This window comes from Trachurus trachurus (genome assembly GCF_905171665.1).
Source record: "Trachurus trachurus genome assembly, chromosome: 15".
Classification (NCBI taxonomy): Eukaryota; Metazoa; Chordata; class Actinopteri; order Carangiformes; family Carangidae; genus Trachurus; species Trachurus trachurus.
The window spans coordinates 17042299-17330165 of NC_139906.1; the positions used below are offsets into that span (position 1 = coordinate 17042299).

General features: G+C 42.7%; 7 protein-coding genes across 13 annotated transcripts; 1 reads left to right on the top strand and 6 right to left on the bottom strand.

The window, feature by feature from the left end:
- Nucleotides 1–4350: 4350 nt before the first annotated feature.
- Nucleotides 4351–90665, bottom strand: slit1a (slit homolog 1a). The gene is made up of 37 exons (XM_083988090.1): nucleotides 90450–90665; nucleotides 78793–78864; nucleotides 76395–76466; nucleotides 74822–74893; nucleotides 40293–40364; nucleotides 39354–39425; nucleotides 38088–38159; nucleotides 37187–37350; nucleotides 32688–32835; nucleotides 28326–28397; nucleotides 25496–25567; nucleotides 25329–25400; nucleotides 24949–25092; nucleotides 23500–23663; nucleotides 22429–22452; nucleotides 19416–19560; nucleotides 19168–19242; nucleotides 18905–19048; nucleotides 18668–18811; nucleotides 18415–18581; nucleotides 17500–17632; nucleotides 15494–15562; nucleotides 15326–15397; nucleotides 15127–15198; nucleotides 11225–11296; nucleotides 9957–10120; nucleotides 9743–9867; nucleotides 9540–9637; nucleotides 9312–9451; nucleotides 9002–9095; nucleotides 8719–8856; nucleotides 8396–8624; nucleotides 8172–8302; nucleotides 7933–8087; nucleotides 6684–6972; nucleotides 5776–5987; nucleotides 4351–5677 (listed from the first exon to the last, which is right to left on the bottom strand). The coding sequence occupies exons 1-37, from the start codon at nucleotides 90656–90658 to the stop codon at nucleotides 5439–5441; spliced, it is 4608 nt and encodes a 1535-aa protein (XP_083844216.1). The 5' UTR covers nucleotides 90659–90665; the 3' UTR covers nucleotides 4351–5438.
- A 5638-nt stretch (nucleotides 90666–96303) lies between these two features.
- On the bottom strand, nucleotides 96304–100726 carry LOC310997761 (rho GTPase-activating protein 19-like; the record flags this gene model as incomplete). The annotated part of the gene is made up of 11 exons (XM_083987553.1): nucleotides 100674–100726; nucleotides 100172–100425; nucleotides 99815–99895; nucleotides 99064–99273; nucleotides 98691–98917; nucleotides 98494–98580; nucleotides 97848–97913; nucleotides 97271–97492; nucleotides 97083–97178; nucleotides 96734–96847; nucleotides 96304–96309 (listed from the first exon to the last, which is right to left on the bottom strand). The coding sequence occupies exons 1-11, from the start codon at nucleotides 100718–100720 to the stop codon at nucleotides 96304–96306; spliced, it is 1410 nt and encodes a 469-aa protein (XP_083843679.1). The 5' UTR covers nucleotides 100721–100726.
- Nucleotides 100727–101856: 1130 nt separating this feature from the next.
- LOC310997762 (pyrokinin-1 receptor-like) lies at nucleotides 101857–104757 on the bottom strand (the record flags this gene model as incomplete). The annotated part of the gene is made up of 7 exons (XM_083987554.1): nucleotides 101857–101861; nucleotides 101949–102329; nucleotides 102485–102662; nucleotides 102745–102966; nucleotides 103549–103754; nucleotides 104368–104464; nucleotides 104608–104757. 7 exons carry the CDS (start codon nucleotides 104755–104757, stop codon nucleotides 101857–101859), a joined length of 1239 nt encoding a protein of 412 aa, XP_083843680.1.
- A 2372-nt stretch (nucleotides 104758–107129) lies between these two features.
- Nucleotides 107130–133387, bottom strand: abcc2 (ATP binding cassette subfamily C member 2). The gene is made up of 32 exons (XM_083987833.1): nucleotides 132736–133387; nucleotides 131268–131444; nucleotides 130677–130823; nucleotides 130443–130583; nucleotides 130151–130273; nucleotides 129977–130032; nucleotides 129643–129898; nucleotides 129372–129562; nucleotides 128019–128196; nucleotides 126400–126654; nucleotides 125530–125595; nucleotides 125065–125202; nucleotides 124811–124957; nucleotides 124630–124714; nucleotides 124453–124519; nucleotides 124227–124353; nucleotides 123180–123356; nucleotides 115304–115471; nucleotides 114910–115093; nucleotides 114606–114741; nucleotides 114310–114412; nucleotides 114003–114222; nucleotides 112229–112383; nucleotides 111520–111675; nucleotides 111166–111365; nucleotides 110924–111050; nucleotides 110665–110766; nucleotides 110186–110329; nucleotides 109204–109362; nucleotides 108949–109115; nucleotides 108052–108246; nucleotides 107130–107451 (listed from the first exon to the last, which is right to left on the bottom strand). The coding sequence occupies exons 1-32, from the start codon at nucleotides 132778–132780 to the stop codon at nucleotides 107322–107324; spliced, it is 4722 nt and encodes a 1573-aa protein (XP_083843959.1). The 5' UTR covers nucleotides 132781–133387; the 3' UTR covers nucleotides 107130–107321.
- Nucleotides 133388–135993: 2606 nt separating this feature from the next.
- Nucleotides 135994–141159, bottom strand: cutc (cutC copper transporter homolog (E. coli)). Of its 2 annotated transcripts, XM_083988284.1 has the most exons (9): nucleotides 141074–141159; nucleotides 140241–140326; nucleotides 140016–140075; nucleotides 139685–139894; nucleotides 138353–138388; nucleotides 137288–137421; nucleotides 136931–136958; nucleotides 136736–136841; nucleotides 135994–136650 (listed from the first exon to the last, which is right to left on the bottom strand). In XM_083988284.1, the coding sequence occupies exons 2-9, from the start codon at nucleotides 140308–140310 to the stop codon at nucleotides 136539–136541; spliced, it is 756 nt and encodes a 251-aa protein (XP_083844410.1). In that variant the 5' UTR covers nucleotides 140311–140326; nucleotides 141074–141159; the 3' UTR covers nucleotides 135994–136538. The 2 variants fall into 2 exon arrangements, with proteins under 2 accessions (XP_083844410.1, XP_083844409.1); XM_083988283.1 differs by lacking the exon at nucleotides 141074–141159 and having other exon boundaries at nucleotides 140241–140554.
- Nucleotides 140802–144806, top strand: cox15 (cytochrome c oxidase assembly homolog 15 (yeast)). The gene is made up of 9 exons (XM_083988282.1): nucleotides 140802–140990; nucleotides 141824–142017; nucleotides 142115–142237; nucleotides 142462–142648; nucleotides 142833–143000; nucleotides 143112–143193; nucleotides 143446–143600; nucleotides 143732–143845; nucleotides 143937–144806. Exons 1-9 carry the CDS (start codon nucleotides 140916–140918, stop codon nucleotides 144066–144068), a joined length of 1230 nt encoding a protein of 409 aa, XP_083844408.1. The 5' UTR covers nucleotides 140802–140915; the 3' UTR covers nucleotides 144069–144806.
- A 2115-nt stretch (nucleotides 144807–146921) lies between these two features.
- LOC310998476 (A-type potassium channel modulatory protein KCNIP2) lies at nucleotides 146922–230280 on the bottom strand (the record flags this gene model as incomplete). 6 transcript variants are annotated; one of them, XM_083988543.1, is made up of 9 exons in its annotated part: nucleotides 146922–146969; nucleotides 147074–147136; nucleotides 147310–147414; nucleotides 147810–147917; nucleotides 148107–148177; nucleotides 148603–148672; nucleotides 148851–148971; nucleotides 149732–149831; nucleotides 230208–230280. In XM_083988543.1, 9 exons carry the CDS (start codon nucleotides 230278–230280, stop codon nucleotides 146922–146924), a joined length of 759 nt encoding a protein of 252 aa, XP_083844669.1. The 6 variants fall into 6 exon arrangements, with proteins under 6 accessions (XP_083844669.1, XP_083844668.1, XP_083844667.1 ...); XM_083988542.1 differs by lacking the exon at nucleotides 230208–230280 and adding an exon at nucleotides 165722–165827; XM_083988541.1 differs by lacking the exon at nucleotides 230208–230280 and adding an exon at nucleotides 152950–153073.
- Between the last annotated feature and the right edge of the window lie 57587 nt (nucleotides 230281–287867).

Genomic DNA, 287867 nt, shown 5'->3' on the forward strand with positions numbered 1-287867 from the left:
TGACATGGGAAAATTGGTGATTCAAATGTTGTCTGCCCAACTGAAACTCAAAATATGACCAAAATAAATAAACAATATCTTCAGTGAGGATGTTTAGATTCACAGACATCACCGGTGTCAACGGTTGTATCATCATCATAGCATCAGACTCCAGCTGAGACATACACATTTGTTACAGTATTTGTAGCTCCTGAGCTGTTGGAGTAGAAATGAAATACAACTGAGGTATTTTCCACTTGGAGCACTGACTCTTTGCTGACCTTTTGTGGCTCCCGGTCTTCATCCAAGGAAAGTGACACTCTACATGTGGTGAGTACATGTATTTCACTCAGCTTATATTTTACGAGGCTCCCCTGTTGCCCAACCCTCCAAGTTTCCATTCAGTTAACAGAGGGGGATGTGAATAGGAAGTATTGTGTTTCCACAGTTGTTAGTTGTGGCTACAAACTGTGCCAAGTTGTTTCAGCTTGTTTTGTTAGCATTTTGCCAAATTGGCACCATTCAATCTACACTGATTTAGCCAGAAGGAATTCTTGTCCAGTGTATTAATGGATGTAAGGTTAAATGTGGCTGCTGAAGGAAAGTTAAAAACACAGTGGTTTTAAATTAAGTTGAAAGGAGTTTGGTTTGCTCAGATTTGTGTATGAACATCTCTCATAATTATGGGTTCAGATTGGACCGGGTTGACTGTCTTCTACACAGTTCCCTGTTTTTTCTTTTCTTCTTCACATGCTGATAGCTGAGAATATTACTGTCAGATAGTGCACCCACTATTAAACATGAAAGGAGGCTCCCACATGCTTGAGCTTTACACTGCTGATTGGTATTATCAGAACAGACATGTCCTGTGATTTTCAGTCTCCTTCTGCACCGAATGCCCACCGCAATGGCGTCGCTTTGGTTTGTGAGCACACATGTCCGTCTACATAAAAAGTAATCATTTTGTGTGTGGAAAAGATGCTACATCTGAGCCCCCACCATGCATGCATACATGCTTCAACCAAGGCGGCGGCCAAAATCACCCAGGCTGCCTACCGTTGCCTTATATAGGCAGAGAAAATCATGAAATATTCTGAGCTAGAGTGAGCTGCAGATACTGTATTATACTAATCCGTGGGTCACGCATATCAGTGAACCGAAAATCGCTCTCCTCAGTTCTATAGGACATTTAAAGGACTTTTAACTCATTGTTTTGTTTTTAATAGCCACACTTCAGTGCCTCTTTTGCCATTTTTATCCCCAAAAGAGATCTGAAAAGGATGTATCTGCAGCAGTGGTGGGCAAAGTCCATGTTTACCTGGTGAACATAATAGACCATTCAGATATCTCTCAAAGACTAAATTAGAGGGAGGAAACTTGCTTTCAATTATGCATTTTTTTTCTCTGTGTCTAAAGGCTGTGGAAATAAGCAACTATTTAACAAGATAAGTGAAATCTATTAGGAAATAATTTGTCAACACTGAGTTTCCAGTTTGTTCTGCTGGCGCCAAGTGGCTAAAATAATGAACACTGACTAGTGAATTACCAGCTGGCTCAGTCAAACCTCAGTCTTTCTTGGGCAATGTGCTGCAGTTCTCATCAATGATGATCTCTAAGGGGTTGTGACTAACAACCCCTTCCTGGCATTAAAATGCAGACTAATTTGTCTGCATTTTCATGCCAGCACTGAGGCCAAATCTAATAAGTTATTTTCTGCTTATACCTATCTGTCTTGAACCACTGAAGGACCATCATTCCCTTCACTCTTGTGTGGGAATGGGTAATTACATAGGTAGGCAGGTGAGTGGTCTGTTCTGCTGTAGCAGATTATGAGAAAACTCACAGTGAATGTATTTCTTCCTCTAAATATACCTACAGGTGTCACCACTCACACCCAGATAGTGTCCAGGTCTGTGCTCTGTCAGCTGGGTGAAGTGCAGCTTCTTGGCTTGTTGCAGAGTAGCTGTGATTCTCCCCAGAAATCCACTTCCAAAGAAAACGGCTTTATTCCCATCCACTCCTGCTCAGCATTCTCACTCTCTTGATAAATACCAGTCAGCACTCAGGAGTGTTAAGTAGTTAATCCCCAGTTGTTCATTTTTGGCAGAGAGCTTGTCTCTGAAAAAACAAACAAACAAAACCCCCCCCCAAAAAACAAGGTTCATTTAGCAGCTTCCAGTGATATGAAATTGTTTAATTTCAAAGTTTTGGGCTTTTATGTCAAAAAGAAAAAACAAACAGACAACACATTCTTTAAAAGCACACACATTTAAGTTTAATTAATGAAAAGAGTGGAGGTTTGGTAAACATTTTGTCGGTGGCACTACATACATTCAGCATTATTTGGGAGTTTTTCAGTTCAATCCCACCATCAATCCTGTAACAAAAAAGCAAACAGACAGAACCCAACCAGGGATATTTCTTAAGTTTTTGCACCAGTTCAATACAACAGAGACATTGTGTCGTTTACAATAACATATTTATGTATACAGTTCATATGATGGAAAAATCTGTGTTTCTGGTCACGTGACCAGATAACTGAATTACATCTCAATATAGCACAAGCACCACTAAGATGTCTACCAGGAAGTTGAATGCACCAGTCTAGTACAGATCAGTGCAGAGGAAGGAAAGGAGACATGAAAAGAGAGCCACATTCGACTAAATATGCACCTTTATGAGGCACAAAGCCTAAGAATTACAGTGACTGTTCATCAGTATCCTTTATGAGATCTTCTTTTAATGTTATTGTACACCACTGGGATCACATCAACAGCATGTAAAACAAAGTTAACATGGGTAGCAATATGAATAGGAGCTCTGTGACGTGGCATTGTACCGAGCTGAGACCCGAGTCTGCAGCCTTTCACACTATAAAGAGACTTTGAACATTTAGATCAGCAAAATGGATAAACACAATCCCAATCTGCAGGGAGAACAATGCCTTAAGCCATCCTGATGGACTGTCGCTTATTCAACAGTATGTGATTTCTATTATCTTACATTGGAAACTAAATAACAGCTAAAAGTTACCACTTCATGAGTAAGCATAGGTCATATTTATCTATACACATTTATACATTCAGGTATGACTGTTGTGTTGTGTCACTGTAATTGGCACCATTTCTTCTTTTTTTGTGTGTGGAAAGCCAGTCAGAACTGACAGACATCGAAATGTCCAGACCTTTCTCATTTATCATCTGTCAGTAGTAGGCATGTTATGCTTCACACGGTCGCCTATCCCAACAGATTTAGGATGATACACCTTTAACATGTTCATTGTCCACAGAGGCAACTTCATCCTATTTCTTCTGGCTTGACAGCAGCTTATGATCAGTTGAGCTTGACTACTTTTAACTCTGTTGAACTAAAGACGCCTTCTTTCTATGGCAAACAACTCTCAAAAATAAACTGATAGAAATACAACCCAGCACATCAACAAAAAGAACATGAAAACAATCAGAAGCCTTTTACATGTGGTATGGTAATTACAAGGTAAATTTGAAGGGGGACGTCTTGTAATCCCAACTCCTGCAGCAAATGAGGAATGTCTGAGCCAGAGAGAAGAAAAACACTGTCGTAACTCGCCATTAAGTGATGTTACAAATACCTTACAGATTTTTATGCTATTTTTTATTCATTATTTTACCTTTTTTCATCTTTTTGCAATTTTTGAAAATATTTGAAAGTCAACATTTATGCCTTTCACTTTCTACAGGAAAATGCCTTTAGATAAAATAAATAAAAACAAGCACAGACTCTCATGAATTAGATGTAATATTCACATGGAAGACAACATATACAATATTAAACATATTTCTAGACCAATACTGCCTCCTATACAACAAGGCCAACCTGCTGCTGTATTCTTGGCCAATTAACGTAATTAATTACCTTGTTGGAGCAAGTGAGATCAACAAATAAAAACACCTAAGGAACCAACTGAATGCCTTTCCACCGGTCCCAAAGCTTCCAGAAACAGACTTACTCTTTAACATAGAAAAATACTATACCAAAAATGAAATACAAATATATATATATTAGAATCTGTTAGGCATTTCTATATAAAGGGTTGTTGGGGAGGGATGGGGGCAGCTAAAGGAGTTAGGTTGCATCATGAGAAAAAATATAACAAAATGTAACAAAAATAAAAACAATATCAATCAAAATCAATATGAGAAATTAGACATAACAACAACAAAAAAAAAATCAGAAGATGATTCTGCAACCTTTTGTTTTGTAATAACATTTATAATGATATTAAGAAGCTCTACATATTTGTTGGCAAACTCTTCTCCACACATGCAACAGTTTGCACAAGTTTAATACTGCAAGCATCAAGAGGGGCCGGGCTAAATGGCCTCCTGCTCAAAAAGGGGTGGGATTATGCTGATCATCCTAACCCTGAGGCAATGCATGCTGGGTTAGTACCACTGGGCACTGCCAGCACCAGATTTGTTTTCTTGTACGAACAGAACAGACAGTTGCACCACACGAAGCCCTCTCACTTTTACAAGTGGTAAGACTGTGTGTTAATGTATGTATGCCATGCATGTGTGATCATATACTTCACAGAGGTGAATGACTGTTGTTTTCAGTGCTGCTAGTCAGTGCAGTCTCTATTTGTATGGAGTTTCTATGTTACGGTACCTCACAGCACAACCACTGTGACACCAGACCACCTGGCCTCGAAGCCACGACATCCACACTGGATTATGTGCCGCTCTAACTCTACCATTTCTTTGTTCGCTTGTACATGTGCATGTGTGGATGGATGGACCGTATCCTGGCAGAGAAATTGCTACACCGAACCAACTACAAACTTTTAACTGAACCCAAACCACACCCAGCCCCGTCCAGGTAACCCAGCCAAGCTCAACTCAAGATAGCTTTGCCAAGTCAAACGGTCCAGCTCTCTTTGTCTCCCTCTGTTTCTCTGACTTTTCGTTCGTTCTCTGCCTCTCCTCTTCCACTCTTAGCCAGGCCGGACCCCCAACTGTCCTCACTGCCTCCACGAAGTAAAGATTGTAGATGGTGGCTAGGCTGTCAGAGGCCTCACAGATGGATGGGGAATTCACACTGGGTAAATTGGGTTGGAGGGATGCCTCACTCTGAATGCAACACCTTTGAAATCTCTGGACCCCTTTGGAACAATGTTGCAGATACAATGGTTGTTGTTGCCGTTGTTGTCACTTCTACATTGTTGCACATGATGTTGGTTTCTCTGTGTTACTGTAGGTCACACACCCTTGGAAGGGGAGGAAATGTCCTATTTTACAAACATTGTTGTCCATAATATATAGATAGAGGTTTTATATATATTCTTTATAATCTCTCTTTCTTTCTTTCCCTCCCTCGCTTTCCTCCAGTCCTCTCTCTTCCTCACTTCCGTCCTTCCTTGCTTCCTTCCTTTCTATCTTCTGCTCTGCGGCAGCGGCGGGAAACGTGAGTGAATGGTGCTACATGCAGCCCACACAGCCACACTTGATGGTCTTTTCCACCTCCTCGCTGAAGGAGGTCCCATCGCTGCACTCAAAGGTGTATTTCCGGCGCTTCATCCGCTGGCTGGCGCAGCAGGCCCCCGTGTCGCAAGCTCCGGTACACTCCACCCAAGAGACCACGCGTGTTGTCTGGCAGATGGCGTAGCCTCGCTGTACCTGGTAGAAGTCTCGCACGGGCTCCCCTCGACACTCAGACTCTGGAAACAACCGCAGACATGAGTTGTTACTTTATATCACAATTAAAAAATATAGTTATACATAAGTATAAAATTGTGGTGTAGACTAGCAAACCAACCTGCGTCACAAAGTTCCCCGGTGTAGCCACTTTCACAGTGACAGTAGGCATCTCCTGTGTCTGAGATCTGGCAGCGACCATGTTTGCAGGACAGGCGGCGGCAGGGGTTGAAGAGCTCCCCCTGCTGGTTACACAGGGCGCCGCGGTAACCCTCCACACACTCGCAGCGGTAAGACTGAGCGTCCAGTGGGATGCACTTGCCATGGACGCACCTGGTTAGAGGTGAAAAAAACCTTCAAATTTCCTGCCCAAAAGTATTTAAGGAGCATTTACAAAGACTGGACGATTAACTAAACAGATCTTAAAACATTACATGATTTAGATCTTCATGACTTTGTCATATGAATTTCATTTTATGATATTTTGCTCAAAGCGTGTATACATGAACTGTCACATGCTTCTGTGCAACTAATGTTGGCCTGCCTCCACCCAGAGCAAAGCTAGCACCATTGATGAGATGAGCACAAACACTTTGGTTTTAAAATGCATTTCTACGTTTCCACCTGGCATTCACTTTATTGTTTATTTTTGAACTCTTAAAATAGAGACCTGAGGAAATGCCGCTGGCCCTGCTATAGTTTTAAAACAGGTTGTACTCTGGACATGAAAAAACTGAGACCTTTGGAAAGGATGACACAGACACCTGCCTCAACTATCACCACGGCTGCATACACATTGTTGCATCAATATCAGTAGTATCAAATATTGTGAATACTTAGACCACTATGTTTGTTTGGTAGCATTTTGACGGCAGAACTTGTCACAGGACAGGACGTTTAAACATAACATTGTGTTGATGCTTTTGTTTTAGAACAAGATATGGGTTCTTCCTCTATTGTATGGAAAGACAACAGGCACAACAAAATCATTGCTATGCATTAAAAATTAAATCCCATTTGCGAACATACTTGCTGCCCTGGCAGGGGTTGCTAGCAGGCTGGTCACAGTGCGGCCCACTCCAGCCTGGCTGGCAGTGGCACACTGGTCCCTGGATCCCATCAGGCTGACAGATGCCATGTACGCAGTAGATCTTCTTGCAGGGCTCGCAGCCCGGTACCACGCCAGGCTTCATCTGGGTCTTGGTGAAGTCCTGGAGTTCGTTGTTGATGTACAGGTTCTGGATACAGCCATGGAAACTTGAGCCGTTCTGTAGCTGCCAGAGACGGAAAGCACCTGAGTGTATATCCACTGGCATGCCTGGAGGAAGAGAGAGAAAACAGATGATGTTTATATGTGTGAGGACACTGATGCTGGACCACAAACAGACAGCTAACGAAGGGCTGGTATGAGTGTAATGGAGGAGGGAATTTTCAAACACATGTGTCCAAACAGTGCATATACAGTTTGTCAAATTAATATAAGCAACTCTTTTTCATGTTGACATTGATATTTTGCATTTGCACCACAAGACACATCATCCTTGAAAGAGGACAGCAAAAGGCAAAGAGGTATGGGGGGATGTCTCCTGCAGTGTTGTACAACTGAGAAACAGCACAACACAGCACAACACAGCACTGACACAAACTGTAGAGACTTTGAGCCACTCCTGAGCAAAACTGTTATACTGTATCAGCCCTGAAACGAGCTGCATCATAACATGAACCAGCAAACTTTTTTTTTTTTTTTTTAATTTTGTCAAGAGTGGCTAAATCTCAAATTACATGTAAGTACAGTTGCATTTTGTCCAAGCAAAGTCCATGCAAATACAAAACAAATCTGAAGACTGTGTCTGGTAGTTCTTCTGATCATCACTAGAGGGCGTGCTCTGCACACTGTAAAAATGTGCTCTGACAAAAAAGGTCTATTGAATGCTAAAGTAGTGTAAAGTATTTTGATAATCTGTCATTTCTGAGAGTTATGTGTTATTATCTGATGAGGTGATTAGGTAATTTAATCACTTCAAATCGAGTCTGTGCATAATGTATTGGGACGTTTGAGGTTATTTTTGTATTGTTTCAGTGAGTGGGCCCCTAGCAAACACAGTCATGACTAAAGGTGAGTATGGTGTGGGTGGAGGTAGGACGGGGGTTGCATGGTTAAGGGGAGGGGTTGGTTGCGGTGGTGACAAAGCGAGGGGGGAGGGGTGGTGATTGACAGTAGTGTAGTAGATAAGAGTGCCTGCAGAGGAGGGAGGTGTGTTCTGGAGAGGGCCCCTACCCCCCACGTATAGCGGAGCCTCCCCGTTGAGGGGCCGCACCGCCCCAAAGCTATCCATTGTGGTAGGGAGACCTCCATCAATGGACAGGTTCACCATCTGATCGAAGGTCACCAGCTCCACTGTGTGGAACTGACCATCGTTGATGGTCTCAGTACTGGAAGAAGGAAATAGAGATACGACATAAGATAGAGCTCATGTGCTGTGACAATAAAGTTGAGCTGTTTGAAAGACACCTTACCTGTAGATGGCGTGGCCTGGCTGGCTGCCGGGGTCGTAGCTGACCTTGACATGACCTTGATAGAGTTCCACTGCAATATGATCATTGTCTCCATTGTACAGCAGAATGCCGTTATCCTCAGCTGTTGACACCTGCAGAGAGAAAATGTTTGTATTGTGAGTTTGAATTATTCAGGTGTTAGAAAGTCAGAGAAATCATTGTTTACATGTTAACTGTGGGATTACCTGCAGGGTGATGTTAGCCTGAGGCCAGTTCTTGAGGTCAGAGAGCAGTAGGTAGGAGTCTCTGTCGATGAAGTTGACACTGACCAGCTTCTCGCATCGTGGCCCCCCAAACTCTGGAGGACACTGACAGAGGGCTCGTCCTCCGTGCTCCACACATGGGGCGTTGTTCTGGCAGTCAGCTAGCTCACACAGGGAAAGTGGAGATGGAGGAACCTCACACAGTTGACCACTGTAACAGGAGACAGGGCGCGGGGTTATTTTGATGAAGATGATGTAGTAAAGCAGAGCAGACGAAGTGAAGACAACGTAAAGCTTCTTCTCACCTGTATCCTTCAGGACAGACGCAGGAGTATCCGTTAAGCTCGTCCACACAGTGAGCTCCGTTCTGACAGCGATGCTCCTCACAGTCATTATAGTCTACGCTACAGTCATCACCGACATAACCAGGAGAACACACACACCTGCAATACACAGACACAACGCAGGAATGAAGCTGAGCTCAGACAACGCTGCAGCACATCCACATCTGTGCAGAACATCTGTTTCTCAACATATAGCTTTGTCATTTGTCACTAACTGTCTGATGCAAAGACAGCAAAGTCTTACTTGGGTCCAGTGGAGGTGATGAGGCAGGTAGACTGATGTTGGCAGGGGCTACGTCCTGGGGCACACACATCCTCCATTTCTTCACACATGTCCCCTACACAGGAGAATAAAAAAAAAAGTTACACAACACAGAGCAAGAACCATCCTGCAAAAACATCAAAACAATTATTCTAAAACAAAATAAGCATATTTCATTTTTCATTTTTCATTTTTCAAAGGGAAAAAAAACCCCTCTAAAAATACTTTCACATGTAAAGAAGCTGAATAATCTTTGTCTTTTCTATTCTTAGTTGTGTTGAGAAGTGCAAACCTGTGTAGTAGGGGGGACAAAAACAAGTGTAGTTGTTGACTCCATCAATGCAGGTTGCTCCGTTTTCACAGTCGTTGTCTTCGCAGTCGTCAATGTTGTTTTGGCAAGTGGGGCCCTCAAAGCCCAGTGGACAGGTGCAACTGTAAAAACATACACAAATATAACCTCAGAATAACAAACAAGATGTAATTCATTAGTCACACTCATTTCAGAGCTTGTCTTCCTTACGTGTATATTCCCTCCAAATCCTCATTCACTTGGCAGGTTCCTCCGTTGGCACATGGATTTCTCACACAGGCGTTCATAGCCGTCTCACAGTTCTTGCCCTGAGGCAGAGAAGAGTGTTAATGTTTATGTTTTGCTATAAATAATGCATGCAGAACCTGAATTAGGTTCATTTAAGTGGATATTCACAGAGGTGGAGCTCTTACCTTGAATCCTGGAGGACAGCTGCACCTGTAGATCTCCACCAGGTCGCTGTGACAGATGCCTTGGTTCAGACAGGGACTGGACAGACAGGGGTTACACTTGGCCAGCACTGAAGTGTCCACATCTCCTGAAGCAATGTAAAAACAGGTAAGAATCAATTGCATCTGGATACTAGTGTTACTGGGGACAGGTTTCCGTGCCAACAAGATAACTCACCTGTGCATTCAAACTTCTTTGCAGGTGTGGTGAGCAGCAGTTTTCCCTCCATGCCATGCGGGCCAGCACAGCGTGCGATGCCAGGCTCTTTGTAGCCCGTCTTCACCCAGTCAGATAACCAACGCAGGCGGCAGTCACAGTACAATGGATTGGCACCAATTGCCCTGATAAAACAAAGATAATATATTTATTAATTATACTTTTCTACCTCATATATAGTAGAAGATTAATTCTGGTCGTGCCTATGCAGTACCGCCCTTTCACCAGCAGGTGTCTCTATACACAAACAAACCAAAGCAAACTCAACTTGGCCAACTATACAACTAAAACACAGCGTCTCTGAGAATATAATGGATTTAAAGTTTAATGCTCAATGCCACTTTGTGCCGTTTATCATCTGGAGGAGGGCCTATCAATTATAAGCAAAGGTGTGAACAGAGGGCACTCTTAACCTCTTCTGTCATGGTGGTCGTGAATCAATGGCGCTCTGTCCCCCTCCTGGATGCACAAACACTCTTGAATCGATGCCGTTCCATTACGGTGGAGCACAGGCTCATCTTTCAGGCCGGTCCAATAGCTGACACCTGACATCTGCTAACATGAAAGCCACTTGACTGTGACTGTGGATCAATGGCTCCCCCCTCACCCTGTTTTCATGCAGCCTTGACTCCTGTCCTTCTCTACATAAAATGTCTTTGTTTAGTCCTTCTTATCCTCCCCTGCTTCCTCTCTGACTCTGACACTGATAGGTCTATTGATCAGTGACTGTCATGGGATGATGTGAGCATCCAGGCTGGGTGGCAGCGAAAGATACCTCTGTGTAGTTTTACACACGACTGCAAGTTCATGCGTAACGGCTGCACACACCACACACCCGACGGACACACACAAAATTACAGACATAAATAAACAAACCAAAACAAATACTGGAATCCACAGACCGTGGAGAATGCGTGTGTGTTGGTGAACGTGCATGCGTGTCTCAGAGATGTCACAGGGAGATGAGACAGTAGAGGGGTCTGTGTGTTGCTTTAACCACAGGACTGCGGCTGATTGAGGGAGGGCTCGGCTCATGTGGAGCCCACCAAAGAGGACTACAGACAGGCCACTGTGAACCACACTCTCTGCCTGTCTGACCAGACCCCCTCCGTGTGCCTGAAAGTGTGTGTGTGTGTGTCTGGACTTCGCAAAAATCAGTGCAGACAGTATCACATTGGCTGCCATTTGGACATACAGTTGTGTATGCGCGTGCGGGGGTCTCTACTTACAAGTGGGAGAGAGAGGTCACGTCGCTGAAGATGCCATCAGGAAGCTCGGAGACTTCGTTGCCATGAAGAGACCTTAGGAGTGATGGAGAAAGGAAACGACAGAAAAGAAAGAAATTAGCACCCACACACATATTTCATTGTGAGAGAAGAGAAAACTTTATTGGTTAGTTGCCTGACAGAAAATGAAATTGCAACTATTTTCATAGCCAATAAATCAAGTGAGTCACATTCAAAGCAAAAAAAGGCAAAACATTTGCTCATTCCAACTCGAGTGTGAGGATTTTCTCTTTTCTCCTGACACACTATTGAATATCTTTGGGTTTTGAATCAAAATGAGCAATTTGGACATGTTACTTTGGGAAACAGATCAGCATTCTTCCAACATTATACAACCTAAACGTTGAATCGAATAACTGGCCCATCTATCTACCATGAAAAAAATAAATCCTAGCTGCCTGCAGCTCAAGACGCTACACTTTGTTTTTCGGACAACTAAAACCAGGGATAACAGGGAAACTGCAGAGGAGTATTTCAGTGTTGTGTTGGCATTCTAAATGAGTGGTAGGTGGTTTGTATTTCTGGTCGAGCCTTGTGCAGCTGGCAAAGATGTGAGGCTCTGTAAGTCTGGAAAAGACTGGTGTCAAGTTTCTATGTGTGTCTGGCTGGCAGGGCCAACAAGGATACAGAGGGAGGGGTGGGGTGGGGTGGGGTGGAGGACGGGGGGTGCGGGGGGGTAAAAGAGTTGCACCACATGCAGGACAGAGAAAAATATTTGTGTAACGCGTGTGTGCAGATGCACAGGTATATTTACGTGCTTACATATGCACATAGGCATGTTTCTAATGTTTGTGTGCGTATATAGTTTACTGCTGTTTCCCCCTGTTGTTCTCTGCCTACTGTCTAGGGTGACAAGCCAACACGGCTTAATGACTTGATGACTGATGGCTGCTGTAATCCACCAGGTCATTACCACCTCCAACCCTCAGCTGACCACATGCTAATGTTACCGCAGCTCAGGCCACAGTGCCGGTACATGACATCTGCTCTTTATGCCTGGATGAAGAGAACCGATGTGTAAACAGACTTTGAAACCCCGACTTCCTTCGCTGTTTGATCTGTGGATTCCCCACCAAGCTGTCGAAGGGTCAGGGTTTTGAAAAGACACAAAGCATGAAGCCCAGGCAGTGTTGATGATGCAGAGCCGTTTCCCCTAGTGCTAAAGGGAAAAAATATACTATGTAACCATGTGAGACAACAAAGTTAATTGGTCTGTGTACAGGGGACAATGCTTATTAGTGTAGAGTGAGTAGCTCGGTGGTAGTGGGAGAACAGTTAGGAGACGGAGGGCATGGAGCCAGCAGCAGTGTGCCAGCCAGGCAGAAATCTCATGGGAGAAAGGAGCCGGGGAGTCTCCAGGAAGAAACCTGATCCACTCTCCCGCTAACCTTCTCCCTGTCCGTCTCTCAGTGACTTTTTTTTTTTTTTTTTACTTTTCTTTGCTACAGCTGTAAATCGTTACATCACTCCATCTTTCTTATGTCAACTTATCTTTGGCTTGGCCACGATTCTCAGAGTGGAATTGCATTTGATGTTTCAAGACAGGCAAAAACGATGCTTTAGAACTTATAACTACATGTAAAGTGAGCACAGGCACCGTCCAAGCGAACTAGTACGCAGCGTCTACGCCGACCTGTTCACCTGCGGCTGCCTAATAACACTCTGCGTTTCTTCGAGCGCTCTGAAGTGCATGTTTTTTTCTTCGGCTCTTGTGTTGAGGATCATGTGATTTGGCACTTTCCCACAGCACCGACGTCTCTTTCGATTTTCTAAGTCGCAGGCTTTGCTTTCTGTCTTTATCGCACTCTTTCATATCACTTTCTCTCTCTCTCTCTCTCCCTCAGCCTCCCACCCAAACCCTGGCGGACCACGCCCCAGCGCTGTCTCAGCTCACTTACCTCACACCTAATACCCAGCAGGCCAATTAGCAGCTTATTAATCTACAGCTCAAACCACAACCATCACACACTCTTACACCAAACCACACCACATCCATGCCAGGCTCAGACCACTGGCCTGTTTGAAGCCCTGAGCGTTAATGATTCTTCTCCTCTTTACTGCTCTGTAAAGCCGAAGGTGCAGCTTTATGAAGGCTTTGGCACCTCAGTGTGTGTGAGTGTGTATGAGAGTTCCCGGCTTTGGCATCTCGCTGCGGTTTCTATGAAGCTTCCAACTTTGAACTTTGAACCCAGTGTGGAGTCTTAAAGTTGAAACTGTTAAAAGGAGCTCATTGTCGCTTCAGTTTTTGTTGCGCCCCCACAGCCTTAAAAAGAAAAAAAGCCATGGCACCAATTGACATTTAATGGGAGACGTATGATTGATCACACCAGCAGTAAAGACATCAAAGTTTTCTGCTTCATTTGGACTCCTGTCTGATTGAGACAATAAGGTAGTCCAGTGTGTGTGTGTGTGTGTCTGAGCCTGTAGTTTGCAGTCTGTTTGGTGTGTGTGTGTGTGTGTGTGTGTGGTGTCGGGGAAGGGCCTCACATGGCGTCTAACACACCCGCACAGGGAATATTTTAGAAGTAAAAGGTGGCGTGAGTGAGTAAGAGCAGAAATAACGGACGCAGCTTCATTAGAGATCAAAGCAACGCGCCCGGGCTAGCGAGGCGGCATCAACTAATGATGGCCGAGCTTCACTCTCATTCCACGCTAAAAGGGCCCTTACGCTTTGTGTCTCGTAATGATCGGGGCGCTTTAGTCGAATCCCGCTGTAAAAGGAGGCTTTGTTGAAGCTTTGTTGTCAGTAGTAAAAAGTGTGCCTGCTATGAGCACACATGGAAGGCCGATAAGTCTGCTCCCACACACATACTAACCGGCACCAAGCCAGTAAATGACAAACATGTAGGCTATGAATACAGGCACCAGCACACACACACACACACAGATGCATACATAATCTCATAAGGACTCTGCTGGACCTGGTCTCTGTTTCTCCCTGGCAGAACTAAAGTGTACGTTTGAGTTAAAGTGTGAGGCATCCAGCTGCTGTATCTTTGGATGCAGGTCCAAAGACTGGTTTTGGTTTCGTCATTTATCTGTCAAGCGCATTTACATTCTACATCTCAGTTATTTAGCAGACCAATTCATCCACGAGGAGCCCATGGTCACTGAGAGTGCACAATCAAAGACTTCATAACTTCATAAAAACCCGGAGGCAGAGTCAAAACCATTATGGTTAGCAGGGGCAAACTTTCTCCGGTAATCAGTGTCAGAGTGATTTTGTACAGTGGGTTGTGGGGGCGCATGTTTTGGCCCCGGTGGCGAGGGCGGTGATGAGCCCGGGGTGTTTAGAGGTGAACAGACTTGTGTGTGCAGATGTCTAAAGACAAGGTGTGGGCAGGAGTACAGTAGGAGCTGGAACAACGCTGCTGCTGCCCCCCTGCCTGCCATTTATACAGAGAAAATAGGTCGGAGGTTGTGTCTGTCTGTGTGTGTGTTTGAGAGAGAGAGAGAATGAATTCATAAGCTGTCATAACTGTTTAGACTGGGTTTCAATCCTCTGGAGTCAATCAAAGATTCTAAGCATCTGCTCTCCTGTCTCTGTAGTCAGTGTGAGCTGCAAAAATATCCTCCTTAATAACTCATTTAGTCTCAAAGTGAGTCCTCTCTCGTTTTAGACCTGTTCTTTTAAAATAACTTCAATTGTTCCCAATGAGTTGCTGTTTTGAGCGTTCTTTGATTTGCAGGAGAAAAAAAAAAAAGAGAAACTCTCTCATACCACTGGAAAGATACATTATGTGTTAAAAATAGGATTTTAGTACTTAACCCTCGATTTGACACATTAAAATGAACACACACTTGCACATGAAGATGCTTGCATTTCAAATATGAAATAAACTCACAGCAGTCGGAGAGAGTGCAGTCCGCTGAAGGCCATTTTGGGGATGCAACGTAGGGAGTTGTAGCTCAGGATTCTGCAATGCAAAAATAATTACACACATGTATGTGTTATGTAAATTCAGCTGTTTCCATCCCACTGTCAGCACAAGGAAGAAATACTAGGTCTTTGGTCTGAGGTGGCCGAATCTGGTCAGGACTTACAAAGTGGTGAGCTGGCTCATGTTAGCGAAGGATGAGTTGGTCAGAGAGTTGATCTTGTTGTTGCTCAGGTCTCTGAGTGGAAAATTGAAATAATAATAAAAAAAGGGCAAAGGTTAATTCTACTGCTCTGCTCGGTAAGACAGAGAAAGAAGACAGATGAAAACTTACACCAGCTGCAGGTATTTGAAGGCTGACAGTTCTTTCGGCACAACGCTGAACTGGTTTCCATCCAGATACCTGAACAAAGAGACACAAACAGTTCAGCAATGAGTCAGCAGGCATGAAATGATCCATTCAGACTGGAGTAGATTATTATTGGACTCTCTGTATTTACCATCTACTATGAATTCCAACCTCTGTGATGTGTGTATACATTCAAGAACATAACGTTTTGCTCCAGCACTGTTTATTTTCAAACTCACTGTCATCATCACACATCGTAATGCTTTAATACATTTTCAATATGATGAATATGTTGGAATATAATACCAATATGTTGCAACTACAGTTGCCAGAAAGCAGGTGCATGTGTGAGAATGTTCCAAACTGCAGCTGCTTCCCAATAAGAGTCCTATCGTGACGTCTGGTTTTTACTGTGAAGGTGCTGCAGGATGTGTCAAATTATTTGACCAGACTTACTTTTATTGAGCGCTTTCTATATTGAACTAAATTAACTCTACAGTGTATCCTCACATTATGTCTCATTTGCATTTAATGTGTAAAATATACATCGTCTTCTAATTTGAAGCTGTAAAGTACTGTTTTATTCTGCTCTTTGTCAGCAGATTAGTTTTACTCAGTGAACTGGTTAGGTGAAGACCTGGAGGCGGTTATTTCAGGATGTCACACTTTTCAGACAGAACACTTTTCCCCATGCGGTTGTAGCCAATTTAATCTCATGTTACATTAAACAGTCAAATGTTTTGTCCTTCAATTCCTTTTTTTTTTTTTTCCATTTTCCTGACACAACATTGTGTCTCCAGCCTTGAAGCAGAAGTTAGTATAAACATGTTCTATTTGAACTCATTACATTCAGTGACATTTTTGTTTATTTCCTGCAGCAAATATGTGACCGAGCAGCCCAACTTTTAAAGTGACTGAGACATAAACACTCGTGGGTGCATTCATGCATGTGTGTGTTAACACACTGATGTGTGTGTAACATCATGCCTGCAGGGCTGCAACCACCGTGCTGACTGCCAACACAAAGTGCTACCAGAGGGCCGTCACCTTGATAAATGACCGATTTAGGGCCTGCTCCCCCTGAGCAGAGCTACAGGGGCTTTCTCCCACTATTGTTGTTGACTGCACTGAGGGCGGGAAGGGCAGGGGGGGTGTCTGGTAATCTGGGAAAGGGGGGGGGGGGGCTTTGGGTTCAGAGGTAATGATAGGTAATGACGGTGTAGAGGACACTTTGGATAATAATGGAGTAGCAAACTCCCCAGATGACTAGATGAAAGCCCAAAACAGAGGGGCACACCTGGTCACACCTGCTGGGACAATGACAGGCCTTAAGGCTCGCACAGCGTGTGTGTGCATTTGTGTGTGTGTGTATGTGCATCTGTATGTGTGTATATGTGTTAGTCTGAGCCACTTGAAGCAGTATTGGAAAGTTCCAGACCTATTCCATTCCCTCCCCTTTCCATTGAAAACTGCTCATTAAAATGTCCTCTTGCTCCCCTATACTCCTGTGGACAGGCTTTTGGCCCTCACACAAATATGCACGCGCACGCACACACACACACACACACACACACACACACACACACACACACACACACACACACACACACACACACACACACACACACACACACACACACACACATACAGATCCTTGGCTCTGAATGTGAGAGTGACATCAGTGTGCTAGCCCTGAAGGCTGCAGGGAACACAGGAGAAGAATGTCTGAGAGAATAACTGCAGGGTTTATTGACTCCTTTCCTCTTCTCCAAATGATGAAATCTGTCTTTTTGTCTCCCCTGTTTTCACTAACTCTTATCTCCTTTATACCTCCTAAGCACCTCTCTACCTTTCCATTGTCTGCTTTGGTTTCCTGGTTTTCCTTCCAGACCTGCCTCCATCAAAGCCAGACAGATGAACAGTAATAATACTGGGACCTCGAACTGATAAGATATCAATGCAATTAGCATAATTAATGCCGAGGAACTCACAGTTCAGTCACGTTCCTGGGGATGCCTTTGGGCAGTGTGTGGAGGTGCTTGTTACTGCAGCGCACCACAGTCTCCAGGCATGTACATTCACTGGGACACTGGGGTCTGGGCACACAGCTTGACTCCTCTTGGCCTGGGAAAAAAAGGAGGAGAAAGAGGGGAGTCAGACACCAGAGGGGAGGAGAACTGAGGAATAACCAGGAGGGTAGGGAAGTGCTGGAGGACAACCAAAAGAAGAGTTCTTGTCCCTGGAAAAGAAATAAAAAAATATAGAAAGATAGAAAGACAGAACAAACCTAAAGGCGAGACAGTGAACAAACAGCACAACCGTTCAAGCTGATGGTGAGACACTGAGACAATGAAAAAAGAGGAAGTGAAAAATGTGAAAAGTAAAATAGGACAGAGAGAGAGAGAGCAGCTTCACTAATGTAATATCGACCAGTAGGAGCAAAGAATGGATGCTGCCCGAGGCCTGAAGACAAGTCTAACATTCATTCAGGTGCAAATAGGCTGACTGGTCAATAAGGCAAACAGCTCAATAGCTCCACTCAGCCCAGCATCGACCAGAAGCTCAGGAACTGCTGAGCAGCAATCTATTCAGTACACAAAAGAGTCGCACAATAGCAGTCATTATTTAAGATCATCTCAGACACTTTAAGCAGCTCTTGTTCACAACGTATCGTGGAGCAGGGTGAAGTGCGAAAATCCTCATCAGTCAGACCCTGACAGTTTAGTTTCACACATAGTGGAGGTCATCTACTAGAATGAAGATGTTTATCTCCTTTCAAAGAGACAGATTACTTCATTTAAAGTGGAGAGGCTGCAACAAAACTTCAAACAGACTAAATAAGGACATACAGAAAGAAAAGTGGACTCAAATCACGATGGGTGGTTGTGTGGCTTGGTAACACCTACCGTCCTCGCAGCGGAAGTCAGGCAGAGCCACATCCTGGAGAGGGATCTCCTTGAGGAAGGCGGGACGCTGGCAGCGAGGGTTGCCTGTCACAATCTTCCTGCTCCTCAGCCATTCACCGAGCCACGCCAGCCGACAGTCGCAGTTGAAGGCGTTGGCCAAGAGGTTACTGGGAGAAAGTGACAGATCAATGAAATTTGTAATGCACAATTAAAAGGTGAGCAAATGTTGTGTGTGTTTGTGTAGGGGTCTCACAGAGTGGAGAGGGTCTGCAGGGTGTCGAAGGCTCCGGGAGTGATGGTGGTCAGCTGGTTGTCGTACAGGGAGAGCAGACGGACGTTGTGCAGCCCCGTGAAACTGTCGTTGTGGACGCAGCTGATCTTGTTGTTCCTCAGCATCCTGGAGAGGAAACACATGAACCACATCAGATTAAAACCATCTCTGAATGTGACACCGAGCGTGTGATTGTGATGCGTTTGCGTATCAACTCACAACATCCGCAGTCCCTCAAGGCCACGGAACATCCCGCTCCGTACCGAGTCGATCTGATTGGCCGTGAGGTGAAGTTCATTGACAGATGATGCGCCCTCGAACGCCCCATCCTCAATCTCCGTGAGCTTATTGTTGCTGAGGTTACTGCAGGAAATAACAGCATGTCAGAGGATTGAATGTAAACTATATAGATAATGACTTGTTAAAAAGTGACATGACATGAAATATTAAACAAAATTAAGCAATAAATAAGTTTTATTTACATTTTCTTCAGCTGGGAAAGGTTCTTAAAAACTCCAGTTGCCTCCAGAGTTGTGAGATCATTGTTGTTAAGGCGGCTAGACAGAAAAGTCAAGAAGGTTTAGCCATTCACATGAACAAGTTAATTCAGATTTATAGTTCTCTTTATAGTTCCAAAATATTTTTGAATTCTCTTGATTCAGAGTTTATGATTCTCTTCACATGGCCTCTGCCCATTTGGTGTAAAATATACTTTTTCTTGGTTGCTTACAGCTCAGTGGTGGATGAAGGGATGTGCTCGGGGACCTTGGTGAGCTTCAGGTTGGAGCAGTCCACTACGTTTGACTCGCAGCGGCACTTGGGAGGACACACTGGGTCACTGTTACAGGCGTTATTCAGACGAGTGTCCTCTGTACCTGAGCAGGAGGAAATGCCAACACGTATATTCTTATAACACGCAATGAAATCATCCATGTCGCTTACAAAGACAGACACGCCACTTTCCCATGATGCTCTCAGTCACGCATCTGCTCCCACCAGCAGCTGTATGTCAGCTCCTTGTCCTGTTGCGACCCCGAGAAGCAGCTTCCCCATAACTAATCTTGGCCCTAAAGATCATCCTGCAGCTTTCTACCATTCATCGCAAGAGAGATAGATGGGTGAGGGCCAGGGGACGGAGGGATGGGCGGGTGTGTTATTTTAGAGAGGTGACAGAGTGGCGAGCAGTGGGGTGAAAAGAACGGTGTCGGGGGAGATTGAGATAGGGATGCCAAAGAGGATTTGGATGGGCAGCTTCAGCGCAGCAGAGCTCTGGAGAGAACGAGAGATAGAGGGAGAGAGAGGATGGGGAAGGAAAAGTGGTTGAAATGATGTACAGGAAGAGTGTGTAGACAGGTGGAGTGAAAAGGGAGCAGAGGGAGGAAAAGGAAGGGAGGAAAAGGAGGCCAAGTCGGACGTAAATGCATGCAGGAATGAAGAAGGGAGAAAGGAGGTAAAGTGGACCGATGAAAGAGAAATGGAGGGTGGGTGGTGGAGGTGCAGGGGAGACGCCTGTCCTGACGGAGGAAGAGCAAGAATGAGGCAGCAAGGGGGAGTGTGGGACGTTTTCCTGCACCTCCTCTGTCTATGAATAGACGTTACGTGCCAAAAAGCGTGCTGCCAGTTACATCATGGCTGCTCAATAATGGAACAGCACTGGGATCCACTTAGAACATGTGTGTGTGTCTGCGAGTGTGTGCATTGTGTCTCAATGTTTGTGCATACACGGCTTATGTGTGTGTGTGTCGTGTGTGTGCATATGTCCCATTTAGAGGGAACAGTTCTGTATTTTCTGTTAGGATATCATTTTATGTCCTTTTTTTTTTTTTTTGCTCGCTCACATGGGTGCACCTCTCTGCCTGTCTGAGGTTTGCAGATGACGTCAGTGGGACACTGTGGGGCACCCAGACCACAATCATGAGCAGGAAAACCTCAAACAACCAAGACAAAATCCTAAGGCTGAGTATCAAAAATCTGTCCAAATAAATAGAACGGCATGTGAAACCATAACCTAACCCCAAACCCTCATCGCTGACTTTATTAGAATACGGTTCGACAGTGAAGGAGTGAATTTACAGAAAAGGCTTCCTCTGGCTGCCTGCGTGAAAACTTTTGTCTGAAAGTGTGCCACCTCTCAGAGTGGCTCAGTGAAGCACGCTGAAAGAACCAGTAATGCAGTTCATTAAGGAGTTGTCCTTCCCTGTGCCAGACAACAGGACAAGGCATTTCCTGCACCAGAGGAAGCAATGAAAGTACAGCGCAGAACTTTGATCTGGAGGATGTAGAGGAGCCGGGGGGGGTGGGGGGGGAGAGATTCGTGAGCCTGAGTCATCATCGTCGTCACAAATGCGTGGTGGCGACACTTTTACTGTCAGCGGATTTAAACGAAAGTGGAGAAAACGCAGAGGAGAGGGATGAGGTTTTTCCCTCTCTGAGGCGCAAAATGACTCATCGCTGGAGTTGTAGAAGTTCTCATAATTCCCCGCAGCTTGGTTCCTCATTATCAGTGTATTATGGAATTCCCGTGCCGTCAGTGATTGTGCGCGTTCGGTGCGTGTATGTGTGTATTGTGGAGGCTTTTATTGTTATCATTCGGGGAGGGTGAAATTCTCATTAATCACATTTGGCTTTGATCTTTCCTCTGCTTACATAGTACTCCCATTTGTTCTCTAAGCCAGTGCAGGGCTTTATCTCAGCTTAGCACACAAAGACACATTAATTCACACACACACACGCACGTACGCAGACACTCAGACATAGACATGAATCAGACAAACGTCTCCGCCACAAACACACACACGCGCGCGCACACACAGACAGAGTTCGACACACATCACTGCTCCTCCTTGTTATTTTCTTGGAAGTGCTCTTGTTAAGAGGTCCGGAAACGTCCGCTGATAGGAATCTGGGTCCTCTGGTGGGCTTTATTTTCTTTAGCTTTTACTGATAGAAAGGACACACTTTCCTTCCCCTCTGTCCTTCCCTCCCCCCTCCCTCCCTTTCTGCCCCTCTTGGTGAGTGACTGTCTGTGCTCATGCCAAAGCAAAGAGCCATGTCCTTTTGACTTTATTTGCTGAGACTGTAAGGAAAACAGAGCTGAGGAGAAACAGAAGCTCTCACACGTATATCACATTAAAATGCACACATAGGCTCAGTCACTCGTGGGCACAATTAGCATAAATACCAACTAACTCATTTTACCCTGTAAAATGTCTAATGCGTTTTGTCTGTGCAGACCATTTCCTCTGAAGTTCATCCCAACATCATCCACATTAAAAGATGGTTCCAGTTTATTACTGCTCGGGTTTTAAGTCCCACATTGTGCAGAAAGACTTTGCACAAAGTTTTGTGGGTTAAAACTGAACTAAGATGTCAGTTCGTAACATGTGGTAAATGTAAACGAGAAGCAGTTTAGACAAAAACTTGGCCATTTTCTTTATTTGCTTTCATGTTACTTTAATGAATCTGTGGGTTTGTTGAAAACCTGTACGCGTGTCTGTTCTTCAAGCTCTCATCAATTAACTAGACATTATAAAACATTATTGATACCAAAAGGAACGATCGCAAAACTACAAAAAATATCACCCAAGTTGTAATAAACTGAAATTATCCTTTAACCTGTGGGGGAGATGTATTTAAATGAAGAATAAGGTAATGGAAAACATGATGCCTCTACATGGCTGCGGGTGGATAATTAAAGAAAAGAGGAAGGCAATGATAGGTGTGAACGTTTACAAGCCACTCACCTGGGATGAAGTACTGCTCTTTGGCTGTGATGAAGAAAAGAAAGAGGGACGGATGTCAGTGAGACCAGCACGGTCTACATAGCTGTGGTGTCGCTATGCATCAAAACAGTCATATATAGAGAGCTTATATATATATAGAGCTTATATATGACGACACGTGACTCAACATACATGACAGTTAACCAGAGAAGCATAGGGCTATCTCTGTGTATGGCAATGTGGAGAAAATAGTAAGGATGTTAAAACATGGTAAATATTTGGCTGTTGCTAAGGAAGAGTGACATGAGGAAAAAGAGGGGAGACAGTGAGAAAGAAAACAAGAAAGAAGAAAAGAGGCAAAAAAAGAGGGAAAAAAGAGAAAAAACACATGGACTGCCTTCTTCACCAGGTCGAGCCAAACAAATGAGGCTGTAAAGAAGTGTGAAACCTCAGCAGTGCAGAGTGCCAGAGAGTGTAGCACAGTGCGTAAACACTGCAGTTGGTAAGGAGTGGAGGGGTGCGGATGGTGAGGCCTGGCTGGGCAGGGCAGGGAGGGGAGGGGTGAAGGGATGAGGGGTCATGAGGGAAACCGGAGCCTGGCAAACAGAAAGCTGGAAGGATGGAGGCTGTGACGGACAGGAGCCTGAGATTGGCAGAGGGCAGAGGAATGGTGGGCACGTACAGAAACTCTAGCCCTTACACCAGCCTTGACTGGTGATCTCAGCTCAGTGTGGTTTGAATGTGAAACCAGATTCACGATGTGGTAAGACAGGAAAGAAATGGAGAAATAGCTAACGATCCCTCCCTACTTGGCCCCAAGTTTGTCTGGGGAGATATTGACCGAGGAGCACCGGAACAACAAATGATGGGCTGAATAAAACCTTTTGCCAGGAATGATCACTCATTAAATGTGGTATGAGGTAGAGGGAACGATAAAAGCCACTCCCAGCGGAGAGAAAGAGAGAAGGTAAGAGAAGAGCAGCGAGAGACAAGTGGAATAAGAACAACACAGCCTGTCTGAGAGGTAGGGAGGCCGGGAGAGAGGTGAGAAGGAGACATTTGGAGACGGCGCGGGCTGGGCCAGCGGCCTACCAGAGCAGCGGAATTTCTTGCTCTTGATCTGTCCGATACGTTTGTTTGCGAGTCTGCGAGGGCTGGCACAGCGGGCGCCGCTGGTCTCGATGGGGTTGGAGCGCAGGTAATCTGCCAGCCACTTCAGATTACAGTCACAAATAAATGGGTTCTGGGCCAGGTGACTGCAGAGGAGAGAGAGGGGGGAGGATTGGGAAACGGGGGAAAAGGTACAGGAGGTGGAGAGAGGAAGAAAGGGAAGGAAGGATGGGAGAGGGAAAAGGAACACACATGAAAACTGATGGGATAAAGGTCAAGAAGGGAAATTACAAGTGGTATGTTTCTATTCAATGTAATTTAATCAATGTAACAAACTCCCACCTGGAGCAATAGGAACATATGAAAAGGTATGTTTTGGTGGGCATGAGATTGATTGATTTTGAAGTTCCACCATACCATTATGTAAATCTGACACTACTACTTACACATTATGTAAGTCAAACACATCCATCTCTTGATCATTACATGTGTGATTCTGCACTCATCACCCAGTGAGTCTTCATCTTAGAGGCTGTAGTTGTCATGCTGGTAAGTTATTTTGTGTAATTAGATTAGATTAGAAGTCAAATATTTGATCTGGAAATCGGGTTGATAAAATATTGGACCGCTCTCAGTATAATGCAACAAAGTTAAACACAATACGGCATCCAGATCAGTCAGAGAAATAAAAAACAATATAAACACAACCAAATACAACAAATATTGCAAAACATTCTCATTTATATTCTGAATTTGACATGAATTAGACTGTATCCTTGAACGCTGCTTCAGTGGAAAGAGTGTGTGCTGCCTTCCAAAATGACGTAGTCAGTTTGGATGACCCGAGGCTGTGGGAAGGCTCAGCATGTATTTTTACCCCGTCTTTACAATGCAGGCAAAACAAGAAGGCCTCTTTTAGACTGAGACCCTTAAACCCAGTGCCCTCTATATGTGAGTGCATGTGTGGTGCGAGCCAAGGGGCAGCACTATCCATCATCTTCAACAGGTGTCCTGTATATCTTGTGTTGGCATATATAGACAGCAATGTTGAAAACTTTCAGTGTGTTGGAGGCCACAGTGTGAGGTCTGTATTGATAACAGCATGTGGTTTGCTTTGTTTCTTGGACGAAAAAAAAAGGAGGCATTCATTTAGATGGAATGGCTGCTGTCTGAGTAACAGTGGTGGAAAGAGTGGGTGCTGTTTTTGATCTTGATCCGGCCGCAGAAGCTGTGTGTGTGTGTCTGCGTGTTTGTGAAGATGATAGATTTACTCCCCTCTCTACCTCATGATTCCATTCCTGTGTTATTACACAGACCTGTGAGTAAACAACTCCCGTGTTGGCTCGTGTTTTATGGTGACGGCTCACGATGTCTTGGTGTGCGACAGCATGATTGCGTGCATATGTGTGGGTCTGTGTGTGTTTGACTCACAGGGTCTGTATGGCTCGTAGTGAAGTGAAGGTGCCCTTGGCGAGGGTTTGGATCTTGTTGTCGTAGAGCGACAGCAGCGAGAGATTCTGCAGGTCCTGGAAGGCATTGGCACGAACGCAGTGAATCTTATTGGCATTCAGCAACCTGAGAGACGGGGAGAGAGAGAGGGGTATGGGAGGTGGAGGGGTGGAGGGGTGGGGAGGGAGGGGCAGCTTGTCAGAGTTTCTTCATGCATTCATTCATTATGCATTCCATCTAGAAAACTATGCACTGGTACAAAGTTTATTTGAAGGTTATGACTCTTTTACTGAGTGGGAGTAAAGGGTGCCTGGTATGTATGTTTGCACTGGATCAGCAGAGTGCGTGTGTGTTCCTCTTACAGCAGTTGCAGAGCGTAGAGGCCGTCAAACACCCCCTTGGGCAGGTCGGTGATCTTATTTCCATACAGGACGCTGGGAAATCACAACAAAGACTTGCTTTACACACACACGGGAAATGACAACCGAGCAGATATTTTATGCACAAACTTGGCCCGGGGGCAACTTACAGGGAGTTGAGGGAGCGCAGACCCTGGAAGGCATCGGGAGCTATCTCGGAGATCTGGTTGTTGCTCAGGTCTCTGTGTTGGAGAAGGTCAGAGGATGAGTTAAGGAAATGGAGATTTTGGGAAAGAGTCAAAGCCTTTTTCCCTGTGGGAGGTCTGATCCCGCTGTCAGCTGGGTGTCACCCTCATAGGAAGGTGGGTGGATGTGAGGCCCACGCTTGTCACTGGAGTGTGAGGGAGGGGGGTAGGGGGGGGGGAGCAAATGTAGCCTGAGCTGGAAGAAGATGAGTTCCAGCTCTCTCCCATATCTAATGGTGCGTCCCTTCAAGGGATTTGATGAAATGGAGCGGGCTAGAGTCTCGCAGCCAATCAAAACATTTACTTGTATTATTTGTGGCCTATCAACCAGCTCTGTGTTTTATCATGGCGCGCGTGTGTGTGTGTGTGTGTGTGTGTGTGAGTGAAAATGGGGTGTAGGGCTGAAATCCAAAGCAAAATACAGTAGACTGCCTCTGAACATAGCCGTTGTTAATAGGATCCACAGGCCTCTACCCACAGGATAACCACTAAGCCTATGTGTCTATGTGTTTATGTGTGTGTGAGTGTGTGTGTGTGTGTGTGAGTAAATGCAACAGTAAATGAGGAACAGTGGGACAGAAAAGAGAGAAAGACAGATGGAGAGAGAGAGTTAATGGAGTATGTGGACTGAACTCCAATCGACTGGATACCTTTGAAGGAAAATCATCATGTGGTGAAGAAGAGGGATATTTTCTCATTTGGGGGTAACAGTTAAATAAGTGCCCATTTGTCTTCTTGCAAAGGATTGAGGTTTCTTGGAAACAAAAACCTGGCGAAGGAGCCAACATCTGCGCTGGTGTGTGTCTGTAAACTCAGACACTGCGCGTGTGTGTTGTTTGTGTATGCGTCGGTGTGCGAGGGCTGCTATACTCCATCCCTGTCTTAAGGAGCGGTTCATGTGTAGGTCATTCAAACCAGGACAAGGTGAAAGAGAATGTGTGTGGTTGGCATTTAGTTGGAGAAGAGGACACAAAGGGTCAGCAGAGGCATTACACACATGCCTGAGCATGCTACAAATAAAATAAACAAAAAATAAAACACACACACACACACACACACACACAAAAACCTATAAATAACCTTTTCTTACGTAATGTTGCCTTATAATCAAATACGGAGCTATTATCCATATCCAATATGCCAGAAATCTTCTACAAACACACATAGGAACATCTGAAGAGCCAGGAGAGTGAGCATATTTGTCATGATGTCTCGATGCTGTCTACACACAATGTGCATGCAGGGTGTTGGACATATAGGCCAGGTCAGTGAGGGCACACGGCCAGCTGAATCAACAGAGGCACCGAGGGTCAGCAAAGTCACGCAGTCATGCACTGTTGTTGCTAAATGCAGGATGAACAGCAGCAACAGTAGCAGGTCACGTCTGTTTGGACGAGTAGATGGGAGAGAGGGTAACACGTTCTCACTGCCATTTATTTTGGTTTGTTTATGTTTTATGAAAAGTACAAATTCCGTGTCAAAATTAATGAATACGGATAGCTTTTAGGAAAAAAGATTTCAGGCTGTGTTTATAGTTCTACATTTTTGGATGAAAAGATTATTAAGAATTTCCCTTGAGATTAGAGTCAGGACCAAATACAGTAACACAGCAGTCTGTTAGTGCAGATTCTGTTAATGTTCGTGTTTGTTGAATTTTTCAAGCTGCTATCAAATCTGGTGTGTAACCATTATGTATGAAAAGATGAATTTGTTTGATTATATCATGTTCCATAATAAGTGGCGACCCTGTTTTTGTAACTGTAAGAGTCACAGATACGAAAACCAGTCTGTGATTTTTATTCTCACATATGGTGATCTAAAACATTTTGGCATTTATATTTGTAAGAATAAATGAGTTTTCTTGTCCAGAGTTACAAGACAGTAGCTGCTCCACTCCTGTTGACTTGAGACTTATATTACAATGTATATTTATTTAAGGGTTGTCTTTATTCTAACACAGAAATCTGACCTATTTGAGTTGAGATGGTTTACAGTATTCTTCAACATGTAGTAATAAAAAAAAAAGTTGTGTTCAATTTTGTGAGTATAAATATTAATTTCCCTTGAGATTTCACCGGAACAACAACGAGATAGCAGCTGCTTCAGTCTGTGGACTGTGTTCACCTCATCTGAACCTCAGACTTGTCCCCGGAGTTGGATGATAGAACGGCGAGGAATCCTTTAAGAAGGGCAGAGAAACTCCCTGACCTTCCGTTTCCTCCGTCTCTTTTGCTGCTATGTCGGTCAGGCTTGGTGGTGTTGGAGTTATGGGTTTGGCCGACTGGTGTGCTCTGGCTGGGTGACCAGACAGCTGCCTGAACAGGCGAAAAACCACTCCGTCTGGACTACCAGCCCATCGCTGTTCGCTCCCAGAGAGTTCGAGGCCTCGGCCGTCATTCCGGCTCACTCTCCGTCCCCTCATCATCATCCCAGCCGCAGTTTTACAATTTGCCAATGCAGGCACAACACACACATATGCGCAAAGTGGACACAACACTAGCCAGGGGAATACCAGCGTGCGGCAATGAAAGATGAGAGCTGTTATTATGCTCATGTAGCATCTGAGTGCTTGCTTTCCATGCCACCCCAAGTCTGAGAACAAGAATATGTTCTTTAGGCACAGACAAAATAAATACTTCATGGTCCTCAAGATGGGAATGAGAAGACTGCCAATTGTCCCTTCTTTTTCCAGCCCTAAACTTCTTGTTCTCATCTGTATTATTTAGCCCTGAGGTGAGTGTACTGCTGTACTTACATCCTACGCAGTTTCTTGTAGGGAGAGAAGGCTCCGGGAGGAACAGACTTAATCCCATTCTGCTCCAGACGTCTAGAGAAAGAGGAAAGGAGAGGAGAGGAGAAAGGAAGAGAGGAGAGGAGAGGAGAGGAGAAAGAAGGAGAGGAGATACCATCAGTTAACCAAACAATAGACTTCTCCATGGCAACAGAGCTGAGTAATCCCCTCATCACCTCTGACCCTTAGTGATTGGCCTGATTATATTAGCGGAGATCTATTCCCCAGCTGTAATAGGTCCAGGCATGTTGGAGTCATAACATCCTCAGAACCAATAAACAATCTGAATACTAAAGTGCTGTGGAAAAAGACTGGAGGGGGAAAGGCTCTGTCTCGGTTTGGAGAAGGGCGTTAAAGGCCTTCAACTCAAAGTCATATTTCTTCTTGGTATAACATTTACAGTTTCCAGCACTTACATTCTCATATGAGACCCTGAAATCAATAATGATCTCACTTGTTTGTTCTCACTTGTGAAATTTGTCTTTATCCTCTGGGTGTCTGCAAAGTGTCCACTGAAACCTTTGCGGCACGGTGAAATATTACTGCTTTTAGTTTACTTTTTCCTGTGAGCCCAAGAGCTGCTGGCGCAAAGTTAACCATAAAAAGGGTCTGACAAAATCTCGCCATAAAAAACTGTCAAAGAACAAAATGAATATACAGACAAACATGCGCTCGGTCATTTAATACAGAACAGTCACAAAGTCTAATCAGTCTCAGATGGTCCCCGGGAAACAGACATCACCGAACCCCATTAGTGTGGGCATGCATGTCTGTGTGTTTCAGGCCGGCTGCTACTTAGGACCCGGCTCAGTCCCAGAACAATTCCCTGGTGTAGCTGACAGAGGGCTGTTTATCTGCAGGTCAGTTCACAGCTTTTAAAACTGTCCTTAACAAGGCTTAGCAGGGCCCGGCAGCCAGCTGTGGGCCTGTCTGCTTGTCCTACCATGTTGCCTCCCAGCAGAGGAACTGGCTGCAGAACAGGCGGCACGGTCCTGTAAGAGGAGGTGGGCCGGCGGCTTCGACGGAATCTAAAGATCATTAAAAACGCTTTTTGGCCCCCCCCCGAGAAAATGTGAAATATTCGAAAATCTTCAAAACTCCTAAACAAATCAAATGCTGTTGAAAGATTTAACTATCACACTCTTCAATGTGTGATTCCTTGGCACGGGACCATCTTCACAAGATTTAATTATTCTCCTCGAGACACTTCAGATTTACTACAAGCCTCTGAGGGCTATGTTTATGTGTATTCATGGGGGGTAAATGTTTTGTTAGACATCAGCCACAGCCACTCAAGAGTTTCGAGTTCCAAATTTTTCAATCAACAATCTTTTCCCTTCAAAGGAGTGGCTTACATTTATGGAGGATATAGGAGTGCAATTGACATTCTTAGGATAGCAGTGATTCCAGACCACAGATTCCTGCGGTGGACGTGCTCTCTCTGTCTGTTTTTGTCTCCCTGTCGCCGTGTGTCCCTGGATTTACAGCAGAGTGACAGCGCTGTGGGTTCCTCTGCCCTCACCATGCGGCAGAGTGTTAGGGCCAAGTGGCTTTAGCGCCTTCTCTCATCAGCCAGTCTGTCTGGCTGGTCCAAACCAGTCTGGCACTCTGCTGCATGCTGCTTGCATGTGTGTGTCAGTGTCAGTGTACGTGCTGTGGTGCTCCGGTGTGTGTCAGCATATAACAAAACCCTCTGAGTCAGACGAGGGCACACTCTCACACGCACAGTCACACACACCATGCCGTCTGACAACTTTTTATCTCTCGCATTGTCGCTTCTTCTCACAGATCGATACGTGCGAGCGACTTAATCCTTCCAATCAACAAAGGAGCTTCTGTGTCCCGTTGGCAGAGAAAAAAAGAAACAATCTTTTAGAGTTGCCTTCAGACGGACAATCAATGGTTCCCATCCAATTTATCAGACTGAACATTTGTGTCCATGTGTGTGTGTGTGTGTGTCTGTGAACTGGTGTTTGTGTTGGCCCAATCAATGCTCTTCATCCTTTTCATTAGGGTCTAAGCAGGGTTTTCATTCAGGGGAAACACATTATGCCTTTGGGTGCGTGTGTCAGAAATGGATGGCAGGACTGCAGCAGCGGATGAAAGGGGTGTGTGGGGTGTGTGTATGTTTTGGAGGGGGGGTCGGGGATTTTATGGCAGAGTTCAGTAACTGCAGACAGAGACTATGGTGCATAATAATCTGTTGTGGTGGTGGTGTTTAGGCGAACTGGGCCTGGTCTCACAAGAGAGGAGTACAGAAACCAGCTCACATCCTCGCAGCCATAAACACCACACTGGCACTCATTAGAAGAGAGCAGGGCAGGGACGTTGCAATTCTCCGATTTGTACATAATGAGAGCAGCATGTGTGTGTTTGTGTGTGTATGCGAGTTTCCGAGTGCCTCATTAACAAGGCATTAGGCTGGCCTTGATACCCAGCAGCCCGCCTTGCTGTAATTGAAACTGATTTTATAATGAACTTCAAGCACAGATCAAACCTGCTGCACCAAATTACTGAGTGAATCCCCCCCTCCTCCACCTCCCTTCTCTATTTATTCCTTTGCCGTTGATCTGCCTCCTCAAACCCGCCTGTGGTGATCTGGCAAGCCAGGACGGAGAGAGAGAGTGAAGGAAAGAGCCTTGTGGGAATATAACCTGCAAGCTGAAGCTCCGATGGGCAGGACAGGAGGAATGTGCATGATATAAGCTGGCGTTTCACCCTGGTCTTGTAAAAGATGAATCAGAACATAGTAGAGTTTATTAGCAGGACACGGTTAAGCACCAATTAGATGTAAAGGGCAGGGAGGCTTTTAAAATGTCTTTACTCATCTGCTGTGCGGAGGGAATCTACTGTCTATAAAACCGAACCATGGTGGAGCTATCTTTCTGCCGTCTCCCTGTTCCCCCCATCTGCGCTGCTGGCCGGTTATTGGGCTCATAGATCACACCAGACTCTACGAGGTACTCTACTTGTGGAAAATTACAAGTTGAGGGTACGAAGAGGTCCACAAACCATAAAACATGGCTAAAAATGAGGGTGAGGTTGAATTATTTACATATCAGAAGTCAATACTTCAAGACGTGTGAGGGCTGATTTTAAAATATCTCAATATTTCATGGGTGGTCATTCAATCAATCAGATAAGAACACACAGAAGTGTGAACCACATGTCCAAATTAGGAAATTGAGCACACCACTGCACTAGAAATGGGTCAGGGTTGTTGGGGAACATGGGATCTGTGACTTCCATGCTAGCTGGGTATTTATAAACAGACCCCATGGGGAGGAGGAGACCTAGAAACTTGCTGTGTCCTCCTAACTACACACATGCTCCTTGGAAGAACATGCAATGCGACCGCTGGCTTTCTCCATTCATCCTCCCCTTTTTTTTCTCATTGTGCATAAATCATGGTGTTACTGTACCATTTCATGCAGACTTCTGCCTCAGGCTTTAAACCTGTGATAAAGAGTGTAAAAGCACTACCTTGAAAAGTCTAGCCGGCCCGCGCAGGCTGATGGCATGTGGGCTGGAAACGGTTAATGCCCAGACAGATGTAACAGGACTGATAAACTAAGGGAGGGATGTTAGCAAAGCGCTCGCATGCGGTACACAGCACATCTGAGCTGACATGAGCATGCAGTCTCACTTTAAAGTCTAGCACCGGGTCTGCATGTGTCCCTCTCAGTGTAAGGCAAATGGATGTCTCCCTGCCAGGTGATGCATGGTGAGAAAAGCGAGCTAGAGTGACATACATACATGAAACATGCATGCCTAAATCCTCTCAGCCTTGTTAACCCCCTGCATGAGCACACACAGACAGATTCATATGGAAAACACATACAGGTCTTTAACAAATGCCCTGCAGTGCCAGGCTTCAAAGAACAATGCAGCTGTGGATGTCACTGCATGTCTCTGAAACCCACCTCTTGCCGATCCACGTAGAGATCTATATGATTAATAGCATTAAGTAAAAGTTTATTGGTAAAGAATATTGTGCTACTATATGTTCATCAAAATATATCTGCAAATTTAATCTGACATTATCCTCTAGGGAAATGAAATTAGATGTTTCAGGATGACATTACTTGAAACAACTTGTGGCAGGGTCCAGTTGCTTATGCCAAGTAGTCTGATATCATAATAGAAAAGATACAGAAAACTGATTAAACAATGATCCAGACATAGGGCTAAAATTAGATCTAGTTAGGCTATATTAAGAATGCATTTAGTCTATTTATGATTACGTTGTGTGTGTTCCTGTACAAGGTTACATTGGTCTTGATAACATCTTTCATTGGATTCTTATTAAGCAGGTGCGGTGCTTACATCTCGGCCATGCTGTCAGGCAGGTTGGCTGGGATGGCGGTGAGACCTTTCCCTCTACAGTCCACAATGTTGTTGCTGCAGGTACACATGGCCGGGCAAGAGCCTCCACCTGTGCTGCACGGCTGCAGGTTGGTAGACTCCTGGTGACCTGCAGAGAAAAGTACAAGAAAAGACAAAAACTGCATCAGAGTCAGTGTGAAAGAAAAGAATGTGCAGCTCCTACAGGTGTGTGAACGCAGCTCGGATGCGGTCGGTTTCCCTGAGAGCAGCAGGACTCTGAACAGGATGAAGGGGGAGATTGCTTGCCGAAGGATTTGTTGCTGTGACACAGAGAAGCTCCGGCACTCAATGGAGCTCAAACTCCTCTCCACTGTCATGTCATCGCCCCTTTCTGCTTGATAAAGTGAATCGCAAATGAAGACATTCTCTGAGATGTTCTGACATTGACAAAAAGAAATGAAAAACATCCTTTTCTTGACTTTATTGTAAAGCCGTACATCCTTGAGAATCAATGGGCAAGAAACTAGGTTATCTATTAAAGGAGTGCCACAGTATACAGAGAGGAGAAGAAAGACATGAATAATAGAGCTGGAGCGGGCGATTGAAAGCCTCCCAATAACATCCATTGATCTCTCTGCAAATTTTCCTCCTGAGTCTGCGTTCTCTGTGTGGAATTGATGCCATTCTGCACATTCAGCTTTACAGCCCCCACCTCTTCACTTCCATTTGTTCTAAAACACTTCAACTTTTCAATTTGCATACAGAGCACACAACCCATCACACTGTCTCTAGATACCTGTTCAAATAGCTGGGGCACTGTCAGCGACGTGGTGAAGAGCGGGCGCCTGCGCTGCCAACATGGTGTGTTTGGTGTGTGTGTGTATGTGTGTATGTGTGTGTTCAAGATGTGTGTATGTAAGCCTAACCCAGATAAAATGAATAAAACAGACTTTTAAATGGCCTCATTTACACAGCATTACTAATCCAAGTTTCAAACCATGAATATTTGATTACTTTCCTATCTATCTATCGCTCAGCTTGAGTGGAAAATGCTAGAAAGAGAGAAAGTGTGAGAGGGGGAGTAGAGATTCAGGGAGAGGGAGACAGAGTGAGTGATGGTGAAAGTCAGTGGCAGTGAAAGCGCAGTGCTCGCAACTCCACTCCCTAAAACAGGGAGAAAGATCGCTGCCAAACATTATACTTTACCATGAAATTGTTGGCTTTAGCTGTGGGACTATTGAGCTGAAATCCAGTGTTTAAGGTCAGATTTCATGTACAGTATCTGGCCAATCACAATCAATTGCCTGAAGGGAGGAGATGCTTTGACAGATCTGGGAAACAGGTAAACACAACAAATAGCATCAAGAGTCGTTCAAACTCGCGTGATCTGAGGCCCTGTGATCGAGGATGGCAGAGGTTTGACAGTTCTGGGATCAGGTGTGGGGCAGAGAAGAAGTCCCCTCTGATCTAACATGGCGTATTTGACAGGTCTGGGATCAGGGAGAGTGCAGAGCACAGCTGGAGCGGCCTTAACAATGACAGCTCTCTGACAGGTATACTTGAGGTGAAGCTGTTTGATGTACGCCCGTCCCCTGTTCTTTCTACCGCTGTTTTCCCCATTATCTCCTCCCTGTCCGCCGTCTCTACCACTCTACTCCTGTCACCATTTCCCTCGTTCTGTTTGCTTTCACCTTCCTATCACTCTCCCCTCCCGGAGCTGCGCTCTCTGCTCGCTCTCACTCCTTTTAGCGTCCTCATTTTCAGCCTCTCCACGTCCATAACTCTGCCAATGGCTGCCACTGCAATCCATTACCTCCTGTCCATTTGCTCGCACGTCTTTACATTTAACCTCACTCCACCTCATTTCTCTCATCATTTCAAAAATGTTATCGCTGGCTTCCTCCCATTCCTCTCCTTCCTCAAATTCCCTTTTAGCACCACAGTTGGGTTCGCCCCCTCTCTTCCCTTCCCCTCTTTATTCAGTCATCTCTATCCCTGTTTCCCACTACACAAGTTGTATTTTATTCCACCCCGCAAGCAATTTATTACTTTATTACGCACTCCTCATTTCAAACATAATATTTTCACTTCATTTATTATGCCTCGGGAGCAGTAATTCACTACAACAGTCATTAATTTTCTGTCATGTAACCCTAAATTGGCAGAAGCAGCTTCTAACTTTTAGTTACCTCTGCTGCAAATGATCAGAGAGAGCAAAGGGAGTCTAAATGTTTTGCTCAATAAATCACAGCAGAGGACATTCAGACAAACCAGTCAGTCAAATCCCAACGACAGCCAGAGGATTAAAAATAATTAGGATGAAACTGATAGTGGTTTTTAATTAAGGCTCATCACTTTTTATTGATTTTCACCAAGATTTTAAATCTTGCTTGCGAGGAAAAATGTCTTTGTTTCCTGCTGTTCATAAACAAGATCATTTTCAAAAACTGCGACTGGTCATAGAAAGTGAAGACAAAAATGGAGAGAAACCACAAATGAGCTGCTGGTCACGCACCAGACTCCCGCTAACTAATTTAAAAAAAAAGTAAAAAGTGTTTGCTCTGCAAATGTTATTTTTGAAATCCAATTTTCAACTTGAGTTAAATGTTTTTCGTGTAATCTTCTTTGCCCTGTTTTTCATCATTCAGTAAAAATTCATAGCTTTTTCTTTTTAAACTGATAGTAATAAGCTTTTAATTTAGGTTTTGGGATTTTTAATGTGAATTGTAGTTGATTCATGACAAACGGCTGCCTGGAAAAATGTGATATAATTTGTCAAAGTGAGGCAGTAAATGTGTTACTCTACTCATTACTGACAAACATTTCCAATATCGTGGCGCTTTCCAGTCGAACACTGGGAATGAGAGTCAATGAGTCATGATGCTGCTGAGACTGCTGCAGAATTTCATCAGATTTTGCGGCAGCTAATAACACACTGACTGTACCCCGTTTTCTTTCTCCTGGTTCTCACAACAACAACATGCCTCTCCTCCTCCTCTCCCTCCTCCTCTCCCTCCTCCTCTCCGGCAACACAGCGCCACCCTGCCCCAAATCCCCCGCAGGTGGCCTGGCCTGGTCACAGCACAATCCAAGTACACACGCAAACACACACAGTGTTGAACACTGAAAATACAAAAAAAAAAAAAAGTAAATGTGTACGTGTTAAAAGTGTGTGTGTGTGTGTGTGTGTGTGTGTGTGTGTGTGTGTGTGTGTGTGTGTGTGTGTGTGTGTGTGTGTGTGTGTGTGTGTGTGTGTGTGCGCGTGTGTGCCAGTGAGCCGGTCCCTAATGAGTTCTTCACTGGGAGTTCAACTTCTGGTCACTCATCCACTCCAGAAGAAACCGGGAGCATGTGATTGTGTGTGTGTGCACGTGTTTGCATGGATGCATGGTTGTGTGTTTATACAGAGAGGTAGAAATACACAGTGATAGATAGTAGTGTTCATCCAGCTGTTTGTTCTTGGCCAAAAACTGTCGATGACCAGTCCGTATGAGACCGAATCGACAACTTTCTTGAATGCAAAACTAACTCTTACATGATGGAAGCTAATATCAGCACACTACGCAATCTGCAACCACCCATTACACAAAACCTCAAGTCTCTGTTTCTGTAGACCCCCAGACCCCAAAGTTTCCCCGACACCCTCTGCTCCCCTTCTGTACCATTAGACTCCCACGCTTTGAGTCTCTTTCCCCGGGCAATGAATAGTTAATGATCTGTGCTGTCACGCCGTATGGCTGCATAAAAATCACAACCCATGGAGAGAGGGAGAAAGAAAAGGACACACACCCACAAACACACGCACACATATAGACACAAACACCCGCACAGCTGGTGTTGAGAGTGAGATGGCCTTGTGGGGAGTGGAGGTTCTCATGCTGTTTTTCCATTGTCCTGATATGATAACCCCAATGCACGCCATGCCACGCCCACATGCACATGGTCTCTCCCTCACACACAGCCAAAGACACCAATACTCTGTGTGTGAGGAAGTGAAAGGTGGAAAGGAGGTCATGAAATGTGACAACTGTGGAGATGGGTACCACGACTGCCTTTTGCACCAGCTGTGTGTTATATATATATATATATATATATATATATAAATATGTATATATATATATATACATTTTCCTGGCACCGCTGCCAACTTCAAAAGGCTGGAGACACATGAAAGCGCCGGAGGAAAGACCAGGGGGGTGTGTGTGCGTGTGTGTGTGGGGGGGGGGGGGGGTTGCCCTGTGGCAGAGGAGCTGTCAGGTGGCTGCCAGGTGAGGACACTAGTGGGAGTAGGGAGGAGGACACCCATTAGCAAGGACAGGAAGTGTTTTGCACTGATTTCCCATGTGCAACAATAGGTTTATCATTTCAGCCCTTTTTAACATTCTTTTAAACAAGGTCTTCTCATCTAGTGGACATTTCATAAATAAACAACACATAATATCAAAAGCAATGTTCCTGTGGTGTCGCTCTTCCAAAGTTTGACCTCTGCAAAGTCTTACCTGAGCAGCTGAATTCATGTTTCTGCACCTCTGCCACATTGAGTCCTCTGAGCTCAGGGGGACCCGTACACTGGGTGAATAGACCAATGGTAGGCCTCTGTCTGAGCCACTGGGCCAACCAGGCCAGGTGACAGTCGCAGTTCAGATTGTTGGAGTGCAGGCGGCTGTGAAAAGAGAGAAAACGATTGAAAACATGGATGCATTAAAAGGTCTCTGCAGCCTTCTTTGCAATCTAAAACACCACCTGCTGTAAGTCTGTTCTTTCCTAGAGCTCATTACACCGCGTCCCTGTGGCGAAACACACTAAATAACATGCTACACGAATGATCGTAAATGGCACATTCAAAAAAGGAGAAACACTAAAGAAGACTTTTCAAAACCCAGTACTCCAAACATTCCTGGAATTTTGTGCCGGTCCAGAATAACTCGGTGCTGTGGTGCGGTGGACGTCTGGAGCACGTACGCTGACTTGCAAAACCTATTATGCACAGACATAGGCTATATAGCGTAGCCCCCACTGGGAGTGGGGAAGCCCAAAAGTGACCACAAGAACTGTGGATTCAGCAAGTATAATTGTTTTAATTTACATATGATTTCAGAGTAAGTAATCACATACAATGCACAATACACAAAAGGTCACTGTGGATATTTGAGTCTATCTGAGCCAGTTGCTGTTCTATGTCCTTTAGTTGGATAATGGCCCTTGGCATTGCTACAGACCCCTTCTGTGGTCTTGTTATGGCTTCTTCCCAACAATGATTGGAATGACAGAAACTATCTACTATCACTGACTGCAGCATGTCCTCTGCTGTGTCTGTATGCATAGAGAGTATATAGGTTTATTTTAAAGGAAAACCTCAGGAGGGGCAGAATAGGTTGCGGTGGAATATGTGTGACTTACAAGGTTCGTAGTTTGGGCATGTGGTTGAAGCTGGAGACCGGGATGCTGCTGATGTTGTTGTTGTTCAGCGTTCTGCAACAAAACATTGTTATATTAAGTCGGTTGTCAGCGCAGGGGCAGAAAAGACATTTTTAAATCTGTACTTCAAAAAGAGTTTTGTTGTGCCCTTCCTCTTCCACTACCCCCCGTCTCTTTTCTCTCCATCTCTCTTTGTGGCATCCCACTGGGAATAACACCTCATTCCACACAGATGGGAAGCCCTCGCACCTCCCACGCACACGTACAGTCATGCATGCAAATAGACACACGAGCATGATCACAAGCGTCCCAACTTGTAGTTCACACACACACAAACGCACGCACGCATACACATCCACACACACTTTCATCGAACCCTGGGCATCAGCTGCAGCGAGTGAATCAGGTCATTTCAATTTAGCCCTAATAACCCTTTACCATATTTCAACCTGCTCCCTCTTTTAACACAACCTGTCCTCCTCCCCCATAAAACCTACACACACAGACCCCACCGAAACAACACCCCCATCCCCTCTTACACCATTATGACAACCCTATCACTACATCTGCAATCCATCCATGCCGTGAAAGCCGTCTTTAATGACTTTTTTTTGTCTCCCCACCCCCTAAAAAAACCACCACAAACCCACATGCACGTCGGCAGTCTTTCACCATAAAAATAACAAGGCTGTCAAAGTGCCTTTGTCCCCCGGCCTGCACTGTGTGTCTACATTGTTTCAGGTGGAGCGCTCTCACCGAGGCCTGTGATTATGATTTTTGACAAGGGATGATTAATTGAATGTTTGAAAAGGAAAATGCACAACATGGTCACAAACGTGCTCGGGGAGTGCAATGCTAAACTGAATGGGATTTTCTGATGGAGATGGTTGGAGCTCCCTTGTCAGATGGGCCGCCCAGGGCTGGATGGGGCTGTAGAAGGAGGTGGAGGAGCGGGCGGGTGTGGTGTGGTGTTAATGTGATGGAGGGGAACGCTTCTGTCAACTGTGTGGAACAATGAGTTAATGGAGCTTGGTCTCCATGATGCAGGCCCCCTCATGAGGCCCACTGGGGGTATTTTGGCATAATGACCAAGGCCATACTAACTAATTAAAGGCCTGCGCTATGTGTATATATTAGTTGTGGTTATTAGCAGGGCAAAACAATGTCTTAATTTAACTAAGAGCTTTAATTTAGTGATACCGGGGGAGGGGTGTGGGGTGGATAAATAGCATCACTTCAGATACTTACAGCACTTCCAAGCCTCTGAGAGCTCTGAAGGCTCCGTCCTCGATGCAGCTGATGTGGTTTTTATCCAGCTGACTGTAGAGTACACAAGAGAGAGAGAGAGAGAGAGAGAGAGGCTTTGTTACACAAGACGAATACACTATCTTCCACTCTCCCTGTGGGGCAGTTGTGATCATCGATACTGTAAGTAGTACACTGATGGAATATGGTAAATCGATATCAGGTTTAGCCACCAGAGCCTCATGTACTGTAGCCCCCGAGAGCAGCAAAAAAAAAAGGGGACGCTGCTGATTGTTTATCTGCATGGACTCACCTCATAAATCTGCGTGTCTCTCTATGTGTGAATGCGTGCACTGTATGCTCTGGTGAAGATGTAAATCACAGTTGCTACGAGGCATCTTTGGGGAGAGGTGTGTGTGTGTGTGTGTGTGTGTGTGTGTGTGTGTGTGTGTGTGTGTGTGTGTGTGTGTGTGTGTGTGTGTGTGTGTGTGTGTGTGAGGTGGGTAGTCGACTCAGTCAGGGTGATAAATAATCCACTGAACATGCATACACAAACCTTACAGAGAGCCATTACCTCAGCCAGATAAAGGCAAAAGGTTAACACGCTCGAATTTCTGACAGTAGCTTTCATAGTGATTTGTTTTTCACTGGTTACTGAGTCATTATCACTGATTAATACTTCTACAGCTAGAAAACATGCAGTTTATCAGTTAGTAAGTTACTAATCAGTTAGAAAGTTTCCAGCTTGTTTACTGTGAACATGTTCTGATTTTCTTCAACGTCTAATCTAACCAGATGAAACAATATATTTAAAGACATTATCCTGCTCTCTGGGAATATGAGCTGAGATTCTATTGACCAATCATTGATCACTGGGAAAAAATAACCATGAGGTGCTGAACTTGGTAAACCCATCCCAGCTGAAAAATGAGAGGCACTCACAGGTTTTTAATGTCGGTGGCTCCTCTGAATGCTTTCCTGGGGATGGACTGGATGAAGTTCTCACTCAGATCTCTGTGGAGACAATAAGCAGACATTAGTTACACATCACTTCTCCTTGAAGATGGCTTGACTAAGTTTGTTGGGTTCAGCAGGGTGTGTGTGTGTGTTCCATAAAAACATACAATAAAAGCCTTTTTGGAAGCAGAATAAACACGTTTCAATGTTTGATTCCCACTGTTTAATGCATGCTTTTCAACCAGTAGAATTCACACTCTATTCAGTGTCACTCCCTTTTTTTTCTTCTTTTTTTTTAACCACACTCATCGGTGCAGAACAGAAAGCTAAGGGCAGTGTTTTTCTTTCTCTCCAGTTTGTGCCAAAACCCTGAGGTGTGGTACTGCATGGAGAGCTCTTCTCACAACGGAGTGGTTATTTTATAGTTGCTGTGTTATTCAGTGTTCACTCATGCTATAATTTGTTCTCTGGGCCTGAACCATACTCTGGTGTGAGGTGCCCAGCTCACTGCCTGCACACAGGCTTAACAAACGGGTAGCAGCAGGGCACTGACCAATCGGGGGTCTTCGCTTGGTCCTGTGAGGTGGATTCATTAGGACGCAGTTGCACAAAGAACATTATCTTTTAGAATTAGGCTGTGTGTGTGTGTGTGTGTGTGTGTGTGTGTGTGTGTGTGTGTGTGTGTGTGTGTGTGTGTGTGTGTGTGTGTGTGTGTGTGTGTGTGGCCAGCACTAAACGGTGGGTACAAATTAGGCATTTGAAAAGTGCATGTGTGTGGAAAGCAAGAGAGTGACAGAACAGAGGGGAGGGTCAGAGAGGAGAGGAGGGAAGGAGAATGAGTGAAACACAAGTAGCCATAGTTTTAATTAGCAGAGTCTTTTGTCTGCCGTTTAAATGGTGAGCTAACCTCATTCTGAAAGGCTCTGCCCCTCTACTACAACGCACACACGCACACACAACACACACACAACACAGGGAAATTGTAGGGCGCTGCTGGAGAGGCCCCCGTCTTGAAACAGACACACATGAAGGGCTCCCTCAGCTCGGACAGACATAAACAGAGTACTTATGGTCACCCATAGAGGGGCTGAAGCGCACCACCAGAACCTATAAAACAACACAACTATTTTCATAAGATTTGGATGACTATTACTTATTTAATCATGTACACCGCAGCACGCAATCCCATGATGCACACAACAAGTCTCCACACTTATAAAACCCCATGGGGTCATGCTAATATGACTTCCCAAGACTCCCGCAACACATCAGTCTCACATAGTGTCCCCATTGGGTCGTCCTCTCCAGAACTTCTCTCCTGGAATGAATATTGTACATTGTTTCAGCAGGATACAAAAGAGGGGAGCGAAACATACCACTGTGGTTGTGTTGTGCAATCTATCTAATGAATGGTGTGGTTGTGCCTTTATGGTGCAGTAGAAATTAAAAGCGCTCTGCAGGCCACTGCAAATACACCATAATTAAAATGGAATTTATGTGTTGATTTTTTTTTGTTTTGTTTGACTATTAAACCCAAGGCAACTGTTGAACTTTTACCAAAATAAAATGTTGGATTTTGCTTGTACAAGCACAGTCCAATATCCAATGGATAAATAAATACATGTGCAGCTCAGTGTAACCTGTTAAACATTGCCCCGTCTTTACGCTGACCCCATTAGAGGATGACTGACCATGAGAGTGACCACAGGAAGAAAGTTGTTACACCACAGACAAACTATACAAACAAGTCGTCCAATCACTTGAACCGTGTCACATTCCAGCAGTTAGAGACGCCAGCTTCATCTGGATGTTACTCTCAGCTCACAAAAATGTGTCATACATGTACAGATGTGCGAGCCGAGCGACGACACACGCGCATAGCTGGCTGGCGTTCACAAGAGCACATAAATATTCCATCTGATGGATCGCTCTAATTTTATCATCTGAGGTTTTGGATGGTTTTATTTCCACAGCAGATCTGGGTAACATCTGCTTTCACCGAGATACACGGGCAACACGGTTAGCAGGCAATTTAGGCAATTACACAACAATAATCTGTCTGTTCTGTCAGCCTGCCACAATTCACAGAATCATATCCCAGACATCAAGACATCAAAACCGGCTTCATAACTACCCACAAGCGAGCACAGGAGCGAGAAGTGTTGTGCTCCCTCCAGCTCCTTTGTTGTTCTCTTGGCAAAACTGCCTGAGTGCAGAGTTGAAAGCTGAGTCAGTCTGGCACCCGGGCTATATTGGTGCCTCTTATCAAGGCGGCTGCTCTATGCGAGAGGAATGCTTTTGGTCTACCTGGCCCTGCACTCTACCTGATGACTAATTAATCCTCTCACCTTCCTTGCAACAAGAAACACTAACACACACGGCAATGCCTTATACTGCTATTGCACACACACGTCTCCCCCCGGACATCTGGGAGGAGGAGTGCGGTATGTCTTTCCTGCATGCGTCTGATTGTGTGCGTGTTTGCTCCTGGGTTACAATGAGAAACGATAACAGACTGCTGTGCTAGGACAGCACCGTGTGGAGAGCCAGAGGCAACAGTGGGTGCACGTAGAGGAGGAAAGACAAGAAAGAGACAGAAAGATGGAGACAGGCATGAAAGGCTGGAATGCAAGACGAGGCAAGAATGCTCTGCTCTGACAATATGAATACAATGCTATGTGTGTAAGTAGTAAAATCAAAGCTCAGGGGTGGAATCCTCACACTAAAACCCCCATAATCCTGTTAGCACGCTATAACACGATTGGCTGGAGTGATCTATATGCTCCCACTTATGGTGCTGTTTGATTGGATTAGATGCCGAGGTCGTGGGAGGTCGCTGTATAACTGTAGGTCTGTTCTGGGACAATGCGTGCCCAAAGGAGAAAAAAGCACCACAACAGCCCTAAATGATGCTATCTATCGTGCCAGAAAGTCTGGCTTTCTCTCAGTTACTTCTGTTGCCTTTCTCTCCCTCTGCCTGGTCCTTTCTCTCCTCTGTCACAACTAACAGAATAATCACAGTGGTCTTGGTTTGGAGACTGCTGTCTTCTGCGTCCTTTGAGAATTTATCGACGGGTTCAACTCCTACGGGAGCCAGAGCGATATTAAATTTAGCAACGTTACATTTCTGCATTTACACATTCTCAAAATGGCAAACAGGACATTTCTGTGGGAGACCATGCTGTATTTTACATAGTCTGTGGTTGCCCCTCACTGGTATTTTCTAAGCTCAGCCCCGACTGTGTTGGCTCTGAGATATTTGACATTTCTGATTAGTTTGGAAGCAGATTTTCAGGGAAGCACTGATCCCTTCAAAAACAAGACATGATTATGTGAGAACAGAAACCACAAGGAGGGATATTGGCCACCATGGTCTCCATCACTAAGTAATGACAGTAAATCTAATGTTACAGCCACTCAGCAAATACCACCACGAAGCATCACTTGAGAAGAGGCCCAAACAGAGTTAAAGACAACCAAAGTGGCATGGTGAAAAATTACAGAAAGATTTTTTTCTCCTCCATCAAATCATTCTGTCACTGCACTCCTTCCAAAATGCGAGTCAATTTCCAGCATCAGGCTCATCAGATGGTGAAGTACAGCGGGAGCAGAGAGCAGACAAAGTTAAGTGTGAGGCGCAGGAGCACGGCTTGTAACCCTTTGACTTCACTCCACTTGCACAGATTTGTTCAGGGTAAAAGGATTAATAGAAACTGTCAGAGCCGTGCTGCACTCTCCACTGCCCAGACTCTGTCCATACACTCATTATTACAATACTGTGAGGACTATCCCGAGGCGTGGCTGTGGGCCCCCGGCCCCGGTCCAGGCCCCCAGGCATCTCACAGAAAGCTGTAATGATGTCAGACCTGCAACTTTTTGTTTCCTTATTTCCTGCACACAGCATGCAGCCCACCAGTCTTTTTTCATTACAGGTGTGTGAAGCAACGTCTGAGTGAGCGAGAGTGAGTGCGGTAAAGCTATAGTGTTCAAACAGCCTAGACCTGGTATAGATTTACCTTAATGCACTACATGCCTCCAAGTGGGCAGTTAGTTCATTAATGCAGCCTGGCTCTCTTTAGGTGACGTTGCTCACAGTTCATTCCCATTGTAGCCCTAATGATGAAGTAACACACATGTTTTCAGGTGTGTCCTCACCGTATGAACTACGGCCCCCTAACACTCTGCGGTCAGGATTTTTAAGGTTTCTCTTATAAAAAAAAGACCTCAAACAATGGTATCGTTTAGTCAGTGTAAACTACTCCGACAATAAACTTAGCTACTGATAGGCTTGTTTACAAGAATCCCTGCAGAGGCTATATCTGGAATAATTAGCAATGTTATCAGACATAGCTCAAGGCGCCTGGTCTGGAGATTAGCCGCACACTGAAGGTAATGTCTGGTTCCTGTCTGATTCACATCATTAACCTCTGATCTCTATCTCAGTACGCTGCACTAATACTGTACTACTGACTTCAACTCTCTTCTCTCTTTCTTATGAAACAAATATCCACTTTGGCTGTGTAACCAATGGGATGCTAATTCCACCAATCAAAAAAAGCTGTGTAATTAGCATAGCTTTTTTTATGCCTTTGATAATCACACCTTGAATTCTTTCATCCCAATTTCTGACAGCTGGAGGAGTCTCTTGTAGATGCTGCAAAGGCTCAGCCAGCTCAAACCCTCAGGCTCCACATTGTGGGAGTCTGTGGCTAAGTAATATACAACTTCTAGTGCACAGATGAAAACATTGCACATGAACACATGCACACACATGCCTCCATGCGACTGCAAACAATCACCCTTTTCATATCCTAAAGATTTCAAAACCGCAGCCCTACACACATGGTTGACATGAGTGGTCGACACAGGGGATCTTACTGTAAATCAGGCGGGATGATCTGACGTTCTGATGTCTTGGTTTTAAAGGTTTCACCGAGGGGAAATATACACTGCCGTTTAAGGATTTATGTGACTTCAATGGTCTACTTCACGCATAATGTTCACCTTTACTACTCTGTTTCTCCCTCTCTTCATCTTTAATCTCACTTTTCTGGTAAACTGCTGTTCGTAAAAATTTCAGAGACCTTTTTCCTCAGCGTTTCTGAGCAAAAACTAACTTTTTTTTTCAATGACAACACTGAATGGATAAATGTTGAAACTTTTGCACTGAAGTCTGGACTGGGAGTTTCTCAAAGAATATCTAGATCATTGTGATGTGATCTAGCATGCGACTGCTGGTGAGGGAGATATATAGATGGTTTTACAGCGGTGTTTCATTTTTAGAGGCAAAGAAAATGATCTGAAAGTGCCGGATAAAAATCTTTCAACACGCGAATGACACTTCATCCACAGTGGTGCAGACATGACCTGAGTTTTCCTAATGCTGCTCTCAGATCCTCTCACCCTTATTTCATCGCTCTGTCTGTTCGGTCCATCTCTCATTGCACTGTACTTTCACATATAGCTTAGAATACACTTTACTCCTGTAGACGAAACCAGTACAACTGTGTCCATTTGTAACTCATTAGATTTCAGACTAATAAAAAACTGCTGATTCTGAAAAGAGCTGCCTAATGCATGTGTTTTAGAGTGTGTGTGCATAAAATAGTTTGTGTTTGTGTGTGTGTGTGTGTAAAAGAGTGTTTGTTTTCTTGATTTCTTGACTGGACTGCATGATAAGAAAATGTTTATTCTTGCCAAATGCTCTTAATTTTGTTCGAGCATTTAAAGAGGGAGAAAAAGACAGAGAAAGAGAGAGGGAATGTGTCTGATTACTTACTCATTAAGCGAGTTAATGAGGTGTGTGAGGGCTGTTAAAAGAATGGCAGTGTGCTGCCACTAACTGCTAACTACTTTCTTCCTCCCTGCACGGTAAAAACCCACAAGTGGACACACACACACACACACATAAACAACCACACATACACACAGAAACTGTGGGCCTTCAGTGGCTGAACGTGGAAATGTACCAACAAATGAGTCAGGATACAACTGCAAATAAAGGAGCAATACATTCACATAAACAAACCACACCGAACATGCATGGATTGTTTTTGTCAACGTCAACATGTTGTCGTAATGATTCCTAAACTGTTCATATTAGTGCTCATTCATTGCCTCTTCTGTGCTTTAAAAAGTTAGAGGTTCATTTTTAACATAGATCTGAATTCCGATGCAATTTTCCTATCAACAAATGTGACTTGACAAAAGCACACTGAGGCCTATATGAGCAGAAGGAGGGGAAGTATGGAAGTTAGAGATCGTGACATGAGGCCTTGTGTAAAAATGTTGCCGTTCTTTCCATCACCGGAGAGGCAGACAGTTGATACAATCCCCTGATTAAGACAATTTCTGCAAGTGCATGAAGCCCAGCTTGAAAAGTGGAAAAAAAACCTGACTTTGTTAACATGGTGCATTTATTTGAGGACATGTCTTTGGCTGAGGTGCAGAGAACTAGAGAAGACCAAAAACCCGCAGTGTCAGACGGATGAAAAAAGAGGGAAGGTGTTAAGAGCGGAGGATAACAAAAAGAGGTGAGAAGGAGTATGCATCGAGGCTGCAGGGCCTTTGGGTGCTTGCCAAAACACAGGCATGTATGAGTGTGTGTGTGCGTGTGTGTGTGTGTGTGTGGCCCGGAGAGAGTGGTTGAGTGTTTCTGTGTGCGGTCAAGAGTATCTGCGCCTTCGTTCTCACCCTCATGCCCCCCTTCCCCCCTTTTCCCATTCTTCTCTCTCTGTACACCTTCACATTATGCGTTCATTCTCACTAGAATAAATGATAAACAAGCCTCCGAGCCGTGCCTTCCCTCATTTTCTCCTTCCTTTCTACCCCCGGTGTGTAATACCCCCTCACAGCAGTCAGTGCAATCTGGACAAGAGAGCCAGACACCACCACCACCACCACCACCTCTATCATCATCATCATCATGATTACCATTATCATCTGGAGGTCACAACGCAGTCTTAAAAATAAAATCCTTCATTCATGTTCACGCAAATTATCATGCGCAGACACACGGTAGATGCAAGCACGCATGGTGTGTAAAGGGTTTCTCAAGTCCCTTTGTGGTGGAGATGAGAGGAGGAGGAGAGAGCTGGATGGAGCTCAGTGGGAGGAGGACTTGATAAGTGGGGAAGGAGAAACTGCTGCTTTTATAAAGCGAGAAATAAACAGGCTGCTTTAGGAAAACTCTCACACAAAAACCCAGGAGAGACTCTCGTTCCCTCTATGTCTCGCTTCTGGGGCTAAATATAGACTCTACAAAGAATCCTAATGAAAAACAAACACTGTGTTAATAACAAATGCGGCACAATTCAGTTGCATCTGTTTTCCTTTGTAGATTTTTCTCTTCTTTTGAAAGCTAGTGTCAACAGCGGTCTACCAAAACTAGTACAAACAGGGGGAAAAAATATTTGAGCAGAGCTGCATGTCACATCACTATAGTCTCTCTTTCCTCTGCAGTGTCGCTTTCTCTATTTATTTATATGGACTCCAGGAAATAAGTCATCAAGCAACATTATCTCATTTCCAACACACCCCACAGACGATTATAGCAGAGCACTCATTTATATGTTTAACCCTCAAACGTCTTATGCGTCCATACATGCTGACAGAGGGAAAAGGAGGCCATCTGGAGAGGGTTTGTGATTTATTCTGATGTTGAAAGATACAGCCAGCGTAACACCCTCCGTCTCCCTTGTTCCCTCGCTCTCATAATACACACACATCCACGAACTGTCTCTTTTCGATGGGACCTAAAGGGGATTTCATGGATGGACTCCACTCTAATCATCTACAGCTCACCGACCAATGGGAAACACACAGCGCTCCCAGACTGGAACACTCAACAACCACCAAGAGCAAACACACTGTCAGGGGAACTTATCAAGTCCACATGAGGGCTGACAGACACACACACACACACACACATACACACAAAGAGAATCAAGACAGAGCTAGTTTAACTGCTGCCCACATCTCTTCTTTCACTGTAAATGATTCATGATGTCTGTGTGTATTTGTAGGCTTAAAAATCCCATATGAGCGCATACATTTGGCCGTGTGCTCCGCTGCCACCCGTGAAGTAAATGAAAGAGTTAACATGGCGAAGAAAGAGGGGAGAAAATCTATCTCCTCTCCCCGGCTTCTCGATTCACCCTAATTTCCCCCCTACCATTATGTCTACTTGTGTTTCTGAGTATGTCCAAGCCTTTCATTGGCAGTCAAGCTGAGTGATGGAGCAGCGGCTGAGCGGCATCGATCATGACAAACGCTTACAGGCTCTATCAACTGACGGCGGGGTGTATACGATAGCGCTGCTTTTGCACAGGGACGCAGCCAAGACCCGTATCCATCCATCATGCTGTCTACCTGCTGGACAATAGAAGAAAAGTGTGAGAAGAGCACTGTGAGGGGAAAAGGTGGGAGGGCGAGAGAACACACACCTCTCGACATGTCCATTATCACTGCCATTAGCTATCCCTACATTAGCCAGGGGGCTCACACCAAGCCAGAAATAATGATCTCCATCTCTGAGAATAGCCTGGAAATCATTTTGTAGATTGGACTAATGTCGGCACAGGGGTAAAAAAAGGAAGGAGGCAGCCATTTAGAAAGACAACAAAGCCAAACTGGGTGGCTGCTCTTACTCTCGCGCACACATACACACTGTGTGGTCTCCCTAAACTAGTTATAGATGCCTCTTTGTGAACGACTGGCTACCTAGAAAGTGGAAAACTGATCCCGTAGATCGAATGACAGCTTTTCCTGGAAGGGCTGGTCTGAGGTCAGTGTTATTGAGCCGCTGTGATGACAGATCCACCACACCTAACCACAGGCAGCGGATATCAGATCAGAGGACTGTCACTAAGACACACACAGTCAGGAGCTATTTCAATCAACACATTAACCCGACACACTTCAAGACACTTAATAGACTCGGTGCACTTCGTAGTGGTGCAGAGTTGCATCAAGACGCAGAGTGAGAAGCAGCTCGAGGAAGAAAGAGAGTTGAAAAAACAAAAGAAGGAAAAACATGAAACACATGGAGTGGGAGATTTGATGAATGAACCCCTGCATAGATCATCCTCTGGTTTCCTTTGCCTTCCCCTCTCTGAGGAGTTGGTACACAGGCTTTCTCTAGATTTACTATAATCGTGAGTGAAACCTCCCCGTCATTACTTTAAACTCTCACAGTCGCCGTTACACATGGAAAGTATCAGGGCAGAGGAGAGGAGAGGAGAGGAGAGGAGAGGAGAGGAGAGGAGAGGAGAGGAGAGGAGAGGAGAGGAGAGGAGAGGAGAGGAGAGGAGAGGAGAGGAGAGGACTGAGCCAGAGGGAAGGTGAGCAGAGGAGCTACCTTTATATCATTGCTGCTCTCTGCCCAAATCCCACTGAAAGCTAAACTTAAAAACAGCCCAAAGCTACTTGCCTGAATATACACAGTCAAGGACACCTAGTCCAAACAGAAGACCTCATTAGTGGGAAAACCATATCATTTCCCCTTCAACTCATCTTGTTATTGTTGGATATAATATTTCCTTTCCAAACTCTTAACCAGTTTTTCAGGTTGCAGTGCGTCAGTATTTAATGTGGGTGTGCATTGACTTAAACATCTAGTATTATGTATATGCATCATTTAGCTGTGGGGGAACCAAGGCCACATTGCACTGAGTGGGAGATTTAGATGTCCTATAGCACACATGGAACAACAAAGGCTGCAGGCTCTTTCCTCGGTTACCTATACTGCCTCCTGCTTTCCATGATGTATGAGACAGGTGCATTGTGGGTGACGTCAAGTCAACAGTTTACCCCGAGCATGTATCACCTTATCTTCAACAGGACACGGTCACATGAAAAACAAATGCACCCTCCAAGGCATACATGCACAATATGGTGCTTTCACTCCCACACACACACACACACACACACACACACCTTATCTTAATACAGCAAGGCAGCAATGTAATCAGCAGTAAGTCAGGTCTGTCCTCCCTGTATCTCTGCACTCCATGCTTCACAAAATACACAGTGTAGGTGACTGGTGGTGAGCTGGAGACAAAAGCAGCTGCTGTGCACATCACTTGGTCACAGACAGTGGCATTAGACACAGTGTACAGCAGATTTGCCTGTAGGTTCCCTCCAATATCCACCTGTTGATAGCACCACCACATCCCTACTGCATGTCATATCATGAATGGATTATATTACCTTAAGTGACTTTTCACAATGATTGAGGAACAATAGGAAAGTTTACCCTGAGGCAATGTGAGGCTTGTTTTCATTTTTCATTCACTTCAGTGGCACAATGAACAACTATGGCAATCATTGTGCTGAAGATTTTCTCAATCAACTGATCAATGGTTGGGTCTGCAAAATGTAAAAAAAAAAAAGTGTTTCCTGACATTTCTAAAAAAAAAAAAAAAAAAAACCAAACAGCTAATTTAAATTATTAACTATTCAAATTGCTTGTTTTGTTTGTGCAACAGTGTGAAACCCAAAGATATTCATAAAATCAGCAAAGATTCCTATTAAAAAATCCGAAGCAGTGAACTCTGGCAATGTTTTTGTATAAAAAAATATCAAATTTAATGGACCATCGAACTTGTCACTGATAATTGTTCTGCGATTGATTAATTGTTTCAACTAATTTGTTTTGAGACAGTGAATAAGGCAGGAAAACTGACTTTCCTTTCTTCACAACCAACAGCAGTGTGTAGTTACAGCAGTTACATGTGTAGGTGTCATTGCACTGATTGTCAAGAAAAGCCACTGATGGAAAACACCACGAACGGCCAGAACAGCGGATGCACACAAAACAATAGTTAAAGATTCGCTTTTTTTCTTCATCCTTGTGTGCTCAGGACTATTCAGCAATTTTACATCTCCATCTGCTCTGCCAGACTGCACTGCTCATCCCAGACAGCCTATTACATAAGTAAAGAGGTAAAGGTTACCCACTGGTCAGCTGGCACAGTGTGTGAGTGTGTGTGTATGTGAGTGTGAACGGGTGAAGTGGCAACGTTTCCTTCCTGTGACAGGTGTGTGTACGTGTCAGGGGTCAGTAAAGGCATTCGTGAAGCTATGAATAAATAACTGCAGGGTCTCTGAGACTATGGAAATCTCCCATGAATATTACATGAGGCTGTCAGGAAGGAAAACGACTATGCTCTAACTCTGGGGCCAGTGCTTCCTAAGCAACAAAACACACACACAAACTTTAAAACTATGGCTTTAACTCCTTTGCTTGAATGTGGCCTCCAAGTAATGAGCCCAGAATCAAATAATTGCTCCCTTTTCCTTTGGTCTTTAAAATGTTTTTTTCTTCTACACGCTGTCTTTCTTTTTTAGGATGGCTTTTTATGTTTATCACTTTTAAATGTTTATCTTAAACGCCATCTTTGTGATTAGAATAAATTTGACTGGTTCGTGTTTTTTAGGGGTAATGTTCTTTTATGCTGATTTTGTTGTGGCCTCATACAACTTTGGAAGCTATTATTTCAGAGAGAAAACTGTGACTTTAAAGTAAAAAAAAAAAAGCAATGAAAGTGAATCAAAGCCTCTGGGCTTTCATTTTCTGCCTTTCTTTCTATCAGTGCTCTTCATTATCTTCACTGCGTTAAGGAAGTCATTCCACGAGAGCTAACGGCCCAATACTCTCTAGATTCAATTTCACTCAAGGAGCAAGTCAAAACCAGCCCTAGTTAATGTGTGTGTGTGTGTGTGTGTGTGTGTGTGTGTGTGTGTGTGTGTGTGTGTGTGTGTGTGTGTGTGTGTGTGTGTACAATCCTAATGCTGGGATGGGATCTCAGACCAAAGTAGGGGTACAAGGCCAGAAACTGCAGAGGTGCTGGTTGCTAGGAGACAAAAGGTACTCAGCTGGAATTATGACTAAGCCTTAAGGGTTTTGTGTGTGTGTGTGTTCTGCTTGTTTGCAAGCATGCACATTTTCATGTGTGTGTTCTGTTTGTAAGAGCAAGACTGAGCCTGGCAGAGGAAGGAGAGGACAATGGATTGGGTCCCAGCTGTGCTGCAGTGGGTGGGAGTCATCCTGAGAAAAAGAGCGTAACAATGGACATCAGTGACTGCTCTGGATGTTTACTCTGTCCTCTGCAATGCTCTGGAATACCCTCATCCTCCCACACTGACAGCCCACATACAATATAGGCCTGGGAGTGAGTGAAACAAACCTTACAACTACCACATAATGACAGACAAAGATAACTATTTCAGCTCATGGATATAGACGACGGCCTTTATGACCAACAAGACGTTAACAGTTATTCTTCGTGGTATTATGGCAGACCTCAGTGTGAACAGTTTTCATTGGAACTATTTCTTTGGTAAAACTAGTTCCAATGAAAATTGTTCACAGTGTGGTCTGTGGATTATCAAGCGTATGACACTCTATTTGGAAAGCCACATTGCTCATGTGTAATTTCTCAATGCCTTGCCTTGCACAAATAAAATTCCATGCACCTCTTCTGAATCTGCGTCCCAAGATTAACTCAAGACCATATATATCTAATAAAGTAATAAGCAAGGTTTGATGCCATGATGTGAAACTGAAAATACATTCTGTGGCTTGATGCAAGACAAAAACTTTCACCAGATGCCTGACAGAGTGTCTACCTGCCTGTTTTATTCATTTGGTACATGATGTTACCCACTTGCATTCCTTAAATTTTTCAGAAGTGTCACAAATGGCCTTGAGGTGTATTCGTTAATGAGTGACCAGCCTGGAGCAGCAGATGTGATCTGCAAAGCTCAGGAGGTGAAGATGAGGCCTGCGCAGACTGAGTTCTCAGGGTTAATGAACCCTTACAGAGGTGCAGCCGTAGGCATGGATTATCACTACAAGGGCCAAACACACACGTATAAAAACACACAGACACACGCGCACACACAGATGTGTGCTAAAGCGTCTCTTTGTCTAGCTTCAACTGCACTACAAGTTGAATCAATAAAATATCCAAAGCACTTCAAGGGTGCATTTCAACATTATGATAATAACTCATCTTGACAACAGTGTCTAAAGATAAACATTCCCCTGAATGGAGGAAACATTTTTTCTTTTCCCTTTTCTAACAGATAGAGTCCAACACAATGGAGGCTGAAGCACATCCATCATCATCCACAAGCATTAGCATAAAGACTGATTACTCCCCTGGGCTGCGAACCGTCTGTGTGGAGTAATAAATGCATGCCGGTACAGTTAGCATGCTGTCGCTAGCCAGATGAGGCCAATACCTTCAGATAAATTACTGAAACAATGACAGCTATGAGGGATAAGTGGGAATACAGTGGCTTTTTGTTCCATATGTGTGAACACTGAATCAAGTCCATTTGTTTGAGTTGAACTAACATGCCACTGTGCTTGCCTGTGTAATCACGTCTCTGACAGCATGCGTCTTTGTGTGTTCTCGAGAGCAACTTCTGGATCATTCGATTGCCATAAGTTCTGCATGGATGCCGACGCATAGCCGGGGGCTGAGAGCGTACATGTTCCAGGCTGCGTGCATGTGTGTGTGCATATGTGTGTGTGCGTGTGTCAGAGAGACTGGTAGCCCCAGAGGAAGCTGTGTGTCACAAAGCCAGCCTGGCACTGACTAGAGGAGCAACTGCCAGAGCAGGGGGCATGAAATTAAAACTCACCACCCAGGAAAGAGGGAGAGGAGGGGGAGAAAAAGTCAGAGGGGGGAAGAGGAGGAGAAGGAGGAGGAGGAGGAGAGGGGATGTAGAGGAGAAACAAAGGATAATAAAGATGCAGAGGAGGACAGGACACAATAGCCTTGCAATATAAAATCACCCAAGTCAAATAGGAAACAAAAGAAATTTGCACATTTACACGGCAGAGTGGAAATGTGCTCCGTATTAATGATGCCTGCCGGGATTCTTCTACAGTATACGATATCTGCATCAGGGGAAAAGACAAAAAAAAATCCTGCAACTGTCAAAAAAAGAAGAAAAAAAAAACAGCCCACAAGACCTGTTCAGAGGAAAAGTGCTGCTGACCCTCAGAACTTAGAGCCATATATCATCATATGTGTTGACTTGCCTTGTTGCCAGACATACATTTGGTTTGTGTTTCTTGTGATCGCAATAGATCACCCCTCCAGTCTAGGCCTAATCAACACAGACAGAGACTGTGCACAGATCTTGCACCTACACATGCACACACACACACACACACACACACACACACATACACACACACACACATTCACAGACCACGGTGTATGTCTGTGAAGGCGTCCTCTCTACAATTTTCAACTCTGACCTGCAGAAAGAACAGGAGGCCCCGAGAGGCAATGATGGATATGCCAGACACAAGGAGTGTGTGTTAGTGTGTGTGTGTGTGTGTGTGTGTGTAAGTAGACACTATGCTTACCTGACAATGCTACATCCTGTGGCTGAACTTTTCTATTTATTTTCTTTGGTGTATTTTACAGCTCAGTGCAAATCGTCCCCTCATAGCCTGCCTACCGGGCGGGAGGAGGTGTTTACTGAGAAAATAATACACGCACGCACATGCATACACACTCAACTGCAGACACACACGCGGCTGGGAACAGTCTAGCGGATGTCCTCTCCCTGAGGTTTCTATCTCACCCTAGCCGTGACCTTTCACCCCAGCTCTGTGAGCCAGGCTGGGAGGGCCCAGAGTGTGACCGATCCATTAGACTCCTCTGACAAGGATGAGGATGACATCTGAACCCCCCGAGGCAGGGGAGGGAGGAAGACAACCAGCAGAAGGAGGGCTACTAAAAAAAGTGGGAGTCGGAGCCTTATTCCAAAAGTTAACTTCGTAAATCTTTGAAGCAGTTACTGTTGATCTCTGTCCTTTCCCTCTCTATTTTCTTTAGCTGTCTGTATAAAGTCGCAAGTGATTGTATTTACAAAAGAAGACGAGTAAACACATCTGAGTCAAATAAATAAGCAAAACAAAATCATGGAGATTAGATGTGGAAGTTATTATAGTAAAAAAACAAAACTTTCCATGTTCAGGGTCATTGTTTATTGCTTAAGGAAATAAAATGTCACACTATTTCTCAACTATCATTTGCAACCACTAGAAACTGTGAAGTGAAAGCTGCACAATTTCAACAAAGCTACATAATACACAAATACAGAGATACATTTTCAGCGAGAATTTAGCGACAGGAGAGATGCCTCGCTCCGAGCTGAAAAGAGAGACCTTGGGAGGAAATAAAGGAAGGAACAGGAGTGGCCGTGTGAGAGGAGGAGGTGGGGAGCCGGAGAGATGGAGGGAAGGAGGAGGATGGGACTTTAAGGATGAGCGAGGGAGAGTGACAGCCCTGTCTGGAATGCCTTTGTCTGCGTAGGCTAATATTTGCTCTTGGATTTTGCTTTTTCCCCTTCTCTTATTTGCTGTTGACAGAGAGGAATGAAAAGGCGCATAGCCAGCAGGTTACCTAGTAGCAAGACTCTTGTGCATATGTGTGTGTGTGTATATACGTATGTGTGTGTGTGTGTGTGTGTGTGTGTAGCCAGCAGGTTCCCAAGCAGCAGGTGGTGAGCAGACAGAGAGTATGCGAAGTTTAGGAATCTTGTTTGCTGCTCAAAAGTTGCTGCTACTCTGCAATTAACCCAGCTCAGAACCACAAACACATGCCAAACACGCACCCAGAGACGTGTGTGTGTGTGTGTGTGTGTGTGTGTGTGAGAGAGAGAGAGAGAGGGAGGCAGACAAGACGGGCAGAAAAGGATGGAGACGTACAAACTCATTACGCATGATGCCAAGATTCCCTCCTCCACCTCCATCCCCTCCCCCTCCCCCTCCCCTCCCCTCCTCTCCTCTCTCCTCCTGGGGAGTCAGGGGTTGCGGCGGCCTGCGGTGTCTGCCTGAAGGCCGGTCTCACAGCAGGCCAGTCATAGCGGCGGCACTTTGATGTCTTTGTGGCGAGACTCCGTGCCTCATGTCCACGCTCATTAACTTTGTCAATGACAGATCAATGTGAGCCTGCAGAAGGCTTCGCTGCCTCGAAATTACAGCCTATTTACTGTTCTGGGTCTCAGTCTGGACTGGTCTTGGCATAGCTCCGAACAAATGCACAATACAGCGAGAGACGGGGAGATTGTTCGCCTGTCATAGCACCCTTTTGACAAGAGTAGCCCCCCCCCCCTCTCACGCATGCAAAGAGGATATTGCTTCACTTAACTTTGGGATCCCGGCTTCCTATGGCTTAGTGCTCACAGACACAGCAGTCACGTCTCTTCACATCCTGCAGTTCCCTGTCTAATGACCAGGAGATCACAGCTTCTCCATCTTTTTGCACCTTAACGTCAGTCAGACAAGATGCAGCCAACTCAGGCTCGACTCTCACTCTCACCGCACAACCCGCATTCTCAAGATCCAGCAGCACTTAGCGCCTTTAAATCACCTCTTGAATCTTTGCCTTTCACACTCACTCTGTCTCATTTATTGTTGATTTTTACTGCCTCTCCTTGCTTTTTGATGGCCGGCCAGTTTGAGTCAAGTGGGCTAAAAGAGAATCTCCATTGCAATCTGTCTGGAGATAAGGACGGTGCCGTTAAACGAGGACAAACAGTCCGTCTTATGTCTACTTGTCCCTCACTCTTGATTCCTCTGTCTATCGTTGGGTGCCAACATTTTCTGACAAAGAGAAGCTTCCTCAGCAAATCATTTTGAGTGGCATGAATGTTGTTTATCTTTTTTTATTTATGAAGAAATATGAAGAACTTCAGTGCATCTGTCTTCAAACAGCCTTACAAGAAGTTTTCCATCAGGACAAAATCTCATCAAAGAAACCGAACCAAACAAAGACTAAAACAGAACAAGCTTGAAAGTTTTCTAGACTTGCTAACAACTAAAAAGTTGGTACTTTTCTCAACTTTGAACTAAAATGAAACTGATGTGAAAAATTCCAGACGGTTTCAACACAAAAGCGACGCTGCACTGTTGACAGGAAGTGCTGAGTGTCATAACCTCCTCATATGAGCTGTGGCGCCCACATGGAAATCTACAGGTTCATCTCATGCCAAACACATGTGATGCCCCCCCCACACACACAGAGCCACATAAACACAGCCTCGCAGTAACTCACGGGACTGCATACACACAATGTACGCACACACAAACAAGTTCTCGCATGGCAGTGCACATACACGGGGTGCAGTGCACACGCACACATGAGCACACACACACACACACCCGGAGAGATCATCTGTACTCTAAATATTTAAAAAGACTATTCCTCTGTCTGTAATTAAAACCACTGCAGCATTCCAGGCCTGTATCCCCTACCATCAACACATTTCTCCCTCTGCCTCCATCTCTCTCCAGTCTGTTGTTCTCCTCTTCCTTCCTCCATTTTGACCTTTGCTTCAGTTGCCTAGAAATGGGATGTTTGAAAATCTTCCAAAAACAATGAAACTGTGGGAATCCTCTGTGCAACAACTGCCCTCTCCTTGACACCCATGAATCCTTCTCTTTCTCTTTTTTCTCTCGCTCATGAGCACCCCATCACCGCCCACCACCACCACCACCACCACCCCTCATTTTCACTCACAGCTCATCTAGAATGGCATGGGTTTGTTTTACTGTTGGGAGAAAGTAAAAGGTCAGGTTTTGTCTGGAAGGTAGGAAGCGGTCCCTCCTGGGAAAGAGGTTGTCTTTCCTGAGAGAAGTAATGATATGTTAGGACAGCCTGCAGAGCAAATACAGGAACTGTGAGTCAGCGCCACACACTGTTTGGTTACAAAAAAATCAGGGCACCTATCATGCCCGGGCCTGCGGGGGATATCGGGGGGTAAATCCTCTCCCTGCCCCACCACTTCCTCCTCCACCAATCAGCCCAAATCCTGCCTTTATCACCGTGTTTGCTCTGCTGAGCTCGCTAATGCTCCGCAGCCTCTCTCACAAGGTAGGTGTTTATATGCATGTGTGTGTGTTTGCTTTGGCCCGCACAGTAATGCTTCCCATCCCTTCACCATCAACATGAATGGAATGCAGAGTGTAATGCGACAAAGGCCTGGGAGCATGGGGAACACACACTTGGAAGGGGGCTCGCAGGACAGACAGACATGTTCCTGGAAAGGAGAGCAACAGTATATTCGTCAGCTCCTGGTAGCCATAGATGTAGAGAGTGCGCGTGAGAGTGCGAATATGTGTGTGCCGAGTTGTAAACAAGCACTTCTCATGAAGTGGAGATGGTCTACGGAGAGCTGCTCTCATTTCAAACATCATTTATTTATTAGCCCCCTGTGTGGGACACACACACACACACACACACACACACACACACACACACACACACAGTCACACAGAGTGACAGAAATTCTGCAGTTTATTCCATCACGCACCAGCGATCAACCTCATTCCCTCACCCCTCTCTTTCCGCCCCCTTCCTCAGTCCCCTCCCTCCTTCCTTCCTTGAAATCGATGGAGTGTTTTGTCACCCAATGCTGCGTTTCGTGCAATATTCATCTGAAGAAAAAAGCCCATCTCACACTCAATGAATTTTCATAAACTCCGTTCGGCGCTGATTGGTAAATGAAGGGGCTACAGGCTTGACACACATGCGCGTTTTTCGAACACACACACACACACACCAACAACCCCATTATCCAAGCGTCAGGCGAGGGCTTTGTTTTGTACTATTGGAATCTGACAGTGATTTATGGAGAAGGGGAGTCACACTACACCCTGATACACACAGCAACACAAAGCAAGGTTACTGGCCCAAACGTGGGCACAAAGAAAGGTTACCGCTTCACCAACAAAGCCACACTGACAGCAGTGCACGCTGTGGTCCGGGGTCAACACCATATCAATGCAGCGCAATGGACGGATTCAGCCGACCCACTAAATGAATGCATTGGCCGCTTTCAATAACTTGTTTTGATGAATTCCATGAATATGAATCTCTCTGCTTCCTCACTCAATGATTCCTTAATGACTCTTCCGGAAACTGCGTGAGGCACTAAAAGGCAAAGCCTCTCCCCTCCCGATGTCATACTGAGCCCAAGTTTGCATGCCAGTTTTCTGGAGTCGTTTTCTGCCGCATTACCACTGCGGTTTTGTCAGAACCATGAACCCTGACAGGCCAGACACGCCCTTCCTCCCAGCGCAGGTATGTCCCTCTCAGTGCCAGGCTTTCTTCTTTTCCCCTCTGTGTGGGCATGTCAGTTCCACTTCACATGTGCTATCAGTAACAGCTCAGGTGAGGACGCCGCATTCCTCCGGATTCATAATGAGCATCAAGAACACAAGGCAGTGATTTAACTGGTAATCTGCAACAATTTTAGCTACGCGCTCGGTTTTGGAAGCCACACATGCAGACGCTGCAGGAGGAAAACTGATTCCCGAGGGAATTATTTTTCTACACAGCAACCACACAGCTTTTCTGCAGAGCATTGCAAAATCCATTCTGGGTACTAGTTTGTTGCTACTCACATTGTTGCTGGGATAAAACGTTCAGCCGTGATGATAACACTGTCTTGTAATGTTGGCAGGCCCAGACAAAAAAAAACAGAAGGAAGATAAGGGGAGCGGGATGCATGGCTGAGAGGCAGAAGAAAGAGGAAAAGTTGGCCTGTCTTGTGTTTAGAAGTTGTACAAAGGAAAACAAAACACACACTGACTCATAGACACATAACAGTGACAGTGAGTCATCCTTAATGAAGCTTAATTTGGGGGTAAAACACTCGTTACTGGTATTGCTCTAAGGGCTCAGGGATGCATGTCAGAGCCTAATGATATCAGAGAACAGGCCTCGGAGTCATACAGACCATATAGACCATAATACTGCAGCGGCACAGAAAAAGAGAGAGAAACAGGGAGGGGGAGAGAGACAGGAAAAGAGGAGAGAGTAGACCTCATTTGAATAAGAGTTCATTTTCTAAAAATGTTCCTCTCCGTTTTGCTCATTTCACTACTCGTACTCACTCTCTTGATAAGTGCTTCAGCTTTGGCAACAATAGTTTACGTTTGTGTGTGTGTGTGTGTGTGTTTGGTGGAGGTTTATGAAAGCCACTCCAGGGCCCTCCAAGGCCGGCCAGCCACGGCCAGCTTGACGATTGAGGATAGGAATTCAGGAGGGCGGTTGACAAAGAGGCTCTCCCCTGGTGTGTGTTTTACAGAATGAGAGAAACACACAGTGCGGACGGAAAGAAAGAACGACAGAGCGGGCGAGGGAGCGAGGGTGAGGGAGAGGGAGAGAGGGTGAGAGATGAAAGCCAGAGCAGGTGTGAGTGGCTGAACCAGTATTGACAACTCAAAGACAGTGGTCTATTCAGCGCTGTGTAATTGCTGTTACAGTGGCCGCTTGTTTCTTTAATTTCCTCTTTAGAGCTATATGGCAGCTCTTGTGTTACACATTAATTATGTTTTCTGGGATCCCCTCCCCTCCCCGCCCCGCCACGCCCCGCCCCCCTCCCCCCTCCCCCCTGTTGACTGACAGCTCAGCTGCCTCCTGGCCCAGCCTGGCTCGGAGCAGGGGAGTGGGTGACTGAATAGGCTAATAAATGGTGAAGGAGGGGTTGGTCACACCCCACCCTATTGTACCGGTGCTGTCACGCCTGACCCTTAACCAAACACACATACACGCATGCACATACACACACGCACCCCCCCAAAATCACACACACACACACACACACTAACTTTGATGGCTAACAATGCATGCACACAACCTTGTACGTAGTGACACATACACACACACACACACCTTCACATCACCTCTGTCAGCCCTGACCCCATACCAAATACCCAGGCTCCCCCCTGTATCCAAGGTGACCAAATGAGGCCCCAGCTATCGCCTAGCAACCGGGGGAACAATGAGCTCCAAGGAGACGGAATGGCTTGAGCAAAGGGCAGGCTATTCTCTGGAGATGAAGGGAGGGATGGAGGGATGGGAGCCGCGGTGGGGAGAGGAGGGGACGAGGGTGATGAGAATGGTGTTAGGACACATCTTTAACCGCGTCACAAAGAGGGTGCCTGCCTGGGAAACAAGGCTGTGCTTCTCTAACCCCGCTGGACGTCTCTGTTCAACTCCGCTCCGCTCAGCTCACTCTCACAACTTAAAAAAAAAAGAAAAACAATCTGACACCTACCTTTTTTTTCTATACCCCAACCTCCTCTATGAGGGGACGACACGGGCAAAGCCCGGGAAAGGGGAAAAATAAAAAAATTACGTAATCAGCTGCTCCGTAGAGACATCTGTCAAACACTTAAAATATCTTTGTTATGCTACGCAGACGAAGTCAGGACTGACAGCTGCTATGACAACTTCTACATTTCCTACAATCACCCCAGGAAACTTTTAACACATGTGACTGCTAACACCGACATCCCAAAAAGCTTTGACTTTGCTCATGCATGTGTAAGAAGCGTATCAACTGTTCTCCGTGTCTCTGCCCTTGGAGGAGCGAGAGTGTTAACACAGATGCATCACCATCTTTCAGCTTCTATATCCAGAAACACAGGTAGGAAGGTGAATGAGGGTGAGATTGCCGAGGGGCCAAACGCAGCATAACAACACGCTGCCAATTCAGTCTCCATAGAAACTATTAGGAGCTATACTATAAAAAGACAAAGACAAACCCGCCCAGATAACTGCCTCATGCTGTAATGATTTCACAGAAGTATTTATCACATCTTTGATTAGGCCTATGTCATTATCTCCTGCAGGAGGTCTCTTCAGTTAGTGAGACAGTCTCCAGCGCACTCAGCCAACTCAAAAACAAGATATTTTACCAATTAACTTACGAGAAAGAGTTGAGCAAGTGTAAGGAGAGGGAATTAAATGAGTGAAACGAGTGTTGAGGAAGTGTGCAGGCTTGTCAGCCACTAGCCCGTTAGCTTGTTCATGTGAAAAGTCTTTGTTAGCCATGAATTGCCTCCTCTCTTTTACAACTGCTTTATGAAGTGGAACCTGTGCATAACCCCTCCACTTCCAGTGTACCCCCCCCCCCCCAACACACACACACACACACACACACACACACACACACACACACACACACACACACACACACACACACACACACACACACACACACACACACACACACACACACACACAGACAATAATATAATGTCACAGTTGGCTACTTTGAATTGAATTTGTGTTTGAAAGCATTTCTCACTACTTTCCAACACATAACAGACTAAATACTACATCAATTTATAATAAAGAATAATCACCAGCTACAACCTTAACACGCATAAACATCCCAGCTGTACTATGATGTGGGCAGGAAAGTGGCCTAATCCACACGTCAGGAATAATCCCCGTCTGTGGGCCTAATGAAGGTGTCAGGGGGAGGAGGCAATAATGGTGTGTGGCTAGGCATTACGGATTAATGGACACACACACACACAGGCATAGATTGGGTATGGAAGATTTAAAAGGGGTGGGCGAGGAGGATTTAAGGAGTGGCGATGCTGCTTCTGAGCGAAGTCAAATCAAAGAGCATCAGACTTTGCTCAAACACCCCTCTGTTGCCTTTTCTTTGTCCCTGGACTTATCCAGATGTCAAATTTATGAAGTGTTGACACACTCAGAGAGGAAGCGGAGAGTAGTGATATAAGAATGTTATATGTGTCTGCCATTGATTTCTGGCCTATAGTGTTGTCCTGCTTAAAGTATCTGACCTTCTGCGGCCTGTAAATATCAGTAAAGGTCTCTGGGATAATGTATTGGACAGAGGAATGCTATAACTTACACGGACTATAATGATTTCTTTGACAGTATTGTGTGTCTGTGTCTGGCTGCCACACTCTTTGACTTCATGGGAACTGTCTGCAAATGTAGGTCTGGGATGGAGTTGACCTACTACTCTTCTTCTATCCAACAAGCCACAATCCAATGTTGGTTAATATCCACTCCACTAACACCAGCACCAACAACACCCCCTCCAGCCATCGGCTTGATCTCCACATGAAAGGGCCTGCAAGCTCATTACCACAGCCTGGGGCTCATCAGGGCTTCCAGTCCCGGGGCCTTTTATAAGCCTGAGAGGATGGAGAAATTCAGCCAAGAGGAAAGAGGAGTAGAAAGAGATCTCATATAGGGCTTGCCATCCAGGCAGCCAGGTGCTAAAGATACAGATAAGACGCAGGGAGGAAGTAATGCAGGGGGGAAGTCAGGGAAGCGATAAGGAAGGTAGGACAAGGTAGATGACAGAGAGGAAGTGAGGTACAGCAAAAGGAGCAGGGGGGATGATAGAGGGAAAACGGGGAGAGCTGACAGCGGGAGGAGTCTTTCTACTCCTATCTCAGTGCGATGTTTCATCCTCCATAGGGCCCCAGTGTCACACAGGCCTCCTCCAGCAGAGTCCAGCTTTGAAGTGATAATGGGGCTTTTGGCTAATGCTCCACTGCAGGTGCCCCTGGCTCCCTCTCCCTCTCTGTCTCCCAGCACAGCCACATAGATGAGAAGAGATGAGAATCCTTTCAAAGTCTACAGATGAGGCCAATCTTTCTTCTCTCTGCCTCTTTTTCTTTCCTTTGCTTTATCTGCCAAACCCACTTACTCTATCCCCACACTATTTATTGCTTCCCAGGCACTGTCTGTCACTTTTAGGTCCTTCTATTGCCCTCTAACTCATTTTACTCTCTTTCTACTCCTCTCATTCTCCATCTGTTTGCTTGATTGAATTGCAGCACTACACTGGATTTAGGGGAAAAAAAGGATTTTACACTACTGGAAAAAACAATTTAAAGTTCATGTGGTAGGAAAAATCTACTCTCTGGGATGTGTAAATAATACATTAAATGTAAAATATGTTATATATGAGATGAAATGATGACAAAATGTTTTATATTCCTCTCCTGCCTCACCTTATTTTCCCTTTTCCTGCTCTCCCCTTTCATCCTGTCTGCTTTCCAGCTGTGCCTTCTATCTCCCTGCAACTCCTTCCTTCACAATCAATACTCAATGCCTCTCTCCACCTCTTCACTCCATCCAAGGTGTCAGATTGGTGTGACTGCAGGCCCTGCTCAATTTGCAACGCACAACAGGTAAACACACACACACACACACACACACAGGATCTGGCCAGGTCTCAGATGTAACACTCATTTCTGGAAGCTTTGTTTTGGGGTGAGGCAACTGTCTTTGTCTGTGTAGCTTCACTCCTGGTCAAAACAGCGGGGAAGGGGAATCGATTCCATCCTCCAGCGATTTCCTGTTATACTGTATACAATGTTAAGAAGGGAAGAAACCCCCTGCACAGAACAACATACTGTTTCTCACCAAAAAATATCTCCACAGTAGGCATACACATACACTCTGGGGCTAATGAGATTACTGCTTCATGCTGTGATACCAGCAGGAGAGTATTGTGAAAGGGAGCCAATATTGGAAACAGATAGGCATTTGTACTGGAATTCAGTCTTTCCTCTTTGCTATGCTCACCGGCCCTGCATGGCTCAATATGTCTTTTTACTGGAATGTGGGCAGTCCACGTGGGAAAGCAGACAAGTGTCTTTTGTTTACTGAGACGGTAGGATGGCCGAGGAGAGAGAGAGAGCAGAGGCAGACGATAGGAGGCTCTGGCAACATTCAACATTTAAAACACTTGTAATAGATGAGTGTTTAAACTTTATTTTCCAGGTGCTGCGCCTGTTTGTTTTTCCCCACTTGTCACGCTGACTGTGTTTACATGCACCCATAGCTCATTACTGCAAATGACCAGAAATGGTTAAACAGGTTGATTCAAGTGTTTACACGAGGCAGACGTTACATTGACTTTCAAATACACAGCTGTTAGTCAGACTGGGGACCTGGTGGTCGATAGAAAAGTGCCAGAGAGCCAAAATAGGGAAGACAGAGAGATTGTTATTGCTGTTAGATTTATTCTACTTTTAATCTGAGGCACTGTGAGCCTTTTTTTGTGTGCATATATCTTATATCAGTAGCAGTGAATTAGGTACAAAAACCTGACACATTGTTTGATTTGACTTTTAGCAGACCGGTGCTCAGACATTGCTTTGGAAATAATAGATATGACACTTAGAGAACTATTATGAGATATTAAAGGAGGAAAGAAAACGCTCTTAATGTATTTGAAGCAGAACATTTCCTTTCTGCAAGTGGCCCATTTAGAAAAAAACAGACTCATTAAAGCTTTGAAGAGACCTGGTAAGAAACATATTCTGAAGCACCGGCTCTTCTAATAAGGCTGGAGCTGCCACTGTGACACCTATTAAAATACAAAACCTCTAAACTGATGAGGTGGGGAGATTTTAGCTACCGTATATAGACTTTTGGATCACTTGATGTAGTTTTATAAATGTTCTACTTGTAGTCTCGGTTGTAACATTCAACCTCCTCCTCTTTCAAAATGCAGATTTTTTTTCCAACGTTCAGTACTTTGCATTCAATAAAATGCCAAACACATTCAGCGTGATCTGTTTCGAATGTCAAGTTTAATTTGTAATCAAGGTTTATTGGAAATGCCAATTCAATCAGATCTTTAATGGTAGAAGGAATCGGATCAATGTTTTTACATGACAGGTGTGCACACGAGTGCTGTCTTAATTTCGTCGTAAACACTATGAATATAAATGCAACCAGTGATATACGATAAGTGGAAGCATCTAAGCACAACCACAGTTGACAGCTACTAATTAGCAGCTCGGTTGAGGCTGGAGGAAGAAGGCAAGTGTGCATCTCAGCAGCAGCTGCAGAAAGAGAAAAGTTGTTTCTTTCTTTAATTCAAGGAAGATTTTCTCAGCGAGTCTGTCGTCAGGAGTTTGCATGCACCATCTTAACCTCACAAACAACAAGGTAGACAAGGTGTCGTCCACTCTCTACACAGGGAAAACAATCAGTCACTGAGTTTTCAAGTTCAGCTGCAACGTGTCAGGAACAAAAGGCCTGGAGGTGGGCTAAGTATAAAGTCCTAGGAATGGACCTGCTCACCACAGACAAAGAGGAGACAGAGCCCAGAGTTCTCACACACATACAGTACACACATGCACACAAACACACAGAAATATGGCCACGGGGCAAGAGGAAAGAGTTCAACCAAAGACTCTCCTTCCAGAGGATAAAGGGATGCATCCAAAGCCTATAATTACATATACACACACAACTAAAAATCCAAAAATCTCTTTCCGTCCATTACGCCACACTTTTCCCAAGCAAATGGATCAAATCTCGTTCAGAAAATATGAGGCTCACTTTAAAAAAAAACTAAAAAACATTTCACCTCCCAACTTCCTTTCACTGTGTGTCTTCCGCTCACTCAGAAAAGGTAAACAGCCGGAGTCCGAGCCCCACAGAGCATTGGTTGCTACAGCAGCAAGTCAGCAGGAGGTGGGTAAAGTATGTGTGCAGTGGCATTTGTGTGATTGCATGAGTGAGTGTGTGTGTGTGTGTGTGTGTGTGTGTGTGTGTGTGTGTGTGTGTGTGTGTGTGTGTGTGTGTGTGTGTGTGTGTGTGTGTGTGTGTGTGTGTGTGTGTGTGTGTGTGTGTGTGTAAAGGCATAATTTGCCCTGCAGTTTGTTTGTTTGTTCTTTTTAAATCTCTGAATCAGAGACAGCACCCGAGGCCACAGGATAGGGCTGGTACAATCATTTACTGTACGCGTGTGGGTTTGCTGGGCATGTGTGCCGGGGCGGCCACATGCGCATGTGTGGGACGTTTTCCTGCTTCCTCCTGCTCGGGAGGATGTTGGGAAGGGTTTTCTATCCCCCCCATCTCTCTCTCCTGCCTCACCCTTGGGATGAGAGGTTGTGTACGGGTCTGCTTGGGCTACGTCCAGCACTGAGCCCCAGAGTCTCAAGTCCAGACCCTAACAGCTCATAACTAGAGATTACACACAGATACTGCAGTCATCTCGCTAAGCTCCTCGCGCACGACACTTCCACATGACGATGATGCTGAGCAGATAGCGCTGATCGAAACCACAGATCTCGAACCCAAGAGTAACGAGACGGACAGATGTGCTGAGTGAGGGAAACACCTATCGCGGGGTGATTGCACTCTATTACGGCCATGACGAACGAGCTGGGTTTCTCATCGTGATGGCTGCGTTCATGCTCCATGCTGCTTGGCTGTACAGAGCCATTATACACACACACACACATGTCTTATAACCCGGTGTTTATACACACTCAAGCATGACAACCCAACCACCACTGTAGATGGGTTATTACTGGCTGGGACTGCAGCATTCCTCAAGCCCCTGCTTTGAGATTCCAAGGGGGTAAGTAGTGTGGGTATGTGTGTTTGCCCGTGCATGTGTGGGTGGGGACATGAGGGCAGCTTTTTCTCCTGTGTGTGTCAGGTCCAATCTGGACCAGGCGAGGCCAGCCGTCACAAACTGTCGGCAGCGGAGGATCAGAGAGGAGGAGGAGGAGGAGGAGGAGGAGGAGGAGGAGGAGGCCTCCTTCTTCGGCAGCTCAGCGAGTGAAATCCCTGTGTGTGTATACTCATGACGGATCTAGACCACACTGTGATGTCTTATTCATGCCGTATCAATTCATAATGACCAGGCCAGTCCCCAATGTGAAGACGTACGTGCACACACATGCACACAAACACACACACACAAGAATGTGCACATGTGTATGATCAGGATGGTCATCGCAGAGGAACTTGTGTGAATGTGTGTGCATGTTTTCTTGTGCGATTATTTAGAGCATCAGAGCTGGTATATGCGGGTATGTGGAGCAGTGTGTACCAGACACCGGACGCACACGCTCACACAGACACACACACGCACACACACACACACACAAAACAGCACTGATGTCCCAGCGCTTTAGTGTGAATATTTAACAACCCTCAATCCATCTGTTCAATTATTCATGAGGAAGGACACAGAATCGTTAGTAAATATAAACACTGCTGTTTCTCTCCTGCTTTCGCTGCATCTTTGCTCCTCTCTTTGGCACCTCTGACCGTCACACTCTCTCTCCTTTCACTTTCCTCCTCTTCATTCCGTCTTCTTTTTTGTCCTCTCTCTCTCTCTCACTCCCTCGCTCCCATTGTGCTGCGGTTGTGAATATTTCAGATGGCGGAGTGGTTTTTAAATTACCCCCTTTTGGCTTCCGCTCTCCTCACATGGTTTGGTCTGCATTTCTATCTCACACACAGTCCGACTCGTAAAGAAAACAGCGACAAGCCATAAAAGCCACTTTTACCAGCTGACAAGGACAGGGGCAGGAAGAGGGGCAGGGGCAAGAAGTTAAGGCCTGCCTGGTATTTTTCAGTTGGCAGTCGGGTCAGGTATTTCATACTCCTGCACAAACCTAAACTGCAGCCCTGCATCGAGAAAGTTTGACTTAAAGAGTTGCTGAGATTAGTTTTTTAAAAACTCACTTATTTCTAATGGTATCCAGCCACGCGGACAGTTTTGGTTCCATTTTCCGAGTTTTGATTTATCTTTTCTGACAGCAGTATGATGGAAGAGAATTAAGTCTTGTTTGTGGTGCACAGCTTTTAAAAATAACATTTTAGAAATTCAGCAGCCGTATCCCTTTACAGAAGCACTCCCCCTATTACTCTAGATAATCCACAGATATCACTGGGAACAGCTTTCAGAGCTCCCAAAGAAAATAGTCCCTCTAAAAACTGTTGACAGTTTTGCATGAGTGTTCAGTGGATTGTAAAGAGATTCAACTGTTAAATTTTTTTGTGTGAGCGTCCCGAATCTCAAAGACATGTATCTCTAAATCTGGGTAAAATAAACTGTAACTATCTGGAAGGGTAGATCCCACTTGTGTTGAGTGAAGCAGCCAGTTTCTCTGATGCATGCAGGTATTATGCGCTCACTGCGCCTAAAGTTGACTTTCCTCACTGGACTCTTTGCTGTCAGTATTTACTTAGTGTCAGACAAACCACAGTCAAGAAATCAGGATGTCTGCCATCGATGGCACAGAAACCTCCTGATGAAGACAGGGTTGCCATGGGGACTGCTGCCAAGCGGCGGGGGCCCAAACGGTCCTCTGAGAGAGGGAGAAAGACCTAGCACGTCAGGCAGGTCATTCATCAGCAGAGACAAAGCGAAAGGAAACGACAAGACCAGCTTAGACCATTAACAGCCTGCCAGACACACATGCATGCACAGGCGTGCGCACAAACACACACACACGGTATTATACAAACACTCAAAAACACTCACAAGGAGGAAAAAAAGACATCAGTCTTTCGTGCCGTCATAAACAAGAAGTCAAAAGTTGAAAGAGTTAATTCTCTTGCTTTGTGGCACAAAAAGTTTGGGAACAACAAATTGAGTTTGCAGTCCGCTCGATCTGCAGCAAATGAGAAGGAGAAAATACTGTATATAGTGAGTGGTAACAAGGTCCAAAACAAGTGGGAAGACTGTCACAGAGAGATGATTTATAGGTTTAATGATAGTGCACATTATTTATTCTGGATTTCCTTCCCCCGAACAACTCGGGGTTTTTTTTTCTTTCTTTTTTTTCTCACACTCAGCTACCGTTCCCTCAGCATCAAGTCATCAACAAACAGAAAGCAGCATCTTTCCAACACAAACACAGAACAGGCAGCTCGGCATCAACACATAGCTGAAGCTGCTCTTTTATCTACAGTCAAAGCCATATAAAGAACGTAATCCCTCGTGTATGCCTGCCATCCACACATTAGCACACAGAGATGTAATTATAGTGTTATTCTGTGTGTGTTTGTGTCTAATTGGTGTTATTTACATTTTCCCTCCCGTTTTCTTCTCCCTTCCGTGGGCGTGTGCGCATGTGCGTGCGTGTCACCCAGCCTGCATTTCAGCGTTTGTGTTGAAGGTTTGTGTACATCAGGATGCCCATCGTCAAGCATTAACACGAAAATGAAAGATTGGAAAAAAGGGATCTTAAGGAAGGACGAGGCACACCCCCCTCTCCAATCCTTTGCCAGGGTTTCCTCAGCTCCCCTGTAGTGCAGGTACTACCACGCCCTTCCCCTCCTCCCTCCCCATCCTCCATACCTCCCGGGGTGATATGTACCAGGGAGAGCCTCTGCTAACCGTCCCCTCACCCCACCACGTAATACTGCACATTAGCCGTTAATGAAAGCAACACCCCTTCAAACAAGCCTGTGTTGTTGCCGGCGTTTGTTTGTGGCAGCAACAAGCAACACGATAATCAAAAACCGCAAAATACCCCTTCACCTCCTCTGCCCCCACCCCTCCCCATCATCCTGGGCCCAAACCAGATGCTATTCCCCGGGGCCAGTTATCAGACTCTGCACTCCTCCGACTCCGCTCACCTATCCTCTCTTTTTTTTCCACCACCCTGCCATCCTTCCTTCCTCCTGCTCTCCCACTGTGAAAAGACACTAATTACAGACATGGATGAGTAGATTACAGATCTGAAGTGCAGTGGAAGTGGGATGAGGAAAAGTCAGGGGTGGTGGGCTGATGGTGGTGGTGGGGGGGCAACAGGTCGTTAACAGTGATGAATGCAACTCTCTTTTCACTGTTATTGTTCACTGATGTTCTGCGCTGCACCTCTCACCTCTGCGCCGCTGTTCCCATACCTTCTCGTCGGTGCCATCCATCACAGGCAGCTTTAACTAACTCTAACTATCTCTAATCATCTCTAATCAATTCCAATTATCTCTCCTCTGCCCCTCATGCATCAGTGTCTCTGGTATCTCTCGGGCACGGGAGAGACAGAGGAGCCGGTGTGTAGATAAAGAGGTAGGCTCTCGTAAGAGAAAGCAGTAAAATATACTTGCCTCAGTTCTCTGTGTTGCACATGAAAGAAAGTGTGCTGTACATTTTCAACCAAGCAAAAACAAATTATTTCTAGATTTAAATTTGGTTGTGGTTAGTTAGTAGAGTCTGTGCCATTATTATTAAGTCTGCATCTTAGTAAAACACTTAATTCTCCATCTTCCCTTTGTAGTGAAAACTCATTACCCCATTAGTTTAATGACTGCATGGGAGTCAAGTGTTTGAAAACTCCCCACAAAACAACAGTCCATTGCTCATTTAACCGACAGGCTTTTTATTAACCCAGCTAACTTTTCCTCTAAAGTTTAATGAGAGCAACGATCTCATCTGCCATCCCTCCCTCCTCCATCCCCTACGTCCTTCTTTCTGTTTGTCCTCTCAGCAGGGTGTCTAAGACAAATAGCCACTTTGTTATACAAGCTTTTCCTTGAGCCCTCACTTCAGAATGAGCAAGAGGTGAAAGAGCGTAAGGAATGGTGTAAAAAAGTACAAGAAAAAGAGAGACGGGAGACAATTAATCCTGCATCCATGAGAAGAGAAACCATCTGGGTTAGTGCTCCACCTGAGGGCAGCGGGCTTTCACATTAACCTCTCTTGTTAGGATCATAAAGGCAGCCCCTAACAAGCCCTGGTGAGAACTTTGAGCAAGTGCAAAGAAACACACACAATATGCAACCGTGGACTCTCTCTCTCTCTCTCTCTCTCTCTCTCTCTCTCTGTCATCCTCAGACACACACACACAAATGCACAAATGAAATAGCGGCGAAAGTCTTCCTCTGGGAGCTGAGAACCTTTTAAGTCCATTAAAAGCTGCTGGCGGGAGCGAGACAAGGCTGTAACCTAACCGCATCAGACTGGAACCAGAACTTACGGTGTGGCCCAGACACAGTGCTCAGGAGTTAAGAAACACATTAGGAAAAAACCATTGTCTTCTACTGCTGGTCCTGATCCCACGCTACTAGACCCCCTTTTTTTTTTTTTTTTTACAAGCACTAGAAGTCTTTCATAAAGTAGTAAGTATCAGTGGGACAAAGGCCCCATAAAGATGGCGTTATTTTTGATTCCATGACCCTGGATTGTAGATTTGTTTTAACTGTTAAAGAATGTGCGGCACTTCCACACCTGAAACACTTCAAGATCCATTACAGCTCTCTTTCATCCAGCCAAGGATAAAGACCAAATGAGTGTATACACAGACACATAGCGAATCGATTAAGCAATGTTAAACCAGGGGTCGCGTTAACCGGATATTTTCCGTCATTGACCGTTTTTTTAAAACGGTGACGGAAAGATTTTGAGGCCATCCGTCATTTTGACAGATTGCAATTCACAGCCATGGCTGTCTGGCCATGCGCATTTGTTTACAATGAAGCCGGCGGATAATCAATACATGGAGCGGTGGATAACGATATAAAACATATACAATGTCACAAAGTCACTACGGTGAGAATTAGATTAAAAAAAAATAAAAACCTCACAGCTGGCTGGTGCGCTCAGTAGAAAACGCTGTAGTACCTCCTCTAGGCCTGTGTGGAGCGTGTGTGGCTGTAGCGCTGCCACACAGAAACACTAGCAACAGAGAAGAAGACAGAAAGCTTCCCCGCAGTATTCAAACTCCTTCAAGTGGATTAAATGTTGACTGGGAGTCGTGTCAGTGCAAATATGACGGTCGATAATGATTTAACGGGCGAGATTCAGCTGCAGTGTCCGAGGGACCGACAGTAGTCAGCTGTTAAGTTACGTAGCTGTAGCTACACAGCGGTGTGTCTCGGTAGCCTACAGGTAGAGCGGTGGGGGTAGGACATCACCGTTTCACACACTCGCCGCGCACAACTCTTCTAAAGGTAACGTTAAGCCTTCTTTTAATATTTTGCCCGCCGTGGCATTGTTTATAACACTTAAAGCTGAGTGGGTTTGGTCCTGTCTGAATTTGTGCTGCATCTGGCTGTGTGGTCTATAGCTTCAGTTGTTTCAGTGATGCGCAATGGCTGCGTGCGTAAAAGAGAGATGAGAGGCACAGAGAGAGAGAGAGAGAGAGAGAGAGAGAGAGAGAGAGAGAGAGAGAGAGCTAACGCCAGCGCACTATGCGGTACCTATGTGAAAACGTGCTCCTTTGGATGTTTTGGTATAACACATGGGTTAGCATGTTGATTGTTGACAGAAAATGATGTCATCTAACGTCCTATTTAGATGTTGAGTGGCAGAAAGTGACCCCCGCATTCACTGACTGACCCACGGTTAGATGTGCTCTGACGCCGGATCTGCTCCGGAGCATTCTCTGTTCAATTTGTTTGGACTTGATATGAATTAAAATTGAATGCTATTGAATATGGCATTATTATCATTTAAAAAAAATTAAAGTGACCGGTAAAAATAGATTATGACGGAATTTTTATGACCCCGTCAGTCAAAATGACCGGCGACGAAAAAGTCTAGCGCAACCTCTGTGTTAAACAAAGTCTCATTCTCCAGAACATGGCAGAAAAGCCAGCGCTAGGTTTAGAATAATGAGCGTGAAGTTAGATTGGATGAAACAGGGGAGCTGTGCTAGCACAATCCTCTGGCTGTTGGCAGAGCCCGCTGCTCCAGATGGACTAATCACGCTTGTTCAAGGCCATCCACTGGTCTGGAAGGCCTCGGTCTGCTCTGCGTCTGTTCCAGCTAGACAGACAACTCAGTGCTGCTCAGTGTTAGCAAGCCACAAGCGGGGCCAGCCTTGCCCCCCAAAAAAAGGATGAGGCTTTGCCCTTAAGCCCCCACAGGTTGGTTTTGGCATAATGATAGGTGACGTGGGGAGATAGTTGCGAGGAAGTGACAGATAGATTCAAGATGGTGTTAAAACATCAAACGCTAGATAAACAGATGGAGGGCTGAGGCCGGGATCATGGGTTAGTAGCACCACTATGTGGATAGAAGGGAGGGAAATGATTTTTCCATGTCCCACTGTTTCATTATTCCCAGATGCTTCAGGTAATCTGAACTGAAATAATGGGAGCTGGAATGATCAGCCACCAAGAGGGACACTGATTATCCTAAAGCAAAAGGGGGAAAAAAAAAACATGGAGCCTTGTTGCAGATGGGAATAAAAGTTTAGCGTTACTGTGGGATTGTCTCACTGTATGGGATGCATGAGTGTGAGGATATGTGGGTGTGTGATCATGGGATAGGTCTTCATAAGTGGAAACCAAATCAAGACAGTGATGACATATTTGATTCATAGGATGAAGGCATTTGAGCCCATTGGCAGAGTGAGCTTTGGGGACTTCTCCAGTGGCATAAAACGACCTCATTAAGTAACACAGACATCCTTTCACCTGGAATAGAGTTCAAAGTCTAATGTGTCCCCTTAGTTCAAGTCCTAATGTCACACCAGCTCCCTGTCACCAGTGGCTTCTCTTGCAGACAGTCGAGCACAGAGAAACTGCAGATGACCTGGCATGAGGGCCCAACAATGTGCAAAGAAGTCAAGATTTCCACTCATCCAGTTCATTTTGTCATACAGTACAGACAGGCAGCACATTGGAAATCACAGCGTATCGTTCGCACACCACCTAATAAGTAGAATGTTAATGAGACTTGAGGAGCTTCCAGCAAGACGCAATTGAAGCCTAATTGTTCTTTAATTATGTTTAAACCGAACCAAAGCCAAACATTCATCAGACTTCTTGAAACCATGCCGTGCAGCATATAGCTGCATGACATCAGATCTCTCAGCAACTTTGGTGGTTTGCATAATAAGAGGAAGACAAAGAGAGATGGTGTGTAGACAGCAAAGAAAAAGTGAGCGTGCAGTCAACTTAAAAATAAAAAAAAAGTGAACTTACAGTCGAGACAGGGCAGGGTTCTTCTGAAACAGCAACTCAGGAAGCTGCTGCAGTTGATTACGGTTCAGTCGCCTGCGGCAGGGAAAACATATGATCAACCAGTGAGTTTGTGTGTGTCTATGTATGTGTGCCCTTGAGTGTGTAGGCTGTGAATAATTTCTGCTAGCTGCCGTAGAATCGGCTTAGCCACAGGCTATTGTGTTTCAGTGCGCTCTGAATGTCACATAAATATCCAAGCGAAAGTTCAGGGGAATTAAACTGCTAGTGAGAGACAGCGCCGTAAATTATCTCCACACAGTTAAATTACAATGCTGCGCTTACAAAAAATGCAGTGCTCTCCTGACTTTCCCTGAGAAACGGAATTGCAAAATTCTCATTTAAACAAGTGAATTACATCCACCAGTTATCTGAACAGGAACCGATTTTATCAGGGGAAAACTATCAAAACAAGATGTTTCTAAATAAAATCAAGAGAAATGGATGAGCCTATTCAAGCCCAAGGAAGCACTGACAGGAATGGTGGTTGGCAATAGACTCCATGTCGAACAACTAACGTCCAAGACTGGCAGGCTTTATTCAAATACAACAATTAAGTCAATGAGGAACAGACTGTTGCTAATCTGTTGGAAACCACAACTCTCTTCCCTCTGAATGGCCCATTGGAGGCACATGGGAGTGAATGCAGCGGCTGTGGCACAGAGAGGCTACAAATCTGTAAAGCAGGCCGCTGCCATGCCTTCAGACACATTCAGACAGATGTTGGGACCTGTGCCACTCACTGTATACACTAAGAAGAGAGCTTGGCCAGCCGAGGTGGAGATTTAGTGCGTAATGGGCATTAATGGTCTGCTGCTGCTCCGTTCACACTGAACTGTACCTGCTGGTGGGTAAGTGGCTTTTAAACATTAGAGAAACGAGCCGCTTAATTTCCACATTGGTCTGGCACATGGATATGTCTACCCAATGTTTGGGATCAGTTGAATACGAAGGAAGGAGGGAAGGCGAGTTGTTACACGGCCTCCAGTATGGTAATGTAAATTGTTAATGTGGGTTTCAGATCGGGGGAAAGTTAACCACTATGTGTGCATGACGGCATGTGTCCATAAAATCATCTGCTGTGCAGGTTTCCATGCGGGTAGCACTATTGATTTGCTAATGAGCTGGTTGAGGTGTGGTTGACTGTGTTTGTCTGTGTGTTTTCCCAGCCGGTTTACAAGCTGCCGAGGAGTCCTGGTGCTGTCCAGATGAGCCAGGGTCTGCGGTGTGTGTGTGTGTGTGGGGGGGGGGGAGGCCTCTTAAGCCCACACATCCCACTGAGGGCATTCCTGTCAGGCAAAGCTAATAAAAAAATACTCCCAGCCCACGCTGTACCCTCTCAGCACCATCCGACCACAATGAAATGACAGGGAAGTGCCTCGCACTTGATACACCATTTACAGTCACTTCCTCCTGTTAGGCTCATTACACTTCAGCTAATACAGGACCTGAACAGACATCAGTACAATCTGAAGTTCAAGTTTAACATAGGAATAAAAACGTGTTATTGCTGCTGGTCACCCTCGGTGGTACTCACAGTCTCTCCAGCTCCTTCATGTCATCGAAAGCTCCACGCTCTATCACGGTAATCTGATTCTCCATCAGCTGCCTGCAGAGAGAGAACAGACAGAGAGCCTTAGAAACTACATGATACAGTGTGGCTTTGACTTTTTTTTTTTTTTTTTTTTTACCAGTCTGCAGACGGTCACTCAGGTTTTAACAAAGTATAGGGGGCTTTGGGGTTTGGGTGGCGAGACTTCTTGCAGTATGTATATTCAAGCTGCGTGCAGTATATTCAACACCTCTCTCTCTCATACACACACACACACACACAAAGATGCACACACACACACACAGAGGGGGCAGTGGTGTGTGGACTGAGGGCACAGTGTGGAATCTTGGCAAAAGACGCAGGGATAGCAGCCAGGAAAGTTTCCAAGGTGGCTCAGAAAGTGTGGGTCCGGGCTCTGGTGTGGTCCGCTGGGTGTAGCGGCTGGGCGGAGACGAGACGAAAGGTAGGCAGGGGGTCAGAAAGTGTTAGAGAGGAAACTAATGTGGGCTCCAAGGTTTTTCACAATTGGCATAATCAAAGGAAAGTAAGCCATGTGTGTGTGTATATACCTGTTGGATAACACAGTTGGACAGTATCAGGGCTGCAGGCACTACATCAAGGCTATTAGTTGAACATAAACAAACATGGATGCACACAAGCATACAGTACACACATACACACACACACACACACACACACACACACACACAAGCAAGCAGGAACGCTTCCTTTCCCCCCACCTACACTGCCAAAGCTAACGCACAAAAAAGAGGCTTGGATGGTTTTGGAAGTGTTACAATAACACAAGGTCAGGAAGGAGAGAAAAGTGTCCAGCAGCTTTAGAAGCAACAAGAGCTTTCCTTCATTACGTATACAACTGTTCTGTGTTGAAGGCAACCTCTCATGTCTCCTGTGAGGCCGCGCCGCGCTGCAACTCAGCAGTCTGCACCTCCTCCCCATCGAATATAAATGCTAATCACTGTTCGCACTCCATAAACATAGAGAGAAAAGTGCAATTCACCTCCGATCTCTTTCTCATGAATTTAGATGGAGTTGAAAAAAAAAATGCGATGAGTACTTTTGAATTGAGAAAAAGTTTTTTTTTTTTTTTTTGCAGACAGTCTGAGGGCATGTAGCCTTCGTTTTCTGTGATCTTTTATTCCCCAGATTGTTCCTCTGCATTTCCACACACACACAAATGCAGACACTGTTGATCTAGACCAGCCAGAGCCAGAAGAATGATGGTAAATCAGCTGTGTTGATTTTAGACTGACAGGATGGATGGCAGCTGACTGTAAAGATAACCCTCTGTTCCTGTTTGGCTCCTTCTGAGGGTTGCCCAGGGGTCAGCAGGATCAGAGGTCAACATGTTGTTAGTCTTGTGGCTGCTGCCTCAGAAAGATCACACCCAATACACAGAAACAAAGCTTTGTGCACACACACAGACATGCCACGCACCCACACCATTCTAATCATGCATCATGTATATGGTTGGCTGACGCTGCAGAAAGAGTGTGTGTTACATGTCGCGCTGCGGTGGCGGTGTGAAGGAATCAGGCTTTTACAGCAAAGGAAGTTCTGTTTTTAGTGCCCCTGCGAGGAGTTGTTTCCCTCTTACTTGCTAGTGACAAGCTGGCGACATGACGGCATTTAACCTCCACACGGGGGTTGGAAGATGGTGCAGAAAAGCAGGCATGTATGGGAAGACGAGAGGGGACAAGGAGCGGTGGGAGCAAGGGAGACAGGGGGATGGGCGAGTAACGATGGGGTTCGAAAATAGTCGAGCTTTGCTGGGTTGTAGGAATTATGTGCAGCTCGTGTTACATTTAAAACGTGTTCGGGTCTACACTGCTTCCCCTTTGGCAGCAGTTTTATCACCTATGGTACTACACACAAGTGTGCACATACACATGCACACATATAGACACTTGTGCAACTACTTTAAGTCACAAGTGCTTTTTTTATTTCAACATGGAGGGAGTCAATGACTTCACCTGAATGTGTTAACTGTGTTGAGAGCCTATTTGGGAATAGTGCTTGTGTACACATTACATGTTGATGTGTAGGGACAGAGGGCAAGTGAGCGTATGTGTGTCTAAGGGACAATAAGTGCCACTACAACAGACAGAATACAGTGAGAGAGAAGTCCATTACATCACTAGTAGCAGTCACTCAGCAGCTTAATGTACTCCTGAGTAGGACTCTCCACAGAAGCATCTGCGCTTCGCTGGGTTTATGCTAATTTGAGCTGCGAGTCTGTACAACTTGTGAACTGCAAGCTCCGGTACGCACGAATAGATGAACTCTGACACGGACATGCACCGCAGCAGACACATGTACAAACATCTCATCACCACACATCAACAGGAAGACAAGTACTTACAGAACTCGGAGGTACTTGAGTCCAGCGAAGTCACTCTTCGTGATCCGCGTCAGGTTATTCCCATTCAGCTCCCTGCGAAGAGACACACGGCAAAATTTGTGTGAATAATTCATCTTTACTCTCCCTGCGGACCTGTTCAGCCTGATGACTACAGGAGCAGACAGTGGCGTGGAGGCATCTTTGTCTACGGAGTCAAATTCTTCAATATGCAGCGCACACACACACACACACACACACACACACACACACACACACACACACACACACACACACACACACACACACACACACACACACACACACACACACACAGTATACACACACACTGCCCCAAGCTGTTTGTTTAAGCATAGTGCTGCTGTAATATATGCCGAGAATGTCTGTAATGTAATTGCTGTTGCTCATATGAAATGCAAATTGCTTTTAAATGTGATGTCAAATGTAACATACATCGTCGGGCAGAAACAGAATCAGGTTGTGTTAAGGGAAGTTCACAGTTAGTTCCAATACCACTGGGAGATATTAAAAAGTCCTATTAAAATGGAAGCCACATTTGAGCTGCCTGTTTGTCTTTCTATTCCAGCCCTCTCCCCCCCGACCCCCCCTCACTCTGTCTGCCATGTCCTTCTACTATTGGTGGGGATTAGCAGGAGCCAGCGGAGGGGATTTGGGTAGGGCCACAAGGCCAGAAAGCTAAGTGCTGTGGATATAATGGGAGCAGCCTCCCTGCTGAGAGCTGGCCATCACTGCAAAGGAAGGGAGAGACAAAACAGCTGAAAAAGAGAGGTTTTGAATTCACTTTTGGATTCTTACAAGTTATCCATCATCTATTAGCTGACTATAAATATTCCCTATAAAGTCTAGTGCTTTCGATAACTCCAGTGGCAGCAGGCTGAACTTGACAGTGTCACCCCGCAGCGGCTGGGTGGATTCAGTTACCTCTGCTGATATAAGAGCGTCTTGTATTATTTCTTTGCAGAATACTGTGGAAGATTCATATTTAACCTCAGTAGCCGACTGTATTCTCATGACAGTGGAAAACTAAAGCAGGCAAAGCACGCCAACCGTACGAGCCACCCGGGTGGCGAGCAAAATCAAAATATGCAGAGTTTCTCCGTGCTACTGCATTTTCTAAGCATTATGGGTCCACCCTACCCTGACCTCCCCAGCCCCCCACCCCAAAGCACAACCAAAAAACTGGTTCCAAATCTACGCCCAAAGCGCTGGTCTCTCTCCCTCAGTCACTCTCTCCTTCTTTCGTCTAATGACCACTCCAGGGACTGTAGCGCTATGCAGTACGAAAGAGAACGGTCATTATAGACAGATGGTGTGTGTGTGTATGTGTGCGCGTGTGTACACAGGTGCATCGACAGGCCAAGCGACAGGGCCACGGGAAATAAATAATGGACTGGGCTTCATTAGCCTGGGCTTCGATGCACACACATGTGGTGCTCATTACAGGTGCTTACGCAGATAGGCACACACATACACCCACACACACACGCTTCTGGATTTCCAGTGTCTTATCTTCAGGGTGGTCACTCCTGATGACACCCGGAGGACATAAAAGAAGGAGGAAGATAGAAGGGGAGAAAGAGATGGTTAAAGTGAGGGGTGGCAGGGAAAATGTGTGGTAAAAATGACTCACTAGTAAACAAGTGAAACCACACTTTTCTCCTGCAGCAATGGAGTCTTGCTTTATCCTGTAAAAAGAGACATGCCACAGCTTCAACGCGTACTCCAGAGCTAAGTAATCAAAGCTGTTCTGCAACAACATCTCAAAGTATTTTGTTAGGCAAGATCTTGTAACCGAACTCATTTAGCTGTTCCTGGAAACCCCCTGAGAGGATGCTGCAGTCGTCCATTTTAAAAAACCACATCGGCACCTGTTCAGCAGCGCTGTGACATTTAGGAAGTGCTCAAATGCCACCACCATCCTATGAAGTTTAAACTAGTCAGGATCCGCACTGTTTATGACATACTCTGACCTTTTCCTCTGGCATTTTGCTATAGAAACCGTGCAACGTTTTCAACTCCTTGAAATTGCCCAGGTGATAATCAGGTCCCTGAAAATTTCTCAGGTAATAACGTTCCTGCCGTAGCTCGTGTGCTTCAAGGACTGTTGACTTATGTATGTTGACATGACCTTTTGTATTTGACTGCTATGCCGAACTGTAAAAAGCACTTCTATGAAATTCACTGTCCCAGGCATGCATTTGACATTAGAAGGGGACTCTTCCTAAAGTGGACACTTTCAGCTTTATGATAAGAGCACATGGTATACATTGCTACGGCCTCTGGTGTTTGACAGATCTGACGATGTCTGCTGACTGGAGAGTATTCTGTCTCTGTGGAAGCTCCTCCAAGCTACCCCCTTGTCTTTGAGGATGCTCCGTTGCTCTGGTTGATGGAAAGTAGCTGGGATTCACATCAGCTTTAGCAGAAGTAACTTTTGCATGTGCATGAACACGTACAAAGAATAGTGGTATGCAAATGACATGGTCAGTGAACACTGCTGCTCAGTTCTGCACGGACGAAGAAAACTAGGTGAACCCACAACTTAAATACCGAAAGCTAAGGGAGTATGGACTCTAGACATGTGTGCAGTCTGGAGTTCAGAGGTGCTCATCTCTGTGTTGATTTCACATCAAGTCAGGACACAGTAATATATTGTGTCATTAGCTCAAAGGAAAATCTGCTGTTTATTAGCTACAATATCAGTCACTGCCATTTTCTTTGTTTTACAATCAAAGGGAGCTAAGAAATGGCTCTTGGCACAAGAATCAAAGGCACGCTCACTGCCTTCATATACACATGTTTTGTAGTACTAACTCTGTGCAGGTTTTCACATTACAGTCCTTCGGTATTACTTTGGAAGCTGAAAATTATTAGGTATCATTCCTCCTTCCTACAGCGAAGGATTTCCACCTCCAACTGCTTCAGTCAAATCCGTTCCATCCTCTGGAAACTCTGTAAGGATCCCCAGTGCTGACACACTTCCTGGAGAGCGAGTGGATTTATGACATCACTATCTAATCCTTTTTCATCCTCCGTCCCGAGCTGATTGATGCCTGAGAGTACTTCCTGGTGCACCTTCCCCTGGGTGGACACGCGGCAGCTACGCTCCACCGCTCTACATCTCTATAATTTAAAGGGGCTCAGAGCGCTGCTACAATGCTGAAAAACTCATTATGTTTATTTCTGCCAGCTGCTGGGGTCCCACGGCTGAGGGGGACCTGGTTCGAATTGAGCAACATTACATAAAATGAAACCCGGAGACTGGAGGGAGGGAAAGCAAACACACTGGCTCGCTGTTAGCCTGCGCACGGACACACTCACGCAGATAGAAATATCCACATGCACTCCGTTTCTTACACATATACACAAAGACCGTAAAAATACACTGTATCATCGAATGCACACACAAGCCCACCTACTGGGATGTACACAAACAGCCCCCCAGGGAGAGGCAATTGTGCTCTGTCGGGAGCAAAAGAACATAATGGCTACGGGGGAAACTACTGCCGGCTGTACAGCTTTTTTCATCAACACTATCGATTTAAGCAGAGACACTGCAGCACCACAGATGCAGTGGGACGGCGACGGCCCGCAGACAAGACAGAATGATGAGTCAGTCACTTACATAACACAGTACGGAAGGTCATTTAATATAAAGTTCTCATATCTCAAGAGTTTTGTGAGAGAGGTCCCTGTTTTTAATTGACCTGCTGCACTGCTGCCAGACCTTGGACTGGGGTTGGATGTGACTACAATGTGACTTCAATTACTCCTGCAGCCATAAAACAACTGGCACTGCAAAACTTACTTAAAGCAGAAGTAAGCGATATTTTTGTGTTAATATAAGTCTTAAATAGTTACATCTTCCGACAGCAATCACTTACATAGAGTGTTTGGACCGAAACACGGGTCTCTCAGTCACTCTGCTCTGCTCTGAGCCGAGGAGAAAACTTTTCTTGTATCCTACAATTTTTATCCAATGAGGAGAGAGAACGGCATGAAGGGCTGTGTGTGCAGCCAAGGGATGCCCGTGAATGTGGTGACATAGGGACGAGGACCAATAGATCCATGACGAGGGCGGGGGCTGCTAACTCCATCGGCTGACAAGACGTTATGGTGCATTCAGGGCAGCCCGTAATTCGTGTTTTTCTGACCTGTGAAGTCGTACCAGTTCGATCTGGTGCGAGTTCACGGGTCGGAAGTTACGAGTGGCCGTTATAGTGCACTTTCACAGGTAAAACAGGTCGGAGAAACGCGAGTTGCGGGTTGCCTGGAACGCTACAAAGTCGTAAGTTGTGACTTGAAGCTGTAATTTACGGTTTCAAAAGCCTGCCCGGAACGCAGCATTAGCCAAAACGACCGGATCGCTTACTTCTGCTTTAAAGGCAAAACAAGAAACTCTAAATTTTCCTCACCCTGTATTCCTATCATAGCACACATCATAACACACTGCTGCTTATTTTTTTTTCAGTATGCAGTCAAGCAAGGACAATGCGAAATGGCAACATTATTATTCTTTATCTAGAGGTCAAACTGTACATTGGTGAGTGCTGCCAAACTGCAGGTCAAAGTTTCATTCAAATTTGACTCTAAATGAGGCCTAAAAAGCAAAGATTTTAACTGGATATAAATGCATCTTGCATCAAATTAGATTTAAATAACTTATCATGGTTCTTATTTTCTATGCAGTGCAGCCATTCTGTATTATTGCTGTCAGCACCACAGGACCATTTGTCCTGAACAGCTTTAGCCTGGCAGGGAAGACAGAAGCCAGCTGATTGAGGACCGGTGGCCCAGCGCTACCCAAACTCCTCACTGAGGAAACAATCTGATGACCAGAAGCCCGCGGTCCCATACAACCCAAGCATGGATACTCATTAACCACAATCACACACTGATAATGCTATTTGACCAAATCAGCACGCGTTCTCCCTAATGAATGGACTGAGCAGGTTGAGGAGCTGCCAAAGAGCGAAGCATTCCTCCTCCTCCAGACTCTACAACATATGGACGTGACAGCCGCGAAACACACGGGAGGAGAGAAACAGGAGGGGGGGAAAAAAACCTGATAGAGTCACTGAGACACAGAAAAAGACAGCGCTTGTTGTTAGCTGCCTAAAAGTGACGGAGTGGAGAAGTGTGGTGGAGTGTTGCGAGTAGCCGGGGAGCTGTGAAGAGCTGACAAGCCGTCTGGGAAACGTCAGTGAAGACATGAGGCCTCGGCGGCTGGTAGAGCAGAAGGAGAAAGTGACCTACATTCTAGCTGGTCCAACATCAGGCTACGGGATCAGGCAGTACCATCCAGGCTCAGAGAGAGAAAGAGAGAAAAAGAGAAAAAGAAAGAAGAGAGAGAGAGAGAGAGAGAGAGAGAGAGAGAGAGAGAGAGAGAGAGAGAGAGCAGACCACCATGACCAAAACAACACACTCTTAAACCCAACTGGAACGCTTCTATCCACACCAAGAGGTCAGATTTCTGCTCAGCTTGAACAAAACATTCCCTCTCCACTGAAATGTGGCTTTCAGACGTGCAGTTAAGGCCCTCAACTGTACATTTTTAGTACGTGAGTGTGTGTGTCTGTGCCAACGAGCGTCTGTGCGTGTGTGTTTTCTGTGTGTCAAGACTATGTCTCAGAGTGTTTTCCCAGCTCATGGGCTCCTCAAGGGCTATTTACAGTTTTGATTCTGCTCAGTCAGGCCTCAGGAGCAAGATTACTGATAGGAAAGGTAAACATCAAGCTGATCCCACACATGTACTGCACACACACACACACAATCCTTGTTTAAACCTTGACCTTGCATCTTGCGGAGCCGCTCTGACATATAAACATGCTACAGGTAAAAGTCAGGGACCCCCCAAACCCAAGCATCTGTCTCTTGCTGTTTTTACCTGGCCTTCACACTACAACAACCTTGACAAGGGGGAATAGTGTCTTTTTTTCCCCCAGTAGCAGATGCTGCTGTAAGCAAAAACAGGACAGATAGCAAGAACCACTGGGAGATGGGAGGAATGAGCCGGGGAAAAGACAAGGGAGGAAAGTAGCACCCAGACACTTTCGGACCAAACATAGATAAGTTATGACACTCTCTCAGGCCGAAGTGAATCAATTAAACATCTGTTCTGCTGTGTGTTACCACCACAGGCCTGAGAGAGAACACACACAAGACTGTAGTAGAAGCAGAGACTTAGAGGTCTTTCATGGTTTGTACAGTATCTGTAGTTTGTTCAGTGGCAACGCTGAGGTTCTGTTGTGGCTTTGAGCCCCGTGTGAAGGCACTGAGGCTGGATGAATGTGTACTTTGACTGTAACATGTATGACGTGGACAAAACATCTGCTCTGCCACATCTATTATGTTTCAGTTATTCCACACAGAACAGTGAGACGACGTTTGCCTGACAGATGTGCGCGGATGTCTGGTAATTTCATGGATGCTGCATGTGCGCCTGAATCTGTCTGTTGATCCCGAAGAATAAAGAGTCATTCTCTGTGCGTTTGTGTCTCCCACTGAGCGCACTGATGTTTACACCCATCTATTTCTTGAACATGATCGGCTCATGTGCTAGTAGAAAAATTCCACTGCAAAAAATAAGTCAATTTAAAGCTGAAACCAGTCTGATTGCCACAGATTATGTGTTAATACAGGAAAAGCATCAGCTACTGTTTCAATTCAGAGAAAATTACGAAATGCATTAAAAGACAAACTTAGAAAATAATTGAAATATGAACCAATTTCGGAAATAATTTGAATTTGCATGCCAAAGTAATTTCTTTTCATGTTGAAACTTGAATTATTATTTTTATTTAACAGTATGGAATAATTCTGCCGTGGGATAAGAAGGTTTTTACTTTATTTCAGATTCATATTAATCTGTTTCAATCGTTTTTTTTGAAGATTGAAAATGACTAAAATCATCATGCATTACAATGTTGCAATGAACACAGCACTAACATGATACACCCCTCCATCTGGAAACCTGTCCATAATTTCCTCTCAAACTTGTATCACATCAAAAGCATCTTGACTAGCGTGAAATGTGGGTTATGAAGGATCAGTGTCAGGAGAGTGTTCATCGATTTAACACACACACACACACACACACACACACACACATACACACACAAACCACCCTCTTCAATCTCTCATTGCCAGCTTCTTACTGGTTAGCCAGGGGGTTAAAAGCAAAGATGAACTTCCGAGAGATGAAAGGTGATCTAGGTAGGTTCTCTAAATTCGATTTTCATGGTCTGCTGAGATACAGCCACTCTTAGACAGGCATGCAAAGCAATCATGCATGTACACTCACATGTGCACACACACATACACACATCATCATCATCATATATAAGCGTGACAGATATGCACAAGAAGAAAAAGTGCAGGCTCTGGTGTTGGGTTAGGGTTAGCGTTTTTTTTTTGACACACGAACATGCACGCACTCACACAAGCCACTGCTGGGGTCATTTCTTAGCTCTCATGAGTGCAATCAAACACTTCCATAAAGTAGCTGTGCTCATCAGGAGAGCGGGCCAGTAGGTCTGAGGTGTGTTTAGACACACAGCAGCTGGCTTTGATGCTTTGCAGCCTGTCATCGCTTTGCTTGGATAAGCAACGCTGGCTCTACATGTATGTATAACGTAAAAAGTAACGCATGATGCGATAGATTAACTATTATCTCATCTGCTGACTAGTTTCTTGATCAATGTATTATTTGTTTGGTCTCTGAAACATCAAAAAACAGTGCAAACTGTACTTATCCTAGACCTCAAGTATTATAGTAATGTCATCAGATGTTTTGTCTTGTCAGGCAAATACATAAAAACTCAAAACTATTCAATTTACTTCCATGTAGGTGAGTTATCACATAATGAGAAAATACAGTACCCACAGTCTATTTCCTGGAACTGTGTTGGGCAGCAGACTAACAAAACAAATACTAAAACTGAAAACACAGCCAGAGAGAGAAAGATGAAGTCCACATCAGTCTTCAGTGCAAGAGGAAAGACCACAGCTGTGTTGCACAGGCTGTAAATTGAACTTACTGAGTCCCAGGCCTGTAATTTCACAATCCTACACTGAGCATAAACATTCTCTGAATGATCTTCATTCCAGGCATTATCACTCCTCATGGGACCACTGGCTACGAGGATGGATATATTAAGAGTGTAAAAAAGGACCTGAATGAAATTCATTCTGCCTCAGGGTTAGACCTATTTAGCCCTTTATAATAAAAAAACATAATCTCGTTTATTCATTCATTAGCTTTGTGGTCGAGTTACAAGACTCTTCGCTCCTCTGCGCAGTAATCCCTTCATTAGTGATTACCACCTCAGTTACTGTGCCAGCCTCGCCTTGAAGGATCTTCTCATCCTGCTCTCAAACCCCCCAGCTCCACCCCTCACCCCACTTCTTTGTCTAGTCACATAGCCAGAGTTGGCAGGTAGTGGGCAGGCTGTGTTCAGTCTTGTCAGGGTAAATTATGGATCAGGTGGCCGGTGAGCTGTCAGTTGTACCAGCTATGTGCCGGTGCCAAAAACACCACAGGCATTTCCCTGGCACATGCACACTCACACACGCACACACACCTCCCACCTACAACCACCCCCCAATACATATACATGGTTATCGAAGCGAGGGAGCCCCTCGTCTTCAAACACCACCAACCCTCATGTGTTTTCATCTAGCATTACTTATTCACTGCACGCATGTACAAACACATATGGAGGCACATGGAGGCGCAAGTTTATGAACAAACACAAGTTAATGTCAGATTTATACAGGCACACACACACACACACACACACATATGGTGTGCAGCCTCCACCTCCTCTATTCTGGAAGAGCTCCAACATACCCCCAAATCTCAGTACAGGGTATTTTCTGGCACAGAAAACCCATCATCAATACACTGGCTTTTTGCAATTAGGCACACATACACAGACACACACGCTCTCTCTCACACACACACACACACACACACACACAGCATTTGCAAATCAACTCATTCAAAGATGAGACACACACTTAATCTGAGCAGCAGCAGGGCTGTTAGGGAGATAAAGCAGTGAGAGAAAAGCTTCAGGTCTGGTCAATACCTGTCTACCTAAAAGCTTAACTAACACCTTTTACTGTCGGTGTAAAGCCACTTTAATCAGCCTTACAGATGCTGATGTTCTCTCAGTGCAGTCTGATATCAGTGTGATTACCATGTTAATGTGATATTTTGCCACAGGAGATGAATAGAGAATTGGCCTGGAGACAAGGGAGAAGAGAGGCAGGGATGGAGCCGGAGAGAGAGAGGATGGATGCAGAGAGGGAGCAGAGAGGGAGCAGAGAGGGAGCAGAGAGGGAGCAGAGGGGGAGGGAGCGGCCGGTGGCCCGTACCAGGCAGCCAGGGTGTGATTTTAACACGTGGAGCTCGCAGTCTCATTACAGGCTTCAGTCTGAGCAGCGCAGGGGTCAGACCTGATCCAAACCCAAACTGACAAGTGCAAATGGGATTCTGCTGTCTGTCTCAACACCCTCCGTACACACACCCCACCCCACAAACACACACACATTCTCCAAAAACCAACCCCCTCCTTTAACACTATTTATCCCCAAAAAAACCATCACCTCTGCATACAAGAGCACAAACACACATATGCATTCACACTGATATCCATAAACATGAAAAACCAGCCTATCAAAGTGAACCGTTTCTACTTTTTTTTTTTTTTTTTTTTTAGCTTCCTCTTAACAACATCTGCAAACTATCTCCTCCTTTTATAACAGTCAGTTGAGAACATTTTTGCAACATTACACACTTCAAATCTTTGTAATTTAAACAAATAAAAAACTTGTGAAAACAAGGACCACCAACTTCTGAGCCTATTCTATAAGAACTTGACTTGACTTACTCATTATTCATTTCTGACCTCGGTGGTCGTTGCACAATTTCATTCACATGACCACATATTTTTCAAACACATACACATAAATCTAGCCATGCACATGGGACCACCGTGTGGGGGCACGGTGGGCTGCGTTGACTTGCACAACCACCTTGATGAATCACCCTATATAATGGTCTGCAAAAGAGGAGAGCCTCTATTGTTGCATAGTACCACTCTGTGGAGACTGACTATCTTCTATGTGACCTACACACACAGTTAATACATGCACCACCACAGCCACACCAAAAAAAAGACAAGGGGGCAGTGACCCGGGAATAAATTGCCCATGACCTTTATACACATCATGTTTAATGTGCAGCTCCCTGAGTGTGCTTGACGTGCTTGAGATGTTACGGCGATAAAATCCTCTGCTGTACATGACCGATGAATGCACAAACAACTTTCAACACAAAAATGCTCTTGAGTGAAGGGGCAGAGTATATTTCCAGTGTGAATGGCCATTCATGTAAAAGGAAACCACAAAATGACCATGTTTCCTTTCTGCTTCAGTGTTGAACCAGCATGTGCACATATGCAACCCGGAAACATGCAGACCGGCAGGCAAAAAAAAAAAAAGGTGTTCTTAGAAATTAAATATGAAAAGCATAAAATATGCAGCCAGCTCCCACTATGCCAACGCTGCCTCTGACACAGGCTTTCTCTTCTCTGTTCCCACCGCATGTTTTATTCAGACCTGATATTCTAAAAGCTGAAATAGAACAATCTATTTCCCCTTGCACTCCTCACTTCTGATTTACTGATGAATATTTCAGAGGAATGTCAGAAAAGACAGAGAAACTCCAATCCGCAACTCGGCTTCTGCCTCACCTCTCCCTCTTGCTTCCCGCCCCCTCCCGCTCCCCCTCACTTTACAAGACAGCTACGTGATCCTCGTGCAAGACTCACTTAAGTAGCAGATTTGCTTAATTTTCTACATGATTTAACAATTTGTGGAGTGAGTGTTTAGGGGGACTGAGAAGGGGAGAGAGGGGAGTCCTCGGCCCAGGAGTGGAAGAAAGTGAAAAGGGGTGGGGAGAGGGGAAGAAAAGAGATAAAGAGAGGCACAGTGCTCAGGACAGGACTCCTGATATGAGTGGAGGAAACATATTAACAAACATAACAGAGTCTAAAATAAACCCAGACCAGGCAGTAAATCTGGTTCTGTCTCACAATAATTTAAGATTTAAACTTTAAGTCAAACTTTACTTTTAAAACTCTGAAATTTAGATCACATTTTAAAAAGTGGGGCAAACATTTGACTTTATATTATTTGAAATGTATCTTATATCAGGAATTTGCTAATATTATAAAATACATGTAGAAAGCATAAACAAGCAGGTAAGTAAATTGTGGACATATGTGAAAGGCAAACATCTGCTCCTGCTCTTTCCAGTCCCTCATGCCTATTTATACCTGACTGGAATGCCAGTGAGTGAGTGACTGACACATACGCACATATAGACACACACACACACATGCACACACAGCTTTACAGGCAGAGCTATTGTTCTCCTTCAGTCTAAGCAAAGTCATGTGCACTTCTACAAGATAGCAAGGAACCAGAAAAGAAACATTGAGAAAAGCAGACAGAGGGGACACACAGTCAGGGAGTTTCTCTGTCTCTCTCACTCTCACTGTCTCACACACACATGCGCACATACACACACACATGCACACACAAGGAGGTAGAGTACAGATGGTACTCACAGTCTTTCAGTGTTGCGGGGGATACTCCTTGGCATGGTTTTGAGAGCCAGTCCATGGCAGTCTACTGTGGTGCCGCTGCAGGCACACAGGGCTGGGCAGGCACTGGCGTTGCCCATGAGCAGGGCAGAGAGCATCACCACCCACATCCAGAGTGGCTGCCTGGCCAACCTGCCCATGCCTGCCCCAAAACAGCTCTCTCTAACGGGCATGTTCACCACCCTAAGCAGCCTGCTGCTCTTCTCTTCTTCAACAATCCCCTACTTCTCTCTATCCACCTTTCTCTCTCTCTCTCTCTGCTTCTTTGCAAGAAAAAAAACACAAAACAAACCCAAGAGTCCTGCTACACCTCACGAGTCCTCTGAAATAATTTGATATGTGTGGTGAATATAAATAGAAGAAAAAAAACTGTAACAAATGCTAATATTTTCCTCTCAGCTGTGAAGCAAAGAACAAATCCTTTTTGATTTCTTTTGATGTAGGTTTGATATCCACCACAGTTTGCTGATGTTAAAAAAAAACAGCTGCCTTCGTTCTCTTAATTTTCTCCTTGCAAACTCTTCTCTCTTGTCTTTGTGGAGTTGCAGTGCTCTGGTCTGCACACGTCTGCGCCTCTGTCCTCCTCTCACTCAGTCCCGCTCCGCTCTGCTTGCCTGAAGAGAGAGGGAATAAGGAAAGAGCAGAAAGAAAAAAAAGCCAGTCTCTTTCTCTCTCTCTCTCTCTCTCTCTTACATACACACACACACACACCAGTCATCCATCACAAGGATCTACAAATAGCAGAGCCCCCGACTCCACCCCTACCCCCCCCCCCCCCCCACACACACACACTCCTCCCCCCTCCTCACACCCCAACCCACCCCACCCCCCCCACCAGAACCCTGCCTGAACTCACTCTCATTCTCGAGATCCTTCTTTCATTCCCTTGATTCTATTCACAACACAAATCTACACCGACCTATCTCTCTGTCTTTTTCTGTTTTTATTTCACTCACTCCACACCCTCTTTTCTTTTTCTCTCTCTCTCTCTCCGGTTTTGCCTCCAGACAAACCCCCTGGAGAGAGACCTAACCTGCATGACACTGCATAACCCCTGCCCCGGAGGGATGAAGCTGTGGGGAGACCGGGCTGTGTGAGTGTGAGCGGTGTCTGCGCGTGAATGTGAACATGTAACGAAGGAGAATCCACTGGGAGAGAGAGGAATCAACACCTCAGTCCTTGGAGGCAAAAAGTCGGAATAAATAATCCGTAAGTGTGGGTCTTAACATGTAGATCAAGTGTGGCCACACACACACAGAAGCCGCACCAGGGAACTGGGGTGAAAACACACACACACACGCAAATATTCATGATCTGTTGGGAAGGCAAACCACAGCCATAAAAAGTAAGTCAACACTATATTTTAAGCACAGCATGGGCACAGGAGCAGAGATTATATCCTAATATATACAAATGAAAAGACAAACAGCTACACTCATAGCCATGCCTGCTCTGTTATTTAGATTTATAGGACACAGATCTTGTCTTAATGCCAGGACCATGCATTCCCTGAAGTGGATTCAAAGTGTACGGACATAAACTGGACTGTGTTGAGAAGGGAAAATTTAATGATAAGCAGCATCTGCGGCCCATTATTTACTTTAAGAGGAATTCATAATAAATATTATTTTGCAGTGGCTGACATTTAGTTGAAACAGTGGTTGTATATTACAGTCCAGCCATTGTCGACAGTGTAATTGTAGATCTCACGAAACTTTTCTTAATTCGCTTTGATTTGCAGTTTGTGGGACTAGAACATCAGTGCTCTGGACGCGGGTAGGAAACGGAACCTCTCATATTTATGTGTAAAGTCCAAAGTTCATTGTTGACAGTTTTCCACACGATTAAACAAGTGACAGTTGAAAATAAAGTACAGAAAACTTTGAGAAGTTACCAAGGAAGAAAGAGGAACAACAGGCACTTTTTAACTTCTGTCCCTGGAGCACTTTTTTTTTTTAATGTGTAATGATTAGATCCTGGGTATTTGTGAGTCTGCATGCTGATCGCCTTCTTAATGAGGCACTCTTGATTAACACTGAATCAGCTGATAAAAGGCACAAAACCTATAACTGAGACTTTGGTTTCTTTCCTATACATACTAGTTTCACATCTCCTCATGTGAGGTGAGTCGAAAATCATTAGTAAGGTCATGGTAATGTTTCACGGCAACCAAGGAGGTAAGGATACATTAGTGGTTTAGTGCCATTTAGCAGCTGACTATGAATCATGAATGATTCATAGATGCTTACAGAGATATTCACAGATACTTGGATTGAACGGAAAAAACAACTAGACTGATTTTCATAGCATCTGTTCTGTTTTTCTACAACTTCATAAATGATTCTGATTCAGTGTCAATCTGAAACTTGTTCACTTCCTATATAAGTAATAGTAAAGTGTCACCAAAAAACAGCTCAGCTTTACTTGGCTATGTCTCAGTTAAAGCCACTTGTGAGCACACTCACATAGACCTAAGAACCCCATTCACTTTAACTGACAAAGGCACAGAGAGATCGAAAAGAAAAACAGGGAGGGAAGATGCAAGCAGAAACATTTGACTCTGTGTGCATCTGCTTTGCTGACTGACCAACTCACACAAACATGTGCACATGGCTGTTTGCGCTCATGCAGGTGTACACACAAAAATACACGCCTCGGAGAGAAAAAAAGCTCCATCTGTGCCAGTAAAAGTGTCAGTGCAGTGTAGATCTTTCCTCTATGAATGGCTAATTAAAGAGGAGACAGTGGTGTTTAGCAGTAATGGGGGGTGGGGGTAACGTCCCTCCTCTCTCTCTCTCACAGAGCCGTGATAGGAATGCGCACAAATAGACAACAGGAATTATTCTGCTGCTCTCAAAGCCGTGGGAGGACATGGCAGCAATTTACAATTAGTCTGGGAGAGGAGGGTTTGCAAGACATAAGACCGACACCAACAACTGACTGAAAGTGAGGAACGAACAGCAATTAATGAGGAATAACACCCAGTTTTTGAATTCAAAGTGCTGCCGAACACTGCGGGGCAAAAACAAATATCTTCCCACAGCCTAAAGTTAGAAATAAAGTTCATCAGGACCGCACTGGCAGCTGCTCGAGGCTGAATAGGGGAATGAATCGGTTAACGTCTGAATGCTTGCCGCAACAAAAACTGAAATGTTTTTGATAGCGAGAGAGGAAGAAAACAGACACAAGCCAGATCTGGCATCCAGAAAATTCCACAGAAGGTTATTTGTATTTCACTCTCAGAAGAGCTGTGCAAAATCCTCCACTGTCCAAGGAGTGTTGAAAAAAAGATGCAAAAGGATTTTAACTTTAAAATGAAGTGCTTTTATCTTTTATCAAAAACGGACTGTTTCTAGTATTTCACAACAGTTCTTGACAGAATTAGCTGCCTCTGAAAGGAATTTTAGTGCATACACTTAAAGCAAAATCAGATCCACTCATCATATATGCTTGTGGGTTTGTGTGCACACCAGTTAATGTAAAGTTGATTACAGTATGTCTGACTCATGTTACAGTCATCATGCTCATTCCATAGCAGGAATGCTAAATAAAACCCCTCTGGAGTTTTGGCTGTAAAACAATACTATTCCTATCATGGAAGCTGTCTGTTGTATATTTACAGAACATGAGAAAAAGCAGACCCATTCTCACAGATGTTTACAACATATACTTACAATACCAAACATGCATTGACATGGACACCATAATGACACACTGAGACATTCCTCCTATTGTGGAGAGCTGCCTCCACTCTTACTATCCACCCACTCACCATCCAACTCTGTAAAATAAGTTCAATTTGGGCAAACCTTTTACAGCAAACAGCAGCAACTTGGGCAAGTTTTATGTTTCCCTTTAGTGGCATTTAGGGTACTTCTCTTTATTTCTATTAGTCATGTTTTGTTCCTGAGCTCCGAGATGGATTTAATTTTCATTTAATTTTGTTTGGCATCTCTGAAAATTTCAGTGTTTTTCTTCCATTGGCTTCTTTGCCACAACAGACACAGCCCAGTTCATGTCAGTGATTTGTTGACTCATTTCTGCTTGAAGGACATGGAGACATTTACTGAGATTTACTGGGAGACAGACAAATCAAGATTTATTGTAACTGAGGGAACTATTGAGTATACAAATAAATGGGTTTTATCTTTGCATATGCCCACTATTAGTTACTTTTTATTTTCATAATAGACTTCCCATATTAAACAATCTAGGAATAGCTAATAATGGATGTCTCATATTGACACTTGTCCCTCTCTATGCAAATCTACTTTGACCAATTCAAAAGGGAACATCTCCGTGTCCCTTATTATTTGCAACTAAACAGCACCACTTTGTGGCTAAAAGTGAAATAACAACTGCAGACGACTGCCCCAACTCCATGAAGGGCTCAGAAGGGAAAACAACAGAGCTAACCCTAACCCTTTGTTTAGGAGATGTTGTTATACCTGCTGGAGCACATATTCTGACATGTTAAAGAAAAGGACAAGTACAGAATGCAGCTTGATGTTTTTAATAACAGTGAGTTGCATAGCTTCACAGCAACATCAATGTCATATGTTTACATTGCCAATTCAGTTGATCACATTATGGTTAAACCGTAACAGCTTGGCAGAGTGGCCACTTAACTGGACACTGCTACTGAAAGTAAGACAAAAGGAGATTTTAAAAGTGGCTCAAATTCTCCCACAATGCATTTGGGTTGACAACCCTCAATGCTACAGTACAAGGCAGCTGAATTATTTTCACTTGCATCCAGTAACCCTTGAAAACATGAAAATACACAATAAAATTTTGAAAACAGTTAAAAAAAACAAAAAAAACACTTGCACTAACAGTTGAATAACTGAAAATATATGTTGCATATAAAGCTACAAAACTGTTTACAATGTTGCATAGTAAAGTAAAGCCTGAGAAAAACTAAATATATAAGATTCAAAACGAACAAACCACCCAAAGTTTAAAGAAGCAGTAGTTTAAAGCATCACAGTGTTGAGCTGATGTGGGGACAGAGACATAAATATTTATATAATCTACACAACTGGTCCTTTGGTCTTTCACTCTTAATGTCCTATCTTCCATTTTTCAGGCTCCATTAGGCTTTACTCCCCCAGTTTACTGACACTCGCATGGGCCCTAAGAAGCTATTGGGAACTTTTTGGGGTTGGGGGCCGGGGGATAGAGGGGGTTGTTAAATTAGATATATTCACTTTAAGGCACATCTCTGAATACAAGACGTTTTTTATAAAAGTCTTGACCTTACTAAACTTACCACAACTTATAAGCAAATTTAACATTTAAATATAAAAGCCTGCACATCTCATACACTGGAAAATATACTTAAAATATCCCGATGACTGATAAAAAATAAATACAATTAGGTTTACAAATTAAATAAAACCATGTTTCAGTATACGATAAAGCTAAATACCGACAAATTCACTAATGTAACTACATGTCATTTGCATCAGCATTACAAATGGGCAAGGAATAAGGAACTTAAGAAAATTGAGAGATTGCATTGATATAGAATAAAGCATGCAAGATGAGTCACTTTTGTCCACCAACCCCCTTTACGCCACTTTGCTCAAGTCAAACTTCTAGACTGCATCACTGTGGCGATTTCCTTGCTACCTCGATAACCTTTAAGACTTCAACTTAGTTTTTGAGAAAAATGGCTCAGTTGAGATCTAAACATGGCGTCAAAACAAAGCAGAACAGTGCATCACACTGTTTATTTGCGAGGGTCCTCTAATGAATTATCTTAACAGTTAGAGTTGTTTCCTTAGTTGTGAAGAGTGAATTCTTTTAAAGATGATTAATCCTGGAGGAGATGGAAACAAAAGAAAGAGGTCATTTTTAAGGCTTTCAGTGGAGAACAGACAAATGGCTACAAGCGCAGCCGTGAAGAAAACTGGTTGATGACAGTTTTAGGAGTGAACCATGATGTCCCACAACTGAAACATGACATTTTGTTTGTTTTTCATTTAAATAAAAGACATCTATATTTCTCTGTTAACATCATAATGGACTGTGATCGACAAAGTTTTCAAAGTTTCTGAATTTAACTTTCTGTTTTGTTCCACCAGCAGCACTTAAAATCTCAGTCAGCTGTAGCCGATAGGAATTACAGTGGTAGGTGATGGTTTCAAACAGTGAAGATCGATTGCTCCTATGTATGATATCAAGAAACACAGTAAGTCATTTAAGAAAAATATTTTGTGTGTGTAGCTAGGTCTGGTAGTCACCTCTTCACAGCTGGTGTTTTCTGTTCCTTGGCCATCGAGCGAACTGCTGCGCAGAGGGCTCTGCAGTCTGCTGTTTTCTTTCTCTGACAATACTTGGCTTCCCAACACCTTTCTCTGTTTTGTGAACAAAGTTATTACAGGGAGATAAATGCCACTGTAGAGGACTGTCTAAAGATTCCTTGTTGATTTTTCATCAAACACAAACACGTATTTCAGCAAAACACAGTCTATATGGACGCATACATACGTATGCTTATGACCTTCAAACACATTGAACACAACGCCTTTCATCATAAAACATCATTCTGCTGATCAATATACTCTTCAGTGGGACAAAAGAGCAACAAACCTTGATCATTCCACCTAAAGAGCGTGAACGCCAGTGTTTCCTGCTGAAAGGTGTCCGAGACTCAGACGAAGGTGTCAGCAAAGGCTGCTTTTCAAACTGCACACAAAAACACACATTAAGGGGCTGGTTTGCAGATCTTTGTCTAAATGTTATTTCTCCTCACAGTGAAGTAGGATGAACAACTGCACCTGTCTGATGAGCTTTTTCTTTTTGGCAGACTCAGGCATGTTGTTGACCTGCTGGTAGAGCTCTCTGAGGGCAGATTCAGTATAAGTCTGAGTCTCAGATGACCTGGCAGAGCACGTGCTGCTGACCTCACTTTCAATTGATCTCATGAAGGGAGAAGAGGGGGCAGCTGACTCTGCAGCTATCGGCCCACTTTTGGTCCCAGAGCACAGCGTTGAGTCATCCTAGAAAGGTCAGCCATAACATATGAGCAAATTGTTGTTTCACTGACACTGCCAAGTATTTTCCAAGGGACACAACCATGAGAAAATGTGTATCGATTCGAAAAAAAGAAAACAGTCAATATTCCCAGATTCTATCTATTCTAGTGTAACAGCCTCTGCAGGTTTTGTATTTTGACATGATTAACAGCCAAGATTAACCAGACATCAAAGTTACTACGTTCAAAAGTTAGCAAAGACTTGTGTGAGTCTTAACAATGGCTTAATACCCACTGTCAGTATAAATACATAAATGTAATATAGTGCTAACACTCTTTTCATGGTTACAAACTGAAAGAAAAGGGGCAGAAACACTCACCTTTGATTGAAGAGATTTTGATCCTGTGAAGTATAAGCGGGCATACTCTTTGATATACACAGGTGCCTTCAATGAAAGTAAACGTGTACATTAAATCCCCTGCTGGCAGATGATTAAGAATGAATCCAGGACATCATAAATTTAGACGACTGGTGTTTAGAAATTCATGACCCTGTTCTCACCCTTACATAGGACTTATAGAAGCTGCCAATTTTCGACTTGGACGGGGGTATTGTGTTTAATATAATAAATACATATTTAAATCATATAAATGAAAATATAAAAAAACAATTGTCAAAGTCTAAAAGGCGGCTGATTGCAGGACACTCTGAAACAAAAAAAACCCATAGCCTTTATTTATTTTGCTTTCATATGTAAATTTGCACTCTCTTAACCATGTTTGTATTTCTTGTAACTGTAGCAACACCACTTCACTTCACAGTTCATCGGAGGCGAAGAGAAAACGCAATTATCGAATGAAATATTCCAACTGTGGAGGAGACATCTAACCTGAAAGAGCTGTCTGTGTTTTGTTTTTACATGAAAGTAAAGTTTAGTACAGTAAAAAGCAACAACTGAAAATCACGTTGTTTGACATTTCAAAATGTACATCAGCTGCAGAGACACAGGATTTAAAGCTACTTACCTTGAACAGTTTTTGTGAGTGTCTGATGAGGAATGCTATGCCGTTGTTCAATGTCTCAATGTTTCCCTGCAGATCACTTGCCAGCACCTGCAACATAAAAAACATAGACAAATAAATGAAAGAAATTTGTTAGAGCCAGGACTTGGTTGACTGAAAACAACTTGGAAGGTTGAATATAATGAACCAAAGGTCTTTACATTTTTGGGCCAGATGATGTGTGGAGCAAACATAGTGGCTAGATTGAGTGCAGACATCTTGTTGACTTGCTGATTGCGTGCGGTGTGGTACAGCAAGTCCAGCAGCAGCTTCAACAGGCTGCGATTGGCTGGTGGGAGCAACATGAAAAGCAGCTGGAAGGCCTCAATCTGGCGCTCTTTGTCAGGTGCATTTGTCTTGTTCCCCTTATCATCAAAGCGAGTGAGTTCTGGACACAGCAGATAAAAAAATTGTAACACAAATTAAGTGGACCACTACAATGTTCTTCGACTGAGTATGACAGACGATTCCTTGATTTTCAAATAAAATATAACTGAAGCCATGACAAGGATGTGCGCAAGAGTCAACAAACACCTCCTATCTTCAGGTGCACGTGATAGTGTCTGTGAGTGAGCAGAGGCTCTGGCAGCTCTCCCAGGAAGGCTTTCAGCAACGTGGCCGCATCATTGGGGTGGAAGTCGCCAGTCTCTAGATCTATCTCTGCCCCAGCATTCAGCATCTCCCTCAGGGCTGCCTGCCTTAGGCTGTGGCCAGGCACACGGAACAACCCCTCCAGATGAAGGTCTGTGGGGTGGAGAGAAAGATGGGGAGAGACAGCCGATGGGGAAAGGGAGGGGGGAAAAAGATGCAGTGTGTCGGCGAAGACACACAGTTGAGGAGACACAGGAGGACAAAGACGCATAAGTGAGGAGAGAGACGGAGTGAATGAAATGGAAAGAGGAAGACAGAAAGAGCAAAGTGCTTTCAGATGAATTATTGACTCAGGCATTTGCTCCCAGTGTCCACTTTCAGTGAATGACATCATAACTTTCTAGAAATAAACCATGACCTCATAATAATTCACTGCTGCACAGCTAAGTTAAAGTACAAGTAGTAATACTCAGGATGCCTGCCTTGACACTTCACAGATCCGATTTTTATGAGAATTAAAGACACATCATTAAATCGGATCATTCATAGAGGTGTTTTCTGACAGATGCTGTCTTGGTTAGGGATTTGTCCTCTAAGGTCACAAGCAACATGTATAGTCAATATATCACAAACTGGTTGTGTCCTTCATGTAGCATTGGATGTAGGCTATTAGAAGTAGATATGTGATACTCACTTTTACTCAGGTATTCAATGAGCTGATAGATCTGCGCTATTCCTTCCTCAGTTAATGGTGCACCAAAAACCACTCCTTTGTCTGAAAGAAATCAAATGACTGTTTGACACCGATTGTACCCATTGCATGTGCTAATTAGCCCATTGCACCCATTATCTAATTTGTATATTAATTTAATAATTTGAAATCACATGGACAATAGCCCCATTACCCTATAACAGGACAACTTTTGAAATGAATAAAAAAGAAAACGTGTGTTAGATTCACAAGGTTTACTGAGAATGAATCAGTGATGAAGTGATTAGTCGATTAGTAAGAAACAGAATATGCATTTGGCTAAAACACTCATAGTCTAACCTTTCCGCTTAAGGAAGTTCAAGGAGCGTAAAAAGCCAGTGGAGGAGGGCACCCGCGCCTCAGACTCTCCGGTGAACTGGGCAAACTCATCCCCTGGGAGGTCGACGAGCCGAGTGATGTTACAGAGTATGAGATCGGTGAAGGCTTGTGGATGCTCGTGTCTCAGCCTCTCCACGAAGAAATCCGGGTTAAAGATCACAGGCTGGCTTGCGTTAGGCTTTTCCTCGATGTTGAACACATTGCATTTTGTCCCCCTAGTCACACAGAAACACAGAGACTCAGCCGGGGGTTCATCAAAGCCACGGGACTAGTACATAAACATTTTGAACAAATACGCCACCCAAAGCTAGGTTGGCTAACGCTAACACGTCGAATAATGACGTCCAATATCGAAGAAAGATATGTAAATATCAAATGAAACGAATCGTCTCCGCAACCGACAGTTTACACTTTATATTTCTAACTTGTTAAATTGTCGAAATGATAAAAGAAAAGTTGTTACCTTCTGTCGAGTTTGTGATTGTTTTGGGGAACACTTTCAGCCGCCATCTTCGTTTTGAATCTTCCGCGGTCTCATCTTTAGTCCCGCCCACTCTATTGTGATTGGTGGGTACGACAACGTCATCAAAAAAAAGGGGGGAGGGGGGTGACATCCCTCGCACAAAGGCTCTCATACTAGTTGTACCAGAGTTGTAGTAATAAAGGGCCGCCCGGTGCGGGATTCGAACCGTTGCTGACTGCAGCCAGGACTGTAGCCTCTGCATATGTGATCTATTACTATTTTGTTTCAAAAAGCAGCCATGTTATGTGTAATGAACATGGATGTATAAAAGAACCTATAATAGTAGGCTACATCCAGTATTAGGAAGCAGCTCTCATGTCTTGCAGGAATAGTGTGATTAAGATTGCGGTGTTGGTGTTGGTGAATCACCATAGCAACCTACTAATAATGTATTCAGCATCAGTAAATTATGCATCCTTTTTTTTTTGCATTTGGATTATACAGTCCTTGTTTTGTTTTGAACTCATTTGACAAGCTAAGAGGAAAGGATAGATAGATAGATAGATAGATAGATAGATAGATAGATAGATAGATAGATAGATAGATAGATAGATAGATAGATAGATAGAGTAGAAACAGTAAACAGTAAAAAATATATATATTTATTTCACATGCCAAATACAATATAAATAGGACCACTGTTTTTGCAACATATGTAAACTTAAGCACAAAACAGTCTTTTGAAGCAATAATGAAATAAGGCATATCATCACTAAACAAGACTGTCAGTAAACATCACTTGACTCAGTCAGGGTGCTATCACTTAAACAAATAGTCTACTATTAACCATTTCCTGTGTCCGCTAGATCAAACAAACAATTGGATCATTAAAATTGCAGGTAAATTCTAAATGATCGAATTCTAATCTATATGTAGGCTACATACCACATTGTCCAATATTTTCTTGGGGAAATTGGAAATTACATTCACATCTAAGCTGTGAAGCATGACATATTTCTAGCTGAATAAAGTATCTGAAAGAAGATAAATGGAACAGGAAAACCAATACGTTCTGTCATAACAATAATCACACAATTTCCCAAAAATGCCATTAGGCCATGGCATCATAACACTGAGAAACTTTTACAGCAATAAAGAAAGGATTTTGCTTTTGACTGCTATGTTATTCTGAGAGGAAAACAATCACAATTCAGAGTACATATTGTTGCAGCTCAAACTGAAAGGGGCTTTCGTTTCTATCTCGACCCCTCTGACCTGATTTCTCAATAACTGCGCGTCTCTCTTTGCCCACCTTCTCTCTGGAGCATTTACCATTAATCCTCTCTCTGGCGGTTGTGCTTGATTCTTCACTAGAGGATCTCCGCCACAGCCAAGACATGCTCCTGTACGTCCAGAAGCACTGAGGCCTGAGCCTACTCAGAGTCCTCCAGCAAGCTCTGCGAAATGTGTGGGAGGAGATACAGAAAAGCAGAGGGTCCAGAGCACCATTGATATACCACAGGGGAAGTGACAAGTAAGACTTCAGGATTGTGTAGACCGATAGGACGGTGTCTGACCACACAACCACGTAGACCTGCATCAGTGACGAGGCAATGTCCGGAAAGTTGCAAACAAAAAAGGCCACCACGACTGCACCTGGAAAATAAAACATATAGGAGATGCAGTTTAAGTGTGCATCCTCCAACTGACTGCAATATATCAGTTTGATTACTTTGTATTCAGAAGCATATTTGGTCTATGCACAACACCATAAATGTATGACATCTCAATCTTAATTTTCCATGGCTCACCCATGAGTTTGAGAGCTCTCTTTTCATTTAAAAGCAGCTTTCCATTCTGATGACACTGAACATCTCGTCTTCCTTCAGGATCAGGATACGTGAGCCCCATGTTTCTCCTCTGACGTCCATTCCTTTTCAGGTAGAGCAGGATGAGCACATACAGAGTAAAGATGGAGATCAGTGGGACCTGTGGTTGGAGAAACATGCTAAGTGCCAGAGTTTGGTATAGAGTAAAGTAAATACAATCTGTTGAACAGCATTTATTTCACCAGGAAGAAAACTCCTGCTCGCAGGAGTAAAGCTCCTTTGTAGAGGTGTGCAGGATCAGGCTCTGTCATCTCGCACATGGTGGAGACATGGAGGGCTTCTTCTCGTGTGGTGGCTGTGTAGTCTAGGATACAGGCACGTGCCTGATCATAAACCAGGGCAAATGGCACTGCTGAGACCAGAGAAAGGATCCATACTGAGAGAAGGCATGGCAGCCGAGATTTCTTTTGGAAAGGAAGGAGAGAGGGACGTTTCATTTGTCAGACTTTGTTCAGTTGTATGAATTGAAAACCCAAGTATGAGGCATTGTATTATCTTCAATAGTTTTTCTCCTCTGTGGTGTGAAACTTTTTTGTGATCATTGCACCCCCTACATGTGTCCAATTCGCATCCTAATTTATTATGCATTTCATTCTTATTCACAAATATAGCACTGGTTAAAGTAACCAACTCTGGATTTTCTATCTGACCAGATTCAAATCATGTTGCTTCCAAAGAATATATTTGAATTCCAAAAATGTATGCAGTACATTGTTTGAATAAGAACATTTCCTGTGATTTAATACATCTACTACTCTTCATGTTTATATAAAATATCTCATGCAGTTTGTTCTCAGAGTGAAACATGAACACGATTTACTTTCGGGGGACAAAACCTTACATCAAGCCAAAGTAAGACTTTTGTGGTCAAATATACAAAATGCTTTTAGTAGACATTTCAGAGTGTTTTTCATTTTATGTCATACTGTAGTGACTACATCAGCAGAACGCTATTAAGAAACTCTGTTTGCTACTCTGTACTGCACCTTTAGGCTGGAAACAGACCACATTGTGTGGCAAATGGCTGCATAGCGCTCAGTGGTGAAGGCCATGATGACCCAGCTTGTGGTGGCACAGTACACTTGGCGGACCATGAAGTAGACCTTGCATACAGCTTGCCCCAGGCGCCATGGGTAACTTTCCCAGTAATACCGATAAAGAGTGACAGGGATGGTCAACAGCTGCAAAATGTCTAAAATTTAAAGACAGAAGAAGATGGACATCATTTAGCAGATTCAAACTTTAGGTTTGAACACCACAATGTAGGTGTGGTGTTTAAAAAGAAGTTCAAATTAATTAGGTATGGCTAGGGTGTTACGCACATCCAAAAGTATTTCACAGGTGCTGAATCAAGAAGGTTAAACTATACAAAAAGGACAAAAGTTTGTCTTACTTTTTGTCTATCCATCATAAATAAAAACAGATTTTAATAAATCTACTCAATATGAGATGAATTAGGCCTATTATTTGCTTTCGGTGTGCAGTATACAGTATAATTTTGCCATACTTAGAATGAAATGGAGTGAGAAACAGCTGAAATGCTGACTAACTCAGATAATGTTTTATATGACATGACTTAAATAGATTTTAGGGAACAGGCTTGAAAAGAATCTAGATTGAAAGTGAAAACCTGAATTTCAACTGTATTTTTTACTAACTGAAAATGAATGAATAAAGTTAAGTTCGGCCATAATCAAATAGTTCAATCAAAAGCATAATTATAAATCCAATTTCACTCTCCACATGATAAGAACCTCAATTTAATATCATCAGATGGTCCTCCATAAAGTAAATATTGGGTCTACCTGATATCACCAGGCTCAGCAGATAGAAGCGAATGGCACTGACTCTCATGTGAGCATCCATGAGCAGGGTAAGTATGCTCACACCATTGAATAAGACCTGTTGAACAAAGCAGCATAGTTGACAATGTGGAAAAACAGTATATCATTAACACACCCTATCACTTTTACTATGGTTTATTGCTGCAGTTTTATTTGTATTTTATGAACCACTCTTTTGGAAAGTAAATTGAATTTTCATACGCCAAACAAGAAGATGATGGTGTAGAAGATGGTCATGGGGACAGCAATTGCCAGAGGCTCACTCTTGGTGGCACCAATATTGAGCTGTGGCGTCTCACTTGGGCTGACATTGCAGGTGAAGAGGAATGAAATCTGCTCAGAGAGATTCATCATCTGGCAGCTGACTGAAAGCTATAAAGATTTATAGAAAGACAGATTTTAAATTCCACAACAAAAAATGGTTATGCTTAGGCTAGATCAAATTAAGATATTTGGGCATAATTACCATATACTTAAATATATTGTCTAATTAATAATTAATCATTATTATTTAGATCAGAATTATACTGTATCAAACATCATTGTTTTTAATTTGTCTGTTTTTGAAAGAATGCTAATACTTTTTATGGTATTGGGGAAAATAATAAATACAAACATCTAAAATAACAAATATCAATAAATAACTAAATAAAAAAAGAGGAGTGCATTAAGCAGCAGTGCAGCCAGCCAGGAAAATATAAGAGGTATTCACTTTGGACAAACTAAATCCTTCAGTACCTTACAGACAATACAATATTTGAACAAAAAGGAGTCATTAACATTATGGGATTATTATGCACACAAATGATTACTGTCAGTCAATGATCACTGTGTCAAAACAATTATATCCAGGTATCACTATGAATTGAGTAATTAGAACAGCAAGCAGAGTACACACTGTGTTTATATGACAAAATTCATAATGCCTGATTCAACTCTAACACACACACACCTGTTCCCCTGCCAGCCTAGAAAATTGCTACATCAAAGATAATTTTAGTTTTACAGCCATTAATATACCAGTAATGTGCAGACTTACCTTCGGAGGGTAAAAATGCAGGATGAAGCTCAACAGCTCCCTTCACAAGAATCAAACACCTTGATCGTCTCCCTTGTGCCTATGACTGACTCTCTCTCCCTTTGTGATGCTCTCTCTATCTCACCCTCGCTTACTCTGCCTCTCCTGCTCCACTCAAATCCAGATGGTCAGCACAGTCGCCAATAGAAAAACCTCATACTTGTAGATATACAGATGCTTGAACATGCACTCACTGAATTGAACAAAATGTCACCAGTAAATATGACTAATATTGCTCAGCTGACAGCATAGGTATTGACAATGGTTTTGGCATTTCATTCAGATCTGCAGGCATTTACAAATTACTTACTGGTGCTTTGCAAAGACACATGCACATGCACATGAATTGTGCTTTGTTGCCTTATATTATATTATTATATATTTTAACCAAAGGGAAAGACTAAGCCGGACTGTGAGAATCTTTTTTTCTCTGCACTTTTTTATGCTAAGCTAAGCTACTGGCTGGTGGCCTGGAGAGGCATCAACATCACCAGTCTAATTTTAATATATATATTTATGGGATTTTATCATCAAAAAAATTGAGAGCTATGGTGTTTCATTTTAGAAATTGTGTTATTTTTCTGCTTTAGCTGAGAGGATATAAAGCCACAAAAGGCTTTCTGTGGTCCTGGCTGAAGCAAAAAAACAAAACAAAAAACCAATAACATAGCAACAACAAAAAACTCCCACCCTGGGATCAGACTCTCCAGTGAGATGACGAGTAGGCCTAAACAGCTTTTCCAGAGAGTCTTTCAACTAAGTAGCTATAAAATCTGTGGATCTGTGGAAAGCCTCAGCTGATCGCAGGTGGGTTTATAGACGTCACAAAGATACAGAGGCTGAGCAGGAGTTCATAATAATAAAAAAGTAAACAGGATGTTACCAAGTTAGCTACATTGGCTAAAGTATTGATCCTGCAGCCTTCACTTGCACTTCATCATAATCGTATCATAATAAAACACTTTTAAGTCTTTCTGCTTTTTTGTAATTTGACCACAAAGATGCACAAGTAACTTGTGCAAGGCAATGTTTACTAGTGCATAAATGACGTGGCAGGAGCAATACATATTTGATCATGACAACACATATGCAGGACCATAAGATCATCTGCATTTAATGTAGTTTATTAGAGCATTACCATTAGAGCATCATTAATAATGAGACATACGTATATGTTCATGTAAGTATGTTTGAGATTGTAGCCCAGGCTAATTTACATCTAGCCCCACTGACAGGTTAGCATTACTATCCATATACATGTATATTTAAAATCACTACATATAATTACATCTCTAACTAGAAGAAATAATTAAGTAAGTTAAGTATTGAGTTTTGAACATTGGCTGTATGAGCATAATATAGTAAGATGTCTTGCTTTGTGAGGGGTGAGGCCTGACCAGTCCAGTTTCATTTCTGGATAAGCACATACTGTATATACAGTCAACAATGTGGTCAACAAAACTGTTCCAGCTTCATGTTTACTGTGCAGAAAAGAGTGGCATCAATCTCCACTGTTAATAATTCTTAGCTAGTGAACAACAGATTGCATTTCCCAAATCAGTTCACTTGGAATATGAGAGTTTTAAAATCTAAACAGGTTTAAACAACAAAGGTGGTTGTTTTCATTAAAAACAATTACACTTAATTTGAGAAAGAACATTTATTTCCTTCACATATAAAAATTATAAACATACAGAATATGATTGCTTCATATAATTTCCTATAAATACAAATACTCCACCATTCAATAAATCAAAACTTTTCAAAGCTTTTTAAATCCAACAACATAAACAATTTACAGTATGAAATGTGATCATCCTAATAAAAAAGTGCAAAATCAGAGTGCTGTGATGTCTTCTTGTGTAATCCCAGCATCCTTTGTCATTGCATAGAAATGGCCTTGTTTACTCAGCAGGTTGCTTGGAGAATCAAATTCCACAATTTTACCAGCATCAAGCACCATTACCCTGTGGAGAAAGAACACAGCATAAACTGTTAAGGGCAGAGCAGCATGTGCTTACTGACTGAGAGAAGAGGATCCAATACAGATGAACTAATGTGAAAGAGATGGATATGAACATCCATTAGTGTTTTACAGCACTTCAGCAACACACAGACCTTCAGGGTAGAAAAGAACATGACAAACATGGGAGGATGAAAGATGAGAGGAGAGAATTTACCTTTGACCTATTTGTCATAAGCAAATTCTCTCCTCTCATCTTGCAAAAATAAAATCTCACCCTACTCCTACCTAGTCTATAGAACTGTTTGTGCATTCAGGCACAAGATATTAGAGACTTTGAAATCTCAAAGCTCTTTTCATGTCTGATTCTCTTTACAGATGTGGTGATGAGGGCTCACTGGGTCCTCACAGCTGTGACCACCGGGCTTCTGACCCCTAATTGCTCCTTGAAACCTCACACTGAAACAGTCTAGGCCATTGTTTGGGACTGAACCTGGGAGGTGTTACGTTTGAAAATAAACAATGTGCAATACTGAGTTTTAAAGTCACTTTTCGCACAAAATAAAACAAATGCGAAGGAAGAAATACATTCACAGTAACTCACCTGGAGCTGTCCATGATGCTGTGCAGACGGTGGGCAATGGTAAGGACAGTACAGTGTGAAAACTCCTCGCGAATGGTATTCTGAATCAGGTTGTCTGTCTCCAGGTCAACGGCTGCTGTGGCCTCATCCAGGATTAAGATACGAGACTTTCTTAACAGCGCTCGAGCCAGACACAACAGCTGCCTCTGCCCAACACTGGGAAGAAAGTAACATGATTATTTTTCTTGCTTTGTTTATGGAGAACAGAGATGAAAACACCCATAAAGAGACACTCATTAGCTCTTGCTAAAAATACGCTGGTGTTATACAAGATTTTAATAAATGGTGGCTCAAACACTTGAGCTGTGTTGGTGGTATGGACTGACATTTAATTAGCCTTAGATTGTGCAAAACACTCAGCACAAATTCAGTGATCATGCGGTTATCTGGCGGTCACCACACTGGTATTTAGGATTTTATTCCATTCATCTTGGTGGGTATGATCAGGTAGATTTTAAACTTGGTCAGTAGTTCATTTGATTGACATGAGCTAATTTTAATGAGAAAGTAACTGAAAACTGGATTAATTGAATGAATGACTGAATAAATCAAAACTGATTCCTTTACTAGAAGGGCAAAGGTAAGTTATAGAAGTAGTAAATAATATATACGACAGAAAACAATTGAAGGATTAGATGATTGATTGTATCAGAGAGGATATTGTGCTCTATAGGTTGGATTGTTGCAGATTTGAACATTTTTTAGGTTGCAGAAAAGCTTTTGAAATAACTTATGAACTAGGTATCAAGTATGCTCTGTGCCAGTTGTGAATTGACTCTATGTTTGTGTATTTTTAGGGCATTCTCATTTGCTCTGACTTTAATCCTTTGTAAAGTGGCAATTATTTCTGTGTCCCACCTGAGGTTCTCGCCACCCTCTGCTATTTCATGCTGTAATTTTTCCTGCAGCCCTGCCACGTAGTCCTTCAGATGAGAGAGCTCCAGTACTCTCCAGATGTCCTCATCACTGAATCTGTCAAATGGATCCAGATTCATCCTCAAGGTCCCGGAGAACAACACTGGGTCCTGTGAACACAGGGTTTGGATTGTTCAGTGTACCTTTTAAAACTGAATACTATTTGAAGGATAAATGCTTATATGTTATTGTGCATACCTGTGGTATGATGGTGATGCTGTTTCTCAGGTCATGCAGTCCTATTGTGGAGATATCTACATCGTCCAGGAGGATGCGACCTTCAGCAGCTTCAATGATTCTGAACAGGCAGTTTGTCAGACTTGATTTTCCAGCTCCAGTGCGGCCCACTATACCAATCTGCAATCAGTGAGAGAGAAACCAAATACACAAATACATGAGGCAACATAATGGCTGACATCTTTAAGCTTCAAGGTGATTTTCACTGTAGCATATACTGAGTTAGTGAAACCCTTTAGGACTTGTGTAAAAGGACCAGGTAATTGCATAAATCTTATGTTTAGAGAAGGATCAGCATTTGTTAGGAGTGTGTCTGTAGCTTGCAGACTATCTTATAAATCCTATTCCCTGTGTCCAAGACATATCAATCGGTGAAAAAAACAAAGACAATAGTCCTCTGATGGAGAGGGGAATGATAATCATCTTTGCTTTGTTGAAGATGTGTGTCCTGTGTTGTAGCCTGTGACTGCCCCGACTGCTCAGACGATTCAGGCTTCATCAATATAAAATCCAGGGAAAAAATAAACAGACCACTTCAGTCGGCATGGAGCTAAGAAAAGCAGCGGAGACCAGGCTTAAGTAAACAAAAGATAACTATTGTCTTCTAGAGATGAGAGAGCTCAAATGAGAGGGGACAAAGGAGAAATTCAGGTGTAGTTATTTTCTTTGAGACAGATGGTTTCGCCACAAGGAAGCTGCATTATATACGACTATTTTTAATTTGCGACTGCTAAAAACGGATGTAGGGATTACACAATTGTGTTAAAACTGTTTTACATCTAATTTTAGTGATGAATCATTTCTTAGGTTGTACAGGTTTTGTTGAAATTAAGTTATTAGTTAATGTATTTGCATATTACATTCACTTGTATACACAGAAATAAACAGACCACTAAAACTATTTTTATAATGAAATGTAACTATTTATTACACACAAACATACCTTCTCAGTGCTGGCGATGTCACAGGTGATTCCATGCAGCACTAGGTCTAATCCAGGTCTGTAGCGGACCTTGTAGTTTTCAAACTGAAACCTTCCGTCCTTGGGCCACTTCTCTGGAGGCCGAGTGTCAGTGACCCACTTAGCCTGTAGAAATAACGGCACACGCACAACAGATATGTAAGGGTACTGTACCTACTAAAAAGATAGGATAATATTAACACATAAAAGGATGAGAAATACCTAACTAAATAACCAAACAATGATACTATCTAGGGGCACTTTTAGATGGATCTTACAAAGCTGTGTAACAAAAGAAAAATATTTCTCAAAAAATGTGACAGAATCAAAGGATAAATAATGTGAATACCCAGCTCCTCAACCTCAGTATCTAAATGTCAGAAAAATAAGTGCATATCCTATTTTTACAGCATGTACCAGTGGGGGTCATGTTCCTGGAGTGATTTGTGAATTCAACATACCTCATTCTCTAGCTCTGTGTATTCACTCACTCTCTCCACGGCAACAATGTTGGTTTCCAGCTCTGAGGTCATTCGCACCAACCAGTTGAGGGTCTGAGTCACCTGCAGAGCCCAAGTAGGAGAGAGAGCTCAGTTTACATGGTTTTGAAAATTGTACCGTCACCAGAATTAATTATTGCTATTATCACTGTAATTATCAATGCCACTGGCATCAACCCATTGCGGTGTGCTTGATGTGGGTGTGTATTGGTGAACTAACATTAAGGGCATAAGATATTGACAGGCCAACCAGGCCGCTGTCCAGAGAGTCTCTGGAAATAACTGCAAACAAAGCCGCAAAAAACACCACCAGGTTTCCCAGGAACTCAAGACGGATGGCCAGCCACCTGTAAAGTAAACACACAGAAATACACACACAGATTTAAAGGCGGCATCATTTACCAGCACACTGAAAACCCAATAAAAAAAAGTGCCTGGATTTCATGTTTGTAGTTATCTGACCTGTTTGACACTATCCACGGGTAGACGCTCTTTAGGTTTTCATCGATAGTTATTTCGTTGTGTTTGAGAAACCTTTCTTGATGGCTGTACGCCCTGATCACTGACAGACCAGAAACTGTCTCTCCGAAGTGAGAGTATATGGGAGAGCGAGACACCGAGTCCAGCCGACGCAGCTGTCTTGAAGTGGCTACGTAGAAGCGCTGGGTGAAGAGAGAGGGCAACACAACAGAGGTCAATGGAAACATTAACTGGATTGTCAAGTCTACCTCCCTTTAATATTCACTGTTTTCATTTCAGGCTGTAAGATTACAAGATATACATTTCAGTCTTCTTGTTTTGTCTTGTTTGGTTCACCTGCACAAAGACGTAGACCAGGCCCAGAGGAATGATGATGATGGTGAAGAAAGGAGTAGCCAGACAGATGACAAACAGTGTCCCCAGTACACCCAGCAGACACAGGAGCCAGGAGCGGAAGGATTGAGGAATGGCTTCGTCTATTGTGAAAATGTCCTTTAGGAACAGTGTTAAGAAAGTTAGGTCATTTATTACAAGTGCTTCCAAATGAACAGATTAAAAAAAATTCCATCTCAATGAATCCCTCTATTTTTCCCCAGCAACTGTTAAAATGCTGTAATTAAAAGTTCACATATCTGAATATGTGCCAATGAAGACCAGCTGGGCTTGAAACCCATTTGACCTGTTAGAAAATCAGAACACTGTTTGCCTGCCAGTTTCTGATTCTTTTAAACTTGTTTTTAAAGCACTGTCTACTTGTCTTACAAGCTTGTAGAAACTGAGCCAGAACGAGGTCATCTTGCACTAGTCCTTCATGCGGGGAAAAAATCTGTGATGTGGCATCTTTTAGTTTTAATAAAAAATGTTATTCAAAAGTGTTCCTCGGGTGTAGGCATCCTCAGTTTTGTCCTTGACTTTGTGGAGCCTAATGAATGTCACAGGCAGAACTGATGAAATCATTTTGTTTGAATGGTAAAATTGCTTTGAATTCCACACCCTTAAAAGTCAAAATGAATAAATAAAACAAATGAAAAATAAGAGTTACTACCTTTGCAAAGCGGTTGACCACTCTTCCGATAGGCGTAGTGTCAAAGAACACCATGGGAACACGCAGCATGTTGTTAAGCAGTTTTGAGTGTAGGATTTGTGATGCAGCCACTGATGCATTGGCTAAGAGCAGTGTACCGAGGAACACAAAGAAGCCTGCCAGGAAAGGAGAGACTTTTAAATGTATACCTTGCAACTAGATTTTCACATACAATTACATCTATTTTTCCACAAAAGCATGAATGAGGAAAGAAGTGCAAAGAACTCAAACTAAGTCTAAAGAGAGCTTTTAAATCAAGACAGATGAAAACTCATAGAATTACAAAGGCACATTTACGCTGGTACTGTAAAAGAAGGACAAATGTGAAAAGGAGAAAAGTCCATTTAACCATTTTACAGGCATTAACACGTCATGTCTATTTCTTCCCACGGCCTTAGGTATTCAGCTATATTTGATTTAATGGAGCAGCACATAAACGCTTTCTGAAGTTCTGAAGTAATGCAATGTCATCTTAATTGGTGTTTCATCTATGCTTTGCAGCAGATTCAGTCACTAAAATGCAATAGAGAAAAACGTCATTTCAGAAAGAGCAATTTGCTGAATAACCCGAGCAGCACTTTGCAAAGGAAATAAAAACAAAACCTTTCTGGAGTCAGCCACTAGTGACGAGCCACAAAAATGACAAAAGTAGCTGCACAGTGATTCCTCAGTTCAAGCTCTGCTACTGTATTCTTATACTCCCCAAGGTTCCAGAGGTTCACTATTAAATTCAAAACCCCTTCGACTTCAATGAGACACTCAATTGTGCATCTTTTTAACACCCTGACATAGTTCATCCTCTGAGGGGAAATAAGTACAGGACCTAAGCGAATGCTTTCTTCATGCAAGGAAACTCTGTGTTAAGTTCAAATCTTTTGTTAAGAGTTACATAAGAAGATGATTGCCTATGCTTTGCACCACACTGTGTTCTATTATAAATAATTGTATTATGTTGTATTGTTTAGTTTTATATGATGGCAGACTGCTTCCCACACACCTGTATTTACTTGATTGTATTATTGTTATTACTGTTTTTGATTTTCTTTTAAGGGAGTGTGTCTAATAACACCCGGCAGGGGGACTGGCAATGTGAATCAGCCAAAGGCTGCAATTGGGTACAGCCGCACCCCCTTGGAGGGAGTGCTGAACAGAGACCTTCTAATATTGAGAAGGGCTTTGGTGCTGAATGCTGTACACTGACCTCCAAAAACAAATAAATATATTGAAATTGAAATGACTGCTACTCACAGTGTCTGTATGTTACAGACAGAGTTGGGAGGGCGTTATATAAGTTGAATAAATTATTATCCATTTAACATGTTAGATTCTGTTTGTAAACAAACTACAACAATGACAGGTTGTGGTTGTACATGGAGTTATGTGCTTTGATTATCTCTTCTTGACTTGGTGCTCAATAATATGGAACAACCTTAAATATGTAGACACTTCAAGTCAGTTAAGTCTGTTCCTTCAAGTAATTAAAATCAAATTAAATGGATATAATCTTTTATTATCCATAAGTATATGGCGAAGGATCACTTTACATGATATGTGAGATGTGTCGAAACTCAATGTACAGGCTGCATATTAAATAAAGGAAGAACACTTTATCATTAATAAAAAAGGAGAGACAGTGAGTTTCAGAAAAAATATCTATTTTGTTATTTGACGTGAATCAGAAAATATTTGCCAAATATAAAAGGCGTGACTGTAGTGAGAGGACTTGTTCAGTTACCTTGAGCCACCCCCAGAGCTCCGAACACTCCCACCCTGGTGTCTCTCATCGAGGCAGGGTATGTCTTGTTGTAGAAGTCCACCGCATCATTGGTCCAGTCACTCAGCCACAGGTTCTGACCGATAAAAGCAATGTTCTGGATGAAGTAAACCACGAAGACCATGGCTGCATAACCCCAGCCCATGGCACGCAGGTACTGGAGGTAGACCGAGAACTTCACCTGGATGTCAAAGAGCAGAAACGTCTCAGGAAAAACGGTTTCTAATTTTGGGTCATTGTATTGAGGCATACCAACAACTTTTATTACCTGTCCTGTCTCCATAGCCTCTTTCTCTATGAGCCTCTGGCCTTTCTTTGACTCACCAACATCCTCAGTTTTTTTAAAGGAGCTGGTTTTTCTTAGTCTGACACTAAAAAAGGAGAGAACACACACAATTAAGACAACAACAACAACAAAATAAAACAAAACTACAGATTATTAGTAACTTAGTAGTAGATAAAATATTGTCCTTGTTTTCTGGGCATGAGATCTTGTAATAATGTTAACTTGGTCAAGAAACCCCTCCCTCCCCCTAGCATTACTCCCTCACAATATGCTCTAACCTGCCGTTGCGTTGGCTGCGGCGGATACTGGTCTCTCTCTTCAGCGTAACAGCCACCGTGTCCTCCAAAGGAGAGTCAGGTTGAGTATCCTCTCCTTCAGGGATGAGCTCTACGTCGGCAGTAACCTGGCAACGATCTGAATAAATACGGTCACATACGTGATTAACTTGACAGTGCTTGGGGTTAATGAGTGAATCATACAAGTATGAAGTACTGGAACAAATGCTAATTGAAATGATGCTAATTGAAACTGAAATGTCTATATTCATACATAAACAGTCAGATTTGAATATGTCAGCTTTACCTGACTCTGAATAGGTCCGATTGCTTTGCTCTCTGGCATATGTGTTGAGAAACTCTGAGAAAGCTCCTCTGCTTGAACGGAGGCTTTTGTAGGATCCAACCTCAGAAATCATCCCATCCTGCAGGACCACTATTTCATCTACGTAAGGAAGGAAGCTCACTCCATGAGTCACCAGGATACGAGTCTGTTTAGGAAAAAAAAAACACTGGGCCTCAGTAAAAAAACAATACTCATTTTGGAAAATAGTTTAAGAAAAAGAGCACACTATGAAATGACTAGAAATCACAATTTAACATCTATTTTCAAATGTGCCAAACTGTCAGGTAGCCAATATATTGTATTGAGCAGATAGAGAATCTCCTGATCAATGCTTTAACTGAGGTTCAGTACAAACCTTATCTTTGAGAAGCCCCTTGGGTCCAATAACTTTATCAAAGAGATGCTTCCCTACATGAGAGTCCACAGCAGACAAGGGGTCATCCAAGAGATAAATGTCAGCCTGACTGTAAGCTGCTCTGGCCAAGCTAACACGTTGCTTCTGACCCCCTGAGAGATTGATGCCCTGAGGAGAGGAGAGGAGAGGAGAGGAGAGGAGAGGAGAGGAGAGGAGAGGAGAGGAGAGGAGAGGAAACATAGCTTATTATTTTATATTCATTCCGCCAAAAGAGTGCCATTTGCTCATTGTAACTCTTAAAAATTAAACTTCATTTTTCATTCCATTTCAGTATAGAATTTTTTAATATACACATTTACTCATTCAAAATGATTACTGGTCAATCTCAGGCTACTTTATTTAATTTATTGCTGCTTTTATCATTGCATTTTTGAAGAAAAAGTAACAGCAATGAGGGTAACAGCAATGAGTTTTTAGCATAAAATCAGCAATTGTGTGAAATCTAGCCAAATAGCATCTATACTAATAGCTTGAGCACACAGAGCATATTCTTAGGATTTAACTGAATATTTTACTTTTGATATCAACAAACACTGTCTAGAGATAATTTAGGTAACAGGAATGAGTTTTAAGAGTGACGGACCCTGACATAGCTACAATATCATTCAATTTCAGGAAAAATAAATTACATAATTTAATTTTGGTCTTCCCATGACTTTCAGAAGACCCAAATGATGTCACTTCCAGCAGAACATGTCACTGGTGGAATGTTCCAAAACTTTTAGAGTGTAGAATGTGTTCGGTAACAGCACTGAGTGAAAACCTGGGGACGGGACTAAAATGTGAATTTTAACCAAAATATAATTAGGTTTTAATTTAAAAAATGTTATATAAGTGTAGATATAATATAAAGTCACACTAATATGCAAAAAAAATTAGATTTTAGAAGGATTTTATTCATAATGCATTGTGGTAAACTATAGCGTTTGGCTCTGGGGACATGCAACAAAGGCTATGTTTCAGTGCTTTGAAAGCCTTTTTATAGTAATTAAAAATTATATATCTTTAATTTCTACAGTGATTCATGTGTATGGTGCTTTGTTTATTAATTAAATGCAATTTATATTATATTATTACATGTTTTTATACATTTAATATGCTGGGGACATAAATGGCACTCTTTTGGTGGAATCGCCAATATCATGTACATCATTATGCACAACCTTGCAAAAAAAATTAACAAGATGTCATGGATTTCTGAGTGAGTGCAAAGTCCTTGCAAGCAGGGCCGTAGCCAGGGTTTTGAGATTGGTGAGGTCCGGAGGGGGTGGTGGGGGGTATGTGAACATGTGGAAAATGTTCACATTATTGACAAAAAACTATGCTTCACTTTGGACCCCTCTAGCTAGTAGTTAGCAAGTACCTGTACATCATTACATCAAAATGACCCACAATTGGTTTTTCAAGATGGCGGCGTGAGGGACGGTCACGTTCGGGAGAGCTGGTGCGCTAATTCGCTGATTTTATACATTTAACCCTGCAAAAGTAGCATTTAACCTCTTAATGGTTCACTAGCCTAACATGAACATTGACAGTTATTTTCTGAGACAGTCCGACGGCATGCCACGTAAGAAAAATCAAACTGCAGACGATGCTGGTGAGCAAAGTCAACAGGCAGGCGGTGCCCACACTGGAGCTAACGTTAGCACTGTAGCCGACACCGGAGCTGGTGCTAGCTTACTGCCACTTCGTGAAGCCGTGAAAGAAATCACAGCCAACATCTCCAGAGTTATCGACGAAAAGCTAAGCCCACTGTCAGAGCTCTTAAAAATACATCGGGAGGAGCTCGACAGGCACGACAAGCGCATAACCGAGGCCGAACAGAGGATTTCGACGCTGGAGGACGCCACAGACCCGGTCGAGGGGAAAATGAAAGCGCTGGAAAAAATGGTGTGTGAATTAAGCGAGCGAGCTGACGACCTGGAGAACAGGGGACGACGTAAGAACATCCGCATCGTTGGGCTTCCAGAAGAGGCTGAAGGAGATGACCCGACCCAGTTCTTCGAGACCTGGCTCCCTGAAATCCTTCACATGGAAACGAAGTCGGGTCGAGTGAAGTTGGAGAGAGCACACCGCTCACTAGCCCCAAAGCCCCCCTCCACCCAGAGACCACGGCCGGTGCTGGTTAGGTTCCATAACTACCAAGATAAACAACGTGTTATGAATGCGGCGTGGGAAATGGGACGGAAAAATCAACCGCTGAAATACGAAGACGCGACGGTGATGATATTTCAGGACTTTTCCGCATCCATCCTCCGCAGGAGAAAGGAATACGATGCAGTGAAGAAACAGCTGAGATCACTCGGCGCTGACTACAGGCAAATCTACCCTGCGTCTCTGAGAGTCACCTGCCGCGGATCCACGAAGGTGTTCCACGACCCAGCCGCGGTGGAGAAATACGCCCGGTCACTGAGGGAGACCCTCCGTGAAGATGTGTGAACATTACTCTGTAAGTTTTTTCACGCGGGGCAGCGGGTTAGTCTGACTTTTATAATGTGCTGCAGTTAGACAATGGACACATAGCCTATTGCTTTTTTTCTGCTGTTAACTTTGCAGGATCACTGTTAGCAATGCATCCCGACCTCCTGGACAGATAGATCTTTTTTTGTTGCCAGAAAACCCTTTCACTCGAGCTCCTCTAAGTTTAGGAGAAGGACAGTGTTTACGTTTCATGCCAATATTGGCCAGGGTGTGCCTTAAGCGCACTGTTTTTTGTTTTTGTTTTTGTTATAGTTTTATGTTCTGGTTCCACTTGGCTCACTCTGTTACAGATTACTTTACAGGCGATATGTATTCAGGCATTATTTTATTTTATAGTCAGTAACTATGTCAGCTTTGAAGCTATGCACTTGGAATGTGAACGGTCTACACACACCTGTCAAACGGAAAAAGATCCTAACTTATCTTAAAAGAGAATGTGTGGACATAGCACTGTTGCAAGAAACACATTTAAATGACAGTGAACATCTGAAATTACAACAAGGGGGTTTTGGACAGGTTTATTTTTCATCTTTTACTTCAAGGAGCAGAGGGGTGGCGATCTTAATCAAGAGAAACTTACCATTCAAACTTTTGGACTGTACAAAGGACACAACAGGTTGTTATGTAATAGTGAGAGGCGTACTTTATGGGGAAAAAATTGCTATAATCAATATTTATAACCCTCCTGGATACCGAAGCGACTTCTTGCCTACTTCTTTCTCTAAAGTGATAGATCTTAATGTTAGAAACACATTCATCGGAGGTGATTTTAATTGTCATTTAAATCCTATTATGGACAAATCTCCTCCTGGAAAGCCGTCTCTCTCACCTCAAGCCAAAATTGTCTCTGCACTTTGTGAAGACTTGGACTATATAGATGTATGGAGAGCCCAACACGTGGCTGAGAGAGAATATACTTTCTTCTCAAATGTTTACAAATCCTATACTAGGATAGACTACTTCTTCCTTCCAAAGAATATGCTGCAGTCAGTTATCCATAGTTCTATAGGAAATATAGTTATTTCTGATCATGCTGCTGTGTTCATAAACTATAACTTAAAAAACCCAGTCAACCAAACTAGACACTGGAAGCTCAATCCTTATATTCTAACAGACCATAAATTCATATCTTATTTTAGAGAGGAGTTTCAGTCTTTTCTATCTGTTAATTCAGCTTCCACCGATGACCACTCATTGCTGTGGGAAACATCTAAAGCTTTTTCAAGAGGTCTTATTATATCTTATACGTCCACTAAGAGGCGAAGGCAGGACGAACAAAGAAAGATCTTAGAGTCCAAGCTGAAACATGCAGAGAAGGAATACGTTAAAAATATGTCGGCACAGAAGCTTAAAGAGATTTCTGCACTTAGATGCACTTTGAACTCACTACTAACAAAAGATGCAGAGAGTAAGATCAGACTGTCTAGACAAAAAATGTACGAACATGGAGACAAGGCAGGGAGATATTTGTCATATCTGACAAAGAAAAAAGCTGATTCCCGAAGTATTCCCTCAGTTACAGACAGCCAAGGGAAACAGGCCTTCGATACCATAACCATTAACAACACATTTAAAACCTTCTATGAAAATTTGTACAAATCTGGACTGCAAACTGGTAGTACTGAAAAAATGGATGCCTTCTTCTCTTCTCTTAACTTTCCAAGTCTATCTGCTGACCAGAAAACAACCCTCCAAGCTCCTATATCTAAGAAGGAGGTCCTCGATGCCATTAAAGGGTTACAATCCGGAAAAGCTCCAGGTCCGGATGGATTTGGTAGTGAATTCTACAAAGAATTCCAGGATTTACTGATTGACCCTCTTTTAAACATGTTTAACGACTCTTTCGAGAAAGGCATTCTACCACAGTCCCTGAGAGAAGCGCACATCTCTTTAATTTTAAAAAAGGGCAAAGCCCCAGAGGACTGTGCATCATACAGGCCCATCTCCCTGTTGAACGTTGACTTGAAACTCCTCTCTAAAATATTAGCAACAAGACTGGAACGCCTACTCCCTATCCTTATAAAAGATGACCAGACTGGATTCATTAAAGGTCGTAATTCATACAACAATATGCGCAGATTACTGAATACAATCCAAGTTTTTCAACAGCGGTCTTTAAATGGGTTGGTGCTTTCTCTGGATGCCGAGAAGGCATTTGACCGCGTGGAGATGCCATTCTTGTTCTACACATTACATAAATTCGACCTGGGTGAAAAATGTATAAGTTGGATAAAGTTACTCTATACGAATCCCCTCTCCGCAGTGCTTACAAATGGGTTATGCTCTTCTAACTTTCAAATTTTAAGAGGTACAAGGCAAGGATGCCCTCTATCGCCCTTGCTCTTTGCCCTGGCTATTGAGCCTCTTGCTGAGGCAATCAGGACAAATGAAAACATACATGGTCTCACCATTGAAACGAGACAACATAAGATCACTTTGTATGCTGATGATGTCTTGATTGTTCTGACTGAACCTGAGATATCTACCCCAGCCCTTATTGAAACCATTAATGTGTTTAGTACTTTCTCTGGCTACAAAATAAATTTCAGCAAATCAGAAGTAATGCCACTAGGCAGCCTGAAACAAATACCCCAAAACCCATCTCCCTTCCCCTTTAAGTGGTCACCCGAAGGTTTTATATATTTAGGAATACGCATAACACCCTCCCTTGATCATTTATATAAAACAAATTTCCCACCCATATTTGAGCGTATAAGGTTGGACCTTGAGAGATGGAACACTCTCCCAATTTCTTGGTTAGGCCGTGTTGCACTGCTGAAAATGAACATCCTCCCCAGATTACTTTACCCAATACAAATGATCCCAGTCATGTTTCTCCACAAGACCATCAAACAACTAAATAGCTGGTTTAGCTCCTTTATATGGTCTAAAAAGAAAGCACGCCTCAAAATGACTACATTATGTTTGCCTTACACGGAAGGAGGTGTTGATCTCCCAGACATTAGAAAATTCCAGCTAAGTGTTCATCTGCGTACTATAGCTGACTGGATGTGTCATAAATCCATGTCTCTCTGGTTAGATGTAGAAAGTTCAATGTCCAAATACCCTTTGAGTAATCTTTTGTTTATTAGAAAAAGTGCATCTTTGAAGTCTGCTTGTACTAATCCGATTACAATTTCCACAGTTAAGGCATGGCATGCTATTAGAAAGTTAGAGGGCAGATCTCAATTCACTTCTGTTTTTACTCCAATATGCGATAATCCTGACTTCCCTCCTGGAACGATGGACAATAACTTCAGGATCTGGACAAATAAAGGAATATCCACCTTACATAATCTACTTGAAGGTTCTACCATTCTGTCCTTTAACCAGCTGAAAGGGAAATACGACATTCAACAACAAGATTTCTTTCGATTTTTACAAGTAAGAAACTTTGTCACAAAGGATACCACAATACTGGAGTGTCAAGATATTTCACATGTAGAGAGACAACTCTTTTTACAGAAATCTGGCAGGTCCATTAGCTTATTCTATAATATCCTTAAGGGGTATAATACCACAAACACTTATTTTCTGAAAGGTCTATGGGAAAAGGAGCTCAATGTTAAGATAACAGATGATGACTGGAATGATGCGTGGAAGAATACAAAAAAGTTGAGTGTGTGCAACCGAGTGAGAGCCATGCAACTAAAGCTCCTGCATAGGGCCCATATATCTCCCTCTCAACGTCATAAATTCAATCCTAATTCATCTCCACTGTGCCCTAAATGTAAAATTGAGATTGGTAGTCTTACACACTGTTTGTGGCACTGTAGAAAAGTACAGCAGTTTTGGTGGGTCATTGGGCAGGAAATTAATAAGATTTTATTCATTAACAGAACTATCAACCCCTTACATCTACTACTTGGTATATCTGACCTGTCCATCGCTGACAAATTTAAAAGAAAACTTTATCAGACACTTGCTTTTTGTGCTAGAAAATGTATTCTTTTAAACTGGATAATTGATAAAGCTCCATCTAAGGTTCAATGGCAAAGGGTTGTACTCGAATATGTTGCTTTAGACTATCTGACATATAAACTGCACAGCAAAGATGATGTTTTTCGTAAAACATGGGAACCCTTTTTGTCATACCTTGGTTTGAATATCTCTACCATTTTTGCAAGAGGGTTCGTATCGTAACTGAAAACGCTCTGCGTGGCAGAGAGAGGACATACCATTTAATTTGTTTTTTTTTTTTGTTTCTTTGTTTATTTCTGTGTAACTCTCTGAACATGTGAATGTATTATGCACGCACGGCAGTGTATACCTTATCTTTCGTCCTTAACTTATTTTATGGGATGACTACAGAATCTCTCGCCTGTACAAATTTGAATCTGAGTTGGTATGTGAGCCAAATGTATGTTATGCTTGTTTGTTTGTTTGTTTTTGTTATGTATGTTCTGTCTTATTTCTTGAAAATTTGAATAAACATATTAAAAAAAAAAAAAAAAAAAAAAATGACCCACAATTATATAAAATAGACTGGGGGGGTTACAGGATAGTTGAGAGAGGCAGGAAATGGGAGGGAGAGAGGGGGGGAATGACACGCAGGATAGGGCCGCTCAGCGCGGGATTTGAACCGGGTTCGCCTGCAGTGAGGACTATTAGCCTGAACACATGCAGGTGTTCTACCAACTGAGCTAAACACCGGCCCAACTTTATTATTATTATTATACCATTTGGTATGAAAGGAGGCTGAGCTTTACACCGCTGACTAGCAGGAAATGTCCTGTGGTTTTCAGCCTTTTATTAACCTACCGTTTACAGCTGAGAACATCAGGTATTGTTCCCTCTCCATTAAAGCAGAAGTAAGCGATCCGGTCGTTTTGGCTAACTTCCTGTCAGCGGATGGAGTTAGCAGTCCCCGCCCTCATCCCTACGTCACCACATTCACGCGCATCCCTTGGCTGCACACACACAGAGAGGACCGCCCCTTTATGCCGTTCTCTCTCCTCATTGGATAAAGGTTGTAGGATACAAGGTAAGTCTTCTCCTCGGCTTACAGCAGAGCAGAGTGACTGACAGACCAAACACTCTATGTAAGTGATTGCTGTCGGAAGATATAACTATTTAAGACTTATATTAACACAAACATTCCGCTTACTTCTGCTTTAAATAAAGTGCAGTGAAATCTGCGATCTGCCGATACATCAACTTCCCGCGTGTCGTTTCAAAATGAAAGATGACCGATATGGTTATCATGCTATTTAGGCTGTGGCTTCTTCAATTTTTTTCTCACTGAAATTCACAGAAATTCACCTCATAGCTGGCTACGGCCAAGCTTGCAAGTTGATTTTCTATTCTATCAAAATCATTCTTTCATTTTTCTCACCTTCTCTCCAATCTCAGCGAGGTCTCCACCAGCCAGCAGCTCCAGGTCCGGGGCCAGGGCACAGGCCTGTATCACCTCCTGGAGCCTCCTTTCCTCAAGCGGGGAGCCAAAAAGAATATTATCCCTCACTGTGGCATTTTGGATCCAGGCTTGCTGCGGCACAAATGCAAGGGAGCCCTGGGGAAAAAAGACAATAAGAGTCAGGCTCTGGCTTTCCTCAAACAACACTGATGTCCAGTCACCTCCCATTAAAAAGGAGGAATTCATTAAGGTTTTCACTCAGCCCATGTTTTTACATCATTTATGAGGGAAATATTATATTAGCTCCATCAGCCCTCACTATTGGATCTACTCAGGGAATCACAAAGAATTTTAAAGATATTCTCAGTTCACCATGGGTAAACCTGGGATCAAACTCATTTTTGAGCAGGTGGAACTAAAGCTTTGCACTGTACTTCTGTAAACCATCAGCTTTAGTTTTAGTCTGCAATGGTGTTGTTCTAACTGGCTCTACATTGTATGTCTCAGCTCTATATTATGGATGTAACTGCTGTGTTTGTCTAGAAAGAAAACATTTCTTGCGCAGCAGTAAAGCTGAAGTTCTCACCTTTTGTTCGAGTGATTTAGAAAGAAAGAGTTTGCCATTCCAAGAAATAAAGGTGAAATTTGTTTTTTTCCCCCCTAACTCACAGATATTTTACAGCAGATGACTGCAGCTTTTCTTTATTTCGCTCCTGGAAAATGGACTCATCTACCTTCAAGCTGATCACATCAGAGCTTTTGTATGTGTTGTGTATAATCTTTGACTTGAGAGGCATCTTTGTTTCATGCCTTGTTGTTTGCAATATTTGCAACATAAAGTCATTCAGGATGTATTCTTCATTGCTGTGTTTTAATCCTAAATGATTCAACAACTGCTGCAGAGTTATTCAGAGTTTTCCATTCAGTGAATTGATCAACTGACACAATGGTTTGTGTGCACATATTTTGGAACAAACACACTTTTTTATTGTTAGAAATACATGAAAAGAAAAGTTAAAATATCACCTGAATGTTGATGAAGCCTTTGGTGCTGTGCATTTCTCCCAGCAGGGCTGACATGAGAGAGGACTTTCCTGAGCCCACAGCTCCCACCACGGCCACCAACCGACCGGGCTTAACATCTAAGGACACACTGGAAAATACACACAGAAGAAATGTGGTCAATTTTGTAAGAATTTTTTTTCTTTTCTTTCTTTCTTTTCTTTTTACAAAATTCAAAAGATAGACGTACTTTTTCAGCACAGGCTCAGCATCTTTTTCCCAAGCAAAAGAGCCATCACACACACTGATGGCAGTGCCTGATGAAAAGAAAAGCACAGAGACATGTTAACTGCACATGTACCAACAAAGTGGTAACATCTTTAGTGCTCAGCGGAGAAGCAGGAGCGAGTGCTGATGGTGAACGTACTCAAACTGGGGTCATGCTGCACAATGTCACTGTCAAGATCTTCCCCTGCCAAAAACTTCTCCAGGCGCTTCCTGGATACTGTTGTCTAAAGTGACAAACGAAACAAACACACGCACAGGTTAAGAGGCTTTAGGCATTCGTTTAATATGTGCGCATGCACTGTGGGTTGCTGCTTCCTCACTTGAACAATGGCAGCAATGAGCATGGGCAGCATGGCCAGGGGAAATCGGAGGATGTTGAAAAGTGAGATGGAGGTGAATGCTTTCTCGGCTGTCAGCACATTCTCCGAGCTCACCCCTACGAACACTGCAAAGGTGGCCAAAGAAACCTGTGGCCAAAAGAAAAGTGTGAGGGAAGAGGGAAAAAAGCATTTGAAAAGATCGTATTTAATCTGAAGTGTCTCATCTTTTTGTGACTCTTCTTCAGAGCACTCACCAGAGCAGGAGCACAGCTGAAGATGAAGGTGGAGACAGACGTCAGGTAGGCAAACTTTTTCATGACATTCAGTTCTTGCCCCCTAATACCTTCCACCTGCGCCTGGAAGGATGGCTCCCATGCATACAGCTTCAGAATCTGGAGGAGATGGCATTGCCAACGGACATGGAAAAGGAAGGGCGGGGGAACAGAGCACTAGTGTTCAAATCTTATGTGATCAATGCCAAAAAACCATAGGTGGTAGATTCAGTACAATGGCAGGAACTGCAGACTAGCATTTCAGCTTTTTCCTGGAGCGTTAAAGTCTTTTATTCTCAGGAAGGTCTCAATTAGAGCCTCAGCCCCCCCTCCTCCACTCTGCCTGAAGTATTTGTCAAAAAAGAAATAGCAGCAGAGGTCGTGATCTTACATCATTTAGGTAGTGGGGGGCAGGGTAACTCTGCATAGATTGAATAAGGCACTGACCTTGATCCCATTGAGTATTTCATTCATGATTTTCAGTCTCTTGTCTTTGAACTTCATGTTCTCAATCTGAAAAAAGACAATGTTAATCAGCAGGGAAGTCTAACTGACCTCATGGTAAAAAGAAAAGAAAAACTCATATCAATTAGAAAAATAAGAAAATCATTTAGCCAAGAATAGAGGTTTGACATACAGATGAAGTCATTTCATATCTCCTGGTAAAACACCATCATCTTATTCATTATAGAAAACATTCAATCACATCAATCCAAGGCCTGCCAAGAAAATAGATTAAACACTTGTGCACTTTGCTGACTTTAAAGGGCGCACGTCTTTCATTGACTTGACAGCATATTTAAAGAGGCCTTTCTCATAATTGATGGATTGCAAAGGAAACAGTATGTACAGTCTGCAAAACTTGCATTTTCCAATTGGCTGTTAATATTCATTTTTGGTCTGATGTACTATAAAAAAATAAAAAATAAATAACATGCAAAAGTAAACAGCATGAGCCCTCCAGTCCCTAATAATGAATGCTTCATGCACGGTTGTTGGTATTTCTGGTACAAAGGGCTCAGGCCTCTGCGCTTCTGTTTGCTTCTGTCACCTCTGTTTGCAGAGGGAATGTAATTAGTGTCAAGTTCCACGAGCACAACCTTGTGATCCATGGAAATGGATTGCGGTTTTATTCTGTGAAGTTCTGAGTTTCTCTACTGATTACCGTAGTACTAATTCAGTGACTTTGTTATTCAGTATTACTAATTAATTAGTTTCTAATCAAGTAAGTGTTATGCTATTTCTGTTACACACAGTGCAGCATTTTCTAAAGATAAAACAACTGTAACAACTGTATATGTGTACAATACTGCTGACCTGGAGTTTTCTGGCCTTAGTGGCTAAAAATCCATTGATCGGCACCATTAGCACCATGACTGCCAATCCTGCCAACACAGCGGGTCCCAGCTCCAGCCACAAGAAAACAATGGCCAGGATGATCTGCAGAGGGCAGGACCAGAGCAGGTGGATGAAGTTGGTCACATCGTTGAAGCGCTGGGCGTCGGCTGACATCAGATTCACTGTTTCTCCAACGGTCGACTCTTTACGAGTGTCATTAGACACCACCAAAGCCTTGGAAAAGGGATAAAGAAGGAGATGGATGTGTGACAGTGTCACAGAGTCAACAAAACATAAACTTGACTTGTGATGTGCAGTAATCGCATCATGTACAGGTACCCAAATGTATAGGTCATTGAATAGCTCAGGAAATTGCTATACTTAAGTGTGGCTGAGGCAAAGAGCCCAGGCATGATATGTTCTTTTCTTCTGTGAGAGGGTACAGTATGTGTGCATCACATGTCAATGAAAGTGATTTTTCCATCATACAGATGGCCAGTCTCTTGGTTGTGTGTTGAAAGCTACAGTACATCTGGCAATCTATTTCTAATGTCATGGAATGAGGTGGTAATTACCAGTTGTGACATCGGTTCTGACATTATGTTCGTTTTGGATGTGATGGCTGATTGCTGTGGCAGGCGTTTGTTTGTCTGTGGGCTGATTTTGTCAAGGTGACAGCATTGCAGTCGTGCATCAGGTAGCAAAAATCAAACTGAAGGGAAAGTTCAAAGATGGGTATGGTGTGACCCATGTGTACTGAAAACTCATGAAAGCAGAGAGCATCTTGTTAAAGCAGAAGTGAGTGATCCGGTCGTTTTCGCTAATGCTGCGTTCCAGGCCGGCTTTTGAAATCATAAATTACAGCTTCAAGTCACAACTTACGACTTTGTAGCGTTCCAGGCAACCCACTCGTATTTTTCCGACCTGTTTTACCGGTGAAAGTCACTATAACGGCCACTCGTAACTTCCGACCCGTGAAATCGTACCAGTACGTCTTTTTGTACAGTCTATGTACCAGATCGAACTGGTACGACTTCACAGGTCGGAAAAAAACGAGTTTCCTTGAACGCACCATAACAGTCCTCGTCCCTAGGTCGCCACATTCACGGCGTCCCTTGGCTGCACACACAGCCCTGCATGCCGTTCTCTCTCCTCATTGGATAAAAACTGTAGGATACGATAAATGTTTTCTCCTCGACTCAGAGCAGAGCAGAGGGACTGAGAGACCCGTGATTCAGACCAAACACTCTAAGTGATTGCTGTCGGAAGATATAACTATTTAAGACTTATATTAACACAAATATATCACTTACTTCTGCTTTAATTGGTGACACCATCTGTTTTGAAAACGCCATTTTGGTCTTGACCACAACCCTGTTACATTTCATGAGCGCTTCTTGCACTATATTTTGCCATGATGACACACACAGACTCACAAAATGAAAACAATACCAGTCATGACATGGTGAAATGCTGATGGGTGTCCTGGCTGGTGTGCTCTCTTGTTTAATTTCAGCTGTGTGATGTGAAGTAAGAAAATGTTATTGTTCTCCCACTCCCACTCCCACTCCCATTTTTTTTTTTTTTTTTTTTTTTACCTTTTTGTACACAGCAGCTATGATGGCGGTGCGAACCTTCATCCCCAGTACAAAGCAGCGCTGGAAGTACTGCTGCAGGAACAGAGACTGCAGAATGGCCACCAGCAGCAGCAGCACTGCATACACATAGCCTTCCCAGGTATATCTGGATTTGTCCTGAGTGAAGGAGACCATCAATCTGTGGAAAAGAAAAAAGGAAGTTAATCAATAGGGAAGCTCAACAACAAATGGGCTGCCACAGGGGCCTGCCCTCCACCCCTTCCTGCACTACACAATGACGCAACTGTATCACTGAGTGTGTTGCACCGACCTACAGTCAAGATGAAATGTCAGTCATTACACTACAAGACCGAATAACTACTTAATCTTTCATATTCCCTATGTGCACAGAAATGCTGGCAGATCTGTTCTCAGGTACTGTACCATACACTCCAGCAAACTGGCATCATACTAGAGTCATTTTTCCTGGAGATTTTAAAGGTTTATTATTGTATCTTGTGTTTTTTATGACTTTGTTTCTTAGTTTCTTTTGTAATTGTTTTTTATGTTCTTGGGATTGTTTGTTGTCGTCAGGTCTCTCTTGGAAAATAGATTTCTAACCTTAATCATGTGAAGTATGTTTTCATTTTCTTTCATTTAGCCTCCTACTTACTTTGTGTTGTTTCACCACTTTCCTCCCCCTCTGTAAGCCATTCGTGTTGATTGTTAGTTGATGTTTAAACTAACCACACAGTATTATATGGCTGAGCTCAAGGGTTGGTTCATTCACATAGCAGAGAGTCTGCTTACAGGTTTTGGGGAGACCAATGCATTAAGTTATATAAGGCCTTTTATGGCTTCAGAGGGAGCTGTGCAAAGTCTAATAAAGTAAAGTAAAGTAAAGATGGAAAAACAAATTATATTATATTATTTTGCACTTCTATGCTTCCATAGTGTGTTGTAGTGTTCATTGTGGATTTAATTACATGTATATGGTCACAGTGAAACAAGAGATCAATTCCTGTCATGTGCGTCTCGTGGCTTCCTGCTCTGTCACTAGTTCAGCATCTTACCGTTTGTGTTTGTGGGTATACGACTCTCAGTTAATGATTGCAGAGGATGGTGACAGTGTAAAGCAGTGAACATTGCTCTGTTGACAGTTATTGAGACTACTTGTCGAATTCAAGATTTGTCATCATTCTTTTTTTTTTTTTGGAGTACTGGTAGCAAATGTAGCAGGTAGCAAAAGTACTTCAAAACCACAATCAATAAAAGAAAATTGTAAAGACACATTAATCTGCTGCTCATAAAACAGCTGATCACAACCAAATAACAAAATCCTGACTGATGAGAGATTTTGTTTAAAAGACTCACTTCAGGAGTTGAGGACTGGCGAACGCCAGTAGGTCCTGTAGGAGTTTGAACACAGCAGATTCAAAGAGCACCCCTTTGAAGGTCTTGTAAATGGTGGTAACCAGCCATGAGTTGGGATAATCATCTTCTTCCTTCTTTTTGTCCTTTTTCTTTTTCTTCTTCTTTTCATCCTCCTTCTTTCCCTTCTCCTCCTAAAGAAAATATGTTGGCATTCAACCCAATATAATGCTGATTATTTACTGAAAATAAAATCCATTTTCCAAACTCTCACCATCATCAGCACATCCTGACTGACGCCTTTCCCCAGACCATTGGACAGACCATTTTGAAAGGCCTCGTCCTGAGCTTTGTCCTCGTTCTTTTCCTGTTTCTTCTTCATCTGCTTTTGGTAGCGGACCCGAGCGGCAGCCAACTCCGGCTGCATGAAATACTGGAAGCGCTGGTTGATATAAGCAGTGCTGTCTGTCTCATTCAGGTCCCACATGTCCTCCTGAACCAGGGGCTGCTTGTAGCCTTTCACCACCATGCTGGTGGGATGATGAGAAGTTGAAAGTCACAGCCTATACACATGAGTTGGATTTAAAATGTAACAACTTTTAACTCACCTGTTAAACCAGTCGAATGTGATTCTGCTCAAAAACACTGCGCCCGCTTCGGGATTCTGAGGACCAAAACAATTTCAGATAAGCAGACATACAGTATTGTGTGTATTACATTTTCTATATTTTTATGAATTCCACAGTATGAAAAAATACTTCCATCTGGGTGCATATATGTACCTTTTTCACAAGCTCCTCATCCTCTGGAGAGATATCAGCCACAGCAGAGAGAAAAAGAGCAATCAGTTCCAGGCCAAAGGAGATGTAGAAAAGGCAAAAACGAGGCAGATCACTGACTTCTCCCTGATGGGTGGAAAAGAGGTGTTCAGGGTGCATCAGGGAATGGTGCATTACTATAAATATGGTGGGGTACAATGAATCACAACAAGTACGCATTAGGTCTGACTAAAGATCAAAGTCTGTATTCAGCTAGCTCCCAGCTTGATGACCGTCTGAAGGTTTGTCATCATACCTGCCTGAGTGCCTCCCGTAGAAGGGTCTGGAAAGGGAAGACGTCGCACAGAACAAGTAGCAACCAGAAGAGGAAGAGAGTGGCTGAGTCCACTGCTCCTTCACTTCGCCTCACTCCCTCCTGGCATAACAGCAGAAGGATCTAACAAAGAGGACAAGAGGAATTGAAATAAATATAATACATATATTTATAAATAATACATAATCTTTCCATCTCAATACATTTTGTATTTACCCATGTAACAGCAAAGAGGACTGGGTTTGCATAGTATACACCAGCATGTTTCTCTGTCGACGGTGGGTCTTCACCTGGACCATAATCCTCTCCGAGTGTGACTGCCAGGGCTGCTATGGCCACGAGCAACAACAGAGACACCACGAGCTGAGGAGAGGAGACAAGGTTTGAACTTAACAGTGGAGAATGATGCAAGTGCAGAGTTTGATACTAGAAGGTAAAATAGCTGCCATTGCATGTAGTTAAAGAAGCAGAGCAGGTGGAGGAGACACCAAAACATTTGTACACTTTGCACAGATACTGGACATTTTAAAGAAGGAAAAGGAGCAAATGTATGTCATTTCAAGAATATCCAATGATATAATTGAACTTATTTGTGTAAAAACTACATCAAACACACACATTATTATATATGATTATATAATGACTATTATTATAAGATACCACTTATTATTACATCTAAAAATGTAACAGGAGGAAATAATAATTGTATTTTTGACCTCTTGTGCTATGGTTTCTTAAATTACAGGCTATTACATTTTATCTGGAGCACTGTCTTTACTTGTTTCTTTTTCTTACTGTGTGCATTACCTGTTTGCAGAGGTAGATCTTGGACAGGTGTTTTGTGTTCACTTGTGTTCTTCTGCAGAGAGACACCAGGTGCCACGGGGCACAGAGCCACAGGAACCCCAGGGGGATCCAGACCAGCACCGTCTGCTCCACACATACTGGGAGATCTGGGTCTTCTCGATTCACATATGAGGCATTCTGAAGTGCACACACAAACAATCATCACATGTGGATAAACAGAGAGCCTCACAAAATCATGTCGCCCCCATAATGTCAGACAAATATAATACAAATACACTCTCATCCATGCCCCTCCAGAGCCTGTGCTATATTACACCACAGGGACACCCAACAACTCCCTAATTAGAAATTTAATCAACAGCGACTCACATGTGATTAAATCCTCAGTCGCTGCTCATGATTTACAGCAGCAGGTGGAAAGTGCACTTCTGGAGAGGTTAACGATGGAGGGGCACGAACTAATGGACTGATGGGAATGTGGTGTGAAAGGAGCTCATTACTGATTTTAATTTGTTGTAAGAACAAAAGACTCTGACAGAGTACAGAAAAATATATTTAGTATTAGCATTTTAAGCACTTGGAAATTACTGAGATTGTCTGTAGTAGCAAACTGTTGTCAGATGAAGCAAGAGGGCATGTAGCAGTATGTCTGGACGGATGCTGGTATTTTTTAGACAGAAGGAGGAGGTGTTTATTAATGTGGATGTTTTAAATGGATAAAATCCTCCATGAGAAAAACAAAATCTTTACAGCAGCATCTACTGATGTTATTCATTTCTTTCATCAAAAGTCATATGTTTCACATCTGACCTCAGTTTCAGTTTGACAAGAAGAAAACCAGTAAATCCTCTCTTTCAAGACATTAAAGCAAAATACCATGTGTGTATATATATGGAGAGAGAGAGAGAGATTCAGTTGATTCATTAAAGATTATTGGCCAAATGATCAATTCCAAGGGATTGAAAGTCACAGCTTGTAAACATATACTGTAGCGGATGGACATGCTGAGTCATGTCTTACTTAAGGACAGTCACATGTTCACTGGGCTCACTGTGAACAGGAGTTGAAAACATAAAATGCTTTCAGTATACAGTATTCTCCATGGTCTTCCTTGCACATTTCTTAGCTGAATTGCTTCATTCATACCAACAGCTACAGTAGTTATGACATGGTATGTAGAACTGATAATATAACTATATAAAAACATGTACAGAGTAACAGAAGTTTCTGTCCGTGAAGTCCTATTCCTATGTCATAACAGAAGATAAAAGAGATGTTGTACTGTTGAGTATAGTGTCTACAAGTGTTGTCACCCTCTGATTACATAGCTTACGTGTGTCAAAAGTTTTTCACTGTTTTTAATGTTGTGACTTTAGCATGGGTCTAAAGTGAGTCGACTGAACTCCACAATTTCCCTAAACTCCCAGTCTCTCTCGTAGCTTTTGTTGTTTTTCATTGTTGAACTCACCCAGAAAATGGACCCACAGTATTCCTCCAAGGCTGCAGCACACATGGTCCACGCTGATGGCTTCAGTTGCCCTTAACCAGACGTCCAGACGCCTGAGGTTGACTTGAAAGCTCCTGCTCTCTGTCCACTCACACTCCAAAGACAATCACAGGACGTACGTCTGAGGGACTTTGAGCCATGAGGCTTTAAAACTGACAGAAAAAACGTCCTTGTGCAGAGAAATAAAAAGACTACTACACCAAAAATGAACTGACTTAACGTGAGAAAACAGATGGGTTAAGGCTCTTTTAGCGTCCTCACTTCCTCAGTTACTGAGGTTTAATTCCTGGCAGTCCTCAGTGCCTTGTTTCACATCTGCAAGAAGCGCACACATGCCACACTCCTGTAAATGAAAGAACTTGACAGTAGTAGTCAAAGTCATTGAGAGAATCCAGCCCACAGACACTCCTCAGTGCTGAGAAGTGTCTAAAGTTCAATATTTCCGTCATGCAAGAGGAGAAAAGAGAGAAGCACAGGCTTGCATAACTATTCCTCTTCTGTTTTTCCTGTGTAAGAGGGAACAGCCTTCCCAAAAAGGGAATGTGTTTAGAGAGGGGGTGGGTGGGGGCTCATTAGACCCCTTTTCCTGTTATGTTTCCAATCCTCTTCTGCACGCCGTCTCTCTCTCTCCACGCCATCCATTCTGGGAACTCAAGTCCCATCTGATTAATCTCAGGCAGTCATTCATACGGATGGGGCTGTTGGGTTGAAGGGGCTGATGTGTGATTTTGGATTCTCTTTGTTCCTCAATTAATGGACACGGTATGTACAAGAAATTCAGAGAGATATTGAGAGCAGATAAAGGTCCCTACTACTATACAGTAAGACTGAAGATAGCCTATCTTCAGTGTATCCTGAAGCAACCAGGGCCTAAAAATGAAGTTTTGTGTTACTGCACAAAACCCTCGTAATTTGTGCAGTCTTTAAAGTTAAAAGTTAAAAGAAGTTAAAGGTACTCCAGAGGGAAATTGCTTCCAGACTCTAGTTCAACACAAACCACATTGAGTGAGAAGCTTGTTGCGGGTTTGTATGTGTGGGTGGGTGTCTGCGTGGAGAGAGAGAGACTCTTGGTACAAGAATGAACAGTATTGTTCTGTTGAAGCTGTGATCCATGTGATGACTCGTGTATTTCTGCAACCAGAGTTCAAGGCTAAGCACAGCGGCATCTCTTCAGCTTTGTACAGTGAGCCAAAGCCCAGTTTTTGATGAGCACCTTCAACAAAAACAGAGCTGGGAATAATCTGACATAAGTAGTGGTAGTAAGTAAACATGGAGTTGAAGAAAACACACAGCATGACTGAGGCAAACTTGCTGCGTAGCAAAGTGATTCATTTACAACATCGCAAATAGGGGTTTTATTAGCAATAAAAAATCTAAGTGAAAAGTATCTCACGGACTGTGATGGTCCACAAACAGATTACGCTGAGTGCCTGATGGTTAATCATTACATTTTGATAACACCAAATGGTTGCAATCTGGCTGACTCACTGTGTGTATAACCCCAAGGACAGCAGTGTGACACGTGAGATCACCCATACGTAATAGAAAAACATTGTAATAAGTAACATGATTTATAACTATGGTTGTATGCACAGAGGTGAGCGTAAGCTTGTTATTAGCCCCTTGGTGCTGATCAGCTAAATTCTGATTAACTGTTCTACAACACTGAGCGTTGTTAATATGACTGAGACTTAAATTGAAGCTGAGAGGGGCTGTGCTGAGGGACAGTTCAAAAAGGGGGTAGAGCAGTTCAAGCTGAAAATAAATACAGTTCAATATTAGCTGCTTATAGCTGAATACAACTATGAGCAATTGGTCTATATTCTCATTCCTCCAGGTCATCGTTATCTCTGGGCAACAAATTGTATCCCAGGCAACTGGACTTATATTTGTCTAGGACAGTGGTTCCCAACCTTTTTCTTAAGGGACCCATATTTTTACCATTGAAAACTTTGGTGACCCCCCCCCTCGATGAAAAATAAAACAAGATAAGGAACATCATAAACTTCTTTTACATGAAATACTTTATTATATTTGAGTAATTTAATAACAGCATGGAACAAACAATCAGGAGAACCTGTGTATGATTACAACATATTTCTTCAGAACTTGTACTTTTAAAAAATAATTGTGTTTTTAAAAGTACAAGTTCTGAAGAATATGTTGTAATTTTACACAGGTTTTTTCTCATTGTTCCATGCTGTTTTCCAAATTCATTGTGCCTGATATTGCCCTGCTGTATATTACGTATTTAATGTTTTAAAACTGTTGATATTCAATCATCTATTGATATAGGCTTATAATTTATTTGTTTATCTATTTAAATACACAAATAAATGTTTAATGTGGCCCTTGAATTTAGTTGATTTTGTCACATATATGAATTAAATGCTTAGCCTACTCATTTATTTAACATTTTAATTACATTAAAATTATTAAACCCCTTAAAATCAAGAGGGCTTCGCGACCCCACCTGGATCTTTGGCGCCCCCCTTGGGGGGTCCCGCCCCACAGGTTGGGAACCACTGGTCTAGGAAGATGTTTCACCTCTTATCCAAGGGGCTTCATCAGTTCATTGTGAACTGATGAATCGGTCTGACTAGTCTGACTAGTGAGGACTAGTCAGACCGATGTGTTGCAAACTGATGAGTCTGACTAGCTTTGATAAATTGTTTCCCTCAAGGTGTACAGTATGCAAAAGGTCCCCTTTGAAACATACACCACCAGCTAAGGCTAAAGCTGAGTGGGTAGTTAACTGAATTGTATGTCAATCAACAGACAATGAATCGAGGAGGAGAAATCATTTTCAATCAGGAAAACTGTTTGGGCAAATTCTTGGACCCACATGAGGTTTGGATTGTGGTATAAAACTATTTAAAGTGACATGACCTCATCTCTGTCATATTCTGCTTTGACTTCCTATTGGTCAGCTCCTTTGCTTAGTGACATCATTCGTTCATTGACCTTGAAGTTTTTACTGTAAGACATAAAACAGCTTCATTTGAGAGACTTGTGAATGATCATCCTGGTTGAATATCAGTGAATATCAAGATAACAGCATGCCTCTCCTTCATTTACACTTCATTATTACAGCTGGGGTGAATGGATCACGCTTCTGCATATTTGTGGCTTTCTTAAATTGGTAGGATGCTGGTTTTGATTGATTCTGGGAAACATTTTACAGCATTTAGAGTAAAACAAAGTGCGCTGATGCGTTGGCATTTTCTACCTTTTATTAGGCTCTGTGCAAACTGAAGTCGTAATGTTTGTGTCCTTGTAAAAAATTAAGTACAGGAGATCACAGCTTTGCAATATCTTCAACTGTAAATTGAGGGTGCTGTAAACAGATATAGGTCAATGATGCTGCAAATGGAAAACACACTGCTCTGAAAACACCATTTTTATTTTAAACACCTATGGTGTTTTTTTTTTTCATTTTTCATTTTATTAGGCTCTCTATTTCTGAGACCACATACAGTTTTATAATAATAATAATAATAATAATAATAATAATAATAATAATAATGATACTTGTAAATTACATATGCCCCCCTATAGGGTTGTCCCTGAGCTCTAACTTTACAAGGACTGTTCGATTAGTGATTAAAAAAACAGGAGAAACAAAAAAGCACTAAGTGGCAGTTCTGAAATATCTTCTTTCTGGGATTTAGTGAAAACAAATGATGACTTATAAGTATAATTACTCATGATTAAGTATGAGGTATCTGTTTTGTTGTGGGTCATGATGATTGTGCAGTGGCCTCTCACAAGGTATTTCTGGCAATTGCATTTAGAGTGCGGACTTTGCTCACATCTGCCACCTTCAGGCCGTATTCAGGTGCTGAGAAAGCAGCTCCCATAGTCACACAGGTGTTCCTGCACAGGAAAACATCATGTCTCAGACAGCAACAAAAAAAGATTAACGTTTATTCCTTGAAGAAATCATTTGATATGGGCTCACCTGAACTTCATGGCAGAGTCTCTCCCAGAGCGAGCTGAGCAGTGAAACTCTTGAGTCCCTGATCCCTCTAAAATTCTCTGCAGGTTCCTCTCTGTGATACCCCCTCCTGGGTTTAAAGAATTTGATAATATAAAACTGAAAACAACCAAAAATACAAGGGGAAATGGCACAGTGACAAAAAATACAGGCACTAACCGGGCATTATGACGATCCTCCCTTTGGCCTGTTGAATGGAGATAAGAACAGTAGACAAGGAGAGACGTGAGATGCTGATGTGCGGTGACTAAGCAGCACAGTTTAACAACCACACCATGTTAACATGCATTGAGTTCATACATATGTATTTTTCTTCGTTAATACTTTATTGGGTCGGATGATATCAATGAAACATACATCTAAAGACAAACATGCCTACCTACTGTAATGCGCCACCAACATCTATATATACAGTATATAGTATATATATATATATATATATATATATATATATACACACACACATCCCCTTGTGTATGTGTAAACAGGGAAAAACCTATATTCATACACACATACTTGATCAATGATCCTTTTGATGAGAGGGAGTCCTTCTAAAGCAGAGCTGTCACAGCCACTTGTCAACACACGCTGGAAGCCTAATGATACCAGAGTCTCCAGAGCAACTGTTGGGTCGTGAACCATGTCAAAAGCTGCAGAAGGAACCATATAACAGATACTTCAAAACTGAGTGCACGCCTGCACATTATCATTTAGATGGAATGAAATAATTAGTGCAGGGTATTTGATCTTCGGCGTAATTAAGAACAAACATGTGAGACAAACTCCATTAAAAATACAGCTATAAAAGCCTAACTGCATGAACGAGGTTTAAAAAAAAAACGTGAATATAACAATGTCCTCAAGCTTTTGGTCTGAGTTCTGTCTAATACAAAATGGCTCCACATGGTGAAGGACAGCTTGAGGTAGCTGAGAAACCAGATTGTGAGACTTCACAAAGAGAGGTGAGGGTTCAAGAACAGCAGCAGTCTACTGAAAAATACACACAAATTGCACAACCTTGCTTTCAATACGGACGGCTAAGTATTTTCATTAGACGCCATGAAGGACATTCATTGCATCACATTCCTTGGTCAGACAAAATCAATCAGTGCAAAAGGTGAAGAGAAGAGATAGTTTTCATACTACAACAATCATCATACAAAAATGACTCAAGAGTGTGTAATTAAGAAAAAAAATTGCAAAGCATGCCCTTGAATCATTCAAGTCTTTTGGAACACAGAGTGGAAGGTACAGCAGCTAAAAAAAAAGAGAAAAACAGCAATAACCAATCTTCGTAAGACTGGCCTTATCTATGGGTCAAATTTGTCATTACCAATAAAGGTGGACAGACAAAGACTAAAATAAACACAGTCTCAAAGATTAAGGTTGTACAGATGTAAGTGCCATTGATAAATATGGACCTTTCATTGTAGTTAATTCATTTAAGTATTTTTGCTGTCTAAGACTCAGTATAATTTGTCTCCTTTCTCTTTTTACTTGGAAATTTCATTGTAGCTTCGTGATAATTTCAGTAGAGGCTAATTATTTTAAATGACTTAGATTTAACAAAGAACACTTTACCTCGATGAAAGGTGACAGGCAAAGGACGAGCAGCCGCTGTGGGGAAAAAAAGAGAAAAAAATTGCAGAATGTATCAATGTCACTGACACATTCTGAACATATTTTCTGTATTTGTGAACCTGTACAACTTCATGGTCACATTCTGTATTAGTGTGTGGTGAATAGTGTGAGCAGCTGTCAACATAAGGCCAAAGACTGTCACATAAATGTGAGCCTACTTAAAGGGATAGTCCAACATTTTGGCAAATTCGCCTGTTGCCATAATCCCTGTATAATCATAGAAGTAGGTGCATTACATTTAATTATTGGTGTGTGCATGTTGTTTTGAGATCCACGGGGCAGAGACGGGAGCTGCTCGGCGAACACAATGACAAACCCATCAAATACACAATCCAACAACTGAAAAATGCTCTTGGGGAGAAGTTGTCACCTGCACATTTGCCACGCTATGAAATAACCATGAAATAACCATGTAGCTATACTATGTGACATTACGACGCATGAAGCAAATACTCAGAACTTTTGCGCTTTTGAAATCACTCCGCCGAGCAGCCGTGTTTGGGATGTAGTTCCGGCTGCATTTGCCTCGAAAACAACTCAGTCTTGTAATGTTACATTATAATTTAATAGCGTGGTGAATGTGCAGGTCACAACTTCTGTATGAGAGCGTTTTGAAGTTGTTGGATTGTGTATTTGATGAGGGACAGGGGACCTGTACCGTTCACCTCCATTGTGTTCACTGAGCAGCTCGCATCTCTGCCCTGCGGATCTCAAAACAACATGCTACAATAATTAAAGGTAATGAACCTACTCGACTATAAGGATTACAGCAATAGGCGAATTTGCCAAAATGTTAAACTATCCCTTTAAGTGTGCACACATTACATTCAAGTCTCCCAGTGTGCTAACTTGGATAACTAAAAACCACTGCAACTGGAAAAACCTAAATTAATTAAGTCATCATTGATGATGTTAATCATTCCTATCCCTGAGGACTGTGTGTATGTGTACTTTTATCATCTTGATGATGTTGAGGACAAATGTCTTTTTATATTGCATTACAACGTGAATAATGCCCTACGTTGTCCAATAAAGATAAGGATTACTGATTCATCTTTATTTTGGGTGTGTGAAGGTAATATAGTGAAATGATATTTCAGTGAGGTAGATTGATTAGATTTAGATTTTAAGAATCTGGCAGCAAAGGCAAAGCGCTCTAAAAGTTGACGATGAATCCTTAGTTATAGGATATATCTGTTGTGTTTGAAATGTTTTCTTTGTGACTTTGTCTGTACATCGTAGACTGTTCAAATACACAGGCAGAGACAATACCCAGTAACTCCATGCAGAGCTCTGTGTCCACCCGTCCATCCTCTGTCAGGGCTCCCAGCACTAGTCCATCGGCCCCATGGCTCTTCATCAGCTCTATGTCCTTCCTCATCACCTCCACTTCCTGATCCGAGTACAGGAAATCCCCTCCACGAGGCCGTATCATCACATAGACTGGGATTTTGACATACTGCTTCAAGACGTGCAGCAGACCTGTGGCCAAAAACAAAGAAGGGTGACATACTGTGTGTGTGAGGCTGTGTGCTTGCCTGGTTTCAGCAGATGCTCGGGGGCTTACTGCTGTGTTCATGTGTACAGAAGTGAACCTGCTCACCTACACTGGGGGTGAGCCCTCCCTCCAGGAGACTAGAACACAGCTCAAGTCGACCTGCACCTGTGCAGAGAGACATACACTCAGACTGCGCCAGCACAACTTAATGCGCATGGCCTTTGAGGGATGAAATTACTAGAATGTAAATTGCACAACTGGGAAGAACAATTGCTGTGAGATTTGCCTCAATCACAGTGAACAAGTGTCTAGACTAGAGACATTACTGACCTCCTCGTTCAGCATTGACAGCAGACTCCACGGAGTCCACACACACCTCCATTAAAAAGTCCTCTGCCATGTTGACAGTCTGGAGACTGGCAGACAGAGATTCACTGTTTTGAGTGTGTTAGCTAACGCGTCCTGAAACCCGTCGTACACTAAGTTACAATAACTACAACAACAGCAGCTACTTCTTGAATCCACTTCCTATAAATTCATGGCACCTTATCAGTCGTTTAGAGCCGTCATGGGATCAGTGTGTGTGTGTTTGGGTGACCAACTCACTAATTCTGCTACAGCCAGAAACCATAATACACCAACGTTAGCGGGTGGGCGGTGTTAAGCTTAAAACCCGCCCGTGCGGAATACGCTAAAACATAAAACAAGCACCCACCACCAGAGCTTCTGGAAAAATTATAATAATTAACCTTTTTTTTTTAAATTAGTTTTTTTCTTTAGATATTGTGTTCCGGTTTAACACAGTAAAAAATAAATACAATAAAATGATAATGCTAATTTCAATTTAGTCGTCGCGTGCGCTCGTCGTATTCGGTCGTATTGTTATGACGTCGTGAGGTCAAAGTTGAGACATGTTGTGTAAAGAGCCGGTTGCAGCCTTTACCTAAGCTCCATCCTTTACAAAACCAACCAGTGCAGCAGCAGAGGACGAGACTCGACTCAAACATGTTACTGTCTTCGCTTCGGACATCGATGTTGTGCGGCTGCAGAGGCGCCAGCAGAGGATTTCAACACAACAGTGTGAGTAATAGCTATCTGCTAGCATTACGTTAGCCCTCTGGCTGGATAAGCATGTAAAAGGTCAGACAGTCAACAACTATTACTTACATATCAGAAATAATCGCAGAGCAAACCCATCAGCCTACTGTGTTTTGATTTACTTTGTCGTCGTGTTCAGTGTTTATTTAAGTCACTGAGGACATGTAATGTCACCTGACGCTGCAGCAGTCACGTCCGCATGTATCACATAACAGTAGATCAACTTCACCATCATCCGGATGCAGCTAGCGCTGTTAAATTTATAATAGAGGCAGAAAATGTCCCAAGATTATGAAAGAACTAATATTATGAGTTCCCTAATAGGTTAAATGCATTTTTGTTGCATTTTACAATAAATACATCTATCAAACAACCACGGGAATTAGACTAGTTAACCACCTGTCCAAGTCCTGAATCTGACCACATGTCACATCACCTGGTCAAAAGCATGTGGACACGCGAATATCACACTGTACCTTTCCTTCAGCAAAACATAATGTCATGCTATTGTAGAGTCGCTCCTCATCTTTGAATTGGCCACAGTTGTTAGTCCCTGAACCTGAATTGGCTGACAGGTGATCTTCATATTTAACTCAGAGGTGTACGGTGTGGTTGTGGTCAGGGGTCTGTGCAGTAAAAGTTGAATTATTCCTCATCAGCCTCAGAAAAAAAACATTACCCCCATTGTGAACCTGGGGGCATTGTCTAACTCATAAAATTGTTCAAACTGTAAACCAATGAAATTTTGCCATAAGTGAGGTAAATGCAGCACTTTTCCCACTTATTCAACCCCCCCCTCTTCCCTTTTCCTATAGCAACAGCGGAGTCCACAGCTACGACAATGGCTTGTGAAGAGAAATCAGAGTACCATCACAGCAGAGGTGGAGTCCTCTTCCACCCTGACAGCATCCTCTGTCCCCAATGCTGCCACAAACCGCATAGTGGGTCGCTGGCTACTAGGCTGCAGTGGGCTGGTGGTCGGAGCTGTCGTCTTGGGTGGTGTCACACGGTAAGAGCGACTCATTGATGTGTCTCTGTGTACATAACAGTTCTCCTTGTATTATAAGTGTTGTTGACAGGGACATATGTGTTTTTGTTCCAATCAGGCTGACAGAGTCTGGGCTCTCCATGGTTGACTGGCATCTGGTGAGAGAGATGAAGCCGCCTCAGTCACAGGCAGAGTGGGAGGCCGAGTTCTCCAAGTACCAGCAGTTTCCTGAATTCAAAATGTGAGGACCGATCTTTCCTGTTCACCTTATCACACACACAATTACACATGTTTGAAGGTGCCCCCTCACTGATATTCCTATCGATCACAGATTAACTAACAGGCTTATAATTAAATTTTAATGAAAAAATTATGTAACTGAATGTACATGTGGTTTTATGTTGTAAGCAGAACTAGAGGTTAATGTGGAGTTGATTTCTCTGTTGTTGTTGTTGTGTTTTCCAGAATGAACCATGACATGACTCTGCCCGAGTTTAAGTTCATCTTCTACATGGAGTGGGGTCATCGGATGTGGGGCAGACTGGTCGGACTTGCATACATCCTCCCCACTATGTACTTCTGGAAGAAAGGATACTTCACCCGCTCCATGAAGGGAAAAGTACTGGGGCTTTGTGGATTTGTCTTCTTCCAGGTAAGACTCAGGAATGTAGCAGTGCTGATACTGGACAATGACAGCGGTTTGATCCCTATCCCACTCTTAGCGTTTATTTTCTAGAGCCGGGTTGGCGGGAGCACATTGTCATCAACTATGTGGTCAAGTTGCATCGAAATTAACAAATACATAAATGACTGTATTAGTATGTGTGCTCTTTCAGGGCCTTCTGGGATGGTACATGGTAAAAAGTGGTCTGGAGGAAAAGCCAGAGTCTCATGACATCCCCCGTGTCAGCCAGTATCGCCTCAGTGCTCACCTTGGTTCAGCCTTGCTACTCTACTGTGCCAGTCTCTGGACCGGACTCACTATGCTGCTGCCTCCACACAAGGTACAGAAGCAGGCTCCTGCTTACATCCCTTCACACTGATAGTTTTTGCCCTCAAGAAATACAGCTAAACTAGTTTTTTTTCTTCAATTCTGTTATTGGCATCTCTCGTAGATTGCAGAAACCAGACGTCTCACACAGCTCAGGAGGTTTGCCAAGGGCACTGGTGGACTTGTCTTCATCACTGCTCTTTCAGGTACTGTTTGATATATTGTCAGTTCAGTATCAAAGCTAGTTAGCAGTAGGTCTGATCCCTTAGATCTGTAGCTGTAGTCTTCATATTTGATTTAAAAGCTTAAGTACTACAGTACAATTTAAATCAAAATATTCAGAAAGACGGTCTGTAGAAGTTTGATATGCAGAAAATCTCCTCCTGTATAAGATATTTACAGATTTAACTATTGCACACAAGGATCTATAAATGTTTATCTTAACTGATTTGTTGCAGGGGCTTTTGTTGCTGGTTTGGATGCTGGGCTTGTGTATAACTCCTTCCCTAAGATGGGAGAGCGATGGATCCCTGACGATCTGCTTGCCTTCTCTCCCACCCTGAAGAACTTCTTTGAAAATCCAACGACTGTGCAATTTGACCACAGGATTTTGGTGTGTCTACATTTCTGGAAAGAAATAACTTTTTAGGAGACACTTCAGTTTAAAGTTAAGATAATTTGTACCCTTCTTTCTGTAGAAGTCAGCTGTTGACAATCTTCCCTTGCCTTTGTTTTTCCCTCCAGGCCATCTCTTCTTTGACTGCAATTACAGGCCTCTATCTGTTCTCAAGGAGGATGATGCTGCCCAGGAGGACTAAGGTTGCAATCAGCCTCCTTGCAGCAATGGCGTATGGGCAGGTAGGCTGTCAGTCATCCCAGAAACATATACACTCAGTTCATTGATCTTCAGAATAATTAAACTCAAATTAACTGTGTTTTCACTCTTCAGGTTGCCCTCGGTATCAGCACGCTCTTACTGTATGTCCCCACTCCACTGGCAGCTACTCACCAGTCTGGCTCTGTGGCTCTTCTCTCACTGGCCATTTGGGTTCTTTCAGAGCTTCGCAAGATGCCCAAATAAGATGCTTTATCGGGCAATCCAATCCCTACCAGCCACAGCTCAAACCTCTAAGAGTCAGCAGTGTCACTGAAAACAAGATGGTAAAGGAACAAGTGGAAAAAATTGAAGCGTTAAAAACTGAGACATTGTGCAGTGAGTTTTATGCATCTGTCCTGTGGTGCTGCAAAAAAAAGCTCATGTGGTGATACTGAATGATCATTAATAAAGCAGAGGTTTTATTTTGATAGTTGCTCACAGTTGTGCTTTTCATAATTGACTAAACCTGAGTTTGTGGACACATATTGTCAGGTTTCTTTTCAACATAATGTGAAGTGTTTTGATTTGCAAGGAATTTACACAAAAGACAAGACATGTAAAAGCCAAAACAAGCAGATTTTCATTTTCTTTCCAGCTTTAATGACACAGCGACAGGGTTTCCAGTTAAGGACACAGATTTGGTCTGCAGAAAGATATTCAGTAAACTGAATTGCTGTTTTTGTCCATGTACACAGTTTGAACAGGATGTTTGAATGAGAATTGTGTTGCAAATACATTACTCACCTGTTGCCTTGTCTGTTCATACACTGCCTGTTGGTTGAATTAGATGTGGCTGTTGGGGTCAATGTAATTATGTATATTTAAATTATGAACCATTTCTTGCTGATATTGTGTTGATGGATTATAAGGTAAAACACAACTGATTGTTGCTTTGTACTGTATCTTTCATAAAAAGCTGAAAGCACTGTCTTATTTTAATAAATTATGTACAGTCTTTAAAATTCAAACTCAAGTCCATTTTGCATAGTAACTGTGATTTTTATTGTCTCTGTACAAAATATACACATTTTAAATACGTAATGCAACCAGTTGAGGCTAGGTAACTAGACAGTCAGTACAACAGGTTAGTAGGTTCATTGTTCTAGACACAGTACATGCGGGTATAGACAGGTTTTTACTTGTGGTTGGGAATGGAAGTTAAAAACTGTTGGCAAGGGACAATCAGAGCCAAACCTCTTTTTCCCTAGAAAAAAAAGGAAAATGATGAAAAGAAAAGGAAACTGCAGAAGTGCATATTTTCATCAGGGTCTTAGTGCACCCTTTAGACTGCTCTGAGTGGAGTCAGAGGTTGGATGATGACTTGTTAAGGTGGTAGAGGAAATTATTGCTATTTCATGATAATGTCTGCATTTACGACAGCCTATTTCAGTACGGCTTGAGTGCCTCTGGTACTTACAGTACACCGTCTTAGATCTAAGAGCAGTTCTACTGTGAAAAGGACCAAATTAAGAAATGGTAGCAAATTCTCTAAAAAATAATTTATTCAGAAAAGCCTGTGGGTAGACAACCTAAGATTACACTTCACTTTGGACTGAGCAGGTAAACCACATTTCCAGTTCACCAAACTACACCCTGTACACCCTCTGATTGCCCCTTGTCCTACACACTACACAGCATCCCCCTCTCTCTTCACCCACAGGTGGGCTCTATGTCTGAACTTATAGTGGCTTCATGTACCTCTTAAATCTTCTCTTTGGTGTTGCAGAGAGAGGGAGAATTAGAAATGGAAGGGTGGGCATTAAAAAAAGGAGAAAATCTATTAAACCATGTCTCTCTCACTAGCAGTACACACCCACATACTATGCCTCTTTTAAATTGAATGAGCCTAATTTAATGGTACAAGGGTTTTGAGTTTTTTTTTTTTTTGGTTTTGTTTTTTGAAGTGGTAGAACCTGCTACAACCACATGACATTTCTGATTACAAGAAGTTCACAAATACAATCTGCAATCTAATAAATTCCCCTTGAATGTATATTGATAGACTAGTACGACAGTGGTATGTCAGTCCCGTGTTGAGAGACGCTGGGATATTGTGCCATCCCAACGCTGTACTGCCTAACATCACACAACTGGGAAGGCTAGAAAATGTACAACAGTCAATAGACACCTACAGCTAGACCTGTAACAGTTTGGAAGGCCGGGAATTATTCTACCAGAATCCCATGAATGGAGGCGGGTGTTGTCCCATTAGTGTCTTACATAGGTAAGATGAATGACATCTCTTTCTGTTACACATGCACACATACACACACAAAGGGTGAGGCACCTGTGAATGACTAGGACCAGCAGACAGACAAGCAGACTTTGGAGTATCTCTGTAAATACATAATTGGATATTAGTGACATCATCATGCGATACTGAAATCAGTTCCTCATGGAAAAACAACATGTTCGAACCTCCATCTGGAAAACAGGATCGCCTGGATGTCCGATTCGTGAAATGTTCCCTCAGCCATTGTCTCTGTCCCTCTCTCTCTTTTGTCCACTAGATGGTGGTAGATTCATTCCTGTTCTCGTGGCCGGGGCGTCAGCGCTCTAGTGGCTCCAGGGAGGTGTCACCCACGTGCACAGAGGCAGGATCAGATTCAATTCAAATTCAACTGCTTCTCTCTGCATTCACCTATTACAGGCTGCAACAGTTCCTCCATTGATAAAAAATAGTAATAATGATGATAATAAATAAAAGTTCAGATAAATCAGGTGGGGGATCTTGGGTAAGTGCCTGTGAGCCCGATGCTTGCCTTCTCTCTGTGTCTCTGGGGTAAAACGAAGGATCTGCATGATGAGGGAGGGAGTCGGGGAGGCTCCAACGTTGCTTGGAGATATGTCACTGGGGGTCCAGGAGGTGGGAGAGGGCCCCGCGGTGCCCTCAGGACTCACAGCTCTCAACAGAGACACAAGCACAAGCCAGGAAATGGCGACACACACAGACGCGCACACATTCACAAACTTTAATCCTGATTCCTTTTGCACACCCACTCACACACAAACACGCACTCCCCTCCCTGGTGCCAGCGTCCTAACTGGTCCAGACTCTTAGATGACATTGTCAAACAGCTGCATGGACTGCATGATGTTCTCATCCTAGACACAGGGAAGAGGTTTAAATCAGGGGGCGGCGTTGTGTCTCCTTGTGTTTTAACCGAACGACTCCCTTGAAAATCAGCTCTCAGTTTTTACTGGCCTACCTTTTTGCAAGACTCGATGAACTCCTCTATGGTGACCACCCCGTCTTTATTCCGGTCCATTTTCTGCAATAAAAATACAATCACAGAGATTTAATTCATGGAAAAACTAGCATGTGCTAGACCTTTGTACATGAAATCTTTTTACAGCAACATATACAGTAAATAATATAAATTATGTGGTTTTAGTCAATGATAAGATGAGAGGTTAATGAAAAGTCAAAACTGTTGAGTTCAACCTGGAAGAAGCTCTCCACATGTTCTGTTGGGGCATCGTCCTGCATAGTGGGGTATGTGTACTTCCCCATCATGTCATAAATAGACTTCATGATATCCAACATCTCCTACAAAGTAAAGGACAAATAGCAGGCATACAGAGCTTAGAGACCTACATGCAAGATCTTTATGGATGTTATGTGTTTTTTTCTGCCATGTGTGGTTACAAATGACCAGTTAGATTGGATACATGTGATATATTACACATTTTATTTTATTAGTCAAATATGTCAGTGACCATTTTCTTCTGTCTCTATGTGTCAGGGTTATGTTTGATATACTGGAGCAGAGTCTGAAATTTCAAGATAAAAGCTGATGTATTCAAGGATCTATATCTCAGTAGTATACAATCTTCATACACAGTGTAACAGGTTGTCAAAACCTGGACAGCTGTCCTCAGTAGTTTCAGTAAACTGAGTTACAGCAAGGCTGAAACTATTACAGTGCAACATGTGTGTTTTACCTCTTTGGTGATGCAGCCATCCTTGTTCAGGTCGTACAGGTTGAACGCCCAGTTTAACCGGTCGTTAATGGTCCCTCTCAAGATGATAGACAGGCCAAATACAAAGTCCTGTGATAGAAACGGGAACTATTTTTGTGTTGTTTTGGAGTTTCTTAACTCTTGGCATAGTAAACGAAGTCAAATCGTTATCACAGCACTAATCGCTTCAGGCAGGTGTTTTACAGCAATGGCGGCAAATTTCACTGGAGCACATTTTTTTTTGCTTTTATCTCTCAATGACACAAGAATAGAACTCACCTCAAAACTAACCGAGCCGTTCTTGTTCGTGTCGAAGGCTTCAAACAGGAAATGTGCATACATACTTGAATCTGCAGAGGTAGAGACATATAGTACAGTAATGCGTGTGCCATCAAAACATGAGGCAAAGTCTTTGAAGAGCTAGGATTAGCAGCGAGCTAAATATAGCCTGGATATAAAAATAATTTCAAATACAACTGGGGGCGAGTGGTTAACATTTCATCAACCTAAATATCATGGAATGAAAAATTGCCTTGCCTCGCAGTGCGTGTCTACTATAGTTCAGTGGAGCACATTTATAATGAGTTAATTATGTTCATTCCATTGTAATGATGAAAAGTTACATGTGTACTTCCACAGAATCAAATAAATGGCGCCATTTCCACGATTACCTGAAACGAATGAAATGAATGAAGACAAAAGGAATGGTGTAAAGGGAAGTGTTATGGACACAGCTGGAGCTCCTCAGGTTCAGTGGTAGGAGCTGACAACTCACCTCCCTGAGGGAAGAACTGGGAGTAAATGTTCTTAAAGTTCTCCTCATTCACCACACCACTCGGACACTCCTGGGATACAAATGTGAATCGAGAAAACTCATTAGTTCCCCTCTAGCACAGACTATATAAGGGCCTACATGTCAACTTAAGCTCTTGCCAGACTGATTCTGCTCTTAACTCCCATAATGATGTAACCTGAGCCAGACATTTTTTTATTTTTCTCTCTTATTACTTCAGCCAGACCTACATTTTTGAAGCCCCTGTAGAGGACTTGCAGCTCCTTCTTGGTGAACTTAGTCTGCTCCTGCAGCTTGTCCATGCTTTCAGGGCGATGGCACACAGTGGATAACTCAAAATCATCTTCCACGCTGTCTGTGTGAGGGAGAGAGACCAGCGTTAGTTCACGTATATCATCACCGCCACACCCACACAAAGCCTCCAGGGACCGCCATGACCTGGCCAGCGCATTTAAATGAAGTCATCAAACTGATACTCAGCTCATCATCTAGTACAAGTATCACATAGAGCAAAGTAGCAAAGTTAATATTTATTTTATTGTTTCATTTTTCTATAAGCATAAAGATGCAAGGCCAAACCATTTCCACACAGCATAAGCTACTGTACCTTATCTACCCCAAGGCAAAACAGGTGAGTAAGACTAATACTAAAGAAATTGGGGAGAGTCCTGTGCTGAAGAAGTGATAGAGGAGGTTTATCAATAATGAAAAAGGAGAAAGTCACTACCAGATATTGCTCATTGCGTTTTCAGTCCATGTGTTTCTCTGGTAATAAATGTCAACTCATAGTGTGTCATATCTACAGTAATATGTTTCCACACCTGCTTGTTTTCAGCCCACCTTAATATCTCACGCGCACACGCACCCACACACACACACACACACATAGATATTCCGTCGCCCAAGGGAACAGCACAGTCATCGAATCACAAAATACAAAAACGGGTCAGATCCATTATCCACAACAACAATGTTTCTTTGAGGGTGTGGGGTTTGAGTGTGTTTCTGTAAGTGGATTAATGTGTACACTGAATGTTTCAGCAGATGTGTGTCCACACAGGAGGCTGGACACATGGAAGAACGTGGAGATGTATAGAGAGTGAAGGAGCACTTGCTTTGACTGATTGAGGGGGCAGCCGAGGGTTTGCAGCACGGCAGCAGCTTGAGGAATCGCTGCTTTATGGTTTTTTTGCTTTGGCTGGTGGGATTACCTGCAATCACCAACCATAGCATAAAGGTTAGACACACCCACACACGCACATATACACGCAAGCTTGTGAATTCACGTTTTCTCACACACACACACACACACACACAGGCACACGAACACACACACACATGCGCATGTGCCTGTAAAACCACAAACACAGTCCATGCAACAGACAGATGCAAACTGGTAATTGCCCGCTGACCTGGTTAAGCAATGGGAGACCACACCACTTCAAACTGTAGATAATATCGCACAACAGCAGCACAGCGTGACCCCTGGAAACACACAGCTTCCCTCATCAATCTGGTCCTCATATCGCTTTACCACACTCAGTCGACTGTATGAGGTATTAGAAAACCCAGCGGACAGAGTCGACTTATCCCACTAGTCAACATCAACGGTTTTAATTCACAATCGGCTTAAACAAGGACATAGCTTCACTTCGTATTTGGCAGAACTGCAAAAAACAGCAACACCTCAACCAGAGCCCATCGTGCCTCACACCACAGCACCAGTCCATCTCAACAACACAGGCCTCCTGATGCCCATTTACAGAGTTATACTGAAAGGATGAATGAAGTAAAAACAAATCCGCACACACACAAGAACCCACAGACTTACTCTTGCCTCTTAGTTTCCATGGTAACAGTCCCCTCGCCCCTTTCAGCAGGACCCCTGCAGTCTGAGGGATGAAGGCCATGATGGGGTGAAAACCAATACAGTCCACACTACCTCTCCACTGACAATCTGGCCTGTGTGATGTGTCACCCTGTTGTCTCCTGCACCATGGGGCTTCAGGGACTCTGCTCCTGCATCATTTGGAGCCAGAACAGGCTGAACACTTTGTCCAGTTGATACCAGATTAATATAACCAGCCGCCTAGCACAGGCCCAGCCCTCTGCCCCGAGGTCTGTACAAATGAGTACATTATCTTTTTCCATACAGACCAAACTGCTGACCACAACACAGAAATGAATATCAGATACTGTGGCCAACATCACAAGTACACAAGTTAATCTGAATGATTTATAAATAAGACCCAGGAAACTCATTATGTAATGAGAACCTCCATCTGCTGAGTAGGATCATGTGATTTGATCAAAAATATTCTAAATGACCCTGAGGTGAGACTGTTGTTCTTTTTTTCTGTACTGTTGTTTGTTTGCTTGCTTACTGCAAGCGTCACATGTTCCAGGTTCATCAGAAGTTTTATAAACCTTGATATTCATAGCAATTCAAAAACTGCAGCTGTCAAATAAATGTAGGAGTTAATTTCAACTTGCCAGAGTCGAGGATAAGTATTTATAAACTAGCAAAAACAAAGTTACTTAGATACATGCCACTGTGTATATTAAAGTTTTGGAAGTCTCTGGCATAGCTTGGATGTGGTAGTAGTGATAACTGTTCTGAATTATGTTTTTTAAAAGCCTGAATGTTCTGAAAGGCTGGATAGAGATTGGTGCAAAAACAAATGAAAAGACAAACACAAAAATGATTTGTATGCCTCTGCTCAGCATGGAAGACTGAGCTTGAAATGTTTCCTTAGATTATGCTTGTTTTTGAGCAATGACACCTTATCCTTCCTCAGTTTCACAGGCTTTTCCATCTCCTTCTGCTTCCTCCTCTGTATTTTTGTCCTCTGCTGGTGATGATTTTTCTTGCTTGTTATTTGGCAACGTCTCTCTTGGAATAGAAGTATTTGATCTCAGGGGGATTGACCTTATTTTAATAAGCACATGCACATAAATGCACCTCTTTAAAGGTTTCTATATGCTTCCAAAACATATGTCTTTGTGTATCTATACAACCATTGGTGCTAAGCTTCTGCTGTTTTCTCTTTCTCACCTGCATACTATTAAATTAGAAAGACGCTGTATTCAATATAGAAGTTACATCTGACATCAACAGACTACTGTGGTTGAAAACAAGTAGGTTAGTGCGTTCCTTTTGCTACTGAAATAACATGCGATCAATTTGTTCTCTATCCTTTGAAGTTAAAATTGTTTTTTTGAGTGGCACTGACAATGAGACCAGGACTTCTTTCATTTCCGTCGGTGGAGAAGTAGAAACTGTTTATTCAGACCAACAGCTGCTGGTCTGATGAGGTTTGCTGTTGCGCGACATTATGACACTCTTACCCAGCTCTGTGTACCCTGTAGTGATTGTGCAATTAGTGTTCAATAGTTTCCTCCAGGGAACAGTGACAGACCACCACAGCTCTTCAGGATATAAGAAAAACTGTTCTATTTTTATCTTGATGGCAACACATTTTTGACAATATTCTGTAACTTTTGAAGGAGCTTCATGTTTCATGAACCCAAGACATCAGAGGATTTTCTGAGGAAATAGAGGAGCCAGGCAATTTCCTCAGCTGAAGTGAAAGCGGCAAACACATTATGGTTCAGAGCCACAGTGAAACAGTGTACTGTTGATGTCAACTGGTTGTACAGATCCAACACTGACCCATTCAGCTTGGACCTCCTGACGAGAAGCTAAACTGTAGTTTTGACAAATATTATCAATTCAAAACTTCCTGCTTGTTCAGTTGGTACATCTCCATGAATGTACAGAGAGGCAAAAACCAGGAAAAGAAAATGCAGTAAGAATCTTGACTTTCAGCCTTAATGTACTGTAGCTTCAGTTCCAAAAACTTCAGATCCTACATTTCCCATGAAGCAGCTTTTTTGCTAGAGTCTCTTGTGGGTAAGAGGTGCACATCTTATAAACTCCTGCCTCCAGTTTGTCATGCAGGCTGTAAAATAAAAATGTGTGGCCTCCAGCTGAAGATGTGGAGAGCTCCCCCTGCTCCCTGCTCCCCCCTCCCAGAGAGCAAACTGATGTTGATGTAGAAAAGTGGTGGCGTGCACATCTTGGTCACAGTAAAATCAAAAGCTTAAGTCCATGGTTGACAATGTTTCACAGACAAAATTGTTTAGATGTAAGATATTCAGAAATCTCCTTTTGGGACCATTCACAGATGTGAGTAGTACGACAACTATTTAATCCTACGCAGATACACCCTCCTCCTCCAGCTGTTAGTGTTCCTCTATCATATTCATCATTTTCATTTCTCACTCAGTGCCTCTCTATTGCTTTTTTTTTTTCACGGTCTCTCTTACCTGCCACGGAAATGTCGATGAGCCCCAGAAAGTGCATCAGTTTAAGGGAGCTGCAGACCACCAGCAGGATGCCCACAGTCTGCAGCCCCTCCACCTCCCACTTGTCTTTGAAGAACAGATGCATCCTCTCCTCTTTCCTCTCTCTTTCTCCGTTTTTGTCAACAAAAATCTTTCTCTTGCCCCAGGGCAACCACGCCCCCCCCCCTCTTTCTTTCTCAGCTCCAACCAGGACTGCACCGTCGTTCTCTCGTCAGCCTCTCCTCTCAGTCTCCCTCTATATGCCGGCACTCGGCCATCCTAACTCCGCACGGCACCCCACCCGCTTTCTTCACTGAAGGTAGATTGTTATTCTCCTTGTTTCTTCATTGAAAGTGGTAAGTGCATGGCTGCACGTCGGTGGACTTGCCGCTCCACGCCCGCCCCCCTCCGTGGCTGTCAAAGGTTGTTAAAGTTGCAGGTGAAGTTCAGGCAATTCGCTGTGTGCGTCCTGGCAGGTTGGTGGATATTGTTTTCCTCACTCTCTCTTCTCCAGCTACTGACTCTCAAACTCTTGCTACTCTCAATCTGTCCTCCCTCTCTTCCTTGCCTTACCTCCGTCACTCTCCTCCTGCTGTGTCCCTCCCCGTACTTAATTGGGTCAGTGATGGGACTGAGGGGAGCTGAGGAAAGAGGAGGCAGATGAGAAATGGAGGGAGGGGAAAGAAGGAAGGCGTACTACTTGTGGGTTAAGTGGGGGAACAGAATGGGAAACGTACAAAAGACAGATGAGAAGAATGAACTGGGAGATGAGATAGTAGGTGAGTCGGGAGGGGCAAGATGGGATGGATGAGGATGTAATAACAGCAGCCAGGGGTATAGTAAAGACTGATTCATGAAAAAGAGAGAAAAAGAAACAAATGATGAATCAAAAAAAGGTGACAGGGGGGAGTTGAAGGACAAAATTTGTGGAAAAAGAGGCAGAAAAGACTAACAGAAGGGAAGATATAACTGTGATGACCCAGTGGCTACTGTGGACAGACTCACAGATGTGACAACCTCCCCTGAGTGTGAAGTCAACACACACAAACACAGCCCGAAGGTGAAATCTGGCTTTAACATGTACTCCATATGCAAATCCAGCCCAATGGGGGATAGTTCTGTCAGGATGGGATAGATCGATGTCACATCTGGCACACTGACACACTGAGTTGGGATTTGATCCTGAAAATGATCTTTCCTTATTACTGTAAGCTGATTGGGGAATCAGCCAGATGTGAACAAACCACAATTCGGGGAGAACTGCGCTATAAAAATTAGTGTTTCTGTTTTTGGTTTCAGTTAATAGGTCACAGCAGGCCTCAGTTTTTAATGTCACAGCATGCCTGAACTTACTGTAATACCTCACATTAAAATGACTCTAATGAGTCCCTTGCTGTGAGATACAGATTCAACATTTAGGAAAAACAGAGCACTAGTGTCAGACCGGTGTTCATTACTGGCAGACACCCTGAGCGGAGCTATTGGAAACAGCACAAAACATAATTTGTATAACTTCCTTTGGTGGCACGTGTCAGTGTTTTCTGATCCAACAGTGGTTATGACAGGACGTTCCTGTGCTCTCCACAGCAGTTCAAAGTCAACAATGTGGTTAAGGGAAAGAGCATGTTTGGGCTCAAATACAATAAGCCCTTGGTAAAGGTTAGAGCAGGCTCATGGCCGTGGTTGAAAGAGAAAGAAACCTTGTGGTAGGAAATGGGAAGAGAACAATGGTCTCGCGAGTCACATTTTGTTGAGCTATCCAACCACCACAACCTCTTCCCTCTGCAGACTTTATGGCTCTATAAAAACGTCCTGTTCCTTCCAATACACAGAAATCAAGAGACTTTCATTATTTGATCATGAATATATAATTTTGAGGCATTAAATGAAACATCTGATGGAGTGAATTAGAACTGGTAGCGAAAAAGTGTATAACAAAATGGATAAACTATAACAAGGAAACTCCATCCCCTCCATCCTTCACCTCATGTTAAATAACTATAGAAAACTCTGAGGCGACAGGCGACATGGAAATATTTAGACCCCACTTCAAAAGCTTCATTTTGTCTTTTCAATTGCTGACACGTGGATGCATCTGTCTCTCTGTTCCTGTGAGTAGGTCGACTCGCTGCCAGACAGAAAGAAACCAGGATATGGAGGGGGGGAGTTAAAAGGGAAGCTGGGGGAGGCAGAGAGAGGTCTATACGGAGGGTTTGACGTGTCTGTCGTGTGATTAATGATTCTCAGAGTCAAAATGAGACCTGGGGCTACAGTATGGCTGCAGAGCCTCGGGGAGCACACATCTCAGAGAGCAGCCTTGTGAGACTAAACAACCCACACTCAATCAGAAACAGACTTACACTCTCCAGTAAACAGAATAACAACAGCAATGATTTTAGCTGTCGCGGACTGACTCCATATCTGAGGGCAGACACCGGCCCATGGACACTCAAGATGTGCAACAGTCAATCACTGTCACCCAAAGTGAGGGAGACAACTGGGACTGTCAAGTGCTCAACATGAAATAGACTCATCACAGCTTCTAATGGCACTGAAGGACCGGACATTGTTACTATGGGGTCTTTATGATCATGTAAATTGCAATAACTAAAGAGAAGGTCATTGAGAAGGTGGTTATTAAACATTAATTACTTTACGGCTTCAGTCTAATCTATATAAAGCATTATATTACCCTATGTGCATGCATTTATGGATATGATTAATTAAATAGACTACATGAATTCATAAATACGGTGACATATTCAGGCCAGAAAATTCTCACTCAGTCTGCAGTAGGAGAGTCAAATCAAGGATCAAAGTGTGAGAGATTAAGGCCGGTCGTGTCCATCTGTCATAATCTTTCACACACTTGATCAGGATAACTGTCACATACTACGACAGAAATGTGAGATCAATATATTACAAATAAACAACAAACTTTTAACTTCCATATCAGACCTGACAGCTCTGATAAGAGGGATAATGTAAAACACTTTGAACTCCTCACTTCTGTCTAATAATGGAAGGATAATTTATGGCTTTCTTCACTGCTGCACTGATTTGGAAACTTCCAGGTCAAAAGGTGTTTAGACTCAGGCTAGATTTCATTCTTTTTTCAGCTGTTAATATTACATATTACCTCAATGAATATGTAAAAATGGCATTTAGGTATGTGAGCTGGATGTCTACACAAGAGTCTACAGCCATGCCAGGGGCTCTGTGAGACTGTGAGACGGTGGCAGTTTGAGTTAAATGCTAATGTCTGCATGATAATGTGCTCACAGTGACTGTGCTAAAAGGCTGATGGTAATTAGGCGTAATGATTAGCGTGTTTGCTATCGTACGATACAAATTAGAAATATGACCCAGTGACGGCAATACATGGAAAAATAATGGATTAGCCACATGTTTACAATTCATCCAGAAGGGAATATTTAATTCAATGACAATCAATTCAATTATTGTTGAAATATTTCACTCAGAGCAACATATGCTGACCTTGTGGTGGCACCAGAGGAAACAGGGGTTCATCAGAGTGATTGAGATGCATTCTCTCAGGGCCATAAAGGTCTACACAACATTTCATAGCAATTCATCCAAATTTAGCATCTCCATATCTTGTGACCGACTAATCACCACATTTGTAACACTGGGATAATTCTGTGTTAGTTAGATGAACAACAAAAGCACTTCTATAACTGTGTAGAAACATGCACCAAACATCAAGCTCTCCACATGACAGCTGTCACTTCGCTGCTAATCAGATACAGGCTGTGTTCAGACCGAGTCCAACAGAGCGAGAGCGTAGCTCCGTGTGCGTGGAAACCGAGAACGTGTGGGATATAATTGGCAGGCCAGAGGTGAGCGAACCAAACAGAGCTGAGAGACGTTTCTCAGTTGTTTCCTCTGCTGCCCCCCCCTTGACCTCGACTCATCCCCTCAACACATCTTGCAAAGGCAGTGAGCGTGAGAAATCACAGATGAACCACAGGGGCTTAATTTAGCCTTAACTGTTTGCATGGAGTATGTGATGTCTCTAATATGTCCCAAGTGATGTTCTTATGTTAATATAATGATGGACATTCACTTGCCTGAGTGCTAAGCTACATGCACAGCGCACGCACACGCACACGCACGCGCACGCGCACGCGCACGCGCACACACACACACACACACACACACACACACACACACACACACACACACACACACACACACACACACACACACACACACACACACTTTAATAAAAAGTTGGGTTAATCAGTCTTACTTGATTAGTCTCTGTGAGGCATATTTTGCCTGAAGCCAGACACACCAAGTAATTGAAATACCACCATATTTAGACGTCTACCTGGGCAATTATTCCTCTCAAAACTGATTAAAATGTCTCAGAGAGCGAAAGAGGGGGGCAGCGCATGTGTGTGTGTCTGTGTGTGTGTATGAGGAAATGCGTGCAGTGAAGGAGACACAGAGGAGGTCATTGACAAATGGTGCTCAAAATTGGCTAGTGTGTTTCCAATTAGATAAGTGAAAGAAGAGATCCATTTGCATAGATCATTAGCTTTTGAGGATATTTTTAATACCGTGATGTGAGACAAAAACAGACCCATTCTACTGAGGCAGAGTCCTTTTAGCAAAAACTACAGAGAGCTGCTAATGAACACTCTTCTTTAAAGTGCACATAATCACAGACAGAGGGATCAGATCAGAGGCTTCTCTCCTTTGAGGAAATAATGCGTAATGGATTATATCATGTACATGAATTTAGCATTAATGCTGAAATTTAGATTTAAAATTTTATTCTAACATTGAAATATAGGCAGCTCTTCTTCTTCCTGAGACAGTCGATGGACAGAGGGAAATGAATACGATAAGCGTTCCCTCTTTGTCTGTGATTTTCCTTGTACATTTTTGTTGTGGGCTAAAAGCCGAGCCTAATAACCTTTAGTTTTAATTAATAAATCATTGATTATATCATTTCATTTTCAATGATGATTGAGATGACTTTTACCTAACCTTTCAGCTGAAACGATATTCCAACCAAACCACAGCTGTAACAATTAGTAATTTTGGATGATTGAAAATTCAATTGGCAACAGTTTTTGTAACTGATTGATCATTTAATAATAATAATAATTGTTTTGAGGTAAAAATTTGAAATATAATTCACTGGTTTAAGATTTTCCAAGTACTTTATCATTTTCTCTGAAACAAGACATTTATTTTGTCAGCCTTCACCTTTGGGGATGTGCAACAGGTGCTTTTCACAATTTTCTGGCAAATTAGAACACGTCAAAAGATCAATCATCAGCAGATGAATTGATAACGAAGAATGTTTTTGCCGCCCTAAAAAGAACAGTGAACTACATGGATGAATTTTGAAGACACACGGCTGAAAATCTCTGATCTTCTCAACCACACATTGCAGCAGTTAACTTTTCCACCTGAAGAGGGCAGTGCGAGGTAAGACATTCAATTAGCCACATCGTATTCAACTGCTCACCTCCAGCCACTCTCATTGTTATTGTCCTTCATTTAAATTCAGCTCCTGAGATCAGACGAGTAGTGGGAGGCTAATGAAAGATCACAGGCCATTAACAATTTCCAGCACACTCACATGGACACTACTGAAAGGGATAGTAACATTCATTTACCATGACAAGTTCAAATGCAAGGCAGGCCAAATTGTTATAAAGCTGCGGCACTTTGACCCTTATTTTTGGCACTCAGCTGCATTCGCACTTTTTAAAATGCATCCTGTGTTTTAAGCAGTCAATCTAAATTAGATTTTCATCACTCACAACAATCCCCTAAACCTATTTCCATCAAATCATGAACACTCTGCCCTGATGTTTCCTGCCTGGAGCCAAATCAGGTAAACATCCTGAACAGGTCGATAATAATACATAAAACTAAAATAAAAACTTTCTAGCAGCAAAAAGGGTTTGAATCTCAGCTCTCTGATGATTTGGTTTTGGGTATTCATAGATTTGTCGCTAAAATCATCACAACAACAAATCTTGAGATAAGTAGTGTCACGGCAACTGTATTACACAGCGAACTAACACAAGCCATACAACAATTTATGATGTTGGAACAAATCTTTGTGAAAGTCAAGCATCCAGCTGCAGCCTACAGCAAAGTTTATTGGGATCCAGCCATGAATAAAGATCAAATTGACAGTTACATCAGTAGCAGCACAGCAGCCCGTAGCCTTCTTTTGTTGTTGTAAAACAGAGTGAATAATAGCCACTGTCTGCCCAACATAAATGTTTTATCCTGGTGAATCCTGCTCCGAGGCTTTTGTGCCGTTGTTAATACTGTATGTCTGAAAGAGAGAGAAGATTATGAGAAAAAAAAGGAAGGATAAATAGTGTAAGAGAGACAGAGCGAGAGAGAGAGAGAGAGAGAGAGAGAGAGAGAGAGAGAGAGAGAGATGTGCTAAATGGCAGCAGCTTCAGTCACAGAGCCTAATGAAACTGTACTTCACATTTACCATCGTATTTTCATTCAACATCTTCAGGGAGCAGCCGAGAAGTGAGAATGAAAACTGTGAAATGTAGTTAGTTAAGTCATTAGCAGCTGATCACTGATTACAACCATTTTCATGTCGGTTCATTCAAGGAATCTGGTGCTAAAAAGTCAAATCTTCTGGCAGATTTTTCAAACTTGACACAAGGGAGGAATTTCTTAATGGCCAATATAAATAGGAGGATTGTTTCAAAGTTATATCTTTTATAAGATATGACTTGAAAAAATGAATTGATCCTTAAATTTGTGAAACTCAGATAACCTTCAGCTGAAAGATGTTGTTTACACTGTATATCCCCATATAATTCCTATATATAGTATGATTACAGACCAAAAGTTTGGTTCTAAACTCACTTTAATTCATTTTTTGTTTTATTTTAATATTTGCTGCAGGTCAAACCTTATTTGGTTTTTGTTATAGACGTAGGCTGTGGCAGTACAATTGCAGTGTTTCGGATAAATATCTAAAGGTGGCGATGCATTGTTGATAATGTTGATGGCAAACCCTAATTACTTAATGAATAGCTAATAAAAATGTGGCTAAACATAAAAGTAATCACATCCTCTTGCCCACATGCGACTGTATAATTGGCATAGGCTTTTTTAATGCAATAAATCATTTCAGATGTTTTTACAGTGCTTAGGCTGGTGGGTCTGAATGAGCACAGTGCATCACACAGTAAACTGCTACTTAATAGCTGACTCTGAGGTCTTGGATATTAGATATTAGGGCTCTCAACAGCACATGATCCTTTTGAGGTTACTTCTAATTGGCTTTAATTGTGCCTGCAAAATGCTGCAGCAGCTCACCCAGAAACACAAATGCCGGAACATTTATGAGTTGAGCTGCATACGGGAAAAGGTCTTCAGACAGAAGGCTAAGTTATGTTAATGCAAATCTCTCAAACTCTGAAAAAAAGTTAACAAGGGATATTTCCAAGGACATGTCTGCATCTCTGTGTGTGTATGTGTGCCTGTGTTTAAGAATTCATTGGTTTACTCTCAATGTTATCATCTTTCACCAGACGTGTGTCAGAGGAAGAGCAGCGGAACGTCAACAACTTCTGGTCTTTTATCCACAGAGCACCTGCCATGCAAATACAGTCACTCTCAGACACACAGGCACACATACACGACTGCAATAATCAAATTGAGGGAAGGGGAGCCAGAAGAAAGAGGTAGACAAGACGGCAACAGAAAAGCGGAGGGGGGCACGAAATAGAGGAAGAGAAGAGAAGTGGAGAGAGAGAGAGAGAGAGAGAGAGAGAGAGAGAGAGAGAGAGAGAGAGAGAGAGAGAGAGAGAGAGAGAGAGAGAGAGAGAGAGAGAGAGGGACGGCGGAGGATGGAGGGAGTTGTGTATTGAATATCGGCTGTCTGATCCTCCTGTGTCCCCAGCTCTCATCTTCTAGCGCTTTAGCCACTGGAGGGGCAGAGAGAGAAAGAGCCACAGACAAGGACAACAAGGACAGTCGCCTCCACTCGCTGCAGTTTCATTACTGTTTATAAAGTTTGCCACAACCTGGATACTTGTTGTCCAAACCGCTGATAGAGGCTACAGTGTCCATCCATGTGCCTGCCCTTGTTTCACCTTTCCCCAACAGAGGGGAATCACAACTTCTTGTCTAGTGATTGAAAACTTTAAACAATACATTTTCATAAAAATGTAAAGCCCTGAAGTGACATTCTGCATTTGTCTTGAGGTTCAAAGTCACTGCTACAGGTGACTGACACAGAATATCATCAGATCTGACAGCTGCAATGTCCTCCGACCCCTATGGAGTGTGAGAAGTGATGTAGCTCACTCTAAATGGACTACAAACGCACATGCACGCACGTACACACACTGCATATTCCATTAGCTTCTACTGAAGGGCAGTTACAATGAGGGTAGATGGAGGTGCCTCTGTGAGAGGGTGTGTGCGTGGACATACAGTAAATGGGTCCTCTGCAGACCGCTAAGCAATTTACCTGCACTTATTCCTCTCAGTCATACTGTCTCATTCCCTCACCCACACACACACACACACACACACGTGCACACGCATATACACACACACATGCAGATAGCCGATTACAGCCCAATATCATCTTAAGCATGATAAATTATTTGTTGATCCGAATTGTATATAGGCAAAGGATGTTGTTTCATTATGGAGGTAAACTGAAATGCTCACAAAACACTCTAATTTTCAATTATAGGGATCAGTTTGCTCAGTTCAAGCAGTTACTGAATGCATGAATGAATTCTGGAGGATTTTTCAATTAACCCATACAGTTCCTGCATTTACAGACAGAATTCAGAAAGGAAGACACACCTACATTGTATAAAAATGACTGGGGTTAACAGTGAGGCTGTTGGGAATATCATCTGAGACTAAAGAGCTTGCTTTTTAACCAAATAACAGCAGGAAAAACATTAGAAATCAAAGTTACACTGCAAAAACTCTTACCAAGAATATTTGTCTCATTTCCAGTCAAAAATGTACATTCTAGTCAAAACAAATCTCATTATACATAAAATAAGACACATTTTAAAAGTACCTTGTTTTTAGACACTTTTTTTTCCCCTTTCAAACATATTTTCACTTGAAATAAGTAGAAAAATCTGACAGTGGAACAAGTTTTTCTTCCTTATTACAAGCACAAAAAACTTGCTTTCACTGGCAGATTTTTCTACTTATTTCAAATGAAAATTTGTTTGAAACCAGTGAAAATTATCTAAAAACAAGACATTTTGACAAGAAATAAGACAAATATTATTGGAAAGATTTTGAGTTTCTGCAGTGTAGTAGAGTTCATCCTCTTAGGAACATGAATGTCTGTACAAACTATTGTGCCATTTCATCTAGATTTTGAGATGTCACTAAATAGGTGAGGAGTTTACCTGCTGGTGGAGCTAGTGGAAAAGTCAGAGCATCATTGGGATCGATACGCTTGGATCCACATAATGTATGTAGCAAATTTCACAGCAATCCATCCAGTATTTGGCCAGATGTTTAGGTCTGGACCAAAGTTGTTGGTACCTGATGAACTGACGCTGCGATCCATGACTTCTGAACATCCTAAGGTCTACAGAGCCAATAGGTGGCACAGTAGAGGTGAGTCCAACAAATTGTTATGACACATTAAAAGGTAAAATAATTACAGGATCCAATATTCTGAATAATCATTGCCCCCTTGGAAGATCTAGGGAATACTCCAAATATGTTTTTCTCTGCTGTGTGCCACCTCAGTGACAGGGTCGCTTCTAATACCAAGTGAGCAGATATGGATCAAACAGGAGGAGCAAAGTAAAACATCACTGTATGAAAGTAAAGGGTTAGATTCTTGCAGGCTGCTTTGACATATGGCTCACATCCTACGAAGGCAAGTAGAGACATTACGGTATCAAAGGGCTCTCAGAAGTGATGAAGCGGCGCTGGAACATCTCCCTGACACCCAGGACCTCATCAAGCCCAGTGCCAGCTCAATTTATTCTGATATCAGAGGCTGAAAGAGACAGCGGTGCGAATGGCAAGACGCCGCACCTTTCATGCAAGAAGTGAGTGATCAGGAAAAACACAGCTCATACAGTAGGTGCTGAGTTTCTAAGTAGCTCCTAATTAGCCACATATATCCACTCAGAGAGAGCACGGGAGTAAATCTCCGTGACAGGAACAGGTGGGAGAAAATAAAGTGATGAATCTGTTATTGGCAAACCGTCAGAGAGTGATTTCTTCTGTGTCTTGTGTAAGTTAAAGTCAACAAATTGGAAGAGGAGGAAGGTGGAGGAAAGCGCTGCGTTGTTAGAAACTCTTTTTTTCTCAGGCACGCAGCCAGCAAGCAGAAGCCAGAACTTCCCATCTGAACATCCAACTCTTCAATTTCCACCTCATAAACTTCTAAAGAACACACTCCAGCCATTAGCCATTAGCTTTAAATCTATCAGAGCCCTGTAAACTTCCAGACCTGAGTGTGCCTCACAGAAAGTGTGCGCAGCCTTCATCACACACTCACTTCCCTCTCTTTTTCTGCCTCTTTAACTTTCTCTTGGGAACACAGAAAGTATGTGCATGCAGTGTGTGTGTGTGTGTGTGTGTGTGTGTGTGTGTGTGTGTGTGTGTGTCTTTAATCAGTGTAGGGTCAGCAGCACAGCTCATTAAAGTAATGAGAGTCTCACAGTTTCTTTATTTTACTTCACCAAAAAATGAATCAGCATGAGTTTGGAAAGTGTGAGACAAGACTTTCAACCACAGTTAATATTAAAACTTCCCCATTGGTAGAGGCTCAAAGTTACACCAATCTACCACCAAAAATATCATCTTTTTGGTGCTATTTTGTCATACTGGTAAGAAGAAAACATAACCTGGAACTGACAGTAAACTGCTAAGTAAATCAGTGACACACAAGCAGACAACAAGACTCCACTTTCACGGCAGAGAGGTCAAGCAGGATGAGAGCACCTACTGTAAGTCTAATAGACGGGTGGCGCTTTCTTAGCGAGGGAGGAATGTGAAGGGTGCAAAGATGAGTCAGTTTTACACAGAAACACACAGTGGAAATTGATCAATTGACAGATTACATAACGGTAACACTGGCATATTGTAAACATACGTTGCTTTTCATATAAACAAAGCACACATACTGAAGGAGTGACGTGTAAAACAAGTGTATGTCACATGCCCTTACATGGAGTGTGCACTGGTTCTCCAGTGTGCACATGCTTCTACAGATAGCCCGAGTAACACACTGGTTCTGCCATTTGGACTAAGTTTCTCTATTAAAGATAAAATTCATTAGTTTAAGTACTCACAGGGGAGTTGGCACACACATACACTTATTAGGTTTGCCATTCCCAATAAAGTATGGTCAAAATATTAACAAGATTGATGCTCGGAATATAATGTGAGTATAAAAGAAACCCCACTGTGTGTGCGTGAGAGTGTGTGTGTATGTGTATGCAGAGCACTGTAGCATAGACTGTAGGTCTCCAAGGGGAACTTTGTTGAGATGACAGAACTGTTGGCAAACGCTGACTACTGGGTGCAGTCCAGAAGCTGCATCAGGAAAGGAGAGTGTCTCTTATAGTGGAGCATCCAGAAGAGTCTACCGGAGCAAAATCTTAATCTATGCAGTATTTTTTCTATTTAACTGAGTAAATTGCAAGTCTGTCCTTTGCAATCGTGGCTTAAAATGAGAGAAGAAGAACAGCACTAAAGTTTATTGTCAAGAAAGGAAAACTTAAGGCCCAGGCAGAGTGCCAGTGTTAAAAGATGCCCAAGTGTGCAGGGCACTCTGGGCAGTGAGCAGAGAGAAAAGGAAACAGAAAAACTGAGATAAGAATCCCATCTTTCCTGTTGTCACTTAGAGAGAAGTAGATAAGCGAGTGTGAAGAGGGTAAAGTAGATTGGACTTGTAGGGGAACAAAACACGGGTCATCCGTATAAGAAGGGGCCAAACAAGGCCTTGGTGTGTGGCGACAGCTCCTGGAGGTGAGCCACAGCAGGACTACGACCTTAGGACTCTTCATGTAGAAAATGTTTAATTAAATATGATAACTAAAGATTGGCCTAATAAGGATGTGGTTGATTATTCATCACCACAAATCAATAAGGGGTTATATAGAGTTTAGTCTCTTTTACATACTACTGGTCAGAATTCATTAATTGAAACAACTGAACTGGAATTTGTTCTGTCAAATCACATCAGGCCAACACAACCACAAAACGAGTTGAACTATGATCTATAGAAATAATGAGACGATTAGCCATGTTTAGTCTCCGGATACAGCTGCATACAGAGGCTGTAGGGCTGATGGGATGGCTGAGAGTAAGGCTGACATTCCCTCAGTAAGACAAGGGCCTCCACACAGCACTCAGACCCACTCTGTCCATAGTGTTATCGATTAAAGGGTAAAAGCACACACCCCAGGGGCAGAGGGAAGCATCACACACAGCTAAAGTTACTCTGTTTGTGTGTGTGTGTCTGGCAGTGAGTGAGAGAGAGAGAGAGCACACAAGAGAGTGTGTTGCATGGCCCGCAGTTGCACTAGTAACCCAAACCCTCAGGCAGGACTGCAGCCCACTCAGGTCCAGGGAGAATGGGCACTGCAGTGCATCAGCTCATGCACACGACATTGATCAAATGCACGCACAAGCAGAAAAAAAACCAAAAAACAGTTTTCCGTTAACATAACTGTCCCGTTATTAAAACCAACAAATCTCAGAGTAAATCCATTACCTTCCCCGCCGACTGGCTCGAACATCCCAAACTGCTCCAGGACTTTGATGAAGAGACCCATGACCACCAGCACAGCAATCATCTCCAAGCCATCCAGACTCAACATCTTGGGAGACCGCTGTCTGTCATCGCCCAGCACTGCGCCACCAAGCTAGGCCAACTTTACCCAATCTGAGCCGTTATTTTCCAACTTTAGTTGAGTCAACTTCCCCACTTTTTCTCCACTTGAATCCAATCTAGTTTTCTAACTTGAGACTGATGATCAAAAATTTCTTTCAGCTATGATGAAAAGAAAATAAAGAGGCCGGGTTGGTTTGATGTGAGTTTCTCTTCAGTCACTGAAAACCTGGCCTCAGTCAACCTTTTCTTATCCTCTGGCGGAGGCCATGCTGCTGGAGCTACAGGCTGCAATGCAGAGCTCCAGAGACTGTCACAACACCTGGGCTAAAGTTTCAAGGTTTTTTTTCCCCTTTCTCTTTTCCTTTTTCTTTTCTTCTCCTCTGTCTTTCTTCTTCCAGGCCCCCGTAGAGAGATGGAATCTGGGGATGTGCTGCGCCTGCTAGTCCTTTGGCAGCCGTTGTCAGGAAGCGAGTGTTGTGAGGGGGAAAGAGGGAGTGAGTGAGTTAGAGGCAGCAGATAAAGAGAGGGGGAGAGGATGAGTGGGAGATGGCATAGAAAATGAGCGAGGGAGAAAGACTAACCAAGCAAGAGAGAGAGAGAGAGAGAGAGAGAGAGGGAGACGGAGAGGGCCAGACACACTCACACTCCCATAGTGAGGCAGAGATTGTTTGACGGGGGGGTGGGGGGGTTGAGGTATGCCCTCCCTCTCCAGTGACACTACTTTCATTGATTTGCCTAATGTGGTTTCCTTGGTAACTGTAAGAGAGTGTTTAAAGCCAGATTTAACTAATGGAAAGAAAAATATATTTATGCTCATCTGAATTCAAGTCCCATCACAAATGTGTGTTTCCACTATATGGAGAATGCTGCATCTGTTGTGCAGCCTCTACGTCTGCCAGTCGATGCAATGTCTCATTAACTTTTTAAATGTGATGCGATCAGAGCTCCAAGGATTTCTGGCTACGTGCAGGGAAAAAAAACACAAAGTTTGGGACACAAACAGAAGAGTTGAGAACAAAAATAAGAGCTAAATAAAATAAATATTATAGCTGTTGATCTTGCCTGAGCAAACAGTGGAGAGGAGGGTGAGGAAAAACTTAAAGAATGTACTACTTAAATAACCCTGTTGAACGTCTTTAATATTACTAAGGTAAGAGCTATATAATTTATATTTAAGACCAAGTACAAAGGAAACTCATTTGAAACAGTCACGGCAGCCTGACTTTTACTATAGCCATTCAGTATGAACCAGCCCCTCTTGGATTTATTGATGCTGTATAAAGTGGTAATTGTCTTTTTATTCAATGAAAACTTTTGGGCTGTGTTTAAAAATTACTCACCGTTTCTAATATGCACACATTTGCCTTTCTGCGGCATTAACTATGAATGAACTCATATCTAATACTATATGTAGTTTAGCATATATTGGACACAAATCATGCACAATGTAGTGTCTAACCTACTTTACAACTGTAAGGCCATATGAAAACAAGACAAAAGGTAACTGCAGACATCTGACATCATTTTTTTTTCTAATGATTAATAAATAAGTGCACATAGCAATATTCTCCCAAGCAAAAAACTGTTTAAAGGTAATAGAAAGCTTAAAAAAAAAGAACTTAAGTGACTTTATGAGTTAAAAAAAAAAATTGGCAGATTAAGTAAATGTGTCTGGCAAAATGCCCCTGTATGACCCACAGCGCTTACAAAAATAATCTTTTGATGAAACTGTTTTACATTTTCATAAAATAAATCTTAGTCAATATGAGAAAAAAAGCATCCTCCACAAACTCCCTGCCCTCCAGCTGTTCATTTCTGCTCAGTCTATAAGTGAAAGTATAATTATTAGTTTTAAAAGAATGCAAAGAAGCACTTGATAAAGCTGATCGAGGCAGAAATATGAATACACTCTCCAATCAGTGAGTTTTTATCCTCGTGCAAATGCTTCCTCACCTGTTATTAAAAACCGGTGAACCTGATTCATGTGTTTATCACTTTCTTAGACAAAAATAATTGCCAACACTAGCAGAACCACATTCACCTTCACATCCACAGAGGCACAGCAGAGTAATTTGGTCGTTTCTTGCGTTAAATATCCAGATAGTATACCATCTGTCAGTCGCGGCTGAGATTGGGATACTTAAAGCATCAACAAGAAATCAGTGCAGGCTGCTTCAGTTATAGCCAGTGATCTGCCCCTCCCAGCACAGCTCCCACTGAGGGTATCACCTCTCCTTGTGCTACAGAAATAACAGAATCGGGAAAAGGTAAGCTCCCTCTTTGTCTTGTTCCTACTCTGTGGATCCCTTTCTGTCTCTTTCTTTAAGTGGAGGAGAAGTTGAAAGAGGCGAGACAGCAGGGGTTTGACAAATGTGCTGTGTCTGCATCCACTTCTGCTGTTGTTTCTCTTTGCTGATGTTCCTGTTCCTACATTTTTAACTGGGCTATACAGCAGCCCGCCTCATTACGGGGACACCTGTCACATAAACTGCATCACAGAGGGCCATGTGGGTCATTCTAATGTTTACACACACACACACACACACACACAAACACACTCAAATGCACACACACACAAACACACAAACACACACACACACACACAAGTCAGACATGGTGGCAGGAAACCTAATCTTTCGTGATGTCACTTCTCTCATCTGTGGCTTGAAGGCAAACAAACTCTCCGCCACAGCCGGTTTTCTCCTCAGTCTGTGGCAGTAATGTATACGGCTTGTATTGAAGCTAAGCTCCGGTTGCAGACACGGTAAATGTAAACAGAGGAATACTGAACCACACACTCTCAGAAGAAACAGAGTGAGAGGGAGAAAACTGAGCCTGACCTGTTGGTTGAAAATGATTTTCTTTGCCCACTTATTTATTGAAGAGTTGTCATTTAAGGAGAGGGACGGAGAGGTGGATGGGAAGAAGAAGAGAGGCAGCGGTCGAATGAGACTCGATGGCACGGGAGAGAGTAATGACAAGCAAGAAAAGACAGACAGAAACAGAACATGGAGGAACAAAGGAAGGACAAACTCAAGAACCTGAGTGACTAAGGTCAGATCCCCCTGTGTAGCGGTCTGCAAAGCACCGAGGGAAGAGGCATCTATTCTTTATTACCCTCCAGCATCTTTCCCCTCCTGGAGGATTTTTCACCTCATTCTGGCTGTCACTGCAGAAAATTGGACCTGCAGATGTGTCCTCTACTCCTTCGCAATTCTCCTCACCTACTTTCCTCTCTGTTTTTCCATCACATTTACACAAACAAGAAGCACGTATTTACGCTTTCAGAGACAAGGTTGACAAGAATAATTTCATATCTGTAAATCCAACAACCTCTGTCTGCCCATCTCCTCATCTTTTTATTTATTGATCTATTCAATTTTTGACAGTTGCTTGTGTCAACTGTGAGTTTTAAATGTTAATGTTATTTCAATGACACACCAACACCCCTCCACTTATCTTCTATGGGCAATATCATTAAAAAAAAGAAACGAGTAAACTGTCTCAGATAATCCCAATTCATCAAGGTTTTATGTAAATTTGGAATAAAGCAAAGAAAGTATGAGACAGGGAGCCCATGGGTGACCACATCTCACATTGCCCCCTACTGTCCAAGTTGCACCACAACATATGAATTACACTGGCCCCAAAGGAAATAACTGCTCTTTTCTTTTGGAGAAACAACAGTTTTTCTCATCTCAAGTTCAATTGCTTTTAGAAACTCAGTTCAACAGGTGTGTTTACTGTCTGACTCAGAGCTCCGTACCAACAAGTGAGAGCAAACAGCTTTCTGGAAAATTCTCTGTAGATGCAACTAACGAGCAGATAGTTATCACTTAAGTCTTTTCAGTCGACAGTGCCAGACGACATTATAGGCAAGAAATGACTTCCAGACAATGGAGGATTTTGATTTTCAGAGACTGCATAGTAAGATGTGGCTCTGACACATTGTCAGTGTTTTCCTTCTAAGTTATTTGCAAAAAAAGAGAAAAAGGGAGGAATGAAGCTACTGAGATTTTACTTTTCTTATTCACAATAAAAGTACTAGCTACCTATTGGGACTGATAGCGCAGGTTTAAAAAAATGTTTAAAGATCAATGTTTGAACATTTGTATGTCTGTTTTCCCACTTAAAGTTTATTTTTTCCTGAATCACATTAGCAATAACTACAGTGAAGATGGAAAAAAAACTATTTGTTAGTCTTGTGGTCCATGATTTCAAGCTCCTGAAGCATCTCTCTGAGAGAGGCGGTGTGAACAAGGTATGCTGAGGGTGTGTGTTGTCTTTGGTGATGTTACAGGCCCTCCTGATGACCCTGCTGGTATAAATATCTCGTCCAGTCATATAGTCACAGTTATACTGTGTATCTTAATAGAGGCTAATACATGTAGAAATATGACTAAATATTTTATGAGATTTTTTTGAAATGAAGGGTTAATTAAATTTCTAATTAGCCTCCTGTGGGGGTGGGAGGCAGGTGCAGTAGACTGTACTTATTACCAAACATTCCCCCATCACCATGTGGAGAGGTGGAGAGGTGAAGAGGGGAGGAGGGAGCTACAGACCATACATCTAGCAGCTTCCTTCACCTTGCTGTCATCATCACACTACACAGACTAATAATAAGAATAGCAGCAGTGGGTGTTGATAGGATTTTTTAAGGATGCTGGTTCTGGACACTGTCAAACTGCTCAGACATATTGCTACAGCATCTGTCCTTGCAGGTCTGCCACTTTCTGTTGTGCTCTTGGAGCCCGGAAGCCCCTCTCTCCCTCTCCATCTGAATCGGTTTCTTATCAAAGCATCCAAAGAGTCTCGCCTGCTGCCACTGGAGGGGCTTAAATGATTTTGGCGATGCTGCCTTTTTCAGAAAACGATGTGGAGGTGGTAAGGTGGAACTCCTCTTGGAGAGTCTCACCATCTTCAGTTGCCACGGCTTTTGTTCCTCCAGGGTCTTTTCCTCTTCTCCTCCTCTCCCAGATTGGCCTCCTGCCTCCTCTGCAACTCTTTCTTTCGTCTTATTCAATCTTTCTATTTCTTTATCTCATTCCTATTTTTTCCTGCTGCACCTTTGAAGTTCTTCCAGAGCAGCTCTTGCTCTGTGCCACATCTCCATTTCCCTCAACTCTCTAAAATCTTTCTCTCTCTCCTCGTGGGTCAGTTTCCCGATGCTCTTAACAGTCTCCATTTCAGCCTGGAGTTGACTCTGGTGTCTTCGCTTGGTCTGCATTAACCTGGCTTGCAGCTTTCAGCATGTGTGGTCATGGTCAGTCAGTAATGGGCTCTACTTAAAAACTCACAAAGTTGTCAAGACACTGCGCTGAGTGGTTGTCAAGAAAATGGAAGGGCAGACAGACATTTATTAAGTAAACGTTGATATTTAGTCCCTCTCCCCTTGGAGAATAATGTTAATTCAGTCCCTTAAATACACAGTGCCTGAGGTTGTTCTCTGTTTGTGTGTCATGAGAGACTAATGAACCCTTTGAAAGAAAAAAAAAAAACTTTCCACACACAAACTCGTGCTTTTGTCTCTAATGTGACCTACAATATAAGATAATAACTGGGCTCTAAAAGCAAAATACAAATTACCCCACTTCCTCTCTCTTTCCCCTCAGGCTCCTATTGATTTTTCCAAATTTCTTCTGCTGCTAAATATACTGTAAGAGATGCAATGAGACGTGAGAACCGAAAGGAAGCCTGGTCAACTGATAGCAGCTGAACTGTGGAGTCTGTGGTTTACATTTGTGCCCATCGGCTCATGGGTTTTATGATGGACTGGCCTGAAATCCTTTATTGACTTGTGTCTCAGTATTTATGTGCTGTTGGTATATGCCAAACATAAGGCCTCAGGGGAATGCTATATTAATCAGTGAGCTGCCATTTGAGCTCCGTCACCTCGAGTGGACAGATTAAGACTTGAAGCAGCGCAGAAGGATTCATGACAGATTGTAGGCCTGCAGCTCTCTTTTCTTGTAGCACATAAAAATACATTTTCCAGCGCCGAGGGTTGAAATTACACGATAGTTAAGCCTCTATACGGCGGTGTCTTGCACTATCGATCCTTGCATGTTACATTCTCTAATCCACAGAATGTGCTAATTGGAGAACATGACTATTGATCTCTGTTTCAATGAGGCCTGATGATTCTTAAGAGAGCTGCCCACATAAGTATACACACACATATAGCAAACGCTGTCCAAGAATAGAGAGCAGCTCAAGAAAATTGTTATGTTTACGCTCACTCTCCAGATGTCACATATAGGTAATTTCACCTGACACTCTGACATCATGCAAGGGCTCGGACGTGCATGCAGAATACGTTTGGAATCGATAGCGAGATAGGTGTCTGGCCAAACGTGCCCTCTTTAGTTCCCATGTCACACTGCGAGCTGAGCCCCACAGATATAACAATACAGATATAACAGAACATGATAGAAGAGATGGTTTTACTGTAAAACTTGAGGAGAGCAGTTTTTGGGTCAGCTAGACTGGGACATCTAGTGGGCACAAGGGGCAAAGATCAGACACCGCAGCACCAGAGAAAATACATTCATTCTGCACATGTATCAAAAGAGACTATAAGCTCACCCTGTTGATGCACTCACACTTATTTTACACTAAGATATAATGTAATGTAATCTCATTGGTTTGTACTACAATGTCAACATTTGGTCCACTGACGAGCCATAAATGCAGCATGGAATCAAAAATCACGTAAACTTTGCTTTAAGAAAGTGCCACTCACCTTTCCTCATAAAAAAGTAGAAAGACATGGGGAATATTGACATGAGGATGACGGTATATAAACCTCCAATGCCCTCCTGAAGGCAACACTCTATGGCCTCAGACATAACCAACACAGGCGAGGGATCACAATTACTGGGCAACGTGTGAATATGTGTTACGGGACACCTAATGTTCAGAGATAAACCTCTGCACGACTGGGTTTTCCCCTCCCTCTGTGGGTGTAAACACACACATAATGTTTTTTCCACCGTACACACATGAACAGACATAAAAGCACCACCTGTTTACTTGATTTAGCTTCTATTGTAAAGGTTTACAAAAAAAGCCGCCTACTATCAATTAACTATTCAGCAGGTCTGAATGAGGCCCATTATGTCAATCATTTATATATAGTCTCTGTCTTGACAGTATGTCTCATAAACGTCCATTGTTTTATCAGTGGCTGTTACGCCCCTTGACAATATACAGTACCTGTGGAACAGCGACACAGGTGGGCCAACACAGCATACAAACAAATGCAGTTAAAGTAAATGGCAACACAGCTGTTAAGAGATATAGGGATAAGAATGTTGGAAATTCCCAATACCCAACTCGACAAGCAAACACAATAAAGTATCAACAAAAAAAAAAAGGCTTGCATGCTGGATGCGAAATAAACAATGTATTATTTATATTGAATGCAGAGCGAATGAACTTTGAATTTCACAGTGCCAGCGAGCAGGTGCTGGATGGCTAGAAACCTACTGGGAGAGAAGAAAGAGAATGAGAAAGAAGGTTGCGAGCGAGGGAAGCAAGACAGACCAACAAGACTGTAAGAGAGGTAAAGAGAATTACAAAATAATACAGGAGTGAGTCTCTGAGCTGCAGAGAAAATATACAAGGTGCAGCTGCATTAGGAAAACACCGGGTGCAGAGAGGAATCGCAAAACAGACACGTATGGAGAAAAGTTTCTCACACACTTGTCACTGGACACTGAATAAAACAAGTGCAACTTCAATCAACCTCCACTAGAGGTCAGTGCAGATTTAAACATTTACATATATTTCAAAGACTTTCTAACAATATCTCATGCTCTGCTTCTGGCTTTCTCTTTCACAAACATAGCTCAAAATAACAAAGACAGTCGACTAAGCAGAGAATCTTCTGACCCTATGAAGCTGTTTGTCATGTGACTTTCAAAGGTTCTTCATGTATCCACTAAAGTGATCAAAGCATGCAGCACTTTTGTATTGGTGCCAAGTCTGCTTCCTCATCTCCTCAGCCAATCCCTTAAGTGAGCAGAGCATAAAGCCTGGCACACAGCTGGGTGCCCTGGTGTTTGACAAGGAGAGGAAAAAGCTTATAAGAGTCACAGGTTCGCCCGACATCACATGTAAAAGTCCCTGAGCCGTTTTACCAGTGCAACAAAATGTCCTTGAAAGACTACAAAACAAACACGCCATGACTAATGACAGCACATGAAACATCTTCACCGTGTGTCACCTCCTCTGTTGAATAAACCAACTGCCAGCTGAATTCATCACTCATTATATTTGACTGACTCATACGAGTCTGGTTGAGGATAAAATACTGTCGCTGGGCTCACAGTCCGTCCGCTGGCATCTGAACGGATGTCTCAGTGGACAACAGGACGAGAGGACAATGACAACAAGCACATGGAGCTGACGCTATGCTGATTCAGCAGTTTCTAAAAAGGCACAAAATGATACAACCTATAGTAAAGGACAAATCTGCCTCGACTACACAGGGAAAAAAAACCTCAGTCAGTACAGACTATTACAGACAAGCAAAAAAAAAGAAAAAATATACAAATAAGATGAAGGTCAGAAATCTGCACCTTTATATTTATGAGTCGATATGTGCAACCGACTATCTTAAAGAGTGAGATATACTGGAGATATCTGGGGAGGAGAGGAGAGGAGAGGAGAGGAGAGGAGAGGAGAGGAGAGGAGAGGAGAGGAGAGGAGAGGAGAGGAGAGGAGAAATGGTCTCTCACACAGGCCCAGTCAAATGCTCCATTGTGTTAAACCTGTCAACTGTCACCAAAGAGAGCGAGTGAGGGAGAAAAGAACTGGCGGAGAGAGGCAGAGAAACAGGGAGAGAGAGGCTGTCGTCATGGACACGACACATAACATCAATTCCCCAGGTTTGAGTGCTCACAAAGCCGCACACATACACACATATCTTCCCTATTATTTTCACTCAGCTCCGGGTACTGGTGACACCGGCACAGACACACACACTCCCATTTCATCTATTATACTGCGCCGGCCAATGTATTGATCCTGCGCACATGTAATATACAAAGTAACACTTATTCAAAAACACATGCACACACACAGTGCAGTGTGTGCTCCACCACACACAGTTAAGTTTCTGCAGTCCTCTGAATACCAGACCTTGTGGACATGACAAACCTCATTACCATGGCGCCCATTAGTATTCTGCAGAGCAGGCACACACACACACACAAACACACGCACATTGAGTAGGGTTATGTCACAGAACAGTTGCATATGGCTCCCAGAAGATAATTGTTTCTAATCCTCTTCCTGCCTCTGTTCCGCCTTTGAAGTAAACATACTGTACTACATTTGTCTGAAGAGACTTCTATTTCTAGGCTGGATGAATCAATCCTCGCCTGCAGGAATACGATCGGTCATAATCATGATCAACCCCTGTTTTCTGGGTTTCTTTTTATGTACACCGCTCTCTATTGACCTCAGTCATTGTTTATCCTCTCCTGTGGGCCACCGACTGTCCTCTCTGTCCTCTGTCGCCCCTGCCCAAAAAGTGTGAAAGTTTATATAAAGGGTCTGGCCAGATCGCATTAAATACATTTTTCCTGGAGCAGCCCAGCCATGCAGAAATGTTTTTGCCTGCATCCCAAAACAATGGGGTTGAATTGCTCCGAAAAAGACATTTTACATTTCCAGACAGCAGCATGATTCTCTATAAACAATGTCTCTCACAGACTTGGCTGTAAACAGTTTTCATCGGAGTCATTTCTGCAGAAGAAACACCAAAGCTCCTATAAAAATGTGTTGACAGCCAGCTTTGTGGATTATCCAGACCGACGAGGATAGTGATTCTGCAAGATGTAATTGAATTTTTTAAGCATTTTTCAATGCAAGCACAACAACCAAAGTTACATTCACATCCAATGTCAGTCTATGTGTGAGACACATACCTCAAAACTTGGGCAAATACATCTCAACTCCAACCCTCATTCACAAACAGTAAACAACACTCAATCTTTTGGACTATTGTGAGCAATAAAATTACATTTTCCTGCATGGATCCAATTGTTTTTGTTCAATTGTGGCACTGTAAGGCACAACAGAGGAGATACACTTATATATATCATACAACACATAGGGATAAAAAATGATTTCAGAATATCATTGACTGTTAGTTTAATTTACAGGATGGCTTTTATCCAATCTTTTTACTTTTACTCTTGAGGACTATGTAGGTTAATATAAATAATCACTGTTCATTTTCTCACTGGTGACACTTTGTTTCTGCCTGGAGTGAGGGAAGGTGTAACTACTTTGACAGTTAATCTGGATTTGTGTGAATCTACGTCCTTATTCATTTTAACAATCCATTTGCTCCATCTCTAACTGTAATCGCTGTCATTGTTTTGTTTTTTGTGCGTTTTATCTAATACACTTCTCAGTGGAAGTCTTTGTAGCTCACTGCATATGTGTAATCCTGCACACATACTGAGAACAGAAACATTTGCATTGTTAGAGGTAAGTGAGAAAATGTTTATCTGAACCATTCGTTTATTTAGCCACCCCACACATCAATCGAGCCTCGTAGCGATTCACACCTCGATATGCTTGTGTTTTTATGTGGCGACTGAAAATGGTTTAGGTCTCGGAAAAAAATCACATTGCCAGCATTTTAAAATTAACTTAGGGAGGGAATATAATAATGACCTTTCCAACTAAAGTCACAACGGCAATATCTGTCAAAATAATTGCAATGTGATTTGTTTTGTTTTGCATGTAGCCCTTGTACCCACAATGTTAACACAGGATGGTGAGTCTTAACTGAAAACCTCAAAGCCGACGGTGAGTAAGCAAGCGTTCAATTCCTGGAAAACTGCTATAAAGAGAACACAGACAGACACACACAAACACACCTGATAAAATTGCTTTAACGTGTCCTGTGCTCCTTTTTCACCATGGCAGGCAGGAACACAGGTCATGACGTGTTACACAGTGTGGAGTGGGCCTCCACATCTATAAATAGCCCTGAGAGGAATCAGATTTGGAGAACCGGGGGTGGGAACTGATGAGATCACACGTACCCCATGTGTGTGTATATGTGTGTGTGTGTGTGTCAGTGTGAGCGTACATACACACGCACACACACACCCACAATAGGCTCGGATCTTTGGAAAACGGGAGATGGAGTCAGACTGACATCATGCAGACTCGCCGACAGACGAGCAGACAGAACAGCGGGAAGGAGGCAGAACAGAGAGCGGGAACAGGCTGAACACATGCACCACCTCGACTGAGAGGACAGTGTGAAGTGACACCGAGATGAATACCTGGTGGAAAAACCAGGGGAGGGTCTGACTGGGGTGATGATGAGGATGAGGATGACGAACGTGAAGTGGTTGACATGTCTAACATCCATGTGCGTACTCATGCAGTCCTTTCAAGGACATCACAGTATTAATAAGACATGAAACTGGAACACTTTGGCATGACGGATCATCCATGCAGTGTATATTCTGTCTTCCACATGAATATGATTTTAATATGTTTGACTTTCACAGAGGACGAGAGGACACGGCTGTGGAAGAGAGTCAAAAGACTGGAGTGTGTTACTGTTCCATTACAAAATGAGACATCCATCATCTTAAAAAAAAAAAAAAAAAGTCAACAGGTGCTCAGACCGATGGTCGGTGTAAAATCATGCTGCTTGTTGATGAAGGCTGCCAAACCTACAGCTTGTTGCTCATCCTTTTGGTAGTAGATGTAGTAGCAGATTCAACCTCTGAAAATGTGTTTGTTTTTGTTTATATAAAACACGTAAGACAAATCATTACATGGATTTTTTATACATTTAAAGTGTGTTGTGCTGCTTTAATTTGGATACAAGAAACAGAATAAATACAACATTACATTTTTCTTTCCTTCCGCTCCAAAAACAAAGACAACTACTCAATGCTGTCGACTGAATTGTTCATGATCTATATTTTAATAAATTACTGTAACAAGGAAAGAATTCAGGGATTAAGAGTAAACTTGAGGAAATTACTTATTTTTGGAAAACACTATTTTTGCATCAAAAATCAACCAAACGTACCAGTTTCCTCCTCCCCTCTTGATTCTACATTTAGAAACCACTGTAAAATGCTGCAAATCCAGTGATGCATGACAATGATTAAGAGTGACAATAGTAGGAGTTCATTTTAATTTGGCTGTGCTATTGCTCATGCTCTAAGGTTAAAAAGCTCCTGATGCCATTTGCAGAGGACAGGAAGTCAAATGAAGTACAACATTTTTGCCAGTGATCGAGTCTGGACTGAAGCTGATAAGTGACCACTGTAAGCTCATTGATCCACTATCATCCCCTCTGTGTTCGACAGTTCGAACGATATTTGTACATGATGTGAGCTTCCAGATAGCCTCCTTGCAGCCAATCAAACGCTAGCATGCCTATGTTGGTTGTCTTGGAGACGTAGCCTCTGGGAGGGAAAATCGGAGTGATACAATGACTTAACTCCAAACAGTGCCAACGTGTTCATTCAACTATTATCAGCGACTTATCCCTACTGTCCATATGCAACCCTATGCCCTTGTGTAAGACATCATCATTCTCAACTGTAAAACCCAGAGGCACGGTTATACACACACACACAAACACACACGCACACACACACTTTTAGAGCTCACAAATGACTGACAGGCATCAAGCGGGTGCAGAAGAAAAAGATGACAGACAAGTGCCACTCGAGAAAATGACAAGCAAGCGACACATTTACAGTGATGGAGCGCGGAGAGACGTCAGGCATTGTTGTCACTCAAGAATGATAGTGATGAAATCTCTCAGCGGGACAAGATAAAATTATCCATCTATTTATTTCTTTATTTAATCTGCTCATAGATTGTTTTAATTTTATCTTGTGCCTTTATTTATCAGAGAAAAGTCATGGGTGCTTGTTTTGTGAGTCATCATTGATATAATCGACTAAATTAAGCCTTTGTTCATTGAAGCCACCCATTGAAGTTCTCTTTAATCTGAATTATCTAATCTATTTGTTCATCTATGAAATACTTTGCAAACATCCTGTTTTATTAAACACGTTTTATGCTAAATGTAGATTTACCCTCACATGCCATGAAATTCATTATTATCAGATGACACTGAAACACATTGATGACAAAGTCTGAGGAGAGAGAGAGAATATTAGGGGAAGGACTACAGAAATACAAAGGCAAAAAAACAAATAAAAATCATCTGCTTGACATGTTTGTGTAGAAAAATAAAAGACATGTTGTAACTCTCTGGCCACGTTCACATTCTACACTATCTCCCTTTAGCTGTGTCCCTTCCACCAGCCTAATCTTTATCCCTGGTTTGGTTTCCACTGGTGTGTTCACTTCCTTTTTTTTCACCTCACTAGAGCTCGCTCTTATCACCACAATCTGTCCTTTTCTTCCCGCCTCTACCTCCACTTCTATCTACCTTCCTTCACTTCCTCCCTTCGCTTTCACCCTCTTCTCACCCACTCTCTGCTGTGATGACCGGAGGTCAGCCTCACAGTCTCTCAAGGTCATCCCTGTCCGAGGTCTGGCCTCCTCATGCCTGGATGGCTGAGTGGAACAGACAGCACTGTCCCAGTTGGGGACCATCAGACTTTTAGTGCCTCTGACCACTGGCCTCCCTGGTGGATAGGCCTGATGTGCATCCTTTCTTTGTTCCCATCCTCTACTGTCCATTATAAAGAGTGTGACTCAGAGAGAAAGACAGGGAGACAAAAAGAGGTGGCAGGAGTTGGTATCGAATAAATACATAAATCTAATTAAATCAGCCATTTGAATTGGTTAAAATTGTAAATACGATTTGTTTCATATACAGTATTTTTTTTTACATAAGCCAACAAATATGTATATAACACATAATGCTGGGACTACAGTCCTTTACATTTTATAAATCCAAACCCCTGAACACTGCTCCTATATCTGGCTTCATCTGAACAGTTGAGAGAGATGTCATCCAAACTTCACACCGAAACTGCCTGGAATTGCGGTGTCATCTTCCAGATGGACGCAAGTGTGGTTTTTTTTGTGGTGAGAAAACAACATGAACCAACCGTGACAAAACAGCTGATTATTATTCGGATCACGGAAACCATTTTCTAATCTTGCTGAGGTGTCAGATGCTTTACCTGCTTTGTATTTTTCTAGTGGCACCTCTTTGATGGATGAGGTGATTCATGCTCGGTTTTGCACGATTCTTAGTGAGCTCAGACCCACATTAAAACACTGTGGTGACATGACATCCACTGTATGGAGTATACTGTATCTCCATTCAACTTCTACAAAATACAAAAAGGCAGCTATTTTTTACAATGATTGATCAATGATCATTTTTAAGTCTAAATACTCAAAATGTTACTGGTTTATCTTATATTACAGTAATATAGTTACAGTTATAGTACATTTTTAAGATGCATCAGGCTCTGCAAACTTCTATAATTAAAAATCTCATTAATTAAAGAAAGAATCAGACTGTTATTCAGGTCAAGATCAAGACTGAGAGTAACTAGGGGCGGCTGGCTTGGCTCGGGAGAAAGACACAGATTGGAAGGTCAGTGGTTGGATTCCTGGCTCCTCTAGTCCACATGTCAAAGTGTCTCTGGGCAAGATACTGAACCCCAAAATGTATCATTAGTGTGTGTGTGATGGAAAAGTGAAGAGTGCATAGAGAAATCACTATGTGCATGGGTTAAAAGAAAGAAAGAAAGAAAAGAGAGTCAACACCGCTGGTCTTTGTGTTGGGTTCAAACCCTGAAGTTTGTGTTAAGTGAAGTCAGCTGTAGCTCACATCCATGCAGCACAGGGAGTGTAACTGATATGAGACCCCCGAGGCATTTAATAGCTATAGTTAGCTTAGATTTATTCACTGCTGTGATAGCTATAGTTAGCAGTAAATTTATCCACCTGCCAGGCGAACTTGTCAACCAAGGATGGAAAATACACTTCCATTGAGTTAGTTAGCCTTTAATGACAGAGGGGCTGGCTGGAAAGAGATGATTAGAAAATTAATTATTTATCAAAATACTACTAAAAATTTCCCCAGAAAACTGAAAAATTGAGAACAAGTCATTAAGGTGTAAATTGAATGTTCTGAATTTCAAGTCATGGGCTGTAAATCTTTACACATGAGGGCATATGTGTGGCGCTTGTATGTATGTTTGTGTGAGTTTGAGTGACTCGATGTGTGTGCGGCTGCACCTCAGTGCATGTGTGCCTGACGGTGGAGTTTCATTAATCTCAAGGAATGATCAATAACTTACTAACCTGTTTTCACCTTGCCTATGTGTTTAATGACTGACTGGCTGGGGGTGTTGCGTGGCCACAACACTGTTAATATCTGTGTGCTACTCATATGTTACACAATACACACACACACGTCTCATCCTTGTTTTTATTCTCTCTATCCTCCACTCGGATTGTCAAGTATACATTTACCTTGGCCCATGAATAATACATCTACTATACCGTCATGTCATCAGTTTCAGGAACACAAATGTTTCCAACTCCAGTCTGGTTCTTTAAGATCTAAATGATTTACTGCTCTGCCACTGACAATTAATCTTTTACTCTTGTTCTTAAACCTCAGCTCTGCGTTCGATACTGCTGATCACTTTAGGGAATCAGCCTTAAGGAGGTTTTAATCATGTCTTCAGATGGGACATTGTGGTCGCTGGGCGTTCAGGTTTATTAAAAGGATTTCCCCTGCACATACTTTGTTATGTATAAGCAAGTTTTCCTTCAAACACTAATGAAAGCCAGGACTAACTGTTGATCCTCCTGATACCCAGAAACCTGACTCCTCCCAACATCATATAACAACTGACAAATGGTACTGAAATGGTATTAAATATTGCATTACTCTGATCATTAGATAAATTGCCAAGAGTGATTATAATTATGTTTTCCCACAGGAACGCAGGCGGTAATGATGCAACAGCTTCTGGAAAATGCAGACCAAGATACAGCCATTAAAAACTAATAGGAATGGATGGATATGGACAAATGAGAGGGGAGAGGTTGAAGTAAAAGAGAGATGAGAAACTAGGTGGGCAAATATGAACCATGTGCTACGATGGCATAATGTTACAGAACAGATGTTTTCTATAGAGGCTTCATTTTAACATATGACCCAGACATGCAGACATAGAGGCCACCGTGGGGCTCCCTGGATTTGCTGAGGGAAACCTGAGGACACTGGACACATCTGCTGATGTAGGTCTATGTGTGTTTAGGGAGCAGTAATGCCACTCCGAGTGCAGAGAGCGGTGAAAAAGGTTGAAGATGTTCCACATGAACAGTCAGAGACCAGGAGGAAGTCACCTCACTGCCACTGGTGGCAAGCGTGAATGTGTGCAAATATGTAATCAATGCACCAACTATATCTAAGTTGTGTACGTTACTTTTATTGTGCATATGCAGCAAATCCTATACAGTCTTGTTTCTGTAGTGTTCCTGTGAGCTTCAGATATAACGGATAATTTAATAAAGTAATGGACGTTTCAGCCTATTAGCTACAGAAACTGCACTCTCAGCAACTTTGGAACATACTGTATCTTTAAAAAAAGAAATCAATCAATCACCAATCACAGCAGCACAATGCGGTTGTTCAATAAATGCAAACTTTTCATAAAGGCAGAAACTACTTGAAGTTGAAGGTTAAAAGATAAAGGACTCACAAGTGTAGCTATATTTCAGCACCATGGACAGAGGCGCACAAAGAAATAGATTTAGCACTCTGTTGCTTCCACATACAAGAAGAAAAAATAAATAAATACAAGACTTCTACTTGAAAAAAAAGCATAGAAATGTTTTATGACCACCAATGGACTTTCTCCATTTCTTTAAAAAAGCCAATGAACCATTTGTTCTCACAAGACTGAAAATACAGTGACAAAACTTTTTCTCTCCAGCTAGTAGATATTATCCATTATCCTAGACCTTATAAAAAATTTATCAAAGAAGACATTTTGTCCTGTTCCAAACAAAAAAATGGCCTTAATTTAATTACAGAGGGCAAGCTGACTTTAAACTGGGATTCAAGACAGAGACAGACAGTCACAGCCTCACATTACCATGTGAGATATGGTATTCTCCTGCAGCCACTGCATTTACAAAGACAACCTATGCTGTATATTGCTGCTCTGTGTCCTTGCTGCCACAGTAGCTGCTACAAAGACACAATTGAATTTTCAGGGCAAATGGGAGAATTATGACATAACGCATTTAACAGTGACTGAGCCAAAATGTATAAAAAGTTTTTAAGAAAGTTTTACTCGAGGCTGGCTTCACATCCAGTCTTCAATGACAAAATCAATGTAGTTTTGCCTCAATAGCTAATTACAGTATCAAATATATTGTCTTCTTCTAATATTTGGGTTTACTGGAGTGTTTTCACCACATATTCAGTAAAAAATAGTGAAAATATAATAATGTAAGTGACTGTATATTTGCTTGGAAGATTAAATATTCATAGTCTGTCACACTCTGTCACAATCCAGCTGTGGTAGTTGCAAATCGTTCACCCGTTCATGCTCCCTGTTTGGTGAAATCGTTGTTCGATGTCTGCCAACAAGCAACCAAACTTCAGCTATTAAATCATCCCTCACAATCCTGGGGTGAGGTCATGTCTATATTTTGTGGACCCGACAGACCAACCCAACCTGCAAGCATTCACACATTCGAGAGCACCAAGGTCTTGTTCACCCTTTTAGTTTTTCCTCTCTCCTTCTCTTTCTCCACCAGTCACACCTAGTTTTTCCCCCTCCACCCCCCCCTCCCTTTCCCACCCCCTCAACGCTCAGACTGCTACTAATAGGAGTTTATTTTTAGCACATGTGAGAGGTGTGTGTGTGTGTGTGTGTGTCTGTATATACACATGATGGATGAAGGTGATGTTTCACACCTTTCTCGTAAGGAGGATGGAGGTGAAGGGAGTTGAGTCTGAAGGGGGAGGGCAAGAAGCGGGCTTGTGAGCGAGGACACATTGGTGGGTGGGTGGGGGTGTGGGATGGGGGGTGGGGGGCAGCTGCTACTACACGGGTGTAGTGTAGTGTCGAGCAGGAGACGGAGGGAACAGGACAAGGCTCCAACCTAAAATCCCTGCTGGCACAGCAAACTGACCTACAAGTGGCTGAGGATCAACAGGCCACTCTGCAGCAGATGATAGCGCTCCTCTTCACGGATATGAGGGATGACAGGAACAGCCTGGTGTACTGCACCGGCCAATTAAAATGCATGCAGCTCATACAGGTCTTTGCTTTGGGCAAAAACTGACATTTAATCACATATCATCATTTCTCGCATCTTGTCTTTGCCTCGGTATCTCTCAAGAGGAAGGTGCAGAGATGCTCAGTGGTGACACGGGTGTAACCTGCTTTAAATCATGTCGAATGTGAACATAAGGAGCAGAAACTGATATAGACGGTTCAGTACCTGACAGGCAGAGCAAGCTGGAGAATTGACTCAATCAGCCTGGGACGGAGCGAAATGTGAACAGCATGGAGCAGATTAGGGCTAAAACCGTGGGACACATGCCAGAGAAAACAAAGAATAAGAAAAGCAAGCAACAGATACACAGAGGGATTAATCAGCATACACCGAGTGCACAAATAACTACAAACCAACTGTCGCTCTTTCTTTAAATAACTTGATCTGGGATGCCACTGCCTGTGCATAAAAACGGTGGCACATGCAAAACAGAGATGTAATCTTTTTTTTAAATATAGATCCTCAGAAAGAGTTTTTTTTTTTTTCCTTCAGAACCGGCTTTGACCTTGAACTACAACAAGGAATTTATTTTTAGCCAACCTTTTTATCTCAACTGCGAACATGCGAGTCAGGAGGTGTCGACGGCAGACAGAAACAGAGAGACACAGAAGCGAATAATCAGCACAAGCGAGATAACTTAAGTGAGAATCTTCACATATCTGGCGACAAAACGAGTGTGTTCTTAAAATGGATTTGTGCGCGCAGACGTGATAGAAAGTGACATCTCTCTCTCGATCTGTCTTCTCACTTTGTTGCTCTCCGTCTTCCACTCATTTCTCATCACGTCACACGACAGATTATCAAATGACAAAACACTTCTCGCAACTTCTCACAAGTAAGCAGAATAATAATCTCAAATGAAGTGGAACAAAATCTTGTAAATGAATCCAAATATATCTACACTTCAAGTTGTGTCTACCCAAATCCGAGGCTTCAATTCTGCTCCCTGCTGGGTTTCATATTGCCTATTAGGCTCTGATGAGACAGCATCCAACTCAGTCTTCACCCCATGGTAAAGCACACAAGCAGGCTTTAGCTTGGAGTAAGTTATCCTTATGGTAATGAACAATTCCCTTCCCACTGCGCCTGCCATTACCACACACTGTGATATGGCTTGGTGCTCCCCACAGCAGCACACATGCACACACACTAACCCCTGCAAGCACTTATTAGAATTTTACATCACAAGCAGCCGATGTTTTATTCATTAAGCCTCCAGTTGACATTTAATGTCATTTTTTTTTTGTCAAAAATGGAAGCAAAATGATGGACAGGTGTGTAATGACATTTGTCAGAGACAAGAGGGAGGGCACAGAGGTAACACTATAAAACTTCATAAACTCTACAGGTGCTCCAAGGAGATAGCTCCATGGGAAAGATGAATATATTTTCACCTGAGAAAGACAAAGCATCTTTACTCCAGGTTAAATGAGAAGCAGCCATTTGGTCACTAAAAATTACTCCAATAAGTTCTTAAAGCCAGGCAGAGCAACTGTAAAAATAAAAAAAAAACACCGAACAACAGCATCAGAATGTTTTGATAATGAAATACAAAATGTAATAGCAGCAGCATCTCATACAGTACACAAACACATGAAGCTCAGTATCTCTGAGCCGGGGCCAAGGCTCGGACAGAACATTCTTCATTTATAGATGATGGGCTGATAACAAAATCTCTTTGGTCATGGCCACGAATGAGCTGCAGAGAGAATTGGCTTTAAGGTATTAGAGCTGAGAAACAAGTTGAGGTTGTGGAAACGTACAGTACGTGTGTGTCCCTGTCAATCTGGGCCAATGTGTGTGTATCGTCACCGGTGTGGAAGTATACTGTACATGCATGCCCCGACACAAAGGTGAAGCAGCACATGGGGGAGGTAATCACAGGTTATTAATTAGAAAGTACAAAGTTCTAATGGCCTCTGGAGGAAGATTAACACCCACTTTTGTTTAGAAAAATGTCAAAGCCCCTACTGTACTGTAACAAATGACTCCCTCTCTGGAGAAGGAAATGAATGTGACTATTTCTTGGTGCTCATATGAACACTGTGAAGGCTTCCTGTAGTAAAATAGGTGCAGTCGGGGAGAGTGTGTTATACAGAATGAATAAGTCACAGGAAGCTGGTCTCTGCAGGAGGAAACGCATGATCTTTGTCACCTGAAGGGAATTATTTTGCAGTAGAGACCAGCATGTATTGCTGCTCATTACACATTAATCTTCTAACATGAAATATTGATGTACGGCTATTTATTACAAGCCATGTAATTTAAAAAAGCAAACAAGGTATGTGTACAGTTACTCTGGAGCAAAGTTGTTGCTCATTAATGAGCTGGAAAAAAAAACCAACTGCACTTTGTCACTGTGAAATTATTGTCAATATGTCATTATGCAAAAACACAATCAGAATGTGTTCAGTGGCCAGAGACACATTCACCTGAAAACATGCTCAAAATACTGTCACTGTCCAGTAATAACACGGTGGACAACTGAACAGCAGACTTTTTTTTTTTCTTTTGGCAGTTTCTGGTTTTGTGAAACGAACACAGGCACTGAAACAGGGATTCAGTGTTTTGGACACATTTTTTTGTTTCCCCACCATGAGGGGATTATGCTGCATTAATACAAATGAAATCATGGGACAAGCACACCACAGACACGTGACAACATATAAACAAGACAAATATTTTAGTATGTGAAAGTAGACAATAATAGCCCTTATGCAGCTTTAATCGCTAATTAAAGTTTAACTCAACCTCTTCTGAGGACTGTATGGACATATAGAGACAGTATTTGATTCTTTTTCCACTTTTTGTTATTATGTGGTGTCATGTCATTCTCATCCAAATTCAACCCCAGCAGAGCTTGAACTTTCCAAAATAACGGCTAGTTTCCAGTCTCTTGACAGGACAATGACACACAGCAGAGGTATGTGATAGTGCTGGGGACAGGAGGCACTGTAGGAGGAGAGGCTAGGCTACAGAAAGAAGGAGACCTGTGCTGTCAGCTTTATGTTAGATAAGAGCACAGCTAAAGGACAGATCAATAGGGCTTACTGAGATCCTATACAGCAAAAGCCACAATATCCACAGACTCAGATAACGTCATGCAACAGGATGAAGTGGGGAAGGACGAGTGTGTGTGAACGGATAGCCGTATGTGTGTGTGCAAACAAATTAAACAGTATTTAACACTTTTTAATTGTACTAAACGGAGCTAGTCCCACTATTAGGTAAATCGACACAAACAAAGCTCTAGGGCAGAGGAGGAGCAGAGGAAACACACACGCACACATTGGAGGAGCCACACACACAGCAGCATGGTCTTGTATCCCCTACAGAGGCTCATGAAACAAACTAATTAGTGGGCAAAGTAGGGGCAAGAGGGAGGGTGACTACAAATGACTGTCATCAGTAATGCTCACACACACACACACAAACGCCAACGAGCCATAACCAGACACAGTAAGGCTTCTAACCAATGTGTAGGTCGATGTTGCGGTAGTTGTAATTGACAGAACTAATTATAGAGGCAAGAGTCTGTTCAGAAACACACCGTGTGTTATCAAGGCTGAGGTAAGAGAAGAAAAGCACAAAGGTTGAATTTTTCACACCCAATGAGGCAGAATAAAAACACCCATTAACCTGGGGCTTTTCTAATGTTTGTTTTTGCATAGGTTAAATCACTGTTATGTTAATACACAGTTTGACAGAGTAAATTCTGTCTCATCGTGGCTGACTGAAATGGCTCATCCCTTGGCACTTTGGCACATCCAAAAATGCCATAACACTCAAATACCAAACTGTGAATGGCCTTGATGAAATCCCTAAGTAGCACAGCCATTATACAGTTCAGCCCTCACTGGCTCCCATTGCACCGAAGCAGACATCGCTCTCTTTCTCTCGCTCTCCCGTTGGAACAGACATGCAGGAGCCAGTAGTCATGGTAACTCCATTCTGGGTAAACTTAAGGATGTGTATGTATACACACAGACACACACACACTCGCACAGACACTGTTTTCCTGGTGTGGCAGCTAGTTAGCTGTCTGAACAGTGAGTAGTCTGTTTTGCAAGCTTGATGTGAAAATACTGTGTTTACCAATGTTTCGATTTTCCTGTCAGACTTTACAGTACAGGTGTGTGTGTGTGTGTGTGTGTGTGTGCGTGAGGGAGAAAGTGAGAGAGTGTCTGTTTACAGTATGTATGAGGGACTGTACAGATGTTGGTAACATCAGTAATTGCAATTAGCACAATTCTTTCAAGCAATTATGCAAATTAGCACAATCAAAGGTCAATTAATTGATCATGGATAGTTTTTAAATCATCTGCTGTATACCTACTGTAGCTTTACAAACAAAAGTTCCAAAGTTGGTGTTATTGTCAAAATAAAAAACAATGACTGAATCAATGATTAGGTACAATTAAAAAAAAACAAAAACAAAAAAAAAACATGTGTCTCAGCACCAAGCTCATTGGTTTCTAAAGACCTTTCAACAAACTTTTAAAAACTACTCAGCAATATATAGTTTAATTGAAAAAACAAAAACCAACAAAAAAGAAAAAAAATTACAAACACTTTACGAGTGATTTGTGCTTGAGCTTGTCCCACCACCGAATGAAAAAGGTATGGACTGTGATTGTTTTGTGTGTGAGGATGGCAATGACAGGTGACACAGACCACAGTGACCAAACTGGAGCCTGTGTTCAAGTTCAAGTAGATGGCTGCAGACCAAGAAGTCTTTCTGAAAGCAGCATGAGTGACTTGAATTTGATTCAGATGACCATGGATTGCCAGTTTAAGTCGATGTGTAGTGGAGGGACATGGCCTTTCAGGTTGACCAAAGACCAAACAGTCTGCTGTGTTTGGTGCCATCTGTCAGGGTTTCACTGTGTGTGAAAGGAGACCAAGAGCACTGCTGTATTTAAAGTTACAGATAACCATAACATACACCAAAAGCTGGGTCAGTATTTACTTAATATATTTCAACATTATTTGAAAAAGATTGTACGTCATCACTTCAGTATTGAATCTAAACTTCAACTTTTTTATTTTAAATGCTTTAATATGATCTTTTCACTGATCTTATGTGGTAACGCAAGTAGCCTACAATTTTAAAAACATCTATCATCTCTCTGACAGCCAAATCAAACCAAATGGAGCGTAAACAACGGTTGTTATTTCTTTTCCAAATGGCAGAATTGGCCATCTCAGTCAGTGGTTTTGTTTAGGGCTTATGTTTGTGCACCTCTCCACACATGTATCCACAAGCAGCTCCTGCTTTCAGGGCACGCACACGAATCTCTGCAGATGTCAAAGTCTGAGGAGATAACGAGGAGAAAAGCAGAGGTGGAGATGATGCACGGACGTCAAATTAGCATTCAGACACCGCTCTATTGACAAGGTCATCTAAATACCGCTTTATCTCCACCTTCTAGGATCAACTGCTGGGATTCAATAGAACCACCCCACTTTGTTGTAACTTCCCCAAGGCAATGTGAGCTGCTGCTCAATATCACTCACAAGAAAAAGAGGAGGAAAATGGGTGTAAAGCTTAGCAGCAGGCTGTCAATAAGCAATGTTACAGGGGGTGTTTCTGGCAAAGGACACTTTATTCAACCAACACTAAGCCCAGTAGCGACTAAGGGTGTAAGGACATAAAAGAAATAAAACCTTCTAAGTATCAAGAAAAGATTGTACAGAAGTTTGCAGAAGTTTATTGCTAATTCTCTATGAACAGATTAGCATTATAAAGTTGTGTGAATCTGTACAGAGGGAGATGGAGAAGAGGGGAGGATGGGAATGGGTGAGTGGATGTCACACTGAGAGCTGGCTGAAGGGCTGGATAAAAGGCTGTATGACTCTTTCTCCCACTGAGAGTTTCTCAATGGAGGTGGAATGCCACAGGCATCCAGAGGGCAATCTGTTTGACTGGTGGAGAGGGAGAAGGAGGAGAGAGGAGGAGAGGGGAGGACAGAGCCGTGAAGGAAGTGGGGAGGGAATAAAAAGGCGGATAGAAAGAGGGAAAAGGGTGAGTTCAAGCCCACCAGCTTTCTATTTCTCACTGTGAATACTGATCATTGATTCTATTATTATGCATAAGAATCGAGAAAAGTGGAAAAACATATGCCCACAATTGCACAGACACTTATAGTATAGTATATACACATATAGTATATAAATAGTATTATACTATGCAGGAAATGACTGCAATCTTTAGCCTGTTTGATGTCTAAAGCTTTGTAGTCTCTTTTGTTTGGAGATGAAACAAAGCACTCAGACAGACATGGACACACACTCACACACACTCACACAAGTCCACCCACAGTCTTTGAAATGATATGCATGTTTTGGATCTGTGCATATGAGGAGTTCATCTCCTGTGTCAGCACTGAGGTAGAAAACAAACTGAGCCACAGACACAGGAGGGAAACTGGACGGATGGACCAATAACAGATCAGCAAAGATCAGGAGCCACACCAGGAGCTGAACACAGCGGCAAAGTCCACTCAAGACCATCTCCACTCACGAAAAGACATGGACCCACCAAGGAAACCTCTGGGTGTGGTAATGGAAGTTTTGGGTGCCTACCTTGGGTGAGCGTTCCCATGAGGAAGCGATAGAAATAGCGAGCCACCTTGGTGAGCTGCCTCTTGCACCTTTTCCTGCACTGGCTCATCTTGGTGCAGCTGTGGTGGAGGTGGAGATGATGATGGCAGTGCTGGTGGTGTTAGTCAGCTAGTCTGCCGGCTGAAGCAAGCTTTCAAGGTAGGAGGGGAGGAACAGAGCACCGGGAGTGTGTGTCAGTAGGTGTGTGTGTATGTGTGTGTGTGTGTGTGTATGTATATGGGTAGTCTGATTGCCGCTGCCTCTCTTCTCCTCCTCTCTCACCCCCTTCCCTTTCCTCTCTCTGTCGTCCTCCCCCCACTCTCTCTTTCTCTCTGTTCTTCTCTCCACCTGTAGGGCGCTGGCTGTCAATCAGCCAGCCTCGCTCTGTCTCCTCCCCCTCACGTTCTGAGAAGCCCCACTCTGGCCTCTGATTGGCTCGGAGCAGAGTGTGGCGGAAAATTACGGACCGGCGCTCATGTGAGAGTGTGTGTGTGTGTGTGTATGTGTGTGAGTGAGAGACTAAAAAGAGAGAGAGAGAGAGCAGTATAGTACGAGGAGGCTGGCTTGAGTGGCAGGTGGTGGTTTTTCTCTGGCTGCGCACTCCACACATCTTGTTGATGTTTTTTTTGTTTTTTCTATTTTTCCTCCACTCGCCGCTAAAAGAGAAGACAGCCTCTCAGAGTGTGTGTGTGTGCGCGTGTGTGTTTGAGCCAGCAGGAGGTTGAGTAAAGTGACAGAGAAAACAAAGCATACCCATTAATTAGCATCACACACACCGTCCCTCTGTGTGTCTGTCTCTTGCTTCCTCATTAATGGTATTCATAATACAAAGGATGGAGAGGAGGAGCAAAGAGGAAAAGTGAAGGTACACGAAGAGACAGATAGGGAGGTGGAGATGGGGCAAAAAGGGGAATGCATAATTAATATGTTTCCCTCCTTTCTCCAGTGTGCTGAAATTTAAAGAGAAAAGACTTGACAGGAGAGAGAGCTTGTTGGGCAAATACCAGCCCTCACGATGGACGGATTATTATCTGCCAGCAGAGAAGGAGGAGAGGAGAGAAAAAGGGGAAAGAGGAGGAGCTTTTAAATCCTGAGGGATTGAGAAATAGGTATTTATGTAAAGCCTTTCAGCCTTCATCCTTATCACTCTGCTTCTAATCTCCATCTCACTCAGTGTCAACACTGCAGAGTCACCAAACGGGGAAAGACACACACCTAGTTTTCCCTTTAGGCATTTTTTTTTATTGTTTTTCCCTCTACAACTCCCACATTACCCTACTAAACTGCTGCCACTCCACCTTTATCCTCTCCTTTTCTCCCTGACGCTGAATTAAAAGTGATTACCGTTACCACAGCAACCCACAGACTCTATGGATTTTGGCCTAAGTGGCACACACACACACACGCACACACACGCACAAACACACACACACACACACACACACACACACACTTATATTCACTTACACACCTGTCTGTTGGTCAGGCCAGAGAGGAAATCAATCAAACATCAGGCAGATGCCTCCTCTAAACACTCTGGCTCATTCTCATTTAGAAGTCACATGGAGAGGTAAAAGTGCAGGTGGATGTTGGACAGCAAAATGTTTTAAAAGCCGATGCAACACGAGCAGACGGAGAAAAGAGCCCTGATGTAACCATGAAACACATAATGATTGATTCTGAGAAAAGGCACTGAGAACATGTGGAGAGGGTGATTATGAAAGACTCATGTAACACTTAATACCTGTTAACTTTGACTCCTGTCTTTAAGGGGGACTTATTATGGAAATATCACTTTTTTAAGGCTCTTTAACATATATTTGGGTGTTTGTCTTGCCTTCAGGGCCCCAAAATGTGAGATTTGACAAAAAAAATCTGTAATGTGCAGGCTCCCTAGGTTAAAATCCATGTGGTTTTACGAGCTGTTCCCTCAGATGTCTTCCAGTGATGTAACTAGGATTCGAATTTGCATATTACCACCCCTACCTGGGACCGGTAGAAGAGGTGGGGCGGGGCAAGCAGTGGTTCATTTGCATTTAAAGGGACAGGCACTGAAACCAGCCGTTCTGAACAGGGCTGTTTTGAAAAGTGCTGTGATGTTTGATCCTTGGGGTATTTTAACCAAAGCATGTCACAGATATGTCTTTAAGACACCTGGGAACTATTTTAAATTGTGGAAAGGGGGCATGATATGTCTCCTTTAAATTAACTCCCCGATGTGAGTGTGAGCACACACAACAACAGATATTTCAGAATATCTGAAAAACTACTTGGTGTGAAGGGCTCACATGTAATTTGGAGCATGAGTCTGACTCTGTCGTTTCTCAGAGGAGTTTCACATTTTTCCAAACTCCTTCACCTCCGGCCCTGACACTGTGGGTGATGTGGAGCGATGTCAGACCCTTGGAAGATAGATGACGTGTTTACAGAAGATGTAGAGTGGCTTGTCTGAAACACTGAGGCGCCATCAGTTGAACCAACTAGACAGGGCAAAGGGAAACAGTAAGAAGCAGTGGTAAAAAATAAACATTTTCAAGTTTAGCTGTCCAGACCAGTGGGAAAATGAAGATTATCCACAAAGGATATAGAAGTGTTTAGAAGAAGCACAAGAGTGGGTGTGGCTGCTGTAGAACAGGAGAGCTATTGTGGTTGTTGTTTTAAACTCATCAAGGACTTGCATTGAGATTCTCAGAGTACTGTATACTGTATGTACTGTATGTGCATGTTTTTTCACAAATGTCTCATCAAAAGTCTGAGTCACCACCACCAAGATGTCCAGGGTGTGAACTAAGCAGGGCAAAAATAATTATTACTAAAAAAACACAACACAAACACAGAACACATCACCTCACATGGCAGAATTCATCACCTGACAAACCTTCTGTATTTAGTGCTGAGATGATAATTGAGCCTTCAATCAGTGGCAGCAGATCTTGATTGTGTTTTTGTGCAAGGAGCAAAAATAGTGTCAGTCTAAAAATGTCAGAGAAGTGAAAAAAATATATAAAAATGGACAGCGAGGCACAGAGGAGGAGCTGTCAGAGAGAGAGAGGTCAAACTGACAAGAAGAAAGATGAGTTAAGGAGCAGACAGACTTGCTGCACCACTGACATGTCAGAGAAGCTCCAGATCTGCAAGCTGTCTGAGTGATTGGATCCATCATTAGGATGGAGACCCTTGAGGCCTAAGACCTGCCCTGACCATCAAAACACTGTCGGAAACATCATCAAGCAACCGGGTAGATCTCTGTCTTTTTGGCAGGTCAACAGCAGGATAAATCTATAAATCTAACCAACTACCTGATTGACCTCTTCGACTTTCGTTTTTCAAGTTTCTCAACTCCATTCAAACCTTTACTAGCATATCAAGGTTCATTCTGAATAAGAAAAAAAAGCCAAGATGTGTGTGAAACTACTGTCTCTGTGTAATGAGTGACAACATAATGATTTTTGCACAGCTTTGGAAAGGGGCGCAGCAGTCTGTGTAGGCTGCCATATGAGCACAAAGGCACACAGGAATGTTGGAGGGCAGATGTGACACTGACACTCCACTCAAGTATCTGGCAAAGACGGGCACGCATACATGCACACTCTCGCACATTTGTTGTTAACACTATTTATGTGACGGGCAAAGGCACCAGCTGGTGAAACCCACTCAACACTCTATTCACTGAGAACATGTGACTGAGGAGGGAAGAAAGAGGAGAGAAGGGAGGAGAGAGGAGAAAGGGAGAGAAGAGAGTGGAGAGAGAGGAACAAGAAAGAGGCACAGGTGGAAACACTTGTCTTAAGGGAAGTGCGCTTAAGCCTTAAATACAAACAAAAATGTCTGTCTGGCTCTTAATATAATAGAAAAATAAAGGGAAGAGGAAGCAGTACTATGACATGAATGACTTATTTTAAATAAACCATAGTAAGTCATAAGATGTATACATTATTTCCAGAGAAATGTTGAAAAGTTGAAAAATTAAAAAGGAAAGTTAACACATTCTTCCCTGGCTTGCAGATCCCATACTGCTGCAGTATCTCAAACCTTGAATCTGCAACATGGATCAGTTTCACTTAAAATGAAAAAAATTCTTATGCTCCTCTGCTAATGCCTCGTGTGGTGCCCAGTATTATTCTCTCTACCAGAAATGTTCTGCCCTGTGCTTTTAAACGTGCTCTGTAAATAAAGTCGACTTGACTTCACAAAGCAAACTATAATGTGCAGCACAAGAGTCTTGATGTTTGGGCTATTATGTGAATGTAACTATGTCCTTTTTCCCAGTTTCTCACCATGAGAACAGATGACAGACACTGAAATAAACTTTTTTTTTTAACAATAAAGGATCCATTTTAACTGTATATATGTCATCCATATACATCAATTAACTAAAATGAACATGATATGATTGTTTATCAGTCAATCAGACTCATTCAAAACATACATTGCTGTGGCTCAGCAGGTATGGCACATGTACTTTAATGTCTCAAGACATAGCAGCCTCTCCAGCATTCAACGACTGAGTGGTATCTATCAAGCACATTCAACAGTAAAACACCAGAAACTCCTGTTATATATGGAGATCGCAAGAAGAGAACCTCTCCATGTCTGTGCCTTATTCATATTTAGGGGCAATTCTATGGACAAGGGTACAAATCAAATGATGAATATGTGTAGTGCAGACACCAAAACACCACAAAATAAGAGCCATGATGCTGCTGCCATCTGCAGGCAAAAACCTGCACCAGCACAACTCAAGAAGCGGTCGCCTGCCCTGAGGGCAAGCAGATGGACTGGAAGGAGACACAGGGGAAAAGAGGCTCATAAACTTTACAGACATGCACACCACACACACATACACACAAACACACCACACGCATCACTTTCTGACTTTAATAAAGACCATAGAGGAAGAGGGGATATTAATGAAGTCTAAACACTATATGCAGCTAATGATGCATGCTTCTTCCAGCTGGGAGAAAAAATCAACGATGGTGCACTTCAATTTGAATGCTAATGAATATTCATTAAAAGCTGTTCTAAAGATAAGAAAATATGGATTGCCAAAGTAATTATTTGTGTCTGTGTTTGCGATCAAAAAATATGCATATGTGTATGTCAGCATCAAACAGTTTGGCCGCCACCAGGTACAGGCCTTATGGTTCTTTCATTAGCACGATGACCACTAATGGACAATATGTCTGGTACATGAGAACGACCTACAGAGTTATAATAAAGACTAGGTGCCATAAAGAGCGACACAGCATCATTTTCAGGGTACAGTAGAGACCATCCTGATAAATATATTAGAATATTTAAAAGTGGGTCTAATGTCAAGTGTAGCACTAAAAATGTCCATCAAACAAATCTATCCATCTGACATACACCTACCAGCTCATGACTGATACACACATTATGTATTTAACACAGAACAATCTGAAACAGCACTGATACTGTACCTGCTAATTTGCTCTTTCCAGATCAATTGAGTTGAGTACAACTTCACAGACCTGTTTTCCATCCTGAATATTTATACAGGCCCTATGAGTGACTGACAGAAGGAAAGAAAAACTCCAGCTGTTATCTGGTACTCAGCACTCACTGCTGTCCAGTGCTGTACCAAATGCTTTAGACCAGTAGAGGGCAGATACAGACAAGTAAAACCACGGCTACGGCAGGGCTAAGAAATATTGCATGCAAACTGATTGCCCCTTGAAGGAATAAACAATCATTGTCATTTTTGTTCTTTATTTTGGTTTTGGGGGTTCAAATGCTCTGCAGCCAAATTCCACTCTTTAAAAAAAGTGACAAAATGCACATGAGATTGTAAATTGCAACACTACACATCACCAATGCATCACTTCAATTCTGATTATGTTAGATTGCGGATAGGTTGGCAGAGTCTTCAATTTAATATTTAATATGGACAAAGCCATTTTAAATCTTGGTGATAACTTCAGACCAATCTTGGCGAAGCATTTATTTGTGCCGACTTTCCTTATAGATTAATGTCCCGCACCAGTTTACAGCTGTCTGACTTTATACACTGTTAATTATCCCTCTGGCAGACAATATAGCACAAACGTAATTGAACCCTTAGGAGACAGATTTGGGAGGATAAATGCAGCCGAGATATCCTCTGGACTTTATCGGCCTACAGAAGGAGTTACTTCAGATCTAAGGATCAGGCTTCTACTTTGGTCCTCGCTCTAAACATCAGAGTGATGATGATGAGGATCAGCTGGAAGGTCGTGAGAGAACATGGAGTGGTCAGGGATTTGTTCACAGCACAAAGCAATAAGAAGATGCAAGAGGATGAATTAACGGGGAGTAAAAACGTCCACATCCTCCCTGTCACTGTGGTGCAGTTTGAATAGAACAATAAATATTAGATTCAGGTCCTGACTCTTCCACTCTACATTAAATCTACACAAACACACTCTCATCCACTGTTCTCAGCCTTTATACCCTGGGGGAGCTCCCCACATACTCCAAGGGATGAAGCTGCTGCTGTGTGGATAGATGAAGATGGAAAGGGTACAGACGCAAGGGAGACAAGACTGACAAGTAAACAGGGAGAGATGAGGAGAGGAATGGATCACTGGGCCATGAGGGCTACAAATAACCCACGGGGGAGAATCTGTGGCTTTCACATTGTTTTTATTGCAAAGCACCGAGTAGTAGCAAAGTCAGCCGAGCCGAACGCTGGAAAAGAGTGAGCACCAAATCGCAAGCTGCTAGAAGGCATCAGACGTCCCGTGAGTGACGGTAGGTGTCTGATATTCCTTAAGCACCGGTGTCGACGTGAACTCTCACTATTGCCTCGCCCTTGTTACAACCTCGCTCCACTGCTGCTTTACATGTTATCATCTAACGCAGGCACTCAGCGTTTCCTCCAAAGCCTTTTCCTCTCACATACTGTCACACCCCAACCTCTTGGCTTGCTTGACTGGTGTTCCCTCCACCTCAGCCACCCCCACCCCCACCTCCACCTCCCCCCGGCGCTCTCCATGGCTGTCTGAAGGCAGGCAGCAGGTGTTTTGTGACTTGAAGATCAGAGAGCCGCGCAAAGAGACGGAGCCCCTCTGAGCTCGGCTGCCTGTGTAGGAGGAGGAGGAGGACAGAAAATCTACGAGTCTGCCTTCCCTCTGCTCCAGGAGAGAGAGCTCTTATCCCACCCCCGGACCACAGTCGCAGCAGTTCAATACCAACGTGTGTGTGTCTTATCCGTGCTCTTGTACAGTACATCTCCTAGAGCCTGAGCCTTTTTTTTTTTTTTTTTTTTTACACTAAGGAGCCTACATGTGAGCTACTTGTTGCTGAGCTGAGTTGTCACTAGGGAGATGGCAGTGTGGGTGCACACACGCATGGACTAATATGGCAAATGGGGAGAGGGAGAAGAAGAACAAGAAGAAGAAGGTCCATGCTGTGCACGAAATACGCAAAATGCAGTACGACTTTGCACTGATTAAATCAAACCTTTTTTGAGGTAACCCAATTTCACAGCAGCTCAATTCCTGACCTGAAACTAGTTTCAGTGGTGCTGACTCAAACACTCCATTACCTCTCTCTCTTTCATTCTGAGAGTAGTTTTGTGAATTATAACAAGATTTCATTAGACTCGTAGTAGCTGCGGTGATGATTCGTGTGTTCATGAATATTCTCGACCTCTTCTTATTCACAGTCCGTCTTTCTCTCTCACCTGGCTCACCTCGCTTCTGGGGCCGGCCTGCCAGCGCACTGTAAAGGAGCGTTTTAAAGAGCAGCCTCCATCTTACCTGCCTCGATTATGTAGTCGGAATTTAAAACAGACATGGGAACAGCATAGCTTCCAACTTGTGGGTGGATGACTGTGCGGAGTGGAACATTTATTTCTGTATTACAAAATTCCTTCTCTGAATACATCTCGCCTCTGGTCCTCTAACCTGCTGCTATGTTTGCTGTTTGTTGTATTAGGAATTTATTTGACAGCTCGTGGTTGTTAAAAACTATATGCACCAAGAAAAATGAAAAATAAAAAGCATTTGCAGAATGAAACTTTGGGAATGGTAATTTCAAAGTCATTATCGTCTAAAAATATCATCACATAAAATGCTTCTGCCTCTTAAATACATCGAGCTGCTTGCTTTGTAGTGTAAGTGTGTTATCTTTCATTTAATATTTTATTCAAAATAGTTCATTTTTTGATTGAAGAAATAATTACTTCATTGATCAAAATCTAAAGGCACTGTTGACTCACAGCAGTCCACTTCTTAGCGCACTAATCACTGTGTTGCCAGCTGCTCTAAAGTATCACAAAGCTCGACTTTCAGTTCAATGACTTTGTGAAACTCTTACTGTCAGATACTTTTGAAGGATTATTTACTATAGTACTAGTAACTTTGACACTCAATTGTGATAAACCATGAGCTGCATCAAGCTGCACATCCATAACCTCCCACGCAGTACAGATCAGTGAACCTGGCAACAATCTGAGCACTCACACTGAATGCAAACACAAAACCCCATATCAGTTGTTTTTTTTGACAGCATCCTCAGAAAATAAGTGTTACTGTGTGCAATCCAATTATGAAGAGAAAACAGGAAAAATATGGAGCTGCAGATGGCTGGGAGACGCAGACAATATGGCCTGTTTCATCAGTGAAGTTTGGTTCAAGCACAGAACAGTCTGCAGCCGCCAAAATATGTTAAATGCTTCCGCAGCAATATTAAAATAAACTCACTGCAGAAAGTGGATGACCTTTGGACAAAAACTATGTGATAAACTGAACGGACTGCTCAACTGATGGAAACTTCTGACTCATCAGAAATCAGCTAAAGAGAGTTGGTGTTGACTATTTCAGATTTAAACTAAGTTCTGTTACCAGCGGATCATTTCACAGTAAACACACATACACAATCCGATGGAAAGGTGCCGCATTGCTGCTCCCTAGGGGTGGGCGGATCGATTTAAAATATCGATAGTATCGATACTAACGTTGGTATTGGGTATTGATTGATACTTGTGTGATGAGATTGATTCTTAAGTTTCAGTTTATCTTCTGTACAACTCCAGGCATTTACAGAGTGACCGACTGGCTGTACAACACCGCTCTTCTCTTACTTCACTCATGCTCAATTAGCCCCTCCCCTTTCCTCTCCCCCCACTCACTCATTGCGAGGCGAGCAGCGCACTGCTGTGGCTGCATGATGGCAGAGCGGAAGAGGAGCGCCATTTGGATATATGAATGTCCAGGTAGCTTATAGTGAAGTGAAAGTAAGATTTAGTCATCTCCAGCATTAGATAGGCTAATGTTATTTTTCAGTGTAATTGGTCATCACAGTAATTTAGCAGACTGAATAATAGACTATTCAGACAGTCACATAGGGAATATATTCAGCCAGTTGAAATAAAACTAAATGAATTATTTCACTGGAACTGAAAAATAGATAGCTACCTACAAAAAAATATAGAGATGGTAGTAGTAAAAAGTATCGGTATCGGTATCGGCAATACTGGCCCTGTATTTACTTGGTATTGGATCGATACCAAATTTTGCAGTATCGCACAGCCCTACTGCTCCCTCCTCGTCGTGACTCGCGAAAGTGAAAGTGAAACTTAAGTGAGAGCCGGGTTCCTACCATGCTCCTCAAAGCTGCTTAGTGCCAGTGAAGGCGATACAGACCCCCTCAGGCCATGACAGAGGTGTCATTCAACCTGTTGTAAGTCGATGTGCCATCACAAAAGTTATGAAAATATTGTATGAAGGTTGAAAAGTTCCTTAGTGTTGGTTTAAAGTTGGAGCTGATTTTCTCCTGGTGGGGACACATGTAGTTTTGTTGAGATAGCTGAGTTATTGACAGGAGTGAGTATCAGTTAACACAGACCACACATCTGTGGTTATGGCAGTTCAAGCACATTTGATCGCAGGTTGGCCTCTCCATCCGCTCTGCCACCCTGGTGCTCATGTATTTAATTTGTGTGTTTCCTCTTCATTGCCAGCCTCTGTTCCCCTTACGACCCCGTGTGAGCCATTAACCAGGGGGCTCAGTCTGGTGTGTCTGATGAGGACAGCTGCTGGGTTAAACGACCCATCTGTATCCAAATGATACAATCAGTCCTAATAGAACAGGGACCGATCAGTCCCGTAGCTGTCAACCGTCGGAGGGACGAGAGGTCACCTTCGCCGTGATTTAGGCACAGTCCACTTGATTGGGAATCCGCAGAGAGGCTCGACTGAAGCGGTGCAGCTGTCTGTGAGCGCATGTGTCGGTGTGTCTGCAACAGTGTGGACGTGAGCGTGTGTGCTTCAGCTTCAGGAGTGTTGTTTGTCTTTCAACAAGTTTACAGCGACTTTCTGCTCATGCTCTGTGCTACAGTACAGTGCAGATATTTTGAGGCTGTCACAGACTCTGAAAATGAAACAGTGGATGGGATTTATCGATGGGGAAAGTATTTGCACTGTGCACCCCGAGGGGATAATTCATCAAAAAAGTGTCAGCGCAAAGGTTATACAGACATAAGAGCATGCTGAACCTGCGTCTAAACAGGGTGGTTAAAGCGACTGCCACAAGACAGATAGAGCTCACATTAATCCCAAATGAGCCATTTGTCCTGCCTGTGTCTCCTTGAGCCAGACCTAAACCTGCAGCTCACCACCACCACGCACAGACAAAAAAACAACCACACATTTAAAAAAAAAGAAGAAAAAGAACAGAACATCAAATATCTCTCATTCCTCTCTGAACTTCTTACCCTTAGTTTTCTCTTCGACTTGACAGCTCCTCCGTTTGCGCTCATGTTACATGTTTCATGAGCCTGATTTGATCCTCACTAAGAGTACTAATAGCAGCTTTGATCGTGACAACTGCAGCTCTTACACTGAACTACTACAATCACTAACTCTCCTAATGTAATCCCTCACTTCTCTTGACATCATCTGCAGCTTTCTCAAGGAGCTCTCCGGCTCCGTCTATCCAGAAGGACTGCCGCTGAACTTTCCACCTCCCTCTCAACTCAATTTTCAGAGCTCATTCTCCTGCTCTTGCAGGGATTCTTAAGTGCTTCCACCTCTTCACTACATCTGCTGAGTGGAGGGGTGTATGTGTGTGCACACGTACTTTTTAAAATGACATTGGTACGATGGCGTGTGCGTGGGGTGTCACAGCTTCTAATACAGAGATCCTGCAGGCTGAAGCAATGGAAAATAGTTTTTCTCTGTTTCTCTGTGTCTCTTTCAGTGCATGTGTTTCTCTTTCCGTGTGGGCAGGGAGCCAGAGGTGAACCAGGGTGAACTACATCCCACTATAACAACACAATGATGAAAGACCAGACACTCAGCAGACTCTCCAGCATTTAGACAGACTTGACAATGTAAACACCAATGCTCACTATACAGATAAACGTCTTTCAGAGGGAAAAAGAAAAGTGCTGTGCTGATTCCTGGAGGACACTGAACTTGTTGCCTGCAAGTTTTCGCCTAACAAGCGGCTCATCCATCCTCCGTTATTGTAAACACAACTGTTATGTAAGACACAGAGGACAGTGAGTACGTGTGTGCGTGTGGGAGTGAATGCTAATGCAAGCATTTGTGTTCAGTTTGTGTTCTTGCAGAAGTGTGTGCTTGCTTGTGTTTGTGTGAATGAGCGGCAACGCCGTAGAAAGGAGCCCGATTTGGCTGAATTCACACAATCACCCAGAGGCTCATGGGAAATCAGTGGGCGGACAGGTATGGATCGGTGACAGGAGGAGGAGGGCGGGTTGGATCAGGTTCACTCAACTAACACTTTTTTTAAGGCTCTTATTCTCTGCATCTGTGATTCTCTCTCTTCTTTACCTCAAAATACCTGGACCTGATCAGAGTGGGTCACTTCGCATGTTCACATGTTACATGTCTGTCTAAACAACTAACCTGATCTTTGTCTGTCCATGAGTATGGAAAAACTGCTTCAGTTTTAACAGTTTTTCACACAAGGAAAATGTAGAAGTTGAATGGAGAGGAATATGAGATTTTTGTGTCTTTTAATAATTTTTTTCTGTATTAAATTGCTGTATTAAGTGTGTGGAGCAGACTTTAAGACTTTAATTTACTACATTGCTGATGTTTTATGAAGATGCCCCTGGCCACTTTAGGAGTAGAGAGCATCAGCACAGTGTAAATGAATATTTGCTGTAACAGGAAAAACATGAATTTTTATCAACGCACTCTGGCCTGCTCATAGCGGAAGCATATTGAATTTATTCAATTCAGCTCTCTCGGTGTTCATATATTAGACCAAAATATAAAGACAGAAATAAAGATTAATTCAGTGTGTTAGCTACACCTCATTACTCCAACTCTAACAATAATTGTAACTGGGGTTTATTTCCTGACTAATATCAGGGACACAGACCAAATCATCAGGCAGGATACCTGCCAAGCAACACTTCAACGCACAAGCAGCCATATTTTGAATGCATTAATTCACTGTTGAAACCCTGAGCTCCAAGACATGAAAAGCCCAATTCCAAAAATACAAAGAAAAAAAGCATCTCTCTCTCCTTTCATCAGTGTCTGTGACAGGCCTGTGTATCTGATGCCTCACACAGAAGAAAAAAACAAACAAAAAAACTCTATAAAGGTCTCGTCAAACCGTGCAGGAGGTAATTTTATGTGCATATGCGTGTGTGTATGTGAGAGAGAGAGTCTGGATCTATATGTTTTATTCAAACCCCACGATGACTCCCATTATTTATCTTCTTTCCTCATGTCTGCCTCTGCTGAGGAGAACTAAATAACACAAACATCGTCCAATACGACTTCTGTGTCTTTGTGACCACTTTTCAATGATGAATTATATTGTCTAACATTGACTTTTCAAGGTAAAAGAGGACAAATACGAAAATGGTGAATGTCAGACCTTTGTTCAAGTTGACATATTTTGCTAATTGGTTTTTATCTTAATTTTTTCAAATTTGTTTTAATGTATACAGTAACATGGCATGTGTGGGTATTTGTGAATTATAGTTTCAGTCTAAATAATGTCCTACATGATGAATTATGCACTGGTCATACTGTAATTAAACCATCACTGACTAAAGACAAGACAAGTAAACAAATTACTGAGTTGCAACAAAATTACTTAAATTCAATTACTACAAGTGTGTGCACTGTATTACAGTATATTGTACTGTGATTATTCTTTTAAGTTCCTATTTACCTTTTCTGTCAGCATGCTCTATGCGTCCTCTCTGCTTTGCTCTTCTGAGACTTGAGCCCTGTGTTACTCTCTCCTGCTGCTTACCCTCCTCCTTTGTTTGTGCACAAGTGACAGCAGCGAGGAAGCAGCACGAGGTGAAGCAGGCAGGTCAGCAATGGAGAAAAAGAAACTCTTAAGGCTTCAACAACTTTCCTTTTCTAGTATGGTGTGGTTGATATTAAATGCAGCAGTGCAACCCCTTGTTCCCAATTCACAAGGTCTCTTGGCTTCTTTGCTACCGAACCATTTTCATTCCAAAAGTTTTTTTTTCCCTGTGAAAATGCTGGGCCTCAACCCTGCAGCTCTGAGAGGATGCTTGAGAGCCCCCCCCCCCCTTATGTTCATTTATCCAATCCCGCTCTTATCGACCCATCTCTGCCAACCAATTTTGTCTATTACACCCACTATCTCTGACTCAATCTTTTCTCTCCCATCCTTTTTCTTCCTGCTTCTTACGTCTCGACACTCACTTTGGAGGGATGGAATAGGTCAAACACAGAGACAGTGGTGGAAAAATGCAAGTGAGAGAGAGAGAGAGAGCAAGCGAGAGAGAAAGAGAGAGAGAGAGAGAGAGAGAGAGAGTCTAATTGAGAGTAGGCACAGAATAAAACAGAGGCGAGCATTCACAAATAGCTGCAAAGATGAATGATGCAGTGAATTACATGCACAATTTGAACAGTCTGTTGCTCCCCTGCTGCCTCTCTTTCATTCTTAAATCCTTACAAATAGAAAAGGCAGCCACAATTACACCACTAATACTCATACTCCACAAGATCAGGAGAAATTGTCCTTCTGATTAATGCACAAAGACTGAAGCTTATGGAGGTGGTAAATAAAAAGGCTCACCCACTCATGCAAGCACACACACACACACACTACTACCCTCCATATTGGCATACTGTAGGTAGAGGACAGTTTTCCTGTTTATAAACTGGCAGATTGCCTCAGGGAGAAACAAAATATTCTGACATTCAACAAACAGAGATGGATAAGGAGTGATGCCGCTGCAAGAATACATTTTATTTCTATACTGCTGAGGTGACATGTTCACCATAAGGACAGATGACCGCTGCACCAAGTCACTTCATGGCACTAGACTACTCATAGAGGAAACCTGTAATTCACAGAAGGACTGATGGAAATGGCAGTGAGATGATAAAATACTGTAGATGTGTCTGTCAGAATCTGTCAGATTTGTTTGGAGTTCTTCATTTCTAATACAACAGCAACTCATGATTGATAACCAGTGTGGTTTTACAGATGGTAATGTTGAAACTGAAGCACTGCCTGGGAAGTTTGTTACACACAACGTCCCCCTCAGCTTGAATTGTGATAACTTTGGTAATCAATTGAATTTCAATCAACAATGGCATGGGGTGAACAAAGCACATGCACATTACCTTGATTAGTATCTCTAAAGTGCCTGTACTGTAGGTGTGCATTTACCCACGGTCACCTCACCTGGGATTGACTCCAGGATCTTGAGCAATACTAGTAAAATTAGCTTTCCGTGCCAGTAAATTGCAACAGCAGGTACAAATGTAAATTTGTTAAAGTAGAAGTAAGATGAATATTTGTGTTAATATAAGTCTTAAATAGTTATATCTTCTGACGGCAATCACTTATATAGAGTGTTTGGTCTGAAACACGGGTCTGTCAGTCACTCTGCTCTGCTGTAAGCCGAGGAGAAAACTTTCCTTGTATCCTACAACCTTTATCCAATGAGGAGAGAGAACGGCATAAAGGGGCGGTCCTCTCTGTGTGTGCAGCCAAGGGATACGCGTGAATGTGGTGACGTAGGGACGAGGGCGGGGACTGCTAACTCCATCGGCTGACAAGAAGTTAGCCAAAACGACCAGATCACTTACTTCTGCTTTAATAAAGGAGGTGGTAACACAAGGTGCTTGGGGTGGATGGTGGACATACAGTACAGTAGTCACACCAGAGGCTGGTGATTAGCAAACAAAAGCACTTTGATTTAAGTTGGTGAAAGATCATAGGATTAGAATAAGGTTTGGGGTTAGTATTGGAGCAATTTGCATAAAAAAACACAGTTCACTCATTTTCTGTTAATCAACTGATGAATAAAAGGAATGGATTCATGGATTCACTTGTTGCTTTGTCTGAAATGTAGGCCTACAGATCATCAATTGTATGACAGGAATGATTGAAATAAATGGATATTATGAATTTACATTAATAAAATACATCAAAGTAAAATCAACTGATAAAGATTGGAGCGTTTTTTTTTAACTTTCCATGCATCAGTGTGCAGAAGCCTCTTCGCCAGCAATATAGTAACGTCGAGTGAATGCCTCTTTACTCTGAGGCGGACATTTAGCTGGTGTGTGTTCGTGTGTGTGTGTGTGTGTGTGTGTGTGTGTGTGTGTGTGTGTGTGTGTGTGTGTGTGTGTGTGTGTGTGTGTGTGTGTGTGTGTGTGTGTGTGTTAGCACAACATCCATTTCTAAAGACAGAAATAGACAGCTTTTCCAGCCCTGAATAATGGGAAGTGACAAGGAAGGCCACTGACCAGCCAGCTCTAAGATCATCAGACAATGGGTGTAGGTTCCTATCTTATGCGTGTGTGGGCGTGTGTGTGTGTAAACATGAACGCACAGTGGTGCATCACTCATAAATCTTGAATGAACTTTCTATTACATCCTATATCTCACGGGAGAGATTAAGTCTATCCAAACAGGCAAGCATCCAAGCCAATTCACTCAAACCCTAAAGAAAACATACACATACACATACACACACACTCGACACTGTGCACATACACACAAACTAGATGCAAAAATGAGTGGGCGAATGAGGAGAAATGACAAGAGAGATGCTCAGGGAGCGGGGAGTGAGCAGACGATGGAGTACAGGGGGGATTAGATGTCATGTCTCTGACAGCGAGCATTACTGACTGTAAAAGTAACTTCCTGTTGTATCAGGGAATGACTCTTTTCTATATCTCTCTCACAAACTCACACAACACACACAAAAGCACACACATGCAGAGCCAATCAATTTGCAACGGTTTACTTGTGCTTTTCCAGCGCTCAATACAGCCTTGAGCTTGAGGGTGTAAAGTACAGGAGTCTACAGAGGTTGTATTGCTAAGCTCAAGTTGAAATAACGATACTAAACCAATGTCACACTAATGTAAGACTACTTATTATAGATAAGTACAGAGCACAAGTATCATGAAGGTCCTTTGTGTGCACTGTGTAGGTGTTCTGTTGGTGTCAAAGATTATCATTTAAAAGGCAGCAAAGAGGGAGCCCGTGTGACATTTGAGCACAAAGGCCATTCTGCCACATAGTGCGTGTGTGTACGTGCGTGTGTGTGTTGGGGAGAGAGTTTCTCAGACTTTGCCGTCTTGTTACTTTGGAAATCAACTCCCCATGGAGCAACTTCCTGCACACTGACTGTATGGCAGAGCATACTGTACTGTATGGTAGTGTGGGAGGCAATGGAGGATGAAAAGGGAATGAAGCTTTACAGTACATGTGACAGAACACACCTGCTGTGTCTTCATGTGCATGCATGTACTGTACCGTGCAACAGGCTTTCTTGAAGCTACTCATACATTTCAGACCCAGTTCATCTTTTTCACATTTAATGTTGCAGTCGTTTGTGCTCAACAGTTACGATGTACTGTATATCTGCTTTCAGTATTATTCTTTTTCAATACATAGGGAAATAAAGAGGTGGACATTTTTTTTTCACTTTTGTCTCCATCTATCAAACTTTCTTATTAATTTCAACAAAATTGCCACCAGGTGTTTTCATTTTCACATCCCATTTCTTCCTTTAACTAACCCTAGACAGATTTCAGCACAAAAACCCCAGAGACGTGGGAGGCGAAGCCCTGTAACAGCCCCGCAGGTGCTCCATAACGAAGCTAACTTGCCTCCAAGCTGTTGGCTGCAGCTGTATTGTCCTTCCTCCGAGGCTCCTCTGTTCTGGTGGCTTCCTGTCAGATCCAGTCTGCTGTTCAGACGGGCATTAAGTGTATGATGAAGTGGGTCACATGCCTCCGTCCTCTGAGCTATCAGCCAACTGAAATCAAAGCCCAGGTGAGTGTGTGCCAAGCGTATGGGTATATATATATGTCAGTGTTTGTTGAAGCGCTGATTTTTTGCCTCTTACTAAAAGTTTGCCAGCCCGTTGTTTATCTTGCTACCTCAATCGTTCACACAAGGTTAATTGTTGGGGCGACCTTTATCTAAGCAAACACCTCAGAGACATTACAAGTCTGGCACCACCCTTGGTGTGGAGAGAACAAAAATACACACACAGCGCATTTGTGTGCGTTTGTTTGAAGAACTAACACTGCCCTAATCCTGGACTTTGTTATGGAGCCATGAAATAGTCCTGGAGATAAAATTAGATTGTGTGATGTGTTGGCAAGTTCAAGTATAAGACAGCGCTGGATATTTGCCAGCTGTTGGGCCTCTGTGTGTTGTTGTTTATGTGTCTCTCTTAATATAAGACAGCATGAGGCGATTATAGAAGAAACCATTAACACCACATGAGTGAACACATTTGCATGTCAAAGAAATAACCTGAATTAAAAAAAGAGAAACCACTTGCTATCCAAATATACGGAGAAAAAAACAACAACAATAGCGCAGTCCTGTTGGCATTACGAGGTGTGACACTTGAACCACTTTGACTGTGCCATCAGCGACGCAGCACGACACAGTTCCCACCTGTGGCAATGCTGAGAGACAGAGGGAATGAAATCTATTTATTAAACAGAAGTTCCAGCGGATAGGAACGGCTGCCTCTGGTGTTCAGGTCATTTAAAAGTGATGTAAGAGGCAGCATAAACAAAGGCATTATTGTCAGCTACAAAACCATTGTTACTTGGTAATACCTTGAATTCATTAGAAAAGGTCAGAGTACAGCGAAAGTGATGGGAAACTGTCGGAGGTTTGTGTGGGCTTAATTAGGCAGGTCTGTGGAAGGCGAGTTTGAAAAAAACATTGAGAGACAGTCCAATTACTAACTTTGGCTGTGGCAAAACATTTTTTTTTTTTTTTTAGTTAAAAGCAATCTGTTCCATCCTGCTGAACACACTGAAGGTGCTTCAAGTTGCATGAAGAAATGTGTGTCCCCAGAGGACAGTAACCCCCCAAACCTAGACGAGCTGATGAATTTATGTTATGGGGCAACATTCATTTCACATTGAATTCTAGTTTCTGGAAAACACAAACTCTACTGATCTTTGAGCCGTGTTTAAAGCTCCATGAGGCATTTTAGTGTCTCTGTGCTTTGATTTTCCAGCCCACAACTTTATAGTTTTGGCTCTCGCTGCCCTCATCCTGAATCAGCAGGCAGCTGTTTTCAGTAAATACACCCTAAAATCCCATTGAAGGCTACCAGCCCAGCACCAAAAAGCAGACAGATGGAAGTAGCAACCAGCTGGTGAACACAGTGCAGCATTTAGCAGCTAAATAAACAACCACGAGTTGGTGGAGACCAAAACAGAGCTTGAAGGAAATCCAATTTTTGGACTGCTAACCAAAGCGGCTCAACAATGACACCAGTCATCTACTTAACGAAGGAATATTATGCCGTGTGTTGTGTTTCCAGCTTATTGTGCTGCCCCCCAGTGGCAAAAACAACTAATGCTGGTTCAAAAATACCTGGTAGATTTCAACAAAAAACAGCTGTCTGACACAGCTGATGAAAGTCGGCATATTCAATTTACAGTGAGACATTAAGCCATGTGACAAATAAAAGTCGATTCTGGCAGAGCATGTCATGGTAACACAATAATCAATCAACAAAGTGGTCATTATGTGACAAATTCTCATTAATGAGATTAGTAATTAATGTGATTTTGAGTCAAATCTCTCACACCAGCTGATCACAAAGCTGAAGAAGGGAAGCATATGATTCATGTCTGTTTCATGTCATCCTGGTTCTACTGTATGGTTTGTCTTTGAGCTTGAGCAGATACTGACTTCTCCATAGATCACATGGCTGCCTCACAACTTAAGTATTCTTTAAAAATGTATTCAATATTATCATCATGTTGTTGTTTTTTTAATTATCACTAATAATCTTTTTAAGGGTGACCATGCTGCAATAATTTGAACCATCCTTTCAGAGGTTTCAGTGTGGAAGTGACTGTTGGTATATAAAAAAAGTAGTGAGTAACATTCGCGATTTAAATAATGAAATCATGAACCAATAATAAGGCAAACTGTCTGCTGCAGGTGCTGTGGTCCAAATAATTAAACCATCCAAATTCGGGCTCATTTCTTTGCCAGAGTCATCTCAATGATTGGCTCCAACCTCTGGCCTCTCGCACAAACACACCGGCACATGTGCTCCTTGTGGCTGCCAGAGTTATCTCCATCCCACCTCTTCTGCGCTCATTTCAAAGTAGTCATTAGGAGAGAAGTAAGTAAAGATAATTGGCTCATATACAAAGGGAGCAACCCTCCAGCAGTTTAGGTTCCTCGGCTTAGACACACAAACACATGAATGTGCACCCACATAGACATAGACACACACAAGCGCATGCACACTGTACAGGTGGTTCATTAAGGTGCTGGAGTGAGTGAGGAGAATGGGGAAATAGAGAGTGGCTGTGTCATTAACAGCCATAGGCAGGTGGCGTTACAGAGTCTAGCAGAGAAGCTAATGACAGAGGGAAAAGGGGAAAGAGCCATCTGAAAGGAGCCATGCAATATTTCATATTTCCTCTTCAATATTATTATTTTGCCTCCACCGTCCAGACAACTTGCAGCCGCGAAATCTGGATGAGCTCCATGAATGTATGCAAGTGTGTCTGCGTGATATCCGGCAGTGTGTATGTGTGTTTGAGTAATGTCGTGCATACTGGAGATGTTTATGAGTATGTGTGTGTGTGTCTGTGTGTGTCTGTGTGTGCAGCATGCCAAATCATTGTCCCCCTGTCTTTTTGGTGTGGGGAGAGCTGAGGGAAGGAGAGACCCCTAGATCCCAAATCCGAACCACAGCTGGCAGAGGGCGATAAGACAAACAGGCTCCCCCATCGGGACGCAGCTGAATAGGAGCAGGAGGAGGAGAAGATGAGTGGAGAGGAGGAGGAGAGGGAGGTGTTCGGCAGAGAAATGTCACAGTTTTATAAGATTTACACAGGGACGCCGTCCATGTGTGTATGTGTCCGCGACCATTTCTGCATGTATGCATCAACGTGGGCGTATGTTTGAAATCATACTTTCACATTGGGCCATAAGCCAGCGCCGACTGATTTCCCATCCCTCTATAACTTTTCTTTTTTTTTTCAAAGTGCAATATTCAAAATGCACAACATTAACAGGGTCAGAATGACACAGAGACAACAGTAGAAAAAAAAATGTAAGACAACTCCTCCCATGTGCAAGACTCACACCTACAGAGTCGGTAGCAAGGCCCATTATGTTCTGAACTGAAACTCCACTCACTTCCCTCATTTCACACTACTTCCTCATGGATGATGATTAAAGCTCTGATGGATGTGCAGTCACACAACCGTGTCGATGGTGGATTAAAATGTGTGTGTTTCCTGGATGATACAGGTGAGTGGGGCAGAGGGGACGGGGGGTGATGCTAAAGATCCATGGGATAAAGAAACCTACAATGGCTGTGAAAAATAACCTGCTGTGTTTAAATCTTTGTGCATGTGTTTGTGTGTGTGTGTGTGTGTGCACATCCCAGTGTTTCTCAGAGCGTATCACCATCCATAATAACACAATGTGAAACGCACTCCTACTTGAGGGAGCTGACTGGAAACGTGTACTTTGACACTCTGACACGGCAGATGTCTTCTCTTGGAAGGAAGCAGCCTCTGTCGAGCCGGCTGAGGGGCGAGGGGCTGATGGAGGAGGTGAGGAGGAGAACAGAGGCCAGGGGATTATTGTCAAAGCTTTCCTGTCATCGCTGCTGCCACAATGCAGGTCGCAAAATTCCGCAGAGAAAGGGAGGGATGTCAGAGGAGAGGGGACGGAGATGGGAGGAGGATTTCCCACTGAGCCAAGACGGGCTGCACTTTGATTAACAAATGAGAGATGAACGGCACCATCAGCATTAAGGAGGCTCCAAAAACCCTTAAGATGCGTCATTTCATTTTTGTGCCAGGAGAGCCGGCGCTGACCAGCATCACACTATTCCTCTCTGTCCTTCTCTGACACTAAACGGCTATTTTTCTTTTCACTTACACACACACAGACACACACACCATCAGTAAGAGCTGCTGCCAAAGCCTTTCACTTTTTTTGCTGTATGCACATACACCCACACACATAAAGTGGCAATTTATGAGACCCTGGCTTTCATTGCTAAAGCTTGTTTTTGCACTTTATTTGTTTTAACATCCAATTTTTTTGTCTGGTCAACCATGGTGACTATCTCTGCTCATGCTAACTATCCAATTTTTCTCCTGTATTTATTACAGCATACTAAAAGTCATTACTTCCTGTGTGCTACATATATTCTCCACTGAGAAGCATCTGGGAAATGTGTGTTTACTCACATGAGTAGATAAGGAATTACCATTGTAAATCATAAAATACTAATTCTCCACTTATAGAAAGGCTACACTTACATATACGCATGATTAGTGATGATAATAAGGGATCCTATGTAAGTGTGAAGTGAGAGTAGCATCATGCCTAATCAGTAATCAGCAGTGGGAAGAAGTGCTGAGCAACAGGCTTGGTTCAGCTGTTTTTATATCAAAGTTTGAGCCATTAAAAAAAAAAAACGAGGGCCAATCATAGCTCATTAGAGCAGAGCGGTAGAGCAGTGCTCATCGTTCCTTTCTATCTTTAGACTGCCTGTCTAACTCAAAGCAAAGTGAAAAGCAGCGCACAGGATTGTTTAAGGGGCTGCTATGAAACAGAGACACAGAGGCACCGATTCGTCTCTGCTGCTGTAAAGGCACAGCCAAGGAGAAGCAGAACACACACCTGCCTGTTTTTATCTATCCCCCCTCTGTTGAAGGCATACCACACACACATACAGATACACACACTCCCTGACAGACTGTCGCAGGCTTTCCTCTCTGTGTGTTCCCCTCTGTCACTGACTGTCTCCCTTAAAACTTAAAGGAAAGCAAGAGATGGAGAACTGAGGAACGGGGAGATGCACTGTTACAGGGATAACACACTCTGTCACTGACTCAAGGGCACAAACAAACACTCATGCATATAACACAGGCAGTCTTCCCAGAGGCAGAAAAAGGCCACACACGTTGATGGGATTCATATCTAATGTAAGCTCCCCATAAAGATTTTATATGAAGCATTCCTCCAAGGACCAGAGAAGTGGGACTAGGATTAGGAGTAAAATGTGTCTGGCACTGAGAGTATCCTGTACTGTCCTCACCATATCCAAATCCTAGAGCCACTTAATCTGACTCCACTACTCACCACAGTCTATATTTGGAAAACTGAACTAGTCGTAATATTAGCAGCTGCCCAAGTACATTTCGACCCACTTTAACAATGGTGGAGGTTCATAAATACGTCATCCAATCGTCTCCAAATCTGCGCCTCCAGCAGCCCAAAGCAAGGTCAATCGACTAGTTCCTAGGCACTCCTGTATAATATCATGCAATAACCAACTCCATCCCATCTATCCAGCCTTGGTAATACAGCACTTCATCCAAACACGAGTGCTAAAAATATTTCCCATAAGCGTTACGCTGACATAAAGCCAGACTAAGAGGCATGCGGGTGATGACAGAGGTTCTTTTCCCGCTGCTTGGAGGCGCTGACACAGAGCAGCTGCGGTATTATAGTTCTGAATGAACAGATCAATGGCCATCAGTCACACCTATGTGTGTCTGTGTGTGTGCCGGTGTGTCTGTGTGTGTGTGTGTCTGTTTCTATTGTGTTTTAAGTGGATGCTTGTTGTTGGAACCTCCACTCCTCAGTAAATGGATGCTGCATTTATCCATAAAACTTTGATGTGGTTCACAGCTTGGAAGCCTGTTAAGTTAAGACAACAACAAAAACAAAATATTAAAAAATATCCAGGAAACTAAAACCAGATGATACGGAGATGGTATCGGTGCTAGTTAGTGTTTGAGGTCATTTACCTGAGCCCATTACATGTCTCTTGCATGTTGTCCATGGTCTGTGTGTGTGTTTGTGTGGCGCAGTGTGTCTGTCTGGCTGCCAGCCCGCCCTGATCACACTTAACTGCATCGATGTTAGATGTGTTTTTCTTTCTAGAAGTCTTTGATAGAAATGGAGGAGTTTGAGAGAAAAGAGGATCTGAGGCCTGGTGAATACTTTTTATATCAAGATCACTATCACAGAGAGGGAGCGACTGAGCAGGCCTCTAGAGATGACTTCTGTCCTGTTCTCTCTCTTTTACACTCCCTCTCTCTCTCTCACACACACACACAGCAAGACCATGGATCTTTGATCTGCTTCAGACTAAGCTCAGAGATTTTTTAGCACATGCGGAGGAATTACAAATTAAAAAACACATTCAAAGGGGGAAATAAGGTTCACAGAACTGAACAGAAGATCACTCAGCAAACATGGCCAACATTATCAAAGGTTTCTATTATTAGATAAGCTGCATAAAATATGATTTTTTGTATTAAATATGATGTATTAAAAAAACAGGAAGGTGTAATCTAAACACTTTCGCACACCTTTCAAAAGTGAATTGCTTCAAATATAGAGGGTCCCAATTCAGAACTATTAAGTTGATGAGCTCAAATTCTCAGTATGATATGGATCAAATTTCAACTGGGAGATTTATGGACATAGAGGACTCCTCCCTCCCCCTGTTTTGTTTAAATGCTCAAATCCACAGTCCAGTCACGTTAGAAGAGTATTGTTTATTCCAGACACCAGCTTGTAGAGAACACAATAGGCCAGTTAAGTTTAATTTTTGCCTTTTGGCAAATTACATATTGAACTGAAATTTGCAGTAGTTTATCTGCCACTGCACTTTAACTGGCAAAACCAATGGTCAATAAAAGGCAAAATTATAAAACTTTGTTACCTGAAAAGTACTGTTTGCTATAATATTATCTTAAAATACACTGATGGATGTTTCGTGGTGTAGAGGACTGTTTTTATTCACCAAACCTGATGTAAAAAAGGTAAAAAAAAAAAAAAAGAATAGAAATCCAAAACAATTAGCTCTTATAAGTAAATGGAAACAATACAGTATACAGGAGAGTGTGTGCAGTGATTTATGTGTGTTTGTGCTCATGATAATCAGCATGTGCTTATGTAAATGATGTAGTTTCCTCTGCGGGTGTTTGCTGCAAGCTTAATTTTTCAGACCTAAGAACACCTGCTGTTTCTTTGTCAACTCTAATTTAGCACAGTTAAAAAAATAAATAAAATAAAAATCTGAAACAACAAGGGCAAACATGATATTTGTAACTTTTTTTCAAACATAACTAAACCAGCACCCTGATAATTACTGGTGTCTGGTCTCACAACACAATATTTAAGACCGGTTGGATTCACAGACAACTTGATGATGCTAATAGCTCTACAACTCAAAGTAGACTGAGCTAACATACAGTACAGGGTACATGAATAAGACATGAGATTTATAATAATAATTACATAAAAACCTGATTAGTGAACATAAGTGAACATATGTGCATGTAACATCATATTACTGTAATATGTACCCCAGGATAAGAAGAGAGTTTCTTGAGAGACAGAAAGGAGAGGGAGGCCTGGCGTTACCGAACTATATGCACTATTATTTTGCTGCTAATATACATAAATTGTTATTTTGGGTCTCAGAGTTAGATGAGGATGAAACCCCAATGTGGGTTCATATGGAAAGATATGCTTCTAGCCCAGTGTCCCTGCGCTCCCTGGTCTGCGCTCCTCTGCCCTTAAGCAAACGCCTTTATACAAACAACCCTGTGGTATCTAATTCTTTGAAAATTTGGGTCCAATTCAGATCACATTTTAAAAACAGAAACGCCCTCCTATCTGCTCCCATCTATGGCAATCACTTGTTTTCCCCAGCCATCGGGGGAACAGCTTTTAGGGAATGGCATAGAGCTGGGGTTGAATGTGTCAAACATCTTTTTAAAAATGGTATTTTTATGTCTGCCGCTCAGCTGGAAAAGGACTATGGAATCTCCTCCAAGACTAACTACTTTAGATATTTCCAGGTTCGAGACTTTGTGAAAAAGACATTCAGCCCCTCCCTCGAGCTTCCACAAAGCGGATGGATAGACGAGCTGATGGACACAGATCCGACTGCTAAAGGGACAGTCTCCACGCTATATGCGGATATTCAGAAGGTGGCTTCCCCCTCCCTGGACGGTGTAAAAAGGAAATGGGAGGAAGAATTGGGGCTGGACATATCGGAGGTTGACTGGGGAGGGGCAGTGGAACTAGTACACTCTTCTTCTGTATGTGTGAGACACGGATTGATACAGTTCAAGGTGTTACACAGACTCCACTTGTCAAGGGACAAATTGGCAAGAATGTACCAGGGGGCCGATCCGACTTGCCCTAGATGTAAACAGGTGCCAGCCAACTTATGCCACATGTTCTGGTCTTGTTCCAGGTTGAAAGAGTTCTGGGCCAAAATTTTTAGAACGTTCTCATTCATTTATAACAAAGATATAGAGCCAGTGCCTCTGACAGCCATCTTTGGTGTGGCACCGAGGGAAACGCAACTAACAGTCTCTCAGAGGAAGGCAATAGCATTCACCTCACTGTTGGCTAGGAGACTGATCCTATTTAACTGGATAAAGGCAACACCGCCATCCCATAAACGATGGGTGGAAGAGGTGATGGCACACCTCAAATTAGAACATCTTAGATTTACTATACAGGGCAACACCAAGAAATTCTCCAAGGTCTGGCAGCCTTTTATTTCCTATTTTATATATCCAAGACTGTCTGTCTATCTGTCTGGGTATGTCTGGTTTCAGTATGGTATGTTGTGTTATTGTTTCGTAGTTTAGTCTTACATTGTGCTGTAGGACTTGAGTTCGTGTTTTTCTGTATGAATGATATACTTTTTGAAAACTCAATAAAAACACTTTGATTATTATTATTACTGTAATATGTAAACTCATTATTGTTTTTCACAAATTTGCCATATTGGCACTCTACATTATTAGCAGACGGAAATGTTAAAAAATTCATAACTTTGGAAAGACAATAAAGGGTTCACCCTGGAAGTACACCAGCTACCCTGTCTGTACTGTATATGTCACTTGGTAGCACAATGCATGAAGGGGAACATTTTCACTTACATTATTTATCTCAAGTTATGTTCTTCAGGACGGACTCTTCTCGTGAAGTTAATGTCTGACAGGCAGAAGGACGCCCATGTTTTGCTGCCATAGCTGTACAACTTTAATCTAAAGTCACCCTGCTGCCCTCACTGAAAGGGTGGGCTAATATAAATAAATCTCTCATAGTGACAAACAACCCCCCCCCCCCCACACACACACACACACACACACACACACACACACACACACTATTCCCCATCACTGTGCCCAGTGCACTCAAGACTTGTGCCCACCGAGGCATGGGAGCTGAAGCTGAAACTATTAACTTTACATCCACTTTAATCACCTTAAGGAGAAGAGAGAGGAGAGGAGGAGAGGGAGGAGGGGAGAGGAGTGGAGAGGAAAGGAGGAGAGGAGAAGAGAGGGAGGAGGAGAGAGGAGGAAAACATCACTGATACTACCTCTTATTAATAGCAGTGTGGCATGTTAAGGAGCAAAAAGTTGGAGAGGAGGGTTGAAGGTGAGTGAAAAGTAGTTGTGAGAGAAGACGAGGTGAACAGAATCCCCAATAGACCTCTGCTTTTCTCTTGTCAAACTCTAATGACTGTCTAATGTCATGATCTACTCAAGAATATCAATGAGTACTGTACACACACACAGGCACGCACACACTTCAATATATTCACAAACATACACCTAACAATCAGGATGTTTCCCTGTCCTGCTCTAAATGCAGATCCTGTTGCCACACAAGAAACCAAACCACAAAAGAAAACCTTAAGCACGACTTCAATAAGGAAAAGTTAGCTGCTAAATGCCAATGGGCTGGTGGTTGTTTGCATTTTATCACACAATAATCCAGTTTATCAAATCAAAATCCATTCAAGTCATCCACTTTGTATAATTTTCCAACATTATGTCATTAAAGAGGACCTCTCCCTCATGTTTAAAGGATTTTTAGCTTAACTATACTACATTTTTACCCAGCTGATAATTGTGATGGTTTAATAAATCACTTGTTTCAGAGAAAATGGAGGCTTTCTGCCTTCCACAAAGCATCTCTTGGCTGAAAACCAACTTTGCAAGATCAGCGCCGCCGCCCCGGTGTCCCAGCTCTCATCTCTGCGCACCGCAACACAAACGTGCCCTGTAACCCATAATCTCTTGTTTATGACAGATAAGACTACACAATTATACACGTCGTAACATTGTGTATGATATTTATATAACGTTATCTCCCGCTCTATTGATTGATTTCTCATTGGCTTCGTTGTAAACAAATGCACATGGTCGAGAGGAGGGTTAGCAAAACGGGAAAGCGACCAGACTTGCATAGTTATGTGTAGTTGCACAAACACACAGACCACTCCTGGATAAATAGTGTTGTTTGCTCATCCAACAAACAATCTTTGGATGAGTAAACACATCAGCTCACAGAAAACACAGTAACTACAGTATACACTACAGTATCCAACTTTCATGTTTGCGCTCTGGCAAGTTATGTATGGAACTCAATTGATGCTAATTTGCAGTAGGTGATATAATCTGATCCTGCCTCATTTTCAATGGTCAGTGAAAGGGTAAAAAAGAAAAAAAATCTTTGTTATTTGAATATACTCTTATTGTAGAAGAAACATTTAAGATTCAAGAAAGAGAATCGCAACCAGTATATTGTTACCGGATCCACCATTATTTCTAATAGGAGTGTCGAATATAGGCTGCATACATTCCACCATGAAGCCAATGAGATAAACATTGGTAACTCTGGGGAGAGGAAAAGGGTGTAAAGAGAAGAGGGATGAAAGTGCTTGAGAACCACAGATTTCCAGACACATCACATATGCACACAGCGACGCACTACAATAAATAAGAATATGATTGGCATGTCAAAGCATTGTGAGAACTTTACAGCCTTATTAACGCACATAAAAATCAAACTTAATTAACTGGTTCAATCCCTAAATAGTGCCTGTTCAGCTCTGTGAGAGTCAGGAGTGCCATCACACGCCGTCAGTAACATCTCCTTTGATGCCAAAATCCAGCAGAGCCTTTTTCAGTCGTGAACGCGCAGGAAGGAAACAACAGGCCCATATTTCAGCGCATGAATTATACTGGCCTCATTAATAATCGTTACCCCCTTTAATGACTCTCTCTGAGTGTGCATCAGAACGTGCGCACTGCATCTCCTTAATTCACCCTCATTAGAAGCCAACATCTTGTGGTTGTAAAAAAAAAAAAAAAAAAAAAAATTGCGACCAAAAACAACCTTCAGACAGAAGTTGCCCTATGACTTTCTTCAAGTGCACTTTTCATTACCACATTTATAATTACAGCCAATATTAGCTTAAAATTGGATATTACTGCTGCTGAGTAAGCTGTGAATTTAAGAGTCACAGTCTAATATCATGCTTGGTCATGCACAGCAAACTGGATTTTAGAAATGCATCAAATACAGAGAAAGCATATTCACTTACTTTTCATATTTTATGCCTTTCCTGAAGACAAAAGTACCTCATCTCATTCACTCTGTGTTTATCCTATTGTGTGTTTTCATCTCTGCCTGTCCAGCTAGAGCTCCTTAAAATGTTTTGAAAAGCTGGTAAAAAAAAAAAAAAAAAGTATAAATACCTGACACAAGTGGGGCTGAATGTGGATCTTCTCCAGAGTGGAGATAAGGACCAAGCTGTCAGGAAGCGGACCGAGCAGGCTACCAAGGACAGCTGTGCACCGTGCAATGAGTTTGGGGACCACAGCCTAAACTGCAGGTGAGTCCCCGAGCCAGAAAAACGTATTGCTATCTTACAAAAAAAAATCCTTTACAGCCCATGCCTTCAAAAATGAGTTTTATGAGCAAGGCAAAGAATATATTGTACAAACACTGACACTAACAAATGTAATTATGTATAAATAAGAAATGTGAGAAGAAGTTTTAGTCCATCCGGGGCTTTCAGCGCATCCCTTCCCTTTGGAGTCATAGATGTGTCATAGCAAATCATCTCACTGCTGGTTTGCTTTTTAGACATAATCAATATAAATATTATATCAGAGAGAGAGAGGAGTCTGCTGTTAATATTCCCTAACAACTGTGTTACATTTTTAATAGTTAGTGTCCCAATTAGTCTTAGCTAAAACTCTGTTACTAATTGTGCACTGATGGGCACTTTCTCAGGAAATCTTCATAATAAACCAGTTGTTTTCTACCTGATGAAAAAAAAATAAGCGCAATTGAAATGCCACCAGTTTCTATTACTGTAGGTTGTTGGCTAATGATAAAATGTCAAATCTGTCTGAATAAATGGAGGACAGGAATGGCCTCTTGGTTAAGTAACATGCCCGAGCCAAGTTACTGTATTTGCTCTGAGATGAAAATCACAAACACTTGACTTAAATTAATGTCAGGTTCTTTCAGCAACAAATGCAGCCATCTCCACTGATTGTGTGTTTGATGGACTAATTTAAGTTAGCACAACAGAACTGGTGACAAAATGTTAAGACTGCAGCAGGAGATGAGCAGCTGGTGAATGTGAGCAGGTGCTTAGCTATAAATATAATGTTTATGTTGTTTGTATACTGCATCAGATTGGAATTTGACGACCATGATTTAATTCCTCGAAAGTCACAAGTGCATTTTGCTATTTTCTATGTCTTAACTATTCAGCCCCATCATCTCCATCTCTCTCGCTGCTTCTCCCCTCTACATGATATTAGGTTCGGGTCCCCCTTTGAAGGTAATGTCAGTGGCTGTTGTGCTGTTCCAGGTCGGTAATGATCCAACTGCTGTCACGACTGTCACTCCACCAATCAATCAAACCCGCATGCGTGCGTGCATTTTTTGTGTACGTCTCTTTGTGTGTGTGTTTATGTGGGAGCGCCTGTTGATTAGTAGACTCCATTAACTCTTACGCAATTCTGGTGCCAAGCCACGGTGCCTGGGGAGAAGCACTTATGGAACGTCAGGTTGCTGTGTGAGTAATCGGTTTACCAGTGCCAGAGGGAGATAGCAGGGGGGGAAATAGGATTTTCAAGCCCCGCAGCCAACAAGCAAACACCCAGAGCAAGCAGTGTGTGCAACGGAGATGATTAAAGCAAATGGATTTCCAAGAACACAAATATGTCGCTGGACTTTTAAAGTCTGCATCTTTAGAGTTTACAAGTGTGCGGGGCCGCCCGAGAGGAGGCGGCTACAGGCTGGTTCCACAGTCGAGTCGGGACATGAAGTGACACAGCTCTGTGAAGCTGAACAAAAAATCCCCAGCTCAGCATTTCAGCGTTTCTCAATAACCCTCTCTCACTCAATTGTTATACCTTGAACCACACCGTAGCTTCCAAAAGGAAATCGGTCCTGGTTCCTATTACCCTCACACTGTGCATATTTAGCTGGCCGAGGATTTTGCTTACTTCAGCATCTCTCCCGAGAGATAAAGACCAAGGTGTCAGGACGTGTCGCCCATGACAACCTGGCCTCGGGCTGACAGAGGAACAACGATGAAGCCATTTTTGGGGCTGGAGCAAGGGCAGCTTGGACAACAACATGTTGTCTGAGATGCATTTTGTAATGACAGCTGTTGCAACAATTTCTGCGACCATACTGTACAACGTTAAGTTCAAATTGCATTTCGAGATTGCCTTGTTGAACAGTGTGTCACCCTTTGTACTTTACAAGTCCTGTGGTGTGTTAAGTTTTCAACAGCCTAAGTATTCATGTAAAACTTTTTACCCTCAATGTCCGATGCAATACATCGCTTCGATAACTGGAGCCCAAGTTAAACACAGCTGACTATCTATGAGTACCTTTCACATTTAAACCAATACAGTACCGATACCTAGTTCCTGGGAACCGGTACGGTTATGTGACGGTACCTGTTTTCGGTACTTTTTGTGTATATGTGTGGTAATTGAAGTTATTTTTTTATAAAATAGCGTGATAGCATGATCTTTGTTAAAGGGATAGTTCAACATTTTGGCAAATTGGCCCATTGCCATAATCGCTATAGTCATAGCAGTAGGTTCGTTACCTTTATTTGTCGGTGTAAGCTATCTTTAGAACGGAGGAGTGGAGCGGCAGGCTGCTCAGAGCTACGCTACGGAGGCTAAAGGAATTTCTTGGTTTCCCTCATCAACCTCATCAAATACACAATCTAACAACTCCACAACGCTCTGGTGGACAAGTTGTGACGTGCACATTCACCACGCTATGAGATAATAACAGAACGTTACGAAACGGAGCCGTTTTCGAGGTAAATACAAGGTAAATACAGAGTCTGCTTGCTGAAAAACTGTCCCTGAACGCAACGCGCATCAGCGGTTTTGCATGAATTTACCTCTAAAACAACTCTGTCTGGTAACGTTCTGTTATTATCTCATAGCGTGGTGATTGTGCAGCTCACAACTTGTCCACGACAGCCTTTTGGAGTTGTTGGGTTGTGTATTTGATGAGTTTGATGAGGAAAACCAAGAAATTCCCTTAGTCTCCATAGCATAGCTCTGAGCAGCCTTCTGCTCCGCTCCTCCGTTCTAAGAATAGCTTACACCGACAATTAAAGATAACAAACCTACTGCTATGACTATAGCGATTATGGCAATGGGCCAATTTGCCAAAATGTTGAACTATCCCTTTAAAAACTTCAGACTGTGCAGAGAGAGGAGGAGCTGTTCACAGACAGTAGAGTTCCTAACAGGCCTGGAAATTAAAACTCAAACCCACCATTGGGTCCAGTGTTGAAGCCCGGACACGACATGGTCCAACTCACTAACATTAACCCAAACCTGGTGGGAAGAAGAGGAAGCCCGGAGCCCGACTGGACTCCAGCCATTTGTGTTTTCGGTCCGAACCAGCGTGTCCGGTCGGGTTGAGACAGCTCCGTTGGGGCAATGCGCTGCGTATCAGCAAGACACTCGTACACTATCTCACAGACACAAGGGTTCATTCAGGTACCAAAATGTGGTATCGTTTGGTTTTACGTGAATCGAAACTCTGGATTTCTGTGGGAATTTGGTCTGTACCAATAAAAGTACTGAATTTGGTTCATCCCTACCGCTGACTATTTAGTACAGTATAATGTCCTCTTTTGAACTTGATTGGACTCTGTTAGACACTGTGTGCACTGAGAGACATTGAGTTTATCTTGACTGGTAGGATAACTGACAGATATTGACCAGATTTACCGACTGTGCTCTCTTCTCCCACTGTTTCACAGCTGTGCATGCGCATGTGTGTGTGTATTAAGTGTGGATGTGCACGGCTTTGTGTTATTGACTAGACCTTGTCCAAACTTCTGTCAGAACTAAGTGATTGATTGTAAGACCAGCTGCAGTGTTCTCCTGCACTGCCATCCCTCAGGCCAAAAACCCAAGTGTGTGCGTGTGTGTGTGTGTGTGTGTTGATAACGCCTGTACAGTGTGTGTGTTGAGAGTCTGCTTTTGTTGAGAGCCAACCCCGGGTCTTCACTAATCACCCCCACCTCTCTTTTTATCACTCTCTGCTGAGCTGTCCGTCACACTGAAGTACTAACTCGAGAACCTTCGAAGAACAGAGTTTCTAACCTCAGTACGACTGTTCACCACCAAATTACAGTCACTTATTGTCTGCTTGTTTGTGCTGTCTCTACTTTTCTTACACAAAGACGAGGGAAAAGAGGACAACACGGTCTTAAAAATCACATACTTCTATACATATTCAAACTGAGTCAATACATTCTTGTACTGTTCTATGAAGACAAGGGGGAAAAGATACGGCACACACTCCTCCACACATCCTGTCCCCAAAACAAGTTGAAGGCAGTCATGCACGCCCTTCAGAGATCCTCTATAAAAATGTGTGGCGGTTCACGTGCATACACACACACACACACACACAGCACACCCACAGTGATCCCTTATCTCCAATCTGAGACGTGCAGGCTGATAATACCTCTGACAAAGGGCCCATTCTCTTATATACACACACATCAAGTCTGAGTCAAACGGCACAAAGAGAGCGGAACAAGGGTTGCAACCCACACTGTAATGTACGAAAACATCATCCGCTGACCTCTCGTCCTCCTCCTCCCCATACATACTGATGAGTTGCTATCAGACTAATAGTGAATGGCTGAACTAATGGGACAGAAAATCATCCTCTAATGCAGATCAGATGTTGAGAGTGACAGCGGAGCAAAGGGAGAAAGAGATGGGGACTCGCAATGAGTGACACGGGCCACTGTCACACTCAGAGACACTTTCCGTCAGTCAATCAATCAGTCGGCCCGTTGATAAACAGCTCTGACAGGGCAACAGCGGCAGACTGATGGCGAGAACAGAAAACTCAAGACTTCTTGTACACTGGTGAAGCTTGAAATCAAACATTTCTTTCAATTTCTGTTCCCCACCGCCTCTTAATTCCTTCATCTTCAATCTAAGGGATAAATTGACTTTTCCCAGCCAAATTCTGCTCCGCCCTCCCGTCTTCTCATCTCCCGTCGCTTTCTTCTCCATCCTCTCACCTCCCTCTTCCCCCCGCAGGCATTTGTAAATGAATGTGCTTACAGAGAAGGAAGGGGGAGGTAGGTGGGGAGTGGAGAAGGAATGGGGGGGGGGTGGCCTAGAGTAGGAGAGGTGAGCGGCGCTTATTTTAATTAACGATCGGCTGTAGATTCGGTCAAAGATTTAAACTCGTTAGGATTGATTCTAGCTTCCAGCCACATTACGCTAGGGTCCCACCGTGTCCTGAAAGAGGGGGGAGAGGAGGGAAGCAGGACAGGGGAAGAGGGGGGGGGGGATTGCCACGATGGACGATGGGAAAGCTAAGAAGTGAAGGCTGTGGTATGTGGAGGCAGACGCAGACAAAGGAGGGGGCACTCAGCGAGAGGCGGGATGAATCAGGACACGGAAAGTGAGACGCTGGAGACACCACTAGAGACAGAAATATATATGATGTTATTACATAATCTGATCTGTGAGAGTGGAGACAGAGGAGGGGGGAGGGGTTTGATAGAGTTAGAGCAAAAGAGAGAGTGAGAGTGCAGTTTAAGCGGGGACTGTCAGTCAGATTACTTAGAAACAGAGTGGAGGTATTAGAAAGTAGTTGAAGGAGAATTAACGGGCAATCACGTAAACTTCTTGGGTTCTATATGCAAACACGAGAGGCACAAATCTGAATGTCAAGAGGAGCTCTCAGCTCTTATGGGACTACGTTGGTGGATGGGAGCTGTGCATTAACAGGATAAGACCATAAGGCAGGTGGGGCTGCTGTAACAGGGCAAACAACGCCTGCAGACTACCAAAGAGCATCACCGGGATTTACCTGGCAAACGCAACACCGTCTGCAACCTAATTCATCATCTTGCACTTTGCTCCTGTCCTTCCTTTGTCCCTTTCCCTCCTTCCAGTCTTTCATTACCCCCCCCCCCCCCCCCCCCCCCCCCCCCCACACCCACACACACACACCATTGGTGATGTAAGCACTGTGACAGATACGCCTATAAGTGAACCACTCCCAGCATTCATCCACGCAGGAATCCAGTCATTTCACATCAGCAATTCTGGCACTTCCAGGAGGAAAAGCCGGGCCCAGGAACCCAGGGAGGATCCCTGATGAGACAACGTGTCACATGTGTCCTGGCACATCAGATGACACATTGAATCAAGGATTTTAATTAGTGCCAGGGGCCGTTACGATTCCAGCTGCAGTAAAAACTGCTGTGCCGAGAAGTTGACTCTGGGCTAAACTCCCTCTGACAGGCTCAATTATGAAGGCAATCTTTGCCCTGGAATCGGCTCAGTCTTACGATTGTGAATTATGATTTTCACCATGGGAGGGCCAGGGGAGCTCTGCATCAGTCAATAGGCTGGGGCGTGTGGATTCCAGACCGGCTAATACCCTTCACCTTAGCACATCTACCCTCTCTCTCAGCTACTGTATCGTCCCTGTGTGAGAGGACTTTCCTGACTCTGAGCCTGGCACGCCTCTGAATGCCAATATTTTTAACATCGCTCATTAAGAGCTTAGTGTGTGAGGAATGAACTGTCCAAAGGAATCAAAGGCGAAACATCTTTCCTCGAGATGAGAGCTGCGTGAGACAAGTCTACAATAGGCCAGCTCTACATATTTGTTAAGTTAGGTCAAGAAGAAATACTTCACCTCAAGCAACCTATTGAGTTTATGTCTGTGCAGCCTCACACACCAGGTTAAATCATCTCAACGACAACAGTAATGTGCTTTGTCTGTGAGGGCGTAAATGTGTGTGTGTGTGTGTGTGTGTGTCTGGGTGTGTCTGAGTGCATGTGGAATAAATAGCCAATTAAACTGAAAAATGGATATTGATACTTAACCAATCTACCACTTACTGTAGCTATATCCTCTAAATGGAAAAACACACACAACCAATACAGTGTCTTATACAGCACACAATACTATCGTCTGTCTGAGGGTGTCTGTCCCATGTCTACGCATTCAGAAACAACTCAAGCTCCCTGTTTTTAAGTCCTTCATGCAGATTTTGAGGATACTTTCAGATGACTTTGATACCTTAAAATAAACATGACACACTTTTATCCAAAAACTATTAGGAAATGGTGAAAAATCTCAGTTTCTCTGAGCCCAAGGTGACCTCTACAGGTGTTTCATTTTAATCGCCCACTGTCGAAAAACTAAAATCCATTTTACCATCATACGATGAATAACATATTCAGATGACTCAGATTTGAGACTTTGTAACCATATTTTTGGCATTTTTTATTTGAATAACTTGATGATTAATCAGTTATCAAAATTGTTCATGATTAACTTCCTGTCTAACAACTAAGTATTCACTTCTAACCTCAAAAACAGATTTCAAACCAGGTTGGAAACATCCCTCCACCCTTACATTTCCATTTATACAGAACATCAAGATGATGTGGCTTGAGAATAAACCGAAAAACAAGGACGCAATCGATCAATGTGTCTAAAACCTTTTAATTAAATTTCAAAAACCTAATTTTCTTCACCAGTGCATGTGATGATTCACACTTTGAGTACGAGACAGAAGAAAAGGATGATTGACAGACGAGTTGTCAATTACTACTGATTTAGCCTCTAGACAATATTGTGGACTTGCAGTGAGGAGAAGAGGATCATGATGAGGTTGCGATAATAACTGCATGTGCATATGTGCTGAGACGCCATTGTGTGTGTGCGCGTTCGTGTGTGTAGGTGATATGATTCCTCTTGAGTGTGGCTTGTGAGGTGGAAGAGGAGATTACTGCACCACGCTTCTATAATTACCTCTCATCTCTCAGTCGGTGCTCTTAAACACAACAGGGAATGCCAGGCTTCCACACGCTCCAACACAGGCGCACACACACACAATGGGGCGCACTTCTGTACAATGTAGCAGGCTGAGAGGGAGTTATTTCTAGAGGGTTACATTTCACTCAGATAGTGATTGGAGACCACCCACACTACCTTTAAGCAACACAGGTCAGCTTTGCTTCCAGCGCGCGCACACACACACACACACACACACACACACAGAGACTCGCTCCCTCGCACACACAAATCACTTGTAAGTAAGAGGCATGACTCACCTGTCCTTCCCACACAAAAAACCCACTTAAGAATCCATTCTCAAGTCATGCACTCACATCACACTGTATACTTTTTCATTTTAGTGGGGATTGTGTAGAGAGACACCAGTCAGCTGCCCTTTCACTCTGTCACACACACACACACACACACACACACACACACACACACACACACACACACAGTATACAGTGTCTCACTTTACATTCAGCTGCATCTATAATATTACAAATGCTACACACAAAAGACAAGTGGTATTTTCTCCACAGCTTCAGCTACAACACATCTTCATTACACTGACTCTTATTTGCGAGAGCCAGCCTTGATAACCATGCAACTATTAGGGTTAAGTATGTTTTAGAGTTGACAGTGGCTCACAAAGATGAATTAACCATGCAATTCACTGCTTTGAAGAAGTCATTAAAAGCTATGCCAGGGGCAAATTGCTCCGCTACACTGGATGACTTGGTCACACTCCCTCTCCCCCTGGCTCAACTCTTTAAAAAAAAAAAAAAAAGGAGCGTGACTTCTTGTAGCCAGACACGAGGGTGACATCTCAACAAGACGAAACGTCCAAAAAGACTAAAAGAGTCCATCATCTCATAGTTGGGGTGTGTATTACGTCCTAATCTGAAACTGACGACAGAGCCAGAGGTGAGGCTGTAAAGGAAAAGACGGCCAAGCCGCTCAACTGTGCTGTGGAGTCCCTGAGAAGCTCCGCCAAGCTCACTGTTTGTCCAAGCATGACAGTCAGCAGCACACTGAGTGGGTCAGTTGACATGACATATAATACCCGGGTGTTGAGTTGTGACGCCTGCATGGTGTTTGGGTTTTTTTAAATTCAGCACAACATATAATTCTTTGTATGTGTTTGGATTTTTTTTTAAACTCTCAGCTATCAGCTGTAAAAAAAAAAAAAAAAAAAAAAAAAAAAGTGATGCTGCTTCTTAACTCACCCACACATACATACCCACACACATGCTTTGAAAAAAAAAAAACATTCACAGATGAATTCAGGAGAAGATGCCCACATACTGCACACGTCTGTAGCACATCAGCGCGCACAGTGTTTTTGAGACACCTTGCAGCCATTTCGTAATTTAGAAATGCATTAAATTTGTGACAAAGACCTGCTTAGCTGCTAATGCGTGGACGACTGCAAATGAGATTCTGTTGCCCCCCAGGCACACAGCTGTCTGGCCGGGCACAACCCTCCCTCCCTCTGCAGGCCCGAGATGTGTTCAAGCATAAAACATTTTATTTAGACAGCTGCCACTTAACAGGGAAACGGTGCTCACATAAGCAGCGAGAGCCTGCGGGGTAGAAAGTGACAATGGGGAGGACGAGGTGACAGGGAGGGAAGCACCTCAGCGCACAGGTAGCACGTCATTACATCACCATAATGTGTCTCGTGTGTTAGCCTACTGGTAAAGTGGAGATACTGTCATCAGCCAGAGAGAGAGAGAGAGAGAGAGAGAGAGAGATGACCAAGTTTATTTTTTGTTTTACCCCACAGACCAGACACTCTCAGACGAAATTACGCGCAAATTTGCTCCGCTTTAAAATCCACATGGCATCAAGTGTCGCTCAGAAAACCTGCTGTGCCTCTAGGTAATCAGCCCCTTTTCTTTTCTTTTCTTACACACACACACACATTTCTGCAGACACAGCTCACACCGATGTGATAGATCTCTGTCTAGGCACCAAAGCGGAGGAATCTGCTCGAGCTCCACAATGTGGCCATCAGACCGCGGGCACACAGGTGTTCCGTCTTTTCCCCAGAGCAGCGCTCCTCTCTCATCAGTCAACACAGCGACGTGAAGGTGGTCTCCCATAGCCGTGCCAGGCCAGCACAATCTCTCTCTCTCACACACACACACACACACACACACACACACACACACACACACACACACACACACACACACACACACACACACACACACACACACACACACTGTGGTCTTTAAAATGTTGACAGTGAGCCAAGCATCATTCACTAACATTACGCACCACTTACGCAACCACATTGACATGCAACACAGACATTAAAAGATTCAATATGCCATTTTAGTATAAATGATTGTTTTTCAACTAGTCGCCCCTCGTCTTTATTGCTTTAGAAAAAAAGAACTGTGTATACTCTGCTACTTCAGTGAGGTAACACGGCAGTTAGAGGGAAAACTGAAAATGGTGTTACCATGGAAGCTGAAAATTAAAGTACGACAAAGATGGTATAAACTTGGATATAAACTTAAGGTGGCGCACCACAGGGAAACAGCCTCTATCCATTAAAAACACATTAAAATAGTTATTTTTCAGAAGAGGATGAGATGACTGTCTGGCGAACAGGTTGTGACATTTCAAAGCCACCTGAAGTTAGATGGAGCAGGCTCCTTCCAGAGTATCAGCTTTGCATATTAAATCTTTCTTCTTTTTTGTCTGCAGGCAAATCATTCAGCATTCAGCAGCGATCAGACGCCGGTCCACTCACCCGTTAGCTGGTCATAGGATCCGTCCAGCTCTCTGGAGTCCGACAGGCTTTGGTCACGGTTTTTCGCCTTCATTTTCACCCTTGTGCGCCGGAATGTGGAAACAGTGTGGAAACAGCCGATATGTTGCGATTGTGTTTTTGTGGAAATAACAGCGGGTCTTTTTTGTTGTTGTTGCTGCTGCTCGCCCTCACGGTGGATGGCTACGGATATGTTACCGTTAGCAACTCATGTTGGATTTGTAGTGAATCAGAAAAGAGAGCCATCTAAGTCGTTGTTTCCCCCCCGTCCCTGTTTCTGTGTGCGCTCTCGACATCCAGGAGCGGAGTGAACCAAGCGCGCTTCTGGTCGGCACTCTCACTTGGGCTGGCACGCGCTCACGCATACACTTAAGCGCACACACACACACACACACACACACACACACACACACACACACACACACACACACACACAATGCACGGAGAGAGGGAAATAACCAAATCTTTGAATTCAACCGCTAAAGTGTGGAGCTTCTAAGAATATGAAATGTGAGAATAGTGAGTTTTACCAGTGGCTTAAAGCGATATAAAGTTGGCTTCATTTCAGCAGTGTCTCTCTCTCTCTCAGTGTTGGTGGTCAGCCTCCCTGTCTGTCATTAATATCACCATCACATCCTCTCCTAATGCCGACCACTGAGTCAGCTATGTCAGATGTGTACAGAGACATCAGCAGGAGCAACAAGGAGCACACTGCTGCTGCCAGGCAGAGGTTCTGACTGTATCAGATCTATAAATACTCGCTGGCTCTGGGAAGCCTTGTATCCATCCTGCTTTTCTTCCTCTCTTCCTTCTCTACATCTTCATTTCCCTTCCCTCGCTCATGCTTGCTTACTACACTATGACATTTGGTCACAATCTGTCAACCAATCTGTCTTTGATGCCATATTTTCCTACATTTTATCAGGGTTTGCATCAATAACCCTCCTACATCCTTCTGTGCATCCGCTTAATCATTTATTTCAGGCATGAAATCCACATGAACCCTTGTTGTGTGTCTGTTACTGTGTGTTTTAAGTAATTCTCTTATTTAGATGTCCATGCCCTATGCCCCCCTGCTGAAGGAAGGGCGTGAGCTGTGTTGCACTGGGCGCTAGATTCCCCCCCTGCTCGGTCATCCATGCTGCTCTCTCAGGAATCAATTGACATCTGAATCAGACACATGTCACTGAAAGGATGCTTGTCGTCAGATGGGACTGCCTTAAGTGTCTTATCTGTCACTGGAATCACCACTCAAGCGTACGTGTCGCTCGTGTAGGAGTCCCGTAATTCCTGCATGCAAATGCTCCTGGTACGTAGCCCTTGACCTGCCTGTTACCGCATGGTTATACAGCACAGTTACAGTGAAGTGCATTGATTTTTGAAGACAATGTTATTGACAAATGTTTGGGTTCTGTGAGAGATGGCATGTTGTGCTCTAATCATCTGCTTTTGCTTTACATGAGCTCTCAAAATGATACCCACCCACCATAATAGTGTTTGCTACCATACATGCCTTGAAAGACTCGTAGCCTGTAACGGAGAACAGATGTCAACTGTGGAAGTCATGCTGGTTATAACAGACTCAAAGGGCATCATGTGTTCTATTCAATTAAGTGCTTGTGGGGTTATTCAACAGCGCCGGAGGCCTAAACACTGTTTATGCTGATACTGTCCAAAAGTGTGTGCACTTTTCATTTTGTTAAGACTAAAACACAACATTTTCAGAGGTGGCTGGAGACATATTGGATAAACTAGTGCGTCATACAGAAGGCGGAATTAAAATCTGATTAAATATAAAGGTTCTTACACACCAGGGACGTGACAAATAAAAGATATGAAAATGCTAAATATTCGCCAGCGAATATTTTGATCATCAAAACCATTCATAGCGGCAGTGATGCAAATATGTGACAGATGCAACAACTATAAACCCAAAGTTTCACTCTGGTGATTCTACACGTCGTGCTTTAAACCTTACTACACACACCTTCTCATTGATTATCCCTTCACATGTTCAACACTGGGTTGTTTACATTAGCCAAACCCGCTGTGCCACTGTCATCTTGTTACCAACTCCACTACATCCAACACAGCAACTCATCTCTTCCTGATCACTATCCTGCAACTGCTTCGCCACATATTGTCCCTCATTTCCTTGTCTTTGTAATGCTCGTGTTCCCTGTCAAACAAGACGAGGTGGTGAGAGACACAGGTTGTCGTCATTGTTGTTGTGTAGGCTTGGTGACGTACTTTCGTTTTTATCAACATGATTGGTTGATGTGTTTAGCCAATGGGCGAAAAAGCTCAGAAAAACTAACCTCACTCTGAAAAAAAAGCATGTCGCGTTTCTGCTGCATAACATTCGTGGTCTATGTGAAAGGACTCATGATGACAGCAGAGTTTGAAAAACAATGTTGACGTGCGAATAGGCCTGGGACGATAATACATTTTGCTGGACGATATATTGTCCCACAAATTATTGACGATAAACGATATTATTGACACATTTTTTTGAGAACAAATTAGCCACTAATATAATAATAATGTTTCATAATAATGCAAGTAGACCCTTTTAAATGCGATAAACTTTTATTTCTCATGAGTATTTTATTTTTGACCATTGTAATTGGAATGACAAGAACTTATATAGCTACTATCCTAAATAAATAAAATAAACAAAAAATAATAAACAGTGCAGTGCAGCTCTTCTGTCCAATAACGTTACACACCTGAAGCTCCACTTTTCATTCAAACAAACTAATGTGACTTCCACAGATGTAAGATTTCATCAATGAGACCAGCATTTATCTACTAAAAGGTATTAAATCAGCCGGTGGTAAACCTCTAAAAACCTGCTGATAAGTTTTCTTAGTCGTTTTCTCCCCCAATGACGGAGGCTGACCGGCCCGTGAGCTGCTGCAGACGGCTGCAGACTGTGGGAAGCCCCGCTCCTCCTGCTCGCTGCTACCACAGTAGCTCCAAAAACGTCGGAGGAAATCTCCTAACAGGCGATATGTGGATAAACTGACCACAGACTGGGGATCTAAACTGTGACTTTCTCGCATGAAAAAATATTAAAACTTTAAAAATTGACGTGTTAACAGCAATGCAGCGAGAATTACGGTAAAATAGCTTTTAGCTGCTTAGCTTTACAGCTAGCGCTGCCGGTTGCTGCCAAATGCATTCTGGGAAACAAAGATCCTGGATGACTGAAAAGAGGGTTCACTCCTTTCTAGGGCTGGGCGATAAATCGATTTTATCGATTAATTCGAATTTGTACTTTACGTCGATTTATTTAAATGAAAATCGATTTTCTCTTCAACACCCACCACCAACGCTCCCTGCTGGGCTCCCGTAGTTCAGAGTGCTCGCGCCCCCGCAACATCTCTCCCGTGTTGTTGCTCGCTATGAAAGGAACAAGACCCAAACACTGTCACCACCATGTACCAGCTACTGCAAATGACTGCAAATGACTGCTAATGACGGCGGCACCAGTTGCCTGTACCCGACGGTCGGGCCAGTGTGTTCCTGGCTGGTGCGTGGCGGCGGCAACCGGACTGTCGGTGCGGCGGCGGCGGGCATCCCCAGGACAGGGCGCTGTGCGTCAGGGAGAGAAGCAGGGAGACACGGGGTCTAAAGCTCGCGGAGCCGCGGTGTGCACTGTGCAGAGCGACCGCTCAGGCTGCGGCGGTGGTGCTGATAGAGCGGAGTTTATGTTGAACAGGTAGCCTAATCTTTGTTTTTATTGTGGAAGTTGTGAATTCGATATTTTACTCCGCATTCAAAGCTGGCGCCGTGTTTTCTGCTGGCAGCAGGCTTGTTGCTCTGCTCTGCTCTGGGGTCGGGGGTAGGGGTGTGAAACCTGCGGCCCGCGGGCCAAAACTGGTCCAGCAGGGAGTCCAATCTGGCCCTCAGAATGAATTTGCCATGTGTGAAAATTACATAGAAGGAAGAAGAGGCATAATATTGTTGAAATTGCATGTATTTTTGTCAAAACATTTCAGATTGTTCATAATATGTTCTGTAAAAGAATAGTTCATTAACTGTAAACATCTTATAGGCTAATACAAAGGAAAAAGTTATTTTTATTTATAGTACCATATCATGCTATTATTTTACTGGTCCGCTCACTTGAGATCCAATTGTGCTGTCGTAGACCATAGCTTTAGGTGAGAGAGGGGGAAAATCGATTTAAATCGTGAATCGGATTTTTTGTAAAAAAATCTGAGATTTTTTTTTAGGCCATATCGCCCAGCCCTACTCCTTTCATTCTGCTACGAAACAAACGGCCCAGGTGCTGAGACCATAGAGGCTGAGACCGATGCACAGAGTGAAGCCTCTTGTCATCCAGCCTGGTTGGAGGTGAGAGACCAGGAAAACAAATACGTGCGCATGCACATGGCGATATATCAAGGTCGGAAAAACTATCGAGTTCATTTTCATTTATCGTGCGATTAATTGATTTATTGATTATCGTCCCAGGCCTACGTGCGAATTACCTTCATGAAAACTACGTCCCTGGTGTGTAAGGGCCTTACAACTACAACTTTTACCCATTAATTTCCATCTATCCATTACTGGGGCCAATCCCATCTGACAAAGCGATAGCGTGGTGCATCATGGACATGTCAACTAATAACTTCTGCGGTGTAATCCACACTGTTCTTTAGTTTGTTCCAAACAATAATTTATTCCTTAGTGTGTTTTTGTCACCTGTTACTGATGCGAATTGAATCTGGCCACAGCTGCTGTTCTCTGAGGGACAAAACTTCAGTCACTGCTGTGATTGAACTCACAATTGTGTGATTTTACACCACAATTGGAATTAATTTGTTCTTGTGTGTTCACCTTTCATCCTGGCAAATACAAACACAGTTTGACTTGCCAAGATCCTCCTGGGTGAAAATTGCTGTATTTGCAAGCACTGGTTACACACCGAGAGCCCATACTGATAAGGAGACTTTGGCCTCAGTACATAAGGCCAACTCCCTTTGGTCAGCCCTCTGATTATTTCCGCTTGCTTTTTCAATCCATCACAGAAGAAGAAGAAGCCTTGATGTTCGCTCACTTGACTTTGCTTATTTGATGAATCGTCTGGAGCAGCTAGTGGACAAATATCCTGATATACAGTTCCCTGGGCACCGCTCTCATTACCATATAGATGCTTACCTGGTTGCTTCATCTGTGATCATACAGTTTGAGGTGATTTAAGGTCAGGAGGTTGTTGGATGTTCCTCCCTGCTAAGCCTCATTTGAACCCTGCATGCTGCCAATAAACAGGAGGAGGCCCACAGTAATCACAAGGCCTGTTTTTTCTGTCATCTAATACCAACAAAATATTTCACAGATACGGACGATTGGATATGGATTGGATTTTTGTGTGTGGTAAATGAAAGGAGACAAGGAGAGGTGGATTCTAAATGAAGGCGAGGGGGAGTGCACAAGAATGAAGGCGAGGGGAAACGCAGAGATCGATTCATGGTGAGTTAGCGGGGATTTAGTGATTCAGAGGTAAAATAGAGAAAATTGGCAAATCACTGAAGAAGGGCCTGTCTGTCACTGCAGGGGTAAGTGGTGGGGTCTGAACTTCTGGACAAACCCAGATGTGGACGTGCGCACGTCTCGGCTGTGCAGTGACCCAGAGACAACCTTGTTGTATCCTAGAAGAGAATCGCAGAAACCGGGCCCGATGCCAGCTGGGCACTGAGCTCTACTGTTGTTTTGTTTACGAGGTGTTGTTCGTTCATATTTTCAACACCAGGCAATATTGAGGACAAGAGAAGAGGCTTTTAAAGACGCTGCTGTTGACAGATTCTGAGTTTTTGCGACAGGTTTCTCAACTCGCATGACATCTTTGTATTTTCAGTGATATAGCAGTTTTAGCCTACGATCCGGTTCAGCAATAAGTCATCTCAAATCCTTCAGCTGGAACATATCTACACTGATTCACAATGTAAAAACTACTTGTCAGTGTGCATGTGAGTCTCACTGCAACTTGTGGGATTCAAATTAAACCAGAATAAGCTTTTTAATTCCTTCTTGTAACTGTCTGGATTATTCACACATACTTGAAAACTCAAACACATACTCAGATGTACAGGTAATGTTGTATCTGTCTCCAGATGATGGGTAAAAACTCAAGAGGAAAGGAGGGGGAAGTACAACTCGTCAAACTATACTGAAATGCTCCCTCTGGCTCCCACTGCAACCCCAAGGTCAGTCCCCTGTCCTTGTCAAAACTGCACTGTGAATATTAATAGCACAAAACACCGGGATCCCCAAACCAAGTGGCGTGTGTGTGTGCGGTGGGCAAACCATAGCTACAGTGATGCCAAACACAGACTGGATCACAATGTCACATCCTGCACTGTGACAGTAAAACAATGCAGAACGTTTCTGTGTAAAGCTTTCGTTCTCCAAACACAATATTCAATATTTGCATTTTCTGTCGGATCACAGGGAGAGATGTAAAGAACAATTCTGTACTTCAAAATGAAAAGTGGAATAAGAGGGATTAACATAGAAACAGCTGTCACCAATGTTATTGTCAAAGCCTTGAGCTTCCCAAAGTAGAGAGAAAACCCTCTTGTTAAGCAGCATTAAAAAGCACTTCAAATGTCCAAATGACATTGCCTTTCATCATCCACCACAGCCAGCGACCTCCTGTGCAGAGCTGTCAGCTTGGCCACTGTCACACAGTGAGTGACGGATGGTGTCCAGTGAGACACAGGCACACAGACACTCAGTCACACATGGTGCCGGGTGACAAACACATACCATCACAAAAAACACAATCAACTACCAACTCCCCAGTACATTTATCTTTCAGTAAGGATAAATCTGCACACTGCACACTTTCATGTGCACATTAAGTATCTCCAATTTTTCGAATTTGAAAAATAAAAACATGCTCATAATGCAGAAACTATTCCAGTTTTGCAAGTTTTAGTGTTTACAGTTCTTTTTCATACTTTGGTCCTTCAGTGAAACTTAACTAATCTTCCATGTGAGATAAGGAAAACAAATCTCAAAAAGAAAAACACTTTTTTGATAACATCGCAATTTTCATATAGAATGAAAAAATCAGTATCCAAAAATACAACTTTGGCTCAAGTTTTCTTATTTTAGACTATTAATGTCATACAGATGAAGGAGTCAGTCTTTTTGGCAATTGCAAAAAAAAAAAAACTATCGCATGATGAAAAGGAATCAGACCTTCTGGGATTGTCTTGCCTCTGTAAAGCAACACAAACTCAGGATTTTCGTCTTCCCATTGAAACACCCCTTTTTCAGTGTTGCTACATTTTTTCACCCACGTAAGTGCTGTATTCCTACGCGAAAGCACACCTACAGAGCGCATCGTATTACGCCTTAGGAATACATTTACATGACTCAGAGGAAGCGCTACAGTATGTCATCAAACGGTTATTTCCAAACTGCACCTTGTGCACATAGGGACTTCCTGGTTCTCACATACATAGTACGTACTGGGACTGCGAGGATGTGAGGCAATTTTGGGGTGAGGTTTCTGCTCGTCTTGATGTACTGACTGAAACTGTGCCATGTTCTCCCAGTGTGCCTCCTCATTAAAATTAACATGTTTGAATAAACGCATCCTCCTAATGGGCCTCACTGCTGCCAAAAAGATGCCGTCTTTACGTTGGAAAACTCTACATACAGTTGAAGCGCTTAGTGGATTAACACAAGCGGTACATGTATATTGATACTATTGGTAATGAGCCATCAGCTTGGTGCCGAAGCTGGTTCAGTGTAACAAACAGTGGACAGAAATCAGAGAGTTGTAGTTATCACCATGCCGATGTATTGCTAAATTTTGTCTCCTTGTGTCTAGAAAATATTATATGGAAATCTACAGGTGAATGTGTTACTGACGTTCTTTTGTGTGTGATGATCAATAAAAAAAGAACCCATAAACCTCATTCACTCTTGTACAGTCCTAACAACCACAGCTGCGGTCTGGCTCTAAACGAAACACCATCAACTGAACTTTAATGGAAATATATTTTTGCTGTTGCTGCAGCACCCCTCCCTTCCTTTTAAACAGTTTGCATCCATCATAACCTACAACAATTCATATATTTCATTCTGTTTTCATCAAGCCTATTGTAACCCTAATCCTAAACCCACCCTGCCTCGCCCCTCCATAACATCTTTTGTCTCTGTATCTCCATCTTTCTGAAACCTCCACATCCCCCCCTCTAAGCCTGGGATATATGATGACGCCGTTCAGGAAAGGACAAGTGTGTGTGACCTTCAGAAAACATGGATAGAATCCCTCACCACACGTGTCAAATATTTCCCCCCTGTGATCACACTTGACTGTAATTGTTTTTCATTTTGCTCCCTCGCTGCAGTCCCAGGAAGAGGGATAACGTAACCCCTGACCCCCCGAGATACGTTCGCTGTCTGCAGCGAGCATTTAAAACCTGTGATAGTTTTTGACAGATGTCAGCTGGGCTGCTGCTGCCGACGTCACCTTTTGCCTGAGGGATGACACCCTCTGAGCCGCACACACATCAGACATACACAGTCACGCCAACAATTTATCTGTCATGTGGGTCGTGAATGTGTAATAGCGTGAGTGTCCGAGAATTACGACCTCCCTTTTCTGTTTTAGGTCTGGCACACTATAGAGAGCAGCTGAATAATGTGGCATGTCTTTATGTTTACTGGCCTGGAGGAAAGAAAACCAAGCAGAATAGAAACCCATATGAATTACTCATGAGTGTAAAGTGCATGCTTTCTCTCCCTCTGACTCACATGCATCTCTCGTCATTTTCAATTTTTTTGTCCTTTTTTGCCATCTTCCTTATTCCTGCCATGTGCGTCCTTGTGGAAGTGTGTCCCAGACGTGTCCTCTCCATCCAGACAGTGAAGGCATTTCTGCAGAAAGGTAGATGAACAGACTCGCACACCCACACTCTTTCAGACCGGAGCGTATTACATGGAGGTGCCCTCTATGATGATTAATCAACAGGCAATTGCTGTTTACACAAATCATCTGTTTCTACATCATTCATTCATTCATTCACAGAGTCAGAGGCTCAAGTCGAGTTAGTGGGCTGTCATTTTAAGAGTCTCTTTATGTCCTGGCAGTAAGTTTATAGAGGGCTTTCATAGTAACATAAAACTGACGGTTCTTGAAGTATGGCCACTTTATCAAACATTCCCACCTTTCCCCCTGAAAATGTCATTTATAACTTGTTGAATGTTTTTTTTTTGCCAAATTTATTTTGGAAGAAGCCTAATTGCTGCTTGGATTAGATTCACTGCCTTTCCTTTCTTTATTCTAAAAAATATTTCCTGAGGTTGAAAAGCACATTTTAAGAGACATAACATTTCTTCTTGCTGATGGGATATCTTCCAGGGTAGGAGTTTGTGTGACCATGAACATCCCAGCAGTTATATTTCTCTATGGTGTTTCTCTAATACAGCAAAGAAATGTTGAGTATATAAAAAGTAATATTTGGAGAAAGGGTGCATCAAAATGCTTAAATGGGTCTGCACAGTGAGAGAACAGAGGTTTCACACTGTGAAAACACATGTATAAACAACATGTATACATGCACCTCCTGTGCTCCTCCAGAGTAATGTAAAGTGGTATTTATTGGCCCAAGAGCCTGTTGTTTATCCTGCAAACCACAAACCTCAAATTGATTTACCTATTGGATTCCTGATTGTATTGTTCTCAACTCACTCCCACATGAGGACGACGATGAAATCAAAGTTAATACAGAAGATTGTAAACATATAAAGCTCAATTTATAATCAACGACCAACGTTTCCCTGTGGGGTGTGTAACAGTCAATGTTCAGAGTGATTCTTCATTGACGTGTAATGGGCATCGTGTGAGAGGTTACACAGCAGCTCATGTTATTCTAGCGCCGTCTCAGTGTGTATGTGCCCTGCTTTTATGGTAATACAATCTGAGCTTGTGTACTGAAACAGTGAGAGCACCAAAGTGCAGTTTGAGTGTCCCATGTATTAGTGACAGCCAATATGCTCAACAATACAGAGAAGAGGAAGAAAGAAAGAAACAGGCAGCGGTGAAATTAGTGCCTGGAGACCTTTTTTCGTGATGGTTAAAAGGTGACTCTCGAGACATGTTAAATCCCATTTATCCCAACATCTCATCACACCTTTCATCTATCTATTCAATAACCTTTCACAGCAATCTCATTATTACTTCCCGTTTCCCTGATGTGTCATTGATCTGTCGACACAATACATTGTCATAACTTTCCATAAACACTCCTCGTATTTCATCGGTGCACCATCAGAGCAAACAGTCTAAATGAGTTGGACAAACACTTACAATAACAAATTGTCCTGTGCTGGGTGAGGACAGCTAAATAGCCATCAGTACGGGGAGAAAGCCCATAAAATCACCCTCTGATAGATCACTGGAGTGTGCTTGGCCAAAGCAGACGCATGGGTTTTATAGGCGCAGGAGGGAAAGAAAAAAAAAAGGCTGCTAACAGAGATGGATGGAGAGCAGCTATACTGGTGGGTAGATGCAGCGTATGATGGAGAGAGCAAACAGGGAAAGTGCCGATGTACCGTGCAGACAGATGGATGGAGTCTGGCGGGCCGGAAACTGTCGCAGCCTCTCCCCCGAAATGTGTGTGTCCCATTAACGTCACCAGAGGGTTGTTTTCATGCTGCAACAAAAGTTGTATGGTTAATACTGTTGTGGATGGGGCGTGCATCACGGGGTGTTTTAGCTCAGTCCCTCTCCACTTGTCTCCACTGAGAGAGGCGGGAGCAGCAGGCATCTGAATTACCACTACACGATGTGATGATTTCCTCTCTCGTGATGCTCTTAAGTGCATCCCTCTTTTTATCAGGATGCTCTTTACAACACTGGCAGCTCCTCTCTCTCATAAAACTCATTGTCAATCTAATCACTCTGACCATCTGTAAAGTGGCTGTGTGATCAGCGTGCTATGATACCAGTGGGGAACGGGTGAGATGAATGGGAGCTACAGAATTTAGATTAGAGTGTGTATTAGCTATGTCGAGCCACAGCAGGCGACATGATGACTGTTTTCAACAATATTCACAATATTTTTTCTGTGACAGTCAAATTCCAGCAACACGGTGTTTCACGTGTGATGTGGGTTTAGAGATGTGTGTGCGCACGTGGAGGGGCTATCTGTGAATTTGCCTCCATTTATGAATGTGCGTGTGTGTCCTATGGGTGTTGAATAAATAATGCAGAGGCGCCTAATGAAAGATAATGTGTAGTTAATGATCTGTCAAAATGAAGTGTTTGCTTATTGAGGAAGGGATCATCCCAAGGTTTAATTTCCACCCTGTGACTCATACTGGAGGATATTACTTCAATATACACACACACTCATGTGTACATTTAGTACCCCACATATATAAACACAGACGCACATACACAGAGGGCCAAAAAACACAAAAGATTTTCGGTGCACAGTGTGTTATGCTCAGGCTGAGCTCGGGTGCCGGTGAATGTGCTGGTTTGTTTGTGTATATGTGGAAAGTGCTGAAGTGTCTCATCAACCACTTCAGTTGCCGGCGGATTAACGGAGGAGATGGAAACAGAACACAACCGCCAAACCACCCATAAATGGCCATCTAGCCAACAGCTACGGAGGGAGGATTAGCCTCTGCTTTATTCACCACACATCGTTGTCAGGAAGAGCTCTTACCGCTAATCTTGGCAACAGCTTTCCTTCTCAGTGAGACCAAACCCCCTTTAGAATCATTTTGAATGCTCAAAGTAATGAGTGTTGCTGTGGCTGCAGAGATATGTGGCTCAAACCTGAACCAAAACAATGTACAATCAGCCAGGAGAAGTGAATGGATGGGTCTTGGAGGTAAAGACAAGTTAAGGGAGCACTCACGCATACACACACACACACACACACACACGCACACACACAGACGTCTCCTCGGCTCAAGCGAGAGATGTGGTCGGATCATCAGCGATAAGCACTGATGAGACGTGCGTGTGTGGAGACGCTGCTTCAAGGCCGGGAGAAGAATGGTAGATAAAGAGGTCGGACACAGGTCAGGACGTCATTTAAAGCATAAATGGAATCTTTTTAAATACGGCAGCGCACAGGAAGTGAGACGGATAAGACTACAAGACAGATCAGCTGAGCTTGTCTTTATGTGTCTGTGTCACACTGTGGCTGAAAAAGCATATCAATAGAAGCATGACCTGACTATTTTGATGATCAACTCTAGTTTCAATCGTTTACTCAAATATTTGTAATTTTTTCTCAAAATATGAAGCTTTGTATGTTTTATTAGTTTATTGAATGGTTTTTTATCCATTCTGGTTTAAATTTTACACTGATTTTTGACATTTCAGGACGAAATAATTTCCTTTTTTGGTTTTCTGTTAAAGCAGATATCAGCTTCACGGCCGTTTCGGCTAATGCTGCGTTCAAGGCAGGCTTTTGAAACCGTAAGTTACAGCTTCAAGTCACAACTACGACTTGGTAGCGTTCCAGGTAACCCGTAGCTCGTGTTTTTACCATCCTGTTGTCTGTGAAAGTTCCCTATAACGGCCACTCGTAACTTCCGACCCGTGAACTCGTACCAGATCGAACTGGTATGACTTCACAGGAAGGAAAAACACAAAGTACGAGTTTCTTTGAACGCACCATGAGTTAGCAGCCCCCGCCCTTGTCAGGCATCAATTGGTCCTCGTGCTACGTCACCACATTCACGCGCATCCCTTGGCTGCACACACAGCCCTTCATGCCGTTCTCTCTCCTCATTGGATAACACTTGTATCCCACAAGGAAAATTTTCTCCTCGGGTTACAGCAGAGCAGAGTGACGGAGAGACTCGTGTTTAGGCTGAAATACTTCATGTAAGTGATTGCTGACGGAAAATAGGACTATTTAGGACTTATATTAACAAAAACATTCCACTGATATCTGCTTTAATCAAAGATCTGATCAATATAAAAACAATCTTAAGTTACAGGGCTAACGCAATGACACCAGTGCCATTTTTCAACTGGTCAAATCACAGTGGCTGCACCTGAGGATGAAACGATGTGCTGCAGCCCCAAGATAAGTTTTAAAAACACAGTCACCAATAAAAGCATGGAGGCTCTGGCACTTTTACAGGAGCATCAACCTGGCAATGAAATATGACAGATCCTTTTTACCAGTTTTGATGGTGGATGGTGAATCAGCTCACTCGTCACTGTGTCTGTGTCTGTGCGTGTGCGTGTGCGTGTGCGTGTACTCTGTAAAGTGGTTGTGATGACATTGCTCCTTACAGGTGCTCAGTCCAGACAGAAGGGGAACCTCATTTGGCAGCAGGCAAGGGGTAATCAGCTTTTAATAGCAGATTTACCTGCATTTATATGAAGAAAGACATTAAAAGAAAAACTCTTGGCTGGTGAGTGAATGTATATTTAACCCTTAATGAGGCACTACAAAGAAGCAGGAATCCCAGTTGGATGTGTTTACTGACACCCAGATAAAACATGGGTGAGCAGAGTTGACAAGACAATAACACTGACTGAGATGTCCAGAGACCAACTATAAGGACACAGTGTCAATAGGTGCAGCGCCTAACTGAGAAGAACACCAACACACGCTTGGTAAACACAAGAGGACGTTTGCTGCTCTGATAAGACCACACACACACACACGGCCACACTCGAGGATGCACGGTGCGTTTCATTTTTCACAGCCTATTGTATGAGGTTATCTAAGCTTTACCTCCACCCACGGGAGCATCTGTGCATGAAGCGGCACCTGAGACATGGATAAACTACCAACCATAGTTTCTCATTATGTCAGTCACTGAAGCACGCCACAGACCACTGGTCTCCTAATGCAGTGCAAATGTAGCACAGTAGTGGTAACCCTCTGCACTGCATAGGCAAGTACAATCACACACACTGACACACACAGCCCCTTGGGCCTTTAAATCATTAGGTGTAGCCCAGGCAATTGTCCATAGCATATTTACTGGATAATACACACATAATGCGAGTCCAAGGAGAGCTGTCTGATTATTCTATTGAGTGTACATTACCCGGAGGCTTTACCACCAACCTGGGCTTGATGAAGACAGGATGCCATGAGAGAGACAACCACCTTACGTCCCAAATATCCAATTTTAGAATCTAAATGAAACCATATTTCCTGACACCAGCACTACTGTCATTTTGTTTAAACTCTAACATTAAATATCTGTACCTACTGTCTTATTTTTATGTGCATTTCATTTAACCATCATTCTTCCCACAGCTACAAACTTCTTGGTGGTTTATTGATTCAAACATGAGTGTGCACTCACTGTAACTAACGTGCTCTGCCGCCCATGAAGCCTCCAGCTCTGCCAATCGTCCCACTTAAGACTGGCATTTTACTCTGTGTGGTCGATACTATTATAAACTAGTGAGGTGCCATCACTTTAATTTATGCGAGTCATGTCCCTGATCAACACAAGGGAATGAAAATAGATTCCCCATCTATTGTCTGAATCGCACGCAAACTTCTGCCCCAAGGCTTCCATCTGCCCTTACATGCTGGCTGGCAGTGTGTGTTTGTGTGTGTGGTCCTGGCTTATAATGACGAATGCACATGGGATGTGTGGGATACAATTGGCAAAGGAGAAGAGACATTTTTCACATCCCACTGGCACTCACAAGTCCTTCTTTCGGTCAAGAGGTTCCATTGTATTCCAAGGAGTGAACATCAAAGCCATCTATTAAAGAAATATTACATCAAGATCAATATTTTAATAATGGCCTTTGATTGATTGAGCATATTCCCTGAGGATTTCATTTGTGCCAAGTATTTGCTTTTGTCATTTCCAGCCTCACACAGAATCCAACCAGATAATCAGCATTCGACTCAACACTCCTCTGTACCTGTTGAGAGGGAGCAGTGCCAGAGCCAAGCTGTCTCAGGCATCCTGCTGTTTCCTCCCACAGGGCAGAGCTTTCATCAAACAGAGATGCTTCACTGGAGCTCACCCCATCTCTGTCATCGAACCGCCACCTCGGTGCCATATGGCCACACAAGGGTTGGTCCAGATGTATGGTGTGTGGGGTGACCCCAGCTGTGTCGTATCAATCAAAACACAGGAAGACGCGATGGATATTATTCTATTGTAGTGCAATAACACCCAGCACTGGAAAAGCCAGCGCCACATGTAGGAATGTGTCAGGAGATATACAGAATATATGAATATACCCATTAACGATGCTGTAAATAAACCCTAGACAGAGCTCAGCAGTTGCTGATTCCTGGCTGTGAACATATAAAAATGGGAAATGGAAAGAGCTGCAGGTGAGTACATTTCTGTCAATCGAGCAATGATCTCAACAGTGGCAGAACTTCAATTTCTTTCTAATAAAACAAAGTCAATCAGTACATAATCTGTAAAACAGGTAACAGCACATTTATCAAACATTATAGTGCATTAGGAGCGACAGCAGCAGGGAGCATGCAGTGGCTATCAATCAACTTAAAGTATGAGGCCAATTAGTGAGAATTTGACGGGTGGGGTTCAACAAAACTCTTTTAACTGACAAACTCATTAATTCACAGTCAGCAGCTCGCATATTCTCCAGAAAGTAAAAACTGCTGCAATTTGAACACTAATGACTTTGTCTAGACATTCACAGGTTTAAATTGTTGCTGCTTTCGCCACACATAAGCAGGCTTTTTGATTTGTCTTGGTAGATGACAGCAAAGCACAGGTGTCAGTTATGACATTAACAGTGGTTTTGTGCCCTATAAGCCAGCAGCACAATACCAGGATCCTGAAACTGAAGCAACTACAGTAAAGGGAACCCAGCCATCATTTGTTTTTATTATTTACAGCTGACCATGTTCCTGCCTGGAGCTTAAGAAGAACTGCAAGTCTCACAGCTACATTCTTCATGAGGCACGAGGACTCCCATCACCAGCACGCTTAATAACTTTGCATTTAGCAAATCACCAGCCTGAGCCTTTCCCAAACAGATGGGGATAGTTTTCAGTACCTACAGTGGACAATAAGCCGATGTCACAGAGTATCAAAGGCAGCGTCACAAAAAAAAAACCCAGATACGTGTCAATCGTTGAAGACAGCTCTCTCATTACCTGGCATGAAGTTGAACCGGCAGATGGCACAGTCAAACCCTCAAAAGCATTTAAGGAACACATGCACAGTCACACACGGACCTGCACATAATTTGACTGTTCTGCTCTTGCCAAAGGTAAATGAGCGTTCCCATTCGGACTATCACATTAATGATACTGTGCTTTAGAAAAAACTGGCACACATGCACAGTAATGAGACTCAGACTTATTATTAGTCAAAGCAGCCATTAGAAAGAGATTTGTAGGAATAGTGTTATGGCGGGAGGTGGTCCTTGCAATCAATACACCAATGCCACTGCACTCTCATTAGCTGCAGATATTTATGTCTGATTGGAGAGGTGAATCAGAGGCAGTTTGTTCTCATAATGCAGACACAACACAAACAGACTTACACGGCAATGTTAAAGCCAAATATATAGCCAAAGAAAAGAGGTTAATTAAAAATCCACCTTAATTAAAACTATCCGGATTCTGTACATGGTAGACTATAAACTTGATCAGCCTGTCAGTGGATCATAAAGGAAACCCAAGAAAACAGCATAAATCATGGTGAAATATATAGACAAAAATAAAAGGCGAACAGTTCAAAATGTAATGGGACAGAGTACCATAGTGCCACATTGTGCGCTGCATGGCCCTGATGCCCCCAGACAAACATAAAAGCAACAAACTGGTTTGAGGGCAGTAATCTGCACGGCCCACACAGAGGGAGAGAGCAGCCAGCTGATCTGTCATCAACAACAATCTCTGGACGTGGTTGTTACACGTCTTATACTGTTTCAAATGGAAGCTGCAGCCAGGTCTGGCAAGAAATTCAAGAAGGTAATTTTGTGGCCTTCGTGAAAACGTAAGGTAACACATCACAAATAGATAATATAATAAAAGAAACAGATAAAAGAAACCACCAACCCTACAAGTATTATATCTCCTTTCTCACAAGATACATAGTCTCAAAGCAAAGAAGAAAATGAGAATCAGAGAGAGGGAGAAGTCGAATGGAAAGAACGAGGGCTGGCATGGGTGAGAGGGAGAGACAGAGTGGGAGAGCGATGGAAAAGCAACAGCAGTGGAGTGATTGGGGAGTGAGCAGAGCTCAAGGCTTGCAATGACAGGTAATCACTCACACACAATATGCTTTGACAGCACAAGAAACGTGTCAGAAAAGATCCCCCACGCAAACAAGTGACACATAACACACAGGCATTCCCACACACTCACAAGACAATCATCATCGTTTGTAAATTGGAGACATGTCTGTGGTGTAACAGAAATATCAGGAAAGAGGAAACAGCATTTTTCCCTTCAGAAATGATTTGCTAATACTGAGGGTTTAAAGCCGGAGTTTATGTGTAGCATTTGTTGGATTATGGCTTGCTGGTTCTATATTTAGTAAATATTGATGTGTCAGGTTCAATCTCACCCACACTGAAAGGTTTGAGGCAAGCCGGGCTCAGTTGCTATGTATCAATAAACACACAATTACACTTAGGCTTGCCTTTTTTTTTCTTAAACACACGGGCACATGCATACTCATTTTGTTTGCATAGCACAGGGCCAACAAATGGAGAGCCTGCACAGTGCCCTCGGCACAGAAGCAGATGTGCCATCCAGAAGATGAATCTACTCCACAAATAAATCAGACCTTCATAGAGTTTTCTCCAGGGGATTAGATTTGCTGGGGCACACCTGCGCACTTACACTCATACAGTATATACAATACAACACTAAGCTAACACACACTGACTTAATGTCCACAGACCTGTGTAAACCTGAGGCACACGCAATTACAAAATCTTCACACACATGCAGTCCCAGGCACTCACAGTCGCCGCCATTACGTAATGAAGGCTGCCCTTCTAATCCCAGGGTGGCTGAAGTTCCTCACTCTCCACCTCTGTAACACAGTGGGGATAAGTGGAGGAGGGGATGCACTGGATGAAATTCTCTAATCTAGTGTGAAATCAGTCACGAAGGTGTGTAGATTAATCCTGCCTCTGTGACTGAGGGCAGGGTGCTGCTACTTCCCTGCTTGCAGTAAAGCTGAAGGTCAAACTCCAACAGTGTGTAGCAATGGGGCCGAGCCAAGACTCTGAAATATCTGCATCTAACAGGATGTAGCCTATTGGTTTGACAGATACTACAAGATTAAGTCAGAGACAGATCTTAACCTGGATTACAGTTAACAACAACTTTAAATTGCTTTTGTTTAAGTGCAATGTTTCTGGGCATGAATCACATGAATCAGACCTAATAGTCATTTATTTGAAACCTTAAACTATCATTCTTGTAAAATAAATTGTCTATGGCTTGACCATATGACTTTCATATGGCTTTATACACTGTAATGTATGAACATTTAAGCTTTTATGCTTAACTGAAACACATCTTTATGGCTGTAGTAAAATAAATCTCTACTAACAAATGCATTTTGGTATGCTACAATGCACGTCTATGGACAAATTACTGCATCCATAATTGGCTTAATACTCGCTCCAATCAGATATCAGTTATGACTTAATTAATTTGCTCCAAAACACAGAGCGTACTTTCATGGCCCTGAGGGAAAGAAAATGTTTTTATACCAGTTCCGAATGACCGCATTCAAAAGGTACACATTTTCAGACATTGTCTGCTTAAATTCAATCCTGGTATTGTACTCAATTGTCTCCATGAAAAGCAACAGAAGTGGTTCGCTCAAGAATATATATATATATATGTATATATATATATTTTTTTAGGACCTGACCTTGCCAACCACTCCATATTGTAAAAGTGTATATGTGGTGGTGTTGAATAATTCCTCAAGCACTCCTGAAGCCATAATGGAATACAGTATAGTCAATTAAGCACTTTTCTGAGGTATCTCAAGCTATTACTTTTGTAATAAGACTCTGGGGCTGTGTAAGTCTCACTTATCATTAGCCAAATTAAAGTTTTCATACTAATGAGAGGTATAAATCTATTGGTGTGTAAACAGTGAATGGTAGGAGTACTATTTAATCATAGCTCAGCTAATGATGCAGTAGCGATGCTTTGCTGCAATTTATATTTAGTCCCGTGGCTCCAGTGAATCTGTCGGCTCGGGAGTACTCTGGCTGCCGTCTAAAAATATTTCACTGAATGACAGGAAAACGCTTGAATAGAAAAGACGTTTTTTTTTGAAAGAATGAGCCGATTAGCGGTTACAGAGAGTAAGGTGTGGCTTTCAAATTAACTTTAGTGACTGTTAACTGTTCCAGCCATTTTTCATTCACTGCAAGAACTGAACATCTTACGTCCATGGAGAGAGGCTGAACTGAGGTTCCTGCAAAAGAGCTTTTATTTATTCACTGGAAACGCTTCAAATTCCTGTGGGGCAACTAAACTTTCATTTGCACAGCTAATTTTTTAAAGGGGACCTTTTCCTTGTACCACAATGTATTAAAACTAAGACTAAACAAATTAAACAAGTAGGCTAAGGCACGAAATATGAGGGCATTAAAGAATTATACAGACAGGACAGGGCTACAGTACAAATACGAAGGCAAGACCTCCTAATTGAGTTAGTTTCATCTAAAACCGGACAGCGCTCCCTTTAGTGCTGACCCTGGGTCTGATACTGATAGAGGAGAGGGAGGAAAGGAGAATAAGAATGAGCAAATGAAAGAGAATAGTGATAGAAAGCGGGATCCTGAGGGGTGGAGAGGAAAATTGGAGAGCACGAGCTGAGGGAAAATGAGCGTGTCGGGGGGCATGAGGAGGCAGAACTTGAGGTTATTAATGAATGACAGACAAAAAGAAAAGGAAAGAACACCAAAAAAGCAGGGATGACTTTCTGATATATTTCACACAAGACAAGCTTAAATGGCAGAGCAGAGGGAGATGAAAAATTTGCTTTTTATCCGTTTCAGACACAGACTTGGCAACAGTTTGCACCGAACATTATTCTTTGTGCAGCCAGGTAGATCTTTTCAAATCTATGCTCAATTTTGTGATAAATGTTACAGTGACAAAAGAAAAGAGAAATGTGCTCCAGATAAAAAATGGACAAAGAGGAGACCTGACTGGAAAAGCAAAATAGGAGAGTGTGGTGAATATGGACCATCAGTATGTCCCATAATGTAGAAGTAGTAAAACCAAACCAACAACTTTAGCTCTTACTCAAACTCTCCAGGACAGGCAAGTATCCGAGGTTAACATACAGTCAGTAAGTCAGTATGTTTTGGTGTCAATTCATTTCCTTCCAACTCTGTAGCTTCTTACTTTTGTTTCCATTGTATACATCTTTGTTCAGTCTAATTTATTGCTCACAACTACACAATTTCTTAGAGCAGCAAGCCTACCTATGTGTTTAACATCCAACAGCATTCTCAGAAAAGCATTGATTTGCACGGGAATCATGCCCAACATTATGCATTACGCTAGTTTAAGTTGTAAGAGCTTTCACAAGGAGTAGCCTATATTCAGAACAAATCATTTAGGATGCTGGCATTAAATTTGAGAAATGTATTTTTCTAATCCACTGAGATAAACCATGGCCACTAGTTGCGCACTAGAGCACCTGCATCTCCCACAACAACAAATGCTTTGCCAGAAGCCTCCTAAATTTATTAAACACACAGCAAGAAGCACAACTCAATAACAATATCAAGAGCCAGCAAAAAAAAAAAAAAAAAAAAATCACAGTCATTAGCCGATAACCCACGCTAACATTGTCCTATGCTCTTCAGTAAACCGGTTAGCCATAGCAAAAGTTACAGAACACGTTTCTAGTATCTGCAAGGCAACTGAGTGGTCGGTCACTAATGAGAAATTACTTACATATCCACGAGGAGAAAACGTAGTTCCCTGTCAAGTTGGAGACCTTTAGCAGCTTATAGGCTCCCCCATCTCAGACAATGTTCAGGGCAGGTTAGCCGGGATTTGAACCAACAATCTTCCACTCGTGTCCATCTCATCTCTGTCCTTGCCCCTGAAGACAAAAAGTGGTTTCTTCATCAGACATCATTTTCTGACCAATGTCTGCAAGTTGTGTATATTATTTGACAGTAGACAGTCTTTGCTAAAAAAAAAAAAAAAAATGTGTTGTGCCACTTCGTGTTGTTCACCAGACTGAGGCCTGTTACCTCTGTTACCTGAGTGCACAGGGCCCGCCTCTCCAACTCTCCTATAGGTCGGTTGCCACCGTGTGCCCTGCAGGGATTGGTAGTTCAAAGTGCTTGGCAAAACAATTAAGGGGCTCACAAATGGAATAAATCCATTAATCAGCATGTGAAGGCCAATGTGGTAACTAATCCATCAACATGACACAATAAAAAAAGAAGCACAAAACAAAATGATTAATAAATAAATGAATAAATATAGCCTACACACAAATAAATAAATACACATAAGAACTGAATTAATAAACATAATGTCTAACCAAACTAATCAATTTATCTGATATTGTGAGCAACCTCCAATATGTATAACACATTTTTCTATATACACCATTTGGAGATTCATTATTCTACATTTATTTTCATATATCTTTGTGAAACACTCGCAGAGACAAAATCATTATTAAGATACACAAACCCCTTATCAGTCCCTTGCTGCTTTATTCTGCTAAACCACAGCCACCCTGAAGAGGAAGTCCTCCATCCTTAAGCCATCAACAGATCCCCTCTCCCCCTCCCTCTTCTCCTCCCCTGGGATGCCTGCAAAGTGGAGGCATCCCCCTCCTCTTGATAAACGAGCTGTAGGAGAAAGAAGCTACATGCTGAGCTGAGGAGAGGGGACTATTATATACGGGGAGAATGGGGTCGTGGATGAGGAAGAGAGGAATGAGGGAATAGATGGCAGCTGTTTTCACAGATGAGAGCAGTGGCTGGTCACTGGCCTGTGAAATACAGAGAGAGGGATGGCTTTGGTTTATCAAGGCTGGAGCTCTGCCCGTCCAGATCTGTATTATAAAAGGAATCCTCTTTTCTCTTACTGGTTTTAGTTTAAGAAGGCTGTCTGTTGCTATAACTTTCTTTGTTTTCTCTACCATAACTTTTGCTTTGGTGAACTGAGCTGAAAGTGGGCTTGGGGCAAGAATCAGTATTTCCTAATGAGGACCTAAGCTCAATGTGTTTTAGCATAATCTTTTTACACATTTGTGTCCTTGAGGTAGGCTACAGCAGTTCAGTCTCATTAAGACATCCTGCGATGCCGATGCATCAATGTAAAATGTCACAGACTGTGCAGTCACACAAATTTAATATTATCTATTTGCATTGTCAACCAGATGATCCAACAACTAGAATAACATTTCTAGCAGTGGTGCACGTGTTATCAGCTGTTAATTGTATCTGCCATTTCTCTTCATAAATACACAGAGAGTGGTGTTGGCAATGTTTACAGGCATCCAAATACAAGTAAATGTCAGCAGCAAACATTCGGTCAGTGTATCCACTTGAGCTATTAGGACTAATACCTCTCATTCCTCTAGGCTGTCTGGCAGTCCAGCAGTCTTCTGGGCAAGCCCACTAAGTTGTCACTCATGCAGTCACCTGACCAATCTGCCAGCTCCTGACGGCCTGCAGTGAAATAAGGGCACATTCCCCCTCACCCTCTTCCAAGATCTAAAATGGCATGGCTGAGGTACAGGGGGTGCTTGGCAGAATCATTTACACATGGCATTTACTCACTAAATGTGCTCACTGGCCTGTGAATAATGCACACTCACTTCCTCTGGCCTTTCTTTCTCAGCAAAAAAGGGACTAATTTATCAGAACCCTTTGCAACACCACAGCAATGTAATAGTTTGTTGTTTCTGCGGATATACAGTGATCATGAAAAGGCCATTCAGATTATTTCATTTTCGGCCCTGATTCCCATTCTTTACTTCAGTGCTCTCCATCTGCCCTATTGTGCCCTGAGCAAATGTGTAAACGACAGGTTTGTATTGATTGCTTACACAAGGGTCTCTCACAGGTTTAAGACGAGGATTTTCTCTGTGCACGTTATGTGATCTCCTGTGGTTCCTCTATGTTCATGTGCACAAACTGTACTTGCATTGATGTGTGTTTAGTTGGGCATGAATGTATGTGTCTATGTCAACACAGTGTACGAGTGAAATATAATAAAAGAGTTTACATGAAAAGACACCCCTAGTCAAAGCTTTCACCCCTGGGGTGCCAATACAGAGCCTAATCAATAACCACTACGCAGCCACGGAATGAGGATCTTAACCATTAACAATCCATTTCAATCTTCTCTCTCTAAGCCATGCACATGCCATCCAATATACAGTTCATAAGACCTTCCAGTTACTGATTTATGACCTTTGCATTGTTTGTTGTCTTTGCCTTAAGCAGAAGGTTACAAAAAAAAAGGAGCTGGGAGATGTGACTATCTTCTTTTTAAAATTTGATGTGTGAACTGAAAGTAAAAGAAACACAATGTGGATTCTCCAGGTCTTGAAGCAGAGGCTGAGCGACAGAATAGTTGATGGGAATTTGATGAGATAAATGAACGAAAATGGGGGAGGAAATAAAGAAAGGACAGACCAGGGGCCAAGAAATGTTGTTTAAAAGAACAGGAAAAAAGGGCATATGAGGAGGAACGGAAAAAATGTTTTGTCCCTTTGTGTCTCAAAGCAAATACAGCGCAAAAACAAAGAGAGCAACAGCAAACACATTCTCAGCCAATGATCTACAGGGAAAGAAAATTGGACATGAAAGTAATCTCAGCGAAGCTTTATCTTATTGTGTTCGAGGGAGGATTCAACAAAGGAAGCAAGCCGTGGTCTCCTGACTCCAAGTAAAGGATGAGAGGGTGTCGCTTGTGTGACTACACAGTAATCATCTCTAATTATTGTTGCCAAAGCTCAAATCCCTGCAATCACATTGGGGCTTAGCTACACTTATCGCACTTTGCTCTAATGGGATCTGCTTGATTGAAAATGAAAGGTTATCATTCGGATTTATCACACAAGGGCGAACATCCATGTATCTTAACAGATGCGCACACATTTATGGGAATTTGAAAACTTTCATGGACTTTTATTGCAGCAAACAAGTGATGCCCTGAAGCGCTAGATGTTATATTATGGGATGGGTGATGATCCAAAACAAAATAGCAAATTAATAATTTAATAAATAACATAAATAAATGGCCTCATGCATTCTTCAAAAGTGCACAAATTCGGTTCAATACGGTGTACAGCAGTGTTCCATGTGTCGATACTATCACACACACGCACAAACACACTCACACACCGATTTAGATTACTTGCACCGCAGGAGCAATCATTAGATTACACAACTGGTGAAGTGACTCCACATGCTGTCTTCGTGGGAAAGCCTCTGTGCTGTGCCATGGGCGCTACAACCGTAAATCTGTCTGAATCACAGAGAAACAGACGCAGAGGGTCTGTTGTTAACAGGGACGTCAGTGAATCTCAATCATGTGCATTGTTTTGGTGTGTTACAGTAATAAAAAAGATCACCCTGTGGGCTCTGCCACTCTTGTCAGCAGTTGTAGCTCTTCATTGCTTTTGTGTGAAATCTTCACCGACCATTTTATCGATTTTGATGATAAATCCCATTAAAGTCTGACATGGGGGCAACATGGAAGAAAATAGAAAATGAATCTACTTTAGAACAGCTGCCGACTGTTGGTGACTCTGTTACTTGATAATTTGTTATATCAGTAAACACATTACAGAAGATTTGGGTGTATTGACACTGCAGTTTTATAGGTTTTCATCCTTAAACCTGTTTATGTCAAAAGAGAGCTTGACTGCATGGCACAATGTTGTAGCTGCAGACTGTAATGTGTTAAAATAGAAACCTTGCTGCCATAGCAAATGTAGAGGAACATCAATATTTCAGCCTTCTTCATGCAGTTCATGCAAAGCAAATGACTCAAAAGCTTAGAAAAACACACGCAAGTGTGTACAGTTTTATAAACTGCAGGATTTTAGCTGTGATATTTACTGTAGCATAGTGGTTCCCAAACTGTGGCAGCCAGGGGTCATCTAGTATTGCACCATTCATATAATTTTGATCAAAAGATTTAATCGTAAAAGAAAGTGATAAAAATATAAATTATGTTTTAAAATGAAATTGTTGGTCCAACCATGGCAAAAACTGCAACAGGAAGAAGGAAAGGGGACAGAGTAAAGACATGGATGGTAAAATGACCATAGACAACATGATAAATTAAATTGGATGTAGTCTCTATGACATCATCCACAGGTTTCTCAAGAGCGGTTCTTAAGTCCAGAGTGGGCCGTTCCACTGATGTGATTTTGCCCTGACTCCGCCCATTTTCTGGTTATTCCAAATAAGGACAAATAGGTGCAACAGCTGAGACTTTGGCGATTGGCAGATTCTGACAGGCATACTAACCCACCTGTCACTCAAAGTGGCATGCCCTCAACTATATGCTGAGTTATATAAAATTTCACACGCCACACAGTTGTCATGAAAGAGGGAATTAGCTTATAGCTACTGTTAAGTTGGGCATTTTATAATGGAAGTCTTCGGGGATTGACTATTAAAATAAAAACTGCTCTATAACACATAGGCCCCTGTCTTCTTATGGGTTTAGATTTTCAAGTGGGTGATGGGTTGGAAAAGGTTCCTGTAGGAGAATAACCTCTCATGCAGCTTTTTTCCTCTATTCACATCCTTTTTCTACTGACAGGGTCCAACTTGTGTGGTTGTGTGGTAGTACCTGTTCGCCTCATAGGAATTTTTGCTGAATTAAGATGGTTATCGTGTAAGGCTAGAACACGATCTAAAAACAACTCCAAGATATGTTAACCAAATATAGCGTAAAATGTGCAACTAATCAGCTGAAGTAAGGGGCGGCATTGCTTGCTTCTCTCTTACCACAACTCCTATTTAATGTAGCCTGACAAGACCTCCTCCCACAGCGTTTACACTGCTTTGGACACACTCTGGAAACACATGAAAGTTTAAAATAGAGTGCTGTTAGTTATGGAGAAAGAGCAGAGAACTGCCGCAGCTTAGTTTTTTCCAAGAGCATAAAATTATGTAAAGCTGTATTTTTGCGTGCTAAGTGCTTTCAACCTAAGGGCCTGACATCTACATTCCATTTGAGGGGGAAAAAAGGGAGAGAAAAACAACTATTTAAAAAAAATCTCCCTTTTGCTTTGCTCATGTGACACAAAACTAGAGCTCAAACATTTTTCTTAATGTGTGAAATAGCACAGCAAATCTTTTTGAGCCTTCTTGGGCTCGTCCTCTAGCAGGGTGATTGATCCTTTTATCAACAAAGGCTTAAGCGTTTGTCTCTGGTGACCTCTCTGCTCTTCATCCTTTGTACATGCAGCATGTTAGTCTTGCAGACAAGTTCATGGTTTGAATACAGATAAACTGTTCAATAACACAGCCGGCCTCAAGTGCATCAAGTCGACATCCATCAGATTTAGTTTCCTCTCTAAATGCAAAGGCAGAACCAATTTGATTTAGGCTGAAATGAGGAACTAGAGTCTGTCGTCATGAGAATAAAAGATAGAGCAGCGAGCCTGAGACTGGAGGGATGGAAATAACACGAAATATGAAAAAGGAAAAAAAAAAGGGGAGGGGGGGTGAGAGAGAGAGAGTGAGAGATGACAAGGCAACTGAAGGCTGCCACGAGGCACCTACACCAATCTCAGAGGTAGATGGCTAATTAATCTCTCAGCAGGAGCAAAAACGTCAAAATGCCGAACCACAGACCCAAGACGGCACTGAGCAGGAAGTGGAGGAGGTGGGAAAGCATCAGCAGAAAAACTGGGAAATGACAGACTATAATGAGCGAAAGAAACCCGGGTGAAAGAACAAGTGCATGACAAACAATAACAGAGATCACAGTGTTTAGGATGTGGGAGTCTTGTTGCTGGTGCTGACATGATGGGATGTAGGCAAACGTCTGTATTCTTTAGACTCAACTTGTCAAGACAGCAGATTGTTGATGATGTAAAGAATCCGTGCATGTTTTTAATAATCAATCCTCCTCCTCAAAAACTGCCTGGAGTGATGTGTGTCTGCCCTGAAGAAGTCTTCTGAACCATCAGTCAACTCCTGTGAAGTTATGTGATAGTTGCTGTGCTGCTGCACACATTACAGGTCTCATGGTGCACTCAAATTATGGCATATATATTCTACATTAAATTCAATCTTGCGGGGCAGCTCAGTGGGTAGAGCAGGCGCCCCATATGCAGAGGCTAGTCCTCACCGCAGCGGCCCCGGTTCAGTTCCACCGGTGGTCATCCGCTGCATGTCATTCCCCTTCTCTCTGTCTCAATTAAAGGCATAAAAGCCCCAAATTTATATTTAAAAAACATCAGACAGAACTCATAAATGTGATATACTGTATTCTGTGTGTTTATAGTAAATTATTGACGGTGATAATAGCTTGTGTGCATAAAAGGTCACCTTTCAGGACTTTAGGGTCGCTGTCGTTTCATCTGCATTCACAAAAAACTTCACAGTAGTAGCTAATTTCTGATGTCTAACCTCTGCACCTCTTTGTTATTAGAGACATGTCTCTATTAACTCTGGACGAAGCCTCAACCCACCCATTTTGTTGAACTATTTGTGTGAGAGGTGTTCTTTTCTCTTACAATACCTTGTGGTCATGCGTTATATATTTCATTCTGACCTTTTGGAAAGTTACTTGCGGACTTAACATTAATTTGCTACAGCAGCCAGCAGCTGTATGAGAGTCAAGTTCATCACCTAAAAATGAGAAACCATTTACCTCATCGTTTTGGTGCTTTGTTTATGCAAAGAAAGGGTTAGGGTTACAGCAGGTGTTGGGTTATGATTTAAAAGGATTTTAGACTTTACAGTTGTTTGTGCTGATGCTTTGAATCACCATAACTACAAACACAGAACATGCAACCTAAATATAGAGTCGGAGTGAGAGAGGAAGGACAGGGGGGGGAGAGGGAAGTAGAGACCATGTGACAATCTTACATTGTCTCAGCACTTGTCATCTTATGAAGTATGTGAATGAATTCAGCTGCTTCCACTCCCTGTCTTGTTCTCTGTCACTCCTGTACTTGTGCTCTGTCCTCCACCCTCTCTCTCTCTCTCACACACACACACACACACACACACACACACACACACACACACACACACACACACACACACACACACACACACACACACACACACACACACACACACACACACACACACACACACACAGTGATGAGATTGTGAAGAATCATCTGTCTTGAGGGAGCCGATGTAAAGGCAGGTAAGCAACAGAGAATATGAAATGTCTTTTCTTTTTGAGGACAACAGTGAGGGGGCACACACACACATACACATACACACACAGTGATGCACACACGGTTGTGTCATACCAGACAAATGCATCAAGTCTTCTTGCTATGACTGGGAAAAACACCCAGGTGTGTTTTTCATTGGGTTGCTGACTGATCCCTAGATAGTCTTTGTTGACACTGTACTCCGAGGAGACTGTTGGCATACTACACATGTTCACACACACACACACACACACACACACACACACACACACACACACACACACACACACACACACACAGCCCCAGAGACAGTGAAACTAAACATTAAAGTGGGGGTAGGGGATAGATAATAATAGATCACATGCACACATACACAGTATTGTATGTCGGTATAGAACTAGACAGAAAACATTCAGGCCTATTAATGTTAATGGCGTACATTTATATGCAAAGGGATTTGCACTTTGATCACAGGAGAAACATTGACAAATTGCATCTTGTAGGCAAATGGTGTGATAGCATTTTTCTAATTACCCCAGGCTATCACTGAAGATCGTGATCCATGCACATAATGCACACACACACACACACACACACACAAACACACACTCATCAGCCACTAAAGCTGCAAGCAGGCTATCACTCTGGCCCATCAGCTGTAATAGGTTTTTCACAAACACCATCATAATCCAAGTACACACACGCACGCACACACAGTCACACCTGAGGGGATTCATTCTGCTGTTTCTATTTTTGGCTGTGAATGAATCCCATCTTTCATAACTTATATTATTCAAACAAAATCCAAAAAAAACCTCTGATTGCGAGAGCACAGGAGGCTGCAACTGGGTGCTGGAATATGCAAATTACCTCTCTTCAGAGTCGTCCTCACACACACACACACACACACACAGACACTCACCCACGAGTATCAAAGCCATGGGCAGAGCTGTCCACATGACAAACGAGGCACCGAACCTGGGGCTGTTCTAAAAGGTCTGCAGCCAGACTACAGAGAGGGAAACCCCATCACTCCCCTTTCTCTGCTATACCTGCTACACCTGCTTCCCCCAGCACACACACACACACGCACACTTTCCCTGCCTTTATTTTTTTCCTTTCTGTCACTGTGAAGCATTGGTATGACAGTTCTCAGTGTTCCAAAACCATCAGGATAAATGAACCTGACAACATATTACCTAGATGCCTTATATATATACTTGATCATGGTAAGTGTGAGTGTGTGAGTGTGTGAGTGTGTGAGTGTGTGAGTGTGTGAGTGTGTGAGTGTGTGGCAAGTTGCAAGTCAGGTTCTGACTTTGGAAAGTTCATAAAGCTCACTCAAGTTTTGGGTCTGGAATCACTTTATAATAAGGTCCATAATATCAAGGAAATAAGTGTTGCAAAAAAAAAAAAAAAAAAAAAGCAGCTTTAGTCACTTTATCTCATTATAACATCTAAACTCCCATCATGACCACACAGCGATCAGTGTGTGTTAGATGAATGAGATATTTAAATGAGTGAGAGGCACAGTATAAAGTTCTCAGGGTGGATAGATGAATATTATCCAATTTGCTTGTAAAATCTTGATGAGGTCCATCGTCTGTGGAGTATTTGAACCAATACAGGGTTTATATTTCTGTCTCGTTCTTCAGCCATGGGAATCCAACAGAGCAGATAAATTCAGATGTGTTCAGACATTCTCTGTGGGTGTTTGTGGGTCATGGTCATGCATTCTGGGCAGCACATGATCAGCCTGGGCAGATTACATCATTAATTTCACATAGATCTTTGCAGCTATGTGGGCTATGCAAAAGTATACTAATTGGAGTCTATTTTCTTCTGTCTCACATGCACTGACTCTTCAAACCTTAAATGTACAACACTGTTCATGTTTTGAAAGCTGTGTAGTGTCATAAAAGCTCCAGTTTTGCTCTTGTACATGTCTAGTTTTGTCACTTGTTCAACTAATAGATCAAGGTTTTACCTAGAAAATGAATAAATTATAAGAAAAAAACACGTCTTGAATTGATACAACAGTGTAAAGTCATAAACATCTTTGTGTCACAGAAAGCACTTAAGCTTCTGGTACTAAGTAATATTCTTACCCAAAATGTTCAATAAAATGTACATCTCCAAATCAGATGTGACACGTCTAATTGAGTTTCTCATTGACATGGTCACACACATAGTTCTTGTTCTCATTATAGTAATGAGGCTGTGGCTGCAGAACTAGCTCCAAACACATAAAAGGACTTGGAAAGGACCTGAGCACACTGAGAGCACTTCTCCCTCTTCATTGTTTAGCAAAAACATTAACATCATCAGCCTCTGCCCAGCATCATGTTGCATTGTTTCCCACAGGAGTCTCTTTCACATGAGGACAGAGCTGCATGAGCTTGAATTAAACAGAAGGCTTAAATGTCATGTTACTAGATTGACTTCTATAAAATTCATCACTGGATTTCCTGAATGGGAATGGCAGTCGGTGTTAATGGCCTGGAAATGTCACTCATACACAGTCTGTCCACGCACAGCAGATTTCCAGAGGGCCAAGGAAAAAATGATTGGGTGGAGATGAGGGCTGTTGTATTGAAGAGAACCTATAAACACAAAGATCACATCACTGCTGCTGCCACTGCGCCTGCCTCAAGTGTCTTTCAGGGAAGGAATGGAGAAATTTCTGCTTTATATTTATATGCATGACAGTTTGTTTAACGTGTGTGTGTATATGTGTATGTGTAGCGCTTCAAGGTAACTTGAAGTGATTGCACTGTTACACAACGCCTACAGCTTTTTAATGTTTATGAGAGTGAAATTCAATCATCTGCTTTTAACTAGCAGGCCTGCACCTATAAATTATCCTTATTATTAATTTATCTGGAGATTATGTTGCGAAAAATGTGTATCCTAATAGCAAAAGGTGACATTTTCAGATTGCATGTTTTGTCTGACCAACTGCCTGAAACCCAAATATACATGACTAAGCTAACAATTAAAGTTGTCATTGTTCATTTATTGACAGTTTTCTAATAAATTAATTATCAAAACTGGTAATTTTCCATCAGTTGACTAATAAATCAATCAACTAAGTGATTCAGCTCTATAGTAGTCGAGGCAAAGTAGAAAACACAACTGTAAATTGTCCCAACAACACTGTCAACACTTACACAAATGCAGTATACTCATTGATTAACTTTTGTGACATTGAAATACCACATAATTTGGTTGGATTTAAATTTAAATTACATTACTTTTACATTTTAGGAATGCAAGAGTAATGTGAGTTGAATTGAGTGTGAGTTTACAAAAAGAAGAAATTTCACATCATGCAGCAGATCCAAAAGAAGCCGTCTAGACCTTACCCTCTGCAACATACATCAGCACATTTCCTATGGGATATTTTATCAGTCTTGTACTTTGGTCAATAAAGAATGTCTGAGGAAGCAGATTTTTCCATGTTTACTGTGTTCTTATGGTTAAATTAAAATTACAGGCAGAAACCAAAACACTGCACCTATAAACACATTTCATATTAATATGTTTTTGACCATTCTGACTGTTTTTGAGAATCTTTCCAGGCTCTCTTTTTTCAGTACTCTCTCCACACTGGTTTATAACTCATGCATGCACCCTCATCTCAATCCATCCCACAACACTCACACTCACAGCACCTTTTCCTTTGCCTTATGAAATATCCATTAAGGTTTGCAGGGAAAAAAAATGCCTTGAAATCAAGACTCAAAATAGGTCATGTTTTCTCTCCTCATTTCTTTTTGACTGCGAATGACAGCAATTCCTCAGAAAAGAGGAAGGGCTGCCTGCCTGGTTCAGATTGTTTGTGTGTAACTGAGTAAGACAGAGACTGTGTGCGTGAGAGATAAAATAGAATAGAGCAGAATAGAAAAGAAGAAACTGCAATTCACAATACACTTCACAATTCTTTGGTCTCAATTCATTCGACACTTTTTAAAGAGTATCATCATTTTGTCACATACATAATGAAATGACATTAGTCACATCAACTATCACTTGCAATGCTTTTGTGTAGTGACAAACAATTTTGGTCCATAAAAGCCAGGAAAAGATATTGAATCTGTGGTGTATCATTGCTTTCCATTCTTTAATTAAATGTTGACCAGCCCTGGCTGCTGTGGCAATGCATTCATCAGGACATCATCACCAGAGTAGCTTTAGTCAGCCAAACTAGAGTTCCCTATTTGCTGTGGTAACTTTTTTCAGGCTGAAATAATTGGTAGCTTTCAAAGCAGCAGCTCCCCCAAAACTGATGAACAGTCTGCTGAGTGCATGCTTGTGTCAGTGTTTCCTTTTTCTGTCTCTGTGTCTGCAGCGTGCAATGTGCATGATCCTATGAGATCCTATGACATTGATCACAGGCACAGCTTCAGATGGGGAATAAAAGACGCACACTGCTGCAGCGTTATGGAGGGAAAAGCGAAACAAAAGATGAAAGAGCAAAAAGACAGAACGAGGTATCAGCAGAGAAAGAAAGAGCAGGGCAGGAAGTCTTGATGACAATAGACTTTCAGAGTAGAACACCGGCTGTGACTCATTTTTTTGGCAGAAGACAAATCAAAGAGAAGAAGAGGAGAAAGAAAGAAAGAAAGAAAGAGAGAAAGAGTCATGCGCATTTACAAATAATAAAAAGGTCGGGAGTGAAGGTCAAGAATGATGGAGAATACAAGTCACAGCATGACAAGATGTGTCACAAAACCATTGTTGATATTTTGTAAAGATATATCATCATTCGATGCTACATAACCATCAATCTTTCAATGGGAAGTGAAGAAAAGCCAAACGTGTTATGGAAAATTACACAGCAAAAAAAAAAATGCAGTCCCTCAAAACAAAAACATCTTCTCAGTGCAGTTTTCCTTCAGTGCCCACTCCATATTCTCCCGTGTTATTGTCCTAATTCCTCACACTCTACTTTCTATCCACTTTCTCAATCTTAAAAATCTGCATTTTTCTGGAGTCATTTCTAACAAACAATCAATTTACTAAATAATATTAATATTCTCATCAGTCTTCATTCAGTTAGCCAGTCTACCCAGATTGAAATTCTGTCCTCATCTCAAATGGGATTTTGATCCAGAAAGATTACACCAAACAAAGGCCACATCAGCATAATGGGTTTCATATAAACAGCACTCCACTCCCGCACACACGTGAGCAGTTGTTGGGGACATTTTAATGACTTTATGCAATCTTTTGCTAAATTTCTAAACTACTGTCAGGAAACAGAAGCCTCTTCAGCTTTAAATCCAGTCCTAGAGACACACAGGTACACAGAGGTATGGAGAAAGAAATGAAGGATGTTGAGATTTTGGACCAATCAGTATAGATTCAGACACAAGAGACAGGTCCCAGTCGTATCTTTTGTGTGTTTGGTTTGGGGTTTGGGCTGGTTAGGCTGGACAGCGGGACAGACAGCTGAATAGGAAACTGGGCCAGAATCAATAGTTGAGAACGAGGCAGGGAGTGAGACACAGAACGATGTTTGAGAGACTGGATAGATTTGTGAACAGGTTCCTGAGCCGGTATTTGCAGACAAATCAGTGAGCTGAGCGACGGGGAGGTAGAATGAACCTGACCGGCTCAGGTTGACAGGAATTAGCAAGAAGAAGAAAACTTTATACCATATGGGGAAATGAACAATCTGGCACAGAGGTTGATGAGGTGATCATGAAGAGATGCACAGGTGGAATATCCACAATGTCAAATCCTGCAGACACACAAAAACATACAAGGGACAAACATGAAGCACCAGGGAGGAGAGCACACAGCAGAAACACAGGGGGGAACTGGGAGAGGAAGAGCAGGTAGAAATAACCCTGTCTGCTCGTATATCTAAGAGCCAAAGAACAAAGACCGTAAATCCGCTGCAGCTGGAAGCAAAGTGAAATAAAAGTCGGCACACATTTCTTATTCGCTCACTGTCAGCAGTAACACACCAACCAGCTATCTTTGATCACACTTCTCCCATTTAGACTCATTAATCTGCCATCCCATAAAATACACCTTGTCTTTTTTTTTCTTTTTTTTCTGCACAAAGCAGCTCCCACCCCCCCACAGATACCGTACTCCCCTCCAGCTTTGTGAACTTTTACAGCGACACACTGCCAGCATCGACACAGTTGTCTAACTTTACCTCCTGAGTTGGCAGCGGGTGTGTGTGTGTGTGTGTGTGTGTGTGTGTGTGTGTGTATGTTATGGACACCCAAGGATCTCTTCCTGCCCATTAAGCCAGATTTACACCTCCTTCTCCACCCTCTGTCCTCAGGACATCCTGCTGTCCATTTTTTTCCCCTTCTCATCTCGTTTACTTCACCCATCTGCCTTCCCGCTCTGCTCTCTCGTTCCTCATCTAAAACCTCTTTATAAGCCATTTCCTTCTTTAATTGCTGCTTTTTTTTGCCCTTGTGTTCATCATCCACAACATTATTGTAAAAGAAAGGTGGTGACCTTCTCGTAAATATTAGTGGCTGTTGTTTCAGTTTTCCGCTATTAAAAACAGTACATGGAACACAGTTTGGTCAAAAATATCTATTTTGACATCTGTGTCAAGATGTTAAATTTGTACATAGAAAACTGCAGTGTCAATTTTGAACATCTTCAGGTGTTTCTACAGGAAAGTTTCCATGCTATTGGATATACTGACGCCTCTGCGGCCACGTTCAGCTGTGTGTATGCCTTCATTGTGATCATGTAGGCTCTTGGTGGTGGGTATACGTTTGGGCTTACGTACTTGTAGCCCAGACTGAAGGTGTATTATACATTGCTGTGATTTCGTGGAACAGTCGATTCGCTTGGGTAATTTTGAATGTTGGCGCAAATGGCCAGAACATGCAGATGTTAATGTCAACAATATTATTTGACAATTTATTGATAAGTTGCGATATATTTTTTCAAAAAGGCCCAGTGGTGATGTAGTGGTATCACTCAAATTTAAATCACTGAAGTTCAAAATGTACATTTACACACTGCAATTATTAACATCTTAAGATGAAATTGACATGTAAAGACATTATTTTCTGTCATCTTAAGACATCAACTTTGATATCTTGACATAGACACCAAATGAGACATTATGGACCAAACGGCTGTTTCATACTGTGCAGCAGAATAGACAATCACCTGGATCACGAATGCTAATGGACCACATGCTGAACTGCTTTCATCTTCATTTACACTCCCTCCCTCTACCTCTGTCACCGCGTCTTACTGATTCTTCACGCATTGAACACAGAATTTAACCTCCACCTACGGACAGGCAATCTCTTTGTGTACCTGGCAAGCTCTCACCCACGTGCAGGTCCTCCCATGCACTCTCTGACATGAATCTAGCTACAGCGAGTGTTCACAGGAGTCCACGAGATAGAAGGTGGAGAGCCCACTTCACTTTTTTAAACTTCAAAAATATGCATGCCACGAACCACAGGCTCAGCAGAGGCTGTTGTCTGCCCTCTCAAGATTAGCTTTGGTGGTGTTGGTTTCATTTGCAAATGAAATTACTTTCATAAATATGAGCTGTAGGTGTGTAGTCATAGCAACGTAACACTTTCTGAGAGAGGATACTTTTTGTTTATCTGGCACTGACATTTCTCTCCCTATTTTGTTCTGAAAGTGTTATTGCATATGAGTCAATTTTTTTATTGGTATATTTAGATTCAAGCTGTCACTTTTGTTTTGAATCTTAACTGTAATTCAATATGTCCTGTATTTACATGTAAAGCGTGTATGAACAAACACACACCGACCGACCTCAGTCGAACTCTGCAAATTGTTGCTCTTCGCAGGTGGATTACTTAACCTTGTTATTCTTTAGCCCCGCAGCACATAGAGGATGTCGATGAGTGCAGCAACAGCTTGTGTGAGGGTGTAGGTGTGTGTAGGTGTGTTCATTATTAAATGCCAAATTCAGGGCGATAAAGAGTGGCTGTAATTGAAAGCCCCTTTAATACCACTTTTTAATGGGGATCTGAGTTGACACAGAAACTGATGAAGGCTTTAATTGAACCAAACCCTCCATCTGCCTGCCACAGCGAAGGCTTAATTTGCTTTTTAATTGCAATCAATAAAGCATCATGTGAGCATATCTCCAAGCCAAAGTGTCTATGATCATTCTGCACCAATACAGTTAATGGAAGTCATCGCCATAAAAGGATATAGTCATAAAGTCAACACAGATGATATATGTAGCATGTACACTAGTGGAGCAGCTCTGATTGTGTTTACATCCCTTACTGGATGAAATAAAGACATCTCCCTGCTGTTTAAGCACTTACTGTTCATTGCACATTTATAATTCAAGTAGTCTACAATGTATTCATAGCCGGTGATTGTTCGAAGGGAGGAGGGGCCGTCTCACAAAAAGCATATAGCCTCTAAATCATTAATATAAATTCATGAAACTAGATGTGCTGATCATAACAATTCCCCCAACTTCAACAATAATGTAGGATATTTGTTGCTGCTCTCTGATGCAACCCATAGGAACACCTCATGGAAAAAAAAAACAGCGGCAGCAAGCATACCACACTTTTGTTGTCATGGTTACAATGATAAAGACATATTAAGCTTAAGGAACAGTCAGTTTGAGTTTACTGTAGGTATAAATACAACTTGGTGAGGTTTACTGAACAATCACAGGTTAGATTGAAATAAGTATTTTGTTTAAGGACCTTTGTCGTCGTGCTTACTACAACACAACTACAAAGGGTGGTTGACCTTTGTGGAACGGTCAGGATAAAAGAAACAGTGAGTATTGGTTTTAATTCAGAATTAAAATGTGTTGTGTGTGTTGAAGTCCTACGTTTTGCTGAGACATGGATCCTCTGCTTCCTCTTTGCACAGTCAATTGCAAGAGGTCAGTTACAGAACAAGTTGTAAACATGGTGATGGAAGTGTTACCAAACAGTGGTTTTACATATTCAGCAGATGCAGCATTAGCATGCTTGCATTAGGAGTAACGTTTCTCGTGTCTGGACACACATAAACCCAAAATTTACCCACACTCCTTTCCGCTCTGTTTTGATCTCCATCAACTTACAAAGGAGATTTATGTCTCTTTGGCAGCAACATAAATGCTCCTCTGTGTTCAACAGCTAGTGGCAAGGTTTGTCCATCTGCTGTTTGTTGCTGAGCAGGTTGGGCATAGTGAATTCCTGCTGCAGCTGGAAAAGGGGTTAATGAGATAAGTGACCATGAACTAAAACAGCCAGAAATGCAGCATTAAACCAAAACAATGACCCAGGGGAAGCCAAAATGCTCCTCTGAGCTGACATGCGTCTCAGGCCAAATTGAATAAATATTTGCTTTTGAGCAGTCGCAAGAAATGAGTGACCGCTGACTCAAGGCCAAGGGTCACTCACAGGCTGGAAGGGCAAATATAAAATGTTTGTTCTTTAGACCGTGAAGGACTTAAGCAGTCAGACCTTGAGATGAGCAGATGCTGTATCGTTTTTTGTTGGGGGGTTTTTTTTTTTTGCTCCAAAATGCTTTCTTTGGCACAGAAGTAGTTGAAGTCAGTCATTTGTGAATCACAATGTGTGACTCAGTGGTTGTGCAAACAGAGGCACATGAGGCGTTTTGTTCTGTTGGCCATCTGCACCTCCATCGAGCTGGATAAACCCCCACTGATACCCTCTGGCAGGGAGGAGACGGGCAGCAGGTGCAGCGGGACGTCCAGCTCTGGTGAACACTTCATGTCGGGCCATCAGGGTCGCCCACAGGGGTAAGTGATGCCCAAGATCAAGCTTCATGTCAGTGGCACTCCTGCCCCACTGAAGCACCCTTAAGCAAGGCACAGAATCCCCACCAGCTCCACAGATGCTGTATGACGAAAATACAGATAATGAAAAATGGCATAATTATCTTGTCTCAAAACAGTTTGCTGAAAATAAAAATACAAAATGATTATGTAACATGAAAGAGCAGGAGAAAAAAAAAAAAACTTAGCATTCAACCATGCTAAGTGGACACATATGGTCCACTGGATATGGAGCTGACTGTGGCTGACAACCATGTGGGACAGATGCTACAACACCTCACATATACACATCAAAGTGTGGCACAGATGTGTGTGTTCACGTGTAGGTTGCGTCCGTATGTGTTTGAGTAAATTAGTTCATCTCTGCTTTACTGAAAAGAGAGGCGGTCCCAAGGGCACCTGTGTAGATATGTTGGGTAGGTAATTAGACAACACACACACACACACACACACACACACACACACACACACACACACCACCTGTATGAACTGTATGTCCAATATAGTGTACGTCTCCAGTATAGCATCTCTAAACTGTTGATGAAACACATTCAACTTGTCAACTTGAATTCAGCTGAATTTCAGGATCTCATATTGCTGATGCTTGACCCAGTTTCAGCTGCTCTCTTGTGAGCTTCCTTACTTTATAGAGGTGAAACACTAAATTGCTGTGGTTTACACCAATTAGAAAATCCACTATGAGACACAGCCGCTGGCCATTGTTTACTCAAACCATCCAGACCCCCAGCCACTAACAGGTTTTTTTTTAGTATTGTATTGTTTTCCTGTATTGTCTGTGTTGTGGAGTGTCTCTGCACACCCGACAGGTCCAGCCAGGTGCCCAGGGAGGAGCAGGGGTGGACTGGGACAAAAATTTGGCCCTGGACTTTTTGGTCCAGACCAGCCCACTATCTGCGCGCGGATATTTTGCCAACTAGCACCGTTGATGTACATACAAACACACAAGCTCTTAATAACACCACTACAACAAAGTACAGGAATAGTGTGGAATAAGTTAAGTTTGGACAAGATTACATGCACATAATGAGTCTGCATGCAATCAGAACTTTGGCTAGTTGGCTAAAGTCTGGAAAACAATAGTACAATGATCTGAAAAATAGACAAACACTAATTTTATCTTAGAAAGACAGTACAGCTCAACATAATGTATAGACAATGAAGCATGACAAGAAAATGTAATTTGTGTACTGCATCATGCGTAATATGTATGCAGAATGATGTTTTACTGTAACAGTAGTTAATCTGTGTTTTATTAATTTTAACTGTATAATGTTAAACTGTTGAAAGGACAATAAACCATAAACACTGACTGAAAAAAATATGGAAAGCATACATATTTGTTAAGTTGTTAGCTCAATGTCCTTCATGACCAAATTTGAGCGAGGGCACTTTAATAAAAGCAACTAATCAATTAATCAGGATAGTATATGAATATAGTTATTGTTTTCCAATACATTAGATAACTAGATTTAGCTCCATCACCACACCATCAGAGTTATTAGCTATAGCTATTTATTATGTCAAGTAAAGTTCATAGCAACCATTCTGGACCATTTACAGTATTTTAATGAATGTTTATCCACACCATTCTGGAAAGCACATACCTGCTTAACACGGTTAACACTACCTCCTTCACATGGTGGAGAGTCTTCCTCAACACTTATTTTTTCAGCCTCCTCCTGCACCATAAGAGCAGTGGTAATGGGAGCCACACTCCCTTCAGACTCACGTGAAGGACCTGCTGCTGAAGCTGCAGCATCGGTGCTTCCAGCCCTCACCTCTCTGCTGTGTCTGCAGCTGAACACTGTGGGCCGAGCCGATGCATGTCTCTCTCCCTGGGCCGGGAGAGTTACAATAGGCAAGGCGAGGCATGGCGAAAAAAAAAGTTAAATAAATAAATAAAAAAACAGCCGCCTATCGGCCCATTAGTGACCGGCCCACCGGGAAAACTCCCGGTACTCCCTATGGCCAATCCGCCCCTGGGGAGGAGTGAGCCGAGAGGAGAGACCTCTGGAACTTCAGCACCCGGGACAGCGACCGAGAGTCCTGGGCCAGCTCATTCAGGGCAGGTACAGTATGAGCCAGTCAGTATCCTGCACCAACACCAATGGTTTTCACCTGTGGCTGACTGAGCAGCTGGCCTGGGGCAACAAGGAGCCTCTCCTCAGAGCGGCTCACTTGGTAACACTTTATAATAAGTACATACTATTAAGCATTAGTTAAGCATGAAATACTGAATTCATCATTATAACACATGAATAGGCATTAGTGTGTAGTTTACACAGTTAAAAATCTTTTACTCATCATTGATAAGCACTGACTGTATTTATAAATTACATACTAATGAGTATTTATGCATTATAAATGAAGAATTCAGTATTTATTAATGCTTAACTAATGCTTAATAGTGTGTACTTATTATAAAGTGTTACCGCTCACTTTTGCCCTCGGGACCGTAGTTGTCGGGCAGTGAGTATGGACACTCCATATTCTCCTATTCTCCCCCTGTGCTGGATTTGTCTGCCTGTATACTTACCTGTAATCTCTGTGTCTTGTAGGCAAAGGGAAGAGAGCACGTCTAGAGAAAAGTAGAAACTAGCCTGGACCAGGATGAACCTTTGTTTGTTTGCCTGAGCAGGCCTTTAAGTTTACCCCTCCACTTCTAGGAAAAAACCCCATTAAAGAATCTTATTTTTCCTTGCCATTCTGGGTCTCAGCCTTGTGTGTCCACAATGCTGAATATGGTCTATAAGGGTCTATGCTGTCTTCTTTAGCCATGATGAACTTTGTTATTACTGTATGTCTTCATTTGCATTGCATTTTTATGTCATTGCACTTTAAGACACAATTTCTAGACCTGCTGCTTGCATATTTTTTAGTTTTAGATTTTTTGTTGTTTCAGAGTAAAGTGTTAGTTGTTTTTTTTATTTACTACAGCTACTCCTCTTCCATCTTACTGCTCCACTCTACCCAAGCATAAATTGCTGGTTCACTGTCAAGGTGACCTCAACACTTTATTTCTTCATTTATATCAGAACTATTTTATGACACTCTGTTGTCAGCAGATCATTTATGAATATTACAAGGAAATAATTAAAGTAAAATGCAGCAAAGGGACCATCCTCCTCCTAAAAAATGGGCTTTACTGTCAATCTGTGCAAGCTGCTTATTATGAGCCATAGTAACATTTTATTGTTAGATGAGCTTCAGCAGCAGACGTTATCACAAAATCAGCTGACGTAGCATAATGAGTGAAAAAGTCAGCACTGGGAGGTCAGAGAGGATGGACGGGTGGATCAACAAATCGTTACACAGGAGAGTGTTGTTTATTTCTCATTTGAAACCAAGCTTGGTTACTTTGACCATGACCACTTCACTACCATAGCTGCGTATTGGTTATTATTGTAACCATGAAAACAAAGGTCTACTTATTTTAACTAAATGGTCTTACCAACTTGTTTTGTGCCTGAACCACAGGCACAAATATGATCAATCATCAGCTTAACTGTATTTATCTTTACCATGGCGACAAAGGTCAAGTCCACAAGGAGCTCCTGCTCCTCTGGTTTGTATTAGAGGGTAACCACAGTATGGACAACCAATAATGACTTCACTCGTCCTCATTTCATGGTATGATCCAATTCTTTGTTTCTTCTGCTTGACTGTGTCTGAACCTTTAAAAAACCCACTCCTAAACAGTACGACTTACTTAGCATCTCACATTTCTTTTAAAGCAGATATCAGCTTCACGGCCGTTTCGGCTAATGCTGCGTTCAAGGCAGGCTTTTGAAACCGTAAGTTACAGCTTCAAGTCACAACTACGACTTGGTAGCGTTCCAGGTAACCCGTAGCTCGTGTTTTTACCATCCTGTTGTCTGTGAAAGTTCCCTATAACGGCCACTCGTAACTTCCGACCTGTGAACTCGTACCAGATCGAACTGGTATGACTTCACAGGAAGGAAAAACACAAAGTACGAGTTTCTTTGAACGCACCATGAGTTAGCAGCCCCCGCCCTTGTCAGGCATCAATTGGTCCTCGTGCTACGTCACCACATTCACGCGCATCCCTTGGCTGCACACACAGCCCTTCATGCCGTTCTCTCTCCTCATTGGATAACACTTGTATCCCACAAGGAAAATTTTCTCCTCGGGTTACAGCAGAGCAGAGTGACGGAGAGACTCGTGTTTAGGCTGAAATACTTCATGTAAGTGATTGCTGACGGAAAATAGGACTATTTAGGACTTATATTAACAAAAACATTCCACTGATATCTGCTTTAATGTCTTGTTTTGTGTCTCTTCTCACCAATCACATTTCCCTCTATACAAAGTCATTACACAAGGCTTTTAACCTCAGTCACATGTAGCATGATGTCTTTGTGAGCTAAGGAACTCCATGCTTTTTATTCTTTCCATGCTACATAATGAAATATCAAGGGGCTTCCTGAGTCATATAGGAAGAAAAAACAACAAAGAATTGTCAAGTAGTAGTTGTTGTACTTGTTTCTCCCTCTTAACTCTTACATATTAAAGTTAACTCAATCTCCTCCTGCTCAGATGTGATGTAACCAGTGATAACTCAGCCACTGAAAGGAAAAAGTCACAAATCACAAATGATCAGGATGTTAATCGGCCATAAACATTGCCAGCAAGACAAATGTCATGACTACAGCTCAACAGATCCTCCTCCATATCCTTTAGTGTGGCTGTTGACGGTCGTCAATCTCATCAAATCTGTAGGAATTCAACTTAGTTCCTGTGCTACTTTTCTTGTTTTGAGGATAATATAGATTTCCGATATTATACAATATCAAAAGATGTATGTGTGAGTGACAGCCACAGTACACAGGTGCAGATAAAGGGATAGACAGTCTGTGTCAGTCAGTCAGCAGCAAACACACACCAGGCTTTCAGTGGTCATTTGTGGAAGATTTGTGGATTCTCCACCTGGCCAGGCCATCTCCTCACACCCCCTGCTCCCCTGCTTTCACCTTCCACAAGGATCGAAGGAGATTAAGTGTCTCTGTGGAACACCGTGCCAAATTAAACATCTTCTTTCTATCTGTATCACTTCCCTCTGCCTTTCTCCCAGACTCCTTGGGGTCATTTTTTTTCCTCCTTCGTCCCTCCTGCACCCCGCCCCCCCGTCTCTCTGTCTGACCACTGATTGCTTTTTCTCTCCCCAACAAATCCCCTCCTACAGCACAAAACTGTGCTTGTTTTGGTGGACTCATACAGGTAAAGTATTGCAGGCCCATTGTTTAATAGCCAGGGGACGAAGTAGTGGGATTTTGCCTCTTAGAACAACAAGAATGCTGTAAGAGCTGTGAAAATTGTGCTTACAAGAATTTACTTTTTGTTTGCTTTGAGTTTGCTTTTGTTCTATTTTTTTCCTCTTTGAAACATAGAGGTGAAGAGATAAAAACACATGTGATGAAATACTGAAGGACAGTCCAATTAAACAGCCAAGGCAATAAAAAAAAAGCCTACAGTCTTGGCTCTCTGTCAATGTCGCCTTGCACACAGTTATAATGACCCAGCATCTCTGAGAGAGGAGCTCAGCTCGGTAGGAATAATTGACCACCTCCTACTGTGAGATATCATCACATTTATCTCCAGACAGATCAATGCAAATCCATTAATCAAACTGATCATGCGTGTGTGTGTGCGTGTGTGCATGTAAGCATGTGAGTGAGCCAGTGACTGTGAGTGCATTTAATTGTGAACTTGCCCAATAACATAAACTCTAAATCCCCATCTGTCCACCCACAGCAGTCCTGCGCTCTTGTGGAACATGATCGATCGCTGGAGGAGTTCCTGGTAGCATTTTAATTTCAAGGGAAGATCTGAACGATCGATACGCATCCGGCCGCAGAGGAGGAGGAGGAGGAGGAGGAGGAGGAGGAAGAGGGGGATTGTCGTCACAAGGTGTCATAAAACCATCAACGCCTACCATGAGGACGATCGCTGCGCTACATGTGCTGACATAATGTTGAGGAGGAAAGCTGCCAGGATGACTCATTTACATGTATGTTGCTCTCCCAAAACAACAACAACAACAAAACTTCTCCTGTAACACTATAAGACTGCAGCAATTTTAACCTCATGGATCTGAATGTAGTCAAAAGCAGCTTTTTAATTTGTAATTTCTAAATTCCTATTTAAGGAACGCAATAAGTTAATTCACAAAACAAGAGAACAAAGTTGATGAAAAATGAGGAATCGGATCCACTGCAACAGTTCTCGTAGGAGTTCTTTTTTTCTCTCCCTCCCTCTCGGGCAGTCGGCGGATTAATTTTCCTGCAGCATTTAATTACTGAGGTGCATCCCAAACCACCAAACACCAGAACTCCCCCCCCCTCTAGTCCATCCTCCTCCTCACCCCCACATCCTGGTTTTCAAGTTGTTGTTGCTCCTCGCTGTGGCCAAAAGGAGACGGGCCAAGGGAGGCTGCTCCTGAGTCGTCTTTCATCAGAAGGAGGACATCTCTGACAAACGTAATTAAAGAGTCTCATCAACCATAAATAAACACACACCATCCAATCACACCGGCATCATCAGTGGAGCTTTTAGAGGACTGTAGTAGTGTACTTACCCTCAGACAAGAGAGCAATGGATGAAATATTGCAACATTCATATCACTCCACTCAATTTCCCAGTCACCACAACTGCATCTAACCATTTCCACGATGTTGGCTTGCAGCATTGAAGAGAACAAATGTTTTACTGTGACAGAGTGGCGGTTAAATCTGTTTTGAAGCCCTTGAAAGTTTCTGATCCAACAAAGAAGCATTTAAACCTTCAGTTCGAGTGAAATTATGAAATTGTGTAAATAAAGTTACTTGAAATTCATACAGCAGCGGCAATAAAGAAGATGGAGTACTCTGGCTTCTGTTGTTCTGTGCTGTAATAATGCGAAACCCGAGTGTGCCTGTGCGGACGACAGAGAAATGATCACTGCCGGTCGCGCTGTAGCCTTGGGTCTGCCAAGAAGACTGAATGCAAGACATTACAAGCAAATAAACTGCCGTGGCAGGACCCCTAATGTATGTGCATGTTGTAATACGCTTTGCTACCCCCGAGGCACATGGGTATTAACATAGATGTCAGATAGGATTCAACTCTGCCTCTCATACATACATACATACTGTACATACATGCACACGCATAGATGTACATGCAGGCAATCGTAGCCCTATGTATTCTTGAAGAGTGATGAGTCAATAAGCGCCCACGGGCTTTCCTCCCACAACCCTTACATGTATTAATCAACAGACAGGAAACAGACATCCATGCAGGCAGAGAACCAAATGGATCACCCATACAGCATAATACTGGTCAGCTGGGCCTCAAACAGCTTCTCAGTCACCCATACCTTGCAGGAGTCAAAGTGTAAAACGACTGGGTTCAGCAGCAACAGTCAGAAGGAGAGGTGTGAGAAAACACTGATACAATAAAATATCATAGTATACTTTATGACGTGATGCTGTATCGATTCTTTAAACTGCTGTATATTTCATCAGTACAAAGTAACAGTGGTTTTGTGTTGCATTTGAGCCTCCAATGGATGGTAATTCATCAGTTCAAATTGCACATAAAGCATTTACAATCATGTGGGATGTTACAGGAACTTTGAAATTCAAGGTACAACTGTTCTAAGTCTGAGTACATTTTTTTTTTTTTTTAATATAACTTTTGAAAACAGAATATAGCCTATTGTATCGCCAGTTGCAGGTAAACAGAACTACTAACAAAAGCTTCCAAAGCTTCAAAAACGCCTGAAGTCATATATTTTCAACGAGAGCCTGGCGACCTGAGCGACCAAAGCGTCAGCTGCCGTCAGCCGAGCTTCCAAAGTGTCACCAGACAAGAAGTTGAGTCTTGGTTAAAGCAGAAGTAAGCGGAATATTTGTGTTAATATGAGTCTTAAGTAGTTATATCTTCCGACGGCAAACACTTACATACTGTAGAGTGTTTGGTCCGAAACACGGGTCTGTCAGTCACTCTGCTCTGCTGTAAGCCGAGGAGAAAACTTCTTGTATACTTCCTTGTATCCTACAAGCTTTATCCAATGAGGAGAGAGAACGGCATGAAGGGCTGTGTGTGCAGCCAAGGGATGCGCCTGAATGTGGTGACGTAGGGACGAGGACCAATAGATCCATGACGAGGGCGGGGGCTGCTAACTCCATCGGCTGACAAGAAGTTAGCCAAAACGACCGGATCGCTTACTTCTGCTTTAACTTTATGGTAATTAGCTATGATTCAGCGGCAACCAGTCAGAATAGAGGTGTCCTTTCATGTGTCCTGCTCCTTCAAATGACCAGCGCGATCAAACTTTGACGTCAGTCACGTGAAGAGCTTCCAAAGCGGCTAAAAATATTTTTGCCACTTTGGTAGTTGTCTTGTCTGAAGCACATCCTCGGGCGACTTTGCCTCTTTGGAAGCTTTTGGTGTGAACGTACAGTAACAGGAGGTTTGACGGATATGTTCAGCTACTTTGTTTGAGGGTTATGAGCTATGCTAACCTTCATACAGCTAACTTCAGTTACGATGCCTGTTAATGGTCACATTAGCTATGAAGCAATAATGGAACTTACTCCAGAATCTTCTCATTAAACTCTCAACGTTTAGATGAAGGTGTGTTTCATGAATGTCAAGCTCTTCCTTTGTTTATAAATGCACAGAAAAAGGCAGAAAATACAGCTCAGTAATTTTCAGTAATCAGCACTAGGCTACTAGCTGAAATGCATTGATTTCTGGTTTTGTCCTACTTCTTATCGGAATTTCCACTTCAGATATGAGTTTGATAGGGGATGGTGCATGTGCGCGTTCGCTATCCATTTTAGATCTAAAACGGTTGGTTAACCGGTTGGGTCACCCTCCATCACATCGCTGGTGCGACTGATTAAAAGCTTAGTGAGGCCATTGCAGATATTAAATATGCATTTGTGAAGTGAGACAGGTGTGTGCGTGTGTTTGTGTGCGTCCGTCTCCCTTCATCCGTGCGTACCACAGAATACAGCTTGTGTGTGCGCTCTCTGGAAGTTTGCCTAATGTCTGAAACACAAAAGAGGAAAGAGGGGCAAGCTGTTACATTATTAAAGACGCACACATCTATTGCCTGTGCAGACACGTGCGTGGCCTTTTGTGCATTTGTTTGTGTTTGGAAATTTACCCACAAGTCTTTAAGCTCTGGGGTATTAAATACTGCTCTTCTCTCCTTCCTATAGCAATATCCCTTTTACTGCAAATGTCTTCAAATTGCCCTGCAACCTTCCTCTTTACCTCTTTCACTCATTTCAGCAGGGGGGAGACATAACAATATAGCCTACTCGTCACAAAAACTCACATGAACCCACACGCTCTCTCTCTCTAACATACAAAGGTCGCTCACAGCACCAGACTCTCAGACTTACGACATCTCCTGCATAATTCATGAGTCCAAATAAGAGTACATGAAATAATCATGAACAGGGGCCCGTATTCACAGAGCCATCTGAAGCTAAAAGGTGGTCCTAATTGGCCAACTTAGGAACAAGTTCTAAAAGTAATGTGCTTTTCAATCATTATTTTTAAAAGCCTTTCTAAAAGCAATCCTTAAGGCATTACAGCAACAAAAAAAGAGAGATTTCCCAAAGACATGGAGGAGAGGTGTGACAAAGAAAACAATTTTCTAACATGACATAAAACGTTTGCTGAGCCATTACTGTCACAATCTGTCAATATGCCTGCGTGAGATCAATTTTGAAATCATTACATCAATCCGGCGAATGCTGACGGTAAAAGTGACCGTTCTTCCCCGTGTGTTGTCTTCATATTATGTCGCATCTGAAGACTGACAGTGGCAGCTGTAATTACCATGTCTGCACCCACCTATCACCAAGCAGATATTTCTAAAGAGGTGAGCGCTGCCTCGGTGTTCCCTAAAAATACTCCACTGTAAGAGCTGCCCTGTGAATAGTTTCTTAGAGGAAACTCCCAGGAACTTGTCTGTTGCTGCTGCTGTTTTGAGAAAGCAGGGAAGATGTATTTATTTTTAGATGAAATGCTGAGAGAATAGGGACCTGGAGCACATGAGTGGACTGCTATAGATTCTGCAAACAAGCTTAATGTCACAGGAGGGTGCTTTACAAGCTCCGGTCAAGGTCATAGTCCATGTTCAAGAAAATGCGTTGTTAGGTGATGTGGGTGGTTCAATGCTCATCTGTGGCGAAGAATTCCCTACCTCTTCAGTGGCTCTGCGGGTGTACTGTGTATACAATAGGTAAATCGGTTTGATACATATGTTCACATTAAATTTTATAGTAATTTTCTTTCTTGTCTTGTTTGCAGATAAATGTTTAATGTTGCTAATATTGATTGAACACAGTCATCATTTGAGTTATGGCCGTCAAAAACAATTCTACAGTTTAATTAAAATCTACATCGCTCAGTAATTGCTTTCTCCGTGAAAATCCAAACTTAAGAAGCTTTTATTTTGAGTTGTACACAAATGATGCCGTTCATCAGTGAAGACGGTGAAGTTTCTTTCTCTGTGTCCATAATCTCCTCCCGTGAAAACACTGGGCCTGGTGGACTAAATTCTAACAGTGTTTGTTTGCATATCATTCTCTAGTAATTGATTTTCATTGCTTCATCAAACTCATTTACACAGAGCCACATGCTACCTCTCTGCACTGAACTTCTTAAACTGTTCTCCTATTATTCTTAATACATCAAACTCAAACTTGTCCATGTGTGTGAGAGTGTGTATGTGTGTTATTTCCATCTCTGAATCTCTGATTTTACTGTCTGTTAATAAAACGACATCACAGTCAGCTCCCAATAGTGTTTATCATGGAACATGAAACATCCACAGAGATTTAATTACAGACAATTACATTCATAATTACCCCAGACATTTTAATAATGGAGCTGATTAACGAATATTAGAGAGCACTGGGGAATATTGCTCACACGCTGTGGTGGTGGTGGTGGTGGGTGGTGGGTGGTGGGTGGTGGGGGGGGGGGGGCGAACTGGGATGCAACGAATTAATTTCACAACCTGGCCAGCTCTGCAGATGTCTACTAATACTTTCCTCAAAGGCTGCAACACCTACTCATTTAATTGTGGACAACTTCTCACAAGTTACTTTCTTTTTTTTTTTTTTTAAAGTTCCTAAGACACAAAGATGACATAAAGATAAATAATTGATCAGATTGAAATAAAATATGAATGAAACAGAATTTAAACAAATTAAATCATGAGTGCGGACGCAATCCGAGAATCAGAAGTGCAATTTCTTTCATTTGAACCCGAAATCTTGAGTCCACAATGGACCGCCCACTCTCCTCTGAAAAATGAGGTCTTTGCCATTTCAACTCCAGTCTGTGTGCATTTATTATGCCCATCCCAAAACCTACTCACACACTCCCAAACGCTCTCACTCTGCCACATTCTTCAGCACTCTAACCTGCGGCTGAGGAGCCCTTCATACATTATTCTGTGTCCATTCTCCATGCCTGCTCGCTGGAACACTGAACTCTAATAGCAGCCAGGAGCTCGCCCAGCTCTCAACGGTGGCAGCTTCACTACCCCACCCATCCACTGCAGCCAAGTGAGAGGCAAAGGCTGCGCCCTGAGACACACGCACAACATGGTTTTCAGAACAGTAAGCAAGCTGGAGGCTTCATGCTTAAACAACCTCCGGGACATGCCTGAAGCCCGACTGGAGGACCAGTTTCTTTTTTGTCACCTTACTGAAGCTGAACGGACGCATTCATTTGACAGATACTCTGCCTTTGTGTGGATATGAACCATTTCACCCCTCCAGCTAGTCTGCTAAAGCTGTATTAATCTCTCTTTACTAATATTGCAACTGAAAGATATAGTCCTGTTTCCCGAGTGTGTATTTGTGAGTCAGAAAAAATGTGTGTATCAGTGTCGCCGCATCCGTTGTATTTTGATTAATCTGTGAAGTGAGTGAAAATAATGGAGCGAAATTGTGAGTTGAAGTAGATTATTACAATTCACTTTCTTTGGCACACACTGAAAAATAACCCAATTATTTTCCAAGGTTACTACCGGCATTCGCTCTCTCTCTTTTTTTTTTTAATCACAGCCCCAGAGTGGAGGAAGCCCGGCTCCAGAGCAGTAATCCAAACCTAAAGCAGCACAGAGAGCTGATCAGGGGGAGAGAGATGGAAGTGAATTAAAGACAAATCTTGATTTATAGTTGTCTGGATATTTATATATACTTGGCACAACCGACCTTGGCATTTGGTTGTGTTTAATATGCATATTGTCTACTGCTCCTGCAGGCAGACATTTTAATTGCTAACACCAAATCCTGATTTTGTGAGACTGGTAAAATGGTTGAATTCCCATCGAATTGATAACAAATTTGATCACTGACTCCACTTCCCAGTGAGTGTTGACCTTTATAAACCTTTCTATCACAGTAGTTTTTAGAGTTAAGGCCCAAGCAGACCAGAAAGGGAAGAAAATTCTGCTGCAAAATCAATTCATTCCTATAAAGTTGCAGTAATCAGGGGAGATATAAATCACCAAAACTCTGTGAACACCTCTGTAGCCACATTTTTCAACACATTTTGCAGCCTAATAATATTTGCCACCTCCATCTACATCGGTTGAGGTTAGACGCTTCAATTCAACATTCAAACTATGAGGAGGATGTCCATGTGTGTCCTGCAGCAAAGGTTTGTTAAACTCTTCCTTGTTTGTTGTTGGGTTTTGTGGCCAAGCAGCAGCGGCAGAGCGGCTCTCTCACTCCTCGCTTGTTGACAAAAGGTGGACGCTTCTTGGCAGGAAACGTTTCCAGAGAGGGAGATCAGTGAGGGAAATGTGTTAAAGACATAAATGAAAACAAAATGTTGGACTGTAAAGAGACATTTTTGATTTGATTGTCATTTAATTACATTCGCCAGGAATGGAACACTTTTTAAAAAAATCTTTTAAGCTTTCACGGTCATGTGCATAACACAACAGCTTTTGTGTTTATATGTGTGTGTGTGTGTGTTTGTGCTCTTGTTTTGGGACGGGAGCCAAAGACTGGCTGAGTACCACCTACGCTAACTCAGAGTGACACTAATTAATGGCTGCTCTAATGGCTCCTTCTGCAAAAACACTTGGACAGTAAACAAGATTTCAAGGTGAAACAATGACACTAATGTAATTTTCACCAAGCTGGGTGCACGAAGACTCATGATGTCCGAACATTAAGAAACACTGTACCTGTCATTCCAGATCCTGTCCCCATCTGGTTAAGTATGTTCTCCATTTGCATCAAAGACCCCCGTGCCCCCTCCAGCATAATAAAATGAGCTTGATGCCGAGCGCGTCTAATGTCATGTGGGAACAGATGTGCCGATGAGTCGAGTCCTGGTTCCTCATTATATCGAGAGAGGTTCCCTGCTGTACTGGGTCTGACCCAAGAAGACACTAGTGTCAAGCAAAGAAGAAAAATAAACCTTAATAAGTCTTAACTGAACTTTAGGGAGCGTGTCTCCACGTGCATGAGAGGAAGAATGTAACATAATGAGAAAAAGAAAGAGGGCATTCATCTGCGGTCACAAGTTTACCCTTGTGTATCATTGCACACTGGAATGCAAGGGGACATTATCAATGTACAGCAGGGCACAGGGCCACGCTATCTCTGAAGCAATAATGATCATTACTTTATCTGCCACACTGGCTCCAACGGCTCCTCAGAGGTTGGAGAGAATGAATCTGAATGCAAAGCAAACAAGAGAGAGAGAGAGAGAGAGAGAGAGAGAGAGAGAGAGAGAGATCTGCAGCAGAGGCGACCGGTGCTACTTCTACCTCCTGCCTCTCAGCGGTGGAGAAGCGTGGTGTTCCGAGAACAAGACATAACAGGACGTGCAAATCCATCAGTCCACTTATTTTCAGCTTTTAGAGAGTCATTTACCACCCACGCATGCACATAAATGCATGTTTTACATAAGCCCACGTCGGGGCGTTAAAAAACAAAGACACATCGGAAACCCGTGCTCACATGGCCGCACAAAGACGAAAGACACCTGTCAGTTACCAACCGGAGCACAGGGAGACGGCTTCGGCCTCACACTGTCTTTGGCCTTTCAACTGCAAAACCACTTCATGAAATCTGCTCCTTCAAAGGGCGGCGTAACTAAAAGGTCGCCACGGCACAGGTAGCGTAACCACATGGTTTGGGGGAAATGTAAGTTACTGGACTAGAAACACATTAAGAAATGATGAAGTCAGCGGAGAACATCCTTGGAGGTGAGCATCCCTTCCTCCAGGACATCCACACTGAGCGCTGTATCAGAAGAACAAATAGGATCACGCCCACCCAAATCAAGAACCGTTTCGGCTGCTGACACCGGGAAGGCGCTGCCGTAGCCTCAAGTCTCAGCCGCGCATAGACAACATTTTGTTTTTTTCTTGAGTTATTTTCCAGATTCCCAGCTTTAATTTACATTCAGGTTCTTTTTTACACACATGAAAAACAGGTGCATGGAAGCACTCCTAATGTGGCTGACTGAGCAGAGGCCATTTGCACAACATGTACCAGAGCATCATTAATATCATTAGTAATGCTTGTGCTGTGCTTCCTTAAAGCTGCCATGTGGTGCATTATGTTGCAGCATCCTCACAAATGTCAGTCAAGTGTGGGTTGTACAGTACATGTGCTGCACGGCAGATACAGCTAATAAAATGGATATAAAAAAAACATTTTTAAGTAAATGCAGAATTTTTTCTTTCTGTGTATGTCAGCGTAGTTTTTGGCCCTGATGCGGGAGACGTGGCTGCAGATGTGCGTCTGGCTGTGAGCAGCTTGGTTTCTGCCAGGATTTCGCTTTCTATACAGCAGATGGAAGATATCATATATAAACCATTTTCTATTGGAAGCATCTGCCTCCACCTCACAGGAGTAAACACAACAGAGAAGCCCTCCCTCGCTAATCACAGACAGTATTAATGTGGCATCTCCCCCAGGCTTTTCCCCTTTATCGGCCTCTTATCACAGCACTGTGACGGGCAGATACACGCATGTACTGCTCCAGGATTACTCTTAAACTGTGGCAGGGGCTGCAGATTGAGAGATAACACAGAATGCCTGAGTGTGTTTTCTTTTCCAGTGAAGCTGGACAGTCTATAGAGGACGTCAGACACACACACAGATAGCACATTATCACCCAAACAGGCCAGAACCCTGAGCTACTCGGCAGGCTTGCAATCGCCCATTAAACCCAACTAACTTGTTTTCTTTCTCTCTCTTTTTTTGCAGAATAAAAAGCTTATTTCCCTCTTTTTATTCCATCTTCCTTCTCTTTCCTGCCTCCGCCTCTCTCCACAGGGATCTGTTAGAACTGAGTGGTTCTCTAATGATCTCCGAGTGAGAGGCAGAAAGTCAGCTATGAGCATGAACATGGTCACAGTCACACACACACACACACATACACACACACACACACACACACACACACACACACACACACACACACACACACACACACACACACACACACACACTTATTTTAGTATCCTCAGGGATAATTGGGGAAGAGTCCTCTTAGCTCAGTGAATCCCAACATCCTGCCACCATTAAAGCGTGGAGCTGTGTCTGAGCAGCTACATTTAGTGAACTAGTGCACTGTGACTATGTGAGTGTGTGTGCGTGAGTGTATGCAAGAGAGGGAGGAGGGGAGAGAGAGAGAGAGAGAGGAAGAGCTGGAGGGAGACAGAGGAAGAGAAAGAGACGGGGTGGACTTGACAGGTGTTTTTGGGGATGAAGTGCAGCAGACAGCTTGTCAGATGGATGGAAAGTCAGTGTTTTGTGTGTGTGCGTGCACGTATGTTTGAGGGAGTGTGTATATCTGTGTGTGTGTAGATGGGTGGGCGTATGTGTGACATGTAAAGTGAAGTGTTAATGCTCGGTTGAGCATGTCGAGGGTCTGTACATGAAACTTCTCTCAGCCGTGAGACAAAGACAGAGACAGAGGAAGGAAACTGCAGGCAGGAGAATGGAGAGAGTAAATTAGGCTTTAGTATGTTTTTAAATATAACGTGATAACAAAAGGCATGAGAACAAAATAAAACTCATAAACCAACGTTCATTAATTGGCCAAAACAGCCAGACATTGCCTGAAATTCTCCTAATAAGCGAATAACCTCTGGCCTTATAAACAATAATAAAGCTTTACTGTGAAATTTCCAGTAACATTATGATGTGCAGTGACTTTTACAAATAGGCAAGCATATCTAAACTGACCTCTATCCAAAATATTCACCGTTCGTTTACTGTCAATGACACACTCCAGTGACGAGGCAGATTCCTGCATTTTCCTTCCTCGGTGTTGACACACTCACGGCTTCAGTACTGCTGGCTAACTCTCTCAGCACAGCCACTGGGCCATACTTGAAAGAAGCTGTCATATACTGCAGATGCTGCACAGAGATGATACGTCAGTGATAGGTTGCGTTGCTGCGGTATAATAACTGTTCACGAAACAGTAGAGCCAATTGGGACTAGCTCACTTTAATGATGTCAAAGGTCCCAGGATTATGCTAAAATAACAGAAACTATAGGTACAACAGCTGGTAGCCAGTCTAGTTTACAGAGACTATAGCCTACCACTACCACAAGTGGGCAGTAAATTACATGATGGATGCAAACAGGCATTAAGGGCGAGAAAGCTGTTCTGAGACCAGATATAAGGAGATATATATCATTTCCGCTTCAGTATTGATTAAAGTGATTTCTATTTTTAGCTTCAATAACACTGTTTGCCTTGTGTGGCCTTACCGTGACGACCAAAGTGTTATACAATAATGTTAAATCACATGAAATAAACACACACACTCCAGCTACAGCTGTTGAAAATCAAAGGGTAATTGAAGCGTATTGAATCCAATGTGACACTGGTGGCTATTCCATAAATGTTCATCCTTCCTTTGAGTTCAGCCAGCGAAATATATCATTATCATTATCACTCATTAAGGCTACTCAATCTTAAAGTGCTGTAATTGTCGTGGCTTTTGACCATTAAACACAGCTCCACCCAAAAGTTTGAATAAACTGATTCATAACTTGCTTCATCAAGCCACTAAAACTTGGTGAATGACTTCAGCCTCCACATCATTAAGGCTGTGATCCTGTGCTAATATTTTAAGATTTCCATTACATCTCTCACTACACACTCTTTATAGGTATACCAACCAACACTAACAGGGAAGTGCACCACTGTATGTGAGACAAGACAAAGGCCTGGAGCCTATGTGCATTTAACATGGTGTAGAAACAGCATGCGAACATACAGCGAGTTCAGTATTACCTCATCAGGTGACAGGCGATGTGATGGATCCCCTTACGCCACGGTCACTGCTCCTCTTCTGCTGCATTTCTGACAGCAGCCGTGTCTCTGCTGCCCCTGGTGGTTGACACACTTCCTGTTGAACTTCTCTGGAGGCTCCGATCCACTTGCCTCATATCTTCGATATGTGCGCGATCTCAGTACAGCACTTTAGGAGACCCCCTGCAAAATGAAAAGGTGCTTTATAAATGAACCTAAATTAAATTGAAGACACCCACACATGCCAAGTTATCCAAATGACGACCCATTAGGATTTTTTGCAAAGCTCTCAGACTAAATCCTACCAAATCACTGCTTGTCAACATATGTTTTGATGTACGTATATGGTGTATAATAAGAACAACTGAGCAGTTATCATCAATGTCAGCTGACTGAGACTGTGTACATCTGGTGACAAATAGCTGCACAGTACTATGATGGACTGTCACTCATGCCACTGATCTCAAAGGAATTCAAATAAATATCCAATATGAGGCAAATGTTGCTGTTTGTACTTTTGTAATTGCATCATTGTGTGGATTCAGTTTCGTCAGCTCGATGGAAGAGGAAGTAAATAGATTGTCAGATAGCACTGTCATAAATATTCAGTACTTTAATTTGCAATTGCATCAGGACTTTTATTAAATTTCTTTTTTTTTAAATAGGGACTGTAAAATACAATAAACGTGGTAAGAGCTGCTTTTGTTATGAAGCTATAATTACTAAGGGGATAAAATTCAGTTGGCTGACGATGACAAGGGACCAAAGAGCGAGTTTTGGAAAACCCCTCTTCAAATTAGTCACACAGCATTTGAAATCAATCTGGCGATAACTTGGTATCTCCCCAGATATTAGCTTAGTGGGCAATCAAATCCTTCAGTCCCAGATTCAACAGCTAAATCCAAGGTATTAGACCGCAACCCATATTTACCATTACTCTGCCAATGGTGGCATTGGTGCAGTCAAACACCTCCGAGCATCGCATTGAAAACCCTGCCACGGCGTCAGGGGAGGCAGCAACACCTACTTGTGTAAATCCCCTCAAAGCCACCACATTATCTCCACGGCACAGCTATAGATTTGCTGAGTCATGAATTGCTGTAGAAGAAACACAGGCTGAACACCTTGATAGAGCGTCTGCGCCTTAGTCATATCAGCATGAGACGCTGTAGCATAAGCTTCGTATTGAGCTAAGACAGACTGTCAATCAGTGTGAAACCTCTCACCCTAATAAGCTCAAGCGTCAGAATACTCATTGAGTATGCATGTACAAAACATAATCACATTAGCGGCTGCGCTGTGACTGGGAGAAGTTCAACCTTGTCTGAAAGTCTGGTCCGTGTGCTACTTTTCTATACCCACACGTCAGCTGCTCACCGGGTTGTTAGCTGTTGCATTAATCATTTAGATCAGGAAAAAGTATTTTTGTCAGTTTCCCTGCACAACAGCAAGTTTTTAGCACAGATGCTTTTACAACAGATTTAACCAGCAAGAGTTTGCATTAGTTATGGTAAATGTCATGAACCTCCTTCTACCTCAAATGAATAAGCAAGAGATAATTATTCGACAGACAGAGTAGCTACAAACAGCCATGATTTCTTGAGACATTTGTGATTGCTATATTAAGATCTTAATACATTTAATTTCTGCCTTTATCCCCAGTGGCATGTTACAGACTGATCATCTGTCAGATATGTGACAAAAAAAAGACAGCAAGCCGTCGCTGAAAGTTGTCAGTGTTTGTGTGCGAGCGCATCTGTGTGTCTAAGATCTATGCTTGCGTGTGTGTTTGTGTGTAACGGGGGCCTGCTTAATCACAGCGTCTGTTGTTGTCATCGCTCTTGGATATAAACATCATCAATCACCAGAGGAAGTGACATTATTTATTACCGCCGTATTTGGTGGATTATTAAAAAGACTTTATCATCATACGACCAAATCAAGTACAGCACAGCGTGAAAAGAGACTCTCTGGATAATGATGGTATTAAAAAAAATAATAATAATCCAACTAATTTCAATTAAGTGAAGACCTTTCTCATAAGGGGTGTGTAATTACGCCAGTATGATGAATGTGGCTGTTAGATTAAAGATTAAAGTCTCAGATTGATGTAATATCGTGGCTGTTTT

What these genes read in the sequence shown, in the direction of transcription:
- slit1a (XM_083988090.1), bottom strand. Translation starts at nt 90,658, where the DNA reads ATGCCCGTTAGAGAGAGCTGTTTTGGGGCAGGCATGGGCAGGTTGGCC. An exon ending in TTGTCCCCCCTACTACACAG is followed by an intron (nt 9,096 to 9,311) that starts GTTTGCACTTCT and finishes TCTCCTGTGTAG; the next exon opens with GGGACATGTGTGAAGAAATG. An exon ending in CCAGGCCACGCCATCTACAG is followed by an intron (nt 8,088 to 8,171) that starts GTAAGGTGTCTT and finishes TCCTTCTTCCAG; the next exon opens with TACTGAGACCATCAACGATG.
- abcc2 (XM_083987833.1), bottom strand. Translation starts at nt 132,780, where the DNA reads ATGTGTGCTGCAGCCTTGGAGGAATACTGTGGGTCCATTTTCTGG. An exon ending in TCAGCTGTGCTCCTGCTCTG is followed by an intron (nt 124,958 to 125,064) that starts GTGAGTGCTCTG and finishes TTTTGGCCACAG; the next exon opens with GTTTCTTTGGCCACCTTTGC. An exon ending in ACATCGCCAGCACTGAGAAG is followed by an intron (nt 109,363 to 110,185) that starts GTATGTTTGTGT and finishes CACTGATTGCAG; the next exon opens with ATTGGTATAGTGGGCCGCAC.
- cutc (XM_083988284.1), bottom strand. Translation starts at nt 140,310, where the DNA reads ATGGCAGAGGACTTTTTAATGGAGGTGTGTGTGGACTCCGTGGAGTCT. An exon ending in TGTCAATGCTGAACGAGGAG is followed by an intron (nt 140,076 to 140,240) that starts GTCAGTAATGTC and finishes CTCTCTGCACAG; the next exon opens with GTGCAGGTCGACTTGAGCTG. An exon ending in AGGGCTCACCCCCAGTGTAG is followed by an intron (nt 139,895 to 140,015) that starts GTGAGCAGGTTC and finishes TTTTGGCCACAG; the next exon opens with GTCTGCTGCACGTCTTGAAG.
- cox15 (XM_083988282.1), top strand. Translation starts at nt 140,916, where the DNA reads ATGTTACTGTCTTCGCTTCGGACATCGATGTTGTGCGGCTGCAGAGGC. An exon ending in GAGGATTTCAACACAACAGT is followed by an intron (nt 140,991 to 141,823) that starts GTGAGTAATAGC and finishes CTTTTCCTATAG; the next exon opens with CAACAGCGGAGTCCACAGCT. An exon ending in TGCTGCTGCCTCCACACAAG is followed by an intron (nt 143,001 to 143,111) that starts GTACAGAAGCAG and finishes CATCTCTCGTAG; the next exon opens with ATTGCAGAAACCAGACGTCT.